Source organism: Vulpes vulpes, chromosome 3, assembly GCF_048418805.1.
Source record: "Vulpes vulpes isolate BD-2025 chromosome 3, VulVul3, whole genome shotgun sequence".
Lineage (NCBI taxonomy): Eukaryota > Metazoa > Chordata > Mammalia > Carnivora > Canidae > Vulpes > Vulpes vulpes.
In genome coordinates, this window is record NC_132782.1 from 133726828 (window position 1) to 134000148 (window position 273321).

The 273321-nt window shown below is 41.2% G+C and overlaps 2 protein-coding genes, 3 long non-coding RNA genes and 1 pseudogene across 11 annotated transcripts; 3 read left to right on the forward strand and 3 right to left on the reverse strand.

Annotated features, from left to right (window-relative positions):
• Positions 1-11008: 11008 nt before the first annotated feature.
• LOC140598145 (uncharacterized) lies at positions 11009-13093 on the reverse strand. The gene is made up of 3 exons (XR_012000268.1): positions 12881-13093; positions 12306-12795; positions 11009-11348 (listed from the first exon to the last, which is right to left on the reverse strand). It is a non-coding gene; the product is annotated as an uncharacterized lncRNA (long non-coding RNA).
• Positions 13094-41453: 28360 nt separating this feature from the next.
• LRRC8C (leucine rich repeat containing 8 VRAC subunit C) lies at positions 41454-125195 on the reverse strand. Of its 4 annotated transcripts, XR_003235895.2 has the most exons (4): positions 123629-123802; positions 77713-77854; positions 43722-47925; positions 41454-42744 (listed from the first exon to the last, which is right to left on the reverse strand). XR_003235895.2 is itself a non-coding variant. In XM_072754669.1 (3 exons), the coding sequence occupies exons 2-3, from the start codon at positions 77848-77850 to the stop codon at positions 45652-45654; spliced, it is 2412 nt and encodes an 803-aa protein (XP_072610770.1). In that variant the 5' UTR covers positions 77851-77854; positions 124962-125195; the 3' UTR covers positions 41454-45651. The 4 variants fall into 4 exon arrangements, 3 of the variants coding, with proteins under 3 accessions (XP_072610770.1, XP_025860626.1, XP_025860627.1); XM_072754669.1 differs by lacking the exon at positions 123629-123802 and adding an exon at positions 124962-125195 and having other exon boundaries at positions 41454-47925; XM_026004841.2 differs by having other exon boundaries at positions 41454-47925; positions 123629-123770.
• A 562-nt stretch (positions 125196-125757) lies between these two features.
• Positions 125758-131850, forward strand: LOC112924422 (uncharacterized). The gene is made up of 3 exons (XR_003235884.2): positions 125758-126487; positions 131272-131390; positions 131500-131850. It is a non-coding gene; the product is annotated as an uncharacterized lncRNA (long non-coding RNA).
• A 6936-nt stretch (positions 131851-138786) lies between these two features.
• Positions 138787-140479, forward strand: LOC112924448 (palmitoyltransferase ZDHHC6-like; annotated as a pseudogene).
• A 15722-nt stretch (positions 140480-156201) lies between these two features.
• Positions 156202-177217, forward strand: LOC140598381 (uncharacterized). Its single transcript, XR_012000782.1, has 3 exons — positions 156202-156614; positions 156751-156892; positions 177100-177217. It is a non-coding gene; the product is annotated as an uncharacterized lncRNA (long non-coding RNA).
• Positions 166036-233942, reverse strand: LRRC8B (leucine rich repeat containing 8 VRAC subunit B). Of its 4 annotated transcripts, none has more exons than XM_072754670.1 (6): positions 233783-233942; positions 204755-204860; positions 192409-192463; positions 182542-182642; positions 179093-181257; positions 166036-170810 (listed from the first exon to the last, which is right to left on the reverse strand). In XM_072754670.1, the coding sequence occupies exons 5-6, from the start codon at positions 181229-181231 to the stop codon at positions 170538-170540; spliced, it is 2412 nt and encodes an 803-aa protein (XP_072610771.1). In that variant the 5' UTR covers positions 181232-181257; positions 182542-182642; positions 192409-192463; positions 204755-204860; positions 233783-233942; the 3' UTR covers positions 166036-170537. The 4 variants fall into 4 exon arrangements, with proteins under 4 accessions (XP_072610771.1, XP_072610772.1, XP_072610773.1 ...); XM_072754671.1 differs by having other exon boundaries at positions 204755-204863; positions 233783-233921; XM_072754672.1 differs by lacking the exon at positions 204755-204860 and having other exon boundaries at positions 233783-233875.
• Between the last annotated feature and the right edge of the window lie 39379 nt (positions 233943-273321).

A 273321-nucleotide genomic window follows, 5' to 3' on the forward strand; every position in this document is an offset into this window, starting at 1 on the left:
TGTACATATCTGAAGATTGGCAGAATTTTTCACAGACTAGCTTCTTGCTTCATTATTTTGGAAACCTGTTTCTTCTTCAATACCCATATACTTTTAATGCTCAGTACAATAGGTCATGTTCATATTGCAGTATGACCCCTGGCATTGCCAAAGCAGGCAGTGGGAATGAGGCCAGAAGCCATTCCTGCACCAGAATAGCTAGCAATAACTTAACTAGATGTGAAAGTAAACCACATAAATATAACCTACTTAACCCAGACTCTGTGGATCTTTAACTCAACTTCCCCTTAGCTGAATCCTAAACCCGTGGTCTCTCCAACACCACCCTACAGATGGGCAAGTGTAACAGAGGATGAGTTGGAGAGGAAAGAGACAGAGGTCTTCTCTAATTGTGGCTAACATACTTCCAAATTTTACAAAAGCATGTTACCACGTGAACACATTTATTGGGCCCCCCCCTTGAAAGAAAGAGATGTGGGCACATGAGGGCCATGAAATGTCATTAACTTCAAGATAAATCTGTCCTGCCAAAGAGAAATGAGTCCTGTTTGGATGAGCCACTTATTCACAGCACATTTGCACATTTACAGCATTGGTGCATTGGGGTGCTTGTGGGCAAATGCAGGTTAGTGTGTGTGACCACCAACAGGTAACAGTTGCTTACCTTCCAACAAATTCAGGGATCGAATAGAATTTTCCTATGTTTTAAGTTTCATTCCTTAGGAAAGTGATGACCTCATTATGGTGTTCACATGTCATTGAAAGGTGTCTGCCTTAGAAAGTAAAGGCATTTTAGTAAACTGTCAAGGAGACTCGTGGAAGGACCATGAAAGGGGTGGATTGTGCTCAGACCCTGGGCAGGTGAAAGAGAGCATGGTAAGATGTCCTAATTATCAGTTTAAGCTTTCTCTTTTGCATACTTGTATTCTATAAGGGAATAGTCGCAGGAATGATTTCAGCTGGAGTACTAGAATACTCAACTAATAGTGGCTTAAATAATAGAGCTTAAAATAATAATGGTAATTAATTCTTAGTACGAAAACTTTGAAGGTAGGTGATTTGCTAATTCTGATATGTTGGGACAATTTGTCCTTTTCTCTATGATTTTCATGGTCAAATGTGGTTGCCACAGCTCTACATGTCATTCATCCAGAGGCAGAAAATGGGGGGCAGGGGCACTGAGAGAATATGTGCCTTTCTCATTTTAGCAAGGAGGACAAACCTTTTCTAAACAGTTTCCTACTAGAATTCCTCTCTAGGTCTGATTGGCCCAAACTGGGTACATGGACATCCCTAGGTGTAAGGGGGAATTGAGAAGGTGGCTCAGGCAAAGGAACATGGTAGTTTCATGGTTGGCTTAGTCATGCTTCATCATTCTGGGTTGGGCATATGGTTTTTATGAACAATATCTATGAAAAATATAGATTCTATTATTAAAAAGAAAAAGGTAAAAATAAAAAAATATATAAAAGTAAAAAAATAAAATAAATAAAAATAAAAAAATAAAAAAGTAAAAAAAAAAAAAAAGAAAAAGGGAGTGGCTATTAGGAGGCAACTAATGGTATATACAACTGAAACTTTTGTGTTGAGTATCCCAAAACTATCTTTTACTTGTCAATTACTAAACTATTATAAATCAAGAAATACATGAATACAAACTATCATTCAGTTAGCCAATACTCTGTGCCAGGATCTGTGCTAGATGTTAAAGATACATTTCCTGCAGTTAGCCTGCAAGATGGATATTATTATCATTATTTTATAGAGAGATTAGATTACCTTCCCATTAGGGAAATAAGTGGCTCCATTTTGATTTTATCATTAAAGCCTTTGCTTTTCTTGAACATCAAATAAATCATATACGATATTCCCCTTTGTTTCTTGCTCAATATTAGGCCTGTGATTCATTCATGTTAAGAATATCATCATTCATTTTTTATTGCTGTGTATTATTCCACTGCTGGAAAATATCATGATTTATTTATCCACTCTACTGTGGATATTTGGGTTGTTTTCAGTTGAAAGATATTATGAATAAAACTGTTTTTTAACATTCTTAATATGTACCTTTTGGCATTCCTTTCTGTTGGATTTACATGCAGAAACAGCAGAGGGTATTTTTAGCTCTAGTAGATATTCTTTACATGTAAGGGTTTAAAGATTTTTAAATCTTTAATTAAATTTGGAAGACTTAAATATTTTGAAATCTTTAAAAGATTTCCAAAGTGGTTGCACCAAGTTACACTCCCACCAGCAATTTATGAAAGAACCATCTGCCAGTGTTTGGTTTTGTTGTAGAGAAGGTGATAAGACATATGGAAAAGGAAAAGTTGGGCAAGACAAGGGGGATTGTTAGGGCTGGGGAAAGTGGAGCAGGTTGAAATTCTAAATAGAGTAGTTAGGATACTACTTTTTTTTTTTTTTCTTTTTGAGAAGGTGACATTTGAGCAAAGCCACAAAGAAGGCAAGGAAGTGAGCAATGCAGGCACATGGGAAATGTTGGAGGCAGAGGGAGAGCCACTGCAAAGGCTGTTAATAGAGACCGTGTGTGTTCAAGTCAGGGTAACAGGTCAGTGTGGAAGAAGAAGGGTGGGGGCGCCTGGGTGGCTCAGTCAGTTGAGCACCTGACTCTTGGTTTCAGCTCAGGTCATGATCTCCGGGTCATGGGATCAAGCCCGGAATCTGGCTCTGCATGCTCAGCAGGGAGTCTGCTTGAGAGTCTCTCTCCCTCTCCCTTTGTCCCTACACTCCCTGCCCCCACTCACTTTCTCTCTCTCTCTCCCTCAAATAAATAAATCTTTTTAAAAATATTTTATTTATTTATTAATTAGAGGCACAGAGAGAGAGAGGCAGAGACACAGGCAGAGGGAGAAGTGGGCTCCATGCAGGAAGCCCAATGTGGGACTTGATCCCAGGACCCTGGAATCACACCCTGAGCTGAAGGCAGTGGCTCAACCACTGAACCACCCAGGCGTCCCACAAATAAATAAATCTTTTTTTTAAAAAAAGAAGAAGCATGAGTGAGGGGGAAGCAACAGAAGATAATATGGGAGGCACATGGTGTCCAAGCCACAGGATCTTTGAAGACATGGGAGGACGTCTCCTTTTACTCTGACTGACACAGGGAGTCACAACAGCATTTTGAGCAGATGAATGACATAATCTAACTTACATTTTAAAGAGGTCATTCTGGAGGCTGGGTTGAGGGCAGGCTGTAGGATGGGAGTAGAGAGAGCAGTTAGTAAGCTATCATGGGAAGTGATGGTGGATTTTGGATCAGAGTGGTGGCACTACTGAAACTGGTTAGATTCTGAGTGTATTTTGAAGGTAAAGCCATCATTTTTTTAAAGCCATTATTTTTTTAAAAAGATTCATTTATTTGAGAGAGAGAACAGTGTGCGCACGCTCGCACACATGCAAGCAGAGGGGCAGAGGGCGAGGGAAAGAAGCAGACTCCTGCTGAGCAGAGCCCAACACAGGGGTGGGTGTGGGGGGCTCGCTGGATCTCACAAATCTAAGATCATGACCTGAGCCAAAACCAAGAGTTGGAGGCTTAACTGAGCCACCCAGGTGCCACAGAGCATAAAAATGATTTTTTTTATTGACATCACCAGCTTTAGCATTAGCAACACTATGGGGATAATAATGGTTATCATTTTTCAACCTCTTACTGTGTCTATACTCAGTGTTTTATTATCCTCATAAACTAAAGTTCAAAGATATTAGGGAACCTCCCTAAGAACACACATTTCATAAGAGATTAGAGACCAGGGGTTCAATCTTAGCTCTAGCAGATGTCAAAGCGACTGCTCCTAGAACTCCTTTATCACTAGGGTCTGGTTCCCTTTTTGCCTACCCCAGTCAGTGCCTTATACATAAACAGGTGATCAATATCTTTATATTGAATTCATTGACACCATTCATTTTTTCCTGAACTTTGCTTCCGAATTTTCTTAAAAACATGGTTTTACTGTTACATTTATATACAGCTAACTTTACTTTTTTGGGTATATAGTTCTATGACCTTTTAACATGCATAGATTTGTGTAATTGTTACCACAATCAGGATGTAGACAATTTTCATCCCTTTCCCCCTCCTCAAATTCTCTTATGCTGCACCTGTGTAGCCAAACCCTCTCCCACCCGTAATTCCTGGGAACTACTAATCTGTTCTTTATCTTTATCGACTATAAACATGAGTGTACAAGTTTTTGTGTGAACATAAGTGTGCAGTTTTCTAGGGTAAAAACCTGGACATGTGTTTGCTGGTTCATATGGGTAACGTTTAACTCTATAAGAAACTACCAAGTTGTTTCCAAAAGCAGCTATACCATTGTGCAAGTCAACCAGCACTGTGTGAAAGTCATAGTTGCTCTTTATCTTTGTCAATGATTGGTATTGTCAATTTTGTTTTTTACATATATTTTAGCCATTCTAATGGGTATGCAGTGGTACGTCATTGTGGGACACCAATTATTTTTGAAATGTACAGTGAAAGTGTTTTGAGACTTCAGAATATAATTTATAGGCTAAATTCCAAATGATTTGTAAATAAACGCAGTATAGGCATACTTGAAAAAATTTACCCCCCGCCCTTTTTGATCTTTCCATTTGGAGATTGTGTTATTGTGATATAACACATATAAATAACACAACCTGCTTGCAAGACTTCCAATAAGAAGTTCCCTATGAAATAGGTCTAGGCTTTGCTTTTCTTTTAGGGATATTGTAGAAGTTAGATCATCAAAGCTCATGAGATAATGAATGGAAAATTGCTTTAAGAGACAAGGACATATGTTACTACTCTTATAAAAGATGCAGTTACTTCTTAACGAAATGAGGACTGAGTACCTAATATAGCGAAAGTATCATGTAAGATACGTTCTATGGAGAATGTAAGTATAAAACAGAGCTTTTATCCTCATGACATTTATTATGTAGTTACACAGAGAAGTAAAATGTCAAAACAATTTGAGTAACTATTCTGGTAATGCAGGATTACACATTATAAGGCTTTATCTAATTTTGTAGAATGTACGAGCAATAAAATATCATGGACATTTGTCTCTGACACACACGTATACGTGTATACGGTGCACTATCACAAAGTATTTGTTTCCTCTCACAATAACGCGTGAGGTTCCTAAGTCCAGGATTAGCTCAGTTCCCTAAGCAGGTGAAGAAATTTGAGCTGGGCTCAGCAGAACAGGTGAGGTCTTGACATTAGAGAACAGGGAGAGGACATTCCAGGCAAATAAAGTGTCACAAGCCAAAGTGCAGAGATGGAAAGTGCAAGCACGTGCCTACCTGTGAGCAGATCAGTCGGCCTGTTGACCGAGGAGTACTAGTGACAGCTGTCACTTAGCACCAGGCTAAGGCCGATACACAGGCTACCTCATTAAAATATCAACCACCAAAAAATATATATATAAATAAAAAAATAAAACCGTAAAAAAAATAAAATATCAACCACCTTGCATAGAAACGAAGGATTTAGAACCTTCCACACAGTTACATAGCCAATAAGTTGGGGACCTGGGGTTCTAGCCCAGGCCGTCTAATTCTAGCCCCTGACCCGGACACTATACTTAACACTAAGGCTAGAAAGGACGTTCGAGGCCACACGGTGGAGGGCTGGGATGCTGGAACTTTTGCCCAGAAGGCTCGTGGTTCTCTATCTTTTCCTGAGCGCGGTACCTTTGGGGAACAGGGTACCTGGAGGAACAACACCTCCAGAAAGTGGCTCAGCACCAGCACGGTCGGGGAAGGGCACGACAGCTCCAGCCTGTGTGTGCCAATGCTGCCCAACCTGTCCTGAGACGGGGGTGCTTCTCAAGGAAGGGTCCCTTTGGCCCATCTCCACCAGAGAGACGCCATCGGAGCCTGGAAGCCTTCAGCAGAGAGCTCGGGGGACCTCCCCTGAGTGTCCAGGCCAGGGTCCCCGGGGGCCCACCTAGCTTGGGCGCGAAGACAGAGCTCGGCGGGCCGGGGACAGCTGTCTGCGGGCACCTGGTGGGGCCTGGGGACTAGGAGGCTCTGGGGGCGACGGGGAGGGTGCATTTAGGCCGCAGGGACTTCGCAGACTGTGTCTTCACGGGGAGCGCCGTCCCCACAGCACCGAGCCTGGGAGCCTGTTGTCACATCGGCCGCGGCCACCAGAGGGCTTCCCCGCCTCGGCCGAGCCAGCCTGGGGCGCAGGGGCGCTGACGGTCCGGCGAGGCCCTGGAACGTCGGGGCTTGGGTCTCCAATAGTCGCTTTTCATGGACACGCAGGGCTGGAAGGTCTCCGGCTCCACTGACAGTGGCTGGAAACGGGGCGGAAGGTGGAGGTATGACCTGCGGGTTGCAGGTGCCGGGGGAGCCGGGAAACTCAGGCGTGAGGTTGTCCCAGGTGCCCGGGCGCCCAGGTTAGAGACCCTGCAGGAGCCCGCGCGCGGCTGGAGCGGCCTGGGCCCGTGCGCACGAGTGTGTGGTGCACGTGTAAATATGTGTGCACGTATATACACGCATACAGGTGCACGTGGGGGGGGGCGAGGGGGCTTGTGCACGTGTAGATACGTGTGCATGCCTGGGAGAGCGTGGAGCACCTAAGCATGCCTCTGGGAAACAAGGAAAACAAATGATGAGGTGAAGGGAAGTGAACTGGCATCTCTGCCTCAGCACTAATTAGCTCCCATCAGTTTTGATCCAGCCGAGATGCGAGACGCCAGTGAGCAAAGGCTGGAAAGCTCAGGGGCGTGGGTTGTGCGGACCGAAAAGCCACTGAAAAGCCACTGGGCAGCAGGCTCGCAGAGCAAAGGCCATCTCAGGGCCTGGAGCCGAAGATGGGCCGTTCCCAACCTGAGACGCAGGTGTCTGCGTCCTCTCCGCCCTGCCAGCAGCTCTGTGCGCTGGTCGAGGTCTTTCTAAAGGCCACCTCCCTTTTTGAGGGGTTAACAGCTACCTGCCTCACCTTCCCCTGGCAGTTTTCTCTATCTCCTTGCCAGGCTGGCCTCTGTCACATTTCCCCGAGATGTGGGGACAGCCCTCTTACTCACCAGCTGCTCAGGCGCCTGGCTTCAACCTGTGTCTGCACTTGGTCATGTTGCCTTACCCTTGGGCTCTCCTTTGGCCACGTGTGAAGGGTTGGAAGCACAACGGTGAAGGCAGAAACGTGGATTGTTGGGGGGTTGGTGAGGAGCTGCTCTTTCATCTCTAGACCTGTGTGTATGTGTACTTGTGTGGGAGTGAGTGGGAAGGGTGGCGAGAGAAAGTGATGCTGGAGAAGCCGGAGGCAGGCCGTCACCCCTCATAGCTGGGGTCCCTGGCTGCGGGCCGCCCATAGGCCCAGAAACACTGGTTCAGCTGGGTCATGAGTGTCCCCCAACTGGCTAAAGTACATGCCCAACCTCAGAGCACACGGTCTTTCCTGGGCTCTCACAGGCGCTTTCCGAACACCAGGCCCCTCGAGCAGCATGGCTATGAGATTTTTTTTTAAAGCCTCTCCATACGCTGCAAGTTCTCCTAATACTTGTATACTTGAGAGTGTGGGGAGGGCCACTTCATCATTTCATTTACATCCGATAAATCAAGAGTCGTTGCTCCTTAGAAATTCTTTGTAACACTTGTGGTTTGTTGTTAGTCTTTTAATAGTCCCTGTTCTTATTTGCCTCTTCAGGGCACAAGTGGCCCAATCCCGATTTCCTTCCCAATGTGGCTCTTCCTTCATAGTTCACTAGATTGAATAGTTGTGGGAGTTCTTAAACTTTAATAATAATAATTTTAAAAAAATCTCTTGAGGAGCTTGTTTTATTTTTTCATTGTTGATTTTTTATCTTTCTTTCTTTCTTTCTTTCTTTCTTTCTTTCTTTCTTTCTTTCTTCCTTTCTTTCCTTTCTTTCTTTCTTTTTTCTTTCTTTCAAGTAAACTCTACCCCCAATATGGGGCTCAAATTCAGGACCCTGAGATCAAGACTTGCATACTCTACCAACTGAGCCAGCCAGATACCCTGAGTAAATTGTTTTATTTTATTTTTTTAAGATTTTATGTATTTATTCATGAGAGACACAAAGAGAGAGGCAGAGACACAGGCAGAGGGAGAGGCAGGTCCCCGCAGGGAGGCTGATGCAGGACTCAGTCCCAGGACCACCTGAGCCAAAGGCAGACACTCAACCACTGAGTCACCCAGGCATCCCTGAGTAGCTTGTTTTAAAGGCAGATTTCTAAAAGGAGCGAAGGAAGGAAGAAAGAAAGATTTCTCAGGCCCCACTCAAATCTATGGCATCAGAATTTCTGAAGTGAAGAACAGAAGTTTGCATTTTATCAAACCCCCAAGATCCTAAGTCAGGTGGCCTAGCTCAGTTGGTTGAGTGCCTGACTCTTGATTTGGGTTCAGGTCATGATCTCAGGGTCATGAGATCAAGTCCCTCATTGGGCTCTGCACGCAGTGGGGAGTCTGCTTGGGGTTCTCTTTCTCCCTCTCCCTCTGCCCCTCCCCTGCTCCCTTCTCTTTCAAAATAAATAAATAAATCTTTTTTAAAATTAAAAAAAAAAAAGAATACATGCTGAAATGTGGTGCTGAAGGATGCTTGGATCCATTTTTTTAAAATGTTGAGTTTCTAGAGTTATTTATATGTCTTCTAGACACAAGGCCTTTGTTGGTTGCGTGATTTATAAATCTTTCCTCCCAGCCTCTTATTTTTCTTTTCACCCTTTTACAGAGTCTTTCACAGAGCAAAAGTGTCTAATTTTGATGAGGTCTAATTTGTAAATTTTTTCTATGATAGATCATGTTTTTAGGGTCAAGTCTAAGAACTCCGCCTAGCTCTGGATCCCAAAGATATTTTCCTGTGTACTTTTCTACAAATTTTACAGTTCTATGTTCACATGTGAGTCCATGATCCATTGTGAGTTAATTATTGTATTAGGTGTGGGGTTTGGGTCCAATTTTTCCAGCATCATTTATTGAAAAGGCTATTTCTCCTCCATCGGATTGCTATTATTCCCTTATCAAAACTAGTCAGGGGAATATTTGTGTGGCTCTAGATCTGGGTTCTTTATTCCGTTCCACTGATCTATGTGCCTCTTCCCTCCATGCTGTTTTGATACTGTAGTTATACGTAAGGCCTTAATGTTGGAAGAGTGATTTCTCCCCTTCATTCTTGTTTTTCAACATTGTCTTGGCTATCCTAGAGCCTTTTCCTTTCCACATCAATTTTGGAATAAACTTGTCAAGGCCAGCAAAGAAACTTGCTCAGATTTTGATGGGAATCACGTGAATACTGATCAGTTTTAGGAAAGGACTGTATTTTTTTTTTTCTTGCAGCAGAATTTTTGGAGAGCAAGGTTTAACCAGAGCAGTTCTAAAGTCTTACCTTGTTAAATGTTTCTTGCTTGGGATATACTTTTACTTATACTTTCTGGTTGCAGAGAAAAAACTATGTGGAAAAATGGGGCAGCTACAGCTGGTGCAAGGTTCACGAATAAAACTTCTTCCAACCTAGAATCCTAGGAACTAAGTAGATGCAACGCTTTAAATTGGCTCCTTTAGGGCACATTCTAGCTTCTTGGGATTCCTCTGCCGTCTTTAGGAAAACAGAACAGAGATGCCTTAAGAGAAGTAGATTGTACTTCTTGGGTCTGTGGGAACCAAATGTTTATTTTATTCCCTCCATCCTCACATCTACGATGCCAGAGATGAAAGATTGAATGAATTTAAGGAATTACTGGAAACACGCCTCTCACCAGCAGGAATTGTTTGGAGGGTGGAGGAAGATATAGTGGCCCAAAAAAGGATGGTTTTGTTGAAGGTCTTTTTTTTTTTTTTAAGATTTATTTATTTATTTGTTCATGAGAGACACAGAGAGAGAGAGAGAGAGAGAGAGAGAGAGAGAGGCAGAGACACTGGCAGAGGGAGAGGCAGGCTCCCTGCAGGGAGCCTGACGCGGGACTCGATCCGTGGACTCTGGGATCATGCCCTGGGTGGAAGGCAGACACTCAACCACTGAGCCACCAGGCATCTCTGTTGAAGGTCTCTTAAAATCTCACGCTCCAAGGGGCACTTGTGAGGGGGGGGTGCAGTCTGTTGAGAGTCCAACTTTTGCTTTCAGCTCAAGTCATGATCTCAGGGTTGTGAGATTGAGCCCTGAGTTGAGCCCCTCACTCAGATGGGAGTTTCCTTCTCCCTCTGCCCCTCCCTCTGCTCATGCTCTCCCTCTCTCTCTTTCAAATAAATAAATCTTTAAAAAAACAAAAACAGGGGCACCTGGTGGCTCAGTCTGTTAAACATCTGCCTTCAGCTCAGATCATGATCCCAGGGTCCTGGGATGGATCCCCGCATCGGGCTCCCTGTCAGTTGAAGAGTCTGCTTGACCCTCTCCCTCTGCCTGCCGCTCCCCCTGCTTGGGCACTCTCTTGCTTGCTCTCAAATAAATAAAAATCTTTAAAAATAAAAACAGAAACAAAACCAAAAAGCCCTCATGCTCCAGAATGCCTGCCTGTGTGCTCTTCATATTTCTTGTCCATTAGGGAAGCAGCTGGCAACATGAGTTCCTCATGTTCTTACATCCTTTTCTTCGGCATCATTCTTCCTCCCAGTCACACCCTTTAGTTCTCCAATTTGTTCTCATTTTTAGTCAGTGATTCAGATATTTGGCACGTTAACGTTCATGTTAACACCAGATGAAGTGAACTCGGTTTCATTTCTGTCCTCATCTAAAAGTTGGCCCCAAACCAGTTCAAAGAAATCTCTGAATTTTTCCTTTTCCAGTGTAAGCTACGTGTGACACCCCAGTGGTCTGAGGTAAATTGGCTCTTGTGACAGGTGTCATATGCAGGGAGCTACAAGGATACATTTGATAAAAGGGACTACTTACCTGGAATTTGCCCTCAGAACACTGTAATCTTGACCGTGTCAGTTCTGTGCACCCCCAGAGCTTTAGTGGGTTCTTTAATCCTGACTTGTATAGGGGTCATCAAAAGCTGTATTGAGAGTGACTAACTCCCCATGTGGAATGAGAACTGGATCCAGTCAGCTAAACAATTTGTATTGTATCAATAACATCCAAATGTGGTATCCACCCAATCAGCTTCCAGAAGCATCCAATGTGGCATAAGCTAAAATGCCTCCATTTTAGGGGATTAATGACACCTTTAATTGGGTGTGGCTGAAGAAATGACTTTACAGAAGCTAAAAACCTCTTCCCCAACTTCCCCAACTCCTCCTCCCAGTTTTCTTTGTCCTGTATTACCCATCCTCTTGTGTCTTCTGCTGTGTCACACTGGAATGGTTCCTTCTGTAACTGGCGTGGTCACCGGGTCCCATTCCCCCAGTAGTTCCTTCCTGTGAGAGCATCTCCAGGGCCTGTGGGCTGGAACCCAAGGGAAATGAGGGTGGAGTGTTGCTGAGCTAACCCAGCAGCTACATATGCTTTCTGCGTTCTCTCCTTGGACAATGAGCGGGCACAGCTGCCTTGCTTAGGCCTTACAGAAGCTTGTAGGGCAGGGCTCAGCGCTATGGAGACAGTAATGCTGTGGGACTAAGGCATCCACTGTCTGTTCTTTGCTAAACTCACGTCCATCACTAGTGCAAAAATTGCAGCCACCATCCTTCTCCCCCACCGTTTCTGCCCCAGTCGCCTCCTCCCAGGCCGGCCAGGCTCTCTCCCTCGACCTGCAGGAGGAAGAGGGGATTTTTTGGGTACACACAGGGGCGCCCTGGTTTCCTGGTTACACCACTCTGTCCTTCCTTGGCCCGAGGCCCTTGCACTAATTGCAGAGAGCTCTCAGTTCATAGGGGCTTGCTTCTTTCAGTGGTTGCTCGCTGCAGAAACTGCTAGACAGGGGCGGGTGGGGGGTGCTATCTCTCCCTGACATCTGCATGGACTCTGTCTCTATAGATTGCGGGGATGAGAGTGCTTTTTACGAGAGTAGCTTTTGTGGTGGGACGTGAGAAGCTTCCAGACTGCACATAACCTAAAGCAGGTTTTCCTCACTGAGCAGAAGCCATCGATACTTCCTGTGTGGCAATAACGAGCTCATTAGGGACGTGGGGCTGGGAGCCTGGAGTGGGCGGTGGGGCGCTGTCCTGGCTGCAGAGCGCTTCCTACAGGTCCCTCCCTGCTTCTGTCGCCTGGGCAGGACAGAGCCACCCCCCTTCCTCTTCCCCGAGCCCTGTCCCTGCTCAGCACCCCTGTGCCCTCTCTAATTTCCCTCTTCCTCACGCAGTCCAGCTGCCTGTTGAGGCTTCTCTCCTGGTATCTACAGCCTTCTGATCAGCTGGAGATTTACCTTCAATCAGGGCCAGACTGGGGTCCCCAGATTCATACCTCTTCCTTCGCTTAGTGAAGAAAGGGTCACCTTCCCTTCCTGCCACCGCTTTCTCTGGTAGCCGCCTGTCGTGCTGAGTAATACAGTCCTCTAAGTGGGAAGGTGTAACTGGCAGTGCGAGAGCGCACCTGTGCGAAGCCGTCCAGGTGACCACGTCCATCACAGGCAAGTTCGAATCCCTGGCACCCCAGGAGGGGCTTTCACGCCCAGTCTCATGTCCAGTCTCGAGTTCTTGAGTTGTTCATGTGAAATCTAGATGGCTAGAAACCTCTTGTTGTTTCCCTCCGGCCAGGAATTCATTTCCTTGCAGGCCGCCCGGTCGGGCCATCCTGGGTGGTCAGGGATGGGGAGGGCGCTGCAGGGCCTGGTGGCCGAGTCCCATCCCCAACAGTTAGCGTCATCGGGCCAGGAAGCTGCCAGCCAGTACCAGTACCAGATGATTTTTGCGGCTCGTGAGGCTGGTTGAGTCGCGTGGAAGAGACATTAAATCTGGAGGATGAAGAGAGCAGACAAGAGGAGAGTCGGAGCCTGAACAGGGCACAGATGGGCTGAGGGGCAGTTGAAATGCACCCACCTTCCCCGGGCTTGGCCGGCGGGGGACGTGCTCTCAAATGGCCAGTGGGAGCCATCCGTCAGTTTTAGTCTCGTCCGGGCAAGATCTCCAGTGGGACATGATGGGGCTGGGAAGCCCTTGCTCCTGCCCACGCCTCCAGCTACTTGCCCTCACCAGAAACCATCATGCTCTCTCTGGCCCTTGAGGCTGAACGTGTCTCCTTCCTCCCAACCCCTGTAACATGGATAAGTATTCATTGCAATAAATAATATATTGATAATGTATTATATTCTTGACATTATATTAATATATGTTAATAATAATATATTACTGGGCATTTATATATTAGCATTATGTATCATATAATATTAATATTATATATAACATACAACATTAAGAAAATATATTGGTATGTTATGTAATAACTTTATTTATTTATTTATTTATTTATTTATTATTTATTTATTTATTGTTGTTTTTTTTGGCTTTTTCTTTTTCTTTTTTTTGGTCTTGGTTTTAAATGGGAACTTCTTCAAGCTGCTTTCCCTACCTGCAGACCCTCCAGACCCTCCAGACCCTGGTCAGGTGCTCTACGTCCTTGCCCTTAGAACCCTGTACTCACAGATAATGTGCATCCATGTACCTTTTTGTATCCTTCATTAGACTGTAAGCCTAACATGAAAGCCAGAAGGGATGTGTATAGTACAAGATTCAGCACATTGTGCCCTCCAAATAGTTGGGCTTGGCTATGGAGAGGCAGCCAGGGAATTTGGGAATTTGGGAATTTCTGGAAAAGGAACACAAAAACTCACAGGTAAACTCCAGTGTCTAGAGGGCAGAGAAGGGCCCTTCATAAGTCAGTTACCACTTACTGAGACTATTTCCCATGCCGGGTACAGGAGTCCCCCCAAATAATCAGAGCACAGTTGGAAATTGATAGAGGTTGCTCAAGAAGCAGGAGAGTGAACAGTCAGTCATTTGGGAGATCTGTCCTGAGTTTAGTGGCCTAGCCACCAGTCTGGGGTCTAGGGTCAGGGCTCTTCTCAGAGGGAGGGCTAACGAGGGTCTGAGAGAATAGCAGGCTCCCAGCTTAGACCTGGTCCTGAGAATGGGCCCCCAAGGAACACCAGGCAGCGCCAGATCCCACTGGCTGCCACTGAGGCCATCAGATCCTGGCTGAGCTCAGCAGGGGATGCAGATCCATCAGTTTTCAGATGTGCTATGGCCCTGGGCCAGGAAGGAGACTAAACTACACAAAGTCTGTTAAGTCCTTCCTACTTCTCATACCTCAGAATTGCCTCTTAGGTTTAATAAAAATTAGATTCCCAGGCTTCTCCTTACAGCTACTGAAATGAAAATCGCTGGAGGTTATGTCTCAAGTCTGAGAATTTTTAATGGGCTCTGATGGGATGAACTAGAGCAGGAAAACCAGTAGATTTCACATAGGAATCAGTGGGCAAACTCTCGCATCTGTGGGCTGAATCTGACTGTATTCCCTTGCTAGGGCAGCTCTAACAAAGTATCACAAAATTGAATGACTTATACAACAGAAACATATTGTCTCACGGTTCCAGAGGCTAGAAGTTCAAGTTCAAGATGTCAGCTAGACTGGTTCCTTCTGAAGCCTGGGCGGAAGAATCTGTTCCATGCCTCTCTCTTAGCTTCTGGGTGTTTGCTCTGAATCTTTGGTGTTCGTTGGCTTGCAGATGCTCAGCCCATCTCTGCTTTCAAGTTCATATAGCATTCTTCCTATGGCGTGTCTGTCCCTGTGTCCAAATCTCTCTTCTTTTTTGGAGATAAAGGTATCATTATTATAGGGTTATGATCTCCATCTAACTTGATTACCTCTATAAACACCGTATTTCCAAGAAGGGTTACATTCTGAGGTACTGAAGATTAGGGCTTCACCATATCTTTTTGGGGGGACATATTTCAACCCATAACACTGACCAAGTGGGAGAATTGGTTGGGGAACTGTAGAAAGATAGTAGATTCTGATCTGAGAGTTCAAAATTTGAGCGTTGCTTCTGACCTGCTTTCAAAACACTTAAGATAACATTTGGAGGGACACTTGGGTGGCTCAGTCAATTAAGCCTCTGACTCTTGATTTCAGCTCAGGTCATGATCTCAGGGTCCTGGGATCAAGGCCTGCATCCAGCTCCATACTCAATGGGGAGTCTGCTTGGATTCTCTCTCTCCCTCTCCCTCTTCCTCTATCCCTCACCTACTCATGCATGTGCACGTGCATTCTCACTCTCTCTTTCTAAAATAAATAAAGAAGTCTTTTAAAAAAAGATAAAATTTGGGAATTTCTGGAAAAGAAACACAAAAACTCACAGGTATAATAGAAATATCCAACCATGAGACATAGATAACTCTCAGAAATAAAATTCTGGGGGAACCCCGGGTAGCTCAGCAGCTTAACGTTGCCTTTAGTCCAGGGCCTGATCCTGGAGACTCAGGATCGAGTCCCACGTCAGGCTCCCTGCATGGAGCCTGCGTCTCCCTCTGCCTGTGTCTCTCCCTCTCTCTGTGTGTGTCTCTCATGAATAAATAAATAAATAATCTTTTAAAAAATAAATAAAATTCTGGTAACACAAGTAAAAGTGATCCTGAAGGAATCATTCTGTCTGCAAAGAGAGCTCTTTGGTTAGTTCTTACTATAAGGAGTCATTGGTGGTGGAAGAACTGTTGATGGAAGGGGTACAGAATCAACAAAGAATATAACTTGTAAAAGAAAGCTAAGAGTGAAGTACATCTTATAAAAATTCTAAGGGCAATGAAATGAGTTTTGTTACATGTGTAGAGAAAGAAGAACAAATGTGGAAGAGGTGATGGATGTTAACTAAGCTTACTGTGGTGATCATTTTGCAATATATACATATATGGAATCATTGTATTGTATACCTTAAACTTCTACAAGGTTATATGTCAAATATACCTCAATAAGGGTGGCTCAGTTGGTAAGCATCTGACTCTTGGTTTCGGCTCAGGTCATGATCTGGGGGTCATGAGATCGAGCCTCATGCTTTTAACATGGAGTCCTCTTGAGATTCTTACCCTTCCCCTGCTCATGCATTCTCATGCTCTCTTTCTCTAAAAATAAATTAAGGGCAGCCCCAGTGGCGCAGCAGTTTGGCGCTGCCTACAGCCAGGGGCGTGATCCTGGAGACCCAGGATCGAGTCCCACATCGGGCTCCCTGTGTGGTGCCTGCTTCTCCCTCTGCTTCTCCCTCTGCCTGTGTCTCTGCCTCTCTCTCTAGCTGTGTCTCTATGTATAAATAAATTTAAAAAAAAATAAATAAAAAATAAAAAAATAAAAATAAATTAAATTAAATTTTTAAAAATAAAATAAAATTTATTTTTAGAGAGAGGGAGAGAGAGAGCACGAGAGTGCATGAGCAGAGGGAGGAGCAAAGGGAGAGGGAAAAGTAGATTCTCCACTGAGCACAGAGCCTGATGTGGGGCTGGATCTCACAACCCTGAGATCATGACCTGAGTTGAAATCAAGAGTCAAATGCTTAACCAAGTTAGTCATCCAGTTGTCCTAATAAATAAATCTTTAAAAAACCCTACAAATATACCTCAGTAAAATTGGAAAAGAAAAGAAAATGTGAATTGAATAAAGAAAGGAAAATATTGATTTTTGTTTTTAGTAAATGATTTTTATTATAAAGAGACAAATGTGGTAGAGACACCACATGAAACAGAAGATACATCAGTAGATGATAGTAGACATCTGTCTATTTTGTTATGAATTCTTTAATGAAAGAATAAATTTCAAATTGTAAAAAGGCAGCTCAAAGATAGAGAAAAAGGAAAAGAAGTCAAATATAGATGAGATGACAGAAAGAAATCACTTAGTTGTCTTAAATGAGTTAAAATATTTACACTACACGAGGGGTTGGTGAATTTTTTTCTATAAAGGTGATATTTTAGATTTTGTGGGCCACATGGTCTTGGTTGTAACGACTCAACTCTGTCTTTGTATTGTGAAAGTAGCCATTGGTCATTTGGAAATGAACAGATGTAGCTCTGTTCTAATGAAACTTTATTAATGAAACAGGCACCTAGCCAGATTTGGACTGCACTGTAGTTTGGAGATCCCTGCACCAAAACAATGACAACCCCAGAAAACTGAGAGAATCATTGTCAGTCAACACTGAGCCCTGCAGGAAAGAGGAAATACCCAGAATCTGGATAATAGCAGAGGATAAGAAAAGGTGATTTTAAAATTTACAATCTATTTAGTTGATCTTGATTTCTGGCACATTTCCAGAACAAATTATTAGATAATCCCACTCAACAAATATTATTTGAATACTTACTGAGCACTATGTTCTCAGTTGCAAATACAACAGAGATAGCGTTTGTCCTCAAAGAATTTTAAGTCTCAAGGAGAGAGCAAGTGATGTTGTAAGAAGTGGTGACTTCAGGGGTATTGAATGTTCTGCAAAGGGAAGGGTATGGGGCAAATGGTCTAAACAGATCTAACTTTATTGGAAGGGGGGCTGTTCAGAAGCCTCCCTGAAAAACTTGAAATCTGAAGTTTGAGGATTTAGGCTAGAAAGGGGGACAGGGTAAGAAAGCATACTAAATAGAAGGAAGGACTCATGTCCTTCATGCCCAGCACCAGAGGGAATCCTCAAGGCATCCAAGTAAATGCAAGTAAATCCAAGTGTACGAATGGCTGGAAGAGAAAGAGAATGGAACAGGGCCAGCTGAGCAGCAGGTCATAACCAGGACTGTGGCCTTGGTTATCTCTCTGCTACGCTGGCCTAGCAACACTGGAAAGAGTGGAAATGAAATGATCGAAAAAACTTTGTAAGATCGTATTGGCTCCAGTTATCACATTCCTCTTCCAGACATTCAAAAGCCAACCTCTTAGTTGCTCCTCCTAATCCCAGCTCCTTCCGATCACACCCCACCCCATGCAGTTCTAAAATTCAACTCTGAGTATAGCACACCTACGCTTAATATTCTACAATGGATTACCATGCTCCTTGGGGCTTCATATATTTGGCTTTTAACAAGGCATTTAATTCAGTCATTTATGATGTCTTTGGGCAATAAATTGAATTTGTAGCTGGATATAGAGACTTTAATGGAATACTGTTAACAGTCTTTAATGGATCATCACAGGCTCATGTAAACTCCTCTGAAGTTATGGCATCTAGACCACATGGCCTGCAAGATCTCTATATCAGGTGAATATAAGAATCACACTAAAAAAAAAAAAAAAAAAAAAAAGAATCACACTGGCTCTTTAATGACTTGACCCAGAAGTGACATCACCTTCATTCACAATCTGTTGGCCAAAGGTAGTCATATGACTCCAATCCAATTACAAGAGAGTCTGGGAAAAGTAGGGGAGGACATGGCATATTTGGCAAGAACTGTCTTTGCTACAGTGTGCTTGTTGAGTCTATGGATTTCACAAAACATGGGAGGCTAATTAATATGCACGATAGGAGAATTAACATTAAAAAACCACCTTAAGTGCGTAGAAGAATATATCTAAACTCACAAAGAGATATTTAGGAGGATTCAATATAAAATCCTATACCTAAGTTAATTTTAAAATGAACGATTCTAGTACAAGGCGAAAAGTAACTTACTTGACATATTTCAATTTAAAGATAAACATACAAATGGTTTTAATTTACTACATACACAATATAAATCATCAGGGTCTGCCAAAGAAACCTAAAGTAATCCCAGTAGCATTAGTGGATGTATAGAGTTTACTATAAGGTGGATAACAATTGCCTTATTCTCTTGGCTGGCTGGAACACGCCTGCAAGTGGGTTTGGCATCAGGGGCTACATTTAAAGAAGAAATCTAAGAATCTGGAAGGAATCCAGAGCAAGGTAAGTTGGATAGTAAGGGTTGCTGAAAGATATGGGGAAAGCACTAGACTGGAACTAAGAGATCCAGGTTCAAGTTCTGGATCTGCTACTTCCAGGTGACTCTGGGCAGAACCCACCCCCTGTCAGCTGTACTCCAGTCCTCTAGATCCCATCTTCCTCCTGGGTAAAGAAGATGATCTGGACTTGAATTTCTGAAGTCCTTCTCAATTTGAAAGTTTGGCACCTATGACTTTATGCCATCTGAGAACAGTTGAAGGAATCTAGGGATGTGTAGCCTACAGCAGGAAAGACTGAAAGGGGACACAGAAGCTGTTTTTAATTATTTGGAGGATTGTCATGAGGAGAAGGAATGAGATTGCTCTGTATGTCATGCAAGAACAGACCTATAGTCAGAGGGAAGAGGATACACGGCATATTCTGATCACTGGGACTTCCTAATGATGCAATGGGCTTCCGTGGGATCAGTGACCATTTAGCAGAAGCAGGATATCAGTTCCCTTCCAGCCCTTCCAACAGTACTTGGCACAATCATACATCAATAAGTTCTTGGAAGAACTTCTAAGAATCATTCAATAAGTCACATATATGTAGAGATACTTCTACTCCTTGATTTTGCCACAGAACCACCTTCAGGAAATCATAGGCAGCTCTTGGAGCAGTGGAGGTGAACTAATTCTTCCTCATTTATCTTCTTGTCTGGTGTCCTATATGACCAAAGGGAGCCTATGAAGTACAGCCAGCTAGAGAGGAAGAAGGGTAGGATTTGTCATGGAACAGCGCAATGCTGATGGCCACAGGATCAAACCAGGGCTGTGGCCTCCTTGGTCCTTTGAGCTAACCAAGATGCAATGCTGTTCGAAGGATTGTAGGGAGGAAATTATGGCCGCAGTTGAGTTGATACTGGAATGATTTAATTCCAGTGGAAAGTAGCAGAAGGCTAGGAGGCCCATAGATAGCCTATTTAATGGCTTCTCCTCTTCATGGTGATCTTATAAAAAATAAAACAAAACAAAAGAAAGCTGATCATATCCTTCCACCAATATTCTCCAACTGCACCTATAATAATATCCTAACTCTGTATCATGACTCAAATGGTTTCATTCCTGCCCTTCTCTCCAGTAGTTACTTTTTGAAGGCAAAAATGTTTTCCATGTCCTGCTGCATCTGCAGTGTTGAGAATAGCACTTGGCATATACTTTAATAACTATTCATTGAATAAATGAGTCTAGACTTGACTTCCAAAGAACTTTACTAAATTCTTAAGAATAATCCCTTTTTAGAAATTCTATCCTTGTATCTCCATCATGCTTTGGGGATGAAAAGCATTATTTTGATTAATAATATGATAGCTGAAGAAGTGGAGAATAATGTCATATCCAGTTTAAGCTCCTTGAGGGAATTTGGTTGTGAGAATGGAATTACCCAAGTTGGACTCTGCCCAGCACACCAAGCTTAAGTTACTGGGTAAGAGTACATTAGAAAAATGAATTTTGGCAGCTGACGAAATATTCTCTTTATGTGGAAGTAAGTGACCTTGGATTCAGTTTCTTTTAAAGGCTGGATTTTTCTGGCAGGGGCAAGAGATGATACTTTGAAGGAGCTGGCATTTTGCATGAGCAAAGTACCAGGAAATCCATGGGTGGTTGGAGAGCATCTATTTCCCAGCATCCATTAGGGTATGGATGCAGTAGACCAAATCTGCTTTTTGTTTTGCCAGTGTTTGGCCTCTTCATTGGAGGGATCATCCATGATTATAGCTAACTATAGTCCAAGATTCATGAGCTGCCCTGAATCAGATACCTATGGTCCAAAAAGAAGCCATTTCTTCCTTCCTTTCTTCTTCTTTTTTTCTTAGTCCATTTAATTTCCCACATTGTCAGTGAATGAGTCAAAGATTCAATATTTATTCCCCAGAGACTGACTTTGGAAAAGCCAATGCAGTGCATCATACTGTTTCTAACCTAGTTCATCGTGACATTCTGGGATTTTGATAGGACATCTTTTGTGTCAAGCTGTCCCAGGGTAGCTCATACCCCTTTGTTCACTTTTGACAAGATAGATGGAAGACAGGGTGATAACACAGCAGGATGAAAGGGAGAAAGTGCCTTAGGAAGGGTGTATGCATGGCCGTTGGCAGTGGAGGATACAGACAAAGCTGAGGGAGTAGTAAATAGCCTCCTTGTCTGAATACTCAATATTCCAGCAAGCCCATAAAGCTGGAAAAGAATTGAAGCAGTGGAGGCCTTCATATATATATTCTCTGCTAGTAGGGTCATAAGTAATCACCTTTATTGTGAATCCAAACAGAGCATATGGTGCCAGTCATGTTGCAGTTTGGAGGACACCACCCTGAAGTACCTCCTCCACCAGCTGGTCTACAAGCTCTATTCACATCTTATCTAGTGTAACACCCCCATTTCTCAAAGACCCTGAGAAAATGCTTCTATTTCACCTGGGAGGGGATGGAGGTCAGTTGACAGGATTGGGATTGGTTTATTTAGCTGTCAGAGAAAACTGTAGGAGTAATTTGAACTAGGAAGTGTCGAATGGGGTAGGAGAGGTAGATCAGCACCAGCAACTGCTCTCACGGTGGAGAGCCCTGGGAAGGCAAAACCAGCAATAAAAGACCCTTATTTGGGGGAATGAGTGAGGTAAGCCACAGATTACCGGCAACATGCAACTATGAAATGGTTATTGCTTCATTGCTCCTCTTCAAATCTCACACAAGAACATCTCTTGTGCCGACTCTAATGGGAACATGCAGGGAAGGGAATTCTGGAAAATGTAGTTCAGCCTTGCCAAGTTAACACTTATCAAGCCACCATTCCAGGTCAGCTGATTCCATCCATATACTGTGGTATATGTTACTTTCCATAACACCACATTGTCCTTTTCCAAATGTGCTTCGAGTTACTTGTTCAACCTTTAAACCCAAGAAAGACATTCCTCCTAGTTCTATCTAGTTTGAGCACTGATATCACCACAGGCCTCCAGCAGGGCTGGCTGGTGGCTGGGGGCAGCATGAACGAGAAAGACTCGGAGTTTAGCCTCTTCTAGAGCAGAGGCAACAACAGACTAAACCCTGGCTGCAAAGGAAAAGGGTCTTAGCTGTGGGGTGTATACCGTAGGGGTCAGGCCTCATGTACCTCCAGCCCTGCAACATCCCCTCTCACACAGCCAGCCACCAGGTACAATTAGGCAGTTTCTGTCTTGCACAGAGAAGTCCAAACAAAGGGAGGGGATGGGAGGGGCTGAAATATAGCCCTGCTTCTCCCACCAGGCTCAGGGATGCTTCAGCCTTGAGGAATGAAAACTTTTCCAATCCACAGGCCTGCAGGAGGCAACGTTCTATAGTTGGCATAAAGGCACTGGATGTGTCGCTGTGTCCCTTGAATCATTTGCCTGTAGCTGTCTCACTAGACTTCTCTTTGTTTCTCTTGGGAAAGCCATGCCAGGACAGTCTGCTGGACTGCACGGGCTGCTGTGACTAGCTCAGCTCCAGGCCTTGAGCTACCTCCGTGTGAGGGAAGTAGGAGTGACATGAAGAAACCGAACAAATAATTTCACACTGGTCCTTTCAAAGCATCAAGACAATGACCCCTCCATCATGACTTTGAGGAATTTCTCCTTTCCCTTTTGAGGATCAGCAGGGCATTTCAATGAGAAAACTGAGCTTGATATACAAGGAGGGGTGTGTGTGTGTGTGCGCGCGCGTGCATGCGCTCGTGCACGCGCATGTGTGTGTTTTAGGAAGCGAGGCAATGCAAGTACATTTGGAAAGAACCAACTTCCCATCAAGATGGAAAAATAAAATGATGAAGGGTGCTAGGTGGTACTGGTGAGGGTTCAGGAGGACAGGGTGTGGCTCTTCTAAATAGGGCGATGGGGAAGGTTTCCTGAAGACTGATCCATATGACATCTCTGTAGGACATGTAATATTGTTACAGGTGAAGAAACTGAGGCTTCGAATATAAAACCTTTTTTGCAAAAATAGATCTCATTATTCATATGTTAGAGCCTGTCTCTCCCAGCAGTGTTTACTATGGCTTTCTTCTGAGCTGTAGAATGCAAAGCAATCGTGCCCGTACCCAGTTGAAGAACTGTAACACAAGGGATGAAGATAAGCCAAGGGTGTATCGAGATAGAGGAAAAGTTACATTTCCTGTGGCTCCCATAAATACAATGGCTTAGTTGGCCTGCTTACCCACCTCCCTCTTGTGCTACGATCAACCTCTGCGGATGCTAGGCAGGGTTCTGTGGCCATAGAAGAGACTTAAAAAAGAAATCACAGCCAATTTTTAAAAGTGGATTTTGGTTTTTAGAGTAGTTTTAGGCTCCCAGCAAAACTGAGCAGCAAGCAGAGGGTTCCCATATATCCACTGCCCCAACACACCAGAGCCTCCCTGACTATCCACATCCTGCTCGACTTTATTTACAGGGTTGACTCGTACCCTGTCTTGCTTCGTTCTTATGAATTAAATCTGGGATGCAGGTTCAAGTACTATTCATCACTAGATGCTGAGTCCCCCGCACACCCCTGGGCTGCCCTGTCTGTCGGGGGACCTGCCACTGTCCCTCATAAATGGCGGGGGGGGGGGGGTGCTGCTGCCTGCACAGGAGCTCAGAAGGACACACAGGGAACACAGGCAGGGTGCCGGCTCCTGAGTGCTGCAGGCCCATGAGCTACCGCAGGTCTTTGGCCATCCCCACTTAGCAGCCCTTTCGACTCAAGCGACTTCCTCTTCCAGGCCAAGGTTGGGATTACTTTTCTAGGAATTTCTCAGCCCTGGATTTCCCCTTTTGCTTTTTAGTTTCTCATCCTAAATTGTCTCATATTGCCCTCCAGACTTGCCTAAAAGCTCCTCATTTACTGTTGAGCCTTGAGTAAACTCTCATCTGCCACAGCATGCTGAGTCATGGTGATGGTACTTCTCACTGGCTGGGAGTTGCTTTTCAGACTGGTGGGCTTGGCCTGCAGCCGGCAGGAATTAGCCTCCAGCCAGACACCCACGCCTTTGGGCAGAGCCACTCCAGAGAAGCCATCAGGGTGGAAATGTGTCAGCCACCAGGAGGGTGGAAGAGAGGCATGGGTGTGTGTGTGGGGGAGTGACATCATGCCTGATTCTACTGGGTTTGAGGGGAGGTCTTGTTTGAGCTTGACCTTTTAGGGGAAAAGGAGTTGAAGTCATTGATGACTTGAGAGTCAGGGGGTGAGGTCACACTTGGGTTCACCTTATTTGGTAGAAGAAAGAATGAAATCATGCTGTGTTTCCCTTATTTGGGGCCCAGGAGTGAGGGGAGAGGGTACACCTTACTAGAATGTGCCTCCTTTAAGAGGCTGGGGAGGTTACCTTCCCTGGGTTGGGGGGTGGGGGTGGGGAGGGGGAGGAGAAGGTTTGCCTTCTTCCCTGCAGAGCATGCTGGTCTCTGGGGAGCAGACCTTCTTGGGCCACACAATACTTGGCTAATGCTGCTGCTCTTCTCAGGACACCCAGGGCCACCCTAGGACTTTTGTGGGCCCTGGAGACTTCTTTCCTTCATTAAAAAAAGAATCAAAAATTATATTTTATAGCTATGTGGCTATAAAGATGAATATAATCCGGGCTAGAATCATTATTATATAAGCATTATGATATTCATTTTCCCTGATTTTAAAAGGAATTAAAAATAAAACATTTTTTTGTGGGCCTCTATAAGTATCATGTGCTCCAGGCCCTCTGTGACGAACAGATAAATTGGCCCTCAGGTCAGGGCTCTCCACGTTTTCAGAAAGGAATCTGGGGCGGGCTGGAGCACTCCCAGCTCCCTTGCCCTCACTTTGCAGGACGGAGATGCTGGCGGGGGTGGGGGGTGGGGTGCTCGGAGAACCGCCCAGAACCGCACCTGCCTTCCTGCACAGACAGAGGGCACTGGGCAGAAGGGGCTGCTCCAGCAGCAAGCGTGCAGGAGAGGACTACCTCAGGAGAAGAGCTCTAAGCTAAATGATTCATCCCTGAGGAGATACTACTCATTTCCTCGGACAAAGGCAGAGATGGATGGCAGGATTTGGAAACAATGTCATAGGTGATTAACTATGGAAACACTGCAAGGTAGGAGTGGTCACATAAATTATTCACATTCACTCATTCATCCCATTCAACAAATTATTATTGAACACCAGCTATGTGCTAAGCACCAGGCCTTGGGGATACAGACAAATTCAGTGGAACTTCAATTAATAATATATACATTTGAGGGACACCTGGGTGGCTCAGGGATGGAGCGCCTGCCTTCAGCCCAGGGCGTGATCTTGGGGTCCTGGGATCAAGTCCCACATCGGGCTCCCTGCATGGAGCCTGCTTCTCCCTCTGCCTGTGTCTCTGCCTCTCTCTGTGTGTCTCTCATGAATAAATAAATAAAATCTTTTTAAAAAAAAATATATATATACATTTGAATTCTCCAAGGTATCTAATTATAGCCACAGGAAAAGGGAGAGGGGGGCAACAGATGAGTCCTGTCACCCTCTGAAGTAGGGTTAGACTTACTAAGTTGAGCTATTGAAAACGTGAAATTTCTCATTTATTTATACTGCCTCTGTCTCAGCATCTATTGATCACAGATGTTTAAAACACACTTAAAAATAATATAAAGGGGGGATCCCTGGGTGGCTCAGCGGTTAAGCCCCCGCCTTTGGCCCAGGGTGTGATCCTGGAGACCTGGATCAAGTCCCGCGTCGGGCTCCCTGCATGGAGCCTGCTTCTCCCTCTGCCTGTGTCTCTGCCTCTCTCTCTCTTTGTGTCTCTCATTAATAAATAAATAAAATCTTAAAAAAATAAGTAATATAAAGGGATCTGTTTCTTTATAGGCCTCTCATACTGTCCTTTTTCCTTTCATACTGAGACCCACAAGATACCCAGGACTGCCCCACACAGGCGTGGTCACATCACAGTAACTGTCACAATAACCTTCCGGGACCTCTAGTTGCCATTGTCTGTCATTGACTAACCTCTGTCTCTGCTTGTAGGCCCAAACCCTACTATCCACCCAAGTCACTTTAAAAATAGAAGGTGGCTTTTTCTTCCTCTAAGTATCTGCCAGAACCAGGGGAGATGAAGAAGTCATTGCTAATTAATGAAGCTTCCAAATGTCAAAACAGAAATCATTCCTGTCACTAAGCACAACTAGAAGTGAAATGTGTGAGTAGAGTTGTCTAGATAGTTCATCAGTGAATCCCAGAAGAGCATCCAGGGAGATTCAGGAGCAGAGAAGGGCTCCTGCTGTGACCCTACAGTATGAGTGAGGAATGACTAACAGGAGAGCAGGAATGGGAAAGACAGGAAATGGCTTTTATTTTTTTGAAAAAAAAAAAACCCAAATAAATTTAATTTATTTTTTAAAGAGTGGAGAGTCATCAGCCCCCCCCCCCCCTTTTTTTTCCTCCTTTTCAGAGGGACAGTGAGAGAGAGAATCTTAGGCAGGTCTATGCCCAGTACAGAGCACAGTACAGGGCTCGATCTTGCAACCCTGAGATCATGACCTGAGCTAAAATCAAGAGTTGGATGCTTAACCGACTGAGCCACCCAGGCGCCCCTCGCCCCCCAAAAATATATTTTTAAGTAGGCTCCATGCCCAGTGTGGAGCCCAACGTAGGGCTTGAACTCATGACCCTGAGATCAAGACCTGAGTTGTTATCAAGAGTCGGATGTTTAACTGATGAGCCACCCGAGTGTCCCCCAAATCAATTTAATTTAACATTGAAAAAATATAAACAAATCTTGGCATGGGAAAATATCACAAACAAGAAAGTTAATATATAACAGACAGTAAGGAAAAGTGTGGTACCTACGATACAGTATAAATACACAAATAGCAAAAGCCAGTCCCCTTCCCAGGGACGGAACCCAGCAAGTCTCCCTGCCATTTCTGGACCTCCCCGACCTCCTGCCTGGCCCTCAGTGATGAAGTTCACCTCTGACTCACAGTCATCACCCTAATTAATGAAGAAATCTAGGAGCCTCCAAGACGAGCTAGAGAAGAAAGGTGGCAGGATTCTTACTCCTCCAGGGAATTACAAGGCCGAGGGGGACACTAGACATTTGTCCAGACTACACAGAGATGTACCAGGCCCTCGGAAGCCAGAAGCCAGATCTCTGATGCTGACCTGCAGGCCTTGATGGGGTTCAGTCTTCCCAGTCTATGTATATAGTCACTCCCTCCCTCCCTTCCTTCCTTCCTTCCTTCCTTCCTTCCTTCCTTCCTTCCTTCCTTCCTTCCTTCCCTCCTTTTCCCCTTCCTTCTGTATAGTAAGTAGAGTACACAGAACACAATTTAATCTGTTTCAGTTGATAATAAAAATCCAGGATGTCCGGGTGGCTCAGCGGTTGAGCGTCTGCCTTCTGCCCAGGGCGTGATCCTGGGGTCCCGGGATCGAATCCCACATCAGGCTCCCAGCATGGAGCCTGCTTCTCCCTCTGCCTGTGTCTCTGCCTCTCTTTCTGTGTCTCTCATGAATAGGTAAATACAATCTTTTAAAAAAATAAAAAGATAAAAATTCTTCTGGAATTTCAGATTCACCACTAGGAATTATTTTCATCGGCTGTAACAACAAATACTGATATAGAAAGTCTGGAGACTAGTCTGAATTGTCAAAGCCTTGAGAAATATCCTGAAGGTTGGTTATGAGAAATTCTCAACTTACAGTTACTTTCTTGAGATTTCCCATTCTCTCCTAAAAGTCAAAGGCAGAAGAATTTCTGATTGCTTGAAGTTTCTGGTTGTTTAGTCTCCGGTGGAAGCTTTCCTTGCCACTGTCCTCTTCTTTGGCAGATACATCAGGGTTAAAATATTGGGAAGAACCGAACAAGGGGAAAATCCTTTCTATTTATATAAACCACCCACAAATCTGGCTGCAAAATCATCTTCATATACGTAATTACCTCTGGTTGAAACACTTTATCTTGATTAACTAAAGCACTTCTGCTGCTCCCAACAGCAGGGAAGAGTTCCTGGAAAGGACTCTAAAGTCACTTCACCTCTTTAAAAGCTCTGTTGTCCACAAGTCTAGACTGGCAAAGGCCTGCCACCACTTTAATGATTTTATCTGGTATAGCAGAAATGTGGCAATTACGTACTTTAAATTACTTCTCTTATAATTGAACACTACCTACATAATTAACACTCTCGATTAAAAAAATGTTTTTCTGTTTTAAATGTCACAGGTTTTCATTGTAGAAAAGCATAAAATACAGAGAAACAAATAATAAAAATCACATAAGTGATAAATACCATTACTAAATGACAAATCACTATTAAGCGATATGTACTATTAATATTTTGGTGAATATTCTTCAAGTATTTTTTCTGTTCATACAGTTGTTTAATATTCAACAAAAAGCTTACATTCTCATAGGGATTTGATTTTTTTTCCACTAAAAAATATATCCCACACATTTTTCCCATGCAGTTAAGTATTCATGCACAATAGACATTTAATGTCTATGTGGTTCTCAGCTGTTAGATGTATCAAAATTTATTTAGTAAATCTATTGTCATTTTTTTTATTGTTGTATGCAACCCAGACATGGACAGCCATATGCATAAATCTTTTCAGGAATTCCTAATCACTTCTTTATGGTGAATTCTCAGAAACAGAATAGCTGGCTGACAGGGATTAAACATTTTCAAGTCTTTTGCTAAAAATACTGCCAAACTGGCCTCCAGAATGTATGGATGTATACATTTATTCTCTTAAAGGCATTTAAGAGAGTGAGTCTCCATCTTCAACAACATATGGTCTTCAAAATAAAACTTTTCTAATTTGGTTGTTGAAAATGGGAATTTCATTTTCACTGAAATGACTTTGAATACTAGTGAGATGAACCCTATTTTATTTTATTTTGAACCCTGTTTTATGCATTTAATTGGCCATTTGTAAGCAGGCTCTGGGGAATAGTCCACTCCTGCCATCTCGATTTCCTTCTGCGAGGGTTCTCTCTTACTGATCGGTTTGTAGGAAGCTAACTGGTCCTTTGGTCAGACTGTTTCCAAAGTTGAATTTTATGGCAGTGCTTGTTTTACAGGCTTCCTTTGTCACCTTCTCTAGAAAGTTCAGAGAAAATGAACACGTGCTAAAAACTGGCCAAATTAGTTTGCTTCCTAATTTACAAGTCATCGTTTTCTCTAAGCCTACTCATGTGACTACTCTGTTATGAAATTTTGCAGTGACTTTTTTCCACCTTTAGAGTGAAAATGAAACTTGCCAGAAAGAAACAACATGAAGGATCTAGCAGCAGACCCCACCTGCTGCTATGTCACCCAATACAGCAGCCAGAGTGGCTCTTTCATTAAGTGTTCTTCTCTCTCTCTCTCTCTCTCTCTCTCTCTCTCTCTCTCTCACACACACACACACACACACACACACAATAAATAAAGAGGGCAGGAGCAAACCTTGGAAGGTGATGATTTCCCAGGTGTCCTCTAATCTCATCAAGTTGAATACATCGATTCTTCACAGTTTCGTGTATGTCAATCATGATGTGGAGAACAAAGGCAAAAGGAGATGTAGAAAAAAAAAAGATTTCCTTACAACTTACAGCCCACTGACAAGTACTTGAGACAGGCAGAGTAGGACATAGGACATTCCTCCAGGAACTCCCCGCTGTCTTAATGATAATGCTTTGCTAAAGGAAAAAGCAACCTTTGCTTGACAATAGTCAGACATCCAGCATCCTGTAAGTCTTCTTGAACATATGGGAATGTTTTGGGAAACTTCTTTGTCTCTACCGCCCCCCCCCTACTTAAAAGTATAAAACCAACAGCTCCTCACAACCCCAGTGCAGGTCTTTGTGCTCCTGGGTCCTGTTCCTATGCTTTAATAAGACCACCTTTTTTGCACAGAATATTCCTGAAAATGCCTCAGAAATTCTTTCTTGACCATTCACTTCCAGACCCCACATCAAGTCACATCAAATCATACCTCAATAACATGGTGTAAAAAAAAAATACGTAGCCACTAGTTATGTGTGGCCATTTAAATTTAAATTTAAAAAATGAAATAAAATTAAAATTTAGTTCTTCACTTGCTTGATAACCACATGTAGCTTGAGGCTATCATTTTGGACAGTATAGATATAGAACTTTCCCATCACTATACATAGTTCCGGACAGCACTGCTCAACAGATTTTGCTTTTTCTAGACCCTGGGTCTGCTTCTTTCTACTTCTCCTAGCTTATGCTTAGAATGCCTTTCTCCTTTACTTTGGCTAATTTCCACACATCCTTCAACATACAATTCAGATGCCATCTATGCTGGGAAAGCATCTCCTGACCATGCATGTCCCCAGTCTGGAGGACATGGTTTCCTGTGGCCCATAGAGCTCTGGCCTGCTCATACAGTGCCTGCTATGGCCAACCACGGAGGTCATTTTACTAGTCCTTGACCCCCTACCAACTCAGTGATGGAAGAGCACATGTCTTCAGCTTTGGATTCTGGGGATCCCTGGATGGCTCAGCGGTTTAGCACCTACCTTCAGCCCAGGGCGTGATCCTGGAGTCCTGGGATCAAGTCCCACATCAGCCTCCCTGTATGGAGCCTGATTCTACCTCTCTCTGTGTCTCTGCCTCTCTCTCCCTTTCTCTGTGTCTCTAATGAATGAATAAATAAAACCTTAAAACAACAACAACAAAACTTTGGATTCTGCAGGACCCACTTAATTTCTGAAAAATGGACAAAGCTTAGTGTACCATATGGACTGCCCACCATTTGTCCCAACCCGCGCAAATGCAATGGAATATTCTTTAAAATTCTCAAGAACAAGGGGCACATAGGTGGCACAGTGGGTAGAGCCTCCAACTATTGGTTTCGGCTCAGGTTGTGATCTCAGGGTCCTGGGATCGAGCCCCATTTTGGGCTCCCTCAGGGAAGAGTCTGAGTTTTTCTCTGTCCCTCCCTTGTGCATGGGTTCTCTCAAATAAATAAATAAATACATAAATAAATCTTTAAAAAATTCTCAAGAACTAAAATGCATGCAAAAAATATTGAAGGAGCAACACATGTTTTAAAGAATAATATGGGACACCTGGGTGGCTCAGTGGTTAAGCATCTGCCTTCAGCCCAGGGTGTGATCCTAGAGTCCCGGGATTGAGTCCTGGGTCGGGTGGGCTCCCTGCATGGAGCCGGCTTCTCCCTCTGCCTATGTCTCTGCCTCTCTTTCTGTGTGTCTCTCATGAATAAATAAATAAAATCTTAAAAAAATAATACAATGATTAACTATAATAAAGTAATGAAATACATGGGTGTACTTTAAGAGCTGTGTCACAAAAGATAGTTACAATGGCAATATTATGCCCTTTCTCTTTTTTATTTATTAAAATTTTTTTTATTGGAGTTCAATTTGCCAACATATAGCATAACACCCAGTGCTCATCCTGCCAAGTGCCCCCCTCAGTGCCCATCACCCAGTCACCCCAACCCCCTGTCCACTTCCCCTTCCACTACTATGCCCTTTCTCATTAGAGATATAGACATTGTATCTTTATACTTTAACATATATTTTTCATTGGAACAGTTACAAACCATATCTTCTTAATTTTCACCAAAGATAAAAAATTATGAAAACTTATCTATTATCATTAGTCTTCTGGAATCTCTCTGGGGTCTTCATCTCATTTTCCTTCTAAAGTTACAGCAATTTACTGGCATAATGCACAGTTTTGAGCAACAGGTATTTTTGAGCAACAGTCCCAGGACACAGTTTTCCTTTTAAATTAAAAAAAAATCACAATTAATAAATATTTCTTAGAGGAAAAAATAAAAAATACCATTACATTTAAAGAATAATGGGTAGCTCACTCATAATCTTACCACAAATGACAATTTCTGTTTGCATTTGGCATATAACCCCACAATTTTTAAAATCACAGTTATATGTTTTTTTGTTTCTTGCAAACATGAGATCACACTATACTTTGATTTTCTTCAACTGACACATCATGAATACGTTTATATGTCATTAAATATGCCTATAATGTAATTTTCCATGTCTATCTGGTGTTTTATTGTAAAAATGTACCATTAAAAAAAAATCACTCTGTTTTTTGGAAGTTTAGATTGTTTCTATCTCCCCCTCACCCCCACTCTTGTTAATAGTGCTGTGATGGATGGCTCTCCTTCTGCCTAAATGCTTTCCAGAGATCTGTAGATCTGAACTTCTCCAAGGAAGAAACAAGGCATGCCCTTATTTTGAGGTTTTAGAATATGGTAGACAGAGGTGGATATAAGCCTGCCCAGGTCAGTCCAGGAACAAAGCAACCAAATTAATGGGTCCAGAATGTTATTCTGAGGTCAGTGGGCTGCTGGTAGTAGATTTCCTAGAAAATAGTCTAGGGCAAGACTTACCTGCTAATGTTTCTTTGGGAGGTGCAATGGCTGGGTTATAAAAATGAGAAAAAGAGACCATCAAGGCAGGGAAGGAGGAGAGGAAATACTGGTTAATGAGTTGTTGGTCACAGCTTCAGGAGAAAACACAGCCAGTTTCTTGCTGATGTGGGACATCTCCAGGAGGGCATACCCAACAGTTCAGTTTGAGGGAGGAAGGGGGGAAGTATATTTGCCCGCTCTCTGGGGTCTCCTTTCTGTGTCTGGTTCCAGTAAATCCCACTGGGCATGAACTCCCCCTGCTTCCAGGTTGTGTCCCCTGGTCCCTCTGGGTGGCCATTGCCGGAGCAGATTGATACTCAGAGGTGCTGTGCTTCCTTTGTGTCTGGAAGTGGCTGGGAGAGAGAGGGGGTCCCTGGTCTGGTCAGAGGGAACCCAGGTGACCGAGATGCTCCCATGGTGGCAGGCTCATGGGGGTCCTCCCAGACTCTGAGCCCTCCCCTCCCAGGGGGAGGCAGGCGAGTAAAAAATGGTACCAGCAGAGGAGGGGGTGACTAGCTTTTCAACCTGTACTTTTGCTTGGAGGACCATCAAAGCCCTTGCTTTTGAGAAAGAAAAAGGGATTCTGTGGAATGCCGTCCTCCCGAAACACCAAGTCCCATTCTCCCCAGGAGGTAGGGCAGGAAGGCAGTGTTGTCAAGAACGGGAAAAGGAAATTAAGTTCTGTGGGCAGGAAAGCTCCACCTTTCCTCTGGGGACAGAAAAAGAGCAAGAGGTCAGATGGGGACACTTGGCTGAGCCGAGCCACACCTTCCTCCACTCCTCCTGGTCTGGGCCACCCAGCCCACGCCAAGAAGGCAGCTGGGGCTCACGCAGGAGCTGGCTTCAGGGGGGTGGCACATACAAAGCGTGGACCCCCCCTCGTGTGCCCTGAGATCAACGGCACCTCCAAATGATCACCCCGGCACCCCAGGAGGTAGGGGCAGAGGAAGGAGGAGAGTCATGTCCTGAGAATGACACTGAGAGTTCAGTGCAATTGAGCGGTCTCCTTCATGACTTTCCAGACTCTAAACAGGGCCAATTTCCCGCAATTAGCTGGGCTATTAAAAAAGTGGCAGCAAAGGAAGAAACTAGGGTGTGAAAGAAGAGGAAGAGGCAGGGACAGAGGAGAATGAGTCCCTGGGTGGTTTCCCTGAGGTGTCTTAGTGCCAAGGACAAGTTCAAGCAACACTTTGTTTGTGGGTCTCATTAGTGCGGCCAAGTTCGCTCTGGGCCTTGTCAGTCTGTGCCTGGCACGGGGCTCCCCCTTGCAGCTTTTGGTTTTCTGCAAGACCAGATGGTAGGTTTTTCCTTTTTACAAGGATTTGAAAACAGAGAGGAAGCTCTCAGACAGATTTTGCAAGATTATCCAGGCTTTGGATATAACTGAGGATGGGCTTCAAGTCTTTCCCACATCCCAGCCCCAAAGCTAAACTCAAGAGCCCTCTGGCCTGGGGTGGCACGGCCGGGCCCTGCAAGCTGATCTACTGTGTCCTTCCATACGCCCTCCCGTCTACTCAATGGCTCTCGATCCTTCTCCGACCCAGTGTGCCCACCCAAAAGCTCTTCCCCCACAGTCCTCTCATTTCTCCCCGCATCAAGACTCGGCTCAGGTTTACCTCCAGAAACCCTTCCGGTCTCCGGGAGAATCTGACCACACTCTCCCTTGCACCCACGTGTAGTGTGAGCTCTTGTAGCACATTCTAGCTGTTAAGTCCTTGGCTGTCTTTCCCTATCAGATTAGGAACTGCTTCAAAACTGGGATCCCATTCATTTTTGATCCTTCAGCACCTAGAACAGTGTCTGGTACCTGGAGGGTGCTTAGAAAATGTGGTTGGTGGAGAAAGAGCCTGTGTTTCCAGAGTACTTGCTACACCACTCCTCACGCTGCCCTCGGTTGCTACCTGTGACTGTCCTGGGGTGCTCCAGCTTCGTGGTGCCTTTAAGACAATTAATCTACATATTAAATATATGTTGTCTTTAGGAAAATGTACAGTACTGTAGGCTACTTCTTACATCACCCGCAGTCATCATGATGCTAGCAAATCTCTTGAGTGTGAGCACTGAGCTAGGCACAGTGTATGCATCACACTAACCATCACAACAGCCTTTAAGGATATCCCCTCCCTGCTGCCCATTTTACAGAGAAGGAGACCATGACTCAAGGAGCTAAGGGATTTGCTCCAATACACACATCCAGTGACAGCGATGAGATGTCAACTGGTTGGAATCTAGATGCTGTGAGGCAGCCAGATTTTTGGCTGTAGGCTTTACCACTACCTGTCAGCATTCGAACTTCTGGAGAAAAGGAAACAAGTCATCTTTCCCTAACTCCACCCATGTCTCCTCATAGCCCAGTAATTGCTTCAGGATATAGCTAACCATCCACTTGGCTGACTGTATATATGATCATATTGTTACTTCATTTCACTCCCTTGCTATCAAACCACAGGTCATGCCAAAGAGACCCTGAAAACAGCTATGACTTATGGCTAAGGATATAGGTAGGATTTCCAGAGCATAGATTGTCTTTTACCTTGATTGGAACCAGGACTGGTAATAAGCCATGAAAATTGATTTGTAATTTAGCAAGGACAGAGTTGGAGGTAGTACTAGCATGGGCAGACATAACATTTTAGCACTTCCTGAGAGGGACCTGAATATGGATTCCTTTAATATAAATAGAGACCAGAGAGTTTACATTAACTGACTCAAGGTTATACATCAGATAAATGAATGGTGGGGATCTGAATTCACTTTGGACTCCAGGGCCTGTGTTGGAAATGCAGGTCAGACCTAGACTGCGATGGGCCTTGAAGTGCAGGATAAGGTTTACCTATAGACTCTGTTAATAAGACAGCGAGCAGGGTTTGAGCAGAAGGGGCAGTGAGGTCAGAATTACATCTTGGAAAACCAGCCTAGCAATAGAGAAGAGGAGAAAGTGAGGTGGGAGGGACGAGCAGTTTGTGGAGAGACCATTCAGGAGGCTGTTGCCAATAGTTATGCTTAGATGAGTTTGCTCTTAGACACATCAAGTCTGAGATGACAGGATAGGAGGAAACACCCAGCAGGCAGCTGGAGGTGAGAGGTGGGGGGCTGTGATAACCAGGGGCGCAGATCCGGGAGCTGCTATCGAAAGGCAGCAGGCATCACCCTAAAAGTCCTGAGGTCACTAAAGGTTCTTGTGAGGACCCCCCCAAGGGGAACAAAGGGCTGAGGATGAAACTTGGAGATTTGGCATATACAGAGAGAAGGAGAGAGGAAGGGATTTTGAAGAAGACCAGAGGAACAGTCAGAGAGGTGCAGCCCAGAGCAAGGACTTGCAGCAGACAGGCCGACCAAACAATTTAACAGCAGACACCAGCATTCCTCTTATGGAGTTGTGGTGAGAGAATCTTTGATAACCTGCCAGGGTGGAAGAGGTGAGCAAGAAGGTCCATGGCAGAAGGCCATGGAAGATGGGGAAAGTTAGAATGTCCTGTGCTGGTCTGAGGAATTTGAGCTGGGGGTGGTGGTGGTGATGGAGCAGACAAGAGAGAGAGAGAGAGAGAGAGAGAGAGAGCCTTGGGAAAGGGAAAGGGAAAGGGGGTGGAGGAGAGATGAAGGGGGTATGGGAAAGGGGGGTGGGGAGGTGGATGAACAATTCGTGGACAGGCTGAGGGCTCGTACCAACCTGAGGCTGGAGAGAGGCTTGCACGGCTCGCATGAATGCTCTGCTCTCTCCCCAGACCTTCACTAGAGCCTCCGAAAGCACCAAAGCCTGGTGTGTGTGTTGGGGGAAGTCAAGGATCAGGGCAGACTCACCTTTCAGGTTGGAAGAGGCAGCAAACACGTGGGACCGTGGGGTGATGATGGGAGACATTCCATAGAAACAGAGGTTCAGAGCCAATGGCCTGAAACCACAAACACACTGGAAATTTGTGAAGGTTTGGGGAGGGCACCGGACTTCCAAAGGGCTTGGGATGGGGGTGGATAGCGCATTTCATCTGAACCTTAAGGGACATCCAGACTCCAGCTAACCTCTGTGGTACAACCTTATGAGGAGAGACATACCATTAAATAGTTATTTTTTCCGAATGCGCTAAGTGCGCTGGTGGATTTTTACAAGAGCAAACATGAGCGAGGGGAGCCCGCAGTGAATGGTTTGAAGATGAGTAGGCTGGAGGGAGGCCACCGATCCTAGGGCAGCATCACACGGCCCTGGTTCACAGGGCCCAGGGGCAGGCTGCCCAGCTGCGAGTCATTAGTTTAAACTGTCTGCTGGAGAACATCTCTGGGACTTTTCTGGTCCCTTTGCTTGTGAGTAATTGTTTCCTAGAAAACTTTTCCCAACCCCAAATGTTCCTCCTGGAGCTGAAAGGATGGGATCTAACAGAGAAGGCTGTGGAGAAGCAGGGGGTCGGCATCGGCTGGGCCCTGCTCCTGCGGGAGGCAGGGGAGGCCAGAGGCCCTGGAGGCCGCCTGGGGAGGCCGCCGGGGAGGCTGCCCTGGAGGCCGAGGAGGAGGGTGGGGAGTTGGGCACCGGCCACCTCCCAGGCCTGGAGGGGAGCGGCAGCTGAGGCACCAGGCTCACGGGCTGGTCCAGCTCTCTCCATCTTTCAGCACAAACACTGATGAGACTTTTCCTCTGATTACTGCAAGTCATGGACCGGGGGTGCGTGTGTGTACACGAGCGTCTCCAAGCACCGCAGGAAATTTGGGCTGTCACTGGGAGAAACACAGGACAGTCAAATAAAATTTGTGAAAGCCCCTCTTGCTTAAACCCTATCAAAATGTTGAAGACTTAAAAAACAACTCTTTTAAAGCTGTACATTTATTTTAGGAAGCCCTCCCCAAACCCAAGCAAGGCCCAAACTTGGGCCGCCACCAGACCAAGAGTCACCTGCTCTATCGACTGAGCCAGCCAGCTGCCCCTGGTTAGGTTCATGATTTTTAAGATGCGAGTCAATAAAATGAAAGGGTGACTTGCATGGCAGTTATATTGTAACAAATTCTTCCAGGCTCTCCCATCTTGCCCAAGGAAATTAGAAACAAAGGAAAATGGTGAAGGGAACATTAGCCTGCTGATTTTCTGGTTTTCTACAATTAATCATTGGATATGCGGAAGAAGATACAGTAGAATGTGCCAGCGTTATTTGGCCTCTGTGGGCCCTGGATTTACTAGCTGCAGTTGCTAGTGAACAGTAGTCAGGGCCAGGTGCTGCCTCTGGTTGAAGAGACTGGTGTGGCTTATGTCACATTGTAATTTTCACAGAGGCCACCACAGGATCTCCTTGTCTACTTATTCTTCCAAGGGGACATTGACACTCCTCCCATTGAACGGTGGGGTCTGTATCCCCTCTCCCCTGCCCCTAAACTGGGCGAGCTTCAACCAATACAATGGGCAGAAGTGATGTCACAAAAGTGAGGTCATAGAAGATGATACTGCAGCCTTCTGCCTTTTAGGATCGTCTCTTGGGAGGCACGAGGTTTACATAGGAGCTCCGGTCACCTGGAGGCTGACGTGCGGTGTGGCAGCTCGGGCTGTACGGAGAGGCTCAGACGAGGTTCTAGTCGCCAGATGTAGGAGTGAAGACGACTCCAGGTGATGCTAACTCCCAGAGTGGAGTCTTCCCAAATGGGGTCCCAGACACCGTGGGGCAGAGAGAAGCTGGTTTAGCTATGCCCTCCAAATTCCATATCCACAGAATCTGGGAGTATAAGAAAATGGTTGTTTTAACCTACTAAATGTTGGGGTGGTTTGTTACATGGCAACAGTAGTTGGAACAGATAGGAAACCAGGAGCCTTATCAAGTCCCTGAGTCCTCCTGAGAGATTTCATTGGACAAGTAGAGAGCTTCTTGAAACATTATTTGAAAACCTCTGAATTAACCAATCCTTAAGGGCTCTGAATTCTATGTTTCTAAGAATCCTGGGATGTATTAGTCTTATTAAGAAAGAGCAGGATCTTGCCTAGTGCTATGGGTTGAATCGTGTTCCCTGTAGTGGCTAAGGACAGGCCACCCTGAGATGGGACACTTTGGCATGAAGATAATTTTGAGCTGAAGGCAAATGAGGCCCTGAGAAACTTTTTGCCTCTCCCTTAACTACACAGAAGAATCTAAACTGAGGTCTTTCCCAGAATGAGGTTTATCAGCCAAGATGCACTTATCTGAGTGACCTATCTACATGGTGCAGCAGACATCTAATTACCAAACATCTGCTCTTCTTCCTGCCTGGGAATTGCATTTCTTCCCTTGGAAGTCCCAGACCTCCACCCCCTTCTCCTTAGTTCAGGATGACATATAGATCTCATTTTTCCTGTTTCTAGGATTTCCAGTCTGTGTGGATTCCCCATAGGTATGTCATTAAAATTGATTTTTCTCCTGCTAATTTGTCTCATATCAATTTGATTCTTAGTCCAGCCAGAGGGACTTTGAAGAGGACACGAATTCTTGCTCTCCAGCACCCTAAGAATGATGAAGTCCCAATCCCCTGTACCTGGGAAAGTGGCCTTATTTGCAAATAGAATCTCTGCAGATTATCATATTAAGGTTAAATTATTAGGGTGGGCCCTAATCCAATATGATGGAATTCTTATAAAAACAGGAAGTTTTGGGGCACCCGGGTGGCTCAGTTGGTTAAGTGTCTGCTCAGGTCTTGATCTCAGAATCCTGGGATTGAGCCCCGTGTGGGGCTCCCTCTCCCTCTGCCCCTCCCTCCATTCATGCGACTTGTGTTTTCTCTCTCTAAGTAAAATTTTAAAAAAAGAAGAGGGAAGTTTGAACACAGAGGTAGACACACAGTGAAGATGCCAAATGAAGATGAAAGCAGAAATTGAGTGACGCACCTGTAAATCAAGGATTGTCAAAGATTGCAGACAAACCACCAAAAGACAGGAGAGAGGTGTGGAGCAGGTCTTCTCTTACAGCCCTTGGATGCCACAAGCCCTACTGACACCTCGACCTAGCGCTGTGAGATGATAAATTTGTTTGTGGAAACTAGCCCGCATGTGGTAGATTGTTATGGCAGCCCTAGGAAAATAATCCATCCCCGAACCAATGTGGACAGGGTTGATGGCCCCTTCAGAGCCCCAAGGCTCCCAGTTATAGAGTTAGGCTGTCCAAATGTTAGAGTATGATTTTAACAAGATTACTCCACGAAGACTATATGAAATCATAAAGGAATCCCAAGAACCACTGCAATTAAGACTGAAGAAATATTATGATTTTTATATTAAAATCACTGCTGGAAGTTTATTATTTTTATCTTAGACCATAAAGGAGATATAAAACACAAAAGTATGTGCTGCCTCCTTTGTGTCACTTTTCCCAAGAGCTATGTTACCTGGATCTATTACTAAAAATTGAACTAATAAATATTTTTTAAAGGGTTATGTCTTGGGACGCCTGAGTGGCTCAGAGGTTGAGCATCTGCCTTCGGCTCAGGGTGTGATCCCAGAGTCCAGGGATCAAGTCCCATATTGGGCTCTTTGCATGGAGCCTGCTTCTCCTATCTCTGCTTCTCTCTCTGTCTCTCTGTGTCTCTCAGAAATAAAATCTTTTAAAAAACTAAAAAATAGGGCAACCCCAGGTGGCTCAGCAGTTTAGCGCCACCTTCAGCCCAGGGCCTGATCCTGAAGACCTGGGATGGAGTCCCACATGGGGCTCCCTGCATGGAGCCTGCTTCTCCCTCTGCCTGTGTCTCTGCCTCTCTCTGTCTGTCATGAATAAATAAATAAAATCTTAACAACAAAAAAAACCTAAAATACTAAAAAAAATAAAAATAAAAATGAGAAAATAAATGGTGATATCTAAATGTAACAAGTTGAAATAAAATAAATTTCTTGAAAGATTAAAAAAATGAAGAGAAGGCCCATTTTCCACTTGTTTGGAAACCTTTTCTTTTTTTAAGATTCTTATTCATTTGACTCAGAGAGAGAGAGAGATGGAGAGAGCACAAGTAGGGGGCGTTGCAGGCAGAGGGAGAGGGAGAAGCAGACTCCCCACAGAGCAAGGAGCTCGATGAGGAGCTTGAGCTCATCACCCAGGATCATGACTGGAGCCAAAGGCAGACGCTTCACTGACTGAGATACCCAGGTGCCCTGTTCACAAACTTTCTAACAAGATTCCCTAAATCAAAATAATCAGAATGGCCAGTTTGGTTTATGTTTGGTAATAACACCTTTGTCTAATACTATGTCTTTTATGCAAAATATTTAAACTCTGCAAATACTTTCATCTAAGGTATGCTGATCATATTCATGTTTTTTGTACCTTGCTTTGTTCAAATATGAAATCTAAAACATATAGCCTGCATTCAAAGAATTGCTCACAAAAATAATACAGCCTCTCGTTTTTTTCTTACTTGGATACTTAGGATAATATTGAAACTTATACTCAGAAATACATAGGGTCAGAGTATCTCACGGAGTCTAAAATTGTCTTTAGTGACTTCCCTCTTATATACTTCTGAACCCATACAAAAATGCTTATACCTCACTAGCCTGAACAACAGTGAATAACTGAATCAATTTATTCAACATCAGTGTTTATCTCAATATTATGCATAAATGAAAGGGCCAGAAGATGGGCCATTGGAAGGCACCAGTGGGCCGACTTCTCTGTATGTGCAAGTTGCTCTGAATCGCCAGCTCTCTGCATTCTATTGCATTTCTCAGCTCATGTCTCCAAAATTTCTCGAGCTGCCACACGATCCTGTGTGAGTTTCTGATGCACACACTCACAGGGCCTCTTGCCACACTCAGAATCCTTCTTGGTTTCAACAGTCTTTCTCCCAAAGGCTATCAGTTGATTATCAGTAAAATGATGGAGTCACAAGTGACTATAGGAAAACACGGCAAGTGACAATTTAGCTTCAAAAGTTATTTTCTTCTGCGTGAGTGGCATATAAAGTTTCCTTAAAAAGGACTTCCATAAGCCCGAAGGGTATGTGGCTAACGAGGGGAGGCTTCCTAGCTGAGCAGAAGCATCCTGATTCCTTTAAGTAACCACAATCATTACCGTGGAAGTGTTTTGTGAAAGCTGCGCTGGACAGCAATTGCATAATCTGATCTGGCAAAGGCACAGCCGCTGCACTCCAGACTACATATTAAAGCACTAATTACTCAAATGGAACTCCAGGGGCACCTGAGGTGGATGCAGCAGCACAGTGAATTAAGGAAGGAAATAATTAGTCACAATTGCAGAAACTCGCTAAACACGAAGTGAAAGAAGGCATGCTGCCTACTTCCTGCGCAGTACAGAGAGCCTTAGCAACGGCATATGCAAAACCCAGGAGAAATGCAAGAGATAAACACAACTTCTGTAATCCAATAAGGGACGAATCTCAATTTTGAATTACAAAAATGACTTTATTTCCGTTATTTTCTGTTCCTATGTGCTACATAGCCAAATAACATGAAGACATTTTGTCAGGAATTTGCGCTTTGATGAATCGACTCTCAAGCATTTTCTTGACAGTCTTAGAGGTTTTACCAGCATTTGACACAATCTGGACAGACAGTGAGAGAAAATAAGTAGCAGTAAAAAGAAACAACTAAGTGAGCACATAAGGCATTGAGTTTCAACTCCAGTAAAAATACTCATTGGAGAGGCAGTCAGGTCGGGGAGGAAACAGTATTCAGCAGAGAGCAAATCTGTACCTACATTTAAAATCATGCATAGGAACCATTACTTAATATGGCCAACAGGTTAAGTTGTTCAAAGTACCCCTTTTCAAGGTCTTCTGATTAAAAAAAAAAAAAAATCCCTGGGCCAGAAGACGCTCTTCCCTCTCCCCAGAATGAACTTAAGGATATTACCTGTGTCAGTACATGGCTCTGGGAAGAGGCAGTAAGAGTGGACGCCTAGTTTGAAAGGCTGGTATGAAATTGTCCTAGAAGCATGTCACTGAGGCCTAAATCTGATAAATCAATTTTAGTACATGTGCTGCCAAAGCGAGCACTAAATCTGATAAATCAATGGTAGCATTTCCCTCACTCGTAACTGGGCTGTTTTGTTCACTTGTCTTACTAACTTAGGGTCACTACAGGAACCTACCGTGAGTTCTTGAGACCCTACCAAAAATGTGAACTGCTTGGCTAGCATTATCACATTCAGAACTAATGGGAGAACACAAGTGGAAATTATATTAAAATTTATCTTATCCATTCACTGCTAAGTACTGCTGACCATTTTCATTCATAAAGATGGATCATGAGTGTTCACTGTTTAAGTAAATATAGCATGACTCTTAATCAGGAATTTGGTAAGAAATTAGAGAGTCGAATAAACTACTTAAAAATGGACTTTTTAAAAACAATAGAACTAGAAAAACAAACAATAGCAAAACTCCTCTTGGGGGGAATGGTAAGAAGATACACAAAGAATCTGTCTTCTCTTTCTTCATCTCAGAAATCATAAGACAGCATATTGCAAGAACTTGGACTTTCCTCACCCCAAGTAACCCGAGAAAGATTCCAGGTTGTTTAAGATCCTCTCTAAGAAGACAGCTTGAGAGGCAGATAAAGAGGCACCTCTGAATGAACAAAATACTCATTGCAGGCATATTTTCCAGGCCTTCTGAAAATGCAGTGCTGCTGAACAGGATGCCATGTAAATTGCTGGAAGTCTTTGCAGTAGCTACATGGGAAATGTAATGGCAGGGAAAAAGTGGGTGAACGACAAGAAAAATTTACAGTTGTCTCACTGTATCAAGAACACTTACATATTAAAAGTGTTGTGTTAAAAACAAAACAAAGCAAAAACCTCATACATAATTAGTTTTCTGAGGTGTGGTCTTAGGTGAGTTCCACTGGGGTATAATTATATGCTCTGCTTCAACCAGACCATCACTGGAGACCTGTTCTATACTTAACCATTAAAACTGACCCAAAAGCATACCCATCATGGTCCTCAAGCAGCCATAGGAGATATGAGTACATGTGGTGCTTTTATATTTACATAAGCAGCTTCTCATGAATCCTACAGAGGTTGGAGAAATAGAGCTAGCTAGTTGTTCCTTTTTAGCAAGAGCACTTGAAAAATACAGAAAGGGAATAGGTAAATACCCCTTTTACACTGAGTTGATCCATTAAAGGACTTTAAAAAGTCAGCAGTTCATTTACCTGAGTTTCCCATTTAAAGGCTAAATGTAATTGAATACTTTTTGCTTATAAATGTGAACAAAAACTTGTAATATTGAAAAGGGCCAGAGTCAGAAAATTGAGACTCAAGATGGAATTGGAGACTTTTGAATTTTTATAAAATCTAATAGAAACATCTATGAGTTTTCCTTCTTAGTTAAAACATAAAGTTATAGAACAATACTGATTTACTGGATGTTATTTAGAATTTAGGTTAGGGGTCAGCCTGGGAAATCATTAAGAAAACAAATCAGAGTCTTTTGGAATTGTGAACAAATTTTACAAGTGATAAAACTACTAGTCACTTTGGTTATGAACCCCTGTGACATGAATTAATACCAGATAAAGACTTCAGCATAAATATGATTTTTAACCTGAATAGATCCCTTTCAAAGGGTGATATAGAAAATAACTATAAATTTTATCCAGAAAAATAGTGCACCCAGTGTTGTAACAGTAGTTATTTAAGCTTACCTTTCAACAGGGTATTTCTGTTATGCTCAGCCATGGAGAATCTTCCAAGTCTTTTGTTTGTTTGTTTAAAACAAAGAGGGCTGTGTTTCTAAATACAACCCATTGTTCATAATCAAGATCCTAACCATATTCTGGAATTGAATATTGTCTCCTATAAGAAACATAGCCATGTGACTATTTTAAACATATCATTTCAATTCTAGGTGGGAAATAAGTTATACAAAATCACTGTTCCAACACTTTGACATAGAGCAGAAACAATAAAGCAATCTGGACTACATGATTTCATTACTAAACAAATGAAAGCATCTCTTTCCCAAATCCTTCACTCCACGACGTCTCATAGCATTTCAAACGTGACTGAGGTACATGTATCTGCTGAGTAGTTCTGTATATGACTCCAAGCAGCACTGCGCAAAATCACCGGGATCAAGGAGCAAAATTTAAAAGCAGTATTTTGAAACCCCAAATCATCTTTCTGTTTTCTTTCATCAGACTAGAGTTCCGAAAACAGTCAGTGTGAATTTATCACATAAAACAATATTCCTATGATCCGTAATACTGGTCACGGGTTGAGGGCACAAATAGTGTTTTCATTTTCCTGTTCTACACAGCTTAAGAACCAGTAGCAGATTTTGCCCAAGATGCATATACTACGTTGGCTTAAATACGAAGATAAATAAAAGCTCTGCTGACCATCAGACAAAAATGATTTCTTAGTGGCATCCACTTAGCAATTTATTCACCCCTTTTGAAAAAAGTCACAGAACCATTTTAGATGAGATGCTTATTTTAAGCCAAAACGCAGATGTCCTGTGCTCACATCACTAGCATCCATAGCAAGGGCAGGATTTCGGAAGATCCATTTCATAGATGTGGATTATTCTGCATAACAGGGAAAATCGGAATAGATGGCCACCCCACCCTGGCCGGAGCACCCAGTGCACTTGAGTACAGCACACCAGCTCTTTCAGAGAGCGCTTAAGCAGTGAATTTTCTTTCTCTCTGATGTACCCACATATCAAGATATCAAAGATAATTAAATTACTTAAAAACCAGGCTTCTGATTCTGATTTTTAATTTAATTACCTATTTTAATTAAAATAAATCTAGCTTCTCTAAGGTTGTTCACCAGTACTACATAGCAATATTAAAGGTGGGGGGAGGGGAGACTCTGTATTTTGTTTTTAAAATGATATCTTTGAAATGTTGGTGGAAATGCAAGTTAGATTATAAATGACCAATTCAGATCAGTCAGCCATGGAAGATCATTGTTTTCACTCACTTATGAAATCCTAGCCTAACGATATCACATTGACTGTCAGGTATATGAAATAACACAATTCAGGGTTCTGTTGGAGATGAAGAGTAATTTTAAAAACAACAGTCTGTGACAATGCACTTATGTGAATTTACACTCCAGAGAGGAGTGTTCTGTAGGATGAAGGACTTGGCCAATGCAGAAGGCAGCTGGTATTACAAGAACTAGCACAGACTCCTTGGCGTATACATGATGAAAACAAAAGTAAGGACCCTGTACAGGTGTAAACAAGCTAAAAATGGCATTGGCAAAATATCTCTTTCAAAAATACCAAAAAGCATGCAACTCAAGATTCCCTCCCTTCCATAAGAGTGAAATGACAAAAAACAAACAAACAAACAGATGGAACCATCTGTTTCTGTCAGTAGAAAACAATAATAGATACATCAGGTTCCAGGACAAATAAAACTTTAAAATATTAATGTTGAAAAAATACAATTAAATTTTTATTAAAAAATACACACTCCTTACTCAATCTTGTGTACATTTTGTTTTGTGTGAAAGAGGAAAAAAAATAAAATAAAATAGGAAAGGCATCAAGACTACCTAGTTATTTATACTGTATTTGGTAGAAGCGCGTTTCGGTCAAGCTTTAAAGCAAAAAATCAGTTATTCTGCTTTCATTTGCTCCCGGACATCGGAAGGCAGAGTTTCAAACAGAGCATCCTCCACCACGAGCCCGGCTCGCTTCAGGGCCCGGCAGTCGCCCAGTTCGGGAGGGAGGATTTCAAAGTGATTGCCCTTCACGTCTAAATAGGAAAGAAATAATAAGTTTCCAATTTTCGGTGAGAGTACCGATAGGCTGTTTTTCCCAATCTTCAGGGTTTTAAGTTTCTTGCAGAAGTAGAGTTCATCTGGAAGGCTCTCCACTTTGTTACACGTGATGGAAAAATACTGTAAACTCTGTAGGACTCCGACCTCCGGTGGGATGAACCGAATGTCATTGTAGGACAAGTCCAAGTATCGGATTTTGTTGCATAGGAAGAGATGGGAGGGCAGCACCTCTATTTTGTTGTGGCTGAAGGCCAGGCGCTCCAGGCTGGTGAGTTTCTTTATATGCTCTGGGATGTAGGTGATGCTGTTGTGCCACAGTTTTAGCACTGTCAACTTCCTCAAGTGCTGGAAGCTAACGATTTCTTCTATAGATTTCAGGTTATTCTCTTTGAGGTCCAGTTCCTGGAGGCTCAGCAGGCTGAACACGGCGTGGGGAATGCGTTCCAGGTCGCAGTGGACCAGCTCCAGCTCTGTCAGATTGGTCATCTTCTTTAAGTTGTTGAGCATCACCAGCTTGGTGCCGTCGTTGTGTATGCACATCTTCTGGAGGTGGCTGGAAACGTCCACCACTGCCTGGGGGATTTTGGAAACGTTGCTTTTGATTGAGAGGATTTTAAGGCTTTTGAGATCCCGCAGAGACTCAAGAGTGACATTTCTGGAAATATCATGACTTAGAGAGCCAACCAGATAGAGCTCTTCCAGATTCCGGAGCCCATACATCCAGGGGGGCAGCTCCCTCATATCATCAAACTTGACGCTCAAGACCTTGAGGTTTTCCTTCAGGAAAGAGAGGGCTGCGCTGTGGATCTTGACAGAGCACTGGTGCAGCGAGAGCTCCTGGAGATTGTCCAGCTGCGCGATGGTGGCGGGTATCATCACGTTCTTGATGATTTCAAGCTTGAGAGACTGCAACTCCGTGATCTCAAAAACTGTGTCTGGAAGGCCAGAGAGCATGATCAGAGGCAGTTCCAGCCGGTTGTGGGCGTTCGTCTGTAGCTTCTGCCTCAGTTTGTCGGGAGTCCACTCGTTATTTAAGTTCAGCTGTTTTAATTTGTTCTCGCTCACTTCCGACAGGAACACCGCAAATCTCTTGGAATACAGTGGGTCGTACTGATCTATCATATGAAGCATAAAAGCAAAGTCATTTTTCACGTCTGGAATATCATCAATTCCAGTCTCCTGCCGGACATACTCGAAAGAGTATTCCCGTAGAGAACGGTAGAACAGCCAGTATAAGGTATAAAGGCACGTCAATCCGTAGATGCTTACGAAACACAGGTAGCAGAAGGACAGTTTGGAGAACAGGTGTGCCATGGTGTGGTTACAAGAAAAGTTCTTATATCCAGTCATGTCCTGAATGTCGACATTACAGTCCACCGTAAACTGAACCTTGGAGACCAGGGCGCTATTATAGGCAATGATGATGAGGAATTTTATGACCTTAAGGACAGTCTGGCGAACATACATAGCGTACAGTATATCGCCTTCTTCTACGTGCAGCCTGAACTTCTTTACCTTCTCAAACAAGGCCTTTGCTTGCTCCCCTTCCTTCTTATCCAGAGCTCCTGCAGTGGATTTGTCAACCACGAACTTCTCGGGAATTGACTTTAGGGACTGAGAGTTGACCAGGCTGCCTTCTGGGCCAGACTGGATGGTGTTGGACCTGCTCATGTTGTTCTTCCTGTTGTCCTTCTCTTCTGAGTCCTCCCCAGACACTTCTGATAAAGCCCGGGTGGTCCACGGAGAGTCAAAACACTTGCCCAGGATGGAGATGAAATGTTCTATTTTGGAGCTGGAGCCAGGGAATTTGAACCAAAAGTTGCTGCAGAGCATGAAGACCAGGGTATGGATGAGGACAAGGTAAGGGAAATACTTGGCATACCAGTGGAGGGCTCGCTCGTAACACATCTGGTTTATGAAACTGTACTGCTGAAGATCCAAATCTGTCTTTAGTCCTTTCATTTCCACGGTGGCGGGGTTGGTAGGAGATGGTTTAGGGGGAGGCAGCGGGGTGGTGCTGGCAACTGCTTGCGAGACGTTTGAAACGGAAGAGTGATTCTGAGAAGGTTGAACTCTTTTCGGAAGGCAGATTATCTTGTCTTGCATGACCTGAAACACAGAAGTAATATTTTCAAATTATATTATTCAAAGAGCTCTGATAATGTCATTAGTGTGAAGAAAGCAGCCATAACATCCAATAAATGTCCATTTCCTTTGCCTGGAGAATGCAACGTTCGATTCCGGCACCGAGATTTTATTCCCTGCCCATGTGCTGGGAAAAAGAAATATCTGACTTTGCTCATCATGTGTAAGTTATGACATAAAACACAGCGGTTTTCTAGGCCACAGAAGAACTCACAACAAAATAAATATTTGAGGAACGCTCATGTATTTTAAAATTTTGCATTTCTTCCTTCACTGGAGCCTGGGAGGATCAGTCATTGGTCTGGGAAGTACATCCCCTTATCAGACTCGATCTTGAATTGGACGGCTCCCAAGATTAGATGGGCTTGCATATGAGAATCAACAGGATTGGCAGCAGGAAATGTTGGAAGAAATTCCTGTCTTTATCATTTCCCCTTTACTTTCTGCCCATATCCTGGACTGCATGCATAGATGGATCCAAATGGCCTTCATAAAATGGGAATTCACTAAGCTTTTATAAAAACCATTTCATCTCTCTGCTCCATAGTAAAATAATTAGGTTTCAACTTGCTGGCTTTTCACACAAAATGTTACATTGAAAACTTTTATCCTTCCAGCAATATCTCAATTTGTCAACAACAAAAACAACAACAACAACCACCCAGTAAATCCTAAGAATGTCCAACAGTCTCACAACACTGCTTTTTGGGTAAGAGAGAATGCATCCTTTTTATTTTATTTTTTTAAAGATTTTATTTATTCATTTGAGAGAGAGCAAGCATGAGAGCACAAGCAGGGGGAGCAGCAAAGAGAGAGAGGGAGAAGCAGGCTTCCCCCTGACCAAGGAGCCCAATGCAGGGCTCGATCCCAGGACTCTGGGATCATGACCTGAGCCGAAGGCATATACCCATGACCTGTTGGGCCACCCAGGCACCCTGAGAGTGCATCCTTTTTAAAGATGAAGGAGTATGAGGCCAAATACTCTTTGAACAACCTGGAAAAACTGTCCCTAGGAACAATAAACAAACAGTTCAGAGGGAAAATAATAAGCAAGGAATTGACAGCAGTAACATGTGGAATCAATAATGCAGGGAAAATCTACTTGTACCTTAAAATGTCAAATGGCTGGAAATCCATAGCTTTCAGTGATTCAGCAACAACAAAACATTTAGCGATTTTGCTAACAAATAGCAAAGTCCTTTATATCGATTATAGAAGCAGAAATTGAATCCATTGCAAAGTGGGCCACTGTGACAGGGGAATGTGATCACAAGTTGGTGACAGGAGAGATATAGCCCAGCAGACAGAAGTACAAGGTCTGACAATGGAATGGAGCAACCAACATGGAGCAGAGTGCCCAATGCAAAGGAGACCACCAGCATGTGTCTGCTGAGAAAAATGAATGAATCCAGAACCGACACTAGAACTTCCAGTTCTGAATTGCATATGTCTGGTGTGTTGCCCATCCTGGGGGCAAAGGTAAGGATAGTGATTATACCGCTGACAACAGAAAACTTCTACTATGTTTAATATGCAACTGACCCTATCCTAAAAATATCACGGGTATTCATCCTTTTAATTGTCACCTGAATCTGATGAGGCAGGTACTCTTATTACTCCCATTTCATAGATGAGGAGACCAAGGCCCAGAAAGGTTAAGTTACTAGCTAATGCCATCTTGCTCAGGCCACCTGGACCCAGAGCTCATTTTCCTATTTTATTTTACTGCATTTCTAGAATTAAACCAAAAAGATCCCAACCTGACTTTATCATAAGTAACAAATTTCCTTATGCAAATTATGCCCTAGGAAAAGAGCTCACTTCTTCAATACTGTACGCAAATAACAATGAAAGAAATGAGGTTAGGGGAAGAAAGGAAATCTCACTATAAAACAGTTTATAACTATAAAACAGTTATAAAAGCTCTGTCCTGGAAGATAAAGCAGCGAGCAATTACTTACTATGTCAATCAGAAGAAGCAAGAAGAAATCACACACGTGACTGCATTTATAGAATTCAGAGATTACAGAGATGTGAACAGAGCAGTGGTCTTCAAGTGTTTTTATCACTTACCTATGTCAGAGAAAAAATGCTGAGCGTGCCCACTCAGTATATGTATGTCTTATTCATAATTACATCCATAAAGTATTGTCAATCCATATGTGAAATATTAGAAAAGCATAATTCCTTTCCCTTGAAGCTTAAAATAAATATAGGCATACCTTGAAGATATTGCAGGTTCAGTTCCAGAGGACCACAATAAAGCAGATATTGCAACACAGCAAGTCAAATGATATATTTGGTTTTCCAGTGCAGAGAAAAAGTTACATTTACATTAGACTATAGTCTATTAAGAGGGCAAAAGTGTCAAAAAAATGTACACCGTCATCTGTGCTTTCAGCAGGTCATAATCACTAGTCACAGATCACCATAGCAAATATAATACTAATGAAGAGGTTTCAAACATTGCAAGAATCACCCAAATGTGACACTGAGACATGAAACAAATGCTGTTGAAAAATCGAGTCAATAGACTTGCTCGATGCAGCATTGTCAGAAATCTTCCATTTGTGAAAAACACAGCATCTGCAACGTGCAATAAAGGGAAGTGCAATAAAATGAGGTGTGCCTGTCTAACTAAAAGTTTTCGTTTTTATCTCACATCTCAACGCAGCATCCTTTGCATTTCTGGGGGAGGGGGTGTCAAGGACTCTACCTCGGAAACCCCTGGAATAGAAAATAGCAGGAGGAAGTCCAGACAAATGCCAGACTACCCTGAAGGAATACAGGAGAAAGAGAAGTAAGCAATTCAGTGTCTGGGGTCATGTTCTGGATGTTTTCCCATTCACGGTCTCCTTTAATGCTCCAACAAGTCTGCAAAGTAAGCAGAAGGTAGGGGCTGGAGATGAGCAGGGGAAGGGAGCGCCTCCCTGAGCACCTTCGCCAAGAGTGACACCTGTGAGCTGGTGTTAAGGTGGCATCTTCAGCGTTGTGAAGAAAACACAGAAGAATTGGTTTGTGCAAGGAAAATCAGTTAGAAGGTAAAAAGGCAGCCAGGCACCTTCTTCAAGTGCTAACTCCCTGCCAAGCACCCGGGCAGACGCCCTGGCCTGCGGCCCGGCCTGCACCTCCCCAGCTTGCTCCTAACGGTGGAAGACGACGGACCTCTGGAGCTTGCCTTTCTGGGGCTTCAGGTTATGCGCTGCACACGGGTGCCAAGCAAGGGGCAGGGGTGCGCTGAAGTCCTGCTGTACTCCCCGCGGCGGGATGGAAGCCCCATCCTCTTGCGGCTGTCTATGGTCACGAGGTGGGGGTACCTTTTTATATTCCGCACAAAGGAACCTGACTGGCTAGCACCTGCCATTCTCCCCATTCTGCAGAAGGAAAAGACCAACTCACGTTCAGAGAATGTGCATAACGTGTCCAAGTTCACATAGCCAGGAAGTGGTAGTACAGGAATTTATTTTTTGATTTATATTATTATTATTTTTAATGATTTTATTCATTTATTCATGCGAGACACAGAGACCTGGGGAGCCCAATGCGGAACTCAATCTCAGGACCCCAGGATCACGCCCTGAGCCGAAGGCAGATGCTCAACCCCTGGGCCACCCAGGCGTCCCGGTAGCACAGGAATATGAACCTGACTTCTGTCCTCCTACCACTGCACGCGGCTTCTCATTTCACCAGGCTCCTGCGAGGAGGGCTTCGGAGAACAGCCCAGCGCAGGGGTGGGGGACAGAGCTGATCTCCCTCAGTTCCTCTCAGTCTCCTGATGCCAGAATTCCCCTTCGGTCTTCACGAAGACAGAATTTTTTTAACGTGCTCACTTAAAGCCCAGGAGGAGAAGGACGGTGATCTGTTTTCCAGCAGCTGTTAACTAATCAGAAGTGAGCACAGAGTAGAAAAAACGCTGGAATTCAGTTCCTAAGGACAATAGGTGCTCCTGCTGCTGAGAGAACATTTCCTAAGAAGATTCTAGCAGGGGCGCCTGGGTGGCTCAGTCGGTTAAGCCTCTGCCTTCAGCTCAGGCCCTGATCTGGGATCCTGGAGTGGAGCCTCACATGGGGGCTCCCAGTTCATCAGGGAGTCTGCTCGTATTCTCTTTCTGTGCTCTCTCCTCTTCTTTTCTCTCAAATAAATAAATACAATCCTTTTTAAAAAAATTTTCATTTTTATTTTTTAAAAATATTTTATTTATTCATGAGAGACACGAGAGAGGCAGAGACAAAGGCAGAGGGAGATGCAGGCTCCGTGCAAGGAGCCCCACATGGGACTCGATCCCGGGTCTCTAGGATCACGCCCTGGGTGGAAGGCAGATGCTCAGCCGCTGAGCCACCTGGGTGCCCCCTTTTTTTCTTTTTTAAAAACAGAAGACTCCAGCAGAGACACAGCTCAGAGGAGAATTCCCAGAGAGTGGGGACGCAGGCAGGTCGCCTAATTCAGGTCTAAGAAAAGGAGCAGCGCAGGTAAGGAGTCCACCTGCAAGAGCAGACCGGAGGGTTTGAGCGTGAGATGGCCACAGGGCGGAGGCAGGAAGTGGCCCCCGCACGTTCAACACACACGGTGCTTCTGAGCATTGCAGCCTTGAGAAGAACTGGGAGAAGGATCTGCATTCTCAAAGGGACAGTAAAAAGAGAAAGACAGACAAAAATAAGGCAGCCAGGCTCCCTAAAACAGCAGCAAGAACCACAACAAACGGCTCAGGTGTTCTGTGGTATCTTTGTAAGAAGCAGCAGCTCGTAAGAACTTGAAATCTTTTTTGTTTCATCTTTCCTGCTTTTTTGAGAAATTTGTTAATTAAACCTATATACCTCACTTCTCTTTAACTTTATCCGGTAATTTAAAGGTTAGAGCACCAAACAAGCCTTACAGAAAGGCTGCAACACGAATTTCAAAGGAGTATCAGGGTTCCAGGCTGCTGGTCTGCCTGGGGGGTGAGCAGGGAGGAAGCCCCCCTTCTGCTCACCACCAGCTCTCTCTCTCTCTCTCTCTCTCTCTCTCACACACACACACACACACACACACACACCACAATGCGTCAACAATGTAGAGGAATTTCACCATTTTCATCCAGAGGCAAGCCTCAGAATGCCTTTGGAGGAAAAGGATTTGGGAGTAGGTGCTAGATGTGTGTTTGGGCAGGAAAAGGGAGAGACTGGATGGGGAGGGACATGGGGTCAGGAAGAGAAAAAAATGGAAAAAGCAGGACAAACAAGAGAATCCAATCCAAAATACAACAAAGTGAGAAAGTTACTATCCTCGAGGCGGATATGAGGATAATTCTTGAATAAAAAAAATCATCTGTGTTAAGGAAAATGTCTAATTTGGTTTGGGAGCCGGGAGGGGGAGGATACAGAATAAGGTGAGTCAGTGACAGCAAAGGTCAGGTGAAGCCATGGCAACGAAGATGGTTGACCCTCCTCTATATTGGGATGAACAGGCCTGGAGGTGGGAGGAGGTGAGTCAGCAGAGCAGAGGGGCCAGAATCAAAGAAAATAGGTCAGGCAACATGTTAGGAGGCTGGAATATATAGTCATTATTTCTATTTTGAGATATAAAGTATCTTTCAGTCTTGCCCAAAACTTTGGTAAAATCTGCTACGCAGACCCAAGACACACACACAGACACAGAGACAGACACATACACACACACACCACACACACACACACACACACACACACACACACACAGCTTTTATGAGTAAATTTCAGAAAAATCACAACAAAAAGGAACAAAATTTCCTGCTGGGATCAAAATTGTACAGACAGGGAGAATTTGCCTGGGATAGTAAAAATCTATAATCCAAACCATTTCCATGGAAGCAGGAACAAGGACCATAAGAACCAAATCTTTGGGCAGCCCAGGTGGCTCAGTGGTTTAGTGTGGGCCTTCAGCTCAGGGTGTGATCCTGGAGTCCCGGGATCGAGTCCCACGTCAGGCTCCCTGCATGGAGCCTGCTTTTCCCTCTGCCTGTGTCTCTGTCTCTTTCTCTATCTGTATGTCTCTCATGAATAAATAAATAAAGCCTTAAAAAAAAAAAAAAAAGAACCAAATCCTTCCAGGAGTCCCTAGACCTTGGAGACGGCCATAGGGCCACAGACTGGAATTTGATCCATCATGTTCTAGATCTTCAGGAGCAACTGATGTCTAGGTGACAAACATATAAAATGCTCCTTAAGGCCTTACAGTTCAATGCCCCAGAGGAATAAAAATATACATGCCAAATCGTCCCGTCACTGTGATAATATCTAGGCAATGTTTCTGGAAAAGAAACCCAAGGGTTTAAGGGATTGCAGAAATGGGCTCAGTAAAATTTGCATTCATAAATTCTCACTTGTAAATTATTTCGAGACAACATAACAGCTGTTTTTAGCGGGGGGGAAATATGGAGCTCAGTGCATTTTTGAGACAAAGAAAGCAAAAATTCAAGCTCTCTAAGTAAAGGTAACAACCCAGGCAAACTATGCCTGAAGTGCTGCTCAGATCTAGGAAAAGAAATCAACTATTTAAGACCATAATTGTCGAATTTATGTAAGCAAGGAGATGCATTTTTAAGTGAAATACGCCTCACACAATCAATGCAAAATTAGAAACTTTTAACCCTAGTTTTCATTATTTTAAATCATTAATGGTCATGCCTACATCTTTGATTGTATAATATGGCTTTGATGATAGTGATTTGATTCTCAGTACTTTGTCAGAATTCTAACATCCACTATTATAATGTAAAAATAAGATCTACTTCATTTAGACAATTTCCAGAAAAGCGATGCAGTGAAAAGCAGAACCCACCTGGGGTATACCAAGTTGAAAAAGCATCTCATTTGCATGAAAGAGACACCAAAGAGCTGATGTTAAAACAAAACAGAACAAAACCAAACCACTTAGCTTCAGAGAAGCTGCTTGAAATAACAAAGACAGAGCAACCTAAGTAAGTGCCAGCTTATCGCTTACATGCCAGAGATAGAGATGACTTTGACCGGAGCAGTAGGCCGAGAGAGCCATAGTCGTGTGCGTCAGGAGAAGTCAACCACGCTGGCCTATCCACTGCACGTCAGACAGTAGGTTTTAGGGATACCAAGAACAAGGAGCCCTTCAAGGTCAAGCACAGGGGAAAGACAACTAATCAGGAATCGGTGTGGTAACTGTTCAAAAACTCTTGCTTGCCTTTCACAATGAATTTTATAATCAACTCATCTAGATCCAGAATGGGGGGAAAAACCCAACAACCCACCTTGGTGGTATTTTTATTGGAATTACGTTACATTTATAAATTAGTTTAGGAAGAACTAACGTCTTTACGGCATTGATCCTTCCTCTCCCGCGGTGTGTTTCCATTTGTTCCCATCCAATTTTATGCCTTTCAAGAGTGTCTTACAGCTTTCCTCACATAGATTTTGGACATTGGTGTTAAGTTATGCCCAAGTATTTTTATTATTTGCTAGCACAAACTTTTTTTTTTTTTTTTTAACACAGATAGTAGAGTCCTCGTTTCTTCCTTCCCTCCCTGTGCCATTCCTTAGTAAGCCCTGGTCGGTCTGGAGCACACTCTTCCAGGTCTGTTATCTGTGCATTTTCATAAACAGGACATAAAAACACATGGAATCTTCCATGTGAATCTTTCCTGAGCTTTTCCCTCTCATTCTATGTCCTGAAGACCTTAACACGTTGGCACATAGGGCTCTACTTCATTTTAAGGACCATAGAATTCATAGTTGTGGATATGCTATAATTTACTAAAAACATCCCAATGATGACATGTATTTAGGGCATTTTTCTATTGAAACCAATGTGAATGTCAAAAAATTGCAAGCCGTCTGACTTTACACAGCATTCTACAACATGGGACAGAGAACTGATGGGCGGTTGCCAGGGATTCCCTGCAAAGATTTGGCACCAGGGAATTCCTTGGGGTACTGAGATTCTTCGGTATCCTGTTTGTGGTGATGATTACAGGTATTTATGCAGGTTTTAAAACTCAAAGATATATCTTGTTTTGATAAAGAGTGCATTCCTGAAAATGGCAGGACTAAATGCCACCGAATATTAAGTACCTCACCAGTTTTTTTTAAAAAAATATATATTGTTCTTTCATCTATTTTGCATCCTTGTCTGCAATCTTGTTTTATTTTTTAGGTCTCTCTCTCTCTTTTTAAAAGATTTTATTTATTCATGAGAGACACGGAGAGAGGCTGAGACATAGGCAGAGGGAGAAGCAGGCTTCCCTGTGGGGAGCCCGATGCAGGACTTGATCCCAGGACCCTGGGATCATGATCTGGGCCAAAGGCAGATTCTCAACCACTGAGCCAGCCACCCAGGTGCCTCATTAGGTGTCTCTTTTATGAATTTTTTAAAAATCCAAACTAATCATCTCTTTCTTTTTACAGTGAATTTAATCTATTACATTATTTTGTTCACTCATATTTGGATATTTACTGGTGTGTGGATTTCTGTATTTTTTTTTATTATATCCTTTTCCTTCCTTCTTCCTGCCTTCTGCTGCACTGATAACATTTTCCACACCTCCTATCTCCCACCCTGCCTCACTTGGTTAGTAACGTCTAGAAAGAGGCTACCTATAATTTCTTAAAACACAGGCGTTTAAAGTTTTCAGCATTGTTACCCTGCTCCAAGCATGTTTGAACTACCCACTAACCATCTCATTTTGTTGTTCTTGGGGTTTGTTGTAGTTTTCTTCTCTGAAACACACATTAAAAAAAAAAAAAAAAGACCTACAGTTGGTTGAGCTTATTTATAGATTTAGTAAATCATGCCCTCACCAGTTTTCTTACTTCCTGCATCTTTTCTCTGGGATCATTTTCCTTTTGGTTGAAGTATATCCCTAATAATTCTTTTACCAAGGGTTTGTGGATAGGAAGCTCATATCCCTTGTGTATCTGAACACGTTTCTATTGCTTTTATTCTTGAATAATAGTTTAGAAAGTTATAAAATTCGCTGTTGACAGCCATTTCCCTTCAGCATTTTAGAATACCATCCTGTCTTCCTCTGGCCTCTATTTTCACTGCTGGGAAGCCCGCTGTCACCTCGAGTTTGTCCTTTAGTGGGCAATCTATCTTTCTCTATGGAAGCTCTCAAGATTTTGTCTTTAATCCCAGATCTTTTACAATTTCACTTTAATTTTGAATGGATGTAGATTAATCCTGCTCAGTATCTGTAACTAAGGACTCAACTTTATTTAATTTTGGAACATTCCAGCAAAATTTCTTTAAATATTGCCTCCACACTTGCTCCATCATTTCTTCCATTTTTCTTCCTGTAATTCCTATTAGACATATGTTAGAGCCTCTCAATCGATCACCCACAGGTGTATGTGTGCTTTCTAATCCTCACCTCTCTCTGTGGTTGGCTCTGAGACTCTTAATTCATTACTTCTTTTGCAGCTGAGCATAGTCTTATTTTTCATATTTTTAAATTCAGTGACTTTTTTATTTCCAAAGTTTCTAAATTTTTTTAAAAGATGTTATTCGTGAGAGACAAAGAGAAAGAGGCAGAGACATAGGCAGAGCGTAGGACTCGATCCCAGGACGCTGGGATCATGATCTGAGCCAAAGGCAGATTCTCAACCACTGAGCCACTCAACCATCCAAATGTTTTATATCCACTTGCTCTCCTGTCATATCTATCCATTTTTAAATATCCTATCTTTATCTCTTTGACCACTGTATGTATATTTATTTGAACTTCATTATATGTTTCAAAATGCAGTTTCACTCAAGTGAATCAGTGTTTCAACGGGCAAATTTTGTTGAGAGCCTTCTCAGCATTGTTCTCTTCCTGTGCTCTGGGGGGTAAGCTGGTTCTGAGATGGAGATTGTCTCCCACCATCCCTAGTGCACTCTTATGGTTTCCTGCACCCAACCCCCAGCCCCCCCCACCCCCCAGCCCTCCATTGGCCCTTATCGTGGTATCCTGCTGTTCCAGCCCTATGCCAGGGTCTCACAGATCCGGGTGGGAAAGAGCAGGCGGGCTGGCTCAGCTCCTGCTTAGAAGGCACGATCTCCTCAGAAGCACCAGCCCACCATCCAGTTACTTGTCATTCTTTTCAGCTTCCTTTCAGGAGCGGGGGCCCTTTGGCTTCCAACAGTGACCAGGCTCTTATCTTGTTTTGTGCATTTTTAGCTCCCCTTACTGGCAGGAACTGAGCCCCTGGCTGCTACTGCCTGCTTTTGGCTAACAGCCGGCAGTTGCTTTGGCCCCACTCATTTTCCATTCCTGTCCTGTTTTTGAGTCCATGTATGCATTTTAAAAATCTCTTTTTATGCTTTATCATGGCTATGTACATTGAGCAGAGGGAGTGTTTTAAAGTGTTAACACTTGCTTTGGTACCTTTCCAGAAGAATGTGTGAGTGTGTGTATTTTATTATAAAAATTTAGTCTCAGGATGAACATTATGAAGAATCAGCATCGCTTGGGTAGTGCCAAACAAGATACACCTGTCATGCCAAATTCCTCTCCCCAACAAAAAAAAAGGCTGAATGTCTTTATACATCTCCCAACAACAGCATATGAGATACGTATTTTCCTACCACCTCAACAATTAAGTTCATTACTCTTTTTCTATAGATTAGAACACTAAAATTATTTCTCTAGTTTAGACTTTGAGTCATAGTTATGACTATATTATAACTGAAAAAAGTGAGAAAATTTGCTGCATATGACAAAATGGCAGGTGTCATTACAATATGATAACTTGTGATCCAAGCACATTCTTTAGATTGTGGTTGATCCTTTAAAGAGATCGTGCTTTTTTCTTTTTTTTTTTTTTTAAGATTTTATTTATTTATTCATGAGAGACACACAGAGAAAGGCAGAGACACAGGCAGAGGGAGAAGCAGGCTCCATGCAGGGAGCCCAATGGAGAACTTGATCCCAGGACCCCAGGATCATGAGCTGAGCCAAAGGCAGACGCTCAACCACTGAGCCACCCAGGTGTCCCTAAAGAGATTGTGCTTGCACTTGGTTATGGCCTAGTTACAAACTGGTAGAAAGCAGCTACAAAAAGGTAGATGGGCCAGTATAAAGGTGATTAACCTTATCCTCTTCCACCCCACAGATTCACATAACAGCTGATTCCAAAGGGTTCTATCCTCCCTGCAGCTAATCATCCAGATTTGCCCCCAATCTGAAGATCAAAAGAATCTCTCCAAACCGAAGAATGACCTAGCAAGAAACAGATCCTAAAGACCTATCCCCTAGGGCTTATTCAGAGATACTAAGGATAGAGTAGTTTTTATTTTATCAACTAAAACTTCTTGAATATCTTACTCTATGCTAAGCATCGTAGGAAAATCAAGGAGGCATAACCAAGGTTTGCTGTTCTAAAAGCACTTCCAACTCTACTGGAGAGACACAAAGAGCCATAAGAAAAGCCAAACAGGGGAGCACACAAGGCAGTATAAACGCCAAGTGAAGGGTGTGGTAAGTTGAGTTAGCACTCAGGCTTGGAGTGGGCAGGGGAGGCTTCATGGGGTTGGGGCACCTTCATTTAGACTCTGAAGCTACTGGCTTGAATAGGTTATGGGAGGGTAAGGTCAGAACCTCAAGGTTCCAGAGGCAGGGACACAGGGCTACACTTGGGAAGAGCAAGAGAAAAGATGCCAGAGATCGAGTGTGGCTCTTCCTCTCTGAGGTAGACGCATTTCTCCCCGGAGGAGGGATAGAGATGCAAGGGAAGGAAGTTAATTTTCATGTCTCTAAGTTATCAGTTAATGTACAAACTCACTCTCCCAGAAACAAGGTGCTAGAAGATAAAGCACCTACTCTCAAGAGACAGTATTTGCCTCCAGCAGTGACAGGATTCATTCCGAAAATGCAGATGTTGTTTCAGGGCTAACCCCCGGAAATACCTTAAGTACAAACAAATCTTGATAAGAAAGAAAAAGAACTGAAAAAAGTAGAAAGGTGGTTTTAAAGGGGGTGACCATCTAAATGCTTTCATTCTCAGCAAATGTCTGATTCACACGTGTTGCTATTCTCCGAGGCCAATGTGCGTGGATTGGGGGGCAGGGACCACTGGAGCACAAACACAGACATCCCCGAGCACCCCACACGGCATCCCTCTCATCAGCACAAGCCAGCGCCTGTCTCAAGGGGAAGTGGGAACACAGGCTGCGAGGGTGTGGGGTTCCCTGCCTGCCACATGCACGGTGCCTGACTTCTCCTAAAGGATGGTGCTTAAAACTTATATGATGGGGTCGTCTGGGGGGTTCAGTCGGTTAAGCATCTGCCTTCAGCTCAGGTCGTGATCCCAGGGTCCTGTGACTGAGCCCCCACATCTGGCTCCCTACTCAGCGGGGAGTCTGCTTCTCCCTCTGCCCCTCCCCACTGCTTGTTCTCTCTCTGTCAAATAAGTAAATACAATCTCCAAAAAAAAAAAAAAACACCCAAACTTATATGATGGATGATGGACAGGGAACATACTGTGTACAGAGGAAGGGTATAGCCAGAGAGTAAAAAAAAAAAAAAAAAAAAAAAAAAGAGAGGCATCTGTACATGACTAAAACCCAGGCATCAAGCACATCTTCTCGAGTTAAGCATTATCAGAAATCTCTGTGCTTGAGAGAATAAAATGCCATTAGTCTGGTAGAAGAATTAAACACTGAAAAAGTTACAGCATAGTTTCCTGAGTCATTACTATACAGAAGGAGGATTAAGGCTAAGCAGAACTGCAAAGGTCTTTTAAGCCCTGGTGTGCCCCCTATCACAGCACCTAAGGAAACACGGCATCATTGCTCATCATTTCACCTCCTAGACCAGGAAGCTTTTTAAAAGTGGCCTCATCCTACTAACCCTGCCCGGCAGGAAATAGCTTTGCAATAAATATAAGGTGGATAAACAAACACATTTTCCCACCCAGGGAAACAAACCACAACAATGGCAAGTGCACAATTTTAAAAAATCAGATGCCAGTGAGCATCTGGAAATATTTGGCTTCTCGCTACCTTCCTCTGAGATGAACCAATTCGTTTCACACACATCTTCCAAATTGCCCAGGGATCCCTGCCTACTGATTCCTAAAGCCCGAGGTTAGTGCTTACTCTTAGGCACCATCTATTTATTCCTAAATGAAAAGGAAACCAGCACATCTGCTTTAGGATCATGTCTACATTGGACACTTCCCTTAATAAAGGTGATTCCTCTATCACTGTAAATACAAACACATCAACTTTTCGAGGGTAAGGATGACTACACACACTATAAATGTTATTTTATAATTATTCATTTTTAGAGTGTGCACCTGCACGCGTTTGTGAGTACATGTCTGTGTGCGGGGGCGAGGCGGGGGTGCAGAGGGAGAGGGAGAGAGAATCCTAAGCAGGCTCCAGAGTCAGTGCGAGACCCAGCTAAAGGTTTGATCTCACCATCCTGAGATCATGACCCAAGGCGAAATCCAAAATTGGTCACTTAACTGACTGAGCCACCCAGGCACCCCAAATGTTAATTTTTTTAACCTCTGGTTAGCTTGAGACTTTCCAGACATCAAGGATGCTCTCATTTCCTGTAACTCAGCATTATCTACATTGTGTTTTCTTCTCCTTTGGAGGCCAGCTGCTCCAGGACACAAAAGGAATTAGAAGAAAAGAAATTTTAAATAAGGCAGTGGAACTGATTCAAAACTGTTTTCATTTTGCTTCATGGCATTTTTCCATAAGCCAAGTGGACTAGTGAATTATTTGATTCACGGTAATTTAAGATTTAAGTGGAAAGCATTTCAAAGTCAAAAACCATGTGAGAAAATTTAGTGGATATAAAAAAACTATGGTTAAACATTAGGAACCGACAGCTAATGATTCATAATAGAGACAGTTTGTTTCAGTTGCCTAAGGAATTTAAAATATTTATAATTATGCTCTTGAAATAATGAAGGGAAAGCTCTTTTTGAAGCAATTTCCAGGCACTAAAATCTCATTCTGTACTCAACTGACTTATCCCTGGACATCCTGCAGTTCACCGATAAATCTGTGAACGGGAGTAAGATGAAAGAAATTGGTGGTGTCCAAAGAGAAACAGCTCCTCTGGACTAGCTATACCATGTACAAGCCCCACAAAGATGCATAATTCTAAACAAGGCAAGCACCCAAACGTGCATCAAAAAACTGTACCGAAAGGATTTTTTTTTAAAAAAATGATTAATTTTAGAAATTTACTCTAATAATCAAAGAATAAATTGCTACAGCATTCAGCAAGCCAAAGAATGAAACCAAGGCTGTGGTCAATCTTACGTGAAGGAACAGCTGGTACGTCTCTAAGAGAGAATACCTGTACCTGTTGCGACATTGCAGAAGGCTTGCAGGTAAGGCAAGACTCAGGGCAATCCTTCGTCACTTAGGTTCGTTGGATGGTAGGACATCATCATGCTCTTTGGAGGCTAACCTATCTGGACTCCAGAAATATCATGAATTTGTATACGAAAGTTTCCACACATTCCAGGCAAACAGGTCTTTTACCACATAGGGTCAATTTCAGTTACAGATCTTTCTCTGACTCGTCTAGATGGTTGAACCCTGGGCAGAACCCAGGACTCTTCTTTGTTCCCCCTTCCTTCTCTCTAGAAGAAATAGCGCTAATGGTAGCATTAAAGGAAAAGTGGTGAACCTAGGTGCTCATAAGGTGTGAAGGCTCTGGGTTCAAGTGGCAGGAGCTCTCAAGATTAGTTTGTCAGGCCTCTCTCATTAGAGGGTCCCTCAGGAGTCACCACTTTGAAGTCTCTTTTCTATCTTGAAGCTGGTGTGATATGATGGGTTTGGAGCTGCCTTTCTCTTGGAAATGGACCATGTCCTAGGAGGGCCTGGGGAGGATGGCTCACACAAGCTCTCCCCCTGGCTTTAGGGTGAATTAGCAATCTCCTCTTCCCCTCCCGCACCCTCCCCTTCCCATCCGTCTCTTCCTTGCCTGAGTGTCCCCTTTCTCACTCTGGGTAGGCAGAGATTAAAGTGCAGGGAAAGAGGATAAGCCAGCTTCTTGAGGTGCCCCCATCCCCTTCTTGTCCAGATCACATAGCCTTCAGTGCTTAGGCAAAGGAAGGCCTTGTGACTTACCTGATGTCCGGCTTTGCCCACCAGGAGATGGACAGAGTGACTTTGGGGCCAGAGCTGAGCTTTCATCAAATGTTCTTTTGCCTGGTTTTGTCCTCTACCCAGGTCTTGTAAGGCCCTCTGGGAGAGGGAAGAACTGAGCATTTGGTTCTTTATCTTAGACCTTTTTCAACCTGTTTACCAGAGAACCTGACTAATCACACTTAGGGCTTTAAGGAAATGCACCAGATGAAGACATTTGAAGTCTATCGTTAAAGAGACTAAAAAGAATACATTTCTATTTTACCACCAGTTTTTTCACAATAAACTGTAAAAAGGAAATGCCTATCCTGCTCATTTAATAAGACTGAGGCTCAGAAAAGCAATGTGTTTTACCTAAAAATCTAAGAAAGAGTTCATGTTTTCTGTTTGAAGTTTGGAGGAAGGATTTTTCTCTTTGAATTTACTTGATGTAGTTGAAATTATAAACATCAACCCAGGTTTTGCATCTCCAGTAAGCATATGAGGTTTCTTACAAGGTAAAATGATGATGTAATTGATGGCCTGTTTATTAGACAAAAGACTTGTGGTTGATGGTGCAGAATTTCTAAAAATATAAAATTAAGTGACTAACCAATACAATCATGCACAAAAGTGAGTCAGAAGAGATCCAGAAGATCTCTACATTTTCTCATCACGCATTAAGCATTTTTGAGTCCAATGATCTAGCACCTACATTTTATTTTTTTCTTCCTCTTTTAGAAAATTATTTTATTTTTTAAAGATTTATTTATTTATTTGAGAGAGAGAGCACATACAAGCAGGGGAGGGCTGAGGGAGAGGAGAGAGAGAATCCCAAGTAGAGTCTGAGTTGAGTGAGCAGCCCTGACGCAGGACTCGATCCCACAACCCTGAGATCATGACCTAAGCCAAAACCAAGAGCCAGTCACTCACCCAGCTAGCCACCCAGCTGTCCCTTAAACTAAGTTTTTATTTTAATTCCAGTTAACATACAATGTTCTATTAATCTCAGGTGTATAATATAGTGATTCAACAATTCCACATATCACCACAGCATCTACATTTTAAAAGTGAACATCAACATCCCAAAACATAAGCTAACATTTTGAACTTAAAGTTTCAGAGCCTTAGCTTTAGGCATCTGTGCAAAGAATCACCCCAGCTCTTAAGGACTAAAATACTTTGAGGAGGGAGACATCAGCTTAATTTTAAAATAGCTGCCCCCAATATTGCCAGTTAGCATAGTTTACTTCTTAGGAAACCTAATCTTTAGAACTTGCCATTACATGATGAAAAAGTCACTATGAATATTTAAAAGCTGTTATTCTTTAGGAAGAAAAAGTGCTGTTACATCAAAAAAACCCTAAGAGTCTTTATTTGCTAGAATCTTCCAAGTGCATATACATTAAATTTTATTTTGCTTTACAAATCTTATTGTTTGTAACACACCATAAACTTTCTTCTCTTAGGAATATAATTTAGATCGTATATAAAATATTGACAAACTTGATTTCTCCACATAGTCTTAACAGTTCTTCCTCCTTTGTAGTCATTGCAATAAATGGTCATTGAAATATGAACACACACGCATGGATACACACACACACACACACACACACATACACACTGGAGCAATTATCTTGCATTTTAGAAAGGTGTATATGAACATTTATATTTACAACAGTGTAAACATCTTCACAGGCAAGACCAAGTTTTGTGTTGTCAGAACTTAGCATGTAACATAGCATATAAAATAAAATGGTATGATGAATGAATATGTAACTTTGCCTCTCCAATTATTCCTTAAGCTCCTTTGGGGCAGAGATAAAGCCTTAATTATTTTGTTTTCCCTATAAAACTTAACATAGTCCTGGTCACCTGGTCAACATTCAATAAATACTGTACTTATTTATTCATAGTTTCATGACAAAAATTTCATTGAACAGAATATTTCTCCCTATCACCGCATACACTCAAATAGAAACTAGAAATTAATCTGCCAAGGATGTTATAGAAGAGATTTCTATATTGGATGGGAACTTGAACTAAATCACCTCTAAATTCTCGGACACTTCTGAAATTCTGGTATTTTTATTTTTTAAGAAATTTAATTGGTACAAGACTACAAACTTCAGACAATAGAATAAACCAATATTATGAACGTATCACCACTACTCAAGAAGCATTAAATTTCAAGTTAATTTTTAAAAATCCCTGCAAAACTAAAATATACTAAAGAGATAATGAACATTAAAAAAGCCCTCAAAAGTCCATTTGAAAATTGGTTGTTTAGAATGAAGAAACCATTTTCCCACAAAACAACATGGAGTTTATAGACTCTTAGGAAAGCTCATAAAATCCAACCCCTGGGTACAAAGTCAAGTATTAATACTGTTATAGAACTTAATCATTGCCCATAATACGGTTTACTTTCGGATGCTGGCACTATACTTCTCTGCACAACATCTGAATAAATGGGCAACTGTCTGGATAAGAAAGACCTGGTTTTTACCATGGCTGTCAGTTACAATTTTATCATAAAACAACCACATATGGCCAAAACATAACATTATTTCAGTTCTGTAAAATATATTCCACTGGTCTCACCCAACTGCTTCTATAACTTGCTCTGCTGAGGTGTCTCAATTTCTGGAAGTTTCTTTGCTATAAGAGTATGGAATTTTTTCTATACAAATTTTGGCCCTAGTTTTCTAGTACACGAGGGCACATAACCATATATAAGTCAGGGTGTGTTGGTCTCTCCCTAGCACATTATTGCGATACATTCTCAAAGGATGGTTTTTCCCCAAGTCTGTTGCTCAAACATAGGGCCTATCTCACTTCTTTGTCACTGGGCTTATGCTAATTATCCTAAGAATGATGCTTCCCCCAAGCTTACCCAGTTCTAGAAGGCTATGTTTAATCTCTGACACTACTAAAGGAAGATTATTTGCCATTGGCTGCCTTTTCTACTTTTGGGGGAAGATCTCATTTTATTAGCTCATCAGTTACCCACACAAAGCTTTCCTCCCTCAATTTATGATTCAGTTTTAAGGTGCATGTTCATATAAGTGTTTTTATTAAGACAGACACTGAATTCTTAGAGCTGCTGAAGCATATTAATGCATCCACTCAACATATTTCTTGAGTGCGTGTTAAGTCTAAGACATGCAGGTGGGCACAAAGATGAATCAGACGTGCATCCTGCCTCTTAGTAACGTCAGTACTTGTGGGAGCAATGAGACACGCTCTTGACATTTTCTGCAACACACTCTGGCTCAAGTGTCAACAAAGGGTCACGCTAATTGCTTTAGCAGTTCATATGGTCCTAGGTTCTGAACCCTACAGAATTAAATTCTTTGTCTTAACTCTCATGAGTCAGACTTAAATCTGAAAGCTTAAATCTAAGACCTCTGATATTTGTGGGAGCACCGTGCTCCAGGGCACTAGTGGTGATGTTCAATTTAGGTTAGTACTAATGTCAAGCCTGACGAAGAGGATGTAAACAAGGAAAACTGCAAGGGGCCACACTCCTTGTGCTCTCTTTGGACCTGGCACCCTATCCTCTTGGGTTTTCTTTGCTGGCATTCTCTGCCTCTAGATACCCACATCCCTTCCTCTATCAGTTCCTTTAATTCTATTCAAATGTCACCTTTTCAGAGAGAACTTCCTTGACCACCCTACTTAGAGTAGGACACTTGTCACTCTCTCGCCTTACATGGCTTTACTTTTCACAAAGCACTTATACTGAATGTTATATTTTAAATTGTTTATTTTTTTTTTATCAGGGACTTGTCGTTTTTTTTTTATCACTCTGACCTCACTGCTTAGACTATTTATTACACATGGAGAACAAAGGAACATTGTTTGTATGACACATGGATTCCTGAGCCATTCACTTCTAGAAGGGGATCTCTGAGGAGAGAAAACTCACTACTTCACATGACATTTTCAGAAAGTTCTTGGCTTTTTAAGAGTCTGGGTTTATACTGACCCGAAATCTTCTTTCCTAAAACTCGTGTTTTCGGTTCTATTTGATGTTCTGGGACATGTGAACTAAGTTTAAGTCATTTCAACTTTCCACATGGCAGCCTTTCAAGTATCTGCTCTCTACTCTCACATCCCAGCCAATCTTCTCACCTATAGGCTCAGCATACCTCCCACCAGGCCACAGACAGGGGTTGTGGATTTCTCTCTCTTGTACTGGCCGCAGTCTCTTAAGTTATGGTGTGAGAGATACTCACAAATGGATATATTCTCTCTGTGATTCAAAGGTTTTGGCCCTTTTCCCTAGCTGTTAGAAGCTCACTGTTCCTTACTTAGCACATGGCAAAAATGGCCTCATCTACTCTTCCTTGCTCACTCACCTCTTCATTCCACAGAACAAATGCTGCTGAACACTTACACCTACACCTGCCCGATACTACTCTTGATCCTGGGTGTATAGGATAAATCTGATATGAGGTATGGCCTTATGGAGTTTATATCACCTAGAAGTTATTCTTCCAGCTAAATTTTTGTTTCTGAAACAAAAGGATGAGATATCTTACAGCTAATGATTCTGCTTGTGAAATTTCTATCTTGTAAAAAAAAGAAAGAAAGAAATTGCCAGCTTGCGGAATACAACAGAAATATTTGCACGGAGGTTTGGAAGTTTACGACTGAAAAAAAGGATGAGATTGAAACGGAGCACTTGATATATATTCTATAAAGAATATTTGAATAAATCAGTTCATATAGTGGGGGGGGTATGTATGTGTGCGTGTGAGTGTGGTAGGGAGAGGTTAACCTCAAGGGCATAAAGTTGAATTATCCATATTCCTCAGTGCATAATATATTATTATTCCTGCAATACCCCTTCCTTCCTCCTTCCTCTCTCTTCTGCCCCCTCCATCTCTTTCTTTCCTTTTATCCCTTTATGCATTCTATTCCCCACCACCACAAGTGAGCACTTGTCATATAAATTTTGGTATGAGTTTATCAAATTTCTTGAAAACTCAGATTGGAATTTTATTAATATTGCTTTTAATTCATAAAATAATTTGTGGGGGCTGGGTCTCTTCGTATTCTGTGCTAAGAACATATACCTTTCCATTAATTCAAATGGTCCTATACATCATTTACTAGACATTTTAAAGTTTTCTGTGAAGTTCCTGTGTTTACCAGTTCTAATTGGTATGAATCTTCTAGTTGGGAGTGTTTTATTATGTATTTTTAAAAGTGAGCACAAAACAATACTGGGTTAATTTTTTTAAACTATACAAAGGCTAGATGTTCCAAAACAATAGAAATTATAAAATAAACATAACAAAAATGCAAGAGTTTAAAAGGAAGACAGTATTGTAGAGGGAGAAGGAGTAGCACCTTTTATATTAAACAGAAGACTCCAGATAAAACCTAGAAACCTACTAAACGTACAATTAAAATGTAGTCCCAGTATTAGCTGAATCTTTATCTCAGGGCCCCTGTGTGGATAAGAGGACCCATATGTTGTCAGTGTCCTCAGTGAAATGGGAAGGAGGGGACTTTAAGAGGAACCAAGTGGGGGCAGAGGAGGATTAGTGTGTCTGTTTGGCTGATAAGATTAGAGGACTGGAAAGGGTCTCCAGTGCAGGGCAGTGATTAGAAACACAAGATCATGCCCTCCATATCAGAGCAAACCTATTTGACAGAGACCTTTAAGCACAGGTCTTGGTGACTTATACCCCAGGATCAACCAGAGAGACTAAATATATGGTATATCTCATTTGCTTCTTATAGGAACACACACACACACACACACACACACACACACAGTCTCTCAGTGCTGTGTTATTTTTGGGAAAAGATATGTTATTAAACAATCAATAGGTAACATGATCATAACAATCCATAATGGTGAGATAAAAGTAAATGTTCCTCATTTACTAACTGGCATTGGATGGCACCAGATGATTTAAGAAAAGCATTTAGATTCACACTCATTTAAACCTAAGAGGATGAGGATGAAAGGCACTTATATATTATTCTCATGGCCAAGAATTCATGGTACATTAAATTGGCAAGGTGATAGATGACAAGAGTAAAGTTCTAGGGAAGATCAAAAGTATCAATTTGAGTAAACCATGATAACAAGAAAGTCCTAACTGAGGCATATTTTAGTTAGACGCAACGGGGACTTGGAAAGTGTTACCCTTACGGCATCCACCACCATCCTATGGAAATGGGAAAAGTTGCTCTTGAAAATTATTTTAATCATCAGATGATTTCTGTTTTATACTCCTCAAAGGCCCAAAGTAGACTGGTGACATGAGGGTACATAGAAACTTTATAAAACATATCTTAGATGAAGGCTTCATTTTAAGTCTACTCACTAGGGTCATCTGCTCTTTCATCAGGATTCGGAGTTTCACCTAAAACAATAGGCTAGGGATCCCTGGGTGGCGCAGCGGTTTAGCGCCTGCCTTTGGCCCAGGGCGCGATCCTGGAGACACAGGATCGAATCCCACATCGGGCTCCCGGTGCATAGAGCCTGCTTCTCCCTCTGCCTGTGTCTCTGTCTCTGTCTCTCTCTCTCTCTGTGTGACTTTCATAAATAATTAAATAAATAAAAATACACTTAAAAATAGGCTAATTAATCTAAGTAAGAATTTCTGAGTCTCTATCTCTAAATTCAAATTTGACAAAAGAAAAAGATCTGCTAGAAATCCAGACAGTATGCAACAGAGGGTAGGGGAAGGAGACAAAAGCCAGAATTCTGGGCACATTATCAAAAATGAACTTCTCGGGGATCCCTGGGTGGCTCAGTGGTTTAGCGCCTGCCTTGGGCTCAGGGTGTGATCCTGGAGACCCGGGATCAAGTCCCACGTCGGGCTCCCTGCATGGGGCCTGCTTCTCCCTCTGCCTGTGTTTCTGCCTCTTTCTCTCAGTGTCTCTCATGAATAAATAAATAAAATCTTTTAAAAAAAAAAAAAGAACTTCTCTGGAATCCTTTGAGAGTCTCTAATTTTTATCACCTGCACTTTACAGCGAACTGCCTCGGAGCCTCTTCATTTGTAGGCCATCTGCCGTGGAGCCGACACCAATGGCTCTAACTCAGAGAAGCAAAAGTTACTTTCAGCGTGTACTCCAAATCAAGGTGGGGGACCGACTCTGACCACCAAGCTCAGGTGTACCAAACTCCTCTCCAGTGTGACCCTGCTGGCCAGACTGCTCCTTGGTGATTGGGTCAAGTCCCTAAGGATTTTTTTTTTTTAGGTGCTTTCAAGTCATTGAAATTATTCTCTTGGCTTTCTTTTCTTTCCTAATTCAGAAAGCAGGAAATGTCTTTCTTGTGTAACAGTCACAAAGCAGTCCCCTTGGACTTCCAGGGGGCTTGTTTCTTCCAGTTCCTGTTTCTGGTTTCTAACTACTAACTCTATATTTGGTAACAGCCTGCCTGTGGGCTGTTTGGGATTTGGTCATAATAAGATAACCTGGAGTCGCTGAGCAGAGATCTAAAGCAATCTTATTTTTCCAGGAAGCAATGTGTTGACCTTTCAGGATTTGTTCCATTTTATTGAGTGTGTTGAGTTTTGAATAGTGTTGTTTATAGCACAAAGCTGGGTGTTTACACTACTGGTCCTTAAGGCTGTATGACTGTACAGGAATAGGACACGTAGAGTCTCCTGGTTTATAAGGACTTCGCATTTGCTTCTCATGTGGACTGATGTAATCTAAGGAATGCTTTTTATACATGATCTTATTGCACGGCAGCCTTGAAAATAGCTACTTGCTTGGAAATGGGCAAATATTTGTCAGAAGAGTAAGACCAGCATGTTGACTGTAATCTTTTTACATCAGAGCAAAAAAGTGAACACTGAGAACAATGGGTCAATAGGTAATGACTTCCTCCTTTCCCCAGGATTTTCAAAATGTATGGTGTTAAACCTATGTGAACACAATATATTTTTTACAGATTCTACTTATTTTAAAGAGAGAGAGAGAGAGAGTGTGTGTGTGTGTGTGTGCGCACGCGCGCACACAACGGAGAGGCAGGGAGGGAGAGGGAGAGAGAATCTCAAGCAGATTCCATGCTGAGCTCAGAACTGAGTGGGGCTTGATCCCACGACCAACCTGGAGATCAAGACCTGAGATGAAACCAAGAGCCAGACGCTCAACTGACTGAACCACCCAGGCACCCCTGAATACAATATTTTCGGAATAAATGATCGACTTTTATTTGTCATTGGAAAAAGCCATTTTGCAAAGAGTCAAAAAGTCATTGGACTACTATTTTATTACCACTGAATGCTCTTGTAACCCTTCCTTATGTAGATTTTGCTTTGTCATGTTTTTGAACCATAAGAGTAACTTGTTTTATAAATAAGACCAGAAATAATGATCACATTTTCATTTTACAAAAGGAAACCAAAGGCATAAAAACCTATTTTATGATGTGATTTCAATGATTATGTACTTAAACTATTGCCTTGGAATTGGGAAAGCAATTTAGCTTCACAGAGAAGCTTTTGTTTATGAAATTATTAATCATTAATCCATTTCAGAGGATTATATCAGAACTAAAATAAGAGGGCACCTGGATGGCTTGGTGGTTGAGTGTCTGCCTCTGGCTCAGGTTGTGATCCTGGGGTCCTGGGATTGAGTCCCACATCAGGCTCCCCAAGGGAACCTACTTTTCCCTCTGCCTATGTCTCTGCCTCTCTGTATCTCTCATGAATAAATAAAATCTTTAAAAAAAGAACTAAAATAAGAGCTCAAATTCTCCCTCTAAGGAACATTACTTTCATTTGTGATATGGATATATGGGATGTTTTTACTCTCCTAATTAATTTATACCATATTTTATTTCTTGTTTCTTTACTGTTTATTATAGGTTGAAAGTTTTTTTTTTATGGCAGATGTATAGTGAATAATCTTTTAGAAAATCTAAGATGTAATTCAGGAATTCACTCTTTTTCTAACTATTTTCCCTTTCAGTCATTTTGCACTTATTTTTATACTTGAGATCCTGTTTCACAAGCTGATATTTGGCCATATGATTGTGCAATTTTAATGCTTCCATACTGTTCCAAAGCAGTGTGCACAAGGGTGAAAGACCCATGCTGAGATCTGAACATCCATTGCATTCCTTTTGGCTTTGGGACAAGTTACCTAGGTTTTAGATGAAAATTCTCATCCAAAAAATGGGACTAATCTACCTAAAGTACATGGAGATTCTAGGATAGGTTCCCTTATCAGGGTTACTCAATGGAAATGTTATTACTACTCTGGATAGGACAATTCTGCTGTGTGGGAATGACCTACCCATTGCAGGATGCCCCCTAAAAATGCCACTGGTACCTACTGATGAGGGCTTTGTGAAATGATCATACTATGTCTTCTGTTTGTGCTTTTTCCTTTAACATACATATACAAAACATACGAATGTACTACATATATATATCTACTGAACCATATATATATTATATACTATATACATATATATAATACATATATATTAGTTCTGTATATTCATTCATTGAGACTTAGCTCAATTTTCATCTCAATTCCCTAACTTCCAGCAGCTGAGATGACACCATATTCAATGCTCTCGAAGTCTACCGCGATTAAGGTGCTTACACATGAATGGTACCGCTTATGGATTTCTATGGTCTTTAGACTATCAGCAGTCTGAGGGCAGGGGTTGTACCGTATTCCTCTTTCAGTGTCTAGCAGCCCACACAATGCCTGACATGTCGTAGATACTTAGGGATGTCTGTTGAATCAAATGGTCTACTCCCTATGAATTCTGAGCTTGGAAGCCTTCATATTCTTCATATTCTGATGCAATCTTCCTTTGAGGCATTTCACATTGTTTAGAGCCTTGACATCTCAGACTATACTCCCCGTATTCTAGTTAACTGAGGTCTTTTTTTCTTTTTAAGATTTTATTTGTATCAGAGAGACAGACAAAGAGCAGTGGGGAGGGGCAGAGGGAGAGAGAGAGAGAAGCCGATTCCCTGCTGAGCAGGAAGCCTGCTGCAGGGCTCCATTCCAGGACCTGGGGATCACAGCTTGAACCAAAAGGCAGATGCCGAGCCGACTGAGCCACCCACGTGCCCTGAGGTCTGTCTTCTTTTAAAAGCCGTGAGGATGAAACAGGCCTATGTGTGAAGGACCCAGGTCAGGTCACTATCTGAAGAGTAATAGTGCTCTGTGGGGAGCACCAGGAGCTAGTGCACAGCAGAGAGGCATGACAGGGCTGTGCTCCAGGAAGATGATCCTGACCATGGCACAGAAGAGATGATCAACTCATGCTTGAACTTATTAAACTCATTCACTCGTACCTTCTGAACTCACTGTGGGCACATTTCTTAAATGATGTTCATTATAGACATTTTCATAGGTTCATGCTCTTGTTTTCATCTTGTTCCAAGTGAACTACTAGTTCTTACAGACACTCTGTGCAGTTTCTCTTTTCTGCGTTTCCTCGTGCCACGGGTACGCGAATGAGAAAGATGATTCCCGCCCTCCATAAGCAGGTCCTGTGGTGGGCTGGGTGCCATGACATGGTGATAAAGTAAACCAGATGCAGCGTCCTCCTCTCTATGTCACCTCCCTCTCTACTTCTCAAACCAGCCATTCTAAAATATTTGCCCTTCTCTTTGAGGACCCTGCGCTATGCCTCCTTTGTTGCCACATCCTGCCACCTCTCTTGCCCTCCCACGCTCCCCACAGATGTGTCACTTTCTACCTCACAGAAGCCATAAGACATAAACTCTCATCTATCTGTGCCTCTCCCCCCACTCCCCCCAATAAAATGCATCTATAGCTGTCATTCCCAATCTGGGGGAAGAGCTCTCTCTTTCCCAAATCGAGGGTTATCCTGCCACCTGCATCCTGGATCCATCGCCCCCTTCTTCATGAAGATTAAACATCCTTCTTCACCTACCCTGAACGCCTTGGTCTTATATCCAACTGCTGACTTAACAGGTCTACTTGGATATCTAGTTATGCTCAAAAAAAACTTTTTCCAGTAGCTCAGGCCTAAAAATCTTATAGTCACGATTTCTTTTTCCCCCGTCATATATCACATTCAATCTTGCAGCCAATCTTGGTGCTTTTCCTTCAAAATAGATCCAGAACCACAGCTTCTATCCTGGTGCAAGCAAGCCATCTGATCTGGGCCTTGCCTGGATCACTACATCGGCCTTCTAAAGAATCCGCCTGCTTCCATCCTTGCCCCCTACGCTGTATTCTTAACAACTAAAGTGGTCTCGTTGCAACACAAGTCAGATAATGACAACCTTCTGCTTGAATCCCCAAACATGTCCCGTTCCACTCAGAGCAAAGCTCAAAGTCTTCCAGGCCCTACGTGATCCACAGCTGTTGCTTCTCAGGCCCTATTCTTCTACCCTGCCCCTCACTCATTCTGCTCTAGCTCATCGACCTCCTGGCTCCACCTCCAGCATGCCAGGGACACCCCCCGCCCCCACCACAGGCCTGTAACATCACCAGAGTCTTTCTAGATTCATATAAACATCCAGATTTTATGATTATCCTAACGTTCATCTGGCACCAGAATCACTTAGAATGATCCCGGATTAAAGTCACAGCTTGCAAGCAAAGTGGCATCAGCCTTTTTCTACCTTAGGAGGAACCTTCATCACTGGCTGTCTATGGTCCACACCCCACCCAGGACCTTGGCTCTCTGCGAGCCCCTCCTCCCCAGATCATCTCAGAAACCAGGAAAAGCAATCCACTGGAGGTGGAGTCTACACTTACCTTGGCTTAAAAGCCTTATGCTCAAAGAGACTAAGATCTGTTGTAACTCAATAGATACACTTTTCTTGTGTCAAGAGACATGTCCAATTATAGGTGTCACCACAATCACGGAAGTCCCGCAGTGTGGCTTCCTCCCAGGCATTTATCATTCTTCCAGGCCAGATGCAGTTGACCCAACAGCAGTCATTTATACCATCAGCAGTGTTGCCTAGTAACACAGCTAACATTCTACTTTTATCAGGTCTCCAGGGAAACAGAGCTAGAAAGTTGAGAAAGTCAAATGTCAAATTCTCCTGGAGAAGAGGAAGGAATCTGTGAACACTGTCCACACGTCTCTTGCTTTTGCTGTTCCCTCTGCCAGGGAGGCTCCTCCCCGGACATCTGCGTGGCCTGCTCCCACACTTCCTTCAATTCCTTCATCAAAAATCACCTTCTCAATGAAGGCTTCCTATTTGAGAACTGCAAACTCCTCTAACATCACCTGCTGAGACCAGCCTCATATGCTCTATTTTCTTTTCCATTGTCCTTATTACCTTCTAATATATGGAATTCCATGAAGTGATTTTTCTTAGTTGCCTTACCCACAGAATTTAAACTCCATAAGGCGGGGATATTTGTCTTTGACTCTTTCCTCCTGCAGTGATGATTCTTAGCACCTAGGACAGTACCTGAGACCCAGTAGTTTCTTCAACAACCATTTGTTTTATTTGCTAATGGATGTATGTCCTTCCTCTCTTCACTGGCATCCTTTTTTGGGGGTGGAGGAAGGGAAAATGTTTTCAGTCTGCAGATAAAAAGCAGCATGGGGTTAGAAATTAAGAGCAGAGATTTTGGGGCCAAACTGCCTGGGTCTCAGGAAGTGTTCTGCCATTCACCCTGGAGGTTTCCTTAAGCTCTCTGTGCCTTTGTTATCTCCCTGGAAATGGAGGATAATAATAGTCCCACATCTTACAGTTGCCATGAGGATGAAATGAGTTAAAATATGTCTGAAGTATTCAGAAGAGTACCTGACAGTTAGGAAGCACTATGTGTTAGCTATTATTGAAATCAGCTATTTTTTTTAGAGAAGGAGAGAGGGGGGTGGTCAGGAGGGGGAAGGGCAGAGGCAGAGGTAGAAAGAGAATCCTCTTTTTAAATTTTATTTATTTTTATTTTATTTAAATTCAACTTGCCAACATATGGTATAACATCAGTGCTCATCTCATCGTGTGCCCTGCTTAACGTGGGAGAGAGAATCCTAAGCAGGCTCCTTGCTCAGCATAGAGCCCAATGCAGGGCTTGATCTCATGACTCTGAGGTTATGACCTGAGGCAAAATCAAGAGTTGGATGCTTAGCCAACTGAGCCACCCAGACACCTCTTTCTTCCAAGTTTATCTTCCCCTCAGCTGATCTACCTGAAAGTCACATCTACCCCATAGTCTTTAATTTCCATTTGCTTTTCCAACCACTCAAACTATGTTTCTGAAAGAGCTAAACATGCTACTTTTCTCTCCTTAGTCCATGGGTTAGTCGTACGGCTGCCATCATTGATCGCCCCTGCCTTTGACTTCTGAGCTCCTCCTCTCTCTTGGTTTCCACCTATCTGTGTGGCTGCCCCTTCTCAATCTCCTGCAAAGGCACCCCTGTTTCCTTTGTTCATGCTGTGGTACTCCTGACATCATCTCACCTGTCACATTCTCCTTGGTGAGTCCATTCACAGGCATGGCTTCAATTCTACACTGATGATACCCAATGACTGCCAGTCCTACTGACAGTTTTCTAAAGATATCATGTTCTTCCCCACAGCCATTAGAACTTTATTTCTCCTTTCTGGCACTTTTGCCACCCCTAGCTCTGTCCCCCTGACTATAGCTGGTTCTCTAAGTCTTTTTTTTTTTTTAAGATTGTATTAATTTACTTGAGAGAGAGTGAGAGTAAGCACAGATGGAGAGGGAGAAGCAGACTTCCTATTGAGCAGGGAGCCTGATGTGGGGCTTGATCCTAGGACCCTGGGATCATGACCTGAGCTGAAGGTACCCTGGTTCTCCAAATTGTAATACAACCATCCCCTTTCCTTTGTTCCCCAAGCCCAGTATTCACCTCTGCATGCCCTTAGTGCCTTAGGTTTATCTCTATCATAATATAACACTTGATTGCTGGTTTATTTAGTTTCACCCAAGTAATGAAATATCTATCTATATCTATCTATATCTGTATCTATCTATCCTCAAAGCATAGTGCCTGGCACATAGCAGGTATGCGAAAAGTATCTGGGTTCAATATATGAATATATAGCATCTATATAGAATAAATTTTGATTGGGTTACATTGTAATTCAGAATAAACATGGCGGGGGGGCAACTAGGTGGCTCAGTTAAGCGTCTGACTCAATTTTGGCTCAGGTCACAATCTCAGGGTCATTAGACGGAGCCCTCTCTTGGATTCCATGCTCAGCCCCTAGTCAGCTTGAGATTCCCTCTCTCCCTCTCCCTCTGCCCCTCCCCCCACTCATGTACACATATAGGTGTGTAATCTCTCTCTCTAAAAATCAATCAATCAATCAATCAATCAATCATTGAGTAAAATAATGTCTCATCAAAATGTTAGTTCTTGCGGAAAATCCTATCAGGTGTTAGTATAAGAGGTAAAGAAAAGAAGGTTCCCTTTTGGCAATATAAATCACACGGTGGCTGTCACATGCTATATTTTATTATAAAGCCAACTTTGAAAGACGAGGGATTCCCTCTGATGTTAGTGTTACTTGGCTACAGTCACCTGCTGTCTGGGCTCAGGGAGTTCAGTACAATAAGTGTGTTGGCCTCCCTGCTGTGACCGTAAACGTCGTAGGCAAGGCAAGAAGGGCAACTAGAACTCAGTGGCTAAAAATCCCACTGCCAGCTCTTCGTAAAGGGTCTGACAGCTTAGTACCTTGCTCCGGCTTCATTCGACCGAGTCCAGGCACCTACCTGGAGCGTACATCCAAACACACCGATCATCAGCATCGCCACCGAGAGGTAGTCGGTGAACACATCCCACCACGGTTTCAGCACGCGGAAGGCAGGCTGCTGCTCAGAGAACTGCCGGAATTCTGTTACCGGAATCATGTTTCTAAGAAAGGAAAGGTGGTGAATTAATTTATCTGCATGCACAACACACTGCGTTAACAGCCTTTGTATTTATTTATTTTATTTTATATATTTTTAAAGATTTTATTTATTCGTGAGACACACAGAGAGAGAGAGAGAGGCAGAGACACAGGCAGAGGGAGAAACAGGCCCCACAACACAGGGAGCCTGACGTGGGACTCGATCCCGGGTCTCCAGGCACAGGCCCTAGGCCGAAGGCGGCGCTAAACCACTGGGCCACCCGGGCTGCCCCGTTAACAGCCTTTGCAACACTGCTGCAGCCCAGGAGAAACAGTCTGGACTAGCCCAGGAGTTGTTGTGGCCCAAGTGCTTTGTTGGCCAGAACCAGTGGTGAGTGGTTTCCACAGGGAGGAGGCAAGTCCTTTCCCTGGCTACCATTCCCTAAGTGGGTTCCCTTTGGCTCCCCGGGAACCACAGAGACCAGGGCCAGGGCAGGGCAGGGCATTATTTCTTGGACTCTCCCGTCACCTCAACAGACTACAAAGATGCTAGAGAGAATAGAGTCCAACCCTTGAAATGCTTCTGTCATTTACCTTCCTGTCCTGGTGGCAGCTTTAAACTATTTTAAATGTAATCTCAGCATTGGCTTGTGTCAACTACTGGTCTCTCTGTGAGGTAACAGCGCTTGCTCCCAGGAAGGCAGATGACTTTGCCACATAGTCCTGGTCTCCTGAGAAGGAAGACCTCTGAGGTGGTGGTTGCCATAGGGGGCGGGGGTGCTTTGCAAAGGACCTTATTTTTTCTTGCCTCCCCTGTTTTTATCCCTGTGCTTTTGGCTTGATCTCTTTTCTCTATTTTCTGTATTCCTCATATTTTACCATGAACCTCAAATTTATCTTGATTTTCTCCTCTGAGAAATCCGTTGTCCCTGGAAATGTCCACCTCCACCGAAATAACAGGAGGTAAATGATTAAGATGCACCGGAGGCTCTGGGGAAGGGGAGAAAGAGACACATGCTCTTCTGGTCTGCGTTGTACTTTCTCCTGGCTCAGGCCCACTGCCTTTACTGTGATCTGGGACTTGAAGTTCATCGCCCCGCTACTGTGAGAAGGAATGTTCTTTTCTTATCTTATGGCAGCCAGTGTGGGACAAAGAGAAAATTTCTCTCCCTTTTGCCTTGGGATCCAATAATCTAGCTCTCTGCATCTGTCCTTGTTAGTCCTAATTAAAGAGCAAGGGCAAGGCTACATTTGCTGCTTATTCTCCTAAGCTCTGTTTGGGTCATGGATCTTTCCTTCCCGAATCCTGAATCGGGAATCCTGTACAATTAACAGCCCAAAGCAAAGCAAAGCCTCCTTTGTTGACTTCACTGGTGGTTATCTTTGGAAACCGTTATAACATTATCCATTCTGTCCTGTTGCTTTAGCCAACTTCCTTAAGCAGCGATTTGTCTTCCTTGTGGTTTGTTCCTTTAACACAATGTTGAAAATTTCAACTGCCCAGTGCTACTCTCACCTATGACCTACTGACTGGACGTCTGTGCAGCATTTGATATGATTTTTTTTAATGATTTTCTCATTTTATCAAAACACAACTTTCCTTACTCCATTCTGTTACTACCACTAGGCTGGAAGCTTCTTGAAGGAAGAACCTGTATGTTATGCATGTGTGTTCTCAAAACATATGCTGCTGGCAAGTCACACAAGCTAAATAAAGAACTTTGCAGATTCCTAGCATCCTTGACATTTCACACTAGTTCAAAGTTTGATTTCCTGATACTTCACAGCCTCTTTGCTTCTCAGTGAATCACTACAACCTCACTGCCCCAAGTGTTCTCTAGTCCCAATGATTGAAGTGGCGGTCGCAGAGGCTCTAACTCCTCTTAACCTCCAAGCTCTGCTTCAGAAGCTACTGTCTTACTCTTTTATTATTATTATTATTATTGTTATTTAAAAGATTTTATTTATTCATGAGAGAGAGAGAGAGAGAGCGAGCAGGGGGAGGAGCAGAGGTAGATGGACAGCAGACTCAGTAGACTCTGGAGCGCATTGTAGGGCTTGATTCCACGACCCTGGGATCATGACCTGAGCCAAAACGAAGAGTTGGATGCATAACTAGTTGAGCCACCCAGGCATCCCACTACTGTCTTATCCTGTGTTGCATCCCCATCACTTACCACTTACCACTGTGCCTGGCAAACAGGAGGAGGCCCTAAAACAACTGTTGCTGAACACGTGAATGAGTGAATTCAGATGCTTATTCATGGAGCATTGCTCCTCCATATCAAATCTGGGGCAGCCCTAACCAGTCAGTGCTAACAAGGGCTGTACCTGTGCTCTAGTCTACATTTTTTAAAAGATTTATTTATTTATTCATGAGACACACACACACACACACACAGAGAGAGAGAGAGAGAGAGAGAGAGGCAGAGACATAGGCAGAGGGAGAAGCAGGCTCCCTTCAGGGAGATCAATGGAGGACTCGATCCCAGGATCCCAGGATCATGAGCTGAGCCAAAGGCACATGCTTAACCACTGAGCCACCCAGGCGCCCCTCTAGTCTACATTCTTGATGGATTTCTTAGTTGTTTCTTTCATGGTAAGTTCCTGTATACCTTGGAGGCAACTGGGCTCATTCTTTAAAGTGAAGAACAATTTCAGGAATAAAATGCACCAGCATAGAGCAGTGGTTTTCAATTTTTTTCATCTCAGGACCCCTTCATGCTCTAGTATTAAGAAGGACCTCAAGGAACATCTTTTACGTGGATCGCACTACTCAATATTTACCATATTAGAAATTAAAGCCAAGAAAATTTAAAATCAATATATTAACTAACAAAAATAAGCCCATTACATGTTAAATTGTATTATGAAAAATAACTCCAGTCTTAAAAAAAATGAGAATAACGGTATTGTTTTACACTTTTGTAAATCTCTTTAATCTCTGTTTAATGGAAGATAGCTGGATTCTCATATCGGCTTCTGCATTTAATCTGCTGCAATATGTTATTTTGATAGAAATTTATGAATCAAATAGATATGCAGTTGGAAAATAGAGGAGTATCTTAACAGCCTTTTCATATAATTGTGGTTATTAATTTTTGATAATATATCAAACTGACTTGGTTAGCTGAATTATAGAATCTGAAGACTATGTCAATGAACTTTTCAAATTCATGATATTAAAACTCATTCATCTATCTTGCACTTCAAATAGATCTTTTACCCACACATGGTTTGTAACATCATACATTGGTTATCAGGAAAATACTGGACCACTGAGTTATGCAGATCTCCCAAATGTTAACAAATTATATTTAAAAAATCACATTCATTTATACCATCACTGCTTCCATGAGAAAAGTTTTAAGGAATGGGAATTTTTCCAAAATTCTAATCACTACTTGAAAGTTTGATTTTCATTTCTGGCAGCAAATAGTATCAGTGGCTTTTCTTGAAGCATTAGACTCACTTCATTCATTTTGAGAAAATAACTTCCACATGCTCTAGTCAAAAATTCAGTTGTTTTAGTCAAGTAAAAATGGTGTAATATGATAAAGTAGCTAATTCAACTTTCATCTCAAATAAGAACTTTTCCTTGAAACAACCATTGTACTGTGAAATGTAGCAGAAATGTTGTATGTATGTAATTTTCTCCTTCATCATACAGTGCATTAATACAATATGTAGTCAAGGGTTGTGAATTTTAAAAACAATTTTTATTGGGTCAATAAGGACATTAAATGAAACTGGCATTTTTTTCAAGTTGTCAGTGTATGCCAATGTATATTCACCACAGTACAGCCTGATATCTCTATCTTGATTCATGCTAAGATGCCTTACCCACCATCACTTTTGCACCATAAGAGAAAAAGGCAAAGAAAAATCTTAGCCTTGAAAAATAGTTTTGACTTAAAAAGATTTAGGCCACCAGGGTTCCATGAACCACACTTTGAGGAGCACTGAGGTAGAGGCTCACTGTTTTCTTTATTTGCAGCTCTTGTTAAAAAAGCAAACCCTGGGCACTTAGAATAAGCAATGTTCTCTGAGCCCTGGCCTAGTTGTCTTCACAGGCATTAGTCTCTTAATATGGAAAATAAAGACAAACTAAGGAATCTAAGAAACTTAAATATTATGCACTGCCTCCTAATTCTGGCACATCCTAATTAAGACAGGTTGTTAGAAGACATACAAATGGCCAAGAGACACACGAAAAAATGTTTAACATCACTTGGCATCAGGGAAATACAAATCAAAACACAATGAGATACTACCTCACATGGGTCAGAATGGCTAAAATTAACAAGTCAGGAAATGACAGATGTTGGCAAGGATGTGAAGAAAGAGGAACCGTCTTACACTGTTGGTGGGAATGCAAACTGGTGCAGCCACTCTGGAAAACAGTTTGGAGGTATGGAAGTTACTCAAAAAGGTGAAAATAGCAACATCTGGGTGCCTCAGTAGTTGAGCGTCTGCCTTTGGCTCAGGTCATGATCCTGGGCCCTGAGATCGAGTCCCGCATCAGGCTTCCCGCAGGGAGCCTCTTTCTCTGTCTCCCTATGTCTATGCCTCTCTGTGTTTCTCATGAATAAATAAAATCTTTTTAAAAACTGAAATTAAAGCTACACCATGCTTCAGGAATTGCACTATTAGGTATTTACCCCAAAGATATGAATGTAGTGAGTGATCCAAAGGGGCACCTGTACCTCAATGTTTATAGCAGCAATGTCCACAATAGAGCCCAGATGTTCATCAAGAGATAAATGGATAAAGAAGATGTGGTCAAAATATATACAATGGAATATTACTCAGCCATCGAAAAGAATGAAAGCTTACCATTTGCAATGACATAGATGGAACTAGAGGGTATTATGCTAAGTGAAATAAGTCAGTCAGAGACAGACAATTATGATATGAGGAATTTAAGAAACAAAACAGAGGAGCATAGAGGAAAGGGAGAGAAAAAATAAAACAAGATGAATCCTAAAAGGAGACAAACCATAAGAGACTCTTAATCATAGGAAATAAACTGAGGGTTGCTGGAGGGGACGGGGGTGAGGGGTGATGGACATTAAGCAGGGCACATGATATAATGAGCACTGGGTGTTATATAAACTGATGAGGGCCGCCTAGGTGGCTCAGTCAGTTAAGCATTGACTTCAGCTCAGGTCATGATCGCAGGGTCCTGGGATCAAGCCCTGTGTCAGACGCCCTACTTGGAAGGGAGCCTGCTTCTCCCTTTCCCTCTGCCTGCCACCTCCCCCGCTTGTGCTCTCTCTATCAAATAAATAGATAAATAAATCTTTAAAAAGACTGATGAAAAACTGAATTCTACCTCTGAAATTAATAATATATATATGTTCATTGATTCAATTTAAATAAAAAAAATTTTTTTAAAGATAGGTTGTTAGAGAAACAGCTGGTCAAGATGACATATCTTTTTTGTGTTAGAGCTCTTCACGCGTTTCACCTCTTTGGGTGAGTGTATGTATATGGGCATGTTTATATGCACGCCATGTACGTGTGTACATATATACTACATATGAATGTATGTAGACAGACATAAAATACACACACGCACAGAGAATTTATCATTTTAACATATAAGGCTCAAAGGTGACATCCAGCACAGCAAAAATCCTTGGAATTATTTTTTATGCAAAAAAAGGGTGGGGATAAAAAAGTTGATTTAAAAACTCCAATAACTGGGCAGCCCTGGTGGCTCAGTGGTTTAGCGCCGCCTTCAGCTCAGGGCATGATCTTGGAGACCTGGGATCGAGTCCCACGAGGGGCTCCCTGCATGGAGCCTGCTTCTCCCTCTGCCGGTGTCTCTGCCTCTCTCTCTCTCTCTCTCTCTCTGTGTCCCTCATGAATAAATAAATGAAATCTTTAAAAATAAAAAAATAAAAACATAAAAACTCCAATAACTAAAGAGAAGGCAGACAGACTTTATGCCTGCTGGTTGAAAAAAAATTTTTTTGTATTCTTTCACAAATTTCAGCACCTCTGACAAACATGCATTAACAGGAACTACACTTGATTTCTTTTCATTATTATTGTAGCTTCTGATTGGTTTGTTATCATTTCAAGAGTTACTGTTTCAAGCTGAAGGAGTCACTTCTGAATAAACTACTTGGGTTTAAAAAGTTCTTTCCCCTAAATATCAATCAGCTTAATTTTATTCTTTTTTTTTCTATTTTAGAAATGTAATGATTATATTTCTTCCAACTCTGATTTCTAACTTATTATGTAAGAGTTTAGTTTACCTAATTAAATAATATCTTTGGAAATATGGCATTTCAATTCAATCATGAGATTCTGGTATCCTAATTGCATAATTTTTACATTATTTTATATATCTGCTTCTGTGTCCTTTTGTAGAAATCCATGTGCATTTCCCTTATGAAAAACACTTATTTCCAAAACTCATTCTAATGTCTCTACAAAATTTACTTCTCAAAAAGATCATATCGTATAATCCTTTGGTAAAGAATATTGGTAAAGTTAGTTGCAAATCCAGAGTTTCTTTCTTTCATTTATTTGTCTCTTCCTGAACAATCTGTCTTCCTCCCTCTCAGGAGAATCTTAATATTTCTTCTTCAGAATTAATTACACGGAGCAAATTCTGCTCTATTAACCCTTAACTTTAAGAATATTAAGTTATTCTACTTTGATACAAACCTGACGCTAACACTATTTTCTAATGCCTATTACACGGCTATGGCCAGCATTGGCTTTGTTGCACATTTTTCTGGCAGTCGGAAAGTGGCATCACTTTTTTTTTTAAAAGGATTTTACTTATTTATTTAAGAGAGAGAACATAAGCAAGGAGGAGGGGCAGAGAGAGAAGGAGAAGCAGACCCCCTCACCCCTCACCCCCTACCTCGAACAGGGAGCTTGATGCAGGGTTCAATCCCAGGACTCTGGGATCATGACCTGAGCCAAAGTCAGACACTTAACCGACTGAGCCACACAGGTGCCTTGGCATCACCTTTAGACAGTACAACCATACATCATTCAAGGGAATAAGAGCCCATTCCTAATGATAACAGGTATTATAACTGTAATGTGGGGAGTGGCTCATTACAAAAATGAATTTAAACATTCAATCATTCCTTTAGAAAAGTCAGTAATTCCTGAGCACATGAAATAGAAATTCTACAGAAAAGAAATCCACACATATTGTTCATCTACATTACTAAATCGAATGGCCAATTCTCAGCCCTCACCTATTTGCTCTATCAGTGTATCAGCAGCACAAGCATAATTTGACCATACTTGACTTTCAGGATGCCATAGCCTTTAGGTTTTCCTCCTCTTTCCCTGGCTGTTCCTTCTTTAACTCCTTTCCTGTTTTCTCCCCTTTTCCCTGACCTCTGATCTTGGAGTCCTCAGTGCTCAGTCTTTGGTTCTCTTCTCCTCCCAAAGTCATTCAGCCTCTGGTGATTGCATCTAGTCACAATGCTTTAAAGAGCATTCATACTAAACAAATTCAGATCTACATCCAAAGTCATGGGCCTAGCTGTCTACTTGATGGTTCCATCTGGATATCCATCAGACATGTTAAAGCAGTATGTCCCAAACCAACTCCAGTTCCAATCCCTTATTCCTATCTCCTCCTAACTCTACCAAAGCCCTGTTTCTCTTGCAACTTTCCTATCTCAGTTGATGGCAACTCCATCTTTCCAGTTGCTTATGCCGAAAACCTCCAATCTGCCAAAATATATTGTGTTCCTTAATTTTTTGTCTGTCTCCTACAAGAATGTAAGTTTCATGAAGGCAGGTACTTTTCAGTTCTATTTTGTATACTGATATATCCCAACTACTTAGAAAATAATGCTTGACAATACAGTAAGCACTCAATATTTGCTGCATAAATTAGTGAATATGTAGTAAATTTAATAAAGAATGGGGGTGGGATGCCTGGGTGGCTCAGCCGTTGAGCCTCTGCCTTCAGCTCAGGGTGTGATCCCAGGGTCCTGGGATGGAGTCCCCACATCAGGCTCCCTCAAAGGAGCCTACTTCTCCCTCTGCCTATGTCTCTACTTCTCTCTCTGTGTCTCTCATGAATAAATAAATGAAATCTTTAAAAAGATAAAATAAACAATGGGGTGCAATTGCCTTTAGCTTTAGAAATAATCATTGTAAAGGCAAAGTGTGTCTCAAAGTAATGTCATGGGAGGAAGATCCCATGGCTGCAGGGCCAGGACATTAGCTGGTGTCCTGAGGCTAGTGTAGGAAAGGAGTACAAGTGAGGAAGAACATAGAAATACCATGATTTATTTAGGGGTTCTTCTCAGCTGTACCCAAAGCCTCCATAAATCCAAATAAAGTCATCAGGATGTGCTCAAAACATCAATCATAAAAATAAAACAAACTGCTTACCTTCTGGCAGTGCAAAGATGGAAATAAAAAATGGGAGAAAAATGCCAAATTTTCCAATTCCTAAAATGAAACCTTTCTCTCCTGGGAGAACATGACCCTACATTGTGTTTTACTCTGTAGCTGTAGTACACATGACAAAATATCTCTAGAAAAATCCACCAAAGAAGATCATAATTACATGGTTCTATAGAATTATATTTAATTAAAAGAAAACCATAAACGAGTTGTAACATTTTAGAACCTGCATGGCACTTCAGAGGTTATCTAGTCAATAACTCTCCTTTTATGAGTAAAAAACTTGAGCTGAGAGACTTGCCCAAGGAACACAGCCAATGGTGAGCCATAACTTCTAACCAAATCTTACCCTTTACAGCTCTTAGTTAATATTACATCATGTTGATCTTTAGAATTTTAAACTAAGAAACAAAGGGTTTAAGTAGAATTTCTCCTGTATTCGATTTCTCTTTTCATATCCCTATTTGATAGTATAACATTTAAAAAAGCTATTATTAATACATTTAAATGATTCTTTGAGTTCTACTGGCCTCACAGTCCCATAAAGCAAGAATTTTGGATTCAGAAGGCATGGGAAAAGGCAAGTGAAACTGGCAACCCAGTGGGTACTTCTGTATTATCTCTTTGCATATTTCCATGATGTCATATGTTAAATTAATGGCCCAATCACATTATTTGGAAAATACTCGAATTGAGCTTAAACTGTTTTCCTAAGGGTGGGAGTGGTAGTGGGAAGCAAAAATTACTCTTACCTAACAATTCTCATTCTCAAAGAAAAGATATACCTCTTTCTCATTATATCTTTCACACATTAGAGAAAAACCCCTTTAATCATTCTATTTCAGGTCCTACAGCTTAAGGACTTTGCCTTACATGATAGTTTTCACAGTTATCTTTATTGTAGTCAGAAGCTTTTGAATCCACTAAAAATTTGTTATATATCATGATCAACAGCTGACTTTTTTCTCTCACAAGCATGGATTACCTTTACTAATGCACTTGCTATAGAATAATGAGAGTGTCAGATATGTCAGGCAGTATGCTAGGTGCTAGGGGAATGGAAGTGAACAAAACAGAAGACAAGGTGTCTGTCCTCACCTATGTGGACTCTCATGAGAGAATTTGTATTAAAGAAATTCCTACAAAAGCATGAATTATAATCGGTCTGCTTTGTAAATATGACTGATTAGTGTTTCCTGCACCAATGATGCATTTATAGAAGTTATTTTTATTTCACGGAAGACAGGGTTTATATCTTGTTGATCTCTGTCTTCTAGAAAACAACACAATGCCTTAGAATGGACCCTCAATTCATATTTGTTAAATCAAACCAGGCCTGCATATACACACATACTTACACACAGATACACCCATTTGAGCATTTTGTAGTAAAGAACAAACTCTCTTACTATTATCCTGTTATAAAGCTTGACACTGCAATAAATAAGAGTGATTATTCCCGACTGTATAGCTTCACATTGTAAATAATTTTTATTCAAAGAACATGCACTTCTGAAGAGAATGAGAAGAAGAAAAGAGTCAGGAATAATTTATAATTTCAAAGTTAAGGATCATTGAAATTTTAATGTACAATGTTCTGTCACTAGTGCTAAAGAGGATATGTCGATCGATAAAGACTTCTTAGGACTAGGGTGTACCCAATGGCCAAGAGACAGAAGCCAGATCCAAACATGATAGTCTTTGTTTATGACATAATGGTCTGTAATAGTGCTCTTCTAAATCTTGGTGAGATCTTAAAAGGCTTTGCTTTCTTTGGAATTTTTCTCAAAGAGCTTCAGCTTCATTTATATGACACTAATAATTACTTAATGCTTATTGTGTACATTTCAAGTAAGTTTGAATTCAGAAATCTATTCTAAAATGAGGCTACATGGTAATCTAATAGTCTTAAAAAGTGATCATAAAGGGTTATCATCAAATGTCACTCACTGCCTTCCTCATCTCTATCATTCTGAATTTACCAGAAGTCTACCAAAGAAATATGACTTGGGATCTCTGCATCCCACTGGTCTTCTTGGTCACCTCTTCATTTCAGGTTGTTTCTCTTTCCTTTAAAGCAGGAACAGTCTCGCAAGAGGCACAATGTACACATAAACCTCCACCCCTTCCCCAGTAGGATTCTTTTTTTTTTTTTCCAGTAGGATTCTAAACCTTGAAAAGACTGTGTTTCCCCCTCCAACTCTTGATATCATTTAAATGTGATTCAGACATGATTTCAGTTCATCTTATCAGTCTTGACTTCCAAAAACTAAGTCTAGTATTCAAGTGAGTAAATCTGTAATGCCTGCTTTGAAGACTCTCCCTTCCTTTAATGGACAAAAAGAAACTGAGATTTATCTCCAGTCCAGTTTCACACCCCTGAGCAAAGAAAGCCCCATAGTTCTAGGCAGCAGATGTACTGTGAACATATGGTGCAGGCCAGGAAATCCAGACAAAACAAGCACTGGTCATGAGGTCAGTCTACCTGGAAGGCTACTTCCTTTCTGACAGGACAGCCAGCAGAGAATGGTGGCAAAGACGGGAAGACTCTCTCCTTCAGAACTGTAAAACTGAAAGCTCTGACTTATTTTTTACTTTTTGGAGTTCAAAGTGGTTTGAAAAGCTAGAGGTCACCTTTTGTTGCATATTGTTAGCTCTAGGGCCTAAAATGCTCCATAGAGTAAGTCGAATTCCTAATGATTCTACTGGGGAAAAGTTGCCTTGTCTGTCCCAATAGGCAGTTTGGCTTGTGTTACAAATAGTTTTCACAAACAAAGATAGATTGATACTTAGAAAAACAGTCAACCAAAAGTATGACAGGTAACTAAAGCAACTTATTATCAAGAACTTTCCCGCTAAGCTTTTTTTAAAAAAAGATTTTATTTATTCATGAGAGACACACACAAAGAGAGAGAAAGAGAGGCAGAGACACAGGCAGAGGGAGAAGCAGGCTCCACGCAGGGAGCCCAACGTGGGACTCAATCTGGGACTCCAGGATCACATCCTGAGCCAAAGGCAAACACTCAACCACTGAGCCACTCAGGCGTCCCTCCAAAAAGCTTTAAAAAAAAAATGTGGCAAAATTTAAAATTTCTAGCTATGTTAAATAAAGTAACACTGCTCAGAAAACAAGAGATTGGTGTTTAAAGTGAGAGACTGAAAGACTAATGGATTTATAGTATCACATTTTTATTGCCTTTTTTATTAACCTCTTTATAGGGATCAACCACTTAAAATTTCTCTCTTAAGAGGCGGTTTGACAATAGCAGAAAAATATTAACTGCTAAATAATCCTTTTTTGGGGCTTTTCAAAAAGGTTATTTTTAAGAAGTCAGCTTTTAGGTTGTCTTTCCTGTTGGATATGCTCAGTAAAATCCCTGAGGGAAGGAAGTCCAGGTCCTCTGGCCCCAGGAAGAAATGACTCTACATAAGAAAATTAACAACTACCATATTTTTATTGTCAGAATATTAAAATGGTTGTGAAGGCACCTAAAACTTAGAATATTAAGTTTTTGTTTGTCCAACTAATAAAAATTTAATGCAAGGCTTTTTGCCTACAGGAAAAAATATTTGTTGAGTTTGGCTCTAAATTTAACATATTGATTTAATGGCTCATTTTTTCCAGTTAGATATTATATGAGTTCCCTCTTCCAACTGTTAATTTCTCACAGTAAAAGCTACATGAAATCTAACATGATGATATTCAATATTCCCAAAGGCTCACATTCTAGAAGTTGAATGAAAGAATATATTTATTTATATGAAGGCTCTAGAAGAATATGGTAAAAAGGCTACTTGCCTCTTAGACCTAGAATGTGCCAAAAATCTAAATGAAAGGAAAGCTTGGAAAATATGAATCAATTCATTAAAGTACATATGTTTCTGAAGATAATAGATTCTTTAGTTTAAAAACACAAAAACACACAATAAAACGACCTCTAGCTTCAAAAGAAATAGTGAAAGGAGGTGATATACATTACATGATTGCAAAGGTCAAGTGATCTGTGTGGCTCTTGAAAAGTCACTATGAAGGAGATTCAAGCAATAGTAGCAGGGCCTTGTGGCGTTAATCCTATAACTGGAATGGTCTTTCAAACTGCCCTTGCTTTGCAGATTCCTATGGATCCTGCAGACGTTGGCTCTAGCACCACTTGTTCAGGCAAGCCATCTCTGATCAACCCAACTGGCTCCCCAAAGCACGGCCACCTTTATAGACAAACTGTTGTTTACTTGCAGTTGCTGTTATTAATAGGGAAGATGGCTTGGGCCAGTGGAGTCCCTTCCTGAGAAAACGATCTCAAAGACATTGAGAGTCCTGCTAAATGTTTTTTTTTTTTTTTTAAGATTTTACCTATTTATTCATGAGAGACACACAGAGAGAGGCAGAGACACAGGCAGAGGGAGGAGAAACAGGCTCCATGCAGGGAGCCCTATGTGGGACTTGATCTTGGGACTCCAGAATCATGCCCTGGGCCAAAGGCAGACACTCAACTACTGAGCCACCCAGGCATCCCTGCTAAATGTATTTTTAAAAGTGATTGAAAGATCTGGAAAACAAGATATCGAAGCCCCACAATCAACTAGCATGGTGCCATCTGGTTATCAAAAGTTGTTTTGGTCAGCAACTTTATCAGTAGGATGAAAAGGTAGACTAGGGAAGCTTGAAAGGAGCACAACTAGTTTAATAGTTGTTAAATTGGGAGGTTTTATGTATTAATCACAGATACTGAAAAATGAAAAATTGTGTAGAAAGGTCACAGGAATTTATCTAAAACCTTAGATTTAGTTGGAAAAAATAAGGAAGAAAGAAGAAAAAAGCCTTACTTTTTAAAGTTAAACATTTCAAAGCTCAGAGACTCTGGAAGTTCTGAAGTAAAATGGGATTTAGGAATGCATGGATGATCTCTTGGGTGGCTCAGGTCCAAGGGAAAATCAAGGTTTATGGAACAACCACTGTGGGGATTTGTTTGTTTTTATTTGTTCTGTGATGGTTGATCCTATTTTCAGATGACCCATGTTAAAAACTTAATAGACTAATGATTTAGGGGCCAAAAAGATGGCTACACAGACATAAATTTAAATTGTTTTGGCAAAACCAAAATAAATATCCATTCAACAAAGAGAAATTGGTAGAAAGATAGGTCAGTTCATCTACTCCATGTCCTTAAATTCAAACAGAGTCCATGTTTGGATTATTGTGGGAAAAGAACTAGGATTTACGAAAATGAGAAGGAAAAAGCCATACCAAGTGATTAACCCTGGTCTTTCCCCTCTGGAAGCTGAGAGAGGGATAAATTATCCTTGGAGATAACCTATTTCAGGAGAACAGTTCCTCAAGGATAGATGCAGTGTCTTTGAGAACTTTGTATTCCCAGTACCTACCATAGTGCCTGGCAGCTTCATTCATTCATTCATTCATCTTTTTTAAGATTTAATTATTTATTTGAGGGGAGTGCAGAAGGAGAGAGAGAGAATCTTGAACAAGACTCTCTACTGAGTGTGGAACCCAATGCAGGCCTTGATCCTGGGACCCCAAGATCATGACCTGAGCTGAAATCAAGAGTTGGACACTTAACTGACTGAGCCACCCAGGCACCCCTTATTCAGTCTTTCTACAAGTCCTAGGGTGGCTTAAAGCTGCAAGGTATTGAGCTCACCAGTGTGGATATACCAGTGAGTAAGCCAGACATAGCCTTGTTTTATGAACCTTATACTATGGTGGAGAGACAGATAGTCAATAATGACAACCATTTAATCACAATTGTCATAGGTATGATGAAGTAGAAGTTTAGGACACTGACATATACTGAAATACTTGAGCTACTGGGGGTTTAAGAAGGGATGCCTCCATGGAAATATGAAGTATAGGTAGGGATAGTTATCTAGGTAAAGTTGGAAGCTAGGGCCAGGAGAACATTCCAGACAAAATGAAAGGCCTGCAATATGATGGCTCTTTGTTCCCCCCTTTAAAATGTGTCAATTTGCCCTCCATCACTTGCTTCTGTTTACTTTGAATAAGGTTAGATCCGATATTTTTCTTTTCTTTTTTTTTTTTTATGTTAGTCACACAGAGAGAGAGAGAGAGAGGCAGAGACATAGGCAGAGGGAGAAGCAGGCTCCATGCACCGGGAGCCCAACGTGGGATTCGATCCCGGGTCTCCAGGATCACGCCCTGGGCCAAAGGCAAGCGCCAAACCGCTGCACCACCCAGGGATCCCAATCCGATATTTTTCTATCTCTGGAGACACAGGGTAGCCCAAGCTGGTCCAGATTCCAAGACAAAGAGGGCAACAAGTTACACATTCTTAGGCTGAAATGTCAAAGGTGCCAATACTCACCAAGAGTCTTTTTCTAATTTTCTAAAAATTTACCCAAAGTAACCTTTTTATAGAAGCAGGTAGAGCTTATCAGCTTCACCTTGTACTGTGCTGCTAAGCTGTCTTCTAAAACACATGAACTGCCTCCACCCAATCTCCTGAATCGTTCTCCACACAATGTCTTTACTCTCTTGTTAATTGTCTAAAGATGCCCTAAAGTTCTGGCTGCATTGGCCATGTTTGATACTGAACTCACAAAATTCTCACCACGAATAGTGAACATTGTTCACAAATCTCTGTAGAACAGTCATGACCAGTGAGAGGCCTGCTCGGTAGTTTTCAGGGACTGAACACAGGTGGCATCTATGAGGGTCAAGGGCTGTTCTTCTCTCTTTCATTTGTCCAAACATGTGCCAGCCTGGAGCGTAGCAACCTTGCTCAAAATTCATCTAGATTAAAAAAAAAAATTCATCTAGATTCCTCCTATGTGTAACTCAGAACTGACTTATGAGTTTCACATAGGAAATCCAGTCTTTGGCCAGAGAATAGTCTCCTTTGGTTTATTTTTTAAAAATTGTCTCCCTTCCTTCTTTCGCTTGACTATATCCCCCTTCTTTTCTTTCTTCCCCTTTCCATCTTTCCTCCTTCTCTCCCTCTTTTGACATTTGTTATCCAACAACTATGTCAAGAACTGAGTATAAAAGATAAATAAGAAGCTATAGTCAAATATGTGGGCAACAGATTTGTCAAATAAGGAGACTCAAAATGTGTCACCTTTTCTCTTTGCTCCTAAGTTTTTTGCATGAATTCCAAACCAAAGGGTTTGTCAGCCAGACCAGCATTGGGAAAGATGCATATCATTTAGCCATTTAACTCCTGCAGGTAGTTTGCCAAAGACTTGCCAGAGAAGGACAGAGATATAAAACCAGACAGGAGATTGCCCTGGGGTGAAGTAAAAATGAAAACAGAAATGAACAGGTGCCTTAACTTTCACAATCTGAACTTAGAATAAACTGGGCCAGATTTTTTGATAAATCCCTTGCTATACAAATTCTTGCAACTTGCTTTCAAAACCCAAGACCCAAATAAATTTGGATAAGGAGATAATATTTGTTCTATATTTTCATCCATCATGTCTTCTTTTAAAGATTTATTTATTTATTTTAGAGAAAGTGCATATGAGTGGCAGGAGGGGCAGACTCCCACTAAGGGGGGAGCCTTGATGCAGGGCTCCATTCTAGGACCCTGAGATCATGACCTGAGTCAAAATCAAGAGTCAGATGCTCAGCTGACTAAGCCACCCAGGTGCTCCTCATGTCTTTTCACAATCAAGATATAATTGACATATAACAACTATTAGTTTTAGTTGTATATGATTTGATATGCATGTATATATTGTGAAATGATTACCCAAATAAGTTAATACCCCACCAACTCACATGTAGTTACGATTTTTTTTCTTATCATGAGGACTTGTAAGATGGGCTCCTTTTTTTTTTTTAAGATGGGCTCTTTTAGCAAGTTTCAAATACACAATACAGTACTGTTATCTATAGTTGCCATGCTATATATTACATCCTCAAGACTTAATTGTTTTATAACTGGAAGTTTGTTCCTTTTGACCTCCTTCACCCATTTTGCCTACTCCTGCCTCTGGTAAGCACTCATCTCTTCTCTGTATCCATAAATTTTGTTTTATTTATTTTTTTTTAGATTCCACGTGTAAGTGAAATTACATAGCATTTGTTTTGGTCTGGCTTATTTCACTTGAGCATAATGCCCTCAAGATCTATGCACATTCATAAATGGCAGGATTTCCTTCTTTTTATGGCTGAATATTATTCAATTGTGTATGTGGTGTGTGTCTGGTATATATATATATATATATATATATATATATATATATATATACCATTGTGTGTGTGTGTGTGTGTGTGTGTGTGTGTGTGCTTTATCCACTGATCCATCAATAGACACTTAGGTTGTTTCCGTGTTTTGGCTATTGTAAATAATGCTGCAATGCATGTGTGGGTGTAGGTATCTTTTTGAGTTAGTATTTTTGTTTCCTTCAGATAAATCACAGAAGTGGAATTGCTGGATTGTATGGTAGTTCTATTTTTAATTTTTTCAGGAACGTCATACTGTTTTCCATAGTGCTGACATCAATTTATATTCTACTAATAGTGTACAAGGGTTCCCTTTTCTGTACATCCTCCCCAACGTTTGTTATTTCTTGTTGTTTTGATAATGACTGTTCTAACAAGTAGTTGATATATAACAAGAAGTGATATCTCGTGGTTTTGGTTTGCATTTCCCTGATGATTAGTGATGTTGAGCACCTTTTCATATACCATATGTATGTTTTCTTTGAATAAAGAGCTATTCAGATCCTCTGCCCATTGTTAATAGAACCACTTTTTTCCTATTGAATTATATGAGTTCTTCACATATTTTGGATATCAACCCCTTATCAGATATATGATTTACAAATATTTTATCCTATTCCATAGGTTGTCTTTTCATTTTGTTGAAGATTTCCTTTCCATTATAGAAGGTTTTTAGTTTGTGTAGTCTCCACTTGTTTATTTTTGCTTTTGTTGCCTTTGCTTTTGATGTCCAATCCAAAAAAGTCATTGCCAAGACTGATGTCAAGGAGCCTATCCTCTACGTTTCTTCTAGGAATTTTATGGTTTTAGGTCTTATATTCAAGCTTTTCCCTCATTTTGAATTTACTTTTGTGTGTGGCATAAGGTAGGGGTCAGTTCCATTCTTTTGCAGGTAGCTGTCCAGTTTTCCCAACACCACTTATTGAAGAGACCCTCTTTTCCCCACCGTACATTCATCCATTATTTCTTAAACTGGCATTACTTTTTTCCTCTGGTGAGAAGGTCCATAGCTCTTTCCTAATCCTCAATAGGATTTGTAATTCCCCCACATACTTAACTACTATACCAACAGTACCTCAGCCATGGTGGCTACAGAAAAGCAGAAAACATCTGTGTAAAGAAAGCCGCTGTGGGAATTAAACCAGAAAAGAAGTAGGAACATGAATGAGTCAGCATGAGGGTATAACAGCTTTAAAGGCATCAACTTCAAAGAGAAAATGAAATGATTTGGGTTGCCCTAGTAACACCAAGATAAAATGTGGAAGTGAAAATGCAAAATTTAACATTAAGAAAAGCTCCTTCAGTACTGAGGTCTCTCACTCATGGAATGGGCTTTCCCATGGCAACAAGCAAACAACAGGTAAACAGATTAGAGAAAGAGAATATCCAAGGGACTAAAATCATATAATAAAGATTAAGCTAATCTAATAAACATTCTGTACCTTTCTTTTCTTTACCTCCTAGAGTTAAACAGGGGGAACCCAAAGGCATACAGGGATCAAATAAAGACTTTCTTTGTGACGTGTGGTCTTAAATAACTTTAGAAGTTCAACTTTATGTATTATTTCCAACCTACTCGTTTTCCCCCAAGTAGCATGGAACCTTCACACCTTCTAGAGCTCTGGTTTTATTATAGGAAAAGACAAAAGAAACAAACATAAAGAATAGGTTACATTTTTCATACCCAATCTCTACTTTTTTGGAGGTGATATGGCCCTGGTGATTAAGGCAAGGACAGTCACATTAATGTATTACTAGAGTTTTAAAGTATTATTCTAGAATTACGTGATTGAGGGTACAGCACTCAAGTCAAAGTGCTGCCCGCTTGTGAACTGGGTGACAATGAGCAGGTTTTACCTAATCTGTTTCCTCTTCTTTAAAATGGAGAAAAGGATTAGAATTTTCCCTCACAGGACTACTGGGAGAAATGTGTAAGAGATAATTGTAGCAAACACTAATTGCAGTTCTCCAGCACTCAATCTACAAGTTACCATCAATAAAGCTAACAATCAAGTTTGATAACTGTAATAGGGAGTTTGCTATTAAGAATAAGAATTCCTTGGTGTTTGGAGCCTTCGGTTCTAACTTGGGGTATCACACTAAAAAATAATTCTTCATAAAAACAGAAGAAACAAACTTTGAGTAAGTTTTGTTAAATGGAAAAGTATAACAATAAGAAACGGTTAATATTATTGTGTCTATTAATTACCAGGAATTAAACATGTTATCTGTGGAACTTCCACATTAAACCCATGAAGTAGTATTATCTTTGCTCTACAGAAGAGGAAGTGTGCAAAGAGAGATTAAATAATTTCTCCAAAGTTTCAAAGAATGTGAACGGCATAGCCAAACTTCCCAGTCAGGTCTGTCAAATTCCAATGCCCAAGCTCATTCCACTTTATTAGAGAAATTATTTCAGTTTCTAACAATTTCCTTTACGGGAAATTCAGCCCTGTCATCCACTGGAACAATGCCTGTTTGAGGAGTTAGCTATCTGAGGACTGGATTCAGGGCATTCATATTTGCAATGTGCACACTCTAGTCTAAAATCTGGCACTGAGAGAGAAATCCAGTGTGAGGTAATTTCTTAAAGGTTATAAAGGACTCAGCTTCTCTCCATAAAGGAGTAACTGGTATGAGACTTACTATTCTATCATAAATAGTGAGAAAAACAGAATTTTACCAGAGCCACAGAAAGTCTTTAATGTCATGCTTCTGGTTATACCTACTTTTCATCTGACCCTAAACCCTGGGTTGGAGAATGCCATGCTCAAATTTCATACTGTTCCAATCTCTTTTTGGGGGAATCTCCGTGTGATTTCCAGGAACTCAAAGCAGCAAAACAGAAAGAACCTTCTGTACTGAAAACTTGAATACTGGGAAATGTATACCAAATTAAAATAGAAGGACAGCGACTACTGACTTCCTTTTCATTGTTCTTTTTCAAATTAATTTGTCCAACACACTTTAACTATTAACCATCTCTTGGCTCTAGAGAATTATCAGAATTTCCCTTCCCTGATGCTCCAGCAAAGCGTTTTGTTTTATTGAGGATATGTCCACAGAGAGGATTGATTTTTCGACAAAATGGTTCAAATGTTCACTGCCTTTTTAAAATCATGACTCTGCATTTCTGGCTTCCACATCCAGGTCCGCAAAACATACTTGAGGTAGGGGTGCCTGGGTGGTACAGCCAGTGAAGAGTCCAACTCTTCATTTGGGCTCAGGGTCATGATCTCAGGGTCACGAGATCGAGCCCAGTGTCAGGTTCCACGCTCAGTGTGGAGTCTGCTCAAGACAGTCCCTCCCACCCCCAGCTCTCTTTCAGAAAAATAAATAAATCTTAAAAAGAAAAAAGAAATTTCAGGTGAACTTCATGTGAATATTCTCATGAGACCCTTTCCAATCCTGGGGCTATAGCCTTAGTAGTACCAGATAATTTTTGATGTTAAGACACATCCAAATATAGTGGACCACTCTGAAGTTGTAGCTCTTTTAGGGATGTGGTTTCACATCAACTGAGTTCCAGGGCTCATATTCCCTTAGCTTCCATTTTCTTCACACCATCAAGGAGTGCCCTGCAGATACTTCTGTTACTGTTCTGCTTTCTACTTTATCTCAATTGCTTTGTCCCAAGTCTCCAAGTTTCCACCTTTTCTAGTTTTCCCCAATATAAGTAATCCTGATTGATCTAATGGATCAGATGTGGGGTTTCAGAGAGAGGGAGATGACGCCAAGATTTTTGACTTGTGAAAGAGAATGGATGGGATTGCCATTTACTAAGGGGACAGGGAAGCCACAGGAAGAGGGGGTTTGGGGAGGGGGAATTAGTTTGGTTAGAGACCTGATAAATCTGAGCCACCTATCAGACCTCCAAGGGGATGGGATCCATTCACAGCTGGATATACCAAGTTGGAGCTAGGAAGATCTGGGCAGGAGATAAAAATGTGGGAGTCATCACCCTACAGGAAGTGGGTAAAGCCTTGGGGCAGGATGAAGTCACTTAGGAAGTACATAGAAGAAAACTGCCTAAGGACTTCCTGTAGCAAGGAGCATTTTCCCACCAGATGTGGGACTGAGTCACTCTCTTACTTCCTTAGGTTTCTGTGCAAATGTCATATTATTGGATGCTTTCTCTGGCTACCCTATTTATTTTTTATAGATTTATTTATTTATTTGAGAGAGAGAGAGCAAGTACAATTGAGGAGAGGGGCAGAGGGAGAGAATCCTGAAGGCGACTCCAAGATGAGTGCAGGGCCTGACACAGGGCTCAACCCTGAGATCGTGACCTGAGCCAAAATCAAGAGTTAGCCACTTTACTTACTGAGCCACCCAGGCGCCCCTCTTGTCACCCTATTCAAAATATGAATACTACCTTGCTCAGACCAGTAGCACACCAGCCCAGCATTCCTGTTGTCATTCTAAGTTACTTTTCTCAGCAGCATTCTTTGTCAGATGTATTACATATGTATTCACTGTTTACTTGTGTTACTGTCTGTCTCCTGAGTTATAAACTCAGTTCCATAAGAAACAGAAACTTTGTTTTGTTCACTCCTGTCTCCCAGTGTGCAAAACAGTGCCTGGAACATAAAAAGTACTCAATAAATAGTGGCTGAATGAAAGACAAGTGTATACTTACTCTGAAATTCCCCCAGTTGTTACAAATGTGTAACAGAAATATTTCCATGAATACCAGAATTTAGAGTTAAGGTCGCTTAGTTTTGGGGAAGAGAACCACCCGATTTCTTCTGCAAAACTCTGCATTTTCTCATGCTACCTGCACTCTGCCTATGGGCAAAGGGGCTGCAAAGAAGACATCAAAGGCCACCTGAGAGATGTGTGAGTAGGTTGACAAGGAAAATCTTTTTTTGCCTTGTTCGAGGAGTTGGGAGAAGGAAGACAGGCGTGGGAAAAGAGGTGTTCTTGGCCTGAGTTACCTTGAACCTTCCTTTATAAAAATATCAGTTGGATTATGTTCTTTCCTCTACTCTCATTGCCTGCCTAAGCTACCCACCAGGGACCTACCACCGAATCAGGTAAAGGTCACAAGAAAGAAGAACAGGTGTCTACTAAGCAACAGCAGAGCAACAGTGATCACTGGATAGCTGGGGTCAACATACTCAGGGGCAAATGTCCAGCAATGCACAAGTGCGGGAAAAGGTGGGTAGTTATGGTGGATCCCAAGTAGACCAAATCAGCAATACTGTTGTTCTTTAAAAATACAACAGGATACTGAATTTAGGGTATTAAAGAGCCATAAAGTTAATCTTTTTCTATAACTAGAATTATTTGGGTCCCTTATTGGAGTTTGAGACTCTTTTAAAGAGCAATGTGGAAAGACGTCAGATGCTTATTTAAGAGCAACAAATTCTACCTTCAAAAATATATCCAGATTCAAGTGCTTCTGATTCATCTCTATTGCTATCACCCGGGTTCAAGGCATCTTGAACTCTCAACTAGATATTGCAATAGTCTCAGAACTGATCTCCCTTCTTCTACCACTGGCCCATACAGATGAGTGTCAATGGAGCAGCCGGATGATCCCGCTAAAATACTGCGATCCTCTGCTCAAAACCCTCTTAGGAACTCATTTCACTTAGGGAAAAAAGCCAAAATTTTTACAAAAATCCTACGAGGCCCCATGCAATCTATACCCCTCCCACCTCTAATACCAGTATCCTAGCTCTCTCCTTCACTCTTGCTTTGCTCCAGCAGCACTGGTCCTTCTGGAAGGTTCTTGAACATTCCAGGTTCCCTTCCCCCTCAGGGTCTTTGCATTTGCAGTGCCTTCCTCCTGGATTTCTCCTGGAATTCTCCTCTTTGTGCTCAATCCCTTGCTTTCTTCAGGCCTTGCTGAAACTTACCCAGATTCCAACCAGTTTTCACCATCTCTGTCACCACCGCTCAGGTTCAAGTCTTCACCAGCTCTTGCTTGGCTAACATGGCAAAGCCGATTTAATAGCACAACCCAGCTCCAGCTCCAGCACTCCTTGCCTCCTGCCCTGCCTTATTTTTCTTTATGGCATCTAGCACCTTCTAACATCCCACATATTTTACTTCTATATTTCTCTTCGTTTCCTCGCACCTGAATGTAAGTCCCATGAGGGCAGGAATTTGGACACTACTCTGTCTGTAATGTCTAGGAGAGTGTCCGGCCCATATTTGTCATTCAATAGATATTTGCTGAATGGAACAGTTGTAGAAACAGAACCTCTACACAAAGGTTACATAGAGTGAGAGAAGCAAAAGGAATACAGAAGCCAAACAGATGAGTCAAGCACCTGTAAATATACGGACAGACTAAAGTACAGACACAAAATCCTTCAACTTTGTGTATAAAAACAGACTTCAAGAAGTTTAGGGTAGACAGAAAGAACGTGTTATTGAATGATTGAATAGAAGGCTCTAGAACAAAACCTGCCAGTGAATGGGTCATGCCTTCAAAATGTGAAAAATAGGCAAGATTCTCTTTCTGGAGGCTGAGTGCCAGATGAGAGAGCCCTCTGCTGCTCCACTCAGGGCCTAAGAGAAGTCTTTCCCAGGGAGCCAACGTCACTTACCAAAACAGCAGAAAGTGGCATGTGTTTCCAAAGGCAAAACACACGGACTGATAAGAAATTAAGAACTGTCAACTGGAAAACCTGTTGACAGAATCTGGGCTGAGCCAGTCTTCGGAAGCTTATTAGAACATCTTGGAGAAAACAAAACCCAGGGTAGGTAGCATAGTGGCTCTTCATGTTGGCTGCACATGGGAATCAGCTGAAGGAAGGTTTAAAAATACTAAGGCTTCGGTCCAATTAAGTCAATATATCTGGGGTGGGACCTGGGCAGGAGGTTTTCTCGGGTGATTCTAACACGCAGCTGACATTGAAACCTATTTCCCTAGAAACATCTTAATCCCTCTTCTTGACATAAAACGTAAACCCAAGCATTAGATGAAATATGGAAGGAAAAGCTAGAGCTGTATCTGGGTCTATCAAAGCAGATTCACTTACTTAAAATGACTTCAGCAGTCTCTGAATTTATATTTTATAGCTATAAGGAATAGGTTAGTCACATCTTTAGTCACTATGTACCTCAGACCCTCTCTTTCCCCAGACCACCACACCAAGACAGGCTCTCCATGCGACCCCCTTCCCATGGGAAACACATGCTGCTGGATGACGTCTGCAAGGGTCTTAGGCCGTGACTGCAGTCTTCTACCTTGGAAGCCTGTGGCTCAGTATTTTCACACGTAGTCTAGGATCAACACTTTCCCTACCTGCTCTGTTCTCTCCTTCACTCCCCTTCCTGGGTTATTTATACACCCATCCATCTCCCCTCCCACACTGTAAATTCTGCAAGGGCAGAGTGTTGCTTATTTTTTCACTCCTAGCCTCTGACCTAGTTGTCTGAGCAGTAACGGTTGTACATGGACAAGAAGCCTCACAGGGACAGCAATGATTTGCCCCTCCAGAACATTCTCTGAATGTAGAGGATGCTTTTAAACAGTAGACCTGTAATATATTTTTATTTTACAGGCATTTTATTTTAGAAAGACAGTGAGTATTGATCTTACCTAGCAAAGACCTCTTTAAGTATAAAGGAAAACACTACCCCCCACACAGCATGAGCTAAGGTTTACCGTGCACCTAGACAGCGTGTGGCACTTCACATGTAACGTATTGCTTCACCCCCAAACACCCCGAGGCTCCAGGTACTGTTAGCTCACTCTTACAGAAGAAACCGAGTCTGTGGATGGTTAAATGTCCTGCCTGGCATTACGCAATGATAGGCAGAGAAGCCTGAATGCAACACGGGGTATCCGTTTTTAGAGCCGGCTATTCTAAGTCACCAAACCTAACATTCTACAGACAATAGAAACAGAATTGAACACTGAATTCCTTCTAGATTTAATTTAGGAAATAGTTAGCAGGAAAGGGTGTTTTTCCAAGAAAAATCTCTTGGAAAATGGGCACTCCCATTTTCTTACTTAAAATTTCCTGTTAGCGTACCTTATAATATCAGAGATTTTTTTTTTTTATGATAGTCACACACAGAGAGAGAGAGAGAGGCAGAGACACAGGCAGAGGGAGAAACAGGCTCCATGCAGGGAGCCCGACGTGGGACTCGATCCCGGGTCTCGAGGATCGCGCCCCGGGCCAAAGGCAGGTGCTAAACCGCTGCACCACCCAGGGATCCCCTAGAGATGCTTTCTTTTACATTTATATTCTACTCAGGGTATAATGTCTACTCTGTATGTGTGTGTGTGTGTGTGTGTGTGTATTATATCAGTGTGTGTTTTCTTTTAAATGTCTGTTTTTCCACGGGTAGTGCCTCCTAACACTCTGGCTTTAAATCTCTGAGCTCTTCAGTCTCTTGGTCAAACAATAACTAGGCTTGAATCTACTTCACCCAAGAGCTAAATGAGAGTATGGATAGTCCATGTGCCTGTTAGAAAAATTTTCAGCATACCGTACCTCCATATTTTTAACAATCATAGTTTATCAATTGATAATGAAAAATAATATACAGATTCAATTTTTATATCAACTGCTTAGTTTTAGAAAGACAAGGAAGGGGCTTCTGGGTGGTCCAGTCAGTTGAGTGTCTGACTCTCGATTTCTGCTCAGGTCATGATCTCAGTCATGAGATCAAGCCATGCTGAACGTGGAGTCTGCTTGAGAGTCTCGCTCTTCTTCTCCCTCTCCCCCAACTCATGCTATAAATAAATAAATAAATTAATTAATTAAAAAATCTTTTAAAAAAGAAAGGCAATGAAAATTTCTTTAATCCTGTTCATAGGTAATTCTAATATAAAAAGTGATGGTGGGCAGCCCGGGTGGCCCAGCGGTTTAGCGCCGTCTTCAGCCCAGGGTGTGATCCTGGAGACCTGGGATCGAGTCCCACATGGGGCTCCCTACATGGAGCCTGCTTCTCCCTCTGCCTGTGTGTCTCTGCCTCTCTCTCCCTCTCTGTGTCTGTTATGAATAAATAAATTAATAAAATCTTTTTTTTTTAAAGTGATGGTGCTTAGGTAAAATCTTTTTCAAAGTAAGGACATAGCTATTTTTAAAATACTGTGTTTCTCTACTTTCCCCACTTCCACTAAATACATGTCTTAGTTGGAGTACAAGATGTTGAGAGATGGAGAACGACTATTTTAAAATGTTACGGAGGTTACAAATTTTCTAACTCCTTTTCAGATTATATTCCAAAAACAAATATATTTTACACCAGGCTTCACTCCAGGTTTCCAAGCAAACACACCCAAATAGATTAATTAATATATCAGAGCCTTAGACTGTTTTCAAATGCTATGCTTATACTGCTTGTGACGTCATGCAAATAATTTTGATTCAGTTTGTATATGTCAACAGGAAGGGGTCTGGCAGGAACATAAAAATTCTAAGCAAACTAATTCTGAGACTCAAGCAATTCCATTACCAGAAATGTTAGTTAAACCAAACAGTTGTGTGGCCAAAGAACATCAAGGAACACCACTGTTTTCAAGATTTGTGGTTTCCTCATATAAGGGACCTACTATTCTGCTGGTATTTGGATGTGGCACAAGGGGGGCTTTTGGAAAGCATGGTATATTTCTATTTAAAAACAATCTCAGTACAGCTGAGGAAATGTAAAGATGCTCACAAACACTCACATTCCTGAGATTCTCTATAAATGTGTTTGCTGCTTAACACTGATAATACACCCTGCTTCACCTACACCATTTTTTATTTTGTGTATAAAATACTCTATTGTGATATGGTCCCCTGTATGTGGCTCCAGTTTTGATCTAAAATTCTCTTTTCTTCAACGGCAGAACAGACCTCCTGAAAATTTCTTCAGAGGCACACTGTCATCATATTAAGCACACATCTAAATCATAGTGGCCACTCCTTACTGAGCCCACTACCATCCTCAGGTGGACCTACAAAAACAGGATATGCTTCTACTTAGAACACTAACATGATTTCAATAGCATTTTAATAATAAAATGTAAAGATAGTTTGTGAAAATTTCCTTCTCTATGAAGTGATTACAGTTGTTGTGTACCTCTTAGGTGATATAAAGTCCTTAGTTCATAACAATATATGCCCACAATAAAACTAATAAAAATATTCCTGTTATTACCTTGTATGTATATATTACTTCACTGAACATCTACATTCCCAGAATGGTAGGTTTACTCATAAACAGCCACACTCATCTAAAAAAATAAAAAGCCATCCCTACTTGCCATTTATGTTCAACATAATGTAGTGGTTACAAGGCAAATTTTACAGCTAGAAAGACCTGGGTTTGAAATCTAGCTCTGTACCAACCTCTTTAAATTATGCACACTTCAAAAAGTGCCTGGCAGTAAATATGACAATTACCTCATTATCTAATTATGAAAATATTAGCTAGGCTTCTTCTCTCTTGGGAAGATTCTGGATCCTCAAAAATCCTATTTACTGTATTTACTGTTCACAGGAAGTGTCTAAAAAGTACCCCAAGATTGTGGTGTTTGATAATTTTTTTTCAAGATAGGCCAGTTTCCTCAAATCAACCATCTCTAATTCCATGTGTTAGCTGTCCTTGTTACATGGGTATATTGAAACAAAACCCCACGAAAATACCAACCTTCCCCAATTCTTAAACTAGGTATCTGCAAATCCAGAGGCCTCCAACGTGCAAATCTGCTAGATACCCCACAGATTATGTGGCTCCTGGAGCTTACTCAGCACCTAGCATCTCTGGAGTATGACCCACAGTTTTAGGCAACTCTTGAGTTTAAGGAAATCTTAATGATAATGATAAAGTAATGATAAGGTTAACTGAGCAGTTGACCTTAAAAACAAGCCCTTTACTACCCCCACACCTTTAGGCGGGCAGGCCTGCTGGTATGAAGAACACAACTTTGGAAAGGCTGTTCCTCTGACTGCTGCCATCTACAAACACAGCTGCCTTTCTGGGGTCTACGGGAAGGTCAGCAGTGCCTGTACCTAGGCTCCTTGGGCCTTCAGCTAGAAGATGGCAATACCACGGTGGGAGAGAAGATCACTAATTATCTCCCAACAGCCAGTCTCTCCTTTTTAAAGGATAATAGGCAAGTACATGTTCCAGCCTCCTTGTAGGCAGTGGTGACTGTGTGACTTAGTCCTAGCCAGTGAAATATAAGAATATAGTCAACTCTGAGTTGTGCCCTTAAAGGCAAGGCATTTGCCCTCAACATATCCTCCTCCCCACTTGTGACTTGGGATGAAGGCTTAGTACTCACCATCTTCAATCAGATCATTGAGGATGGTAGAGCATCAAGACAGGAGGTTGAACCCTTTAGATCACAAACACACAAGATTACATTCCGACTAGTATTAGAGAGAAAGGAAGAACGTCCTTTCTTGTTTTAGTCAGTAGTAGGAATGGAGAAAGGAGACTCTGACAGCATTTGCACTCGTAACTGAACTCTTTAGTTGCATGTGGCAGTGCTCGCCTGGAGGAGGTACTGCATGCCAGATGGGGAGCATGAGGATCTGTAGGATACACATGACATACTTTACAGGCACATTGACTTTACTCAAAGATTTTGATTAAAAGAAAGTGTTATATTGAAACAAACCAGACTTTAGTTTAATGTGCTTTTTAAAGTTAAAATACAAGTTATTAAATGAAATTTGGTGCTTCGCATGGAATGTTTCTAGCTCTACCCCAGATTCTGAAATAAGCTGAAATTCTCAAAGTCTGATTTATGAAAATCTCTTCTATTCTGCGGGAGGTTCTGATAGAAGGTATGAAGTGCATTAGTGGTAGAAAGAACAGACTGGAAGTTCAAGGTTTGAGACCAAACTCCACCTCTGAGTATACTATATTAGACAAGTCCTACTGCCCCGATGCTTTTACATTAATAAAAGAAGAGTCATGCACTTATTTGTCCAGTCAATACACATACTGTTGGATTGCATGGGGGATAAAGATGAAGTAGACACGATCTTGAAAAGCAATGAGAAAAAAAGAAAAGAAAAAGAAAAAGGCAATGAGATGCTAGGTATTGTAATTCTGAACAATGATGTCTAAATGGAAGCCTTCCCAAAAAGGTTGCTTACCATCTTAATCTACTGTGAAGCTCTTCAGTGGATAAATTCTACAATGCACATAGTACTCCTAAACAGCTTTCATTATTAAATATGAAAACACTATTACATATTACCAGCCATTTGGGGAATACTTCCAACCTGAAAGACAGATATAAACATATAACCAAGAGTGGATGAACATACAGAAACACCCAAAGCAGGAGAAACACACAAAGCAAACTGCTACAGATCCATTTTAAATTAATAATTAATATCCTCAGAGTGCTAGCAGAAGATATTGTGTCCATAAAATAAACATAATAGAAAACACTCCGAAATTAAAAATAAGATGATAAAAAAGTCAATATAAGGGTTAGATTATAATGCTGAGGAAATTCACCTGAAAGTCAAACAAAAAGGCAAAGGGGAAGAAAAAAATAGTTATATAGATTCCAGCTCTGATAGCTGAAACACAGAAATCTCATAGAGTAAAAAGATAAAATGAATGAAGCAAGCAGCAGGGAAATATTCCAGGAAAATTTTCCCAAACTGCAGGATATGAGACTGAATATTAAAAAGAGGCTGACCAACGTGTCCAGTGCAATGAATGAATAAAAATACCTCTGCCACCATGAGGTTTCAGGACTCAGGGTTCAAGAGGCGATCCTAAAAGCATCTGTGGGAGAGGAGCTTAGAGGATATATACAAAGGAACAAAACTCAGACCAGCATTAGACTTTTCAGTGACAATACTGAATACCAGAAGATAATGGCTAAAAAGGAAACCTTTAGAATTCTTAGTGAAAGTGAATGTTAATTCAGAGTTAAATATCAAGCCAAACTAACTTTCAAGTCTGAGAGTGGAATAAATAATAGATTTTAGACACTGAAAGGCTCAGAAAACTTACTTTCATGCATTTTTTTCTTTAAAAAGTTTGGAGGCATGTAAAAGCAATTAAAAAATCCTTCTCCTGAGATGCCTGGGTGGCTCAGTGGTTGAGCATCTGCCTTTGGCTCAGAGCGTGATCCCGGGGTCCTGGGATCGGTCCTGCATTGAGCTCCCTGCATGGAGCCTGCTTCCCCCTCTGCCTATGTCTCTGCCTCTCTCTGTGTGTGTCTCTCATGAATAAATAAAAAATCTTTTAAAAAAATCCTTCTAAATCTCAGCTTTAAATATCCAGCTGCACACTTGACATTTATAATTGGATATTTAATTAGGCATTTCTAAATTAGTTAAGTCCAAATCAGAATTCTTCATTTCACCCCCAAATCTGCTCTTCCCACAATATTCCACATTTCAGTTCTTCTGATTCAAAACCTGGAATTTTCCTTTATTTCTCACATCCAGGTCTGTTCTGTCCACAAAGCCTATTAGGGTCAGCCTTTACAATATCCCCAGATCAGGACCATTTCTCATCACATCTACGGCTACAAACCAAGCCACCAGTGCATCTCCTGTGCTTTATTGCAACAGCTTCCTAACTAGTCTCCAGGCTTCCAAGCTTGCCTCCAAAGCCTAATCTCATCTCTGCCTCTGTCTCTTAAAGTGTGCCTTTTCGGGGGATCAGTGAGGTCAATACTACACATTATTTGCTTTTTTAATTCTCATTTTCTTGTGAGTATACGGTGGAGTTTTCTAGAAGCTGCATGACATGTGATAATGAACAGGGTGAACAGACCCTAAGGAAACTATAAAACTGTAAACAATGTCATTTTCTTTTTTGGAGGAAAATATAGCTATTTTCATTAAAATATGTTATCTGTGTTAACATGTAGTGGCTTTATCATTGTTATTTTAAAATATATACTTAGTTTTAAATTTCTCATATGATAAATATCTAAAGATATATGACATACAAAGATCTTCTGGGGTCTTCAATAATTTTTTGAGAGTGAAAGGCCCTGAGGCAAAAAAAAAAAAAAAAGAATTGGCTGAGGGTTTCTCTACACTGCGGCCAGACTGATCCTTTTAAAAGTCAAATCAGATTTTGACCCTCATTTGTTCACAATCCTCTAACAGCTTCTCAGCTCACTCAGAGTAGAAGTGGAGAAAAATAAAATCTTTTTAAAAGGCGGGGGGTGCCTGCTAGCTCAGTTGGTAGGGCATATGACTCTTGATCTCCAGGTTTGAGTTTGAGCCCCAGGCTGAGTATAGAGATTACCTAAAAATAAAATCTTAAAAAAAAAAGAGGGGGAGGACAAGACACTTCCGTGAACTTACAACACCCTCTCTTAATAACTGCTATTCCCCTCTTGCTCCGTGCCCTTCCCTCACCCTGGCCTTCTTGCTGTTCCTCCATCATGCCAAGAACATACCTTTATAGTTGCTGTTCCCTCTGACCAGATTGCTCTTTCCTCAGATATGGATGGCTCCCCCCACCTGAGTCCAGGTCTTGGCCTTCTAAGCCATAATTTTAAATGGTTCCCTTTCCAGATATTTAAAACACTTGCAAATATTTCCTCGTCTCCCTGTGGTAGTGCTACCCCTTACCTTTGCCACTCATGTATTTGTTTACCTTACCCTCTCCATCCCAGAGTAAGTCCTTAAGGACAAAGGCTGGTTTTTACTCTCCTCAGAGGATAGCAGACCTGGTGACTTGCACCCAGTATGGTCTTAAATGAAAAATCCATGATATATCAAGGGGTTATCTGGCTAAACCTTCAGACAAGACCATATTCAACCTATGGTAGAGAGCTCCAACTCTGTTTTTAAAGTCGCTTAAAGATCCAGCCTCGATGAAAACTCATGTAAAGGCTGATGTCTTGGTGTCATCCTTATGCTGCAGGTTAAATTTTTACCTCTTTTTTCTTTTTTAAGATGTATTTGTTTTAGAGACAGAGAGCACGAGTGGGAGGGGCAGAGTGAAAGAGAGAGAGAGAATCTCAAGCAGACTCTGTGCTGACAGTAGAGCCCTTTGCGGGGCTGGATCTCACAACCCTGAGATCACAACCTAAGCCAAAACCAAGAGTTGGATGCTTAACTGACTGTGCCATCCCAATGCCCCAAATTTTTACCTCTTTTGAGAAGAGATGTACAATCATTGTTTGTATTCAGTTGGAGACCCCTTTATACCCTTGGAAATGATTGTTAAATTTCTCCTTGTCCTCATCTTAGCTGAAACATCCTAATTCCTTTCATTTTTTCCACAGAGATTCAGTTTTTCAATGCTTTAATTCTCTTTGTGATGGTCTTCTGAATCCCTTCCAAATTTTTCATCTTCCTATTTATTTGTGTAGTCCTAAACTAAACTGTAAGATTTACTGTGGCGTTAAAGGTTCCTAGAGTCTACTTTTCTGTTATCGCATCCCAGTGTATGCTTTTAAAATATACACTACATTGCCTTGTTAAAGAAAAACTGTTTCTAATCTGTTTGTATGATATAACTTGCAACCTCTTCTCAGAAAGAAATGTGCTCTTGACAGAACACTTAAGCAATTGATTGTCATGAACTTTAATGACATTAAGACTTGTCCTGGGAAATTAGTTACCATCCACATAGTTGATCAGTTGTCAACCAAGTTCAGTGCCCTTTAACAAATATTATTTTCTTTTGATGTCGAACCTAATGTTTTTCTAACCATTCTTTTTTCCCACAAAATGTCCCTACCAAGAGTAAATCTGTAAATTAGCCTACAAGAGAACTTTTCTCTTACAGGAAGTTTGTTGTAAAACTTTGATACATACTAACAATAAAGTTGTCATTTTTTTAAAATGCCGGGATAAATAATCCTGTTCTAAAAAGGGAGACACAGTAAAAATTTAGGCTTTACAGGTCACATATAGTCTGTGTTGTATATTTTTTTAAAGTTTAAACAATCCTTCAAAAATGTAAAAACCAATTCCAGCAAGTGGGCCAGATAAAAAACACGTTGCAGATCCAAACTACATGGGCCACAGTTGGCCAATGCCTAGTGTAATGGTTTAATGGAGACCCACTCATCTCAAAAGAAAGCAGAGCCGTGTGTAGCCTCAGATTAAGGAACTTCATGGTATGTATGCTATTGAGAACCTTTGTCTTTCTCTTCTTGAGCCTTGGAGTTTTTGCTGGGATATGGCAATCTGAGCACTTGAATGTCAAAGTCTATTAGCCATCTGAATGAATTCTCACTCTACTGGGCTTAGATAACTTGCCATCCAAGTTAAGAGCCTAGAGAGCAGTTTGGGCCCTAAGAAGTGGTTGAAATTGAGGATGAAGTTAAAATAGAACTCCTCCCCAGAATGAGGTTAGAGAGGTATATTGATATCTGAGTGACATAAAGGACTCCCAAGGAGTCAAGTATAAAACTCAAAGTTTCTGTCTCATGCTTTGAGGATTTCCATGGCCAGTATTTTGTATTTGACACATTTCATGGCTAAATGTCTGCTATTTTATGAAGAAATAATCAAAGCCTTTAAAAAGAAAATTTAAGATGAGCAAAAGTATGCATTGTTAAGAAGTATCCAAAACTTGGAAATGAGACTCTGGGAAGGCAGTACACCCTTTTGATGTAATATCAAAGACCTGTTTAACTAGCCCACCACCCAAAGATTTAGAGAAATATACCTTTCCTTGACTTGCTAAGTATTGCTGATTTAATTCCAGACTTGTAGATTTTTGTCTCATAGAAAAAAAAACCCCAAATATTGTTCATTTGCTTTTTACAGCCCTAAAGGATATTACCTAGTTTTTGTATCTAACCTAGCAATGTTATTCTAACATTCTTTTTTCAGATGAATGTTCTTTGAACAAGCTGCCTTCTTTATTAAGAGCATGAATAAATCCTTGACATGTTCATTCTATATTAAGTCATGTTCAACTTTTTAAAAACTATCCTTTGACAACATTCACAGAAGTCTTGAAGTTGTCTGTGTTTTGCTTGCAGATTGTGTACATATTTGCATCTATATTTGCATTCATCTAACAGTTAAAGTTGTATGTAGGAATTTTTTCAGAGTTTTTCTGTTCGCTTGCCTGTGTTTGGAAGCAGTTATTTATAGTGTCCTGTTTTTATGGTGAGCGAGTCCCTTGGGCCCCTACTAGACGTTAGCTTCCCACTTGCTTTAGATACCTCCAAGAATGAAGGTTAAGTGGTGCAGGAGTTTGTCTTTCGTCTATTAGGAGGGTACTTCCTTAAACAAATAGATTCACTATGAAAGGAAGGGAAAAGGGAAATCTGGGTGATTTTACAAGGGTGTGAAGAGAAAGGGTTAAGGGAAATTTCTGCCAAGTCTTGGTCTGACAGTGAATTAAAAGAATAGTATGATATAGACTGAAACAGATCCAATTCATCAAGGCAGCCTCTCCATCACCATCCCAGGCACAAAAAAAAAAGTAATACCTGAAAAAAATGTTAACCAGTAAGAGATTTATTTTACTTCTACAGATTTATTTTACTTCTATTTTATCTCTTTCCTGAGGGAAACTAACAAGACTGTATGTAGATTTTCAAATGAATGGACTTCAAATTTTCTATGCAGAAGCTAATGAACACTTACATACTTCTAAAGTAAGAGAATAAGAAAAATATCCCCCCCTCCAACCTACAATAAAAAGAGGAAAAAAACATAAAAGAAAAGTTTGATATTAACAGGTAGTATCCAGGTCACTTTGGTAGGGAACCAAAAAGTATACAAATAGCTATAGAGTCAGCCTTCAGTAGTTCTTTCTATATTTATTTTTTTAAGATTTTTTTTTAAATTTTAGGGGCACTTAGGTGGCTCAGTTGGTTAAGCATCTGCTCTGGCTCAGGTCATGATCTCAGGATCCTGGGATTGAGCCCCGCATCAGGCCCCCTGCTTCTCCCTCTTCTCTCTGCTTGTGATCTCTCTCCCTCTCTCACTATTTCTGTCTCTCTCTCAAATAAATAAATGAATAAAAGCTTAAAAAAAAGACTTTATTTATTCGAGAGAGAGATAGAGGGAGAGTGCAAGCAGGGAGAGGGCAGAGGGAGAGAGAAAGAAAGAATCCCAAGCAGATTCCTTACTGAGCACAGGGCCCAATATGGGGCTTGATCCCAGGGCCCTTAGATTGTGACCTAAACTGAAATCAAGAGTCAGATGCTCAACCAACTGAGCAGGGGACCCCTTTTCTATACTTCTTAACCAGAACTTTTAATCCCAAATTTAAAGAGATTTAGTAGTGCTTTAATAGTACTTTGCAAACTGGTTGAATTATATTAATATTCAAAGTTCGATGGATATTCCTGATAATGAATACTTAGACAAATTAAACTATTTTTGCTAATTTTCATTAAAAAGACAGTTAAGGGGGCAGCCTGGGTGGCTCAGCAGTTTAGCACTGCCTTCAGTCCAGGGCCTGATCCTGGGGACCTGGGATCAAGTCCCACGTCAGGCTCCCTAAGTGGAGCCTGCTTCTCCCTCTGCCTGTGTCTCTGCCTCTCTCTCTCTCTCTCTCTCTCTCACTCTCATGAATAAATAAATAAAATCTTAAAAAAAAAAAAAAAAAAGACAATTAAGGGATGCCTGCGTGGCTCAGCAGTTTAGTGCCTGCCTTTGGCCCAGGAGGTGATCCTGGAATCTGGGATGGAGTTCTACATTGGGCTCCCTGCAGGGAGCCTGCTTCTCCCTCTGCTTATGTCTCTGCCTCTCTCTCACTGTATCTCTCATGAATAAATAAATAAATAAAACCTTTTTTTAAAAAAGCCTTTAAAAAAATAAAAAATAAAAAGGTAGTTAAATGTCTTAGCCCTGATTTTATTCTAGTTTGGGATATGATGCAAATGACCCAGCAATTCCATTGCTACATGAATCTGTCCAATAGAGAGACGAAAACCTATATCCACAGAAAAATTTGTATACAAACCTTCATAGGACCATTATTCCTTATAACCACCTAAATGTCCATCAACTGATAAATGGACAAAGAAAATATGGTATATCTACACAAGAAAACATTATTTGGCAATAAAAAAGCATGGAATACTGATACATACTACAACATGGATAAGCCTCAAATGTATGCCAAATGAAAGAAGCCAGTCATGAAAGGCCATATATTTTAGGATATCATTTACATGAAATGTCTGGAATAGGAAAATCTATAGGTAACAAAATAGATCGGTGGCTACCTAGAGCTTGGGAGAAGGAGAACTGAGGAGGGGGATGGTGAGGAGTGATAGCTAATGGATACAGGTTTCTTTTTAGGGTGATGAAAATGTTGCAAAATTAGATTATGGAGAGGGATTCTATAATCATACTAAAAACCACTGAATTATATCCTTTAAACAAATAAGTGTTATAGTATGTAAATTATATCTCAAAAGCTGTTAAAATGTATGTTAGCTTATGCATGACTCATCTGTTCTCTGATAGGAAGCATATTTAATTGGAAGTTACTAAATTCCTTGTATTTATATCGTAGGTCAGATCATTATTTACACTAAAAATTTAAGTGTTTGTGGATATATTCAACAAAATTGAATAACTAGTGTCTGTTTTTTTTAATAGTTACAAATTTTAGGCAATGCCACAGTAATGTGAAACCGTGGAATGTCATATTTCTTTGATAAAATTTTAATATGAACTGGGATCATGCTATTTTTAAATATTTTAATTCTTTATTTAGAGAGAGAGAGTGTGTGTGCAAGCAAGGGGAAGGGCAAAGGAAGAGGGAGAGAGAGAATCTCAAGCTGACTCTGTGCTGAGTACAGAGCCCCACTTGGGGCTGGATCTCATGACCTCAAGATTATGACCTGAGCTGAAATTGAGAGTCGAATGCTGAGCCACCCAGACCCCCTGTAGTATGTTTATTTTTTTTCCCTGTAGTATGTTTAAATGGCAATGTAAATTGCAATGCAAGATAATTAGTTTTAAGGCATGGGACTAACATTAAAATTAGATAATGAATAATAATCTTTGACAAAATACTATCATGTGATAGTTTAAATTTACATAGCATATATACAAACATAATTTGTTCTTCATAACATTCCAATAAGATCAAAATCATTATTTTATAATAAGCTCTACAAAATTAATTTTATCTTAAAAAGTCTAACACTTTAAATACTGTCATCCACCATTGCTTACCTTTGTGATTTATATGATAAATAACACTTGTTGAGATAAAATTATTTTTAAAGTAGCCTAATAGAATAGGTAACTTGCAACTGAAAAAGAGAAATTATATTTGAGATGGCTTTTTATCAATATGAGGCTGTAACATTATTTACTTATATAACCTACTCAGGTAGCATAAATTATTTTTGTCTTTAGCCAACTCAATTTGTTTTTTCAAAAGGAGCAAATAGCTTTTTTGCTTATTTTTTTTTTAAAGATGCTATTAATTTATTTGAGAGCGAAAGCAAGAGAGAGAGTGAGCGAGCACAAGCAGGGGTAGGATAGAGGGAGAGAGGGAAGCAGGTTCCCCACTGAGCTGGGAGCTCTATCTGGGGCTCAATCCCAGGACCCTAGTATCATGACCTGAGCCAAAGGCAGACACTTAACAGACTGAGCCTTTTTTTTTTTTTTTTTAAACAGACTGAGCCTTGAAGGCACTCCAGCTTTTTTGCTCTTACACTGTTTTTGTTTTTTCTTTTTGTATTCTGAAATTATAAATAACTAAAAGCAAATAAGCAGAATAATAAGAGATTCCTGGCCTCTAAGAAATTAAAATTCTGACTTTTTAAAATAGAATTTCTGATTTACTTGTTAGTAGTTAATATGACAGCCAACAATATGGCCTTCTCTTATCATTGGGCATCTAGATTCTTCTCTGACATTTTATATCGCTGTTTTAAGATTATGTTCCAAATTTGGAGCAATAAAGACAGGAGATTTTTTATACTCAGAATATTTCTGATACACCTAGACAATATCCAGGTAGCATCAAAGGTTTGCTCCCTCTCCTACAATCCAGAATACGGCATTCATAAGAGATGTTAGTAATCATTAGTTTTAATTGATTTGCTCCCTAAGTCCTTAATTGGGTGAATAGTAGGCTGCTCTGTTCATTGCAATCACATTGTGGGGAAAGCTGTCATGTGAAAAAAAAAAAAAAAGCTAATGGATAAAACGTTATTAATGTGATTACATTATTAGGATATGCTCTCAGGGCAAGTAAAATCTTCTACATGTTTATGTACAAGGGCTGACCAAAATAGTGACTGTCAACATATTTTTGGGTAAATTTTCAACACCTATAGGTCAACCGGAGATTAGGAGATTAGTAAAGCACTTATTGTTAATCACTGATTTGTAGATTCCTTAGGATATGGAAACCTAATTTCTAATCACAAAGTCTACAAGGAAAGATACTTTTACTTCACCCTTTCTCTTTATGTCTTTAATTTTTTTTGTCCTTATTGCACTAGATAGCCTCCCATACAATATGGAATGTGGATAAGATTTGTCCTTGGAAACCAGCTACTGAGCAACCCAGTTAACTGTCAATTGTTACTCAAGAGTAACTTTCAACCCATATTTTTATCTAGTCTAACTATCCATTATTTTTATACTTAGTATCCCTAGTAAGAATGAATGTTCAAGCTGACCTACCAGAAACCTTTTCTCTTATATGTCAGACTGAAATAAAACTTTAACATATGCTTATAAATAAATGATTTGTCTAGAAAGATTTTCTGACAGTCTATTCAGTCTGCTAGTTATCCAGCACCATTTCCTTAGGAATAAATTCACTTTTGCCCTCATGTCGTATAGTTAGTCTTTTTCCCTTTTGCATTTCATTCATTTATTCATTCTACAAATATTTATTGATCCTTTGCTACATTTCAGGCACTTTTCTAAATACTGGTGATGCAGAAATGAACATACCCAAACCAAACTCTAGTATATTTATATGGTTGGCTTGTTTATTTTCCTTCGAGATATAACCCTTTACTTTCCTTAAGTAAATTGTTTTTAAGATTTTATTTATTTATTCATAAGAGACACACAGAGAGAGGCAGAGACACAGGCAGAGGGAGAAGCAGGCTCCTCAAGGAGGGCCTGATGTGGGACTTGATCCCAGGACCCCGGGATCACACCCTGAGACGAAGGCAGACACTCAACCGTTGAGCCACCCAAGCGTCCCTCCTTAAGTAAATTTTATTGTTTCATTTTGACTACTTCTTTTCATTTTAATTTCATTTTATTTTTGCGAAGCTCATTTCAATCCTTGCTTCAACACCAAGTCACTCTAACCACCGTGGAGCCATTTAAAGGAATATAAGATGCTTTCTACTATTCCACCTAGATTCGTGGATAAAATACCTAAACCCTCAACTCAGAACCAAACCCTAGACACGCGTGCAGCTGCTAACTCCTCAGCTTTAACCACTCTCTGGTTACAGGGAGCCACACAGCTTTACATTAATTAGAAAGCTGTGTGTGCTGGAGAGTATTTCCTAACTTTGCTGATAAGAACATTATCCTGGAGCTAATGTCAAGGGAGACAATACAAATTAGCCTGGCAGTGTTTTTCTAATGAAGCTTTTCTCATAGTTACTTTGAAACAGCAAGGTGTTATTAGCTTAATAATCCTCTATAATACTTTTCCAGAAGTTGGATTTATTGGTTATATATTTCCCATTTCAAAAAAAAAAAAAAGATATTTGAACCTTTTTTTTTTTTTAAGATTTTATTTATTTATTTGACAAAGAGAGAGAAAGCATGAGCAGGGGGGGTGGGCAGAGGGAGAGAAGCAGCAGATTCCCCTCTGAGCAGGGAGCCCCATGCAGGGCTCCATCCCAGGACCTTGTGGTCATGACCTGAGCTGAAGGTAGATGCTTAACCAACTGAGCCACCCAAGCACCCTTTGAACCTGTTTCTAATTTTCATAAATATCAACAATATTTGAAAGAGAAGACTTAATTGTTATTGATTTGACAAGATATTCAAATACACAGAATAAACTCATAGGACTCATGAATTTTCATATATTTGGCTTATTTAGTGACTTTTGCCTTGGATTTATTTTGGTGTCCTGACTTAATATTTTATATAATACTTGCCCCTAATTTCCAATCACATATGGAAATATTTTCCTGTACATATTTCATGACCCTATTAAGAAGGATGACTTCCCATCACACTATCAAATTTCATAATCAGAATTTAAAATACTAGAAAGGGAGAAAGATATACTCCAAACGGGTAGGTTAGAAATGTTACTGTAACATCTATCATTAAATATTTATCCCAGAACTATGTCTTGAGCAGCTACATCCCAGACACTGTACAGGTGCTGTGGATACAGAAGTGAACAAGACAGATATAATCTCTGCCCTTAGGGAGGTTTCAGAGCAGCTCCAAAAATAAAAGATAAAAATGCTGAAAAACAATTAGTGGAGGCTTAAGAGTGAAGGAAAGGGAAAAGAACAACACAGGTAAAACAAAAGCTGGAGGAGATGAGGGTGAGCTGTTGGGGGGGGAAGGGAGAGTGCAAGGGCTGATGGGCTCCAAATGCTGAAAGAAGTCAATATACAAAGAAGCCAAGCTCTTCTAATGCTTGCAGCTCCTGTGACTGGACATCAGAAGCCCAGGCTTCTGCTCCCTAGGGAACTGGGTTAAGGACCAGAACACGAAAAAGCTAAGAATGACTTCAGAGCCCCACTCCCTGCAATACCTACTTGTTAGGAACTGAAACGTCTTTGGTAGGGAACATGGTGTTTTGTAAGTATAAATAAACAACTTGAAGTACAAATGCTGTATTAAAGACAAACTAATTTATACTCATGTATAACTGACCTCTCACAAGAATGAGTAGTTAATAGCAGAGCCTTCCCAAGTAAATAAAGAGTGTTGAGCATTTAAGGTTTGGAGAGGGCTTCCTATCTGGGAAACAAAAGAATGCAGGTAGAGGGGACTTTGAAAGATAACTTTATAAATTTAATAACTTTGCCAAAGTAGAACTAGGAGAACTAGAAGCCTTATATTTGTTTACTTGTATATTTCAGCTTAGGAGCCAATGAAAATAAAGTATGCTTTTCTTTATAAAGGCAAAAAAAAAAAAAAAAAAAACAACCAAAAATCTAATTCCAGAGAATTTGTCAACTAAGGTATCATACACATTTATACAAATAAATATATTGACTTTTCTTTATGTTTTTTTAGTTCTATATGGCTCTTTTATGATTTTTTAAAAAGATTTTATTTATTTATTCATGAGAGACATAGAGAGGCAGAGGGAGAAGCAGGCTCCTTGTGGGCAGCCTGATGTGGGACTTGATCCCAGGACCCCAGGAATCATGCCCTGAGCCAAAGGCGGATGCTCAACCACTGAGCCACCCTGTTTTTTTCAATTTTTTAACATGATACAGAATCCTGCCATATCATGTGACCTCAACTTGTGGGCAATCTCGTCCTTGTCAAAAATTGGTTCTGGGGGGCAGGGTAAAAAAAAGAAATTAAATAATGGTTTGTAGCCTGCCAAAAGGACACAGTTCATGAACAAATATACAGTGTATCCCTGGGTGGCGCAGTGGTTTGGCGCCTGCCTTTGGCCCAGGGCGCGATCCTGGAGACCCGGGATCGAATCCCACATCAGGCTCCCGGTGCATGGAGCCTGCTTCTCCCTCCGCCTGTGTCTCTACCTCTCTCTCTCTCTCTGTGACTATCATAAATAAATAAAAAATTAAAAAAAAATTTAAATATACAGTGTATCTGCAGTATTACAATTTATCTAAAAAAAACACTCCTGGAGGGAGAGTAATAACGAAAAAAAAAAAAAGGTTGGGAAACGTTTTTCTATGAGCTCTATTATGGTCTCCCTAGAGAACTTCAAGCTCAGCTTCTTCATATAGTCATTACAGCAAGTTAACAATAAATTTTTGTAGAAAAAAGAAAGGCATTTCAAGCCTTTGGGCAGTTTTCTAGCTTAGCCAAAATAACTCCTTTTTGTTCTACTTTCCCACTCTTCTCCACTAGGAGAACAGTTCTGGTTCTTCAGAGCTCTTACAAGAGTTCCTCAAACAACATATAGTTCTGGATTCCTTTGACTCAAAATACTTCAGTTACTTCTCTAAGTAGTAAGGCATCTTTCTTAACATTGATTTCTGAATTTTGCCATTGTCCCCTTTTCTTAGTCCTAGTCATTCTCTGAACTCATATTATCATTTCTCTACCAGCTGCTATCCACAATTAGATCCATCAGACCACAGTACCATATTTTAAATATTTTTTAAATTTTATTTATTTATTCATGAGAGACACAGAGAGAGAGAGAGAGGCAGAGACACAGGCAGAGGGAGAAGCAGGCTCCATGCAGGGAGCCCGACCTGGGACTCGATCCCGGGTCTCTAGGATCACACCTTAGGCTGCAGGCGGCGCTAAACCGCTGAGCCACCAGGGCTGCCCCCATATTTTAAATATTTTAGAAGGACGCCCATCCAACATCAGAAAATGATCCTAAATTCACTCCCAGAATTTGTGACAGTGTTACACTTCGAAGCAGTTAGCCCAGATTCTTTGGTTTTATGTCTGATATTGGACAAGAGTTCAGTCATTCTCTACTTTTAATAATTAGTAAACTTTAAATATATTCCTGCCAAACTATCTAAGCAAACCTCTGAGATTATCCTCTTGTCTTTCTGTTCAGCCCGGGGTATAAATGGGAGTATACCGAGGTACTGGATGTTTGATACCACACCAGTTCCTCTCCTCTCTTGCTAATCTTACCTCACAGTCTCTTTCCTATTTCTATACTCCAGGAACACCAATATTTAGCAGGCCTCAGTCATATACTATTATAATTATGCTTCATTTATATTACCTCTTCCATTCTTTCCACCTCTCATACTTGTGTGAAACTGTCCACATCTTTTCCCTGTGCTGATTCTCTCATGAAGGTCACTTCCAGTTGCAGACTCCACACCGGGTCATGGTGAGTCCTATTTCCAACCACAGTGGTTTGACATCCTCCTTGCTCATTGCCTCAACCTGCTCTCTAAGACAGGTATTCCTTTCCCTCAGGTAAATCCTATTCCTAATTAAAGAAATTCATCTGGACCATTGAAAATATCAAACTACTCAAATACTGTTGATGTGTTCAATACTTTTGCAAACTTAATGACATTCTTATACAACAGGAGCCATTTATTAATGAAACATAGCTATCTTACCTAGTACTGAAGGGCCAAGGCTTTAAGAAATATGGCCTTCCAGGGGCATCTGGGAGATTCCATCGGTTAAGCAACCAACTTTTGATTTTGGCTCAGGTCATGATCTCAGGGTTGTGAGACTGAGCCCCAGGTCAGGCTCTGCGGAGTCTGCTTGAGATTCTCTCTCCCTCTCCCTCTGTGCCCCACTCTCCTTCCCTTAAAAAAAAATGCCTTCCAGTAAATGTAATACCAGTTAAATTGGTGGAGATGGCTGGGACAAACAAGTCTCAAAGAGGAAGGTGTCACTAATAATCATGTAACAGAGACAATTTAGGCATCTCTCCTAATGGCTATAAGGCTCTCTCTCAGAATATCTGACTCAACTTTCATTCAGAAATGAGAAACCATTTGTATTTTATACAAAGCAAGAAATATAAAGAAACAGAAAAATTCCCTTGTCCTCAAAGAATGTAGTCTTTTATAGGATATTATCTGGGCAAATAACTTAAAAAGTTAAAAAAAAAAGTTATTTTAGGGGCACTCAGTGGTTGAGCATCTGGCTTTAGCTCAGGGCATGATCCTGGGGTCCTGGGATCAAGTCCTGAATAGGCCTCTCTGCAGGGAGCCTGCTTCTCCATCTGCCTGTGTCTCTGCCTCTCTGTCTCTCGTGAATAAATAAATAAAATCTTTAAAAAAAATTTAATTATTAGGAGTATATGGTGTCCGAATTACAAGTGAACTGAGGAAGGATTTAAAATGGAAGGTATGAGGTGCCGGAAGAGGGCACCATTTAGGTTAGCCTTGAGGGACATGCAGAATTTTGGCTAGTGGAGATCTGGTCAAGGGTGAGGTATGTGGTGGGAAGATAGTGGGATTGTCATGGTGCCTTGAGTGATAAGCAAGGCTGAGAAATCAGGAGAAGCAGAAAACAGGAAAGTGTGTTTGCCAAAAATTAAATTCCACCTCTCTGAAATATGGCTAGTGAAGTTCTAAAAAAAAAAAAAAAAAAACCATGCAGAGTGGAGCAAATGAAAAACTACATAAGGTGAGTAAATGTTTGTAAGTCAGGACTACAAAAAAAAAGGATGTGATTCAAAAGTTAAAGATGCTAGAGGCCAGATTAGATCAGATCTCTGTCTAGCCATATGAAAAATGAATCACTGATAGCAGTGACTAATATCATTATATGGATGTAAAATATAGATGCAGCAAAACACAGCTGAAATTTCCATCAGTGCTGGGATACAGATGTGCTAATCCCTACCACTTAACTGAACACCTAGTAGGTGGTAGGAAGCTATCCTTTATACGGCTACATTTGGTCTGCATAATACTCCAACTAAGTAGATTTTATTAACTCGAGTATACATGAGGAAATAGACTCAGGAAAGTTGCACAGCGTGAATTAGTTTATGCTCCTACTGGACAGTAAAACCAAAATTTGTTCTCAGCCCTTCCCATCTTGAGGCCATGCTCTTTCCCGCAAGCCAATCTAACGTGATTTATATTTTAACAGTAACTGAGTGGGTTCAAGGATACTTCCATAATAATGTCACCCTCGTTGGTTGCAAATATGCTTTCATCAGTAATCTAGGGATAGAGATACAGCCAGCACTCCAGGGACTGAGGATAAAATCTTGAGAGTGTATTGCAGCCTATGAGACCATCACTGTCATGTGGATGAGAAGAGTTGACGAAAAAGAATAAAAATGTCCATTAGGTTAAGTTCTTTTTTTTTTTTTTTAAGATTTTATTTATTTTTTCATGAGAGACACAGAGAGAGGCAGAGACACAGGCAGAGGGAGAAGCAGGCTTCCTGCAGGGAGCCCGACATAGGACTCGATCCCGGGTCTCCAGGATTACACCCTGGGCCAAAGGCAGGTGCTAAACCACTGAACCACCCAGGGATCCCTTAGGTTAAGTTCTTAATCTGTCCTTTAATAGAGATCAGTGGCAAGAACACCGGTTTAGAAAATAGATGGTCCCGATTCCAAATGTGAATTCTGCTATATACTGGTTACATGGAAAACCCTGGACAGGTGATTTTACTTCTTCAACCTCAGCGTCTTCATACAGTCATTACAACAAGTTAAGAATAAATTTTTGTAGAAAACAGAAAGGCAGATTTGGACATCAGAAAAGTACATCATTAAGGTTAAAGAGACTTGGCCTCATTCAGGCATTAAGTTAGCTGTCTTGTCTTGGGCAAGTCACAAACTCTGACCCTCTATTCTTCTATAAAACATAGGTGGCACCATCTACTTTAAGCATTTGTTGTACGAATCCGAGTATAATGTATGTTAGGTACCTAGAGCGCTAGACTATATTATAGCAATGTACCTACCATATTAAATCATCCACACAATGCTTGGCAAAATATGTATAACTTTCCACCCCATCTGGTTTTTTTTTTTGTTTTTTTTTTTACACTTGGGCTCTATTATAACGTTATTGGTGACTATAATTTAAAAACACTACAGACTACTGGAAAATCATAACAGCAGTTTGGTAAAAATTAGGCACCTTAGGCGTTTTAAGAATTGCTAACTTTGTATTGTTTTTAAAAGATAAAATTTACATAAGTGGAAAATTATTCATTCTTTTACACTCCCTCATACATTCTTTTCACTAAAAGCATTCCCTTGTAAAAGCATTCCATTAAACAAAGTACTTAGTCAATCTGAGAAATAAAAGATTAGTACCATTAACAAAGATTTGGATAATTGTATTACTAAAAAAAATTGTTAAACATGCTTGCTATCTCTGATAACGCTGTTGAATTGATAGGACCCATCTGTGGTCAATCCATTATGTGAACCATGAAAAATACCCATCGTTGCAAAGCTGGTCCCCAACTCTCCCCTCAAAAGCAAACAAACAAAGCAGACAGTATTGAAATTAATCACTCCAAAGTAAAGAAAAGCTGGGTCACACCTTAGGTCTTCCCTAATTAAGCAAGTCAGAAGAAATACAAATATCACAGATTAGAGCTGTAGACCTCTGATGGGTTATCTCTATCCACACATCCATCACATGGCTTATCAATCTGAGCAAATCTGGGGAAGTTCAATTTACATTCTGGGTTTATACAAATCGTTAAAACATAAAGAAAACAATGCATACACGTATAAAGCTCCTTGGTTCTGGAGACTTTGCAGTGTTTGGCCAAGCAAGAGGGTAACCATCACTTTGCCCCCTCTCCCATCCAGACAGCATCTCACTGACTTGTCCAGAAGAAGCCTTACAAAACCACTCCATACCTGTCCGCAAAGGGGCCCCTTGGTCGGGGCTCCATTTCTTACACTGTAAGAAGCATGGGAACAAAGCAGGACTGTCACTCCCTGTATCTATTCCTCCCCCGTAAAGCCGTCATAAATAGGGTCGCTCAGCCTGCCTTTGCCCAAAGCTGGCACTCCCCCCCCACCCCGCCCCAAAACGGACTGGTTCTTATTTTTTACTTTAAGGAGGATGGAAACTTGCAAGTGTTTCCCTAACGGGTTTGCTGAGTTTCCAGTGTCTAAAAAGAATTTGAAACCAAGTGAAGTGTGGTCTTCACACCCCGAAATAACCGTCCTGGGATGTGGGCTTGGTGCCTGGGCTTGTTCAGGGCCGGGTGTGCGCGGGCTTTGGAAGGCGCGGCGAGGTGCTGCGCACCGGCGGGGGGGGGGGGGGTGCTGGGGGGGATGCTGGGGGGATGCTGGGGGGGATGCTGGGGGGATGCTGGGGGGCGTTGGGGGATGCTGGGGGGTGCTGGGGGGCGCTGGGGGCCGTTGGGGGATTCTGGGGGGTGCTGGGGGGCGCTGGGGGCGTTGGGGGATGCTGGGGGGCGCTGGGGGGCCAGAAAGGAACCAGCGTCCCGGGAGCACGTCCGAGGGCTCCGGAGTCGCGAACTCCATCCCCGGGCACCTCGCTGCCGGGAACCGGCCGCAGGGAAGGCGCGGCGGCCTGCGTTTGGGCGGAGGGCGGCGGTCCCCTCCTCCACCGCCGGCCTGGACACCTGGCTCCCGGGGCCCGCCCGCCCCGCCGGACCCTCGCTCCCCGGTCCCGCCGGGGCAGGCGCCGCGCTCGCGCTCCCGTCGGGGCCCTCCGGTTCCTCGCTCCCCGAAAGTGCTAACTTCAGGGGCCCGGGTACACGGGGAGGGCACCCCAGAAGGGGCAGGCCGTGGGGGCGCGGGGGGCTCCAGGGAGGGGACAAGGACGGTCGCCCCGCGGTGGCCGCCTCTCCCCTCCTCCTCCTCCTCCTCGTCCTCGTCCTCGTCCCCCTCCTCCTCCCCGGCCCCCCCACCCCCGCCCCCCAAGTCCGCAGAACCTGCGGCGGCCTGGGGCGCCCCGCGGGGGGTCCGCGAGCCCTGGCAGCGGGGGGCTCCGAGGGCGGGGGCGGGGGCGGGCGGGGCCGCGGCTCCCGCGCACCTAGCGGGCCGCCCTCGCCAGCATCCTCGGCGGTCCCCGCCCTTACCTCCGGGCGCCGGGCTGCCGGCGGGGACGGCGCTGGGGAGCGGCGGGCGGTCTCCGGGCCGGCTCGGCGGCGGGGTCGTCGGCGGGGCCGCCGCTCAGGGCGGGTGGCGCCCGAGCACTGCGGCCGCGGCCACGGCGGCGCCTCCCTCCTCGTCCTCCTCGCGGGCTCCGAGCCGGGACGCAGCTGCCGCCGGCCCCGCAGAGCCCTCCTCCGCCGCCAGCGCCGCCCCGCGCGCCGCCCGGCCCGCGGCAGCCAGCGCCGCCCAGCGCCCGGGCCCGGGGTCGCCGCCGCCGCCGCCGCCGCCGCCGCCCGGCCCGGCCCCGCTGTGACGCAGGCCGCCGCCCGGGAACGTCCTCCCTGCGGGGACCACCCCGCGCCCCCCCCGCTCCCCGCCGGCCCCGGGGACCCCCCCCCCGCGCGCGTCCCCCCCGCTCCCCGCGGGCCCCGGGGACCCCCCCGCGCCCCCCCCCGCGCTCCCCGCCAGCCCCGGGGACACCCCCCGCGCCCCCCCCGCTCCCCGCCGGCCCCGGGGACCCCCCCGCGCGCGTCCCCCCCCCGCTCCCCGCGGGCCCCGGGGACCCCCCCCGCGCCCCCCCCGCTCCCCGCCCCCCGCCGGCCCCGGGGACCGCCCCCGCGCCCCCCCCGCTCCCCGCCGGCCCCGGGGACCCCCCCCGCGCCCCCCCCCGCTCCCCGCCGGCCCCGGGGACCCCCCGCGCCCCCCCCGCTCCCCGCCGGCCCCGGGGACCCCCCCGCGCCCCCCCCCCGCGCTCCCCGCCGGCCCCGGGGACCCCCCCGCGCCCCCCCCATCATCCCCAGCCGGCGGGAACCCGGCGCTCCGCGGCCGCTGCCCTGGGCTTGGGGGGGGGGCAGCGCCACCTAAAATAGCCCTTCTGGCACCTCCCCTGCAGGACCGGGGTCAGGAGAGGTGATTCCCCCCCCGCGCCCTCGGGAGAACAGCAGGACCCCCCAGGAACCCCAGAATGGGGCGCGGGGTGGGGGCGCACTGCGGGAGACGGGGGAGAAAGGCTCAAACCAGTCTCCCCGACACCTGAGGCTCCTCTCCAGCCCCCCCCCCCCCAGGTCCCGGACACCGGTAGCTGCGCCCCCTCTTCTCTCTGCAGCAGGTTCCAGAGACTCCGGGAGGAGCGGGCGCCCGCCTGCAGCCGTGTTCGCAGTTGCACCGAGGCCGGGACCGCGCTCATCACAACCACCTGTTGTCAAGAGCTTGGGGGGCGGAGGGGGGGCGGGGAGCTCCCTCGCGGGACGTGAACCAAGCGTGTTTTTCTCCTCCGTAGTCTCCGACCCAATTTCAGGTTGAGGAAGCAAACTGTCTTCTTGAAAGCTGACAGCTCTCTGTGGGGACAGAGAACTGCCCCCTGAAGACCGTGCAGACACGACTACCAAGCTGTATAACGTCGGCTGGGATGCTGAGCGGTGCTAGTGATGCTAAGAGAAGCCCCAGCTCACCTAGCACCCTGTCCTGGCCGTCGGGAAAAGGCTGCTGTACCCTAATGGTCTCTCACCAGGTGATTTGTTCTCGCACAGCAAGCCTCCAGAAAGCAGGCACCTCCTCTAACCCCATTTCTAGTTCCAAGTCGAAATGAAAAGAAAATGTGCCCAGAAGTTGTCCTCTTAAGCTTTTAACTGCTTTTCCCCTGCTTGTGCAGGGCCCGTACTACGACCCTTGTTTCAAGCTGAGTACTATTGTGCAAGTCAACCTTAAACCCCCTTAGGCTTCAGGAGAGGACTCTAACACCGGCCTTGATGAACCTAGAGCCACACGGAAATCTGGGGTGGGGCCTTTCTCTCTAGATAGCAGGTGGAAAATTCCTGAAGAGTTCGTGGGGGAAAGCAGAGGCTGGCCTCAGCAATTTGCTAAAATTCTGAGCGCCTTGCAAGCTACCAGGTGCTATCTAAGGTAGAGCCAGCTCTCAAGTACCTTACCTGGATTAAAATGCTCAATGAAGCAAATACTAAGGGCACGAGCCCCCCATGGAGGGCTTTGTTCTGCGAGTGCTTTCTGAGCATCTCTATCCTTCTGTACCATTGTCACCCTGACCTCAAGCTTTCAAGCTTACCCATCCCCGAAATGCTCTTTTATTACTCACTGACAAGGAACTATTATTCCATGCTAGACTTTGGACTCAGGTGAGACAAGAATAAATCCCTACTCTTCCTGTGTAAATGTAAGGGAGTTACTGCTAATTTTATTTTATTTTTCCGTCATCAGCAATATAAGGATAGTACTCTAGGGGGCTGTGCGAATTAGATAACATGCTTAAAGCAGCGAGAATAGTACCAAGCGCTTTATGCGTACGCAATAGATGGTAACTGTTATGTACTTACTATACTCTTCATAGACCTAAAAACAAAAGGACCAGGAATGGTAACAAGGTTTGGAAATGGGATATGAACCCTGAAAATTGAGTCTCCTGCCTCCTCCAGATGCTTGATTACAATACGTTTGTCTACTCTTTACCTGTCTTTTTACTAGGGCGTATTGGGTAGGGTTACATGTGGTCATGTGATTCACATGCACTCTAAAGTCTGAGAGGACTATGTTGTACTGCTTGGGTCACCTTTTCTTATTTTAGAGTGGGTAACCTCTAATTCTCGTCACCTCACCTCACCTCAGGCAACCTAATTTAACATCCACACTTACCAGGCCCTCAGAATAGCACCAGGTGAATCCACAGTCAATCAGCCAACTCCTGTGAGTGCTGGACTCTGAGGGTCTCAAAGAAACACAGTAGGGAATCCCTGGGTGGCGCAGTGGTTTGGCGCCTGCCTTTGGCCCAGGGCGTGATCCTGGAGACCCGGGATCGAATCCCACGTCGGGCTCCCGGTGCATGGAGCCTGCTTCTCCCTCTGCCTGTGTCTCTGCCTCCCTCTCTCTCTCTCTCTCTCTGTGTGTGTGTGTGTGTGACTATCATAAATAAATAAAAATTTAAAAAAAAAAGAAGCACACTAGACCTCCCCGACCTGTGGGGAATATGCAGCAGTACACCCAGTGGATGGCTGAGTCTGTAGATTGTACCAAACCCTATATAGGCTATGTTTTTCTCTGTGCATACATACCTATAATAAAGTTTTATTTATAAATTAGGCACAGTAAGAAATCAGCAATAATAGAACAATTATAACAACATACTATAATAAAATAATGTAAGTATGGTCTCTTTCTCTCAAAGGATCATATTGTATTGTACCCCCTTCTTCTTTTTGGGATGATGTGAGGTGATAAAACACCTACATGATGAGATAAAGTGAGGTGAATGATGTAGGCTTTGTGATGTAATGTTAGGCTACTATTAACCTCCTGCAGTTTGTCACAAGAAGGATCATCTCCTTCTGGACCACCGTTGACTATGGGTATCTGAAACCATGGAAAGCAAAACCTACTGTATAAGGCTTAGTCCCTGACCTCAGGATGTTCACAGAGCTTGAGAGAGGGAATCTGGCAGCCCATGAATCAGGATAAACCATTTTGAACTAAATGTGATTGCATTTCAGAGAAAGGAGAGGGCATGGTAGCCCAGGTGAACCATGTATACAGAGCCACCATCTTCACCTTTCACTCACCCAATTCTTTAGACCAAAATTTGACACTCTCAATGGGCTTCCAGGGTGAGTTCCCACACCCAGACTCCACATGGCTACAAGTTAACCATGTACTCCTTGGCAATAGGGAGCTGAAGTAAATCTTTCTGGGCAGTGTAGGGCCAAGGTAAGGGATTTGGAATGATACAGATCTGGGCTCAAATCCTCGGTGTAGGCCTTACTATCTAAGAGACCCCGAGCTTCTTAATCTTTGAACCCCAGTTTCTCCATCTGTCTATTAGAATCAGTACCTACTTTTTTTTTAAGGTTCTAGTGAGACTTAGAAAGAATATCTGCAACCCCTATGGTGGGGTGTATGGAAATGGTAATTATATTTTTCTGTTAGCTTCGAGAAAACGCAGGCTGGGCTATAGCATTCCTTAAAGACATATTTCAAAAATCGATTTCTCTCTGAAGCTTCTGTAGGCTCCAGACAAGCGCTCTCCTTCCTTGTGCTCCCATGGCATGTACCATGATGTGCTGCCATTTATCTCTTTACATTTTTGTTTCACTACTATATCTTTATTCATCTCTATGTCAACACCTGGCCCACAGCCTGGTATTAAATGTTGAAAGCATGAGTTTTTTACAGTTTCAGTTTTTTGTACTGTATTTTGGTATACAGTAATTTGTATTTGACTTCAGGCTTCAGAATGTGAGCCCTTTAACTCATAGGGTTTCTACTGACAATAGATATTATGTATATGTATCTGCTTAAGCCTTGATTTTTTTCAGTGCTGGTCTTGTTCTTGACAACCTGCTGGGCATATTTTGTCTTATATTTGATGTCAGTTGATCCTGCCTAGTAATAGTGAAAGTAAAATCTAAATTCTAAACCAAAACCACCAGCAGGGTTTAACTCCGCGCTCTCTACCCACCCTGTGCGCATCTGCTCCCCAGATCCTTTCTGAGCTTTTATGGGAGGGTCCTGAACCAACAGAAAGCATGATTGTTTTAAGTTTCAGCTCTTAACTCTGTTGCAACCATTAGCACTTTCAGAATTAATAGCTGCCAGTTAAAATCCACCTTTAGCAACAGTTTGGAAATCCTTGACTCTATGCCATTAAAAATGCTAAGACAGGGAGAATAAAACCACCCCTAGAAACTACCATGTGAACAGGAAGTTGCCTAAGAGGTAATGTGGTCAAATGTGGTCTTGACCCTAAAATGGCAGTTGAATTTGTGCCAGAGAAGCTGGTGGTGCTGAGGACCTAAAAATAGGATACGACAAAACTTTGGGCCAAATGCTTATAAAATCAGTCTTATTTGCCACCCCCAGCTCCCGCCCACCGTCAATACACATAGACGCAAAAGATTGAGGTGATCAGTTCCACTAATTTGTGATATGCTTTGGAAATTATAATAATGGGCACCTTGGTGGCTCAGTCAGTTGAGTGTCGGACTCTTGATTTCAACTCAGGTCACGATCCCAGGATCATGAGATCAAGCCCTGCGGAGGGATCCATGCTCAGCCAAGAGTCTGCTCAAGATTCTCTCTCTCTCCCTCAGCACCCCCCCTTGCCTCGCTCTAAAAATAAATTAATTAATTAAAAAATAATAATAAATGAGGGACACTGGGTGGCTCAGTGGTTGAGCGTCTGCCTTAGGCTCAGGGCATGATCCCTGGGTCCTGGGATCCTTTCCTGCATTGGGCTCCCCACAGGGAGCCTGTTTCTCCTTCTGCCTGTGTCTCTGCCTCTCTCTCTGTCTCTCATGAATAAAAAATAAAATCTTAAAAAAACAATATTAACAAATAAGCACTTACTAGGTACATACTGTGTGCTAGGTACTACCTTTATATGCATTGTCTGATTTATTTACCCTAGCTATCCAGGCAGTTATTTCCTCCTATTGACAGAGGAGAAAACTCAGACATAATAAGTCACTAATCAAAGGTCATATGACCACTGAGTAGAAGAAGAAAGATTTGGACCCCTAATTTCAGAGTTCTGCTTAACCACTACTCAATCATATGGAAAATGAATATTTTAAAATTGAATCCATCAAGTATATTCGGTATATTCAATAAGGTAGTTTTTCAGTGGTTTTTGAAATGGCATTAGTTTGTGCTTTTCCCAAAAGCGTACTCACATCCCAAATGTGTCTTCATGGGGCACTTTTACAGCTTACTCTTTAGCTTACTCTTTAGCTGAAAAGCATTTTATGACTGAAAACAAACTTTTTAATGAAAGATCATAAAGTCTCTGTGGCTCTGAGGTTAGGCAATATGAAATATACCAGGCAGAGGAACTCCTTCTTAGAATTATTATTCATATGGGCCAATGATAATAAGAAACTCTTGCATGGTATATAATATAAACTTAAAGTTAAAAAATGAGTTTGAAAATACTATTACTAAATAGTATATTCAGTATTTAGTATTTTCCTGCTACTATTTATTAAGCATGTGTAACCACTGCTCTAAGAACTTTTACATTTGTTATTTCATTAATTAAATCTGTAAATGACTAGCTGTATCCACGCACTGAATTATTCTAAAGGTAATAAAACATTCTTTAGGGGCTTAGAACTTCCTTATTTATTAAAACAAAACAAAACAAAACACTAAAATATACCTCCTAATGAAGGTAACTCAATTTTTCCAATGCTCAACATTTTCCAGTCTTTTAACACCCTATCTTATTATGTATATAGAATGTACTAGAACATCTCAGGTCACGGTTTAACATTGACTTGTTTCGAATTTCAGTGACATCAGCCCTGACAAAGCACCTAACTTCAAGCCTAAAGAATTGCTTCTTCCCTTTGACTAAGGAGCTGCTTTCTCTCTGAGGCATGAATATCGATGGCTCAAGAAACCTTACCGGGGTAATGAAATCGAAGATGCTCTTGTTACATAAACATGACTCTCTTTGGAAAACTACCATGGGAGCGCCTGGGTGGCTCAGCCAGTTAAGTGTCTGACTCTTGATTTCAGCTCAGGTCATGATCTCCGGGTTGTGAGATTGAGCCCTGTGTCCAGCTCCACGCTCAGCACAGAGTCTGCTTGAGATTCTCTCTCCTTCCTCTGTTTCCCCTTGCTCATGCTCACTCACTTGTGTTCTCTCAAACAAACAAACAAACAAACAAACAAACAAACAAAACCTTTAAAATAAGAAAACTGTCACGGAAGGTGCTTTGTGAACTTAGAAAATCCTTTAACCACGCCCAATCTCTTCTTAAAGCTACCACCCGTACTGATACATGATGTAGTTTCTTGAGTTCATTTATTAACTTCCTGAATTTACTCATGTTGTTTACCTCTCTGGGAAAATAAAAGAAAACAAAACAAAAACAAAAAAACAAGAAAGCCTGGTTTCCCTTTTCAGTGGTCATTAATGGTCACATTTTTTTGCTATTAGTGAAAAGAGCATTGATTGGGATTAATGAGACCTGGATTCCAGGTGTGGCTCTGCCATTGACTAACTTGGAGACTTGGGACAAGTTTCCTAATATCCTTGTATCCTCAGCCTCCTTATTTGCAATGAAGGGGTTGGAATAGGTGGTTTCTTAGGACTTATTCAGTGCTAAAACTTTTCAGAATGATCTTAAAATGATACATACGTATCCTCCCTAGATTTCAGTCAGTAATGGGTATAATCACCAACATTTGATCAAGGAAGAGGGAAGGCACCCATTGCTGCTATCCGTAGGAAATCTGCCTGGAGCACGGCAGACCCATCAGGCAATATCTTCTCAAAGCACCTCTGTCTTCCACTATCCATGGCCAGTGAGCTAGGGCCATTCCTCCGCCAACGCATTTCCAAGAGCTTTCCTTAGAACTCTCCCCTTCAGGCATCCTGAGATAGGGGGTCTGTGGTCAAATTCCCTGGGAGCATACTCTATCCCTTTTGGAGATTCATGATAATATGCTTAGGAGTCTGAGAAGTCCTGAGTTAAAAATACTTTGCTGACGCTAGTATTTCTCAAACTTTATTGAACAATGGAACTGTTTCCTTTGTCACAACTACCAACATTCCAGGAAGAACAAAATCTCTCAGAATAGAACACTTGAACTATTAGAGTTAAAGACTGCAGAACCTTAATATGTATGACCTTTTTTTTTTCCCTTTGGAAAGAGCAGGAAATTATCAGCCCTATTAATTTGTTTAATTAATGCCTACCAAGCTAAACCCTCTTGGTAGATGTGTTTTGTAGCTACTTTCCTTACAAACATCAGCCGTAAATAGTGCTTGTCATCTTTAATAGACAAAGAGCACCCATTCTCAGGAATAGTGGGGCCTTATTCCTTTACACTGAGGAGTATTTCCTTGCCTTTACTAATTAGACATCCTTTTTAGAAACTTGAAACTAGTATAAGACAAACACATTCTAAGTACTTAAAGGGCTGGTGTATAATAGTTTATTTATTAAAGATTTGGAAGACAGTTCTCCGTGGGTCTCTGGTATTTCTTCACATTTTGTGAGTAAGGCACTGACTGCCCTTTCTTCCAGAGTAAAATTCAAGGATACTTGTAGAGTGAACAGCCTTGAAGTTCAAGAAACTGTCTTCTTCTGGAGCAAAAGGCAAGCCAACCTACTATCCAGTATAATAAAGATAATGTTCCTCTTCAGAGCATGAAGCAGGCATACTTACACTCATTAAAAAAATGTTCAGATTTCCTAAATTTATGGTTCCTCTCCTATAACACAACCTGCTATCACTGTGTTGGGACTCCAGAAGCCAACATAAAAATGGCTTCTGCTCTTGCTGAGTAATAAACTTTCATCTGACCCAAGAGTTTCCTGTCTTCTACCACCATTCAAGAAGAAACTGTGACAGGTTAATAGTTTTAGCTTGCAAAGGAGAAAGTCTCAGATCCTTCACAGTTCTGACAATAACTGGCTTTCTCCCCCTTGCAAATTGGACATTGATAGAATAACTTTATACGCTTAGGTGTTCTCCCTCCCTGTATCATCCCGGATCTTGTGACTGTTCCTTTCTCTGACTGCTTCTCTAGGCCCGTGGCAGCATTTATATCATAGTATAATGTTTCTGAGTACATTCAGTAAAGGGCTGTTAGAAGCGATGCGTTCTGATTATGGAATTTCAAAGAAAGGGACCATGAATTCTGTCCAGCATGATAACAGTTCATTAAAATGATTAGATAATATTTTCCATTCTATCTCGGTTTTTAAAAGAAATTTAAAAATTAATCCTCAATGAAAAGGAAGTACCATATTACAGTAAAGAATGGATATGTGTGTGCATGGGGTGGGGTCAGGGAAACTTGCACTGATTGCTTCCAAAAGCAATGTAGAAAGAGAAAAAGATTGGAGTTCAGACCCAGCAATAGCACTACTGGGTATCTACCCCAAAGATACAGATGCAGTGAAATGCCAGGACACCTGCACCCCAATGTTTATAGCAGCAATGTCCACAATAGCCAAACTGTGGAAGGAGCCACGATGTCCTTTGACAGATGAATGGATAAAGAAGATGTGGTCTATATATACAACGGAGTATTACTCAGCCATCAGAAAGGACGGATACCTACCATTTGCTTCAAGGTGGATGGAACTGGATGGTATTTTGCTGAGTGAAATAAAGTCAATCGGAGAAGGACAATCATCATATGGTCTCACTCATACAGGGAATATAAGAAATAGTGAAAGGGGGTTATAAGGAAAAAGGAGGGGAACTAAGCTGGGAAAATTAGAGAGGGAGACAAACCAGGAGAGACTCAAAACTCTGGAAACAAAGGGTAGTGGAAGGGGAGGCGGTGGGGGGGATGGGGTGATTGGGTGACGGGCACTAAGGAGGGCATTTGATGGGATGAGCAGTGGTGTTATACTATATGTTGGCAAATTGAACTTAAATAAAAGCAAATGAAAAAGAAAGAAAAAGATTTGAGTTCAGATAAGATAAATGTTTCATGTGACCAAAGGGAGGATTATTTTACCATGACATGAAAATAACTGGAAGCCTGAAAACATCCAGATTTCTTTTTTGTTGTTGTTTTTAAGATTCTATTTATTCATTCGTGAGAGACACAGAGAAAGAGAGAGGCAGAGACACAAGCAGAGGGAGAAGCAGGCTCCATTCAGGGACCCTGACATGGGACTCGATCCCGGGACTCCAGGATCACGCCCTGGGCTGAAGGCAGACACTTAACCACTGAGCCACCCGGGTGTCCCAGCATCTGGATTTCTTGAACGTCCTCAATATTCTTCAGTTTATAAAATGCTCCTGACAACAGTCTGATCCGATGTCATTTCACATTAACTTAGTTTCATTGGCTAAACCAGAACTCAAGGTTATGCTTTCTGTAACAATGCTTCTAATCAACTGCTTTGAAACAAATGTTTTCAGGGACTTTAGAAATTGGTTTGGGGACTCAGCGGTAGTCTGATAACTTGCTACAGTGACTTGAATAGCACAAGCAGGGTAGTAAAGTAGGCTTTGTTGGGTACTCCATGCCGGGAACAGTTTAAGCATTTCACATGTATTATTTTGCTTAATCCATATAAACAACACTATGAAATAGGTACTGTCACTGTCCCCTTTTCTCAGATGGGGAGACTGAGGCACAGATGGGCAATGTTACTTGCCTAAGATCATGCTGCTAGTCAGTGGCAGAACCAAGAACAGCATCCAGGCAACCTGACTCCAAAGCCTAGGCTCTTACAACTCCTGTTTTACTGTATAACATCCCAATTTTTTAAACGGCTAGAAAATGCGATTTTTCCCCTGGAATGCTTAAAAGAAATCAACATCAATTGTCTTACTCCTTTTGATTTTTATCTCTAGATTATTATCTTCCCAGATATTATGCTGTTCTTCATTTTTCTTTGAGGAATGTATCTCAGGACCATTAAGGGTGAATTATGTCCATCATCAGCCCATGTCGACAGAGAAAAGATATACTATGTAGTCCATTTTGAGTAGGGAGACCCTCCAGCTAAACCACCTTGAAATCTTCCATGTAAGATTTCGATTTGTCTTGAACTCTTCACATAAGATGTATTTGAAAAATCTTTTAATAATTTGAAACAATTATACAGGGGCGCCCGGGGGGCTCAGTGGTTGAGCGTCTGCCCTTGGTTCAGGTTGTGATCCTGGGGTCCTGGGATCTAGTCCCATATCAGGTCCCCTGCAGGGAGTCTGGTTCTTCCTCTGTCTATGTCTCTGCCTCTCTCTGGCTGTCTCTCATGAATAAATAATAAATAAAATCTTTTAAAAAATAAAATAAAACTGTTATACAATAGATGTTGAGTGTTTCTCTTTAAGTCTGTATCCAGAGGAGGAAAAAGCAACAATATTTTGAAGGTTATCAATTCTTTACTTGGGCAAGCTTTAATCTTACATGATCAGGAGTGGTAATACCAGCCCTCAAATTAGCCACAATTGCCACAGTCCCCAGACAGACACATTGTGACCCTGTCTAGACCAACAATCACATCACAATGCTTTTTCCCAATCAGACTGGCCCCTTATCCCCTTCAATCTCCCAAGGAGCATGGAAATGGGAAGATCAGCAGGCTTCAGCATGCTTGAAGGGAAAGGAAAGGAATTTTCAAAATCTTGGAGCACTATTGCTTAGAATGGTGAGAAAAGCATTTTTTATACAGCATTTATAGATTGCTGCCCAGCCTCTGAAATTCCAAAATATTTCTGAAAACTAGTGATAGCAAAGTTTATGTAAAACTCTCTTCAAGGTTAGATCTGTTCAGTGTTCTGATGACAAATTTGCACATGCTTTCAGTGGCTTTACAGCTCTTTACCACCTCCTTGATTTTTGCACATATCTTTACTACTCCTAATTTCTCTCACTTTCCTTCTCTCCTCTCTCTCCTCTCCTCCAAATTGCATCAGTCTTTAAATGCCCTATCTAAATCCTATCACTGTGAAGTTTTTCTAACACTCTCTTTTCTCAAAACTCTTATAGCAATTAACCTTTTAAAAAAAAAAAAATCTTCCATAGCTGTGAAAACTTAGATAAATTGCTTAGCTTCTCTGAGCATCGGTTTCTCCATAGATAAATGGGGATAATTATACTAGTTTGTAGTGTGTTGTGAGGATTAGGAGATTTAATACGTGTGTCTTAGATATATCATGCATTGTGCCAATTTTTATTAATATTCAAAGTTAATCATGTCCTCTCTTTTTTGACACTACATTTTTTTTCACTTCCCATCTAGCTGAGGTTCAAAAATTACTTGTTGACTTCATTATTTTAATATTATGTCAAAGGGGGAGTATTTCCTTCACGGTTTTTAAAAAATAAGCTGAGGGGTGCCTGGGTGGCTCAGTCAGTTGAGTAGCATCTGACTCTTGATCTCAGCTCAGGTCTTGATCTCAGGGTTGTGAGTTTAAGCTGGGTGTGATGCCTACTTAGAAAAAATTAATAAACTGATAAACACAAAGAATTGCCAGTTGCCAGTTTTCTTAAAAGTCAACATCTTGCAGCTTGATATATAATAATTTTTTTCAAAAGTAAACATAGGCAGCCCCAGTGGTGCAGCGGTTTAGCGCCGCCTGCAGTCCAGGGTGTGATCCTGGAGACCCGGAATCGAGTCCCACATCAGGCTCCTTGCATGGAGCCTGCTTCTCCCTCTGCCTGTGTCTCTGCCTCTCTCTCTCTCTCTCTCTCTGTGTCTCTCATGAATAAATAAATAAAATCTTTAAAAAAAATAAAAAGTAAACATAGTAAGTACTTATGGCAGGGATAAAGTATATTTTTTATACTTTATTTCTTTTCTTTTTAAAAAAAATATTTTATTTATTTATTCATGAGAGACACAGAGAGAGGCAGAGACACAGGCACAGGGAGAAACAGGCTCCATGCAGGGAGCCCAACGCGGGACTCGATCCCAGGTCTCCAGGATCAGGCCCTGGGCTTGAGGTGGTGCTAAACCACTGAGCCACCCAGGCTGCCCTTTATTTCTATTTCAATTTAACCTATCACCCATGATACATAAAATAATCATTATTTCTCTTTCTCCCCCCAGTTGAAACCCATGAAATTATTTTTTGAGAAATTCTTATGTAAAATATCTATTATGTTGCAGAACTTCTGCAGATACAAGTGATTCAGTGTCTCAGTTAATGTTATGGAAAAAAGCCTACACACTGGGAATTTTGAAACACTGCTTTTAATGTTTAATGAAGTCTGCGTGCAGGAAGAAATAGCCAGTTTTAACACATCAGTGTTACAGGTTCTCTTTTGTAACACGATTTCCACAGGGGTGCATCCCAACATTCCCCCAGCTGCTTCATGAATTTGTGATCTACAAGGGGAGGGAGGGCCTTGCATTCAAAAGAGAAAAAAATTTCAAAAGTCTGTTTGAAAGGTAAAAAACTGACCAGGTTCATTTTAAAACAGAAATAGTTCAGCCATTTGGAGACAAGAGGAGTCAACATTTTTGTTCAGAATAATGGAAATACGACATTAAAAATTAGGACCAGGGTGCTGAACTTTGCTCAAGAGGTAAAATATTAAGATCTTTTCTGCTAGCTGAGTTTTGAATGTACAGAACATAAAGCTCTGTTAATCACAAGGGAGCTAGCTTATTTATCAGTATTACTTGGATTTCTTTAGAAAGTAGTTTAACTCTTCAACTAGGTTTCTCTAGTCATAGTATTTCCTGATGGAGACAAAACTGGACGGGGAAGAGAACTGGCGGAGAGACAGATTGGTTGGGGCAGTTCCCACGTTCCACCCTCCTGCAACCCAGATTTGCTTTCTGCTTGCACTAGACTGAAGTACCCTGACTGAGCTACCCGACGAGGAGAAAACCTGTTCCGGGCGAGACCAGGCTGTCTTGGAAATGCAATGGTCAAGGGACCAGTACCATGGACCAGACAGAAATTGAGTTTCAAGCCAAGACCCTGGATTCTTCTGGTCAAGATAAAGAACTCTGCACGTGTAACAGTGAAAATGACATAATCTGTGTTAACATTCCATAACTTGAAGGCATGGCAATTAAAGAACACACATGGACTTGTGGCACACGGAAATGTGAGATTTATACTTTTCTAAATTCATTCTTTCTCACCAAAATGGATATATTCTGCTTGGTTATCAAGTTTGAAAATCTCTAAGAATGCGACTGTGTCACTGGGGTCCCATCAGAGCCCTTGGGGATATAGCAATATTGTTCTACTGTGCCCATGATTGACTCTGTGTTGTAGTCCTGGCCTTTGCATACAACTGGAGAAAGCATGACTTTATTTAATCATGTTGATCAGTTATAAATTATAAATTTCTTTATCATTATTTCAATGCTGTGTTTATTGGTCCTGGCTTTGTCCCTTTGGGGTAGAAACGAGAAAATTCTCAGGGTAGTAAAGTCTGCCTCTGCCAAGCATACAAGGCACCACGGTGGTGTCACTGCAGAAGGTCTAACAGATGCGTCATGAAGATGGACCACCACTGTCCTTAGACAACTCTTGTGGTTCCCAAAATCATGCTTCCTTCATACTGTCTCTCCTTTTAGCACCACTGGGTTGTATCCATGCTGCCTTCATTTTTGTTATGACTGTGGTTACACAGCTTTATAGTTGGCTCTCCTTTGGGTGAAACATGGTAAAGACTGATACGAGTGCAGCTTGGAGAGATCCGCTTCCAGTCATTCTCTTTGAGTTAGCAGCATTTGCAGCAACCTTGTTTGCCTTGGGATTAGCTTTAGGAACAACCATAGCTGTTAGGATTTTGTTTTGTTAGCAGATGAAAATAAGTCTCAGAAACAAAACTTCTGTTGAATCATGGATTGAAGAAAAGGCTAAAGATGGAATTCAATATTACCAACTAGATGAGGTCTTTGTTTCACCACCTTATGATATGGGAAGTAGATGGAAGAACTTTAAACAGGTATTTACATAGTCAGTGTCCCTGAAGGAGATGGGCTTGAGGGGCCAATATGAGAAGTCTGTCACCAGGAGAGCCTAACGGTAGAACAATTGAAACAAAAAACAGATACAAGAGTCAAGAGTGGGGGGGTGCCTGGTTGGCTCAGTTGATTAAGCATCCCACTCTTGATGTCCACTCAGGTCATGATCTCAGGGTTGGGAAATTGAACCCTAGGTCAACTTTATGCTGAGTATGGAGACTCTTTAAGATTTTCTCTGTTTCTTTCTTTCTTTCTTTCTTTCTTTCTTTCTTTCTTTCTTTCTTTCTTTTTTTAATAATAAATTTATTTTTTATTGGTGTTCAATTTGCCAACATACAGAATAACACCCAGTGCTCATCCCGTCAAGTGCCCCCCTCAGTGCCCATCACCCATTCACCCCCACCCCCTGCCCTCCTCCCCTTCCACCACCCCTAGTTTGTTTTCTCTCTTTCTTTCTCTCTCTCCTTCTGCCCTTCCCTGTCTCTAAAAAAAAAAGTCCGGGGCAAGGAGGGGTGCCTGGGTGGCTCAGTCGGTTAAGCACACTCTTGATTTCCACTCAGGTCATGATCTCAGGGTCATGAGATTGAGCCCCGGGTTGCGCTTGCATTAGGAGTGATGACTGATTAAGATTCTTTCTCACCCCTGGCCCCCCATCATGGACACTCTCACTCTCTTAAAAAAAAAAAAAAAGAGAGAGAGAGAGAGAGAGAAAGAGGAAGCATTCCATATAAAGCAATAGAAGATAAGAGCAATACCTGCTGTCCTATGAGAAAAGGAATCAAAAAGAATGAAAATCTTCATGAGTCCCTGCACTGATGAGCCTCAAATAAGACACAGAAAGTGGAGTTCATTTTAGCCATGAGGCAGTTATAATACTGATTGGATGGAGATAAAATTCTTGATGATTCCTTTGATAGAAGGTGTTTCAAAAATAAGACTTTGGTTTTCTTTCTTTCTTTCTTTCTTTCTTTCTTTCTTTCTTTCTTTCAAGAGTTTGGTTTTCTAGGAACTATGTGGAGAAGCATCTGTGTGATGCTGAAATAGATCAAACTCGAGAGGGTGACGAGGAAAATAGCCACAATTAAAGTAAAATTATTCTTTAAGTCCTCTCCAGTACTTGAAAATTGTACACATTACTAAAAAGTTATGCAATGAGCCTATTCTGGTCAAGGTGGGTTTTTTTTTTTTTCCTCAAAGGTGCCCAACTGCCAGGATCTATATATTTTTATTACCAATTTGAAATGGAGAAGCCATTCTGCTTATGCCTTTGAATTCCTGCCCCTCTTTGCCACCTCTTCCTCTCCCCAAAAGGAAAAACACTTTACTAAATGCTGCATTGTCTCTAGGACATGTGCTGTACACTATGGACCACACCTGCAGATATAGTGATGCTTTTATCCTGCTTCCCCTTCAGCTGACACTTCTTATGTAATATTCTAAATACTATAGAAGTTAATATGCTAGATTCAATATAAGCTTAAATTTTATTACCTTTTAATAATGCACATTTTTATCAAATCAAATAAAGATCAATGGATGTTCTGTAAAAACAAAAACAAGTTAGATGGTAAATTGCAATCTTCCTTTTCCAAAGGAAAACCTCTCTCAAATGCCTCCAAAATTTTCCATTTCCACTTGTGCTCCCCTCAGTTAGCTCTCATTGCTTAATGGCCACACAGGGGCCCCTGCCTCCTTCCTGGCCTCCTGTCTTTGCTCATGCAGACCACTCTCCATGCAATTGTCTAACTAACCTTCCAAAAGTATAGCTGTCAGCATGAATATTCTGAATGGCCCAGAGTAGCTGCTCAATAAATCACCTGCTTTAAGTGATTCCCCACTGCCCAAAGGAAAAAGCTTAAACTCAAAGACTTTATGTTTTGTAAATAATAATAAGAGACTATGACATCATAAAGAATATATTTGGTCTTTGTTCCTGGTTCCTGGTACAGAGCTCCTAAAACCCTTGGAATTTCCCGAATGATAGAAGTGTCTTTGTTAAGCTAATGAGGTGACTCATGTGGGCCTTTAGAGAGTTTCAGGAAGGGGGCTGGACGTCAGAAAGGCAAGCCATGTGATTAGAGTATTGGAATTTTAGCCTACCCAGACCTGAGGGAGGAGAAGTTGCAGGGGCTGGGAGTTGGGGGGGCGAGAGATTGAGATCAGTCCTGTATTCTTAATGAAACCCCAGTAAAAACTCTGACATCAAGGCTCATTGGAACTTCCCAGTTGGTAAACTCACAGAAGTGCCTGGAGGGTGACACACTGTCTCCTAATCCAAGGGCAGAGGGCACAGAATCTGAGTTCTGTCCTAGGCTCTCTTTGTTTGGCTCTTCTTCGGTTGTATCCTTTCAACTATAGCTATAATCATAAGTAGAGCATTGTCTTGAGTTTCATGAGTCATTCTAGTGAATTCTCAAGCCTGAAGGAGTCACAGAACCCCCAATTTTGTAGCCAGTTAGGCAGAAGTGTGGGTGGCCTGGGGACTCACTGAGACTTGTGACTAGATCTGAAGGGAGGACAATCCCTTTGCTCTGGCTTTGCTCTGAACTTGTGGAGTCTGCATCAACTCTAGATAGTCAGGGTCAGAATCCAGGTGGGTGGAAACAAAATCCAGTATTAAATAGCTATCACTGAATCTACAGAAATAGAGTGTGTCACCAGAGCATGATTTTGGCTATCACAGCTGTAATGGAAAGATTGATTTACCAAAAGCCTCCTCAAGACCACAAAATGGTAACACTGGCTTCCTGTGCTCTGGCTTACACAGAACCTGTTGGGTTGGCCTCATGCTAAGGAACCTTGCCTGTGAGTCATTTGAAGAAAGAAGAGTCAAACTATTTTGACTAGCCTAGGGCAAGGCATTTGAAATGCATTATGATCTGTGGTCTTAATTCCACGGGGTCCTACCAGTAGTGTATTTGGGCGAAGACAACATAAGAAGTGTCCTTCTCCACTTAGTTTCCCTGAGACATATTCCACCCAGGCAAGACAGAGGGGCCGGCAAGTTATAAGTAAATGGGTCTGTTCTTTGTGAAGACTTGGAGTCCTTTGTGCTGTCTACACCCTAGTAGCACTTCGGGGAAGAATCAAGCTGCTGGTGCTGGTGACGGTGTTTGGGCAAGAGAGAGGCCACTGTCCATTTGTTGCTTGCCAACATATGTTTCCAATTTTTTGGAAAACACAGCAACAGGGGGAAGGAAAAAAGCCCCAAGACACTGCACACCTCTTGCCTACCAGACTCCATATGAGTGCTGTCCCTTGAGTTATGACACTGATTTTAGCCTCATAGCGTCTCTGGGGGAAGAGGAGGAGGTATTATCACCCACCTCACAGAGACTCAAACCATGGCTGTGAGTTCCCCGAGGCCTCCCAGCTCATGAGGTAGAGAAGCAGCAGGAGAATTCCGGGCGGAATCCACAAGTCAGCCCTCCTCCTCCGAGTGGGCCCGCTCTGGGCCTCCCGCAGGCACGCTGAGGTGCATGCACTGTGCTTGAGAAAAGCAGGGAGAGGGTCTCTTTTCCCTCCCAATCTAGAGTAAGCTCCTGAACCTATTTCCCCCAGACAAGCCAGAGATTGCCACTGGCAAGACAACGTTGAAATCTTCTGCAGCCTTCTCTCTCAGCATTCTCTCATTTAGACAAATTGGTGCTAATTCTGGGGCAGGCGGGAACAAGTAGTCATCGCGGCCTCCTGGGGACATCCTCGGGGCAGCTCCCCTGCGTTTCCAGAGTGCTCCCCTATGCCCCTGAGGTAGCTCTGTCTGCTGCCAAGCAGCAAACAGGGACTGTTCCAGCAAGCATCCTTGATGATGCATCAAATGTGGCTGAAGCCACACTGAGAGGCCAAGGGACCTGCCCCATCAGGTGTCTTGGTCGCAGGTAGGAGCTTTTCCAGCCTCATAGGCCCGGCCCGACACTCAAGGCCCGGAGCAGAGCCCCAGAGCCTGGAGGCCGACGCCCGAAGGACACCCAGACAAGACATGTTGACCTCCCGGGATGGCTCGGCCACCAGCACAGTGGCGGCCTAGGACGTGCCTCACGGGCCCCAGATCCTGAGCAGCCCGTGGGCCGCAGGCGGAGGGCAGCCCTCCCCAGAGAACACCTTGAGCTGAGCACACTCTCCCTCCCGTTGCCGAAGGTTTCATGGCAGTTGATTTCCCATGGAAACAAGCAGAAATCTGTTTTCATCATCTGGCATTTTTAGTTTCCTAATTTGTATGAGAACCTGGAGATACAGCCATATGGTACATTCATTACCCCAGAAAGCTACAGCTGAAAGAAAAATAGTTAAAGCCAGTCTTAAACCCAGAAAGCTTCAGCATATGCCTTCACATTACTTTCCTTAATCTCAGAGATTGTCAAAAATGCTGCCAAAATAGTTGTTTCTGCTGCAGCTCAGTGCTTCCAGCAAGATCCCCTTTGGAGCCTTGGTGTGCGCTTCTCCGCAGCGGGGCCGCCCCTCTCTGCTCCAGGCCCAGACAGAGTGGAAGGAGCAGGGCCTGAGCCCCCGCCTGACCCCTGCTCTCCTTCGTCCTGTGACCTTGGGAGGAACCGGTGCTTCTCTGGGCCTCCTTTTCCTCATCCGAAAACATCATTCAATCATCCAGCAAATACTTACTGAACATCTATTTTGTGGCAGGCACTGTTCTGAGAATTGGGAAGACAGTAATGAAGAAAATAGGACCCTCACCTTTGTGGAGTTTTAATTCTTTGGGGGGGAGACAAATAAGAGGGTAGAAGGCGTAATATATTAGCTGGTAATAGGAGTCATGGAGTACAACCGAACAGGGGAAGGGAGTATTTGCACAGGACGGTTGCAGGTGTGAAATGTGCTGGTCCAGGAAGTCCTCCCCAGACAGCAGGCAGCCGAGGAGAAGCTGGAAGCAGGTGTGTGGGTGCGTGTGCCAGGTGGATGGCAAAGGAAGAGCATTTTGTGGTGAGGCCCTCAAGTCAGGGACTACCTCTGTTTTTGAGAAAGAGCAAGAGGCCCAGGATGGCTAGAATCTGTGAGCGTGGGGCTTTAGAGGCCACTGAAGAGGATTTGCCTGTGGTGGCTCCCAGAGGGTTTTGAGCTGAGGGGATCTGATCTAAGTTGTGGTAAGATAACTCTGGCTGCTACGTGGAGAATATGCTGAAGGGGGACAAAGTTGGGCTGCCATCACCATGACTGAGAGGGGGCCCGGGTTGGAAAAGACCAGGGGGACTTGGCATTTAGTGGAGAGAAGGGCTTGAATTGTGGCCTATATGTTATTCAGAAGGAAGAACTGCTGGCGCTGCAGAGTAGATGTGGGTGTGAAAGAAATAGGGGAGGGAGGCATCCTGGGTGGCTCAGTGGTTTAGCACCGCCTTCAGCCCAGGGCCTGATGCTGGAGTCCCAGGATGGAGTCCCACGTCGGGCTCCCTGCATGGAGCCTGCTTCTCCCTCTGCCTGTGTCTCGGCCTCTCTCTCTCTCTCTCTCTCTGTGTGTGTGTGTGTCACATGGATAAATAAATAAAATCTTAAAAAAAAAAAAAGAAAAGAAATAGGGGAGGGAAGACTGGCTCCACAGTTTTAGGCTGGTTACCTAAAGGAAGAATGGAGTGTTCATTTTCTGAGACTGGCAGTAGTTAAGGAGAACAGGTAGGGGGGGTGGCATATCTGGAATTCAGTTTGGAGCATGTGAATGGTGAGATGCTAATTGGAAAGCCAAATGAGTACAATGAAAACATGGTACTCAACAAACAGTAAAACTTATCAAATCAATAGATCTAAAAGAATGACTGCTTTTGTCTTCAAGAAAAATAGGAGTAACCTCTGGTGACGCCATGTGGTGAGAAGCCAAGAAGCCTGAGAAGTAAATCATTTTGAGAAATGAAGTTTCTGTGCTTTCCCAGCATGGTCACTATTAACATTGCTATCTCCTTGCAGTTAATTATCTCATGGGATTTCAAAGTTTCCAAAATCTGAAGGTAAAGAAAGGTCTTGTCACTGGAACATACAATATAGAAAGCACAGGTCCAGGGCACCTGGGTGGCTTGGTGGGTTAAGCATCGTACTCTTGATGTCCTCTCAGGTCATAATTTCGGGGTTGTGTGATGGAGCCCCAAGTCAGACTCTGCACTGGGCATGGAGCCTGCTTAAAATTCTCTCAAAAAGAAAGAAAGAAAGAAAGAAAGAAAGAAAGAAAGAAAGAAAGAAAGAAAGAAAGAAAGAAAGAAAGAAAGAAAGAAAAAGAAAGAGAAAGAAAGAAAGAAAGAAAGAAAGAAAAGAAAGAGAAAGAAAGAAAGAAAGAAAGAAAAGAAAGAAAAGAAAAGAAAAGAAAAGAAAAGAAAAGAAAAGAAAAGAAAAGAAAAGAAGAAAAAAGAAAGCCCACATCCACCCAACCATTTATTTGGTCTCTTTAGGAAGGTTACAGAGTACCATAGTCTGAATGTTTGTATCTCCCTCTCCCAAACCCCCGCCCAAGACCCTGACCAAACTGATATGTTGAAATCCTAATCACCAATGTGATGGTATTAGGAGGCAGAGCCTTTGGAAGTCGTGAGGTGAGCCCTCATACATGGGATCAAGGCCCTTATAGAAGAGATCCCACAGAACGTCCTGCCCCTTCCACCATGTGAGGACATGGCGAGAAGTCAGAAGCCTGCAACCTGGAAGAGGACCGTCACTAGAACCCAGCCCTGCTGGCACCAGATCTTAGGCTTTCCAGCATTCAGAACTGTGAGAAATGAATACTTGTTGTGTAGCAGCCACCCAGGCCATGGCATTTTGTTATAGTAGCCCAAATGGGCTATGACATATAGGCTGGGATTAGAAGGAGGGTATTTATGACTAAGGATGAGTAGAGAAGACCATGGTGCCTGTGCCCATCTCAGTTTGAAGAGACTTTCTGGCCCCCAGATAAAGACGGCTGTGAAATTGGAGTTAAGCTGTGTAGTAGAAATGATGATATCTAGTTTGCAAGGTGGCCCAGGGCCTGGCTCATAGTAGGACTCTAAGGACAAGAACTCTGTGTTATTAATCTTTGAACTCTGAGTAGGTACATAATAATGTGCTTATTTCCAGATTGGAGTGTACTCACTTTATATATTAATACATTTACATTATATATATGTTAATTCTAACATATAGTAATATTTCTAAGGTCCTGGAGACTTCAGGATCAGGTCCAGGTAAAGTTAAGACTTTAATCTCGAGCAGCGCTACCAAGTAGAAATATACTGCAAGCTACAGAAGTAATTTTCTGTTTCTAGTATAGACATGTTAAAAAATAAAAAGAAAGTAATAGCATTGATTTTAATGAAATTACTTAACCCAAATTATTATCCTTTCAACATGTGACCCATATAAAAATATTGATATATTTTATTCTGTTTTTAACTAATTCTTTGAAATCCAGTGTGTATTTCATACTTACGGAACATCTCGATTACAACTGGCCACATTTCAAGAACTTAATAGCCACACATGGTTAGTGACTACCATACTGGACAGCATGGTTCTGGTGGCAATAGGGAGGTTTTTTTTTGTCCTCTTGCTTTATATTTTTATGAGCCTGACATTCAACTACAGAAACATGGTGTATTTTCAGGCAGTCAGGCTCAGTATATTACTTATGGTCATCCTGATGCCGCGCTTTAAAATGTTGCCTTCCTCTGATTTTATGTTAAAAATCTCTATGATGAAAAAGCATAAAAATAGTGGTGGGGGGAGGGATACAAATAACTCAGAACTGGTGGCAGGAGATCTTCTGAGAAATGGCACTCATAGGAAATAAAAACAAGGGAAAAACTATCTTGAAAAACATAGAGCTCTTAGGCACAGGATACATGGATAAAGGATACTTTAACTTACATTTCAGTTTATCAAAATAACTTCATGTACTTCTGCAGACCCAATCATATCTCTAGCTTAGAAAATTCCTCCCCGAGTCCAGATTCTTAGTGTTGGTACTTAGTGGAGAGAGTTACTACAAGTAAGACTTCTAGGCACTTTAATTGCATTAATGCACTTAATCCTTGTAATTGTCCTAGGCTCCTTATAACAAACCTGTAACAGGTTTGAATCTCAGCTCTGTCACTTGCTAGTTAGGAAACTTTCTGAGATTCAATTTTCTAATACGTAACGACTTACTTCATAAGGTGGCTGTGAAAATTGACTTGAAATGGGCACAGAACAGTGCTTGACATAAAGTAAGATCTCCATAAAGGTTACTACTATTATTGGTGACAAATGGTTACTTTACAAATCTTGAGGAAAGAGGTTACAAATGTTCTCCGGTAAGGAGACCACAGGACTGGAAACTCTTTTTTTTTTCTAGCTATTAACAGGCTATAAATAGACAGTGGTTTTCAGCTTCAAGAGCCACAGTTTCCCTTGTTCATATATTAGAAAGCTTTGGAGGGTATACTCCAAGATATCAGAGAATTGTTTCTACATTATGCAAATCAAGAACTTATTTCAACGTCACTAACATTTTTTAAAGCTTTTACTTATTTTTATTTTTAAAAATATTTTATTTATTTATTTGAGAGCGAGAGAGTACAAGCAGGGGGAAAGAGGGGTAGAGAGAGAATCTCTCAAGCAGATAGATCCTGCACCAAGAGCAGAGCCCTATGTGGGGCTGTGCTGGATCTGACAATCCTGAGATCATGACCTGAGTCGAAACCAAGACTTGGACCTTTAACTGATTGAGCCATCCAGGTGCACCTAAAGATGCTATTTTTAAGTATTTTCTACACCTAATGTGGGGTTTGAACTCAAAACTCCAAGATCAAGAATTGCATGTCCACTGACTGAACCAGCCAGGTACCCCCCAACATCACTAACATTTTTAAAGTAATTTCTTTTTTAAAAAATTGTTTATTTGAGAGAGAAAGCATGAACAGGAAGGAGGGCAGAGGGAGAGGGAGAAGCTGAGCAGGGAGCCCGATGTGGGGCTTGATCCCAGGACCCTGATATCATGACCTGAGCTTAAAGCAGACACTTAACTGACTGAGCCACCCAGGTACTCCAAAGTGATTTCTGAATAGGTAATACATGCGTGTGATACAAAATTAAAAGATAATACAATAACAAGATATGCAGAGAAAAGGGTATACAGTGTGTGAACTGAGAAAAGAGGCTAAGCTAAAATAAGTGCAAAAACATTTATTTGGGGTCTCAGATTTGCAATTCAGGAAACACAGATTTGGGCAGCAATCCAAAGTGTACCCTCCCACTCCCCATCCCTGTGGCCGCCATAGAGGGAACAAAAATCAAGTGTTTTTAAAGACAAAAGGGAATGCCTGTATATGTCGTTTACAAAATTTTGATTGGTGTTGGTGGCAGAAAGCCAATCTTGGCTGAATATGATTGGTCACTAAAAAGTCTCTTACTAGAGGAAGTTGCAGGTGTTCAGACTCAGTCTTAAGAGTATTTGCTGTTTGGCCCAGTTCAAAAGTTCATGGTTCCATCAGGTGAGGATGTGGATAAGGCTCATCTCCTTAATAACTGCCTAGCTCTGTTTAAACACTTTTTGACATAAGTAATCTTAGTTCATTTCACCTTTCACGTCTCCTTTTGATGAAGATCGTGCTCAAAAAGCAACGCTGATCAACCACAGATGACTTAGTCCCTCATTGCTGGGATGCACCTGTCCCAGGAAGTCATGTCTGGTGTTAGGGAGAATTTTAAATCCCCGATGATTGTCATTAGGGTCAGGCCCCATTTGAGCAATAAGATGGCTGTCAGGAAATGGTCTTAAGCAGTTTACTCATGTGGGGCTTTATGAGGTCACCTGGCATTCCAAAAAAAAAAAAAAGATAAACCTCATGGACATTAGACATTAATCTAAGAAATTGTTAAGAATGTTGGATTATTAAGTATCTAAGGATCAGTATAAAGCAGATCCAAGGAAGTAAAACTTTACATTAATTTTGGCAAGTCAGCAGGCACGGGACAGTTTCATTTTTTAACAAGATTGATTACAAAGTGCAAAAATAGAGTCATTGTTGGCAACTCCTCTTTCACAGTGTTTAGTTGAGCTAGGACAGATATGACTGGGGAGAGGCTGTCGCAAGTATAGAAACATCTGGTTGTAAGGTAGCATTTATAGGCTTGTGGTTATAATCAACAGTAGCATTTGGAACTAAAGAGAACTTAGTTGTAGGAGGTCTCTGACATTGTGAACAAATCAGAGTTTTTGGTGACAGATCTAACAGAGAGGTTTCTTCCTTTTGCAGTAAACTGAGAAATGTGGGTAAGGGCACTGTCTCTCCAAGAGACAGCGAGAAAAACAAAAACAAAAAAACAAGGTAGAAGCAACAGTGAGAAAATGGTAAACAGACCTGGTGGGGTCATCCTGGGAAAGTTGTCTCTTTCAGCTTTCACCTGCTTCAATTCCTGGAAAATTTTATTTATAGGTCACCAGTTGGTGTGTAGGTCTGTTCAGGATTTGGTGTTTTGTTTTTGAGATGTGACCTGTGAATCCAAGGGTCTTTTTCTTGGAGTTTGCTGGCACAAGGATTGGTTAATTGTACCTGATGGGAGTCTTGCCAATGGGGTCAAAGGGAGTCTTTTTGGAAATGTCTTTTTTTTTTTTTTAAGAGATGTCTTTTCTAACAGATAAAATCTCCAAGTTATCAGGTGTGATGTTTAAGATTTCATTCCCCAAGAGCACACTGTGAAAAGATTGCTCTACCAAAGCACAATTATTTTAATAGAAGCAATTAGGCCCTTCCAACATTGAAGTGTGTTGTCTTTTGTCAACTGTGGATCAAAGAAACCACGGCTATGAGTATTGGGTGTCCTTTTATAGGAACAGATTCCTATTAAACTTATGCAAATACATACATTTGTCATGAAAAATAAGAATATTTAACAAGAGTTTTAAACTCTGGATGTAGGGAGAAAAAAATAAATGTTTGACCTTTGTTGTAAAGACATTGTACCAAATCGTGGTAAGTTAGAGACAGCTAAAAGCAAAGGGGAAAAGGAGATCCTTTAAACTTGGAAAACAAAACATTAAGAAAACAGGTTTTTTAAATTAGAGTTTTAGGTATTTCATATAATTTCTACAACATTTATAATATATACTTATGTAAATACAACATAGAGAAGCTTAGTATTTTTTATTTGACATTGCTTCCCATTAATTTGCATATCAAATAATCCTAATTAATGTAGTATCTCTCTTTTTATAAGGAGAGGGAACAGATCTTTTGAGAAATTCCAGAAACCCTCGAGAAATTCTTAGTTACTTTGAGGTCAAAAAGACTTTATTTAGACTGTGATTTGGGGAAGTCTGTCAAAAATATCAAAAGGTCTAAACATTTGATGAAATAGAATCATAGATTATTAAAAAGCAATATTTAAGTATTTATTTGACCAAAAGACTTCAAAGGCAAATACAAAGGGTCACATAGTTGGAAGCAAAACAGCTCTCTCAATACCCGAAGACTTGGTTTACTTGAGTAAACAAAGATTTGATGAAGACAAAACATAGAGCCTTTGTTTTTAGGTAGATTATATTAATGGTAAAGAAAAGTCTTTGTTTACAATTTTCTATTAAGGGCAGCTATCCAATAATTTAGGAAACTTTGTCCTTTCAACAGAGAGAAAAATTGAATTCCAATTATGTACCAGGGTATTTTTTGAAATGATTTTATTTATTTGAGAGAGAGCGAGACAGTGCACATGAGTGTGCATGAGCATAAGCAGGGGGAGAGACTGAGGGAGAGGGAGAAGCAGACTCCCCACTGAGCAGGGAGCCTGGAAGCAGGGTTCATCCCAGGACCCTGAGATCATGACCTGAGCTGAAGGCCGAGCCACCCAGTTGCCCCTCAAGCGGTCGTTTTTTAATTTTAAAAACTTATCTAGAAAAGAAGTGATGTTTGGCAGTTGTTACAGAATAATTAACAGATTTGCTGTTACAGGATGGTATAATTGCTTATGCATTGCATTAAATGAATATAAATTCCTTCTACATAGTATAGTTAAAATAAGCCATACACTTCTAGGAAAATTACAGTGTGAGATTTATTCGTCTACAGACTCATCCTGACATTGCTCTGCTAGTCTGGAAATGATAGAACAGGCAAGGGCAACAGGATCCCCATACTATTGCTGAGGACAGTTGTTCTAAGTTGAGTTAGAATAAAGATTTGAAAGATGGGACAGCTCCTACACTGATGACAGAGCTGTGTATACCAGGGCAACCACCACCAGAATCCCTAACCTTGCAAGTAGTTATAAGAAATGGGGGAAGTTCCTTGTAAACAAGGAATGTTGCCAGGCTGTACATCTGAAAAGACAAGGCAACAAAGTACGAACCCATCAAACAGTGATTACAGCCTGGCCTTGAGGAGTTACCACGGGTCTGCAGGACAGAAAGGGTGGTGGTTTGGGTATTGGCCTTTTCAGCTGGCTGCGTAGACCTTCTGTTGCTCAGTTTACTGCAGTATTAAGAAAAATGGCTTTTTAATATGCTGGATCCTTCCACAGCAGGAAACATACTGTGTGTTTTATGTCCCAGCACAGACACATATACGACTATGTAAATAGCTGAAATAAGAGTTTAATAAACTGACACATATTTTCTATTTTTAATCTATCCCATGTGTACATTTAATTTTTCATTTTATGAAACTATTTTTCACATAATATTTTAAAATTTAAATTAAAAAGCCAAAAGTAGATAAACCTATGTTTGGCATTTGTTGTTTGTCTTATTTGGAAAGATAATTTAGATATTCAATGAATATCCATGACTTAGTTTAAACTTAGTATAGGCTTTGATTTTATTTATATTTATTTAAATTACCTGTTTTTAGTAATTACACTTGGATTAACCATTATACAGCTAATTATCATTTTAAGTCATTTTTTGCTGTTGCTGACAAATTTTGTATTATAGAGATAATATGAGCTTATTTGACTAGTAAACCCAGGTTTAAAAAAAAAGTGGTTGATCTCATTATATTTAATGCTGATAATTCTGAAGACAGGATTAAGCCAACAAATTTGAATTAGCTTTTATTTATTAAAGATTATTTTAGATGATATGAACTTGAAAAAATTTTGGTTTAGTTTTATTATACTTCTGAGAACTTTAAGAATATTAAATTTAGGGCACCTGAGTAGCTCTGTGGTTAAGTGTTTTCCTTTGGCTCCAGTTGTGATCTTGGGGTCCTGGGATCAAGTTCCACATCAGGCTCCACCTCTGGGGAGCCTGCTTCTCCCTCTACCTAAGTCTCTGCCTCTCTCTGTGTGTCTCTCATGAATAAATAAATAAAATCTTAAAAAATACTTATTTTATAAGCACTTGACTTTTCTTAAGCTAATTAAATAGAACTCTTTTATGAACTAATTTTGGCAATACAATTCAGAAGTAGAACAATACCACATATCTCTAACACATCCATATAAGCATACAGATGCAGATGCAGAGATGTAATCGTTTTTTTTTTTTTTTTTTTACATAATCGTTTTTATTTTTGTTTTGTTTTGTTTTGAATTTTAGCCATGCCTCAGGTATGGCACTCAATAAAAATAGTTGGATCCAAATTATGGTTTTAGCAGATGGACAAAGTTAGGGTTACTAGCTTAGATGGCCAAATTCCTTTATTAAAGGCTTTTCTATTATTTGTATGTTATAAGGATCCTTTTAGAACTGTTTTTTGAAATCACTGGTCTTTTAGAAGACCAAATATACAGAGATGCTCAGTTGGTTGGGTGTCTGCCTTCGGCTTGGGTCATGATCCCAGAGTCTTGGGATCAAGCTCCACATTGGGCTCCCTGCTCAGTGGGGAGTCTGCTTCTCCCTCTGCCTCAGCTCCTGTGCATGTTCTCTCTCTCTCTGTCAAATAAATAAAATCTTAAAAAAAAAAAAAAAAAAGAAACTTCTGTACATCAATCAAGGGACATATTCTATTGTCTCCCAGTAGACAGTAGTGGATTCCTCTCTTTTAAGGGTGCCCCTTTAAGGTAAATTGATCTAAGTTCAAGTTTACCCAGAATGGCTTTCACTTACCAAGCATATGAGTAAGTTGGTAGAGATCAAAATTACTAGGTTTATAAGTTTGAATGACCAGGTGTTTTTTTTTAAGCAAACTCTAGAGGGTCTTGAAGGGTATTAGGAAATTCTTCGGTAATAGCTCACAATTTAGCTTTAGTCCAGGGGTGATGAGAAACAAGGAGTTCCTGAATCCCCTTCATTAGAGTTTATCTCAAAGGGCACTTGACTGAGTGGAAGATTCAGGGGGGCTTCAAGGTTGTTGTAGATGAGAAGCACAGCTACTTTGGGGTATATAGGTAGAAGTTGGGGGAAAGAAGACAGAGAAGTAGCAGTGACAGTGGTTGGTTCAGGAGCTCCAGAAAGCTTTCCCATCTCCTTTGTACTCTGGGGAAGGTCAGAGTTGTCTTTAGAAAGCCAGGATTAGTCTATTGTAAGGAAGACAGTTTTGAGTCATTTGATTACTTGGAGGCCTCCGAATACCAACTCAAGTATGCTTGGTTATACTTATTTTACTTGGTTATATGCCTTTCTAGCTGTGCATGCAAATAAATGAATTTTAGAATGTCAAAGGATCTCCAAAGTGACCATTGCAATTTTAAAGGTAGAGCACTCCCCAGATAACTCTGGATGGGAAAGTGTTAATCCCCTGTGAGTCCTGGATGGAGTCAGACAAGGATGTGTGAATCCCCTGTGAGAAATTCTACCTAACAGAATTGGGTCAGAGGAGTTTCACTCCTCTGTACAAGCCAGCAGCAAAATGACACCCGAAGAGAGGCTAGAACCACAACCAAGGGGGAGGTTCAGAGCCAGGAGGACTGGGCACAGGAGCTTGGGCTGTGGGGAGACGACATAGCACAAAAGGTTCAAGCAGGTACCTTGCTGGTCCAACAGCAGCACCAAGTTGAGGTAGTGTGTCACTTCAGATCCTGCGTCTCCAGACACCGGAAATGTCAACTGAGAAAAGAGGCAGAGCTAGCATAAAAGCAAAAGCATTTATTTGAAGTCTCAGAATTGCAATTCAGGAAACACAGATTCAGGCAGCAACCCAAGTAACGCCTCCCTTCCCCGCCAAAAAGATTTAAAAGACAAAAGGGAATGCCTGTATATGCTGTATACAAAAATTTTTTATTGAAAAAAGAAATTAAAAAATTTCTTTGATTGGTGTTGGTGGCAGAAAGCCAGTCTTGCCTGAATATAATTGGTCACTAAAGCTATAAGTCTCTTACTAAAGGAAGGTGCAGGTGTTTGCGATATGCCCTTGGAATATTTGCTGTTTGGCCTGGTTCATAAGTTCATGGTTCCACCAGGTGAGGACACGCATAAGGCCCATCTCCCTAATGGCCTCCTGGGTCCATTAAAAAATCCCTTGACATGAGTGGCCCCGTTTCATTTCATCTTACGCAAGGGTTGCCTGTTTTTGTGCATCCACCTGATAGTATGTGAATATCCAAGCTTAAATACACACACACACACACACACACACACCACATACTTTCAAATACTCAAGGAACAAATATTCCATAGGAGCCTGTTGTTTTAACTGAGATATTCCAAAGCCATAGCATTCATAAAAGCTTGGGGCAGGAGTTTTAGTTTAGGAGTACTGATGAATGTTTCCCAGGGACACTTTCTTGCAGGCTCACCATAGTAGCTACTGACACAGTTAGCAATTGCCTCACCATGGGTTCCAGAGAGGTATCAATAATCAAGTATAAGGAATGAGAAGTGGGTGAGAAGAGAGCTCAGAGAAAGGGAGGGGAAACTGATGAGTACCTATCTACTGTCAGATAGGGCTCCAAGAATTTTAAAGGTACTATCTCACTTAATGGTTAATAATGGTTATTAATGAATAATAATGGTTATTATTCTCTCTCATTTTACAAGTGAAAAAACTGAACTGTAGAAAGGGTAAGTGACTTGCCCAAAGTGACACAGCTAGAAAGTTTTGGAGGCGAGATTCAACGTAAGTCTGGCTGATATCAAAGTCCCAGGCCCAATGACTTCCACCCTCTGGGAAGGACAGAGGGGAGCAGGGAACCAGGAGGGTGGAGATGGCTGAACTGCTAGTTGCTCTAAATGCTCTAGGAGGGGGTGGGAGGTGAAATCTGACTAACGTTATAACATCGAAACCACACCCAATAGGCGGAAACCACAGACGACAACCCTTCTCTGTCTCAGCACCTCTTCAGACATGTGAACTCCTTATCAGGCCATGTTGTAAGTACTCACAGAGGCCCAGTCTGATACAGACACAGAGATGGTGAAGTTTTGTTGGAAGAGTAGACATTCTACTTTTATGTGCGCTGCCTTAGTCCATCCCCAGAATCCCTATTTTGTGGCTAACTGGAAGTCAGTTTATGATCACTCAAGAACATAACTAGGTTTTTTTTTTTTTTTTTTTTAAGATTTATTTATTTTAGAGAGAGTGCAAGCAGGAGGAGGGGCAGAGGAGAGGGAGAGAGAGAATCTCAAGCCGACTCGAGATGAGTGTGGAGCTGGATGCAGGGCTTGATTCCACGAGCTTGAGATCAGGACCTGAGCTGAAGTGAAGAGTCAGATGCCTAACTGACTAAGCCACCCAGGTGCTCCACTAAGATTTTTATAAATCGAAATCCATCCCCCCCCCCAAAAAAAAAACAAAAACTAGGTATGTTCTTCAGTTCTGGTGGTGTTATTGTCACAGTTTGGGCTGCTTCAACAGAATACCATAGACTGAGTGGCTTAAACAGTAAAGAGTTCTCACAGTTGCAGAGACTTGCAGTCTAAGATCAAGGTGTCACCAATTCAGTTCCTGGGGAGGGCTCTCTTCCTGGCTGACTTCCTGCCCATCACAAGAAAGAAAGAGAAAGAGAGTGAGCTCTGAGCTTTTCCTCCTCCTCTTCCTTTTTTAAGCTTTTATTTACTTAAGTAATCTCTACACCGAACATGGAGCTCGAACTCACAACCCCGAGATCAGTAGTTGCAAGGTCCTCCACCTGAGCCTGCCAGGTGCCCCTCTTCCTCTTCTTTAAGGACCCTGATCTCATCTTGGAGGCCCCACCCTCATGACTTCACCTAATTACCTTAGAAGGCCCCACCTCCTAATATCATCACACTGGAGGTTAAGGTTTTAACATTTGCATTTTGAGGTGACACAAACATTCAGTCCACAATACTAACAATAACAAGTCCACACACACACAGCTTAGCAGCTGGCAAAGTGAATTCACATAAACCACCTCATTTGCACCTCATGATCCTTACCGGTGAGTTAGCTATTTTTATTTTCCTTGTTTTACAGATGAGGGAGCTGAGTGGAGAAGGATTCCGTGATTTCCCCAAGGTCACACACCTAGTAAGCGGGGCCGAGGTGAGGTGCAAATTCAGGTCTTCTCGTTCCAGATGCCGTGTTCTTTCAACTGCAGCAGAAATCAGGCCGTTCTGCCCCTGGTATGAACAACAGCAGGAACAAAGCAGAAACAAGAACTGGTGTTTACTTCGTGCTCTGCTGTGGCCCATCTCTTTGAAAACAGTATCGCCTCGGGTAGGTATTATGATTCTATTTTATGTCCCAGAAAAACTTAAAATCATCAGGCCTAAGTCACTCTTCCAGATCACGCAGCTAGTCTATGACAGAACAAGTATTTGAACCAGGTCTGGCTGAACCTAGAGATTATGCTCGTAAACCCTCTGCTCTTTGAAATGCTCTTTGGAAAACAGTTTGTAAGATGAAAATACTCTGTTAGACACATTTACTGAGATTTTAGCAGAAATGGATCTTTTGCCTTTTAAAAAGCGTTAGCGTCCTACAATGTACTCCATTGAAAGCCCTATTTTCTAGGCACTGCAGATGGAGGACAGATGTTTCTTTATGCTCTGAAAGGTCCACTCTATGTAGCCGACCATAATGAGATTGTATCTTGTTCTGAATGTTTCAGAAAAATGGCAATGGACAGATTATTCCAAACGAAAGCCAAATCAAAGGAGTTACTGCATAGATTTGATGAAAACAACAGGATGTTATTCAGTGGTTTGGGTGGGAACTTTTCATTTCAGAGTTCACTCTGAACCACACAGACATTTTCAGATGTGTTCGACCCTAAAATTCAGCCTGAAGTCAGAGAATTGCGTGTATGTGCGATTGAGATTTCTGTGATGGGGTGGGGTGCCCGAGGTTTAGGGCGTGCAATGCTGGACTTTATTTCACTATGATACAGAATTAGAGGTAGAGTCAAGTGCTGAAGGAGCACCCAAGTTCAAGGGAGCGTTTCCAGATTTGGTTGAGTTTTTGCATAGCGTCTAGAATCAGATCTGAAATCAGATCCACTAAAGCAGATTGCTTTGCTTACTAGCTCTGTGTGTTTTGGTAAAACATTTAACTTCCTCGAGCCTTAGTTTTCTCATCTGTAGAACGGGCGTAAGATGTTCATCCTTTAATTTCAGCAGACGCATTGCACCTTAAAATACTGTACCCAATGTTCTACTTCCTTACGCTGTTTCTTTGCCCACAAGCCTTCAATGACTTTATCGTTTTCACAGTCCATCCACAAAAGTACCCACTAGTAGTTTCTGCAGTTAGGCATCCTGGCTAACCCACTGGCCCCATGACACAGTTTGCCGATGCCTGGCTTTCTGCCATTTACTTATTCTGCACCTGCAACATGCGACACACTGTACTTGTTGAAGGGGATTTAAAAAAAAAAAAAAGGAACAAGATTTGGTTTCTGTCATCAGTTTAGTGAGGAGGGAATCTATAATTAAACTCATTACATAGTTATTCAGAATAAAAGCACCTAACTACAATTTCGGAGAAGGAAAGTGGTAGGAGAAGGTGTTGGAGACAAAATGATATTTCATCTTCGTCTTGAAGAATAAATGTAGTCTTGACAGATACACAGATAGATGATGACGGGTAGATAGATGACAGATACTATTCCATATTTCCATGGATGGAAGGAACTTCTGGTGGAGAGAACAGCGTGGGCAAAGACACATGGAAGTTGAAGAAAGGCCTGGTAAAGAGGACTGCCATGTAGTTCCATACGATGGGCTTGCAGGAATGCATGTGGGAAGTCCAGCACTGCCCAGAGCATTTGGATTCTGGCCAAAAGAAAACCACTGGGGTCAGGTCACATCACTGCTGTGTTAAATCCCACAGGGCCCAAAAGGGCAAGAACATTAACATTTGCAGTGAGTCACACGTAAACGACTGTGTTTGCGGAAGTCTCTCTCAGTGTACTGAGGCTGGGGACACCTTTCATACCGCCTGACAGTGAAAAGTCAACACAGTTACATTTATGCTATCATTCTGGCCATGTGGCGCTGGATTTAATTTGTTCAAGCTTCTATCTGGTTACAGAGACAAGGCTTTTTCCTTTAAATCACACTGCCTGGCTGTGGGTGGGGGCAGCTAATGGTGTGACCACGGTACATGGTCCCAAAAGAGACTCCTACTGCCCTGTTCTCAGCAGCAGCCTGAGTGGTGATGGATAAATCCTGTTACCAATGGGCAACCCAACATACCATCCTCTTCACTGTGACTTGGCTACCCAATTGCCTCCAGGGATGTGTAGGTGCTGCCTAGGGCAAGGCCTGTTTTTTCAGCCATCTCTTGGCCAGAGAAGAGAGGGAGGAAAGAAAGGGCCCATGTGCTCCTGATGGATGAGGTTCTCCTTTTTCTGATCCAGGATACTTTTTTCATTTGGAAGAGAACATCTCATTCACATGTCAGCCAGTCAGATGGTCAGATACTTGTCGAGCATCTCAAAGCCAGGAGCCAAGACTTCTGGTAGCTATGGATGCTGTCCACACCAGTTTTACAATCTAGTCAGGAACACAGACATTTAACAAGTAAGTCACTGAAGTGATGGATACCTCAAAGTAGAGTGTCAGTTGCAATGAGAACACACGACAGGGGACCCTGAACATGGACCTGGTTGGGAGCCGCTATACTGATGAAGTGACGTTTTACCTCAAGAACTGGATGAACAGGAGTTAGCTAGGCCAAGGGAGCAAGGAAGAGCCTTCTAGGCAAAGAATACATATGCAAGATCGAGGTGGGAAAGGGCTGGTTTTAAGAGTTTCTACCATATTTGGAGGAAAAGTAATCAGAGCTAACCCGAAGAGAGCACCTACTAGGGTCAGACAGGAGGCTCAGCATTTTAGATAATCTCATGGAATCCTCCTAAAGTCATGCTTCCATGAAGATGGGGCCCTGTTTGTCTTGTCCCCGTTGATCCCACTGAATCCTCAACACTTAGGGCAGCAGCAGGGTAGGAGCAGACACTTGATATTTGTAGACTAGAGCTCACATTTTATGGAAGAGGAAACTGAGGCTCAGAGATATAAGTGTGACTGGTGGAGAGAGGACTCCAAGCCAGGGTGGAGCTCAGCGCCTTCCCGGTAGCCTGCTGCTTGGCCGCCTGTGTAGGACAATGATCTTGCTTTCTCTTCTTTGAGACACAAGGGAGCCCAAGCCCAGCCCTGGAACAGTTCTGAGCTGGGCACCAGGGGACAGAGGAGAGGTCCACAGCACACAGCTCCAGGACAGCCCACCACAGGGCCGGTGAGGCCGACGGCCACACGATTTGGTGTGGGAGCTGGCAGCCGGTTGGAGCTGTACCCTAAATGCAGGGAGAAGCCGACATGTCCCAGCCCAACTAAGACCAGAGGTACCGCTCTCCCACTGAGCGTGTCTGCTGCTTGGACACTGAGGCCCAGAGCCCCATGGAACAGAAACCTGAGAACTGAAAACTTGGAGGTATCCATGGGCCCCAAGTCAGACTCTGGGCTCAGTGCCAGTGGTGATGGGTTAGCTCAGATTTCCGGCTTTGGGACTAAAGCCCAAGAGGGTCAAGTACCTCACAGGACACCTCTTCACCTGTGCAACCTCAGGACATTTGTCATTACTGGGAACTGTAGCCTGAGCGTGGTGAAGGCCCTCCTGGTGCGGAGGCATGGCAGGGAGCGCTTTAAAATAATCCCAACCTCCTTCGCTTGCTATTATGCTTTAGGTCCTTTAGTGAATAAAAGTCTTATTCATATGCCATAAAAATGAGTCATTTCAAAAGCTCAAAAATAAATGTATGATGTACTCAAACTCTTAAGAAAATTAATATTAACCCTAATCAACACTTCCTACTCACTGAGCATTCCATGTAGATCAGAACAGTAGAGTCGCAGGCACCCTAGGGAACACCTCAGTTCACCCTCTCATTAGGCTCAGTTAGGCCCGGCCCCTGAGCATGCTGATATATGCAAATCATGCTGGAAATGCCATCCTGAGGGCAGATGCTAAATTCCAGAAGTCACAGGGATCCCACATCCTCTCCCCTGATGAGCCAGCCTCCAGCATCCTCAGCACCACCAGATTCCCCGAGTCACAGCTCACCCTGAGGGAGAAATGTCTTATTTCCCTACACATATTTCAGGCATGGGCCCAGCCAGGGTCTCCGCTGGTTATGCCGAGGCAGCACCCAAGCCATCTGGCTCATTTCCATCCTCGCAAAAAAAAATTCCCCATGGAGCCTCTTTTCTAAGCTGGAGGAATTAGACTTACCACCAGAAAAAAAAAAAAAGGGCTAATTTCTTTCATCTTCTAGAAGAATATAAAAACAACTAATGTGATTGCACAAAGTTGCCTGGTAAGTAAGCTTCCCTTCCTTAGCAGAGCTCAGTGGAGAGTGGAGGACAGGCACCATGTAAGCGCTGTAGTCCCACTGTGTGCACGGACTCCGGAGACAGCTGACCCGACATGCCCCTTGCCTTGAAAGGCAGGCATTCTGAAGAGGCCAAAGGCAAATGCCAAGGGAATCAGTGCTTTAGGGAGTGGGTTCTTTGCTTGGGTTAAGGCTTTTTTCCATGTTCAGCTGTGCACTCAGCTAAAAGGCAAAGCCAGGGAGGGACACACCATCAGCTTGGGGTGAGAAACACAGCTTCTTATCTGGAGCATGGCATGAATTCAATAAGGACAGCATAACCCGCTCCTCCAAATGTCTAAATCAGCAGAACGAATTTAGCCTGCACTCTGATTGGTAGTCATTTTGCAAGTCTAAAATGTTGCCAGCATTTCCTTATAATAAACCAGGACTCTCGGAGAGTTAAACTGCAATTCTGTTGTAAGACCCAAACTGACTGTGAGCCTCATCTGTACCTTGAAACAAAAACCAAAATGTTAACAACTCCTCTTAACGGGATGAGGGTCTTTATCCAACATCTCCCACAGGACTCAAAATTCACAATGGCATGCCGTTCTTCTAATGATTGCAAATGTGCTCAGGGTTTAGGTTAGGACATTTAAATAAAAACAGCATCTTTCAAAAATAACCACATTTAAAAATACATTCGCGCTTTGGATGAAGTTTTATATTTACACTAAAGGGTGTTTGAAGCTGTGTCTGTGCATGTGCGTGTATGTATGCCAATCTTTTTCCAGATTATTCAGAGCCCGTACATCATAAAGGATAGAAAATCGTATTAGATGCCGAAATCCTCAGCTGTACTCACAACCCTTGCCATACGACCATGACAGTGTGCACTATAGAACAAGTGGAGATTTAGTGCTACAGAGTCCCCAGTTCAAAACCTGGCTCCGCCCAAACCTAGGCAATCTCTTATAGAACCTAATAGGTCATTTAACTTGCCTGGACCTATTTCTTTTTCCATTTAAAGTGGAGATAATGCCTATCTTAGTATGTTCTAAGCATTAAGGTTATTTATAAAGTCTATGGCAGATGCTCAATATGGTGACTATTGAAGATGTCTATTTTGGAGTCTAGTTTTCTTGTAGGTGAAATGGGGACAGGAACCTAAAGTGCTTAGCGCCCAGTAATGCACTGTGCACAGGGAGGGGTTGTTATCAAGATGCAAGACGCAGCTCAGATGAATGCAGCTTGTTAGCAGAGGCACAGGACTGGAGTTAGGGAGGTGGCCTGGGTGCTAATCTCAGCCCTTCCACTCTGGTTAAATACAGATTTTCAGTGCTTCTGAGGACCAGCCCACAGAATGCAAAGAATACCCAACGGAGGGGACAAACAGCTAGGTGCCAGCTCCCTCAGACAGTGGGTCTGTGATCTCAAACGAACCAGTTAGGTTTTCTTCAGAAAAGTCTACGTGGTTCCTTCCAGCTGGAAAGTTCTAAAATTCTAGAATTACATTTGGGAATGAGGGAGCAAATGAAATGGACAGGAAGTGACTCATTGGCTCAGGAGAAAACAAGTAGGACAGACCTGGAGCAGGAGGAAGCAAGGGGCTTACAGTGAAGGGAAGAGAGCAGTGAGCTCTGAAAACCAGAGCCTCATCTGTGAGACTTCAAATTCCACGGGGGGCCCAAGAGGACACAGTGCTGAGGTCAAGTGCTCTTTACCTACAACTCTGTAGGAACAGGCTTTGCAGACCTGTAGGTGGAATAGGATTCCTCTTCTGAACAGTCATGAGACCTTGGAAAATGTTACCATTTTCAAGTCTGTCTTCCCATCTGTAAAATAGGAATAACACACCAAATAAGACCATCGGATGGATCGAGCTAGCACAGAATAAGAGCCTGCTACGTACGTGGCATGTGGCAGGTGCTAAATAACATTATTGCTCTGTTCCACTAGGCTATTTCCCCTTCGGCGTGGACACCAAGCTGAAGGAGCATGGACAAAATAATTAGATTTTTATCTTTTCTCAGTTTGAAATCATTAACGTGGTTCATGATGTACTGATGATGCCCAGGTATCACAAGCCTGGGAAGCTTTCCTCGAGCCGCTTGATGCAGACTGAGTCAATTCTCCTCCACTTGGCTGCTTCTTCAGCCTTTTCCTTTTCACAGAGCAATTGCCAGAGACTGGCTCCGTCTATTGTGAAAAGGGTGACAGGACTTTGTTTTTTCTCTTCTCCCCACAATGATCTAGGTGGTTTCCCTGGGAAGCACTATAGAAACAGCAAGACAAGGGTGTGAATCCAAACCCGGTTCAGGCAAAGGCTAGGAGACGCCACTCACACAGGGGGCATTTGGTTCTCCTGGGGTCTAAACATTTGCCTCAGGTACTAATTTACACAGAACTAATACCAATGAACTAATTGGAATTAGGGGACCAGTTAAGTCAGGTTTCCATATGCAATTCTTTAGGTTACCAGCCTAAGGAATACAAATTGGTCTTACTCCCATTCTGTATATTGAAGAAGTCTCTTATTTGGAATTTGAAATTATGGTAAGAAACCACCTTTCAGGAGGGGAGCATCTTGTTAAGCAAAAGACACTTATTCTGGTGAGCACAAGCTAAAATGTCATTCTTAGTATGACTTAATATTCTCAAAGATGGCATTTAGTAATGGGTGAGGACATGTAAGCATGGAGTATGTAATTAGGAAAATGCTAAATAGCACAACCAGAGGAGGGGTAGAGGAAGAGGGAGGGAGAGAGATCTGGAAAGGGAGAGAGGGTGGGGGCCAGGAGAGTAAGGTGCTTCAGCACTTGCAAGGGGAAAAAGGAGAGGTGAACCCCAGCAGCTGCCAGGCCTCCTCAGGGGGCCTGGGAGGAGATTCTCACCCCGGGTGTCTGACAGAAATGCTATGAGCCTTGAGAACTCTCATTGGCCCTACAACTCCTGCCTCCAGCTGTCCCTACCTTACTCTTGAGAGTCTTGTTTTGGGAGAAGGGAATAATTAGGGACACAAAAGTTTATGCTTTTTAAATTTTTATAGATTTTATTTATTTAAAAGAGAGAAAGAGAAGAGAGAGCTAGGGGAGGAGGAAAAGGAGAGGGACAAGCAGACTTCATGCTGAGCTTGGAGCCTAATCTCACAACCCTGAGATCATGACCCGAACTGAAATCAAGAGTTGGGTGCTCAATTGACTGAGCCACTCAAGGGCCCCCAAAGTTCATGACTTTTACTAATGGAAGATCAATTCCCTTATCTCTACCAAATGCATATTGAATATTCGGAGCAGGTTTTTAAAAGGTGCCAAATTCTTACCTGCCCAGGGCCCCCACATGCCTGGTCTGGTCCTGGTGTCGGGCTCTGCATGAGGCTTTCCAAGTGCATCTCATTTGAGATGGAGTCACTGGGATTAAGTGGGGGCCCTTGAATTGTCAAGAGCTTACCTTGGGGGGCTGCCTTTGATAAAGGCAAGGCAAGGAGAAACAGAATAAAAGGGGAGGAAGTAGAAGCCAGTCAACTTCTATATGACTTACTCTCAGCTCAGCAGCAGAGGGAGGCAGAGAGTAAAAAACGGTGTGTGGCAGGCCGTACTCGCACAAACAATAGGCATGTGTAAAAAGGCAAACAAAATTTAAGGTGTTTACTTTAAGAAATAATCTGAAAAGCTTCTGAGTAGCACACAGGCAGTCCTACAGAATCATTGGTATTTGGGAGGCAGGACTTATGATTCTAGTTAGTCCAGAGGATGAGGAGGCGACACAGGGTGAAGAGACTGTAATTAAAAAAAAAAAAAAAAAAAAACGAAGAATATGCGTTTTAGAAAATGAATTTTTTCTTTCTCATCTTTCTTTGGCATCAGATCTATCTTCTTTTGTGAACAGAGGGCTCGAGTTCAAGGTGTGCCTCTGTGCTTCTGGATAACCAGCTTTTCTGCAGAGCCCCCGGGGGAAGGGGGGGGACAGAGGCTGCAGTATTTGAGAGGACCCCAGGAGAAGGGGAGCGGGTCCGCAATAGCAGGGGCACAGCCTCTCCCCTCCCTCACCGCATGCTGGAAAGGCAGGTTGCAGCGTGGAAGGGAATGCCGAAGAATGTGGCTTCTGCATGCCCGGTCACTGCCCTGGAGGCCCTGGCAGTCCCCGAATGGCTGCTGAGGTCTTATGTCAGACGCTGGCCTCCTTCCCTCAGCAGGTCTCCCAAAGCTTCGAGGTGGGCCCGCGCCTTTCTCGAAGTACCGCATTTCCAGGGTAAAATCCGGCCATCTGGTGTCAGCAGCATCACTTTCCTTCACAATCTGCTTCAGTTTACATCGAGTTCTGTCCTCCAGCAGAGAGGAGTCTTTTATCAGCTTTCTAATGTGCTCCTGAAAGGGTAAGTTGGGGGGCTGGGGGGTGGGTATGAGCTTGAGAGGGAGACAGAGAAGAAAGTCTTGTCTCCAGAAGGAACTATCATATGCTTATTTCCCCCAATAATTCCATTTCCCCCCTTTACTAAAGCTTATTAAAAAAAAAAAAGATTTTATTTATTTATTCATGAGAGACAGAGAGAAAGAGGTAGAGACACAGGCAGAGGGAGAAGCAGGCTCCATGCAGGGAGCCCGGTGTGGGACTCGATCCCAGGACTCCAGGATCAGGCCCTGGGCCGAAAGCAGATGCTCAACCACTGAGCCACCCAAGGATCCCCTACTAAAGCTTCTTAAAATTTTGTCTTGCAGTTCTTTACTTTTTATTGATCTGGTCCATATTAGTGTTCGTGCTAAACTAACAGTGCATGGAGAAATGAGAGCAAAGAAGAGAGGGAGAACTGGGGTGCTTTGTGAGCATCAGTCCCCAAGGATGAGCACCACTGGAGAGACTGACCTATTTAGAAAGATCGTTGTCTAGGATCAATCCAGCTTTTTGGGGGGCTTGTTATTTTGGGATCATTGTAGCATATTTTGAAAACTCCAACTCTTGTTATGAGATTCACACGTAAATCTAAAATTGATCTGGTGAATGATATAACCATACAACAGCACAGGGACAAATCAGTACAGTCAACTTCTTCCAACATTTAATCTGTTTTTATTTGCCATTTGTTATAAAAATTGAATCTTTGTTTTACACAAAAGGTACTTTAAAACAGTAAAGGTTACCAAAAACCACTGAATCTCAGGCAAAGGGATTCACCACCAAAATGCAGATTTACATGGTAAACCTGAGGGCCAGAAATATTCAACTTACAAAAAAAAAATCTTATGTTTTCTAATAATTCATTACCAGAAGCAAAACCCGGTTATGTACATGTTTCAAAATATGTGACAAAGATAAAATAACAAATGCCAGCTCTCACCGTGAAGCTAACCAAAGAAAATGTCTCTACCCAAGATTGGCCCATTATTTCACACAGAGTGAAACATTTGAGGAGCTTTAAAAATATTTAAACATAAATATTTAGGTTTACATACAACACGCATATGCACAAACATATCCATTCTAATTCTATGCCCCTTTATATTTTTTAAATTGCACCATCTCTGTTAGAGATAATATAGAACATGCAGGAGGCATTCATAATTTTTTTTTCTCAGCAGTGGTGTATTATACAAATCAAATGCAACACTTAAACATGAATTAAGTTCAACTGGAAGCTATCTCAACTCAGTACTTCAGCTCATATAGTCGGTGTTAACACTTTAGTGTTGATGAAATTGTTCATATTAAAATAAAAGTTGAGGAGAATGTTGTCCATTACCAAAGGTACTGAGCAGATAGTTCCCAGTGGATGTAAGAGTGATGGACCAGAAACAGGAAGAAACCAATTAAACAGGTCTGCAGGTTTTCACTGCTTTCACATTCAACTGAAGATAAGAAATAATTATATCCAGGACATTTTCCAACAGTCATGAGTTTATACCATTTCACGTATATAATGTCTTCATAATTCAAACGAGGATACAAAGTAGCTCCTCCCCCTCCCATCGGCCTTCCTCTTGTTTCCAGAAAGAAATGAACACAGATTTTGATGCGATATACAGTTCCTGGAAACAAAGTGGACTTACAGTTATATTCTCATGCTTTTGGTAGGGATGAGAAATCATGGAATCAATCAGCTCTAAATACTGCAGGGATGGGTAAAATGGAACTACTCAATTAGGCCTCATTAAAGGCCCTGGCTTCCCCCCAAATAAATACATGCTCAAGTATCACTGCGAGTTCTTTAGCACAAATCTATTCTGTTCTATACAAGTGCTGACCAACTTTAAGGAGGTGAGTGAGTAGAGAGGGGAAGCAACATACCTATGCAGTTAGGATGATGCTAAGAGAATGTGAAGATGGAAGGAGCGTTTTATTGAAAACACAAGGAAATAAAGCTCTAAACCCACAGAATAACTGTTTGATTATTTTAATGGTTTCTGAACCCATCATTATGCAATATTCTACTTAAACATACAAAATTTGAATCATGAAACACAGGAAGAACAGAAACAAATATTGTCACTCTCAAACAATAATATTATGCAGATAACTCACTGCAGCTTACCACAGCACAGTAGTAAGCTTACCACACAAACTGAAGCCACGCCACAGCGCTGAGAGCCTACGGATCTCTATTTACCCTGTTTAACACAAACATTTGTTAAGTGATAGTGAAGTATGGTGACATCCAGGGAGAAAAATTAAGACTGAGGATGAAGAATGAAAACACAGTATCTGTGTGCCACACAGATGTATCCTAATGTAGGTTAGGGAGAGAACACCATACCTTACCAGCAGTGCTCAAAACTGCCTATGGTGCGTGTGTCTCTATGTGTGCAAAAGCTCATCTGTGTGTGTCTGTGTGCGTATGCAATTAAAACGAACCTATGCCATTGCTAGCATAAGTCATCAACTTTGTTCTGAACAACATCCCCATGTATTTTTTTTTTGGAAAATGAACTATGCATTCTTGGAAATCATATGCCAACTGAAGTGCATAATTGAATAAACTGCATTTTCCTCATTGAAAATCCTCTTAAATGGATATGAACACTTGCAAAATGAAGATCTGCTCCAACAATGCAGTAAAGGTGGCATCAAACACCACATTTTCAAATGTCAAGTGGTGGTCTCAGAGTTCATTGCATCGAGGCTATGTTATTTCAAAAGCTACCTAAACACTGGTGTGTAAGATTGAAGTAAAACAGAAATCTAAAGACTATGGCATCAAGGAATAAGATTTGTACCAGTAACTATACCCTAGTGTTTGGAAAGCAGCTTACAATATTCATTATTGATCCTGATGGTAAGTAATATGCTTCCAGAAATTGAGAGAAGCGATAAGGAAGATTTAGTTAATGACTTTTGCGGGTGAACACAACCAGTGTGCCTAGCTGTGGAGAAGTTCTAGTTTGTGAGAATGGCAGCAAATCTGAAATCTGTTTTGAAAACTCTTCTTTATGGAGGGGGGTGGAGTTTTTCAGAGAAACGATGGCTAATATATGGCCACAAGCATTTAAATACCTCTCCACGCATTGTATTCCATATTCCAAAAACTTAAGATAAATCCTACCCAACACTGCAATCAGTACACATGACAATTTTATTGTGAAACATTAAAATGGCCATTAACTTACATTAAAAAAATGGAAATAACAAAAACCCAAGATATAGTCAGAATGTGTTTTCTAAAGTCCTAGAAGAAAGTTTCATCAGTTATGCCTGGGTCCCTGAGAACTTGAATGTTCTGACTAAAGGCAAGTTTTGGTAAGAATTAACATTTTTACACTGTTCTTTCTCCTTCAGAATAAAAATAATGTTTTAGGCAGCTTTTGGTGTTTACAGTTTTATAGCTCATATTATTCAATTTACATTTGACACAAGCAATTACTTTCTCTGAGTGTCAGTTCAGGGGTGTGTGGTAGGTGAGGGGAGCTACATTTTGCTATCATTTAAAGACTCACTTTCATCTTTCTGGGAGGGGCAGAGCAAGAAACAACATATCACACATCACAATTCCATGCTTACAGTATTCACCCATAATGTTTTCCAGTTTTGTCTAGATGCAGTTAATAGGTTACTTCATAGTTAACATCCAAAATGAGACAGGCATCATAATGCCTAGACCCATTAGAGAAAAACATGGTAAGAATGTACATTTCCGCAAAATGAATCCATTGATTTTATTCATTTTACAATATGCATGATAATAGAAGGCTAAACACAAAGCTCTTTATTAAAAAAAAGAGAGAGAGAGAGAGCAAAATGTATTCCAGGGAAGTTAGACAAAGGCATGAGATGAATTTCAGTTAAATGGATATACTTCTTTGTGAGCTTTGAGAATTCTTAAATACTGAATCGAGGTGGAGTGTTTTACATTATAATCATATCTAGAGATCATGCAGATTTTGAAGAAAAGTATTTTGCTTTAAGCCTTAATTTCTCCAAGTGTTTTTGAAATCAACTTTAAGGATTCAAATCTGTACCTCTCCCCTCCATCACAGTTTTTGAAGTAATTAATTGTACCCGTACAATAGCACAGCAACTAGGGAAGAGAGAGGTAGATGATGTGGCCATCCTCTTATAAGGAAACCCCCCAAATATTTTAGGGCAGAAACACAAGGCTTTTGTTATCCAAAAGTAATTAGTTGCAGAGTAGAAAAACATTCTGGAGCAGGATGCACACAAATATGCGACTCGAGAGCAGCCAAAACCAAGTATATTAACAGTGAATTCTTAAAGAAATGCATGTGTTCTCTGTACCTTACAAAAATTATTTTCACAGATTTTGAATCCAAGATTATGCCATGGAAAGTATATGTTTTACATTTAATAGAAAAATTATTAGCAAATAAAAAAGGCTCTGCTGATACGTCTGAATTAATTTTAGGAAATAGGAGTAATTTTCAGGATGCCCCGAGGGTGACCTGTCCTAAGTACCCTGTTCTTTTCTATGGAAGGGCCAAAGGCAGGCACTTTTCTCAGGGTTCACCCTCGTTTGGGGGCTTTTGTTAGGATTCGCCATTGTTAAGAGAAAACAAGGTGAAGGAAGACTCGAGTGGGCTGGGACAGGAAATAAAATCAAGCCAAGAAGGAATTCTGTGAAGCACAATGTACACCCTGCCTAAAAATATTTAAGACCATAGATCAAAGACAGTGTTGAGTATACATCAAGGACATACTGATGAATTTATGGTCTAGGTGATAAATATCAAAACAGGAAGAAGCCAGTTAAAACAAGTGTGCAAATAAGTAAGTACTGGGGACTGGGGGAAGGACATGAAGGGATATCGCATCTTCAAGGTAAAAACCGCAAGGCGGAGATTCAGTAATTTCATGTCCCCCATGTCACCCTCGAAGAGTACGTCTCACATCTTAATAAGTTAAAGATCAGTTATTCACAAAACTTTAGTTCAGTGTTAACACTTTTTTACCTGTTTAATTTAGGGCTAGACACTTGAGTTGCTTTCAAGACATTGGGTTATAGTCAAGTCATAATTATTACCCATTTTTCATCTTTATAATGTAGGAAACTTTAGTTCTCGTTTAAAGCCCCGGGGGCACACTTTTAAAAATTTTCTCTCTGGATCAGCATTTATCTAAGCACGTCTGCAAACGTTCTGTCACAGGGAGAGGAAGAGTGTTGAGCAAGTTCTCCTCTACAATCAGACAGCTCCGCTTTAGGGATGGACAGCCTTCCAGTTCAGGAGGAAGTGTTTCCAGGTAATTACCAATGAGCTCCAGATGAGTAAGGTTCGACAGCTCACCCACGTGAGGGGATAAACTCATCAGGCTATTTTTCCCCAAAAGTAAACACTGCAGCTTTTTGCACTGAAACAGCCCATCTGGTAGCATCTCAATCTGGAAAGGGGAAAAGAAAGCAGTCAGTGAAACTGGTTTTCTATGGCCTACGACAATGCATTTACTTATTTATACCCCTACCTTTTCCCACAGACACTTCTGATCATTTACAGGAATACGGAGAACAATGATGATAAATGTGAAGGGGATGGAAAAGAAAAAGGAAACCTAAGAATGTCCTGACTTGACGTGGGTACTGATGCCCCCAAGCACCCCTAAACTCTTGTTGTATACGTGGGTGGGTAAAAGATTTGATTCAGGGCATTCCAACAAGCAATTCTCAAACACAACCTAATTAGTCACCTACTCATTGCCCCTAGGATAAAAAGCAGCAACAACAGTATTTTAGGAAAATCGTGATTATTCTTGAGGCTGAGGATCAGAAGTAAATTGTTCTCAAGAGTCCTCATAAAGAGTTACTGTGTAGTGTAATGAGAAATATCCTCAAAAACATTGTGAGTACAGACACAAGGCTATTTCTAAGGGTTTCTTTTCATTCTATGAAAAGAAAAAATTCGACAGAAGCACAGACAAGAAGATATGATCATATAGACGCACACATTTCATTTCCCTCTACATATGCACTTCTGTGAGTATTTACCCTTCTTCCTGCCCTCTGGCAGTTTCAATTAAATCATGTATCACAGAGAAATAATTTAAAATATGATAAATAGCCTGAAATTAGGTCAACTCCTCCAGCTGCTCAAAGGAGCTGCTCCCCCATGTGGTCGGTCGGTTGCCCGTGAATTTCTAAGCGAGCCACAGTGCATCTGTGAAAGTTGATTGGAAAAGACATCCACGGAAGAGCTGAGAGCCAGCATCCTCAACTCTTGTCATGCCACTGAGAGGGGAGTTTGTACTGGGCGGTGCTGGACAGCACGCAGGCCAATCTATAATGCGGCACAGAGGGTATCTTTGCAACTGTGAAATAGTGCAGGCTTCTTGGTTCAGGATGGGGCTTTGTTAGACACAGGGATGAAAGGGGCACTCAAGAGCTCAGCCTGCACCTCTGATGGGCTAACACAGTCCCACTGAGCCAGCTCTCTGCTGGAATTTCCAGGGCCATCCAGAACTATTCCTCAAAGATAGACATTATACAAACTAAAAAATAGTCAAACTGCATTCAGGAGTGCTCATTATATTTGAAATTCCTCTCTCTTCCATCGTCCACACATACACTCGGTATGGCTATCCTAGGAAATAAATCAAATGATCACCATTGCTAAGTATGGCATTCAATAAAGCTCCTCCTTGTACACCAAAATACTGGGTAGGAGCAAAGGAAAAGTATTGACCCTTCTATTTCGTTCCCTTCTCGAATGCAGATACAAAACCATAACTATGTAGATTTCGATATGGAGCCATGGCAGAGAGATAAGAGAACAGGAGAAATGTAACCCCTTTCTCATGCAACCTCTTCTGGTCATACGCCTGCAGCTCAGAAGTACAGTCAGTGACGTGCAAGTAGAGTAAATAATCCATCCTGTGCAACCCAAGCTCAACCCTGAGAGTGCCTATTAGTGTCTAAGCAATGACTCGGGGAGGCCAGTTGAGAAAAAGAGGGTAGGCTTGGCTCATCTTGATTCAGTAAATGCAGACAGACGGCTCATCTTGATTCAGTAAATGCAGACAGACAGCCTCCTTTCATGCCAGGCTCCCAGCTAGGTGTTGAGGATAAAGTGCTGATAGACAGATGGGTCTTCGAGAACCATGGTCTAATGCAGGGTTTCTCGACGTTGGCACTGTTGAAATTTTGGGTGAGATCATTCCTTTTGTGGGGGGCCCTGTGTATTGTAGACTGTTTGGCAGCATCCCTGGCCTCTGCCTTCTAGATGCCAGTGCTATGCCTCTTCTCAGCTGTGATAATCAAACATGTCTCCAGACAAATGTCTCTTGGGAGGCAAAAGTGCCCCCATTTGAGCGGCACTGGCGCACTGAGAAATACTAAACAATTAAATCAATAATTAGTCTGTCATGGGCGCTGGGAAGGAGGGACAGTAGCAGGGACTGTAGCAGGGACTGCTCCATCTCCTTACTTCAGATAGCCTCCAGATGCCCAGCAAGGACCTTGCTTAATTGGACTCCTTTCCAACTGGGTGAAAACCCTGAAGCCCTTGCCATCATTCTCCTGTCTATCAACACTACCATGTGTTCACCAAACTTCTTTCAAATTTCCAAAGTTGGGATTTTAGCAACTTCTCAGCCCCCTAAGACAGGAGAGGGGTTTCATGAGGCAAGGGGAGCAAGCCCCCAGGGTCCCTCAGCTGTGCTGCTGTCATGAAAGTGAGTCAAGGGCTGTGCTCAGTGGTTCGGTTCTACTTCCTGAGTGCCAAGTGTCCATCTCAGGGACTTTCTTTCAGAGTCAGCACCCAGCTGAGGCACAAAACCTTTCTTCACCTGCCTGAATTCAATTATGTTAAAGAAGGCTGGGGAACTGTGGTAGGGACGCAAGACTTTCCTTCAATTCAGCATTTCTATTCTGAAAAATCTACTTAAACCTTTAAAAATAGTTTACCCTGAAGCTATATTACAAGAATATCAAAAACATTTAAAAAAAAAAAAAAAAACATTTTGCCCAGGCTGATACATTTAATAAAATTTTAGATAGCATTTATTTATTCTGAATTAATTTAACATGCTTTTTCTTAGACAATATGATATACACCCCCCAAAAAGGAAAAAATGACCCTAATGGACTACTGATTTATTTTTTAAAAATCAAAAGAAATGTTTGCAGGCTATCAAGGAGTTGATACACTTCATATGCAGAATGATTTTACAGAATAAATTATAAGTTATACATACAACAAGCTATCAAACTGAAAAAAAGAGAGAAACTAATGCTACATCCTAGAATTCTCTGACAACAAAATATCTTGAACAAATTGTAGTAAAGCCCCCAGAACATCTAAGGAAGGATGGTCCTCCTCCTATATGTATTGCTGACATCTGATAATGAAATACTCCTGTTTCCAGAGGCTGAGACCTTGCTTCAGAATCTGTCTCAATGTCAGATTTCCCTTTTTTCCTAGCTGTTGAACACATCATCTCAGTACATGCTAAGCAAATCCATAAAAGCCATTCATTTCAGGAAACAAAAATGAATATTTCCATTTCTAAGTAGTAGTAGTGATGTCAAAAACAAGCTCCATCACATAAATGATCTTTAGAAGGAATTTCTACTTCCAGCTAGAAGTCTTTGAGTCAATAAAAGAAACACATTAAATGCACAAATGTAGAAGTTGGAAGACCTAGGTGTAAATTGGAATGGTTTTTAAGATTTGAGTGAAACTATTAAGTCCTCCCCCTTTCCTATGCTTCTCCATCACATTCGATACCATCATAATCGAATTACACTTTGGTACTGGCATAGAGAGGCTTCCTCCTCCTCTCCCGTCTCCCACGTCCATCCACACACACCACTGCTTCCCGCGTAACAGCATTTGCCTTGACGCATCTGAGATGCAGTAGAGGGAGTGCCAGAGTGGGAGTCGGATCACTTGGGTTCCATCCCAGATTCATGCCAGGAAGCTTCAGACTTCAGGCAAATCACTCTGAGCATCAGTGTCAGTATCAGTATGAAGGCAGTTACTAGAGCAGAGGTTGGAAAAGTTTTTCTCTAAATGTGTAGGATAGTAATTATTTTAGGCTTTGTGGGTTAAGAAGTAAAACTGGAAATATTATGTAGGTACTTATACAATTAAGAGAGAAAAAATTTCCTACATTTTTAAATGAGGAAATTCAAAATATAATAATGGTTGAGTATAATTTTTTTATAATATAGGCTCACGAATGAGAACAATGGAATTTAGTCATGGATCCTGAGATTTGAATTTCATAGAGTTTTCATGTGAGACAGAATGTTATTTAAACATTTTTTTCCTTAATCATTAAAAAATTTAGAAGATCATTCTTAGGTCGGGGCTGTATAAAAATTTTAAAAACATTCTTAGCTCAGGCCCTGGGTGGGATCAGGCTGCAGTTTGCTGACTTGATTGCCCGTGGTGTTCCTTTCAGATGTAAATCTTTAGATCTTGTTTTGAATTTATAGTCCTACTTCAAAATCATAACTGATTAAACTTTTTAAAGGGGTTTTATTTCTTGATTGTAATCTCCCAACCCTTCTAAATGGGTTACAATTAGAGCGTCCTTTGAAGGTACCAGTTCATGCTAAGTATCACTTTCAAGCTCAAGTCTGACCCCAGCTACTATCTAGTGAACTCAAATCTGAACTTGACTGGCAGTCTTCAAGGCATTCTCCATTCCGACCCACCTTCTAAATGCTCTCATCTCTTATTACATCTGGGTATGCTTGTTGCAATCCTCTGCACATGACCTCTATCCTTCTACATTTCCAAAACCCCCAGAGTCTTAGGAACACTCCTCTCAAGAGTTACTATAAAAAAAAAGAACATTTTGGGTGCCTGGCTGGCTCAGTCAGTAGAGCATATGACTCCTGATCTAGGGGTTGTACGTTTGGGCCCCACACTGGGTGTAGAGATTACTTAAAAATATAATCTTTAAAAAAAAAAAAAAGAACATCTTGCTCAAATCTATTTGGCAAACATTGCATATCATACCCCCCTCTTGGAGAAGCACAATGTATATTCAAATACTAAAGGCTCTAAGGAATCCTGCAGCAAAAACTATGATAAAAATAAATGTTTAGGGGGGCACCTGGGTGGCTCAGTGGTTGAGCATCTGCCTTTGGCTCAGGTGGTGATCCCGGGGTCTTGGGATCAAATACTGCATCAGGCTCCCCACAGGGAGCCTGCTTCTCCCTCTGCCTATGTCTCTGCCTCTCTCTGTCATGAATAAATAAATAATCTTAAAAAAGAGTTAAAAAATAAATGTTTAGTGTTTTGTGTGATAACATCTATTACTACCCTGTGGAAGAAACTCTAGAGTGCCCTCTGTGAATGTCTGTCATTTGGGGGATGCCCACTATCTTCAATGTTTGGAGAATTTCCTACCTTATCTTGGTGGTGGGACTCTTGGTGGGAAGCAGAGTCCACTTCCCATTGGAGGAACTGACAACATCAGATTCCAGTCTTCCCAGATCCCCTTACAGCTTGAATGTGGGGTGGGTGTTCATAAGCTCTGCCAATCAGGTGCTCAGACTTGGACTTTAAATTGGGGCTAGTGTCATAAAGCAGCAGAAACCATGAAGAACTTATTTTATAGGAGGGCAAGGGCTGCAGTAGCAGGAGTATCCAATTTTCAGGGGAAGCACTGTGCCCCTGATGGTCAATGGCAGGATACCCTCACCATTTTGTTTTTCGTGCTAAAAACACCTTTTGGTTATCTAACTTTACGCTTGTTTTCTAAGCTTGATTCTGCAGGATTTTCTGTGATAATGAGACACAACATCCTGTCAATGAATGTCTCTTCTCCTTAACCACAGAGAGCGTTTGTTGCATCCATCCATGAACCTAGTATACTGCCCAACTCTTTAGAAGAGTATTTTAAAAGCTCTCCTTTCAAACAGGAGGGTATTATGCTGAGTGAAATAAGTCAATCGGAGAAGGACAAACATTATATGATCTCATTCATTTGGGGAATATAAAAAGTAGTGAAAGGGAACAAAGGGGAAAGGAGAAAAAATGAGTGGGAAGTATCAGAAAGGGAGACAGAACATGAAAGACTCCTAACTCTGGGAAACGAACTAGGGGTGGTGGAAGGGGAGGTGGGAAGGGGGTGGGGGTGACTGGGTGACAGGCACTGAGGTGGGCACTTGACAGGATGAACACTGGGTGTTATTCTATATGTTGGCAAATTGAACACCAATAAAAAACAAATTTATAAAAAAATATAAAATAATAAAAAAATAAAAGCTCTCCTTTCAGGAAGCTTTACCATGTTTTATTCAAAATGGATGAATCAACTCACATTTTTTAGTATATGCGTATCTAAATATTTACACATCCAATTTCATGTTTTATTTTCTAATTAAAAAAATATTTTGGTCTATCTCATAGAATCTTAAGAATCTCAAAGTTAGAAGGAACCCTGAAACTGAAACTTGAATCCTTGATTCCCTTTAACAACACTCCTACCAAGTGGTTGACAATCTATATCCAGACAGTTTAATTAATAAGAAATCACTTCACCCTTCTCAAAGGTTTAATTTTGAGGCAGCTTTTTGGGAAATATGGGAAATCTTTCCCTTGCTTGTCCTGGTTCTAAGATTCATGGTTACCTGCAAGAAGATTAAGTCTTCCAAATATTTAAAGACCAGTATTGTGAACTATTCTTTTTCTCTTCCTTTCCCAATACTTCCCATCTTTAGGTTAACTATTCCACCGGAGAACTTTTCATCTCTCTGGCTGCTGTCTTCTGAGTGAGTTCCACTTTCTCCATATCCTGATTAAATAAGTCTCTTCACAGTTCTGAGGAGAGTGTTCTTCACCCATTCAAAGGTCCTTGTTGTGGCTCTGGGATGCTTGGCAACTGCTGGTTATCAGACTTCTGAGACAACTCAGGCTAAGATATCATTCTACTTTGGCCATAAACTGCCTTCAGAAGAGGACTTTTCATGTGTGCCAAATATCCTCCCTTACTCAAGATAAACTGTGTCTGATACTTACACCTAGTTTTCCTTTTAGACACAGTCAAGATGTCAATAAACTTAGTGTCAAAAGTACAAATGGTCTTAAGGTTTTATTAAATCAAACCAGAAAAACACATTAACTTATTAATTAACATACATTTAAATAAATAATTCATGGCCAGCTAATAATTTAATCAGCTGCAACTTTCAAAAATTCATGTAGTGACATAACCATATAATAACTTAGTGGAACCAATGCCTTTCAATATAACTCTTTATACTTTTTATTACTGACTTAACAATGGGAAAATATAACCTAAATATTAGTATTAATCAACTGCATAAATAAACAACACTAATGAAAAATCTCTAGACCTATAGTTTTCAAAGTATGGCCATCACAGCACCAGCGTAATTTTCACCTGGGATTTTTTAGAACTGCCAACTCTTGGATCCTACACCAGACTGACTAAATTGAAGACCCGGGGAGTGGGGTCCAGCAATCTGTGTTTTAACAAGCCCTTTGGGTAATTCTTATGAATGCTGCTAATCTAACTCAACCCTCAAGGAGTTTTACAGCCCCATAATTCTTTAAGACCCAAAGATTTCGCATTTATCTTAGAATGGGTTCTAGCCTTTTAATATGTGAGTCAGGTCTTAGGGTTCAAAAAATCAGCACGAATTTTGCTCTCATTCCCCAACTTTCTGGTGTTTTCCCAACAATTCATGGTTTTTGAAAATAATGTCTGGTGATTAATATGTTCATTAGCCAACACCATGTTCATAGTCGCATTTAGAATGAAATTTGACTTACAAAAAGTCTAGGAGATAATACACTTTGGGGGGCAGGGTAGAAGAAAACAGCCCCCATTTTCTACTATAGGAAGATCACTTTCATTTTTTGGCAGACTTGATTTCTGAAAGATTTTTTTTCTTCTTCTCATATGGACATTACCATCACTCTCTTGTCCTTTTGGCTAGCTTGATTTTTTTTTTTTTTCTTTTCCCTCCTGCTTCACATTTTAACCTAGGAAACTACTCATTTGTTTTTTTTTTTCTTGTTTCAGTGAAGTCAAGTTTTCCTTAACTTGGCTTTACTGTTGCAAATTATGGTTCATTTTTAAAGTATGGATGCTGGAAAAAGCTTCTAAGAAGCCCTAGTGTTGCATTATAGAACCAGGCCTTTCATTTTGAATCGTCTTTCTAGACATGCATGTAGATTTCAAGTCTCTTTTACTGCATCACAAAAAAGATTTATGAATAATTCATGATCCCAGTATTTTTAACAAAAAGTTCTTCTCCTATGACAGATTTGGAAAGCTAAAAACTTTTATGAAGCTTTCTAACTACTTAAGATCTTTCCAAAATGAAAAGTAAGCTCTGTTATAACTAATTTGTCTAAAATACTTCAATTGCGATGTTTATGTAAAAAAAAAAAATGGGGAAAGAGAATAAAGAGAACATTCATTGAGCAATTATTATGTGCCAGGAACTATGCCCAGCACTTATATTTTTCTCATAAAATCTCCATGACAGCTTGTAAGTCAGATTAAAAACTGATACTTGGTATTTTGGTAATTTACTCACAGTCACATATCTAGTAAGTGGGAGTCAGGCCAGGCCCGATGATGCTTAGTTTGCCCCTAAGTCCATTTTCTTTACCCACTTTATACACTGCAACAGCAGATGCTCAGAAGACTGGCTAAGCAAAGGGAGGAATGGATTTACTTACATTGTTGTTGGTCACAGCAAAGTACTGCAAATTACTCAGATACTGGATTTCTTCTGGAATGAAGGTCAGGTGGTTATAGCTTAGATCCAAATAATGTAGTTTGGTGCATAGGAAAAGCTGCAGGGGCAGATTCTCAATATTATTATGGTTCAAAGAGAGCTGCTCTAGATTAGATAGTGCCCCAATCTGGGCAGGAATATAAGCAATGTTATTGTGCCACAGCTTTAAGCAGGAAAGATTCTGGAGATGCTGAAAGCTAATGATCTCTTCCACAGTTTTCAGGTTATTCTCTTTTAGGTCTAACTCATGCAAATTGTTGAGGCTGAAAATAGAGTGTGGGATGCGTTCCAGGTCACAGCTGATCAGCTCGAGGCTCTTCAGATTGACCATCTTTTTCAAGTTGTTCAACACAACCAGCTTGCTTCCCTCGTTATCGAGGGCCAGCTTCTGCAGAGAAGGCAGGAGGTCTGTAATGACCTGTGGGATCCGGGAGAGGCTGCTCTTCAGGTAGAGCGTCCGCAGGTTTTTCAAGTCCTGGAAGCCCTCCAGCTGCATGGTACTCAGCTGTTCCGGAAGAACACAGCCCGACAGATAAAGTTCCTTGAGATTCTTCAGGTGAAATACCCAGCGTGGGATCTTCCCCATTTCGGTGAATTTCAGGCGGAGGATTTTGAGGTTCTCCTCCAGGAAGCCCAGCGCTGGATGGTCCACCACCAGGGACGAGTGGTACACGTGAAGCTCCCTGAGGTTGACCAGCTGCGAGACCGCAGAGGGCAGCTTGACCTCAGGGATCAGCTCCAGGCTCAGCACTTCGATTTCTGTCAGCTCAAAGACGTTGTCCGGAAGACCGTTTAGCATAAAAAGATGCAGCTCTATCTTGTCCTGTGAGTTTTTCACAAGCTTACTCTTCAGCTTCTCAACTGTCCATTCGTTGTTGAGGTTGATCTGTTTCAGCTTGTTCTCGCTGACCTCCGACAGGAATATGGAGAAGCGTTTGGAATAAAGAGGATCGTACTGATCGGCCAGATGGAGGATGAAGGCGAAGTCGTTCTTCACGTCGGGGATATCGCTATAGTTGCTTTTCTCTCTCAACGCCTCAAAGGAATATTGCTTCAGAGAACTCCTCAGCATCCACCATAAGCTGTAGGAGGAGGTGAGACCATAGAGTATAACCAAAATGACATAAAACGAAGCCAGGACCTTAAATATTTCTGCCAAGGAGTAGACACACTGGTAGCGCTTGTAGCCTGTGAAAGCTTGCACATCAACCGAACAGTCGATTTCAAGACTGATGTAGGTTAGAAAATACGGAACGTAAGTTATGATGAGGACAAACAAAATGACTTTCACTATGATCTGCTTCAGATACACTCTATAAATGATGTCCTTCTGCTCCACGTGCAGGCGGAACCTTTTCACTTTTTCAAAGATGGCTTTGGCCTGTTCACCCTCCTTCTTGTCCAGGACGCTAGAAGTTGGGCTTTCTATGCCAGCTGACTCCAAGCCAGGCTGTGGGTAGGGCAATGACTGCTTGTTGGAATCGACGTCGGCTGAGCACCCTGAGGACGACAGCAGAACCTTGGACTTGGAGAATGTCAGGGGTCTCACTGATTGCTCGGCCACCGTTTCGGACAGGGCCCGGGTGGTCCACGGGGAATCGAAGCACTTGTGAAGGATGGCCACAAAATGCTCGAGCCGAGAACTGGTACTGGGATAGTGTAGCCAGAAGTTGCTACAGGCTGCAAAGATGAGTGTGTGCAAGAGCACCAGGTAGGGGAAAAACTTGGCGAACCAATGGAGCTGTTTCTCATAACAGACGGCATCAATGTAGGAGTACTGCTGTCGGTGGAGGTCGTTCTGGATTCTGAGGGGGAGCGGAAGCGGTGTCCCGGGATCAGAGGACATGTTTGCGCTGGCTCTCAGGATGTCCCAAGGCACGGCACAGTGATTGTCATATTCCACCTTACATGGAAGACAGCACAGAACCCTGCTCTGTGTGAGCTGGAGAGCTCCGGCCAGCACAGCCACCAGCAGCATGATCAGGGTAATGTAATACCAGAAGACGTCCCACCATGGTTTTAGGATGTGATAAGATGACTGGGCGTCTGCTAAACATTTCAGCTCTGTTAGTGTAATCATGACTTTCCCTTATAGGAGTACAGAAACTGGAAGAGGAAAATAAAAGAAAAGCCATTGATGCAAGTATCCAAAATAAGCATTTAACTCTAATGGCTTGTACGTCCCGAGTGGGATTTAGCTCAGGGACAAAACCTGGCAGAGGCAGAGCCAATCGGACAATACAAACATCTTCTGGTTTCATTTGAAAACTTCAGCCATCCCAGCTGTGCACTATGAAGTACTTCAGCTGAGAGACCATTTGGTGGTAGCCAGACTGGATCTATAAAGGTGTTTGGGGCAGATTGTGAAGCAACTATCTAGTTTCCTCCTGGATCTTGACTATCCTCTGCCAAGCTATTAAAAACTAGAAGCCATGTTTTCTTCAATCAACGTTATGAAAACTTATCCTTATGCTACTTATTTCTTAGGGCCACATTTTATACCTTGCAAATGGTCTGAATAAGTGCTTTTCCACACCCCACCCCACGTCTGGGTGCATCAGTTATAGCTCGAGTTGTGTTTCAACTACTATCGGGAGCGACTCTTGAGCAAGCACTGCTTTGTAGAATTATCCTTTAGGATTATAGGGATCTATCAGTTCTATGTTCAAAACCAACTGTGAGTTAATGCATTATCTCCTTTCCCCCCAAGCTCTTACTTTATAACTTAAGTTCATGGCCAACTCAGAGATTTAAAAGTTGACAAAACAACAGTAGTGGCTTAAAAAGGGATAGTGAAGAAAAACCCAATTAGAACATTGCTCTATGGGGGACTCTCATGATTACGGTTTTGATGGCAAAGTACTAATAGGATAAATTATTGAGGGTATACTCTATTATTAAATTATTTTTACCTTCAAAAAACAAGAGGTAGATTTTGCATTTTTTCATATTAAAAAGTATCCAGACAGTGCTCCTTACAGCAATGATTTATGTAATGTTCAACCTTACATAAATCAATTGTTTAAAAGACTGCTAATGAGTAAAACCCAGACCACCCAGAAGACAAACAAAAGGGAATATCTGGATCTAATAACATATCTGTTAAGAAAGAAGAAAGAAAATCACAATAATATCGTGTTTTAATGGATAAAGAGAATGAACTCAGATCATCTCTAAGGCTCTGCTACCTTACAGCTTATGGCTGTATTTGTCCTCTTAAAGGTCCTGAGAGTTAAATTCTTTTAAGACATACAACTGAAATTGCAGAAGAATGTAAACACAAATGGCCCCAACCATGACAAGGGTATTTGACAGAGAGCGAATATTTATTCAACATAGAACACAAGTCAACATTGACCAAAATCATGTACTTTAAATATTTATACTCACTGGATGAAAAAAATGAATCCAGTAAGTTGACTGTGCTTCAATCGGGAGGCCGACACCTTTTGAAATTTCTTAGACACACCATCTCTGTGTTTGTCTTCATTCTGTGAGAAAGCATAGATATCTTATAATAGCTGTGGTATTTTAAACAAAAATGGAGATACTGTCTCCAGAGACCCTCTTCCCATCATAAGACATGATACGGCAAATAGATTTTCATAGATCAGTTTACTTTTCACACTGGAGGACATTTTGGCAAAGCTGTATATACAAGACCCCACCCATATATGAGATCATACTCAGCCCCTGAACTCCCTTAAATTACAGAGAAGTTCTACAGAAACTTTGATGTTAATATATTTTAAAATTCCCTATTTACAACACTTAGATGAACACTTAACTTTTCCAAGCAGCCTACATATGTTAATTTCTCTCATTCAGTCCTCATACACAGTTGGTCTTATTTGCATTTATCAGATGGCCTGTCAAATCATGTAATTTCTGCATCCTAATTTAAAACCACACATCTCTCTAAAGAAGATTTAGTGCTCTTCAAATTTAGCCTGATTTCATTAGAAATAGTCACAAGTTAATAACTTTTAAAGACACAGCTCAGAAATATGGCTGTAATTCTCTGAAATTATGATATTACTAAATGTAGCTTCCCTTTATATTAGCTTTTTTTTAACGTAGTAGGTTAATAGAAGCCATTCTTAGCATCTACTTCAAGCAATCACTTGTAATAATTTAAACTGCATATATATTGATCAGTTTGAAACAAGGGAACATTCTAAAACATACAAAAAAACTTTAACTTGGCATGGAAATTGTGTTTTTTAGTGCCTATGGCACCTCTGAAAGGTTGCTGGGAATGTTGATATATTTGCCCTGAAGATACAATCTTTTTTTGGTTTATTAAGTACTTGAAATCCAGCTCAATGTACTAACCCCAAATTGTATTTAAGATGGTTTTAGTAATACTCTTGTGACCTTGTCATTTTCAAAGATCATAAAGTTGGGCATGTCTGAAATTTACTTTGGATTTACCAATCCATGTGCAAAAAAGCCTGCTTAATAACTACTATCCAGTGTCAAATTATTTTGCAGGCCAGAAAGCACAGTTAGTATGTATGACAATCTAGCCGTGTACTAATCCATACTTACTTAGCACTGCTAGAGTAGGAGTTTCTCATTCACAGTTTGCTTTTAAAAGGCTTACACCATATGATACACAACTGCATTTATGTGCAGCAAGTATGATAAAGATATTTAAGGTGTGGAACATTTTACATATTCTTCCATTGTATTGCATCTACAATGTACCAGGAAAGAATTTATTGCATAATTCCAGAATGCTGCTCAGCCATCCTGATATTTCTTGTAAAATACAGTTTCTTTTAAACATTGCAAACACATTTCCTACTTTAAACACAGTATTTCTATCAAAGAAGAGTCACAAACCTTCAACTACAGTAATATTTTAAAACACAAATTTTCATATAATATGAGAAACTATTATAACTAATATGCTAAGAGAACCACAGCTAATGACAGGTTTACCATATTTATACTAACTGAAATTATTTATAAAGAACTTTTCCTGTTTACCTTTTTAAGAATTATAAACTTTCCATCTAATCACCTAATTCAGATTTCCATTGAGGAATTCCTTGCCAATAAGAGAACATATAAAAATATACTATTTATAATCTAATATCTGATTTCCTACTTTCAAAGTACTTCAATTTACATTAATTTGTTTCATATAATAAACCATTAGGCAAATATTTTTATTCTACACATTTTAAAATATGGAAAATAAAGCAGGCCCAAAGGAGCTATCCTGTCCAAGGTGACAAAACTGTCAAGAAATAGCTGCACTTAGAACCTAGGTCCTCAGATTCAAATCTCAAACCTTGTATATGGCTGACCACGCTGTCTCATTAAATCCAACTAACTATGCCATTCAGTTCTTTTAAAGGCGAAAGAGAAAGCTGAGTATTTATCTCTTTTCCCTAACTGCAATGGAATACATATTTTGTCCCCCCCCCCTTTTTTTTAAAGATTTTATTTATTCATGAGACACAGAGAGAGAGAGAGAGAGGCAGAGACACAGGCAGAGGGAGAAGCAGGCTCCATGCAGGGAGCCCAACGTAGGACTCGATCCGGGTCTCCAGGATCACGCCCTGGGCTGCAGGCAGCGCTAAACTGCTGAGCCACCTGGGCTCCCCTATTTTGTCCCCCTTAAAATACATATGTTGAAATCCTAACTCCCAATGTGAGAATGTTAGGAAGTAGAGCCTCAGATCATGAAAGTGGAGCTCTCATGAATGGGATTAGTACTCTTATAAAAGGGATTCCAGAGGGCTCTCTTGCCCCTTCCATCATGTGAAGATACAGCAAGAAGGTGGCTGTCTATAAACTAGGAAGTGAGCTCTCATTTAGAATCTGCCCATGCCTTGATCTTGAACTTCTCAGCCTCCAGGAACTGTGAGAAATAAATGTCTGCTATTTAAGTCACCAAGGCTGTGGCAGTTTGTTAAAGCAGCCTGAACAGACTTAAGACATCAACTTACCCCAACAACTGCATTGTAACTGGGTTCTATTTTAATCTTTTGAAAAACAAGGATGCAAATATACAATCTTTACAATGTCCCCTGTAACATATTATATAGTCTACTTTTGCAGCTAAACTTTTTCTACCAAACATTTTCCACTGAACTAAGACTTATAAATATATAGCATCCGGACTTAATGATGTATGAAGAATCTTAAGCATTCCTACATAAAAAATGATGTTAATTTTTCTAATTGAAGTGTTTAACTCAAGAGCTAGAGCATAGTTATCCTTTGTCATTACAATATTTAATACTGTTTATGTATCCAGGAAATTTTTTCCAGACCATATTTTTGCAAGCAACGAGAATTCAATCTAAATCAGATCTCTATTTCTAATATACAAATCCACTAAATCAGTTCAAAGAAACAACGTTAAGAGTAAAGGATTTTATGGTTCTAATCCCATTCCTTCAGCTTTTAAACCACATTAAAAAATCATAAAAGCTTTTGAAAGCACATGAATTCATTTGACAATCTCACCCCAAAGCCTCTAGGATTGAAACAAGAACACTCAAGTTAGGCATCTTTACTTCCCACTAGTCCCTATTTTACTTTGAAAGCATTTCCAAAATAACCAGTGAAAAAATAAACAAATGATGGTCAGATGGTATTTAGAGTCATTCTATGCAGAGAACTGGACACTACTTCAAAGATGTCTATCTCTGACCCCAGGCAGGGATATAACCAAACAATTCAAAATGGGGTTTCTCTATGCTTTCACTCCAAATTGATTTAGAAATTGCCTTATATCCCTTCAAAATGTTTAGTACTACTCATCAAAAGATATTTTCCTGGGTCTAACATATACCCAAATGAAGTTTAAATTCACCTCTTTAAGTTCTCTCTCTGGGAAATAGTGTCAGTACCCTTGATTAATTTGCTCATTTTCTTCAGACTAAATAACCCCTCGAGTCATTCTTCAGAGATCTGATGATAATCATTCAGCATTTCTCAAGGACTTAAATGATCACTAGCAAGACACTTGGTATGCCAGTTTATGTCCTTTACCAGTTATTTCAGATCTTATCAATAGAGCAAATTTCAAATACTAAACACCCTTCCCAAATTTAGTTGCAGTCTGAGACTTCCTAGAAGGGAGCTAAGATTTATACAGTGAAGTGTTTCTCTAACTTTAATGTCCATAAAAATCACTGGAGAGCTTACCATATAATAATATATACTCAGCATATTCTCAAGTGTTTGGTCCCACTCTCCGAGTTTATGATTCATTAGGTCTGAAGTAGGCCCTAAGAATGTGCATTTCTTCTTTAAACTATTTTTAAAAAGATTTTATTTATTTATTCACGACAGACCTAAAGAGAGAGGCAGACATAGGCAGAGGGAGGGGCAGGCTCCCCACAGGAAGCCTGATATGGGACTCGATCCCAGGACCCTGGGATCACGACCTGAACCAAAGGCAGATGCTCAACCACCGAGCCACCCAGGTGGCCAAGAATGCATTTCTAACAAACATCTAGTTAATGTTGATGCTGCTGATGCAGAGACCATTTTTTTAAATCTAAGTGGTTCTTAAGTTTGGCTTCACATTAGAATAACCTGGAGCACTTTTTAAAAAAAACTCAAATCCAAGCCCTACTCCTACAATTGATCAAGCAACTCAACTGATGTAGCTGAGACCAGTACTTTTTTTGTTTTCTCCAAATCTCCTGAGGAGGAGAAAGCTTACAAGATAGATTGGCAATAAAATATGTGGGGGAAGTGCTGACCTTTGAAATCTTCCTGGAAGTTTCAGTAGGTGTCTAGAGTGCTGCCTCTCCCCGAAGACTACCGGTAACAGTGACCAGCAGCTCTGTGACCCCTTAAGAGACCTAAGACCCATGGGCGCGAGGCAGTAGAACAGGGGGTCACTAAACTATAGAGATTCGCAGAGTGGACTTGAGGAAGGATCAGAGACAATGAGCCCAGTTGAAAGGCTACTTCAATAGTGTGGGCTGAAGTGATGGAGGAAAATTTTGCAGTAGGTTTGAAAAAAAAAATAAAACAATGAATAAAATAGTGACTGTAAATGAAAATTCAACACCACTTAGCAATAGCCCATAGAAGGGTCAACTGAGAAGCAGGGGTCAAATGGATTCAGATTTTGAGTCTATAGTATTGCAGTATCTTCCACAGTTTCTAGCACGGGGTCTACAATATTTGTACAGTAAATAATTGAGCATATCAGAGAGCAGAAAAAAAATAAATTGAGGTTAGGCAGAGTGTATCTAAGGTAATAAGGCTTTCCTGGGAGGGCTAGCCCTCAGTCACATGTAGATGGGAAGGATTTTGGCGAACTATTCAGCATATTCTCAATATTAATGTTTAAAAAAAACAATACGGTTTTGTTTCTCATGATTCTGTGGGTGGTTCTTTTACTTCATGGTATTGGCTGGCACAAAAGCGGCTGAAAGGTCCAGAATGTACTCATTCATCAGGCTGGTAGTTGGAGCTGACTGCTGGCTAGCACTTCTACTGTAACTTCTCATGGCTATTTGACCATCCCCATGTAACATGGCTGGGTTCTAAGATGATGCATTCCAAGCACAAAGGTGAAAACTACAGGTCTTTCATGGCACAGGCCCTCAAAGCTACACAGGGTCATGTCCACCACATTTTATCAGTCAAAGGCGTCATACAGCCAGCTCAGATTCCAGAGGATGGGAAACGTGACTTCTCAATGGGAGGAGTGGTAAAAGATGTACATCCATGCTTAACTTACCTGGGTCTCCCTGCCCCAAAATGATTTATAGTCCTATATGCAACACACACTCACCTTCTTCCAACCCCCTAAAAATCTCATCTGACTACGGCATCAAGCTCAAGCTTGAAGTCTAGAATCTTGTCATCTAAATTAGGTCTAGGAGGCTGTGGGACAGCATTCTTAAAGTCCTTAGACTTTATCTAGCTGAGAAGATCCAGGAGGCACAGCCTTATATCTTTTTGAAGGCATGATAGAGGGTCTTACAGCTATGCTCTGGGTTTTATTTGTACTGTGAGATTAAGTTTTACTGGCAGTAGTAGGATCTGATCTTTCAACCTGAGGGCATTTCTTACTTTGAGTACCTTTTGCTGGGTGGAAAAGCTGGGAATGAGGAACAGTTTTATTTACAATCCTAGACAATTCTGGATGGAAATATATCCTCTAAAGTCTACTTAAAACCTGAATAGTTTCTTCTTTGATTCATCTCTCTCTTGTAATACTTTGGTCGTGTGTGGTTTTTTTAAAAAAAAAAGTCAATTGGCACTTCCAATATATATTTTTTTAAGTAGGCTCATGCTCAGCATGGAGCCCAAAATAGGGCTCGAACTCATGACCCGGAGATCAAGACCTGAGCTGAGATCAAGAGTCGGACGTTTAACCAACTGAACCACCCAGGTGCCTGGGCACTTCTAATATTCTGTTGGAAAATGTCCTAAGCTAGACACACAAATGCATTAGATTCATTTTCTGTCTTCCATGTTACTGGAGGTGTCAGTCCTGTCAATTTTTCTGTCAGTATGAAACAGGGGTACAATTTCACATCCCCCAATAGCAATGTCCTCACTGCTCTTTCCAGCCATCACTAATAGTTGTTTTACTTCCCTTCAGATCTTCACTGTGTCCCCCGGTCTCAAATCCAATGCCAGATGTTTTGTTAGGGCAGCACCTCACTTCTGGGTATCAATTGTTGTTTTAGTTCTTTATTGCTATGCCAAAAAACATTCCAAAACTTAGTGGCTAAAACAACCATTTATCATTTCTCATGATTCTGTGGGATGGTGAGGCAGTTGTTCTGTTTTAACATGGTGTTGGCTGGAATATGGAGAAGGCTGGAAGGTCTGACATGCCTCGGTCACAGGACTGGCACTTAGGCTGTCTGCTGGTCCTGCAGCTCAGTTTAAGCTAACAACCAGGGGCCTTGCCACTCTTCCAAGTGGCTGTTTAGGCTTTCCTGGAGGCAAGGTGGCTAAGTTCTATGGAACACTGCAAGTACATAATAGCAGAAGTGACACATCTTAAAATCCAACCTTCAAAATTACTCCACACCAGACTGGAGGGTTCAAAAAAGGTAACCAGACTGGAGGGTTCAAAAAAGGTAACCAGACCAGTCCAGATGTTTAAAGGGAAGGGAAACAAGCTGGAAAAATCACACAGTATTTCCAGCCATTTTTAATTCACCACAGAAACTCAAGAACATTGAAGTAGCAGATACTGATGTAGAAATGAAGTAGTTCTTTGTGAGAAAGAATTGAGTGACTGAAGAACAGACTCTCTCCCCTGGATAATATATCACATGAAGAAGGACTCGTAGAGGAAAGGGGGAGAGAGAGGCAGGGTCAGTGAGATAAAGGAGAAGCACAGTGTTTCTGGAACACAGAAATCAGTTTCAAGGAAACAGTCTGACATCATGGTCAACAACACAGAGACACCAGAGGAAAAAAGTGATGTGTAGCTACAATTCAGCAGTTTCTTACCCAAAGCTGCACGGTGGTAATGGGTTTCCAAAAACAATCATAAATAATATTCTAAACATTAGGAAAATTAATCATCTGAAGCCCCAGAAGACAGTTACTGAATATGACAATTAACACCATGGGAATAACTCTAGAAATACTAATTAAATCAGAGTTGTTCTGAACTTTAAAAAAAAATGCTTTACTTTTCTTTGTTTCTGACAGTTATGGAACACATGATTTATTTAATGCAGATGATAATTGTCTTTGTTTCCTACAAAAGCCTCTCAGTTTTTTTATGCATTTTGTAAGCTATCAAATTATCTAGAATACATTTAAAATGAAAGAAGGTACGGTCACATTATAATATTAACACTAACACAGAAGCCACCAGTGGCTACATGATTCTTAGACTAGGTAAACAGAAGGCAACCTCAAACCCTTCTCCAACATCTCCGTTTTTTACAAAAACGTTTTCTTGACTCCCCCTCCCACCACCCACAGTAAGCCCGCCATCAAGTAGAGCCAGACTCTGTTCCTGTATAGTCTCTTGTGAATCTACATGCTCTCCGGTCGAATGTCTGGCTGATAGCAGAGATCATCATTCCATTTGCTTCTCCTACTTCTTCCATAGGTGACCTACCTTTCACAAGAGCAGAATCATATGGGCTATTTAATTCAGGAAGAAACCATGGAGATTAGAGTCTAACTCTTTACAAGTAAGAAAACTAAAGCATAGAGGTGTTTAAATTTCTTCTGTAGGGCATGGAATTATGGGCAAATTTCCTAATTTGAAAAGAACTGGGATGTTGATAGCATTGATTCTGGCCACCTCACCTAATTAATAATAGGTATTATTATTAAGAAGGCCATCTCGCCTTCTTAATAAAATAAACAGGGCTTTGTAACATGAATTTGCATGAAAATTCATGAAAATAACATTTTCTATGAAACAATTTTTTAACTATAAATCAAAATGAGAAATTTTTTGTTTTAGCTTTGGGACAGACACACCAGTGTACTCTAGAAATACTGAAAATAGGATTAAGCCACTAGCCTTAACCCTTTCTCTAAAGTTAACATTTAAATGCACTCAATTAGGGAGGCGAGGACTACAAAGGCATACCAAGGAATTATGGGGCCTTGTTTCTAGTTTTGTGGGATTTACAATCCCACTGTGGAGAGAAGATTTACATAGCTGAAAACACCACCATCTCATGCTGTCACCAGTGCCAAATGGGTGGGATGATGGCTAAACCTAATAACTACTACATTTGATTCTATACAAACAAAATACCCACAGAGAATGGGTGGAACATCAGTGAACAGTAGCACTTCTCAAAGAGAGGTCAGGATTTTAGTCTGTAGGATACCTGCTATGTGCCTAGTGGAGCTCTAAGTGTCCAGGAGATACAGATATGCAAGACAGAAAGATCCCTGTTCTAAGGGACCTCACTAAAGAGGAAGGGAAGAGAGACAACCAAATATATAAACACTATAAAATCACAAATGCCACGAAGAATATAGAGCTCCTTTAGTCAGGAAGGTCTCTTTAGATCTGAATAAAGCCAGCCATACAATGATATTGGGAAGCTCATTCCAAGTAGAAGGAGCAAAAAGCTTAGAATGGATGCAGATCAGAAGGGAGGCCACTCAGCTGGGATGTTAGGAGCCTGGGGAAGGCAGAAGAGTGAGAGGGCCTGCAGCCAAAACACAGAGTTTGGATAATAAATAGTCCAGAAGGGATGGAAAAGCCACTGAATGGGCCATAAGTAGAGATGTAGCTGATCTGACATTAGATTTTTTTTTTTTTTAGATATTTTTTTACAGAGAGGAGGGGAAGGGCAGAGGGAAATGGAGAGAGAAGCTTAATCAGACTCCATACAGAGTACAGAGGTCAACACAGGGCATGCAGGCCCACGTAGGGCGTGATCTCATAACCCTCAGATCACAACCTAAGCCAAAACTAAGAGCTTAACTGACTGTGCCACTCAGGCATCCCTGATATTAGCTTTCAAAAATTCACAGTCAACACAATGAATCAACAGGGATATGTGGATATATTCAAGAAGTCAAAGGATCCATACCTTCATCTATAAAAAGAAGAGTGTTCACAATACACAGAGGATAGACCCAACGTCCTCACCACTGCTTCACCTTGTTTTATATGTTCAGAGCCGGACAGCAGACATACTTTTTGAGACATTTGTCATGTTCACAATACTAGCGAGTTATGCTACTTAATAAAGTGTACAAATTAATCATTTATTATGTCAGAGTCAAAAGTTCTGCCACAGAGCTAATTTAAGATTAATCTTCCAAATTATAAAAGATGAATGATATTTGTAGGAAGCAACAGATATAGGGCTTTTGTATTTCTGATTTACGTAATCTGGGAAAGGATGGCCATTGTTTATTTATGGAAACACGGCAAACAAATTCCAGGCATAAAAAAACACTATCTTAAACAAAAATCAGAAAAATATAGACATGGAATCATGGAGTCTAAGTCTGTCATAGACATTACATTCCTCAGATCTTTAAGGTTTAGAAAAATGACAAACATCAAACATATGCACACATATACTCTGCAACATACAAGACCAACAAAGGACAAGAAGAGGACATTTTACCAAAATGTATACAGATTTTTCTATTTACTAACTTGTTTAAAAATATCAAAAGGATTTTATTCAAAACGTCTGTAGGAATAATAATCTCTTTTTTACATACTAAGTATTCAGTATTTGCCCCAAGATACCAATGTAATAATAATTATCTTTACCATGTGTTCACAATTCAGAATGTTAATCTTACCCTATGAATGCTGGTCAACCGGAAACTCTGCAATTAGTTTCTATTTGAAAAATTCCTAAAAAGAAATCATAAACATATTGTTACATTTTATTCATCACAGGATTGCAAGACAAGTTATGCACTTACGTGGTTCTAAGATTTCCAAAATCTGTAACAACTTTATGAAGCATACAACTTAAAAAGTGAGTGTTATTATTCTCTTATCTCTTGTAAAGGTTGTCAATTAACACCCAGGGAGAGACACAAATCGCTGTCACATTACACATTTAATGTCATCACCACGGCAATTTATAAGGCATAAAGTATAAACATTAAATTTTTAATTCAGAATGAGATAAGCATTATATCTTAGGTACCCTTATTTTATGAATAATAGAAGAACCCATTGAAAATATCTGTGTTCCATCTAGAAAAAGGGTTGGGAGGCCTGGGGGAAATATCTGGGGTAGTTTCTCTTTCCAGTTTTTTATTGCTGTTTTGTTTTGTTGTTGTTTGCTGGCCTATCTCACACAATTATGCCATTATAAAATTCAATGGCATGATACTTTGCCTCTTATTATTTACCATAGGCTTTCTCAATGTTCTCACAGTTTCTCTAAACAGCATTTTTAAAAATAGATTGTATTTTTAAGCCATCTCCACACCCAACATGGGGCTTGAACTCACAAGCCTGAAATCAAGAGTAGCATGCCCCACTGGCTGAGCCAGCCAGGCACCCCTCTAAACATCATTTTTGATGGAAGCATAATAGCTCACACATAGATATATCATAGTTTACAAAATTATTTCCCTATTGAATCTTAAAATTTCCCTTATTACTAATAATACTGTAAACATCCCTGTACTCTGTTCATAGGATTCCTTTGCATAGATCTCTAAAAGTGAGAGTAATAGGCCAGAAGGCATAAATATTTTAAGGTCTCTGATATATAACAACAAATTGTTGCTCAAGAAGGTTATATTATGCTAATTTTTTTTTCTATAAACAATGTATGAGTAGCATCCTTACCAGATGTGGGAATCATCATTAGAAAACAAAAACAAGAGGCACCTGGGTGGCTCAGTCAGTTAAGTGTCCACCTTCCACTCAAGTCATGATCCCAGGGTCCTGGGATTGAGCTCTGCATATGGCTCCTTGCTCAGCAGAGTCTGCTTCCCCCTCTCCCTCTGCTGCTTCCCCTGCTTGTGCTTGCTCTCTCTCTTTTTCTCCCTCTCTCTGTCAAACAAACAAATAAATCTTAAAAACAAAACAAAACAAACAACCTTTGCTAATTGCATTCCAAATTATCTTATTGTTTATTTTGCATTTCTCTGATGGGGTTGAGTTGAATGCTTTTCAACATGTTTTACTAACAAGTTTCATTCTTCTTTTCTACTTAACATTTACCTACACCAGAGGAATATTCTGCTGAGAAGACAGAAGCGTAATGAAAGCTCCCTCATAATGACAAATTGTCATCTCAGAGTGAAGCCACTGCTGTCAAGTGAAAAAGCAACAAAATGTAGCTCAGTTTCTTTATCCAGGCTAAACCCAAATCACTCAAACTAATTTTTGAAACTAGAGTAAAAGCTATTGCCTTTCTTCCTCCCCAACAGCAAACAAAAGTACAAGTTAGAAAAAATGAAATGTGAAAATACTAAATGACAATGCTTGTTAGAATAGAATAAATAGTCCATGTGAGGCAGGAAAAACCAGGACTCAACCATCAGGGTATCGCAGACGGGACGCAGGGGCTACCGCAGGCTGCAGCGTCAGTGGGTTCTCCAATTGCCATGCTAACGAGTGTTACAAAACTGGCATTACCTACCCCCTCAAAAACATTTTCTCTCCCCACTGGTGGTACACAAGACATGTTCATTTTCACTTAAAAAGTCAATTCCAAGAGAATCTTAAAAAATCTGGAAGATTTGGAGATGACAAATATAACACTTAGAATTCCCTTTCTCAAAGAGTTCCCTTCAAAAGGTTTCCCGGTGAGGGACATACAAGGGAATATTTCCAAGTGACTGTGGATTAAAGAACAATAGGAGACAATCAACTACGATAGAAAAACAAGAGGCCCCATTGCCTTTTACTTTGAAAATTGAGAAGTCTGGATGCTCTTATTTCCTTCTGGTCAGTAGAGATAGGGGAGATTGAAAAAAATGAACTCCTTTGTAGTTAAGCAAGGAACTGCTCTAAAACTCTGGAGTCTGAGAATGGCTTTACATTTGCATGAATTTGTGTTTTAGTGATGGTTTAAATAAAATCTTGCCCTTTAAGCCGTAGCAAGAAGTCAAGAATCTCTTCTGAGTAACTTGATCTCATTTTGTAAGTCAGATATGGCAAGAATCACTGCAATATCACACTTACTCATCCTGCCTTGAGCAATTCCATAAGTTTAAGGCTTTAGGTTATATAAAATTAAAGTAGCCTATTTCATCAGTTTGAAAAGTTCAAACTAAGAATACCAGATGTACTTAAAAGAGGGACATTTCATTTCCCCATCTGTCCCACCCTGCCATCACTTCCATGAATCACCTCCATGAGCCACCTTGACCTCCACAGCCTGAATTCACTGCTCCTCCATCTGTGTTCCTATAACATTAACAGTTCTCTCACACTGTTTTGTAGTATATTATAAGCTATTGCCTCACGTTCCTTGAGCGCTAAGGCAGCATTTTATTTATCTACATTTCTGGGATCTTTCCAGGGCTAGATTAAAAGCCTGGATGTTACGGCAATTTCCACGTACAGAGTCATCAATGGGGTGCTGAAAACATATCTGGAAACTTAACTAGATTAAACAAAAATAGTATCCATCAGAACTCTTCTCAGGAGAGAAATATAGAGAATATGGTTGGAAGGAAAAAGAAGGGGTCTGATGTTCTTCTTCTGGTCAGTTGAGATCCTCAAAATGGGCATAAGGAGAATATGAGGGATTCTTTGGCTACCTCCTTCCCTCTAACATAAGGCTTGGCTTTTCCTCCTAAAAATGTTGTGAACAAATATTTAAAGAATAATAATCTGAAGTGGCATCAAATCATCAGCCTGCCCAGGGTAACAAATTATTAGCCTATCCATTGTACCCCCGTATCTCAACCCTGCCCTTATACCTACCATGAATATTTAGTAAATGATTACTGAGTGAACAAATAATACCAAATCAGATTTTACCACCCAGTTAGGAACCTAGGGTAGAGAGGAAGAGTCCCGGCTCTCTGAATGATCTATGAACATAACTGGTATATACACACACACACACACAGTGGGTCTGGAAAGGTGGGAAAACAAAGCAGAGGGGACAGAAACTCTGGCATTTCCATCATCCGGTGACAGGCCCAGAGATTCAGAAGCAGAGGCTGGGCCTTCACCCTTCAGGGAGAACGGAGAAAAACTCATACTCTTCAACTTAGCCATCAAATATGACATCTCGCAAATCTGAATGAGAACTGCTGTCAAATTTAGCATGACTGGCTGCAATCTAATGACGGTGAGTCACTTTGAATCAGTGATGGATCACTGGATAAATGCCACAGCATTCCTATATGACCTTAATATCTTATCAAATTATGATTTCACCATTGTTTTCTACAAGTTAAAAGTACAATGAGATGGGAATAATGCCAAGACCAGGGGAACTATCAAGGTTTCACCCCAACGAGGATGGTGTGTGTCATGCTGATCTGTGAGTCCTTTCCCTCTTCCCCTTCCCCCAAGACCTTGGGCTCTGGGATGGTAAGGACATTTCTTGTCTCCTCAGGGTCTGCCAGACACGAGGTGCCCTGTAAGTACTGTAATTCCACAATTCTCGGGAGCTATGATCAAGCTGAAAATATTACATGTCTCTGGATGGTTTCAGTCTCCTGAAATCAATAACTTCTGACAGTGCTCAGCTGTAAAGAATGCTATATCCAGTAGAACATATTCTTAACCCAATGACAAAGATCAAATTGTCATGCACTGAAAATCAGCCTAGTATTTAGGTCGAGTTAACTCCTGACCCTAAAATGTAAAGGTTTAATGTTCACCAAGTATTAAATGACTGCTAAACACAAAAGATGTTTAAAATGAAAGCTGCTACCCCCACTCTACCCCCCAAACAAGTAGTTGTTCCATACTCCACGATTCTTCAACATTTAGGGAGTCCTGATACATCTATTATACTGCCACTAAACTGCATCACAAAGAGTGGGTTAGATGCCCTCCTGTCTGTCACTTTGAGCTCTTAGAAGAATACAGGGTGTTGGACAGGACCTAACACATGAGACTTTCTTAGTAATAACTGCTAAATTAAAAAGGTAGTCAGGTAGGTGAGGTAGGTATTATAATCTCAGCTCTACAGGTGAGAAAGTTGAGGAATGGAGAAATTAAGAAACTTGCTCAAGCTCACAAAGCGAACCCCAAATTCACACCATCCAGCACTATGAGCCATCTGCTGCACCGCCTCTCCAGTGAACTATATAAAAAGGAGTTTTATATAGAAAGTGGCAGCTCTCTTTTTAAAAAATCTACAAGCTATCTTTTAGAGGAACCAAAAGACACAGTCTAAAAGCTAGATCTATAGAGGTTTTCCAGCTCGTACTCAGTATTCCATCTCGTGAAACAGAATCAACAAATGCTCCCTCCCTCCTGCCTGTCTCTATTATATAATTAAGATTGACACATTAGATAACTAGAGCAAGAGTGCATCCTGCAGGCACAGCCTCTTACAGAGAAACATTCTCCCACCGATATAATAACAAGAGGAATAACTGAAGTTTAATCTATATTTAAATGATATTTTACAAGGCTTTTCTTCTTGGCTTTCCTATTAAAATGTGGCTGAAACAAATTCATACCATATCCCCTACATAGGACATTCTTTCTGAATAACTTAATAAAGAAGTATCACATGCCTTCAGCAGGTTAGCTACTTTCAATATGTGAGTTACGTTGACAGGCCTAGTTCTTATCATAAAACTCTTATGAATGTTTGAGAAACCTGGAAGGGAGCACAGCAGGATGGTTAAGGTCTGATGGAATTCTAACTTTGTCATTTACCACCTGCTTGATCTCAGATAAGCTAAGTATCAATTTTTTCATCTATAAAACAGAGACAATAGAGTTATTTTAGGAATTAAATGAGATAACTATAAATCAAATGTTTAGCACAGCAGCAGGTACCCAGCAAGCATTCAAAATTGGTAATTTATTAACAGAGTAGCAGTTTTATCTAAAATTAATCCTTTAAAGGTTGGCTTTAAAGTATCATCCTGTAAGAGAAACCAGAATGGATGTCAGGGGGTTTGGTTCTCCACCAAAATGAGTGATTTCTATGCCAGAGTTTACAATATATCACATGGCTCCAGTTACTAGAAAGTGTTGTGAAATATAATCATAGCTTATCTCAATTATTTAGCATATGGCCCAGAGGGAAGACAGTGTTGTGAGGCCAAAACAATACACGCTGATGCAAAAATGAGTTACCCCAGGCAAGTGACCCCTACTTCCTGATGGAGTGCCTGTTTTCCCAGTCAAGCATCATGGTTCAGGTAAGTCAGATATAGCCAATGTCACCCAAGCAAAGCCCATGTTTTACAATTCATAGTTGCACAACAGTGTGCGTGAACTTAACGTCACACAACTGTACACTTAAAAATGATTAAGATGTACATTTTAAGTTATATATATTTTATCACAAAAAACCCTATAATCATGTAAAACAAAAACTGTTCTGACTGCTTTAAAATGAACATAAGTGGATTACACAAATTAAATATACAGTGGGCCTCCATGTACTAGAAGGCATACTGACATATAAAAAATGTTTACTGTGTCAAATTTACTTAATCCATAATTCTTAGATTATAATAAATACTATTTAATTATCAATTTTGTTACCTTGAATTAAAAGGATTTGGCTGCATGAGAGAATACGACCCTACTAATTTGTCCAGAAAAAAGCATAGATTTTCTTTTATACTAGAGAAATAAGCTATTTATGAAGCTAACATATTCAAAAATCTTCTAGTGACCATCTGGGTAAGCACACATATGAGATCTTTTTTTTCTACCTAAAATAACCATGGAAGCACCCACATGTTTGTAAAAATCACCAATAACTTTATATGGGTTGAAAAGTATTTGAGCCTCTTATTAATCTTCTTTTATTAAGAGGTCAATCTAACAGAAGGTATCAAGGGAGGCCTGGGGAGAGGGACAGATGGGGAGAGTAGAGGGAGGTTGGTGGTAATGTGGAGAGATTGTGTGTTGGGAAGTAGTTCAAGAAAAACAATCATAACCCTTTGCATTAGTGACAGCAGACATACTGGGCACTTAACACTCATCAATCAATCAATCAATTTCTGAGATTCTCATAATTATGAACTCATTCTTTGTAGGATTGCCTTGTTACTTTTTTGGGCCTGGATATATGGGGTGGAAATGACCATCCAAGGCACAAGAGGGTAGAGGTAATGATCCATATCAAATGAGAGCTAATTTAATAAAAGAAATCACTGCTCTGCCTCTCTGTAGGGCTATTCTGGAGGAGGATGAGGGAATTACAGGAATGAGACTGGATGTTTAAATGAAGGAAAGTAACCATCACAGTGGCATGGGGAAGAATCAAGACTACGAGGCAGCATGGCTTAACAGGAAGAACCTGACTAGGTGTCAGGAGACTCAGTTTCTATTCCCTGCTTTCCACCAATCTGACAGTATAATGTTGAGTAAGTCACCTCACCTCATTTGACCTGACTTTCCTTACTTGTCACACTGGACGGAAAGCCAAATGATAGATAGACCCTCTACTTCCAACATTCCACTATCCTCTGAGTTGATTAATTGCAGCTGGATCTGGGGGACATTTAATCTGAAAAGGCTCCTCTGGAGTGGCAAGAACTGATCAGGGCTTTAAAAAGAAAATGGTGACAGCCCAAGGAAAACATGAACTCAAAGACAAACAGTATAGGTTTTCTTAGAAAGAGAGCAATGAATGGTCTAGGATTGGTAACTAATAAGTCAGTCTTGCTAAAAAGAGTCAAAGTAGGTCATAGCAAGAAAAGAAGGTTATTGGGTCAAGCATAGTAACAAAAGCACTGATATTAATTGAAGGTAAAAAAAGTAACTGGGAACCATGCAAGGGTCCTAATACAAACCCATCCCTGAAGCCCTGGGGTTCATCAGGATTCAGTCCTTGGCCAGTAGCTTCTCTGCTCATGCATATGTGTTTCTCAAGGGACATACTCTACTCTAAAGGGTCATCCATCACCACTATGTAGGTGATCCCCAAAACAACATAGTGAGCCCTGCTCTCTAACTCTGAGCCTCAGAATCACCTCCCTAACACCTTCCCGGCTATCCATTGAGAGGTGTGGAAGCAACTCACACTCAGTATGTCCCAAACTAAATCCACCGTTCCTGCTCACACCCACACCACACCAACTTTTTTTTTTGGATCGCCGAATGTTGGTAGCAACAAGACTGACAGCTGAATGATGCTGAAGGTTGACAGCAACATCAACGGCCCCCAAACCTTCTTTCCTTCAATTCCCTCAAACATACCAGTTCTTTTCTTAAATTAGCCCCTTCTGCATTCCTACTCCCACTGTCTTGGGTAGAGCCTGCTGGATCTTTGGGGAAGACAACTGAAATGTTTCCTTTCTTGTCTTCCTTGGTCCCGTTTTTAAATTGTAGTCAGAGAGCTCTTTCTAAAACATATCAAACCCTCTTGATTTGTTTTTTTTTTTTTTTGTTTTTGTTTTTGTGTGTGTGATTATAAAGTCAAAATAATATCACAGGGAGGGGTCTGGGGGCCTGGTAATGAAACGTGATGGGAACAAATACTATCCAGCTTCTCTTGCCATCTTCTTGGCTCTTGCTATTTCCTTCCCAGGAACGCTAGGGCTTGACTCCAAAAGGCTGGACAGATGGGTCATATATCCTGTGATCATCAATCACTTGAGAATAGCTGGACTAGGAAGAAAGGATGCTTCATCCTATGGCTCACTGTGGGCATTCATTCAAAGGTTAGCTGTACCCTGCTGCACCCCACCCCCCAAGTCCAGCTCAGGATGCCTGTGTCATGGATTCTGATACAGTTGAGACTAATGCTATGAGAAGGGATTTTTAAAGCCTTTAGCTCTGTTTCTACCTACATGTTACTGGCATCTATGCTCCCAGATACTGGGCATTTTTACAGAAGTTTTCTTCTCCTCGTCATTGTTATGACAGTCATTGTTATGACAGTCAATTCTGTCAATATAGAGTGATTGCTCCTCCTGCTGACATGCTGCTTTGTAAATATTCTAGAGTGACGTTAGGTAAATGCAAACTGCCCAATTCTTACTTATCTCTTGTTCCCCCCAACCCTGGGCCCATTGCTGATCACGTGAAGCCTCACTTCTCCATTCTCCCCACAAGCAAGAATTAGAGGCAGAGGCTGGTTTTCCATGGCTGCAGTGTGGAAAATGTGTACTTTGAGTCTGCGGCCTGTGTCCACCACCATCTTTATGGGCTGAAGCAAATCCACTCATCCAATCCAGGCCTCCAGTCCTTGCCTTTACAATATGGACAATCATTTAGGCTGCAAGGGTTGATACTGGTGATGAAATAAATATTGTGAAAGTACTCTGGAACCATGAAAGTAGCACATAAATATAAGGGTGAACTCTTACAAAGAATGCCAATTTTTTCTCTTTTTTTTGCCAGTAATTTTTAAAAAGGATACCTTTAGCCTTGGAACATTATCTTAAATCGAAACAAAACAACCCATGAGGTGAGCTTAATTTATTCCATTTTGGTTCCAAGGAAACAAAACAGCGAGTGTTACAAGGTCACTGACACTTCCTAACACTTAAGTCCCACTACAAAAGTCAAAAGGAATTTTTCCAAAAGGCCCAGGGGTCCAGGTAGAAATATGTAGCCCAAACATAGAATTGTACAGTGAGAAGAAGGTAACAACAGAAGTAGAAAATTCTTTTCCAAATCAACCTTGCAATAATGGGCTCATACTGGACCATTTATAATTCTGTCAATTGGAAAAAGAAAAGAAGAAGAGATAACACAACACCTACAACCTCTGGCTCACAGTACCAATGAAGTGCAGCCATGCCTATCTGCCCAGCCCAGAGAAGGCCTTTGAAAACATTCCAGTCAGCTGACACTGCTTATCTCTTCCCTGGAAGGTGTGGGAAGAGTGAAACATCCAGCAAGAGTATTAACAGAGAAACAGGTCAGTTTCGAAAGAGCAAGCTCTTATGACATCTATGTTTCATGTAAAAAGTCCCCGCTCCTCTTGGTGTTAAACCGGTACTTCATGTTTGTAACTTGGGTATGGCTCCTAGTAGTCAAAATCACCGATTTCCATTTGCTCCTCTGCTGGAGCAGAAAAATGTCTGGTTTACATTTAGAGTAAACATGGTGAGATGTCCTTTTTTCTGACACCATATGGGTGCCCTACCATGCAGTCCTATTCTGACCCAACCTCGAGTTAGCGTGACACTGCATGAGTGTAAGGGCTCAGCCACACAAGATTCCCCCCCTTCAGATGCCAGTCATAAGTCTCAGGACCTAGACACCACCCCCCCCCCACCCCGCGCCTTCTGTCTGACTTAGTTATCAATCTAAGGGTTCCCATGGATCCCATTAACGCCTGCCTTATGTTTGATAATTCACTTGAGTGACTCACAGAACTCAGGAAAAGACTTACAAACGGGCAGGTTATTACAAAGGATACAACCCAGGAATAGCCAAATGGAAGAGATGCCTAGGGCATGGTATTTGGGGGTAGTCTTGGTGGGGGCCCGGGATGTGGGTGTGGAGCTTCCCATGCCCAATCTGAACATGTCACTCTCCCAAGCACTCTCTATGTCTCCCCATAGACATAGGCATGGTCGATTAAATTACTGGCCATCGATAATTAAAAATCTCCAATCCTTCCCCCCTCCCCAGAGGTTGGGGATAGATGGAAAGTTCCAATTCTCTAGTTACATAGTTAGTGACTAGCCCCTAATTCTCTAGTTACATAGTTAGTGACTAGCCCCTAAACTCAAGGAAGCTCTCTCTGGGCTCAGCCTGAGTCACCTCATTAGCATAAATTCAGGTAAGGCGGAGAGGGGCTTGTTATGAGTAACAAAAGATGCTCCTAACAGGAAATTTCAAAGGTTTTTAAGCTCCGTGCCAGGAGCCCAGGGCAAAGACCACATGCACATTGTACCACTTGTAGTACAGCACTCCATAAGAACAGTCACAAAAGCCTTATTCTCATTCAAAATAGTTGCAATTGAAAGAGTACAAAGCAGTTGACTTAGAAGGTCAAACTCCCTTTCAAGGCCCAACCAGGAGAGTCAGAGAGTTGTTTAAGCCACTGGCTTTCTGAGTAAATGACTTACATTCTTCCTAAGGAAAGCCTGCCCTGACCACTCTGACCAAGCCCATCACAATGAGCTCTTTTAGTTTTCTATCCCTTGCTTTCACAGGGCTCATCACACACCTTCACACAATTGTTTAATTAAAAGTTTACTTCTCTCACATTATGACATCTGGTTTACATGTCTCATGCTGTGTCTCCCTGTGTCCCCATAGGCAAAAGCCGCTATTAAACATTAAGTGAATGGATAAAAGAATTAAGATTAGACCCCTTTGCTTGGAGCAAAGACTACAGCAACTTCCTACAATCACTACATCATCATGTCTTCAATTCTCCAAATTCTGCTTGACATGTAAAGACTCTTGAATCATTTAGCAGATCCAAGCCCTAACAGCAAAGATGAAAGATTTAGCTCAGCCGTGGCATTAAGAATAATTTCAGTCCACTCAAGGCATACTGAAGTGAGGGAGTAAGGTCAGGCTTCCAAAAGAACCCACAAATAAGTAGTAGGAATTGGGTAGAATGTCCACACTGCAAAGGTGACAGAGAGTGTTTCTGCACACTGGGCTTGGCTTTGGGCTTCAGAACTCGGCAGGGTTCTGGAGCTTCATTTGGTGTTAGCAGAGGAGAGAAGCCATGTTCCCTCTGGGAATTTAAGAAATTTGATGGCTTCTCAGGAAACAGAAGTCACATTCCCCATCTGGAAGTTTAACACATGACTTCTAAATCAGGGTGGGGCTTTTGCTGGCTCAATGACAAATTCAGCTGCATAAGTAGCACAATCTCTGGGTTAGTGACCTAAGTTTCTCCTTTGTACACAGCAATTGAATCTACAGTTATTTCTTAGCAACCAAACTTGAAAGGCAGAGAGATTGTGCCAAGAAAGCTAATGGTGTGTTTTTTTTTCCTAAGTCCTTTTTTCTTCCCCTTACCACACACAAGAAATAATATTTTTCCATTCATATTTGACACCATCTGTTTTTATTGTGGAAAGTCTTACCCACTCAAGGAAGGCGACAACATAGCTAATTGAACGGATGTAGAAATAAAGAGGACCCTATGTACCACCAACTTTGTCATGGCAAGAGATGTCATCATCTCTTGCATCCACTCTGACACTAGGTGTACTCGACAATCATGACCTCGCCTTTGCAAAGGTGCAAAGCATCATTCCAAATGTTGAAGGGAACAGAAGGGTGTGTCAACCTCAGACCAGATCCTCAAAAGGAACTTTTGCTTTAGTGAAATAAAGCATGAATACAAAAAAGCTCAAATGGATTACAGTTGCATCTTAGGGCAATATACAACAAAGGTATAACAGTTACTGCATAGGAGTTACGAGTGGGCCAAGAAAGATGCATAAGATTTATAAAGATGGGAGGTGAAGGGGTAAGAGGTTGAAGGGATGAGAATTAATAATAGGGCACATAGTATTTTATGTAGAGGAATGGAGGAACAAATCAAGAAGCTCAGAGGATGCCAAGGTAAATTTTAGAAGTTAGTGAAGAGACATATACAGATGGAGTGGAATTTCTGAGACAGAAATAATGGAGATAAGTAGATTAGGATCAAATAATAAAGAAAGTCTCAAATGTCAGGCTAAGAACTTCTCAAGGATAGCTCAGGTCTTATTAGTGCATAACAAGCACCTGAGAAATGACTGTTCCAGGATCACTTTATATCAGTTTAATTTCACTTTTAGAATTAATCACCAAATAATTTTTATGAGAGCGGAAAGTAATTTAGATTTGATCATATAACCAGTAGGAACCATTGATGGTATCGGAGCAGAGGAATGATGGAAAAAAATACATTTAAAAGCATATTAGTGTGTATTAGGAAAATTAATTTGAAAGCATCAGGAAGACTTCATTGCAGAGAGTTGACAATAAGACCAGGAGGCCTACTTCTATTTTAAGGTATTATCATAAAATAAAACATAAATGGCTGTAAAAGTAAAATCTCAAGTAGAAAAACAGTTATGCTTAAAACAATTAAACTTGCAGGAGCACCTGGGGGGCTGGGTCAGTTAAGCATCCGACTCTTGATCTCAGCTCAGGTCTTGATCTCGAGGTTGAGTGTTCAAGCCCCACGTGGGCTCCATGCTGGGTGTCGAGCCTACTTAAAAAAAATTTAAATTTTCAGATTAGTCAGTCAAATGATGTATCTGGACAAAACAATTTGATTTTGAGTGAGCATACTTTTTTCCTGCTTCACTGATGTTTTTAAAAGAGAAATAGATTTGATCAGCTTTAAAACAAAACAAAACAAAACACTAGATGGTACCTGAATAATTTGGTGAAATTAGATGCTTTGGGGTAAAAATATCACTTTGAGAATTAATAGCCAAATACTTCATGCCATGCTATATAACACACAGAAACAGTCATTTTAAAAAAACACAAAAAATGGTGCCAGACAGACTAGTGGCCATGTGAAACACACCATAAGTAAGCCATCAGTTTAAGAATATGCTGGGCCCTTCTGGAAAAATCCTTAGGCAGTATGTCACTCACCATACAATCAAGCCTCTGCTTAAAATCAAGTTACAATTAACTCTAATTATGGGCCGACATTTCATTTGTTTCACAACTGGTGCCTAATCAAACAGTTCTGTAGACCACTTCACCACAAGGTAACTTAATTAACTTCCATGCCAAAGGTTTTTTTGGTTTTTGTTGTTGTTGTTTCTTAAGTTTTCTTTGGGCAACCGATTTCCCAGTTCAGGCGTCAGAAATCTTACTATAAAAATTACTACATGAACTAAATCAAAATCAAATCCAAATGCTTTCATCCATTACAAAACAATATTCTTCTTTCATAAACACTTTATTTAAATATTTCCCAGCAACAACAGGCTTGTGTGGACAAACCAGGAAGTGAAACCAAGTATGATCACATTGTGAAAGCCGAGTAAAATGAAAGAATACATTAGAATTAGCTGAGGCACTATTAAAATTTCATTTGAAAGTCCATTCCTTTGGAAACTTCAATTTAATTAAAGCAGCAATAAGAAGAATTTCAAAAGCATAAGTCTTCATTTTGTTGTTTGGCAATTTCCCCAATCTTCTATGCAAATATCTTGTCCTGCAGCCAGGCTGGATCATCTGAAATGTGAGCACTCGCCCAGCCTGCCTGGTGAGTGGAGAACACGGTTAAGCTAGCATTTTCCACGCCACTAAATCTATTCTGAAACAAAACAATCACAAATCCTTAATGATTTGCTTTGGAGAAATACACAATTTGCTTCTAAGGTAACAAGCAAATCCCACCTCTCCTAATTGTTTTGCTGTAGTTCCTATCATTCCCTTATCCTCCACAAATTGTGAATTCCCTGAAAACAGGAACTGTATTTTGCTGTTTGATTAGTTTGTTTTTCAACTGAGTACTAAGACTTGGTGATCCAGGCATAGTAAGAGTTACAACGATAGTGTTATCCAGTAAGAGTTGTCAGTTTAGATTTTCCCTCAAAGGTGGACACTAAGCAGAATCATAAACTCCTGCACTCCACTTCCATGCCTCTTGTGCCTAGGAAATTGCCTGTGGGAGAGGGGCTAGAAAATACCGATGCAAAAATGAGTTATTTGCTGATTGTTATTCCTTATGTTTATTAATTTAAATATGATTTAAATAAGTTTACTATTATAATGCAAATTTTATGGACATTTCTTAGTAATTGAAATAAATAAGGTAGTTCCTGGAAGTACCTATGGCTTTATCAAGTGTTTAGGCACCCCCGTCACTGCACAAACACGTTGCAAATGTGACTATCCGCGCTACTCTGCAGACAAAACAGACACGCACTCCTGCTAAATGTGACAATGAGATTTAGGGGTGCCTGGGTGGCTCCATGGTTTAGTGCCTGCCTTCGGCCCAGGGCATGATCCTGGAGACCTGGGATAGAGTCCCACATCGGGCTCCCTGCATTGAGCCTGCTTCTCCCTCTGCCTGTGTCTCTGCCTCTCTCTCTCTCTCTCTGTGTCTCTCATGAATAAGTAAATAAATATCTTAAAAAAAAAAGAAATTTAAAGGGAAAGAGAAATGTGAATAATTACGAGGAGTGATAGATAGGAGTGATAGACAAATCCACTGACATACGTATGCATATAAACATACTGTGTGTTCACATGGATATGTAACAGTGGGAAAAGTATGTGGGTAAGTGAATTCAACAAACATTAGAAAGCCTATTCTGTGCAAGAATGGTTACTCTTAAGAAAATGAGGCAACTCTACTGTTGAGGTATAAAAAGGTTGCAGAGACTGCCTAGGAGTTGAATCCTAAGCTTACCCACGGACCCATGAAAGAAGTCAATACTGAGGCAAGCCTGTTCCCTAGATGGGCTCTTTCTCTCTTAGCACCTTTTCTTCCTGTTACTCTCTCACTCTCTGTATCAAATACTATTCTTTCCTATAGTGCCTGAAACTTTACACTTTTATACATTGGATTCTCTTGATAGGGGAAAATTTATTAAATGTTTGCTATGGTGTGGGATGAATAAGACAAGAAGGAATAATAATCAGTAAATGAGAATTCATTTTATTTTTATATTTCGTCTTATGTCTACCCTTAAAACACACATAAAAGTTAGGAAGATAGGAAATAATACAGCAAGTGATTAGGCAACAGGAAAATATATTATCAACATCAAAATATATTCAACTATATAGTTGAAAAGAGATACATAGCATGACACTTTAAAGTTTATGGAGCATTTTCCCCCATAAGTAATTGAAATCATTTGCTTGACTTTATGATAAGGATACCAGTTCAGAGAGGAAAAAACAAGCTGCCTAAGCCACGTTTTGTGAACAAAATCTTGATCCCATAGCTGACATCAACCATCATGTTCTTCCCACCATCCAAAGCTGTCCAGGCAAAAGAGGCCTGGAGTTAAGATCCATAGGCAGCAGGTCCTATTGAGGACAGAATAGTCGCTGTCAGAGGGTAATGATTTCACAAATACATGACATAGTGAGGATATCTAGGATTAAAGATTCCAGAATGAATGGGATGCCTGGGTGGCTCAGTGGTTGAGCGTCTGATGCCTTTGGCTCAGGGCATGATTCCAGTCTGAGGATCGAGCCCCGCATCAGGCTCCCTGCCTATGTCTCTGCCTCTGTGTATCTCTCATGAATAAATAAATAATACCTTAAAAAAAAAAAAGATTCCAGAATGAAGAGTATAGCTTGACTTGACTCACAAAAGAGAACCATGAGAGATTCTAAAACAGAATGCAAGTGATGTTTCAGGAAGACTAACCAGAGGGGGAGTGGGCACAGGAGATACAGGCAGCAAGAAAAGAGAGCAAGACAGAATAAAGACCAGGGGACCAGGTAGGATCCTACTATAGTAATTCAATAACTAGCAAAGATGTGAATAGGGGAGGGTCAGTGAAAATGACCAGGGAAGAAGGAATTTAAGTAGTATTATGAGGGAAAATCTGACAAATACTGGCTGCTGGGAGAGATGGGGAAAGGAAAGAGGAATCAACCGGGGGTGGTAAAGGACCTTATCATAAAGTGCTAGTTAAAGACCATGAGCAAGTCTGTGAATTTTGCTCTTTCACTTTAAATCAAAGATAATTTATTAACCTAATTAAGGTTTCATATAAGGGGTCTGGTATAGTTAAGTTTCGACTGAGTATAGCTCTCAAGAATGAAGCCAGTAGGAAAGCTGAGACGGGTGAAACAAAAGGACATTTAGAGTTAGATCATAAAGAAACATGGGCGCCATGTCAGGGACTCAGTGAGGGGTTTTATGCAAGGGGGTGATGTCATCTGGTCAGTGTCAAATTTTAAGTGTAGAAATTTAGAATTTGCTGCTTTGGTGGTAGCATGGAGGATTCATTAGAAGGGGAAAATGTACAATGCAGGTAGGGAACCAGATCAATAGTCCAAGGGGTAAAACAAGGAAGATGGTTTAAACAAAGATGTGGCTAGATGGGAGGAGAAGAGGGGATAAAGGCAAACACTTATAACTCCCTCAAGCGGGTACTCTCCTAAATAGCTTATGGACATAGATTCTAGGATTACTCAGGTATTGATCAAGAGGACTTGGTGGCAGACTAGATGTTCCAGATGCTCAGGGCTTAAGGACAAGTGACCACCCTAGTCCGGGCCAATGGTCAATGGTTAAAAATTGGTGGAGGGTGCTGAGTGTGGTTTTTAAAATATTGAGTTTGCAATATCTGTGGGCCATCGAGATGGTGAGGTCTAGTAGGCTGCTGAAAATACAAACTGGAGCCCCCAGGGAGAGGAGGACATATAAATGAATTTTTTAGCACATTTTTGGTACTGGCTCTGGCCAATACTGGGTTTATAACCTTGGTAACTTGGAAAAAAAATCATTTAAGATAAAAAACTTAATGTAATCTGGGTCCATCTCCCATAAAAAATTCATTTGTACCCTCCTTTCTAAATATTTCCATTTAAAGATGAGACTAATTTTTAATGAAGGCAATCAACTTGACTAATATATAAAGTCTGTGTTTTGTAATACACATACACACATATACACACACACCCCAGCCTCTTTGCTTTGAATGGCTTCTACTTGTCTGTTCATTTGGAGGTAAACAGGATTGGAAGTAATCAAAGACACCTGACAGAAATCACCATTGCCTTCCTGATCATGAACTGCCAACTCTCTCACAAAATATGTAAGGGCATGTGTTTCATTTTACTTCAGTTAAAAAAAAAAAAAAAGTACTTCAACCTTCATTTGTGCTCTAAACTTGCTAATTATAAAAACAGTGAATATATTTGGCTTATCAGCAGAATTAATAGAAACATGAAGGAATTTCAGAGGTGGTGTGTTTTGTATCTTTAGAACTATCAATCTTCGTTAGCTTTGATAGAGTTGGAAAATGTATCCTTGGGGAATCTAATTCTGGAGAATATTTCCTGTTGTTTTCCTCTAATTTATCTCTGTTTAATGTACTATATAATTATTTAGTCTATTGTCTAGATCTACCACTAGGCAGTAAGCTCCAAGAACACAGGGCTTTTACCTGTGGGGTGCACTGAGGTACGCCCAGCGCATAGCCCAGATAATAGGGGCTCAAAAAAATATTGTATATGAATCAATTATAGTCCTGTGATTCTTACACTTCAAGAATTTAACATGTGTTTTTCATGAGCACTTATGTCTCAATCTGCACTCTTAACTCTTGAACCATGATTTCAATTTGTAGACTGTGAAGAAATTCTTTCAGGACTTACACTGTGGTGGGACCCCACAGGACACTAAAGGTTAGAGGTGCAAAGGAGTTTTAACATGGGGAAAACTGCAGCTGGGTCTCAAAACCTTCCAGGTTCTCCCGTTGATTCCTCTGTCTGGCCTCTGTCTTAGGAGGATGAGTTATGGTTCTTGTTCTATGCATGCTACTCTCACTTCTGGTTTCCTGATCTCAATTTCTGTTTCAGTCTAGGCTTCCTTCTGGTATTCTGACCCAGGGTACCTGAGTTTGAGTTTGACATCTGTTGTTTTCATTGTTTTACACTTTGATTTTTTTTTTCCCCTGAGGTTAAACCTAATGAACAGTCTAAGTCTGTATTTCTACACAGACTCACATAACTTAAAATTACAGAACAATACTCTAGACTACTTTCTCTTCAAGGTTCTTACAGTCCTTCCCTATCCTAACTATAAAACCTAATAATTTCCTCACCACACCATGTGATGGGATCATCACAGTGACCACTTGCTTTCCCTCACTCATCATCATTTTTTTTCTGGTCAACTGAATTTAGTTACTATGAATTCTGACACAAAGACAAGAAGAAGGTATTACCATAATCTAAGTTCCTATTAAGAATGAAATGAAAAGAACTTTAAACTTAGGGAAGAAGAGATTTAGTCTATGTAATTTACACTACACATTTTCCATTTGATGTCTAGATGTGTATGAGGAAACACACTGTGCTTGTGCACTCTTTGTGAAGTGCAATCAGTACACAACCCACGCTATGCTTCTGAAGTCACTGGATTGGGTCTAATTTAATTCATAGGCCAACAATTCTAAACACATCACTTGTACCAGCAAGGCAATGTTTAGAAAGGCTCTTGTCATCTGCACAGAAGACAATTCACTTGACAGCACTCCTTTCTTGAGCAATGACTCAAATCAGCTAGACTGAAAATAAATCTAAAGGGTACACAGCTGTCATGTAGTCTAAAGTAGCCCTCTGAGCAATAACTTGATTCATTTTCATCTATTTGTACAACTGGTTCTGCAAACAGGATTGCATTCCAACAAATGCATTTTCCCCCACTGTGAAGAGAGAGGTTTTCAGTGTCTTAGGGAGGGTTCTCCTGGATTCCTCTGTCCTCATGGATATGGGTAACTGCACACAGTGATTTCTTGATTTTATTTCATGAGAAGCAGCCATTTAAACTCAGTGATCTATATGAACAGTTACAAATAGGTATCTACATTTAGATGTATTATTAAAATAATATTTTATCAGGCAGCCCGGGTGGCTCAGTGGTTTAGCACCACCTTTGACCCAGGGCGTGATCCTGGAGACCCAGGATTGAGTCAGTCCCACATCGGGCTCCCTGTATGGGGCCTGCTTCTTCTCCCTCTGCCTGTGTCTCTACCACTCTCTCTCTCTCTCTCTGTCCCTCATGAATAAATAAATGAAAATTTTTAAAAATGCTTAAAAAAAAAAAAGAAAATACTTTATCAATGGAATGTTGGCATCAAAGTTTGGGGGACTGACAGGTACCAGATTATCTGTTGGGTATAGGCAACTTATTTATTTTCACTGTAGCATTCCTTAATTATTGCTTTAAACTTTTTTATTATGGAAAATTTTAAACATACATATAAGTAAAAAAAAGGGTATAATGAAGCCCATGCGCCCATCACTCTGATACAACAATCAAAATACCCACTCCCACTGGATTACTTGAAATAAATTCTAGATATCATATTCTATCTGTCTTGTTTCAGAATATATCTCTAAAAGGTAAAGAGTCTTTAAAACCTGAATATAACCTAGATATTCAATAGATCAATTGAATAGTAGATATTCAATAAATCAGTGCCCGGCAGGGGAAGAAAAGGCCCTGATTTGTAGTCTTTGTCAATTTGCATGGCCTAACTATTCTCACCAGAGTCAATTTCAAGCTACTAACATGATGGCACTGAATGCAGAGTTGAGAACAAAGATACAGATGCTATTATATAGGACTTGAGCTCTGCAGATACATGAGACATAAGTAATATTAGGAGCATGGATAATAGCAAATTATAGTAAAATGTTTAGAAGTGATGAGCTTTGAGTATCATTTATTTTTATATTTCAAGTTTATATAATTTAATTGCTTAATGGCTGTATTTAACACGTGGCTTGCAAAGTTCCTGAAAACACAACAATCAGCTCTTGTCCACTCTAGCATGCCACTGAATCCCATCCAAATAATCATTCCTTAATATTACCAACTCTCCAAATTTCTGACATGTCTTTCCTCCTTTTCCCTAGCAGTAGAGAAACATTTTAAATGGGAAAAAAGAAGGAGCTCTGCTTCAGAAAGCTATAGTAAAGCATAAGGCTTTATTTTTTCCTTTTTTTAAAATGTTTTTAAAATTTATTTATTCATGAGAGACACACAGAGAGAGACAAAGGAAGAGACACAGGCAGAGGGAGAAGCAGGCTCCATGCAGGGAGCCCGATGTGGGACTCGATCCCGAGTCTCCAGGATCACGCCCTGGGCTGAAGGCAGCGCTAAACCACTGAGCCACCCGGGCTGCCCCGCATCAAGGCTTTCTAAATGGTTCAGAGCCACCACGTATAACTCAGTCTTCTGTTAAAATCGGTCTTCAGGAGATTAGAATCCACCACGCACACATATCTTCATATCACTGGAGAATCATAGTGATGATTATATTTCCATTTAACTGACCACTCTTAGACCCACAAGAAAGGAGGTCTGGAGAGGGGTAGCAAAAGGGAAAATAAGTCCCTTCCAGATAGACAACCTTCAGTTAATGAAATATTCTGCTAGGAAGATTCTCAAACTGTGAGATACTCTTCTGTGCCTAAGATGTCCCACCATGGAAACTCGGGTGCCTTCCAGAACTGAATATGCCAGATGAGATGTCGTAGGGCCTACTAAGGCGTAAGTGGGTTGCGGCCATCCTTTCATCCTTGATGAAGATGGCAGATTGCACTGCAACTCCACCTTGACCTTGCAGTAAGTAACACTCAAGTCCAGTCAGTGAAGTCTAGTGTTTATTAGCACTCACCCAGACTCTACAGTGTATAGTCATGAACGCCCTCTCCCACGAAATCTGATCTCCAACTGTCTTTCCAACATCATTTCCCACTATGCCTTTGAATAAACCCTTCATTCCAGGTAGGCCAACCTGGTACCTTTCTGTACCATTTTTATATTTTAACCTTTTTACCAGGAAGATAATTCCTAATATATACAAAACTATAAATAATAGTATAAGGAAACCCCAATATCTCCTTCATCCAGCTTCAACAGTTATCAACTCCCATCACATGCTCAGGATTATTTTGAGCCACCCTGGATATATCATTTCATCCACATTTATTTCAGCATCACATGTATTCTTTCCTGCACAGCTCTGCTTAGATATTTTCTCTCCCTACCCACCCCCATCTTTCCAAATTCTATGTCATTCTGCAAAGCTCAGCTCAGGTCTCACCTCCTACGTCATTTCCACTGAACTTGTCACTTAGTCATGTCACATTGGGACGTCTCTCTTATTGCTTTTTTGTTGTTCCTTACCTCTTAAATTGTTCACTAACAATATCCCTAGCCTGGAAAGCATCTCTCACTACACATACAGAGTAATAACAAATGCTTAGAAGGGAAAGAACTTAAGAATACTACTTTGGTTTTATGAAGTGCATTAAATTCAATTGACTTTAAACATAATTTAAATACAATTTTACACAGTATATTGACCAGACTCCTTATATGAGAAATGTCTCATGGCACAGACCAGGGTTCACTGGCCCAGTATGACAGGCAGAAATAACACTGGACTGGAGTTAAAAGGCCTGGATTCTTGTCCCCACCCTTCTGTTTGTGTGTTATTTTGGGTCTGAGTAATTTCTCAGAGCCCACCCATAAAATAGGAATTAACAGCAGCCATGCTCCCTCTTTCCCTCACTGGACTGTCAGAATCAAACTCAATTACACATGTAAAAATAGCTTTGTAATTGTTAGGGCATGTTGTTGATATACATCGTTACCTATAAATGCAGAAATGCTTGGCTGTATGATTTGACAAATAAAACTATCGCCTTAGAATCTGAAGGTAGGAGGAAAATTTAAGCTCTCAACAGAGAAAATGGGAATATGATAGATAGTATAGAGATCAGGTGGGATTCAGAACCCACAAAATTAACCCTGTGAGCAATATAAGAGCATATCTTTCTGAGATTTCAAAAGCCACGACCTTGCCATTCAGACTAACTGAAGAAGCCCTAAAAAGAAATTGCATAGAAAGCAAAATATTTACAAAGAATCATGTTACATGAAATAATTAAATGGAAAGGCAAAATTCATCATCTGATTCCCTCCGAACAAAACTGCAGAATTATCTAACAAAGCTGTTGTAATTCCAAGTTTATGCTCTCTGAGGGCATTTTTAAAGCCGTTGGCCCCTCACTGCAGTCTGCTTTGCCAAAGGATAATCATTAATATCAAACTGCAACCATAACATATCACACCAAACACTAAATTACAATGGAATTGAGGTCTCTCCTTCTCCCAGCAGAAAAGAGGATAGATGACTTTATCAGGAAAACACTGTTCTACATACCACACTACAAGCTGCACCAGTGTCCGGAGAGAGACGTTCAGCCTAAGCCATCCTTTAGAATATTCATATTATAAGTTTTCTTGCAAGAAAATGAAAATTACAAGAGTTGGAGAAAAGCCTTACATTTTATAAAACTCTAAATAATCTTGGCCAACATAGAAAAAAAAAAGAGTTTTTCAACTTTGGACATTAATGCAATTTAGCAATAGTCGGTGAAAACAACAGCTGCTATACCTGGTAAATCCAAATAAAATTATTAGGTTAAGACCACAGAAATACGCAGAGGATATTTCAAAATTCCCAGCACACTGACAACAAAGCAGTTGAGCAGAATCTCATTAGGAAAGGAAACATTTTGTTTAAGAAGTTTTTTTGTAAACTTCACCATGTGCCACATCTCTGAGGACTTCCCTGGAGAGGAAAAACACAAGAATCAAAAGGGTAAACTAGAGAACAAGAATTTCCTTCCTCTCCTTCCTCTCCCCCTGCACACACCAGGTAACCCCTGTGTGTCCTTACATCTTGCTCTCCATAAACACACGCTCACAGAGATTTTTCAAATCATGGTTATCATGGTTTGTCTATCAAAAATGAGATGATTAGAATAAACCTTCTCTCATATAGACTCTTTAAAATAAGGAAACTACCAGTCTTGATTCTGTTACCTTCATGTCCAACGGGAGGAAAAAAAAAAAAAAACCACAAAGGAATTCTAGAACTTCTAACAAATAAAAAGAATTTTTATAACACCTCAACTTGTGTGACTGAGTACTGTACCCATGATGGTCAATTTGCATGAAAGATTTTCCAAGGTTAAAGCCTACCTATCCCCAAATATCCATTTAAAACATGAAACTATTGTTTTTTTGGGTTTCAGTTTTCTTTTTTACTTGTCTCTCTGCTAAGTAAGTCAAAATCGAATTTTGGACAACTTGAGGATTGAAAAAGTTCCAGGCTATAACAAAAACTCAAGAGACTTTTCTGATCTGGGGCTGGGACAGCTCTAATTTCTCCTTAATTTGTCTATAATGTGTCTATTTGATCAATAACTATACAAGCCTAATTTGTCAACATTAAGCAATTTGACTGTACTTTAAAAATGACCAGGGAGAAAGTCCATTTAAGCCTAGTTAACTGAAATGACAAATTACAAATTATCCAAAGAATCAAGTAGAACTTGCCCTACGAGTTCCTTCCAGGTAAATAAGACAAAACAAGCTCCGTGTGGGAATGCTTAGGCCCCAGGCAGCTGATGTGAGGCTGAAGTAGTTGAAAACGAGCAGTTCATTATGAGAATCACAGAAGCTGGTGCTCATCACAAGGTAACCATACCTTAAATATTCTTCTAAACCCTTTATGTCAGTTAACTTATTTAATGCTTCCAACAACTCCAGGAGGGTCATCTTTACAGATGAAGCAACTGAAGCAGTTGTGTGATTTACCTAAGCCTGAACAACTAGTAAACTCGTAATAGTAGAACTAGCACGAATGGGAATAATTCTTTTTTTTTTTAAGATTTTATTTATTTATTCATGAGAGACACAGAGAGGGAGAGGCAGAGACACAGGCAGAAGGAGAAGCAGGCTCCACACAGGGAGCCCAATGTGAGACTCGATCCCAGGACCCCAGGATCATGACGTGAGCCGAAGGCAGATGCCCAACCGCTGAGCCACCCAGGCGCCCCATGAATGATCTCCCAAGAGATCTTTGAGAAGAATAAAGAGTAGCTTATCTCCATGGAACCAACAAAAGATGAAATGTGCATTTGTCCATGCCCTCCTTCATTCAGTAAAAAGTGCAGAAGTCTGAGCAAGATGACTGAGCAGAGTGAACTGAATTCTTCCTATCAACTACCTTAACTTTAGCCAAGCTACGCAATCTATCAGGATGCCAGCTTTTTAATCAAAGAAACAGAAATAATACTAGCTAGCCTGCTTTCTACCTTCCCATTGATGATACCATCAAAAGCAACGGAAACTCCCTTTGCCTAGGAGGGATCAGAGAACAGTCACCCACAAAGGAGTAAACTCTTCACAAATACAAGCTCTGTTCTCTTCTGGCTACAAAATATAGCCAATGTGCCCACAGTTTTCAGGCCTTCTGGAAGACAAGGAGCTGTCCTGCATGGACACTCTCCAACACATCCTCTATACTTTCATTATGTCCCCAAACAAATCTGATGTCACCTTTGGTTTTAAAACCTTCCTTTTTTTTTTTTTTAAAGATTTTATTTATTTATTCATAGACACAGAGAGAGAGGGGCAGAGACACAGACAGAGGGAGAAGCAGGCTCCACGCAGGGAGCCCGATGTGGGACTCGATCCCAGGTCTCCAGGATCACACCCCAGGCTGCAGGCGGCGCCAAACTGCTGCGCCACCAGGGCTGCCGTGGTTTTAAAACCTTCCTTGTGGCTCCTCCTGATTAACCTGTGTGCTGCTTATATGGTTAAAAATGCATTTCCAAAGGCCCAAAGAATAATCCAGTCAAGAAATGGACAGAAGACATGAACAGACTTTTCTTCAAAGAAGACATACAAACAGCCAACAGACATATGGAAAAATGCTCAACATTACTTAGCATCAGGGTAAACCACAATGAGATATCACCTCACGCCAGTCAGAATGGTTAAAATTAACAAGCCAGGAAATGATGATTGTTGGGGAGGATGTGGAGAAAGGAGAATTCTCTTACATTGCTGGTGAAAATGCAAACTGGTTCAGCCACTCTGGAAAACAGTGTGGAGGTTCCTCAAAAAGTTAAAAATAGAGACACCCTGTGACCTAGCAATCACACTACTAGGTATTTATCCCAAAGATACAAATGTAGTGATCCGAAGGGGCACCTGCACCCCAATGTTTATAGCAGCAATATCCACAAAAGCCAAACTATGGAAAGAGCCCAGATGGCCACTGACAGACATGGATAAAGATGTGGTATATACATACAATGGAATACTACTCAGTCGTCAAAAGAGAAAAGAAATCTTGCCATTTGCAAAGATGTAGGTGGAACTAGAGGGTATTATGCTAAGTCAACCAGGGAAAGAAAATCATCATATGATTTCACTCCCATGTGGAATTTAAGAAACAAAATAGAGGAGCATAGGGGAAGGGAGGGAAAAATAAAATCAGACAAAATCAGAGAGGGAGGGAGACAAACCATAAGAGACTCTTAACCGTAGGAACAAACTGTGGGTTGCTGGAGGCAAGGGAGGTAGGGGGGGTGGGATAACTGGGTGATGGGCATTAAGGATGGCATGTGATGCAATGAGCACTGGGTGTGGGTTTATTTGTGTGTGTGTGTGTGTGTGTGTGTGTGTGTTTCAGATTTTATTTATTTATTCATGAGAAAAACACTGGGAGAGGAGGCAGAAACACAGGCAGAGAGAGAAGCAGGCTCCCTGTGGGGAACCCAATACAGGACTCGATCCCAGGACCCCAGATCATACCCTGAGCTCAAGGCAGACACTAAACCACTGAGCCACCCTGGTTCCCCCAGCACTGGGTGTTACATGCAACTGATGAATCACTGAACTCTACCTCTGAAGCTAATAATACACTATATGCTAATTAAGTGAATTAAAATGAAATAAAATATAATAAATGCATCTCCAAGCCCACTCCAGGTGGAGGCTAAGCCAGCATCAGCACCGTGTCTCCCAACTCCCATTCCAGGGATGTCTTCATTCATTCCACAAAGGGGGAAAGCTGCCTTTGTAGAGAGGGGTACACTGTGTAAGTATATAAGAAAGTCATAGAGTATGGGGTTGACCTAAGCATATTTTCACACCAGTGTGTAAGCCATTACAGCAGATAACAAACAGGCAAAATAGAGGTTTATCGGGTAAAAAGAAAGGAACCACATGGCCAAAGAAATAATAAGCTACAGCTAGAAGGAACTTCAGGCTCTCATGCCATAGTGCAATGGGGACATGGAACATTCAACTTCCTTAGCTCCAAAACTTTGTTCATACGCAAGGACTTTATATCTAAAACACTATGCTAAATAATTTTACCCTGTACATGCTCTTTAAGAGTCCCTCCAATGCCTGGGTGACTCCATTAAGTGTCCAACTTCAGCTCAGATCATCATCTCAGGGTCCTAGGATCAAGCTCTGTGTCCGCTCAGCAGGGAGCCTGTTTATGCTCTTGCTCAGCTCCTCTCCTGTCCAGGTTCTCTCTCTAATAAATTAAATCTTAAAAAAAAAAAAAAAGGTTCTCTCTCCCTTGCCCTCTGCCTCTCCTTCCACCCTCACTTGCATACAGGCACTCTCTCTCTCTCTCAAAAAAAAAAAAAATAATAATAATATAATAAATAATTGTCTGGAAGTTGGAGTAACTGGGACACTGTATTTAATCTTTGGGTAATTTAGGAGCACTCAAGAATATGATTCGTGAAGATAGAATATATGAAAAACAAGGCATGTGGAAGGTTAAAAAATACCTATGGGAGGGCACCAGGCTGGCACAGTCAGTAGGGCACATGCCTCTTGATCTCAGCGATGTAACTTCAAGCCCCACATTAGGTGTAAAGACTGCTTTATAAAATGTTAAAAAATACCTATCGGCACCTTCTACCAGATGTTATGGAAGACACCAATTCCTACCATATCTAGGAAACATTTCATTGTAATCCTAAGCAAGCATACAATAAGCACACATTAGTAGTTTAACCACTTAAACAAATTCAATGAATGGGAGCTAACACTACAAGCTGTTAGTCATCAAGATTTTTTTAAAAAAGAATTTAAGTACCTTGAAAGGAAGAAAAACCTAAACTAGCATATCTGCTCTATTGAAAGATTCAGTCAAATAATGCAAAATCAAGCAATAGGATTAGGAACTGGTAAACCTTAAAACCAGGCCAAGATTCCCGCTCATGGAATATGCTTTGGCAGGAATATTGGTCTTTTGTGGTGGGTTGACTCCGAGGCACTACTTTCTGTACTATATCCTCTCTGCAGGCTCCCATTTCTCTTCCTTCACCTTCATAACTCATGGGTAGAGAAAGGTCTGGTGAAGTGCAGAACAATGGGAATAGTGAAGCCAAAATCAGCTTGTAACCCCAGGTACTCCCCCAAGTTGGGCTGGTCCAGTTCTGCCACCAATAAAGATCAAGCCATGCCTGAAAAACCTAGATCCCTTTTTAGCACTGTAAACCATGTAGGAGATGCGCATTACATCTGCTTTGTTCTCTATTTCTATGGTGCTCATCACCATAGTAACAAGGCACACAGATGGAAAAGTAGGCTAGAAATACCCAAAAATGGGGGTGGGGATGGGGAATATGGGGGAAAGGGCCTTTCACTGATTAAGAGAGAAAAGGCTAAAGTTTCTTCTATCAGAGCTGTCAGTACACTAATGGGCAAGCTACTGAAAAAGTGGGTTTTGTCTTTAAGTAGGCCACAGTAGGAAGCAGCTTAAAAGTTCAATAAATATCATTATTTACAGAAGGTAGACTTGCTAGATTTCTGAGGTTTTAAAGCCAAACATATTTTGTTAGAAAATCTTGTATGCAAATAGAAATTTTTACAACAGCTTGCAATTTGGGAAATCAGGTACTCATCTCACAGTATGGATGATTACTATTACGATTTTTTGGTTACTTTGTAGTACTGAAAGTTGAGACATATGTTAAGAAAGTGTGGCTGAGAATATAAGTTGATACAAAGGATATTTTTCTGAAAGTGACACATTCATCTTTCAAGTTTTTGTATAAAATGTCCCAAAAGGAAATCACTGTGTAGTGAGTGGGGGGTGACTGTTGTTTCATCTTAGGGAGGCACTGCCCCTGTTGAAACTGGGACAAGGCCATTCCCATGTGCAGCCCCTCTGCTCTCCCTAGGTCCAGAGATCTTCAAAGGCACAATCAGGCCCTCTATGCTCTTTAAAGTCATGATGGGCTCAAGTTTCATCTGTAAGAAATCTTCCCAAGATCTTTTTCTTCTCTTTCCTTTTTGCTGCCAGCCCGTGTCTTCCTTTCTAGAGTATGTGGAATACCTGCGATTTATTTACATTATTACTTGTCAGGAAATAGGAAAAGGATCCTTACTAGCCACATAAATTACTTGTTTTACTACCATAGGCTTTTTACGACACAGGTTTCACTCTACGTATATAAAAATGATGTATATACAAAAAAAAAAAAGGCAGGAGATGCTTCATAGACTACAGTTGTTTGAGAGAGTTTTTTTAAACATATTTAAAATTTTTTTTAAATTTATTTACTTATGAGAGACACAGAGAGAGAGGCAGACAGAGAAGAGACACAGGCAGAGGGAGAAGCAGGCTCCATGCAGAGAGCCCAATGTGGGACTCGATCCCAGGACTCTGGGATCATGCCCTGGGCCAAAGGCAGATGCTCAACTGCTGAGCCACCCAGGCATCCCTGTTTGAGAGAGTTTAACACTCCAGCAACTGTGCCTGGGTGGCTCAAGTCAATTAAGTGTCCGATTCTTGATTTCAGCTCAGGTCATGATCTCAGGGTCATGACACACAGCCCCATGTTTGGCTCAGCACTGGGCATGGATTCTCTCTCCCTCAGCATCTTCCTCTCCCCCCTTCCCTCTCTCAAAAACAAAACAAAACAAAACCACTCTAGAAACTTACAGATTTTAGTGGAAAAAGCAACAGACAACTTTGTGGGAATCTTTACACAGCCACTAACTAGTTATGACTCTGCGGACAATTTTTACTTTGCCTTTCTCAACCTTAATGTCTTATTAGTAAAAAGAAAGGACTGAATTAGACCAGGGATGCGAACTTGAGGATCTCAAGGCATGTTAAAATGCTATGCATATGAGTGTATGCGTATTATTCGGAGAAACTCTCAAGGATATCTATGACAAAGTTAAAAATCAACAGATACTCTGTAAGGTCTCTTCCACATGACACTAGGATACCATGACTTCAATCAACTTACCCAAATAAGGCCAAGGCTTTGAACTCAGACTCAGGTGAGCATAATACTCAGGTCCTTTCAAGTCCCCACCTCAAGGATGCTGTCCCTGACCACCTACCTAAACCCCACACCAACCACCTTCTAGCCCTTTATACTGCTTTATTTTTCTTCATAGCATATAGCACACGACATTTTATCTTGCACTTGCTTATTATCTATATTCCCCTCCTCTAGGATGTATGCTCCATGCAAAAGGGTTTTTTTTCTCTTTTCACTGTTGGATTTATTCCCAGTGCCTGGCACAATGCCTAGCACACATTAAGTGCTCAAAAAACCCCAAATTTTAATTTTTTAAAAGCTACAAAATAAAGCATGGGAGAACAAAAAACTCAAATGCATTCTTTTTTTTTTTTTAAGGGTCGGGGGGCCTGCTAACAGCGTGCATTTTACTAAGCATGTTGCAAGCATATCTATTTTGCTTAATCCTTACAGGAAGTTTTCCAATCCTTAGCGCCTTTTATAACACATCTGGGAAAAGGAGCCAAGCAATATACGGTAGAAAAAGCTGCTTCATCAGTTATCAGATCTGCCGCTAACTTGTTGGGTTTGCTTAGACAAGCCATGTCCCTTTACAAACTCCATTTCCACGTTTATATCATGCAAATATATTTGCCCCACCTACTGCAGGTCATCAGGAGAATAAATGCTTTAGTATGTTAAAAGTAATCTCCAAAACTAAAAAAGTAATCTACAAAGATAAGTAATGTGGTGGGGCTTCCCGTAAAGTGCTTCAGGAGAGATTTGCCATAAGCTTTTGGAGGGAGGTACAACAGCAGGCAACACCTGTAGAGTTCACTCATACAAGGCCAGAGCATCCAGGAACTGGGAGGACCCCAGTAAAGCCTCTTTATTCAACAGGATGACAGCCAGGCTCAACTCCTCTCCCTTCAGGATGCATTACTCTGTAAAGAAAAGAAAGTCCCAAATCTAGCCTGGGACCAAACATTTTTGCATACTTTAATTCACAACCTCCTCCTGGGAAGAAATTAGCATTCTTTTTTTTTGAAAGATCTTATTTATTTGAGAGAGAGCATGAAGTGGGGGTGAAGGAGGGGGAAGAAGACTCCCAGCTGAGCAGGGAGCTGGATGCTTCCAGGAACCCTAGAAATTATCATTTTTGATAAATCTCTGAAAAACACTCTTTTTCTCTCCAGTAGGATTGAGACTTATTCTTAGAAATCAGTCACCTAGGGCGGGCCCAGATGGCTCAGTGGTTTAGCGCGGCCCAGGGAGTGATCCTGAAGACCAGGGATTGAGTCCCACGTGGAGCTCCCTGCATGGAGCCTGCTTCTCCCTCTGCCTGTGTCTCTGCCTCTCTCTCTCTCTCTGTATGTGTGTGTATCTCAAGAATAAATAAATAAAATCTTAAAAAAAAAGAAAGAAAGAAAGAAGAAAGAAAGAAAAGAAAGAAAGAAAGAAAGAAAGAAAGAAAGAAAGAAAGAAAGAAAGAAAGAAAGAAAAGAAAGAAATTCAGTCACCTACTGACCCAGCGCACTATCAGTCAAATAAGGGTCTGGTGATCTTTACCAATGTTGTTTTTTTGTTTTTGTTTGTTTTGTTTTGGTTTGGTTTTTTTTTTCAATGTTCTATTTTCTAGTCTAACAACGAGTATAAAAAGTTATGTATAATTTCTAACTGTTCTGGGAGTTTGTGTGTTTTTAAAGTGGATGATGGTGATTAAATCACTTTATTATCAAATTAGCTTACATCGGTTATATATAAAGAAGTCAATGTGCTCTAACCACTCTCTTTCCCTAGTGAATGTTCCTGTCCCCCTCCCCGCCCCCCTCACCCACCGCAAGAGGAAATCTTTAAATTGGCCTGTTAGGGGCCCTTTCCCTTAGAGTTGATAGCTAATTTGACTGAAAAGTTTTCTGTAGCAGCCAAATCAGTTGATCTTCAAACAGGGTCTGGTGTTTGGGGGTCATTTTTTGGAGAGAAGGGTACTTTGGTAGAATCTATTCTGGATCACCAATTAATCTTTGTCTAAAAGTGCCTGCTTCAAAACACCAGATGTCCTCTTGATTCTTTCTAGCCAGCTCCTTTTTCCTTTTTCACCATTTATCTTTTCCCACATTCTGAAAGAAAGGCAAATATTTCACTTTTCAGGAGTCTGCTTACAGTGAGTGCATTGCCTTGGGATATAAAACTCTCCAAGCCCCAAGCAGAGGGCCATTTTGAAATACCTGTAAAAGTTACAGATGCAATGAAAGTGAATGACTTTCATGACTAAGAAACAAATCTTTTTGGAGTCAGGGGAAAGTTTCCAATTTTTTTGCTTCAAATGCTAGAGCAAGACCTAATCAATAGACAATAGAAAACCGAAAAGAACAGAAAAGAAAAACTGAAAATCATTTTTGTGATCAATCACTAGCTAACTTTTGGCATGTAACTAGGAGTTTAAAAAATAGAGTAGGGGCACCTGGGTGACTCAATCAGTTTAACATCCGACTTTTGATTTTGGCTCAGGTTATGATCTCAGGGTCGTGAGATGGAGCCCTGTGTTCAGCTCCATGCTAGGTGCGGAGCTTCCTTAAGATTCTCTCTTTTCCTCTGCCCTTCCCCTCCTCTAAAAAAGAAACAGTAAAATTATACTACCTTCTTCCCTACATACTTATTTATGTAGCAAGATTTCTTAAATACTACATTAAAAAAGAAACACTTGATTTGATAATAAAGGCTACCTTACTCTACCAATAAGTAATATTTATGTATAAACTATTTGTAAGCCCCAAGCATCTCACTGAGAGATAATTTGCCTGCAAAAGTGTACCTATATCTAAAAATGATTCATCAAAATTTTAATATACTTGTTGTTCTGATCAATTGTTTACTAGTAAAAATCATGACAACTTAATCCAAAAGAAATTTTATTTAACAGGGCCTTATTGTCACAAGAAGTTTTAAAAAAGATATACAGTACTCATAAATGTGTGTGTCTCTTAAGAGTTTGAAAAGGTAATCAATGAAAGATTTTCAAACATAAGAATGTTACACTGGGATTAAGTTTTATTGGAAAAGAGAAATGAAATGACTTCCATAAATGAAACAACTATGTAAAATTCCTGACTTCTGGAAAAGCTTGTTCATATGTTTTTTATTCATATGTTTTTTAGATGATGTTATAGTAGACATGAAATCACTTTGGTATTTAATTTAGCTTCCATTGGGTACATTACAAAGAGTTTTTTAAGGAAATCACTATAGTATCAAATGTCATCTTTCACAACTATTTAAATCATAATTAAAAACTTTAGTTATTAACTTATATTTATTTATTTTGAAATGTTTTATTTATTTGAGACACACAGAGAGAGCACAAGCAGGGGAGGGGCAGAGGGAGAGAGACACGCAGACTCCTCACTGAGTGGGGAGCCCAACATGGGGTTTGATCCAGGACCCTAAGATCATGACCTGAGTCCAGGTCAGATGCTTAACCAACTGAGCCACCCAGGTACCCCTAGATATTAACTTTTAAAATGTATGAGGAGAGCACATAGTTTTTCAAAATCCTTTTAGAGATCTAGAAGAAAAACATTCAGAGATATTACTCTAAACTACCTCTAAGCCAAGAGCTTGTACTGACTTAAGAAGTTTTTACTTCTAATAAACAAAACCAAGACTATTTCAGAAAAGTGCAAAATCTGTTGGAAGCATCCCCTGCAAGTTACCAAATCCATAACTCAACACAGTAAATATTCAGTAAACACCAGCTCATTGACAAAATATTTTGGCCATTCAACTGATATTTATTAACAGCATATATACGCAAAATTGCTTCCTACTTCTAATCTTCATAGAGAGTTTTCAAATTTTGGTCAAATATCAGTCAAAAGTATTTACCGACACAAATCCCAGGACTAGGTAATAAGTATGTGGGGTTTTATTCCTAATTTTTTCCCAGAAATTCATGTACATGCCAAGCATGATGTCTGGGCCAGGAAGCCCAGGAGATGAACAAATAATCCTTATGGGGCACCTAGGAGGTGACAGATGTGTTCTTTGGCATAGGTATTACAACAGGGGTAAAAAACCCAGAGGCAGCACAGGGGAGGGAATGTGTAGCTCTGCTGGGTGGCAGGCAGAGAGAGGGCATCTGCAAAGGTCTTTCAGTATAGGTATGCTTGAACTGATCCTTGAAAAATGGGCAGATGTTTGACAAGAGGCTACTAGCACCCCAGGTAGAGGGAAGGAACAAAGCCATGGAGTACAGCCACCTGGCTACCTCATGCCTTGCTCCCTATACTGCAAATAGTTTAGGATGGCTGGTATGCGACTGTGACCATGCACACTGTCCATGGTGGATGCATTGGTGATTTAGAAATGACAGGGTGACAAGAGGTGAAGCTGGAAAATTGTGGAAGCAGACAAAGGAAGACTTGATTATATGGTTCACCAAGGCCTTTGGACTTGATCCTGTGGCAAAGCAAGTCATTAAAGGTTATTGAACTGGGCAGTCATGGTATGAGATTTGCCTTTCAGAATGATTATTTTCCTGCAGTATGGACAACTAATTTGCAGGGTGGGGGATACAGAAGACTACAAACTGAACTACCAGCTGGAAGACTATTAGCAGTTATCCTGGAAGATACTCAAGGCAGTAAAAGGGCTGTGCAGGAAGGGTGCAGATGGGAAAAAACTGAAGGGCATGGCCCCTGGACAAATTGGTTACAAACTGTATAAGGAGCAGTTTTGGGGAATGAGACAAGGAGAAGCCCAGAATGACTTCTAGGGTTCTATGGGTGATGTAATTGGGTAAATAGTATTGCTATTCACAAAAAATATGGAGTCTAAAGACAAATAACAAAATAATTTTTAAAAAAAGACAAATAACAAGTTTTGGGGAAACAAAAGTACGTTTAGTACAGTGACTCCATCATTTATTCTTTGAGGTGGGCAGCGCAAGTATTAGCCCCAATCTCTGTTCAAAGAAGTTAATAAATTTGCCCAATATCACATGCAATAGTTTGGGAAGCTTACTATAATACCAGGCTCAAGAGCAGGTAAACAAGGAAGACCCATTCATTCAATTTCAGGTAAGGGGAATAGAAGACAAATAAGCAATTAATCAAGATCAGAAAGACTATGATGGGGTAGGTGAGGGGGGCATAGGAACTTTATCAGAGGAGGTCAGAGAAAGTATCTCTGAAGTCCCATTTGAGCTGACCTTTCATTGAGAAGGAAGCATTCATGTAAATTCATAAAGAGCATTTCTAGACACAGTACAGCAATTGAGAAATCCCTGAGGTAGGAACAAAGTTGGTGTGTCACTGAGGGAGAAATGCCAAATATCAGGGCAGGTGTGGAGTGAGAGCAAGTCCCAGTTCAAAGGGTATTCTTGGGAGGGTGTGGGAGGGCAAAGGTGAAAAACTTGCGGCCCCTTAGGGCAGCACTGGCATAGCACAAACTCTCTTGGGGAAGCCTGCAACCTGACCACCATACACAACACTGGCATCTGAGAAACTGCAACATGACTCACAAACGCTTTTGGAAGACAAGCCATTGCTCAGTGAAGACTGCCTATTTTGGCATTGAAATAGGGCCAAGAACAAACTCATTTAGTTTTGCCTAGAGAGATGAGCTTTAAAATCTTTAGATGAACAAAATTCATTTTATATTTATCCACTCAGAGCAAGAAACAATCTGCACTAAAATGGCAGGTGGCTCTGCCCCAAGGCTTGGTCATGCCCTAACACACTACCTGGAAGCAGAACCTCCTTGCCCACCCTCCAAGGCTCTCAGCTGGATCAGAAAGGCAACATTTCCTCCAAAGTTTCCTCCAATAGCTCAGCTAGAGGGCAGGGAAAAATGGTACCCCATTGCCAATATGCTGAGCTGGGTTCTTGTCTATGTCCTCCTGAAAGCTGAGGAGCAACTGGATGTTGCGGTTGTCTACTAACACAGGCCACCTGAGGCACAGTAGTCTAGCCAGCAATCCGGAACACACTGCCCATGCCTCCTATCCTGTGGCCATTTTCCACTGCTGCTTTATGGGCTCCCTAGTTTTCTGCCAACAATCTTTCATATGGCCCTCACTCAACCAAATGGCTTTAAGTTCCACTTGCTAAGGGTGATGCAGATCAACCCTATGACCCTCTCTGAAAAGACTCTACTTTAAAGCCAACTTTCTCAGATGCATCTGCTTGATATATCAAAAAAAAAAAAAAAAGTATCTGTATTTAAACTCTGCCAATGTAGCATGAATAAATTATAAAAGAATTAAATTATTTCCGAATTATGTAGCCCCTTTCAGAGTATCACATTGAGAAGGTATAGCTTATATGCACTTCCTTTAAAGATGGCTCTAAGCATTATGAAATGCCTTCTTTGGAATGGTGCTGGAAACCTGTGACACATTACAATTCATGCCTAGGGGCAGGCTCATTTCATGTTTGAGCTCATTTCAAACTACACTCCCACACCATCTCTTTACTTCAGCTCACTGGCCAATTTTTTTCTTCCTCAAGTCATCATTTAACCTCTGACCATAGGACATTCACATGTGCTTCTATACCACCTGTACTTCCCTTTAAAAAATAAAAAAAGATTTTATTTATTTGAAAGAGAGAGCATGAGCAGAAGGAGAGACAGAGGGAGCAGGGGGAGAGGGGGAGGGAGAAGGAGACTCCCTGCAGAGCAGGGAGCCCAATGCAGGCTTGATCCCAGGATCCTGAGATCAAGACCTGACCTGAGCTGAAAGCAGACACAACCGACTGAGCCGTCCAGGTTTCCCTTTCCTTCTTAACAACTTTTGTAGTGGCAATTTTTCACTTGCCACTTACATTTACTTGCTTCATTCACCTGTCTCCTTTAGTAACCTGCAACCTCCATGGGGGCAGGACCATGTATGTTTTTGCTTACCTTCTATCCCCAGAACCTGGCACAGTACCTGGCACACAGGAGCTGTTTACTAAATAGATGCTAAAAAAATACTATGAAATATAGTCATTGGTGGAAATGCTTCAGCTTCTGAGAGCAGACCAACCAAAAAAAAAAAAATTATTCAAGTCAAGGTTGAAGGTTAAGGCTGAGCTGTTCTGTTTTTGATTAAAAAAAAAAAAAAAAACAGGAAAGACTTTGCTGCTATTTGTGTTTAAACTGATTTTGGAGACAATTCTCAAAAAGTGTACACTAATTTAACAATGCCTATTTGGATATGTATGAAGATGAACAATTTTAAAACTTTTTAAAAATGGAATAAGAGTTCATTCTCAGAAAGATTCACCCAGATTAAGCCAAATTAAAAAAAAAAAAAGTTACCACTTAATTTATCAGGCAGTTTATTAGAGACTCTACTTTAATCCTCCTGATTCTTACCCTCAGCTTGCAGATAAGAAAATTGAGGATACAAGGATACAAGAGGCTATGGTTGCATCCTGAGTAAGTGGCAGAGCCAGGTTTCACATGCAGGTCTATTTGATTCTAAGAGCTATATTTTTAATCTAAGCCATGTGTTAAGCTCAGAAGTAAATGCTGATAGTAATAATGCATTGCACTCTCCCATGAAAAGGCAAATGACTACAAACAGTCTCATTCTACCAACTGGGGCAAATATTTAAGTTTAATTTAAAAAATTAGGATTCAGATGCCAAGGATTAGCAGGGAAACTAGACAATTTATGACAAAGGAATATAGAGACACATGAACTATCATTTACTGAAAGCTTGTTTTATGCCAGATATTGTATTAGATGCTTTAATGTTAATATTTCCTTTAATTTTAAGCATCCTGTAAAGTAGGAAATAATAATCAAGAAAGAAGAGGTGTAGAATAACTGTGGTGTTTGGCTGCCATAATGTTCCTTCCCTCGTTCCTAAGGATGTTAATCACTCACATTTGAATGGGGCCCAAGGTTGTTGAGAATAAGGACAATATTCTCCAGTCTCTATTCTAGCTAGGTGAGGTCACATTACCAAGTTCTGGCCAAAGAGATGTGACAAGGAGTGTATGATGAAATTTCTGTAAGAGATCATGGTCTCTTGCCTTTCCCCTTTTTTCCTACCTTCCTTTCCTCCTTTCTACTACTTGGAACCGAAGTGTGATGGCGAAGGCTCCATCTAGGACCATGAAGTTGAGGGCCTCTTCTGATGTGTCATAGATATGTAAGATGGAATCAGCCTAGGTTTCAAAAGGCTGTAAAATCATTATACCAGCCTGGATTGTCTCTCCAAAAACTTTTTTTTTAGTGAAAGAGAAACAACACTTTGTTTAAACCACTGTTCTTTGCAGTCTCTGTAACTGGCAGCTAATCTTAACTAACCCAACAACTAGTTCATCAGGCCCCTCTACAAAGTCCACACTCAGAAGCTGAAGAACTCCTGTTTATCATTTGCAATATATTCGGGGAAGGGGGCAATGTAAAAATGGTGAAAAGGCATTTGATGGAAGAAAAATAGTAAGGTTCAAATATGCTCTCAAATCTGCACACCTGAGAAAGGATTGGAAGGAATATGGTACTCAACAATAAAGAATTTAGTCTCCATCAGGGATGGGTGGGGGGAGAGCTCAGTCACCTGCACAGGGCTGGCAATGGAAGAGAAACAGAAGCAGTGCAGCTGGGAGCTTCTGAGAAAGATGCTGTTGGCATGTTGGCTGAGGAGTAAGCACTGGGGAATGGAGCCCTGGAAATGGCCACAGGATGAGACTGACAAGAAAGAAGAATTACAAGGAACTCTGAAATTGAAGAAGCAGGAGATGAAGTTCAAAGATACACAGTCTGGAAAGGGACAAGCAGAAGCATGTGACCCGTATCAAAGACAACATAAAGGTCGAAAAGGCAAAAGGAAAGTTCAAGAACAGAGCTCCGACAACTCATTTTTATTCATTTCCTTTACACAGGTTCGCAACAGCATCGAAGAAGTGAATTTAAATTGTATTGCAATTGAACAGAATCCTAAATGAGAGGAAGTCATAGAACAGGGAGTTTATTATTACCCTTTCCTCAATTTCTAAATGAACAGCAGTGGTTAAGACCTTAGCAGAAATATTCAGTGATTAGAATTAGGCCTCATTTTATTTAAGATCAATCTTCATGATTCAGAAAAGGAAAAATAATGTCCACCAAAGACATTATTTTATTTACTTTTAAAAAAGATTTTATTTATTTATTCATGAGAGACATAGAGAGAGAGAGAGGCAGAGACACAGGCAGAGGGAGAAGCAGGCTCCACGTAGGGAGCCTGACATGGGACTGGATCCCAGGTCTCCAGGATCACGCCCTGGGCTGAAGGCGATGCTAAACCGCTGAGCCACCCGGGCTGCCCAAAGACATTATTTTAAATGACAGAAAAAAAAATTCACAATAAAGGTATGTGGAAAGTGTAGAAAATATAGATGGGAAATAAAATGAAAGTAGGTGATAGCAATAAAAGTAAAGACAGGAATATGAAAATATACATGGCAGAGATCAGAATGCATTCTACAGCTGGTGAAAAAAAATCCTATGCTAGAACTGGATCTCCCAGATTCCCTTTGAGTGGTCACAGGCCTGAACTGTTTGTGGAACATCCAGCATTCTCTTAGTCGGGGGGACCAGGGAGGGACATGCTACGTGGAAGGCAATGCAAACCATTCCACCAAGTCTGGAGTAACACGACAGGTCTGGCATATGTTCATCTCTGATATTTTCAGTGTATGCTAGAAGGAGGATGGAAAGGAGAAACAAAAATAAAATGTGGAAATTCAACTTGAGAGACACCAAATAAAACCTAAGGATTAAATAGGCTGGGTTCTTTTTCTGTATGAGCAGTAAAAAAAAAAAAAAAAAAAAAAAAAAATAGAAAGAAAAGCATATAAAAATACTCAGATACCATTAAGAAGGATTTGAAAATAAAATTTAACTCGTTTACAAATAAAAACTTTGGCTAAAGCAAGAATCTTCTAACTACTAAAATATTTGCCCGCTTCAAGGAAACAAGACAAAAACAACACAAATTTCAGGCCACTGCAGGAAAATTACCCACACAGTCTTATACAACTTGGAGTGACAATGGAATATTATTCAGCGCTAAAAATAAGTGTGCTATCAAGCCATGAAAAGACCTAGAGGATACTTAAATTCATAACACTAAGCGTAAGAAGCCAGTCTGGAAAGGCTACAGACTGCATGATTCCAACTCTGATATCCTGGAAAAGGCAAAACTATGGAGACCATGAGAGGATCAGTGGTTGTTAGTGGGGAGGGAAGGATGCAAGGTGGAGCACAAAGGATTTTTTAGGGCAGTGATAATGTGATCTAGTACCACAGTCTGTTATGAAACTGGTGGATAGGGATCCCTGGGTGGCGCAGCGTTTTGGCGCCTGCCTTTGGCCCAGGGCGCGATCCTGGAGACCCGGGATCGAGTCCCATGTCAGGCTCCCGGTACATGGAGCCTGCTTCTCCCTCTGCCTGTGTCTCTGCCTCTCTCTGTGTGTGTGTGTGTGACTATCATAAATAAATAAAAATTTATAAAAAAAAAAAAAAGAAAGAAAAGAAACTGGTGGATACGCGTCACCATATATTTGTACACCAAGAGTGAACCCTAATGTAAACTATGGACTTTGGGTGATAACGAAGTATCAGGGTAGGCTCACTGAGTGTAATGAATGTACCACCCTGGCAGGGGCATGTTGATAATGGGGCAGGCTACACATGGGTGGGGGGTGCTTTAAGGGAAACCTCTGCACTTTACTTTCAATTTTGCTGTGAACCTAAAGTTGCTCTAAAAAATAAAGTCAAAAAAAAAAAAAAAAAAAAAAACCAACTCGGAGGATCCGGTATCTTTTTTCAGTTGTATTGATTAGGGCCATTTTCATCTTAATTAACGTGGTGCTTTCACTGTGAGGATTCCGAAGAATGAAACAGCAACGTGGAATGGTCTCACAAAAGCAAATCTTACCAAGTAGTCAAATAAAATCACTCCCTATGTGAAAATACACGTTAGGCTGGATAATGTTGGAACCCCCTTCCCGGTGAAGAAAAACAGAATAAGTTTGAAAGAATAGTAAACTTAATTCTAAAGCGGAGATTTTTATTTTTTGCTGGAATAAAAACACTTTAGGGGGGTAGTGGGTACAAGAAAAAGTGCTGTGACTCAAGTGTACAATCTGGGACAACTTCGCCTCCCTCGTTACCTGAACTAAAAGTAATGTCACACATGTTAAGGCTTATATTCTTAAGTCACACAGGCCCAACTACTTGGGGGATTAGCTGTCACTTCATATCCTCTTCAAGAGTGGTGCTACCGACTAGGAAGGCCAAGGGCCGAAGAAAGTCACCTTGGCACCCACGCCTCAAAGGAGCAGTTTGGGTTTCTCAGGAGGTGCCACCTGGACATCCTGGGAATATGGTTATCCTGCGTTTTGACTTCTTTTGAGCACTTGAAGCCTACACTTAGGTGTAAGGGACAGAACCGTCTGATGAAGACACAGGCCACCTGATTTTCTCCTAGAAAGCAGGGCCCAAGTGGACTATTTCAAACTGGCTACACATCTCTGCAATTTAAAATTTTCCTACTGCTATCTCTTCACGGAGTCTCAAAAGCAGTTTTCAGGCAAGGCAAACGTATTCGAGAAAGTTCAGGCGCAGGGTTTTGTTCTGAGATTTCCTTTTCTTGGGAAGGGAAAGGGGGTCGCCGAGCGTCTTTCTGACCACCAGGGGAAAGTCTTCCACAAATGTCATCCGGCTGGGGGCAACCTATGGACTTTGGGAAGTCAGTTGGGACAGTCACGAGCCACCACCTCTGACCTCTCGGGACCTGCTCGACTGGAGCCCGGGAGGAGGACAGCGCGGGCTTCCCCGCGGGGCAGAGGCCGCCCCCTCCCGGCAGGGGAGCAGCGCCAGCGCCGTCGGACGTGCGGACCCGCCGGGGTCCCGGCAGCCGCAGCAGCGCCCCCGGGAGAGGTGCGCTCGCCCCCGCCCGGCCCTGCGGCCGCCCCGCCCCGCCCCGCCCCGCCCCGCCGCGCCCCGCACCGCGCCCCGCACCGCGCCCGGACAGCGGCGGCGCGGACCCCCAGGGGCCCTCCTGGCCGCGGCCCCCGCCCCGTCGCCCCGAACGACCCCGGCACCCCGCGGCGCCCCTTCCCGGGGAGGGGGGCTCGCTCCCCTCCCGCTCCCCGGGGCGCCCGCGCCGCCGCGCCACCTGCCCGCAGGCCCGGCTCGCAGGTGAGCCTCGCACCTGCGCGCGGCCCCACCTGCTGCGCCCCGCGCCCCGCGCCCCGCGCCCCGGGCCCCGCCTGCAGCGGGCGCTCGGCTCCTCCGCCGCCAGCGGGGGGCGCCCCGCCGCGACCTACCTGCCTGCGCGACCCGGCCCGGGCGCCCGCGCTCCCCGCCGCGTGCCCCGCGCCCCCCGGACGCGGCCCCGCGCGGGCTCGGTCCCGGCTGCCGGCGGCGGCGGGCTCAGCGGGAAGCCCCGGGGCTGCCGGGCTCGCCGCCTCCGACCGGCTCCATTGTGACGCGGCGCGTCCGCCCGGCCAATCGCGGCGCGGCGGCGCGAACCGCTGACTCGGTGGGCGGGCGGGGGGCGGGGCCTGCGCGGCGGCGGCGGCGGCGGCGGCGGCGGGGGAAGAGGCCGGGGAGGCGGCGGCCGCCGTGGGACCGCGGGACCCCGGCGCGCCGGCCTCGCCCCCCGCCCCCCCCCCCCCCAGCGCGCCGTGTGGCCCCGCGCTCCGCTCGCCCGCAGCCGGGCCGGGGCCGGGCGTGTCCGCGGGCGCCCCCGACCCGCTTGCTCGGGGCGCGTTGGGCCGCCGGGAGCCCCGCGGGCGCACGTGGGAGCCCGCCTGCCCCGGGGCCCCGACCGGCCGGGCTCAGGTCCCCGGTGCGGGCCGCCCGCCTGGGCCCCGCTCGCCTCCCCCTGCGGCGGGGGTGGGGGCGGGTCGGGGCGCGCCGCGTCGTGGGGCGAAGAGTTCGAACCCAGGAATTCGGGGCCAAGCCTTGTCGTTCTCGTTCAGGCCCCGCTCGCATCCCCACCCCAGATTTATCTGGGTTTTTGAATTTTTATTATTATTACTATTTTTTATTTATTTATTTATTTATTTATTTATTTATTTATTTATTTATTTATTTATTTTGCACAGACTATCATCAACACAATGATTCAATTAGGCAACGTTTATATCTCTCAGTTGCTATGGCAATCACATTCCCATTAGAAAAAAAAAACAAGTTGGGATCCCCCGGTGGCTCAGCGGTTTAGCGCCGCCTCCGGCCCAGGGCGTGATCCTGGAGCCCCGGGATCGAGTCCCGCGTCGGGCTCCCTGCGTGGAGCCTGCTTCTCCCTCTGCCTGTGTCTCTGCCTCTCTCTCTCTCTCTCTCTCTCTCTCTTTGTGTGTCTCTCATGAATAAATAAACCTTGAAAAAAAAAATGTTTGTACAGGGGCCGCCCAAAGGAATAAAAGGAAGACCCTAAAAAAAATAATAAATTAATAAATAAATAAATAAATAAAAGGAAGACCCTAAAAGACAGCATTGGGGCGGGGTATCTCGTGGGCTCGTGTAAATGGGAGTAAAGACATTGGCGTGACTGAGTTCTGTGAGACCAAATTGTGTCCGCAAAGACTGTTGAGATTGGGACTACAATTTATATCACTCCGGAAGGGCTCCTAACTCTGGGAAACTAACAAGGGGGTGGTGGAAAGGGAGGTGGACCGGGGATTGGGGTGACTGAGCGACGGGCACTGGGGGGGGCACTTGATGGGATGAGCCCTGGGTGTTATGCTATATGTTGGCAAATTGAACTCCAATAAAAAGAAATTTTAAAAAATAAATAAATTACTCCAAGGGAGTAGGAAGCAGGCTGTCTTTCTGACACTGCTCTGTTCTTGTCCATTCCGTTCTGGGTTGGCAGCTGTCTTCTTCCTGAGTCTTGGAGGAAAGGTTGAAAGAACATTTCGGCATTTCCTCATTCATAGAGTTTTTATTGAGTTTATATGTGAGATGCTGTGTATGCGCAGATCTATTAAGCCAATTTAGGTTTAGGTGTGCTCCTCAAAGGGCTTACCACCTGGAGAGGAAGATAAACGGAATTAAATATGAAACCAGGAAAAAAGTGAGTGTTATAAGCTGATTATAAAGTCATGAGATTCAAAATTGAAAATGTCTAATTTTCCATATGTATCTTTGAATGTTTGGAAAGGACTTTTTCCCTTTCCTTCCAAATTCATGGACAGATAATCCATCTTCTATGACAGCAATATCACTACTTGTGTGACTGGGAGTAGTTATTTCACCTCCTTGGGAATCAAGCTCTTCATTTATAAAAGATTATAAACTAGGTGATTGCTAAGATTCCAATTCCAATGATGGTATGAATTAAAAAGTGACTTCCAGGGACGCCTGGGTGGCTCAGCAGTTGAGCAGCTGCCTTTGGCTCAGGGCATGAGTCCCAGGATTGAGTCCCACATCGGACTCCCAGCATGGAGCCTGCTTCTCCCTCTGCCTCTGTCTCTGCCTCTCGCTGTGTGTCTCTCAAGAATAAATAAATAAAATCTTAAAAAAAAAAAAAAGTGACTTCCATGCTAGGTAACCCAAGTTACCATTAGCAAGAGGTTAAAGTCATCAAGTTCAATAAGACTGCCTTAGCTCTGGGTGAATCTCAGGCATGTAGGTTATAAATACGTTTATTTTATCCCAATTCTCATGAACAAAGTCACCATCTATGATGGCAGCATTTATTATTGACACTGGAGAACACGGGCTTTAGAATTTGTGATATTGCTTCTGAGAATCCTCCTCTGAAACATCCAGTATATGTTTCTCTTGTTTCTTCTTCCTCTTGTGATGCTTCATATAAGCTTCTGCTTGCATTACAGTGAGGAGAAAGATGAATAACCTCTAATGCTAGTCTCTGAGAATTTTAATACTATGCACATGGTATGGGACCATAATGAGGAGAAAGTATTTACTAACTGGAAACTATTGGAATCCCAGGGTAGACCTTATAATGAGAAACACAAATCCTGTTTGGCTCTCATGTCTGTACCCAGTTTTACCACTACCTTGTAATCTCTTTGGAAACAGGACCCGTGGAGTCTTAGAATATGACTTAGAATATGTCAGTCTTTACAGGATTACAGGAATATCTGAAATTCTCTAAGGGACTCTCTGATTAAGTTATTTTGGTAAAAAAAAAAAAAGAAAGAAAGAAAGAAAGAAAAGAAAAAATCTACGAGACTCAGTCACTATTTCCACAGCCAAATTAACTGATGTCCAAAATATTGTCAGGCTACTTCTGAGCTGATTCTCTGAGAACAGAAAAACAAAAAAACACCCCCACATCTCTGAGTGTCATCAGCATAAGCTATGCTCCATGTGGCTATGTTGATAAGAGTTTCATTTTTTCTGAATCTTGAGAAAATTGTTATGATTAATGGAAGACTGAATATTATCCAATATTAACAGTCCTTTTCCAATTCTGCATTCTAAAAATGATTTATGATAATAAAAATCCTCTTTCATTAAATTAATTAAACATTGATATCTACACAATATAAAAGAAAGACTGGGGATCTCTCTCAGAAGTGAGGGAGATAAATATAATAAATCATGTTCTTAAAGTTAAGGTTTCAAGTATGGGGGGTATATCCAGATAGCATACAGGAGGTATACCCAGATGGTGTCTTTTTTTTTTTTTTTTTAAGATTTTATTTATTTATTCATGAGAGACAAAGAGAGGCAGAGACACAGACAGAGGGAGAAGCAGGCCCCATGCAGGGAGCCCAATGTGGGACTTGATCCCGGGTCTCCAGGATCACACACTGGGCTGAAGGCAGGCCCCAAACCCCTGAGCCACCCAGGGATCCCCAGATGGCGTCTAAAGAGGAGAGTTGGTGGTCCACGTAGAGTTGAAGGAGAATCATACTTAGAACGGGTCTGAGGAAGTTTGGGTAGCTTTAAGATTCTAAACTGGAATATTACTTTTAAATATTGTCTCAGCATCATGGTTCAAGTTTGTTAGTTTTACTGAGATGTCAGGCCAAAAGAAAAGAATAAAAATTAGAAGTTATTCACAGTTTTGTATTCTCAGAGAGTTTGCCTGAATCCCCTGTTTCGGCTAATGGCCAAGCACGTTGTTATTGATAAAGAATTTTTATTTTTGGCCAACACTTCACCATGTTTTCCTGACCTTTTCAATCTACTTGTTTCAGAGGTTTCACATGAGTGTTCCTGGGCCTAAGGAAAATTCTGAGAATAACCCCGAGGATGAGCTCAGTGGTGGGAATTCTGAGGACAGGATGAGTAGGACATTGCACATGTGTTTGGAATAAAGTAGCCTGACCTAGAAATCCAAACTGCAATTGTGCAAGGCTGCTGTGCACTTCAGTGTGAGTTGATCCCTTATCATGGTCCCAGGCTGACATATTCATGTCGAGTTACTCTGTTCTCACCACCCACCCTGCTGATTGCACACACACACACACACACACACACACACACACCGCCTTAACTGTATGCTGCCCCTTACTTATGAGAAAAGTGCTATAAAGGTGACCTCCAAGCCTCTTCTCCAAAGGAAAAACACCAATTCCTGCAGCAGGATGCCCGACATCCCCAGCTGAACTGTCTTCTGGGAAGTTGTCCAAATATTTCTTTGAAAGTTTCCCATGCATCCCATTTAAAGAATACATACTGTCATCTGGGTCACATATTGGAATCCACCATACAGCAGCCAGCCAGTTACTGACTTTTGTCCCTTTCTATCCATAAAAAGGAGGCGACTTCTAAGAAAATATTTGCAAGCGAAGCCAGGCTGAAAGCCTAGAATTAAAGCAGAGTTGGTGCTCCTCAGCTTCTGCTAAGTGATTTTAAAAAGCCCTGCTGAGTTCTGTCTGTGACTGAGACAGTGATTGCTGGGATCCCTGCAAGGAGTCGCACTGTGTTCCATGAACCACGTTGGAATCTGGGCAAGAGGTTTCCTGGTGGTGTTACTGTGGCTGGTTTCTGAGGTTCGACATAGCAAACCCGTCCATTGGTTGAGAGTAACTCAGGTCTAACAGCAGCCACACCTTGATTTCTGCCCATTTTTTACCCTTCAGCAGCTGTGTGTAGGTGTGCGCATGCCTGTGCATTGCTTGTCTGATATTAGGTCATTTGCTAATTATAGTATACATTGAGGGGCACCTGGGTGGCTCAGTTGTTGAGCGTCTGCCTTTGGCTCAGGGCATGATCCCAGGGTCCTGGGATCGGATCCCGCATCGGGCTCCCCTCATGGAGCCTGCTTCTCCCTCTGCCTATGTCTCTGCCTCTCTCTGTGTGTCTCTCATGAATAAATAAATAAAATCTTTAAAAAATAATATACTTTGAATACTGGACTTCAATTCTCATCTAAACCTATTTTTTTTTAAGAGGGGGAATGGGAGAGAGAGAGAGAGGTAGGGGGAGGGGCAGAGGGAGAGAGAGAATCTTAAGCAGGCTCCACACCCAGCATGGAGCCCAACGTGGGGCTCAATCTCAAAACCCTGAAAGCATGACGTGAGCCAAAATTAAGAGTCAGACGTTTAACTCACTGAGCCACCCAGGCACCCCTAAACTGATTGTTTAAAGGTAGGAGCTACTACAGCACTGTGGTTTATTAAGAAGAAAAAATAATTGTAAAAGAACAGAATTCAGAACATTTTAGAGCTGGAGAAGAAAAAGATTACATGCAAGAAAGAGCACTGGACTTGGAGTCTTGGGTTCTACTGGTGGCTCTTCTGGCCATGAGACCTAGGTCAAGCCACTAACAGACTAGGGAGGAGTTTATATTTTACAAGGTATTTAATAGTATCCATCATGAACAATATAAGAAGACAGAAATAGTTCATTCATGTTTTAGAAGTCCCAGACTTCATTTCACTCATTCATTTATCATCCAACAAGCATTTATTCTATGCAAAATACCATACTAGTTTCTAGGGATACACCGGTCCACATGACAGATGTGGTCTCTGCCTTCCTGAGGTCCACAGTGTCTCAGCGTTCCTCCAGAGAATGGTAGGCTGGATGTTATAAATCAATAAAGACTAACTAACCAAACTCCAGGTGTCCCCACAACACCATCCTCCTTGGCTTGGTCTTCTGAACCCTGCATATCTAAATGCAGACACACTTTCCAATTACCTACTTATTCTACTGACTCATCCCTGCAAGCTTCTTTGCATCTAATTTACTAACTCCACCAAACTATTGTTTTCAGAGCATATAAGGTCAAAAGGACACTTACCCTCAAGAAGCATGAAGTTTTTAAAACTTGAAAAAATAGAGGTGAATAGGTCACCAGATAAGTGAGCAATATAGGACCCAGGAGAATCTCCTAACACAGGATACTGACATGGCTCAGAGCCTATGACTCAAACATATTTTATAACAGTTTAATTTGGGCAGTCCAGGTGGCTCAGCGGTTTAGCACCGCCTTCAGCCCAGGGCGTGATCCTGGAGACCCGGGATAGAGTCCCACGTCAGGCTCCCTGCATGGAACCTGCTTCTCCCTCTGCCTCTCTCTCTCTCTCTCTCTCATGAATAAATAAATAAAATCTTTAAAAAATAGTTTAATTTAATCTAGTTACCTTATGAAAAAGGGCAGTAAGATAATAAAGCAGATGTTCTTTCTCATTGCAAAGCTGGTGGGCAAAAGTAGTAAGGCTTACACTGCTAGAGGAGAGTGTGGGTTAAGGTAGGAAAAACTTCTTGGAGAAATTGAGATCTGATGAGTGAATTAAAGAACTCAGAGCTTCCATGGAACCTGTTGTTTTAGTGAGTAGAACAGCTTCTGGTGGCTGACAAAGGCCTTGTGTAGGTGGGGGAGTTACAGACAACTTGATTACAAGTAAAGATGAGGGGGAAGCATTTTGAAGGATGAAAACAGGTATATAGGTGAGTGGAAATTTTACAATTTTATCTTCATCTTTGAGTGAACTTGAATGTCAAACAGAATTCCTGGATTTACTAAACTTACTTATCAGTTCAATAAGCAAATACAATATTTTGCTCTTCAGGGTCCAGGGCTAAAAAGATTATGTGCATTCTGAGTAAATAACAAAAATGCAAATACTTTCTATTTGTAAGCTACTTTCGAGTTCACACCAATCACTCAATGTATGATAGTCATTTCTGAACCACATTCTCTTCCTTCTTCTGTACTCTGTATACTAATAGTGCTGTCACCTATTAGCAGTCCCCGGCCTTGCTGAGGCACTCTGCTAAACCTCCTACAGCCCAGCCATCATTCAGAGGACCAGTGGGCGGAAAGATGACAATTGCTTAATTGCAGATCCCTAACATCCTCTGGAGGATGAAGGCTACATCCATCACATATACTAGTATATCCCCAGAAACTGACACAGTGATTTGCTCATGCCGGGCACAGAATAAATATTTGCCAAATGATGAATGAATAAATGAAGTAAAAGAGGTCTGAAATTTCTAAAATGCACACATTCTCTATTCGGTATATTCCAGGGTCGTCTGAGGATTTAAGCCCTAGCTCTGTCCACTTCAGGTCCCAGGTTTAATATGTTCTCACTGCATGAAGAAGCAACAAATTTAAGAGACTGGGATTTGGAAGTGCAAAGGAGTACATAGGGACAATTTGAGAAGGCAAGGGGATGATCGACAAAGCTGCAATATTTTCCAAAGTTAGCTAAAAAATATTTACTTATTACAAGATCACTTACATTTCTCATGGCTGTGGAGGTCTTCATCTCCTCTTTCTTGGTAACATATACATCCACATTGGCATTGGGCCATTTTTTTCTAACTTGAGTGTCTTGTGGCTATGAAGTGTCATAATAACCTTGAGATTTCTTTGATAACATTTGACCAGAGGATTGGCTTTGGAGAGGCCCAAACCCATGATGATTAGCATACAAGACGGCATGCAGGACAGTGCAAAAATGTGAGTTAACAAATTATGACTACTTTAGAAATAGCTACCTAAATATAGCCTAGTGGATAAAAGCATGGATTCTGGAGCAAGGCTACCTGGATCCAAATGTTGGCTTTGCCTTTATGAGCTGTTTAAGTTTTGTTATTACTTAATTTCTCTTAGCCTTAGTCTTCTATTTGAAAAATGGGTTGTGGTAAGGATTAGATGAGTAATATGGTTAGGATAGTTCCAGAAACATTACTTGAGCTCTTATCATGATCCTTGGTAAGTGACCCACTCTGAACTAAGAGTTCCCATGCACAAAATGAGGTTTTGAGTAGATTGTCTTTGAGGCCCTTCTGAATCTATTGTTCTCAAACAAGGACAGTTGGTCTATGCATCTTTATACATATATATGTGTGTGGTTAGAGATAGGAAAGTGGATGATTAGTTAGTAAATACTTTCTCTGATTGATGAAAGAAGGGGTTATTGGGAGATTAGGCCAAGCTTCTGTACTAGACTCTAAATTTCTAGAGAGTGAAAAATATAAGGTTTCTTCTTCCATATCCCAAGGTCTAACATGGTATCTAGGGATAGTGAGTGCTCAATAAACTGCTAACGAATGTGGAATAAATGCCTTTGTGTCTTATGTTCCCAGATGTGTGGGAATCAGAAAGGGTAGTAACTGCTTCCTAAGCCTTTTTTTTAATTTTAGCATTACTTACACAAAATAATAAAAAGAAACATTAGTGCTCTCTACTGGAGATATTCATAGTGCAGGAATTCAGTTAATTAGCTTTTGATGGCAGATTCTGGTTTGAGTTCAGAAGTCCTGGATTTTAGAAATAGGATTTGGCAGATAGATACATTTTACTGTTTCAAGTACATATCTGGAGATGACATGATTTGCACTCAAATTTCTTTGCCTTCTATTTCTGACCTTTCTTCAGAGCATTTGTATCTATACATTTGTGCAAATTTTGTATTCTTTCTCACTCATTGTGAATAAGAAGAGAAGGACAGCATTAATTAAAATATCAATATTGAGAAAGCAAAAAGACAAAATGGTAAAAAAGACAAAAAACACAATATTTTAAGATAGGCAAAATATTTGTTGCCATTTCTTTAAAAAAGATATATGAATGGACAGTAAGCATATGAAAAGATACTCAACATCATTAGTCAGTAGAAAAATGCACATCAAAACCACAAGGAGATACTACTTCGGACTCATTAGGATGATTAAAATAAAAAGACAATGGCAAGTCTCAGTGAGGATGTGGAGATACTGGAGTCCTTGTAACATTGGTGATAGGATTGTAAAATGATGTACCCACCTTGAAAGACAGCCTAGCAGCTTCTCAAAATGTTGAACATAGAATATCTCTATGACCCAGCAATTTTATTCCTCAAAATAAGTGAAATATCACCTCACAGAAACCTATACTTGAATGTTCATAGCAGCATTATTCATAATAACCAAAAGGTAGAAACAGCCCATATATACATCAACTGATGAATGGATAAAGAAATTGTGGTATATCCATATAACAGAATATTTTTTGGCCATAAAAAGTAATGCAGTATAGTCTACAACATAGATGGACCTGGGAAACATGTTAAATGAAAGAAATGAGTTACAAAAGGCCACATATCTTATGATTCCATTTATTTGAAATATCCAGAATAGGCAAATCTACACACAAATAGTTTGTTAAGGGTTGAGGGAGTAGGGGCAAAGAGTGACACCTAATGGGTGTTTATTTTGGGGGTGATGAAATGTTGTAACATTAGACAGTGATGATTACACAACTGTGTGCGTAATACTAAAAGACAATGAATTGTATACCTTAAAAAGATGAATTTTGTGGTGAATTACATTTCAATATAACTGCTATTAAACAAAATCAATGTCCTCTAAATACACCCAGTTGCAATAACCATAGGACAAAGTGTCAGGCTTTGGTGGATTTTTTAAACCTGTACTTTGCCATATAAAGATCTCCTGGAGAGGTAAACCTGTCAAGTGATTTCTGTTTTTGTTTTTGTTTTTTTTAATTTTAAAAGATTTTATTTCTTTATTCATGAGAGACACAGAGAGAGAGAGACAGAGACATAGGCAGGGGGAGAAGCAGGCTGCATGCAGGGAGCCTGATGTGGGACTCGATCCCAGAACTCTGGGATCACGCCCTGAGGCGAAGGCAGATGTTCAGCCACTAGCCACCCAGGCATCTCTGTTTTGTTTTGTTTTCAACTAAAAAAAATAATCTGAGATTGTGTTTGGATAATGCCAAAACAACTGATTAAGAAGTAAAAGAAAGCAGTTTGGTTATTTTGGTTCTATTGAATTTATAAACTTTTTACCTCCTTTTAGGCAAACTCTCAGGTATGCTAATTTTTTAAAATAAAAAATATACAAGAATGAATTCTGTATCAAGTACTCCCAAACTGTGCATCTGGACTTATAATGAATGCTGGCCAGGGCTTAAAAATGATATGGAATGTTATATACATGTATATATATCTCCTTTTATTTACGTCAATATTTGTTTCATATCTCTGGTGTTTTCTTGTTAGGTGCATGTGTTTATAATTATTGTACCTTCCTGAGGGATTGATAGTTTCCTCATTATAAAATGTCCCTCCAGCTCTATTGTTGTTTACATGATGTATCTTTTTCTATCCTTTTACTTTCAATCTATTTGTAATTTAGAAACAAACTGTATCTCTTATAGTTGGATCCTGTTTTTTTTTAAACCCAGTTTGACAATTTTTGCCTTTTGATTGAAGTATTTAGTCCATTCACATTTGTCATGAGTACAGATGGACTTAAACTTACCATGTTGTTTTCTATATGCCTCAAGTCTTTTTTTGTTCATTTATTTTTCCTTTAGTACTTACTTTTTAATTAACTGAATATTTTCTAAAGTTGCATTTTCATTTCTTTAATGATTTTATTGCTATATGTTTTCAGTTATTTCCTTAGTGATTGCTTTAGGTCTTACCATGTAGATCTTAACTTATCAAAAAACAGCTCAGAACTATATTAACAATTCCAGTGAGATATAGAGACATCATTCCCATATATCTCTATTCTCTTTTCTCTGTTATTGTGATATTATTATGTATTACCTCTCTATATATTATAAACCCAATAACACATTGTTGTAATTATTATTACTTGTATGTCTTTTAAAGAAGCTGAGAGAAGGGGTACCTGGGTGGCTCAGTCAGTTAAGCATATGCCTTCAGCTCAGGTCATCATCCTGGGGCCCTGGGATCGAGCCCTATGTCGGGCTCCCTGCTCAGTGGGGAGACTGCTTCTCCCTCTCCCTCTGCCGCACCTGCCCCTGCTCATTCTCTCTCACTCTCTCTATCAAGTAAATAAAATCTTTTTTTTTAAGAAGCTGAAAGAAGAGGAAAGAACAAGCACATAATTTGCAACTTCTGTTATATTAACCATCTTATTTATCATCTGAGATCCCCTGCGTTTGTTCCTGTGGATTCAAGTTAACATCTGGAGTCAATTCTTGGCCCAGGACAGCTTTGTCCCCATTCACCTCCTTGTGCTATTATGTGCAAATACATTACATTTCTGTATGTTATAGGCCCAATTGCATACATACGTATTATATTTTTATAATTACAGAATTACCTTTATGAGTACTCTTTGTGTGTATGGATTTAAATTACTTTCTGAGGTTACTTGCTTTCCAGTCTGTTGAATTTGCTTTAGTACTTCTTGAAAGGCAGCTCTGCTAGCAACAGATTCTTTCGTTTTTATTTATCCAAATGTCTTTATTTCACTTTCATTTCTGAATGATAAGATGCTTGGTTGACAGTTTTCCAAATTTGAAGAGTTTGATTATGTTATCCCATTGCCTTCAGACATCCATTATTTCTGATGAGAAGTTGACTGTTAATAGTAATTGAATTTCCTTATAAGTAAGGAATCATTTTTCTCTTGCTGCTTTCAAGATTTTCTTTGGCATTTTAACTACAATGCATCTATTTATATATGAATCTCTTTGAGTTTACCCTCATTGTTTGTTGAACTCCCTGGATGTGTAGATTTATGGTTTTCAGAAAATTTGGGTAATTTTCAGCCATTAATTTTTCAAATATTTCCTGTTTTGTTCTCTCTGATCTTGTGGTACTGCCATAACATGTATTTTCATGTTCGTAACAGGGTCTCAAGTTTCTCTGAAGCTCTGCTTCTTTTTATTCATTCTTTTTTCTCTCTGTCCTTTGGCTTGTATAATTTTTGTTGATTATTTTTGAGTTCTCTACTTCTTTATTCTTCCAGTTCAAATTTTCAACTTGGCCTGTCTAGTGAACCTTCAAATTTCAGTTATTGCGTTTTTCAACTCGAGAATTTCCATTTGGTTCTTTTCATAACTGTTATCTCTTCATTAATGTTCCCTGTTTAATGTAACATTGTCATCATACTTTACTAAAATCGTGGTTTCCTTTAGTTCTTTAAATATATTTATAATGGCTTCTTTGAAGTCTTTCTGACTAGTCTGACATCTGATCAATCTTACAGGCAGTTCTGTTGCTTTTCTTCTGATACATGGGTCACATTTTCTTCCCGTTTGTTTTGTATGTTTCATATTTTTTGGAAACAGAATATTTTAGATCATATATTATAGCAACTTGGGTACTGGCTTCATCTCTCTCCTCATCTGGGGCTTGTTGTTATTAGCTTGTTTACTTGTTTAGGGACTGGTTAGATTACTTTAGTGAAGTCTCTTCCCTGCTTCTCCCCTCCACCTTGATAAACACACATACGATGAACCTCTGATGTTTCTCGGGGGCCCGTCCTTGGATATGCTCACAGTCACTCTGGGGGGACAGTGGTTTTGGTGTGGTTCTCTGCCTGTTTATGTGCCCACATACATCTGCGTAGCTCCAGTAATTGCTCGTTGCTTGCTCTATTGTTTGTAATAATGCTCTGGGGAATAAATTGCTTCATATACTAATCTAATCAAATTTAGGCTCCTTTGGAGGGACAGTTCCTGACATCAGTGTCTGAGGTTTATTCAGACTCTAGGAAAGCTCTTCTACCTGTTTCTTTGCTATTTTTCCCCAGCAACTCTTTAGTTCACAGCTTAGCCTATATTTCTCATGAATCTATCAGTCTCCTCCCAATTGTCTTCCACCAAAACCTGTACAGTTTTTGAAAGCACCCTTAGGCTTGAACTTTATATTCTGTTGCAAATGAAGTTAGTTTCTTTGGGGAAAGAGCTTGAGCTTTCTGTTCTATGGCCTGCTTTTTCTACCTGCCAAAATTTCTGAGCCACAGCTCTGGTGCTGAGGGAAGGAACAATAGCTCACTTCTTCCTACGCGAAACCCTAGCTTAAAGAACTGAGAAATCAGTGGATGTGGGAGTAATAACACCAGGTGTCCTTGGCTTGTCTCCCTTGGCATGGTATCCCTGCCCTATGAGTTGAAGCAAGAGAAATTGGGACCTCAGTGTTCTATTGTGCCCAAGGTAGAGACTTTGTCCCCTGAGTGGAAGCTAGTAGAAGACTGGAGTTCCCTCCTCTTGGCTGCACTTGTCCAGACATTTGCCTTAGCAACTAGTAGGTAGGGGCACCATGAGAAATGCTAATGTCTTATCTCTCCCAGGAAAATAGCCCTCCAATTAGAAGCTTGGGGAATTCAGAACCTTGTATTCTTGACTGTACTAGTCTGGAGTGGAGTTCCCATCTCATAGAGCTGGAAATAAGCGGGGAGGGTATGGATATTATTTCAAATACGACAGGCTGTTTTATGGAGTTTTAGTAAATATTCTCAAGTAAATGTCTCCTCATTTACTGTATACCCATAGGGCCATTTCCATTTTTTATGTCCATAGGGTTAAGCATTTTTAAATGGTTGTTTTAGAAATACTTTCATTAGGTTTGCTGAGGAGTAACTGAGTTGCACACTGTCATGCCAGAAGTAGAGCTAGGAAAGGGAAACTTTGCTCCAGTATAGATAAGCATTGTCTTTAGCTGAGTGCTTGAAGTGTCTATGGTTGCTAGTGGAAAGCCCAAGATCTATTTGTAATCATAATAATAATGATAATTTGTTAGACTAGCATTCCAGAAGCAAGACTAAAATGGAAATCCCTTGTATGTGGTTTGTTGAGGGAATCTTCTTAGAAGAAAGCTTTTAGAGAACTGGTGATAAGGGGTACACAAGTCCCCAGGCATCTCTTGAGGGAGGTAGTGTGAGCCCTATAGCAGCCAATCAATACCCATCTCATCTAGGGATGGATACTCTGTCCTAGTAAAAAGATTTGGAGTGGAGTTCAACAGAGGTAAAGAAGAGTTCAAGAACTAAAGAAGAGAGAAATGAAAGGAGAATAAGAGACAGTAGAGAAAAGAATTAAAAAAGCAAAAAGCAGGGGCATGCATGGGAGTGCCAGGGCAGGACTAACAATATTCCCAGTGGTCATTCAGGAATACAAAGGCCCTTGGCTTTGGCCTAAGGCTTCTGAGATCAGCCTTGTCAGAGCCCAACAATGTTGCAATCTCCTTGGTTAATGTCATCCAAGGAGTGAAAATTTTGGGAACATTGCTCATGGACCCATTTCCACTCAATATGCTTAAATTATTTGGTTTAGCAAGGAGTAGAGCAATTTCCCTAAAGCAAGAGCCCTGCATGGCAAATATTTTCCTTCAGGTTAATTGGCAACTGAGAGACTTCAAGTGGTTGAAGCCTACGTGCCCCCAAAGCCCCATTGTGGTTCAAGTGCTAAGTAGTTAGATACTATATGAACATCAATTTAAATACCACACTGCGGCAACCTCTTCAGAAAGAGCTATGTTTTTGTAAAAAGAAAATCCACACACCTGGTCTCTCTTTGGTATGTGACAGTGTGATATTTCTCCGTAAGAACAAAGTGAAGGAGGATTTACAGACTGAGCCTACTCATTGTTAAGAGTGACAAGTGCTTTCTTCTTTCACTGAAGATGTTTAATAAAGTAGATGGTAGAGACCATTTCAAAACCTTTGCTGTTAAGGTTAGGTTAAAGAGAAATTGCCATCCAGTAAGAATAATATTCCACTGAAATGGTAAGTTAGGTATCTAACTAAACCCCATTTATGCCAGGGAACATGTAGTGGGGAGCTAGAAATCACTTTCTTTGTCTTGCTAATTTAAAATACATTAGCAGGTAAGTAACCTTCTCAGTAGCATTCAGGACTCCAAATGGTATGCCAGTTGAATACCACAGACATATTTAAAAGTGGTGATTTTAATCACAAAACCGTAATTCTCTTATTTTAAAACAGAAGTTTTGATTTCAGACCCAGAAAAAGCAGTGCGATCTGACAAGTTAATAACTTCAACAACAAAATCACAAAGACCTCATCGACATATGAATATTGGGGGAGTTATAAACAAAGACATTTGGGAGAAATTTAGATATATTATATTCAAATGGAATATTTTCTAAAATTTCCTCTAACATCTGCTTTTTCAATGGCAGCCAAGATTGGTAATATGATTGAATCATATTTTTAATCTCTTGGATTTCACATTGTTTAAATTTGTCATGCCAGAGTATTTGTTTAGCAGATGGCATTTCAATGCTTTTTTTTTTTTAAGGTTTCTTACAGCAGTTTCTAGAAGAATTTAAAACTAAATTGTCCTTAAGAAATTATTCCTTATCTCTTCTCAATGGAAATAAATTCAGAATTCACAATTGGATTAAGCAGAACACGTGAAGCAATGGTACTAATGATTGGTATCTGTTGCTGGATGACCACTACTAACGTTCAATTCCTTACAAAATCAGATTGATCTGTAATTCACTATTATTTTTATCATTTTGATTTTATGATGCAACAATGGAAGAGCACTTTAAGACTATAACAATATAAGATGAGAATCTATACACGATAATTTTTATACACTAGGAATGGTCTAGTGTTTCTGATTTCTGTCAACCGTATTCCATTTGCACTGAATTTTTATCTTCAATGGCCCTATCTTCCCCTTCAGGGTTTACAACTCCAAAGTCTACTGCAAATGGAGAGGATAAGACCCTCTCCATGCTTTCAATCTATTTCTCTTGCTAACCCTTAAGATTCTGTCCCATTAAGCCAATTCAAGAAGTGTTAGTGGTTAATAATAGCTTAATATTTGCTGAAATCATAAAGTCATTAAACATCTATTATGTCCTAGGTTGAAGTATATGCTTATGTTTTATGTGATCACACACACACACACACACACACACACACACACACACATACACCCCTGCCCCCCACCGCAGGCAGTCGGTCCCTTTTCCATGGAAGACTGAAATGTAACAATGACCCCATGATTCTGAATAAATCCAATGTTATTATCTTCCTGATGACAGTACGTTTTTAGATAGGAAATATAATAAACATTATACAATACTCTTTTTCAAAGTCTACTGACATTGATGAATAAATATGTAATTATTGGCTTACAAAGAACTAAAAGAGATAGATCTCATTTGAGGCAAAGTATTCATAGGGGAGACAGAAACCCAGAATTATAAAACAGATTGAGGGATGCCTGGGTGGCTCAGCAGTTGAGAATCTGCCTTTGGCTCAGGTCGTGATCCCGAGGTCCTGGATCGAGTCCCCCATCAGGCTTCTCACAGGGAGCCTGCTTCTCCCTTTGCCTCTCTCTGCCTCTCTCTGTGTCTCTCATGAATAAATAAATAAAATCTTTAAAAATAAACATTGATTAGGGGTAGTTATTTATTCTAAGCAAGGATACTTTACAGGATTCTTTAAGTGTAAACTCTGATTTAAACATTAGTTTTAAAGATTTTATTTATTTATTTGAGAGAGTGAGAGAGAGCACAAGGAGAAGGGAGAAGCAGGCTGCCACTGAGAAGGGAGCCTGACCCTGGGCTCCATCCCAGGACCCCAAGATCATGACCTGACCGGATACAGACGCTCAACCGATTGAGTCACCCCAGCACTCCATTAAACATTAGTATTAATAAGATTTTTTAAAATTCAATTTGTGCACTAGCTTTAGGGGTATACCTATTACAGTTATAGCTACATAAATTTAAAATTTAAAAACATTGTATTTGATTCTCTTAGAACTTTGGGTGTAGAGAAAAAGAAAACAGAGGTAACTAATATTTATCTAATATTCAATTTTTCCAGACTTTTTGCTAAGTGCTCTCTCTTTGTCCCATCCAGCATCAGAATAGTTTTTGAGGTGAGTGTTCCCATCCTTATTTTGTAGATCAGGAACAGAGTTCCACAAATAACTGTGGCTATACAGCTAGCAAGGACTGGAAAGATGTTTACAATCCAGGTCCAGTAGACCTCAAAGTGCAAGCTTCTTCTTCTTCTTCTTTTTTTTTTTTTAACCATTTTATAAACCGTTAAAAAAAGCAACCAAAAACCCCCCCTTGATTTTGAAAGGAAATAATAAGTATTTTTTGAGTACAAAGGGCCAGATTGTTACACTTCAACTTCGTGTAAAATAACTTTTCTAGTTAGCTAGCTTTAAGCCCTTGCAAATTGTAGGTTTAGCCTCTTGAAAAACACTGAAAATTTACCATGCATGAAGAAAACAATTCATTGGACCAATTATAGCCTACTGGCATATTAAATGCTCAGTTTTTATGAGTAAGCCATGCCAAATATAGGATCATTTTAGCTGTTGAAATCTGTCTTTATGTAAATAGATATCTGCTCTCATTGGTGCCATCCCCAGCAATACAGATGGGCTATTTGTTGCATGGTGCCAGCCTGTAGAAAGATCTGAGAGTACCACAGATTGGTCTGCTGTTTGAGTTGGAACTAAACCAACTAGCATATGATGACTCCAGTCATCTTTTATGATAGTCAGTTCTCTTCATTAGCATTCATTTTTCCTCTGAGGATTCAGCCCTCACACAAAGGGTGGGTCCCTGAAAGCAGCTGGTGTCCCTTTCCATGTCACCAGCTTTGTGTATTTATTAATTGCAGTGCAAGTTGGCATCATTTACTACTTTTATTTTTTTTTCAAGATTTTATTCATTTATTCGTGAGAAACACACAGAGGGAGGCAGAGACTCAGGCAGAGGGAAAAACAGGCTCCCTGTGGGAAGCCTGATGCGGGGACTTGATCTCTGGTCCACAGATCAGGCCCTGAGCAGAAGGCAGATAGATGCTCAACCGCTGAGCCACCCAGGTGTCCGTCACTTACTAGTTTTAAATACTCCTCAAAGCCATCAGTATACATAACTCTATGTTCCTTCTTTGTGAAAAGATGAAAAATCTTTAGCTCATTAGGATGTTGTAGTTTATTTCATTCTTGGTATGGAGTGAACACAGCCGATCTCTCAGAATGTGATGAAAACTTTGCTGTGTGACTAAGCATTTTTCTCGAATGACTTTATTCTATAGTGACTTTCCTTTAATCCACCCTGTGTACTCCTGGAACTCCTATTGATTCTCTCCAACTTGCAATTCTTTTTCAAAGTACTAGATGTCACATTTATGCCACTCCAGAACTTTCATGTGTGCATATTCAAGTAATGCCCTTTGCCACCCTTTTACCACTACATGAATTTGGACCACAAGGTGAGCCGGGCAACTGAGAAGGCTAGCCTATGAAATGACCAGTTTATCCTTTTCTCCACCCACCCAACCTCCAGGGAAAAGCCTGGGAAAATTCTCATTAATCATATGAAAGTTCTGAAATGCAACAGGCATGACATGCGTTACTTTAAATGATTCCTATATGCTAAAGAAAAGCAGGAAAGCCTCGAGGACATCCCAGTGTGGCAGCAGTACTGAGCCTGCAGAATCTAGAAGCCCTGGGAGACATAGAGGATGACAGGACTTTGGAGAGCACTTCAGATGCCAGCAAATATGCTACCCTCTCTTATGTAAGCAACTCTATTCTGAGTCATGAGACGGAGTCACTAGGATTTATCTATTTCTTGTTTTACTCCTTTGTTCACCCAAAAAATATTTATTGCTTGCCTGCTATATGCCGGGAGCTAGGCATACAGCTTAGAACCTTTTTCTTGGCATCATGGTCATCTTTCCCCTTCTCTCTCCACACATCAGCAAGGTATCATTAAATATTTGCCAAGCATCTGTGTTGCACCAAGTAGCTGTAGTGTTTATTGACATACGTATCTCTTATCAACATCTTAACCTTGAGTGGTCGATGCTAATGTTCCCATTTTATAACTGAGGAAACTGAGACTCAGAAAAAACGAGATGATTTTCTCAAAGTCCGAGGTGGAGCCTGGATGCTATGGACCCTTGTTCTGTTGAGCTCCATGTTCTTTCTCCTTAGATGGTAGAAAATTCTCCTGACAAGTGAATTGAACCACTCAACATGTCAGACCAACAGCTTCCTGCAGCACTTTGGAGCTATTCCAGCTCTTGTCCAAGCAGGGCTAAGACTGGGCTTCCTTCCCTCTCCAGGGTTTTGGTGACAGAAGGTTCTTCTTTTTCTCTTTTGTCTCTTGACAAATATCCAGTCGTCTAGTAGCAGACACGACTTTTTTTTTCTCTTTGTAGTTTTTCTCATCTGCGTGAGAAAATTTGTTCTTACTTGTCCTTCCTTTTCCTAAAATGCACTTAGCCTTCTTTTATACAAGGTTTAAGTTTTTCTGTGTCATTGCCTTGTCAATGGAATGCCTTTCTCTCCTGCTGAATGTGCATGCATTAAATTAGCAATTTTTCTAGAAACTTCTACATGGTTGAGCAAATCTGGCCTTTTCCACTTAACAGCAATTAATATTGGGAAAATTACACAACCAGTATGTGCCTCAAGTTTCTCATTTGGGGGACACTTAAGTGGTTCAGCGGTTGAGCAGCTGTCTTTGGCTCAGGGCATGATCCTAGGTTTCAGGAATCGAATCCCATATCTGGCTCCCTGGGAGGAGCCTGCTTCTCCCTCTGCCTATGTCTTTGCCTCTCTCTGTGCATCTCTCATGAATAAATTAATAAAATCTTAAAAAAAAAGTCCTCATTTGTAAAAGGCAATAGTACGTAGCTCATAGGGTTGTTGTAAGACCAAATAAAAAAAAATAAAGTCTTTCACACAATGATTAGAACTTAATAAGATATTAACAGATGTTAAGTCGTTATTATTGAGATTTGGTAGAGCATGTCAATTACTGCCATCGGAACAGGCTCATATGAGGGGATAGGACCTGACAATAAACCCACCCACAGAGGAGCTGTACCCTGATGCATATGCTCAGCTGGAGGTTCATGTTGTCAGGTAAGTAGACTCCAAAAAATATAGTCAGGTTCCACTAGGCAAATAGTCAGCAACAGAACGGTAGCAGGGAGTTCTGGCATTTGAGCAAGATGCATCAATGAAGACTTGAGGAAGATTTGTCAATGGATGTGAAGGCTCAACTGCCTGGGCCGATTTCTAGGACAGGCCTCCAGTCCTTCAGACATGACCTTCAGAAGAAGCCCTGGAAAGGAAAAGGAATATAGGCAAATAATGAAGATGGGCAGAAGCCAACTGCAAGTGAAGGAGGTAGATGCTCAAACTGGAAATTCAGTGAAGGCCCAGATACCAGGAGTGGGGCCTAGTGCCAGAATCAGATTCAGAACAAAGGGAGCAACAGGTAGCTCTGGGATGCGGGGCCAGAGCAGTCCTGGGCCAGGCCTTGGGATCTAGGCAGCCGGGGGGACCTGGATCTAGATCTAGTGGTGCTGGGTGGGGAGAAATAGAGAGTTGAGGAACTAAGCTGAGCTGGATCCTTTAAAATTTATTTTATTAATCTATATTAGATTTATAACCTCTGAGAGTTTAGAGAGCTGTGGGTATGTAGGTCTCTGGATGTGGCACTTAATTAATATCTTATCCTGCTACTGCCGTGAAGGGTTATAGAGATAATGAAAAAGAGATGTGAAGGGGATTTTTAAGTTTTTTTTTTTTAAAGCTTTTAAAATGTAAGGCATTGTTGCCATTATTTATAATCATACTTTTTCATGATAGCAGTGTAATTTCCTATTAAAAAATTTTTCATGATTTAGGCTGAATAATATTTCCATTATAGTAAGTACAACTGGTATATTGAATAACCATGGTTTGAGAAATGCAATAAGAAAAGCAATTTTATTTTTACTCCTATTGTCACCTTAGTGTATTCAGTAAGAGAAATGTTTTTCCTGCTGCTGGATAAAAGCTCAAGGGGGCTTAATGATAGGAAATCCCATGGTTGCTTTAACTTTCAAAACAGAGCTTGATTCAGAAATGAGCATGTCTAGTCCAAATTTTAGTTTTCATTTCAAGGTAAGGCTTCCTTCCCTTCTCTCTCCAGCCTCCTATCCTGAGCTGCTTCCTAGCAATCTTGGCAGGGAGGAACCAGGTTGCTCCTCCTACCAAGGTACCCTCAGGTCTCTCCTGAACATAACACTATAAAGCACGGAGCTCAGGGAGGGACAAGGGGAGAGAGAACAAAAAGTACCTACTTGTTAGGTACTTTCATTCTCTCTTTTTCCTTTCAGGGTGGCTGATGTTTAGAGTTGACTTTTTCTCTCTGGGACCAGCCTGAACTCTTTGATAGCTCACCTGTCCGGCCTGTCCTAACTCAACTCCCACAGAGTGTAATGCTCCCCATTCTGTTGGTGACAGGCACTCCTTAGCTTCCAATTGCCAGCAGTCCAGTCCAAGCCCAGACTCTCTGGGGACCTCTTGCTCTCTGGCCAAAGCCGTGATTGAACAGGTAAGATCCCTTTAAAAATGATTCCAAGACTAGCTCTCATTTTCTGTTAATGAGTCAACAGCAGCAAATCTCTTAGATATTTCTGTCTTGACCTTCAGACCAGTCGCCTCAGTATCCCATCAGAGTGCTCGGATTTGGGTCACACCCCAGCTCAGGGAACGTGGGTTGGTCTCCCAGGGGCTCCATGGAGGTTTCCTCACCTCACTGGAAGAAGGCCAAAACTCTTTTCATTTTTTTTTTAAAGATTTTATTTATTTATTCATGAGAGACAGAGAGAGAGAGGCAGAGACACAGGCAGAGGGAGAAGCAGGCTCCATGCAGGGAGCCCGATATGGGACTCCATCCTGGGACTTCAGGATCATGCCCTGGGCCGAAGGCAGGTGCTAAACCACTGAGCCACCCAGGGATCCCCAAAACTCTTTTCAGTAGGTGAAATTTCTTTGATTCCATTCTCCCAGTCTACTCTCTATGTCTTATATCATTCCAGGAGGTGAGGGGTTTTATTTTTAAAAATATTTATTTATTTTAGAGAGAGAGAAAGCAAGTAGGAGGAGCGGCAGGGGAAGAACCCTGAAGCAGACTCCCTGCTGAGAGTGGGAGTCCACTGTGGGTCTTGACCTCACAATTCTGAGATCATGACCTGAGCCAAAATCAAGATTTGGACTGTTAACTAACTGAACCACCCAGGTGCCCCTATGTGAGGGGTTTTGCCAGTGCTATAACGGTTCTCATAGATATACTTGCAAATGTATATACAGTCTGACATCTCATTTTGGAATTAAATATCAATTGAAACAGATGTTTAAGAAACAATTACATCACCTTCCTGCCATCCCTTACCCACTGCCTTATTAAAGACTCTGTGGCATCTATTAATAGCTACTTCAAGACACTTTGGGCTTTCATCAGTGTTTTTCTCGGTGCCCACTACTCAGTTCCTAAGCCACTCCCACACCTTAGATTTTTGTTGTGGCAACCTCCCACTTCCAGATACCAAGATCTATAGTAGTTGTCCACTTTGTAATAAATTACCCCCAAACACTACAGCTTTAAACAACAAATATTGATTATCTCACAGTTTCTGAAGGTCAGGAAGCTTGGAGCGACTTTGCTATAGTTCTGTTGCAAGATGTCTCACATGGTTGTAGTTGGACTGTCAGCTGGGCTGCAGCCTATGGAGGCTGGGCTGGGGTTGGGCTTCCATTTCCACACTCATTCCCCTGGCTTCTCCTCCTCACATGAGCCTCTTTCCACAGGCCTGCTATGACATGGTTTCTCCCTGGGTCAGTGATCCAGGACAGAAGCAGCACATTCCTGATGAGGAAGCTGTAGATTTTTTACACTCTAATCTCAGAACTGAATACCATCACATCTGCTCTATCCAAATCATGAGAAATTAGTCATTAAAACTCACCTACACTCAAGCGGAAGGGAATTAAGCCTTACCTCTTGAAGGGAGGAGATTCAAAGAACTTGTGGGCATACCTTCAAAACCACTGCAAGCAACATGTTGACTGAGGAACATCTTCCTAGAATCTAAAACAGCCTCCAGCATCGAAGATGTTTTAACCTCTTTGTTTCCCAGCTGTCTGATTTTAAAGTATAAAATATCTTAATCCCGCCCTTAAAAAAAAGGCTTAAGTAATATTAGTTATATGAAGGCACTAAAGGAATTGATCATTAAATTTCACAATCTAGCTTAGGCAAATAGTAAAGGAAAAGGAAATCTTGCATGCATGGCTAATTTATAAAGCATTGACATCAGTGAATTGAGCATATTCTCGCATCAGAAGTGAGAATGGACAACTCCTACTTCTGGCTTTATCTTGTGGCTTCTTTCTTTCAGATTTGTGGTTAAATAATATGTGGTCAAAGGGTTTTCATCACCTACCTTGTCATTGTAAATACTTCCTCTTTGTTGACTTCTAGTTAACTTTGAACAATAATGTAATACAACCTGAATAAGTCTGATAAAGAGAAAATCCATGAACTTGAAAAAGATAGATAAAAATTATATAAAATACAATGAAATATTACAGACATAGTATAGACATATCTGTTCGTTCTTTAGAGAGGTACATAATTGTTATAGAACCTTGTCAATTGTAATCTTCATTCACATTTTTAATTTTTATACATAAATGCTGAGCAGGATAGTGTTAATCCAGTAAGTAGGTAATATGTAATGGTCATAAAAGGTTGGAATGGTTCTAGAATAGTTATGTTGTCATCCATTATTATTCTAGTAGGAACTGGAGTTCACTAGAAGAACCGAGGATAGGAGAAAAAAAATTTATTCTAGTCTTCCCTAATATATCCATGTGAGCTGTTCAAATTGAGTATTCAACATCAACATCCTGAAAAGGAAGAGAGCTACTAATTAAGTAGAGTCGACAAACAGGAAAAGTAGTCACCGATTACCTAATTTTCTTAATTTACCCTCGTTGGTCCAGGGAAGAAAACTGTACAGGATTTGGAATGGTTGCAGCTAGTGATGAAGATGATGTTAGCATTTCTCTCATAGCACTCGATGGCCTTGGATCTCATTGCCTTGGAATCAGCCATTCTGCTCCTCACAACACCCTCTTGTGGCCACAGTTCAATCTTAGAGAATTTCTCCCTGCTTCCCACAGATCCCTCTTCCAGTTACATCAGAAACCAAAGATTATTTCTCAAGGATTACTTACTCCTACAACCAACTCATCAGAAGTGGGAATCTAATAATTATGGAGTCACATGCTTTATGTGTTCAACAGGTGTGGGAATCAAGACATTGTTGTCATCACTGACAGGCTGGATTGTTACTATTATTCTCTTGTACCTGGAGTCCATAAAATAATTCAAGGTTTGTTCTCCCTCCTTGTTTTTTTTCTCAATGCATGATAATTTTAAGCAGAAATTTAAGACATCAGTATATACGTATGTTTACAAAATCATAATATTATAGGAAATAATAACTTTAGCAAAAATCTCAAGAATTTTCTTGAATCATTCCATCATTGTGATATTTGGAGATATATAGAACAGTCTACACTACCAGAAGGAAATAAGGTCATTAGAAAAGTAAAGATCTCTGATGGTGATTTGTCATAGTAACGAAAGAGGAATTTCCTAAGCATCAAACTTAAGTCTGTAACGCACTTATTTACTACGGTTTTTATGATTATTATAGCAGATGCTACATATCATCATTAATATTTTGTCAAACAAAAAAATTCTTATCAACTCATAATTTCCTACAATTTTACTATAATAAATAAAAATAAAGGAATACTTTTTCCCATATATTTCCCATATTTTTCCATACTTCTAGTTTTTAATTTAAAAAAGAGAAGTATGACTGAATTCAGAAAAATGAGCGAATTATTAATGTCCCACTCAACCAACTATCACAAAGTCAACTCAGCTGTATAATTACCACCCAGGCCAAAAGACAGAGTATTATCTTCATTCATCTTTCAATCCATGCCTACTTCCTACTTTCCCAGGAGTGTACATTATCCTGACTTCCAGCATCATTTTGGCAGATTTACAACTTTATATGAAAGGAATCATACAGCATGTATTTTTAGTGTTTGGCTTCTTTCGCTCACCATTGTATTTGTGGAGTCATCTATATTGGAATGAGCTACAGTTCTTCCATTTTAATTGGTATATAGTACCTCATTTTATAAATGTATATATTATACTATACAATTATTCAGTTTGTGTTAGTAGACATTTGAATTATTTTCAGTTATGTTAGTAGAAACGCTATTATGAATGTTCTTGAGCGTGTCTTTTGGTGCACATATGCATGCATAAATCTGGCTATAAATCTGGAGGCAGTTCACTGGGAAGGGCTGGTTTCATGCATATGCATCTTGTCCAGTCCCAGAGGATCCTAGCTCACAAGGACCCTGCACTTGATTAAAGGCTCTATCGTTACTGTCCTGAAATTCTTACTCATTTTATCTTGAAACTTGAGTTTTGTAAATGAAGTTGGATGCATAACCAGAAGAGAAAGCCATAATATGCACGATCCTAGTTCATTGTGGCTTTGTTTACATGTGACCAATATCCCACAAGCCTAGAATTCTGAGGAGTGGCTATTCATGGGGTCCAACAAGACTCAAAAGAAGTTAAGTATGTGACAGCTACAGACTGACTGAGAGGGGTGCTGATGGACTTGCCAGGCTGTGCTTTCTTTCAATGAGAACTTGCATCAGATGCAGAAAGAGGCAATGGTTTCTAAGAAACACAACTTCCCTTTAGTAGCTAACCACTTCATTCTGAAAATGCTGACAGGGTAGGAAAAGGAAAGATGGGACAAACTCTAGTTGCTCTTCTCTTAGTCTTTTCTTAGTCACAAGTAGGCCACAGGTAGAGAATGTGAACATATGGAGAAGTGAATAGAAACAGCAGTTAGTTTTGTGCGGTTTCCACTGCTTCGGTAGAATAAAACAATATGCGTGGATGGGTTATAAAATACAAGTTGTGAAATTATCTTATATTTTATAGCTGAAGAACAGAACATTTGAACTTCATTTATATTCTCTCCCTATTTAAATGTTTTTTGCAGTGATTTTAATTTTCTTTATAATTAAGACTCGGATACTATTTCAAATTTTTACATTTTTATTGTGGTAAAATATAGATAACATAAAACTCACATCTCACTTCTTAAACAATTTTTTTATTTTAAAGATTTTATTTATTCATTTGAGAGAGAGAGTGAGTGTGTGGTGGGGGGTGGGAGAAAGAATCTCAAGCAGATGAGATGGGGCTCCATCTCACAACCTTGAAATCATGACCTGAGTGACACCAAGACATGGTTGCTTGGCCAGCTGAGTCATCCAGGTGCCCCACATATCATTCACTTTTTTTTGTTTTTTAAAGATATTATTTATTTATTCATGAGAGACCCACAGAGAGAGGCAGAGACATAGGCAGAGGGAGAAGCAGGCTTCCTGTGGGAAGCCCGATGCAGGACTTGATACAAGGATCTCAGGATCACACCCTGAGCCAAATGCAGATGCTGAACCACTGAGCCACTCAGGTACCCCCATCTCACTCACTTTTAAGTATACAGGTTACTGGTATCAGGTGGGAATTTTTCATTCATTAACTCTGCAAATATTACTTCTGCCTCATTTTCTCATATCTTTTTCTCCCTGAAACTCAAGTATATGTTAAGTGTCACTGTATCCCCTCTCTTATATAATTTACTATATTTTTCATCTTTTGTCTCTGTGATTTATTTTGGCTTTTTTCTTATGCTCTATTGTCATTCCCCCAAACCCCTCTTCAGCAGTAATAGAAGGCAGTCTAATCGGCCCCTAATTTATCCACTGAGTTCTTAATTCCAGTGATTTTATTTTTTTAATTCTATAATCTCCATGTGATTCTCTTATCTCCTTATAATAATTTTCTCTTTGGCAAAATATACATAACATACAATTTGCCATTTTAATAATTATTTATGTGTACAGTTCAGTGGTATTAAGTACATTCACATTGCTGTGCTACCATCACCACCATCCATCTCCAGAACTTTTCCATGTTTCCAAATGGAAACCTCATACCCATTAGACCGTGACTCCTTATTCCCCCTTCCTTAGCCCCAGACAACCACCATTCCACTTTCTGTCTCTGGTTTTGATTACTGTAGTTACCTCATATAAGTGGAATCACATAATATTTGTCTTTTTGTGACTTCAGGGTTCATCCATGTTGTATCCTTTGGCAGAATTTCCTTCCTCTTTCGAGATCCTTAAAAAAAAAAAAAAAAGATTTCTGGTTCTTGGAAAACTCAATCTTTAAAAAAATTTCTTTAACCATGTTAATCATAACTTTTAAAAAGTACATATTTGGTCATTCATTATTTGTATCTCTTGTGTACTTATTTTTCTTATTTGGTGTTTCTTTGACCTGCCTCATCCTATGGCTTGTTACTTTTGATGAAGTATTGAACACTGAAAATTATGTTAGAATATTATAGAGATTGTTAGATCTTTAGGATGATGTCATATTCTTCTAGAGAGGATTTATGTTTGCAAACCCAGATATCTAATCAGAAATTGATGTATTCAAAGCTGAACATCAGTCCTTGAAGGGCCTGCCCCTTCCAGATAATACCTTATTTGTATTGTAGGGTCCTTTGGGATTCCAATAAGACGCTAATGGACCATCAGGATCTTCAATCCTTGGCAGGTCCTGAAAGCTCATTTTGTCCTGCTAACCATGTGAATTTGTTTACATCATGGCTCAGCTTCTTGGCCTCTCACTTGTTGCTACTGGGATTGGTGGATATCCCTTGGAGACAAGCAGCCCCACTGCCTGGTTTAACCCTATGGGTTTCTTCTTCCAGAATTTGGCCACCTAATTTTTCTTTACCTTTTTAATGCTCTGATGCCTTAAAATACATGTTTGCATATTTTTTCTACTTCTTTTAGTTGTTGTATGTGGGAGGGCTGACCTGATTACTTTATCATTGCAAGAAGTGGAGGTTAAGACTAGTGTGCTTTACTCTTTTATTCAATGTCCAAAATATTCTATGCTTTGCATAAAGTAACACATCTTTATGACTAAATGTGCAATTCTGATTTTGAGGAGAAGACTATGTGAACAAATCAACGAATTTTGGAAGGTTTCACATTTTGTTCCCATGGAAAATTCTTTATTTATTTAACTAAACGCCTTTGCCATGCTTATACCACTTTGTAAATATATGCATTTTTATTGTACAGATATGTTTATGTTATTTCTGTTCTCCTTGTAGTTCAAGAATTGACTCAATTCCATTTCTACCATGAAACCTTTCTAGATATCTCAAGGCAAAATAGTTGCTTCCTCTTTAGGACTTCCATATTGTAATGGCTGTAAAACTACACTGTAACAATCTATCTTTTATTTTCACTGTACAATTTAAGCTCTTGGGAAGAAGAAATTGTGTCTCACCAAAATATGTACACGCCAAAACATCTAACATACTATTTTGCATATAATGGAAGCTTAATATATATTTGCTAAATGTGGCACCTGGCTGGCTCAGTCAGTAGAGCATGTGACTCTTGATATCAGGGTCATGAGTTCAAGCCTCATGTTGGGCGTGGAGTCTACTTAAAAAAAATAACATATCTATGCACTAATAAATGGAGGGATGAATGAATAAATAAGGATATTGAAGTGCAGTTAGGGGAATGTTGACTGGAATAAGAAGAGCTAGGTTTATGTGCCATCACTGCCTTGGCTAAGTGTTTTAAATGTTTTCTCAGTATCTTCACTTGTAATATCAGAATAAATGCCACCTCAGGGAGTTTTGGGTGGCCACTTATAGTTTTGATATGTGGGAAGGGGGGCAGCCCCGGCTCAGCGGTTTAGCGCCACCTTTGGTCCAGGGCGTGATCCTGGAGACCCAGATCCCAGGCTCCCTGCATGGAGCCTGCTTCTGCCTCTGCCTGTGTCTGTCTCTCTCTCTCTCTCTCCTGTGTCTCTCATGAATAAGTAAATACAATCTTAAAAAAAAAAAAGAAATGTGGGAAGGGGAAAATATATGACTATAAAAGAAACTCAAGGCAAGGGAACAGGTGGTGGGTAGACAGGATAGGAATTTGACTTTTATCACTACACCCATTTGAATTTTGAACCATATGGATATTTTAACTATTAAAAATAAAATGAATAGAATTTAAGAAAAATATAATGTACCATTACTCTGTTTTGTATCAGAGTAGTTGGCTCAGCAAAAACATTTGTTGTGCTGATTGCAGTGATTGGGAGTCTTATCTAAACAATTAGTTTTATAGATAGAAGTTTCAATAATTTGTGAATTAGTTACTTGGATTATTTATTTTTTCAAGAGTTCTTACTTTTAATATGTATATCCTAGCACAGAGCCTGGAGCATATATTGATTATTTCTTAAATTCGTGGTACAGTTTAGGTTTGTTAGTGTAACCTAGATTTGGGGTCAAATCTAGGATCAAATCTTGGGATCAAAAAAGGTCAAAAAAAAAAAAAGGTCAAAAAGCTAGAGATTTCTGGCATGTAAACTTCCTCGTCACTTAATACATGATTTAGAAAGGTTTCCTGAATACCTTTCTAAAAATAGGGAGATTTCGGTGGAGGGGGGCATCCAGCAGGGAAGGGCAGATAACCGTATACTCTTGGTGAGGAATACTGTCTTCCTGCGCTGGCCTTGCAGCATTGATAGAGATGCCTATGACTTACTGAGAGAGGATAGGTCCTCAATCACCTTATTCAATCATCAAATTTGGTGATAAATGCAGTGACACATGTGCCAGACAGATGGTCGTTTCCTCCAGAATTTCTATAGAGGTTTTCTGAGTCCACTTTTCAATCACTTACTGTATTTCTTAATCTCCAGAAACCTTTCCTAGTCTTTGGTTTTGTCTGTGTTCTAGCCATTTCCAATTTCATGAGATGACCAATGAAAACAGATTGGGATCTGAAATCCAATCCAAAAAAATATTGCTCTCTTTAAATAGTTCTTGTTGAAATTTAGTGCACAAGGGACTGAGACCAATGCCTAGTTTGAGGATGGAAGTGGGCTCTGGAGCTCATTCATCTATGTCTTTCCCAGGTTGGCAGGAATTTAAAAAAAAAAATGAACTTGACTTTGTCTCCAGCTATTGTAAAATGATTTCTGACTTTTTAAACTTCTTTTATTCTCCTTTTCAAACACTGAAGCTTCCCTAAATTTAATTTATGCTGTTTTAAACTAAATAAACTGAGAAAGACTTTGGGAAGAATATTTTCTATTTATAATTTGTTTAGATATCCCAGTTTCTTAATCACATCTCTCAAAAGACTCAGGTTTTTTTTTGTCTTAACCTTTCAAAATCTGTTATATTACGCTTGAGAGGTAAATGGGATGTTTGCCAGAGCCCTGTTACTTCCAAATTTGAACATCAAAAATAAGTCACTACAGGCATTCTATTGACAAAAGATTCATAGTCTCTACTAAGCTGCAAGTAATAAGAACTTGTTATTTAGCTTCAGCTTGATTAAAAAAACTGAGCAAGTCATTATACATTCATGACTTTTGGTTCTGTTGCTAAATGTAAAATATAATATGAATCAATTTTCTAGCTGTTTCAGTTATGTATTATAATTTGGGGTGGTTTGTTACATGGCAGTAAATAACTAAAACAACAGGCAGTAACAACTATTCTTTTTCTCATGATTCTGCATTTTGGGCAGGACTCAGTGGGGATGGCTTGACTTTGTTCATATGATGTTGCCTGAGGTGATTCGATTGAAGACAGAACATTTACAAGATTAACTTGCCAAGTCTAGTGCCTCACCTGGGGTGGCTGGATCAGTTGGAGATTGTCTGGGCTCTGTCTTTTCCCTCAAAATCTCTTATTACTTAGGGCTTCTCCATATATACATGGTGTCTATATATTTTTTATTGGTCTAACTATCTAATCTATCATCTGTCTATCTATTCATCCATCTATTCTTCTGTGAACCCATCTATCCATTCAAGTGGCTGCTCCTCTCTAGCATGTTAGCTGAGCTTTTTTATATAGCTGCTACTTTCAAAAAGAGTAAAAACAGGAACTATCATGGTTTTTTTTTTTTTTAAGACCTAGGCCTTGAACTGTCAAAGAGTCACTTCTGTCATATAATTTTTAACAAAAAAAGTCACAAGTACAATCTAGATTTGAAGAGAAGAGAAATGACTCCATTTCTTCAGGATGAAGTAGCCTGGGTATCCAGAGACAAGAGGATTTTGGCCATTGTTGGAAACAATTTACCAGATCAAGACAGCAACATGGTCCACTAACATATCTTGATGAGTTTCTTTATTTGTATGTCTGTATACAGACAGAGAGAGAGAAAGAGCATGTGAATGGAGGAGGGGAGAGACAAAGGGAGAGGGAGAGAGAATCCCAAGCAGGCTCCATGCCCAGCCCAGAGCCCAATGTGGGGTGCAATCTCATGACCCTGAGATCATGACCTGAGCTAAAATCAACAGATGCTTGACTGACTGAGCCACCCAGATGCCCCTGAGTTCTTAAAAAGGGATCAGCACATTCCCCTAAAATGTGTCCTTTTATGACTTTGGCCTTTTAAAGATTTATTTTTTTATTTTTTCATTCATAGAGACAGAGACAGAGAGAGGCAGAGGCACAGGCAGAGGGAGAAGCAGGCACCATACAGATAGCCTGACATGGGACTCGATCCGGGGTCTCCAGGATCACACCCTGGGCTGCAGGCGGCACTAAACCGCTGCGCCACCAGGGCCTTTTAATATTTTTCTGATTATTAACAATATGTACAGAGGTTTTTTTGTGTGTGTGTGCTTTTCACATTACAGATTAGATGTTTAAGTTTGCTTTCCTTATTACATTTTTTAATAATAATTACACATTTTCTTTTTAAAAGACATTTAAATAATTAATTAATATATTTTAAAACATTTAATTAATTAATTAATGACACAGACAGAGAGAGAGAGAGACACAGGCAGAGGGAGAAGCAGGCTCCATGCAGGGAGCCCCATGTGCGACTCGATCCTGGGTCTCCAGGATCACGCCCTGGGCCAAAGGCAGGTGCTCAACCACTGAGCCCCCCGGGCGTCCCTAATTCCAGATTTTATAATACATTACCTTTATGGCTTTGGGCAAGCTATTAAAACCATGATTCTCAGTTTCCTAAACTGCAAATTGGATTGAAAGAATTATCTATTGATAGCATAGTTCTGAGGTTTAAATGAGATGAGCAGTATCTGGTATATAAACCTTTAATCATTATTAAGTATTATGTTTTCTCTTACAATTTCAAGTTCATTTATAAAACAGTGTTTATTTTCACTCTTACTTTTCAAGGCTCCTTATAGTTCGAGCAACCAGCTGAATGGTGGTGCCATTTCTTGAGCTGGGAAAGACTGAGATAAGAATTTGTTTTGGGATAAGTAATTTTGTGGGTAAGAAATGATCCCAGTGGCTATTAAGATGATATATGAATATATAGTCAATTGTGCATATATATTCATATACACATGAATACATTGAAGTGAATACAGCTACATAGCAAGACGTGCAGACCCAGAGAGAGAGAAAGAGACGTGGGGGCAGAGATAATTTTTAAAACAATTATCCCAACTGATGATGGATGACTAAGAGCTATTCATTACTCTTTGCTCTCGAAGACAAGAGATTTTACCTTATTTATCTTTCTAGTCTCCATAACAAATGCCACTATCACCTCCATGTGATAGAGTATTCATATAATTTTTTACTAAATTGTGCTGGCATATTCCCTGTAGAGTTAGCTTGGCGAATAATCTGGAGACAATTTTTAGAGCTCCTTAGTATTCCACAGATTCAATTATACCCAGGGCAACTCATGCCTTTCATTTGCCAAGAGTTTTGAATACTTTTCTTTGCTTTTTTGAATATTGTAATAGAATAGGGAAGAACTTAAATGTATTTTCTTTATCTCTAAGGCCAATAACTGATAGTAGAATTTGAACATATGTTTTATTACTTAATAGCATTTCATGCTAATTAATATATATATAATTTATAAAACATTTTCATAGTCGTTACAGAATTTGATAAACCTTTGAGGTATCATTATTATGCCCATATGACAAAGGAGGAAACACGCTCAGAGAACTTAAGCGTGCAGCTAGTGTGCAGCGGAGCTAGGACTCAAGCACATGTCTTCTACTTCCAGAATCTAAGGTTTGATAGGAGCAGCAGTTTTGGGGATGTATATAAATTGAAGTCATTCCTGACTCCTATTACCAGGAATATTTTGAAATAATTCTTCATATTTCAAAATTCCTAACTAAAATATTTTGATAATGTCCTTTTAAAATGTACCATCTGTGATTCTTCAGGAACTTTTCATGGTGGCTCAGTGGCTTATTTTCAATTGTAGAAGTTACTAATTCATAATCAGAGTGAGCTACAATGCTAGTCAAAGAAACTCATCAACAGGTAAATCTTCCATTAAAGAAAGGACTTTTAGGTTTGTGATCGAAGTCTCTTTGTCTCTAGGCTCAGACCTCGCTTGGGGCAACAGGCAAAATGCACCAAGAAGGTCGGAATCACGGGTAAATACAGGACCCGTTATGGTGCCTCCCTCAGGAAATGGTGATGAAGATTGAAATAAGCCAGCGTGACAAGTACACTTGCTCCTTCTGTGGCAAAACCAAGATGAAAGATGAGCTGTCGGCATCTGGCATGAAAACCATAGCTGGTGGCACCTGCTATGGTTACATATACACAACCTGCAATGGTTACATACCTGCAACTACACCACCATTTCTGCCCTCACATTGAAGTCTGCCATCAGAAGACTGGAGGAGATGAAAGACCAGTAGAAGCTCCACCATTTGAAACATTGCTAGTCTATAATAAATGGGTTAATTTATGTAATTAAAAAAAAAGAAAGGATTTTTAAAAGTGTTCTTTTGGCTAGTTCATTTTAAGATTTTTTTTCAATTAAATTTATTCCCATTATAGCAAGCTGATGCTTATCCCAGGCTGAGAAATTATTTTGACTAGCATATTGTCTTTACTCATAAACTCATGTAATTAGGCATACAGAAAATCACATTAAAAAGACCTTCTTCCCCTTCAGGGATTGACACGCATGATACAAAACTAGAATAAAGTGATTGGATCTATTTTATCTTCCACTGCTGTTTAAAAATATAAACCTAGGGGCACCTGGGTGGCTCAGTTCATTAAATGACTGACTCAACTTTGGCTCAGATCATGATCTCAGGGGTGTGAGACAGAAGCATCCCTCCCCCCACAGCAAGAAGTTTGCTTGAGATTCTTTGCCCCTTCCTCTCTCTCCCCTTTTCTCCTTCCCCCACGCATGTGCAAACTCTCTCTCAAAAAGATATACGTACATACAAACATACATACATATACACATGTACATAAACACCCAGCTTCTAGCCAACAAGAACTAACTTGAGACATTATGGGATGTTATTAATATTAAGCCAATGAAGATTCAATCCTGGTCCTCAAAATGTGTTTTCACAAGGCAGGGAATTATATTTGATGTGAAAGTACCATGGTGTATTTTTCCAACTGAATAGAAATACGCCCTGAATTTTTTAAAAAAAGATTTTATTTATTTACTCATGAGAGACACACACACAGAAAAGCAGAGACACAGGCAGAGGGAGAAGCAGGCTCCCCACAGGGAGCCCGACATGAGACTCGATCCCGGGTCTCCAGGATCAGGCCCTGGACCAAAGGCAGCGCTAAACCGCTGAGCCCCCCGGGTTGCCCTGCCCTGCATTTTAGATAGCACAAAATAACCCCTGAGACTGTCACTCAAATTAAGAACGTATACACCGTTTGTCATTAGAAAGAAGTGTTCAGAATAATTTCTCATTCTTACTGTTATTTCTTTTTGACCTACAGGTTATTTAAAATACATGAAAATTTTTTCTCGTTACCTTTTACTTTTTATTACTAGCTTAATTTATTGTGGCCAAATATATAGTCTGTGATTTCAACAATTTGACATTTGTTTGAGCATTGGCTTGAGGTTCTGTTATTAATAAAATCGTGGAAAAATTGTAACTTTTTCATGAAATAAACATTTATCATTATGAAGAACTCTCTTTATCTCCTTTCTTTTCTCTGGCCCACCTTCTTCTCCTTCCACAGACTATACGTATATTGCTTAAGACAAAGCATAAGAAAGTGCCTCTTTATTTACAAAAAAATTAATACAATTACCCTGATAAAAGATGTAATGGTTGACAAGAACCAAGTCAATCTCATGAAAAAATCCAGCTACCTCTCAAGTGAGCCCATAGGATGGGCACATTCGTGTATAGGAACTTGCATATAGAACTGGTTTGCCATGACAACACGGCTCCTTCTTTGTGACCGATATGTCCACTAACCACATGGTGTCTTCATTTACCAAGATGGCAGGAAAAAAACACTTTCTGTGATCTGTCCTACAAAACAACTTTTATGTTAATTTGGTTTTGGACTGAACATTCATTCATTCTTGGCGAATGGGTTCTTCCTTGGCTCGGAAATGCAGTGACATGAAATTGTGTTTTCAATACCAGTTAATGGACTATTACCCTAGATGCTGTTATTGATGATCTGAGCATTTGCTAGGATCGTCTTTCTGGACAGCTACTGATTAATGGTTCTTCTCTTAGCAAACACGTGTTTAGTGAGCCTGCAGCCTGTGCTAGGCATTATAGAATTATATTTCATAGAGGTATTTATTATTTTTTTTATAAATTAATTTTTATTGGTGTTCAATTTACCAACATACAGAAAAACACCCAGTGCTCATCCCGTCAAGTGTCCGCCTCAATGCCCGTCACCCATTCCCCCCCACCCCCCGCACTCCTCCCCTTCCACCACCCCTAGTTCGTTTCCCAGAGTTAGGAGTCTTTTTTTTTTTTTTCCAGAGTTAGGAGTCTTTATGTTCTGTCTCCCTTCCTGATATTTCCCACGCATTTCTTTTCCCTTCCTTTATATTCCTCATAGAGGTATTTAGCTCTTGATGGGTCATGACCATTCTGTCTAAACTTTCAAAAAAGAAGCTAAAATAGATGACACAAATGGACACTATTCAGGGGAAGCTGAAACACTCCTGTCCTTTGTATATTCTTAGAAGCTTGTAAAATACTTTCTTAGGCTTCTGTAATCCTCTGGATGACTTTTGAAGGCAGGTATCATAATTGAGATCTTACAGTATTAGTAGGAATTGAGGTTTAGAGATGTTAAGTGACTTACTCGAGGCCCCGTTAGTGGTGGCAGAGAAGGGTAGTAGGGCATCGTAAAAGGAGCAAGGTATAAGACTCAAATCCAAGGTCGGCCACGCCTGCCATTTCCGAGCTCTGTAACCTTGGACAGGTTTCTTCAAACTATCTGAGCTGGTTTCCTCATCTGCCTTGCCTCTGTCACAAGGTTGCAGGGAGGAGTGAATGCACAAATGGGTGTGGAAATATCTCTACCCTGAAAAACATGTGAGTGTTAGTTTCATTATTTAAGTTTGGGGAGGAGATGGGAGATGGCACAGTGTTGCAGCCCACCCCATTTCAAATCAGACAGACTCGGTTCTAACTAACCTTGTTGTAAGAATTTGAGTATGTTACTTGAACTCCCTGGGTCTCTGTGTCCTCTGTTGTGAAATGTGTATCATAATATGACATTGTGGAGCTATGCGTATGGACCAGCACAATAGAAGTAGGACGCAGAGCACAACACCAGTCTCTTAGGAGGTACCGCATGAATGTTAGGGCTCCTCTTTTTGGCCCCAGCCTGGTTCAGTCTCCTAAAAAAGCACTGAGTAGTCTAGCATGGAAGATCTATAAGGGACTATGTGGGTCCTTGTATGGAAAAAAAAAAAAATCTGAGACTGAATGAGGTAAACTGATTTACCCAGGTCACAGAGCTAATGGCAGAGTTGGAATTTGAACCTAATTCTGATTTCAACTTCAAGAGTCTTTTTCTTTCTTTTTACAATATTACAGTAATCTCCATGTAGCATTATTTGTACCTGTCCTCACCTGCTAAAGGTGATTTTCATTAAGAACCCATAGGGATGTGCAGATAGCATTGCTAGAGCAGTTGAACGCAACCTGAATTGTGCTATAGCCAAGGATAGGACTTTAAGTGTAGAAATATTTCTTTTTGTATCTTGGGCTATTCTCCGTAACAAAACCACAGGGATTATTTTGTCTCTATGCATTATGTTTAAACTTACGCTCTCTTGGAAAGAGACTTTTAATGTCTATATTCAAATTCCATGCTGCTATTACCCCAGACATTTAGGCGTGTCAGTTGGAATACGCAGTGGAAATAGCCTAGCACTGAGGCATCAAGAGACCCAGATACTAGTTCCATCTATGGCATTAACTCATTGCTAAATCATGTTGGAAACATATCTACTACCTTTCTGACAGCTCTAAAGAACCTAAACTGAGTCTGAACTATTTCTAACTGTATTAGTTTTCTATTACTGCTATAAAAAATCACTGCAAACTTAGTGGCTTTAAAACCACACAAACATATTTTCTTATGGTTCTGGAAGTCAGAAGTCTAAAATAGGTCTTATGGTGCTAAAATTTAGGTGATGGTTCTCTGGAGGGTCACAGGAGAATCCATTTCCTTCACTAGTTTCCTTGACCCTAAGATCATGACCTGAGCCACAAGCAGATACTTAACTGACTAAGCCCCCTAGGTGCCCTACCATTTTTTTCTGAATTTCTTTGAGCACTAGTGGAGTTGAGGGTAAGTTTATACACTTGCTGGTTTTCAGGTTTCTCCTATCTATATATAAAATTATAAATTATATATATATACATATACACACATAAATTTATATGGATATAAATTTTTTGCTCATTTCTTTTTGGCTTAACTAGCATTTTGTTGTTATTTGTTAATGTACTGGTATCCTTGAATGTTCTAAAAGCTATTTCTTTGCTGGGGTTAGATATTTCAAATTTCTTGTCCAAATCTTCATCCTTTTGTAAACTTTACCTTTGAACTATATTCTAGAAATACTCAGATATAGATAGATCAGTTATTGATGCTATAACTATCTTTGCCCAATCATCTGTATTTTCATAGGTTCTTTTGATGAAAACAAACTCAATAATTTTCCTCCTTATGGCATATGACTTTGGGGTCTTATTAAAAAATTTCCTCCCTACCCCAAGATAACAAATACACTCTCCTATGTTTTCTTCTATTATTGTTAAACATTCTTTTCTTCTTTTAGTTCCTTAAAGCTTCCAAGCTCACCTTTGTGAATGAGATGAGGTAGAGATCCAACTTATTTATGTCCTATCTAATAACTAGTTTTTTAAATACCATCTCACAAGCCACACATCCTTTCTTATTTGTGGGGGCCATGTCCATTAAAGGCAAGTTTCCATATGCACATGGACTTATTTCTGAACTTGATATTTAGGTCCATTGGTCTATTTGTCTATCCCTATATGAGTACCATGTGTTTTAAAAATATATAGTACATCTTAATTTCTAACAGGCAGAGTCCTCTCTTCTATACATAAGGAAATTACTTTTGGCACTCGTGAAGTTTTATTCTTCCATATGCTAAATTTGCTGAGGTCCTCTAAACTTTCTGGTATAATTTTTATTGGAATTTAATGAAAATGATAAGTATAATTTTTGATTCTTGGCACTGGATGAGACATGAAGGCTAATGTTTTATAGTACTGGAGAACTATTTCTAGCATTTTACTACAAATTATTGAGGGATAAATAGTGCCTTTATGCATAAGACTGGGAATTATCTTTGGAACATAAACAGGCTTTTTGCTTAACCTACAATTACAGCAAAAGGTGCAGGGTTATGAGAATGTTTCTATCATCATAAAATTATAGCATTAGAATACCACTATATGAAGTCCTTTCATGTACAGACATGATTGCAAACAGGAGCTCCCAACTTCAGAGACTCTGCGGCCACTGATCCTTTCTACACACTGGGAGTCCTTTCAGCTATCAAGTTCTTTCCAATATGTCCAAAGCTTTAATTCTGGAGCAAGGGATTAAACATACATTTTTTGGTCGTGTATCTACATTTATCTAAACATTTATTTTACTCTGGAGGCACAGTTATTTAAAAAGGACCATGTATACAAGTTCTCTGGCTATCTCACAAAGGCAGATTTCTATCTCGAGGAACAATTATTCTGAAAAATATGACCATAGAGAGGTATCAGCCAGGAGATACTTTGCTTTAACTAGAATTGGCCTGGCATAAAATTTTCAGCAGCCACATCTACCTTAAGTACCAATCTTCTGTATAGATCTGTGTCCATAAAAAAAAAAAAAAAAAAAAAAAAGATCTGTGTCCATTTCCCGTTCAGGGGCTCACTCGCCCACTCATATTTTTTTTTTTTAAGATTTAATTTATTTATTTGAGAGAGAGAGAACTCGTGCAAGCACAAGGGAGTGGAGGAGGGGCAGAGGGAGTGGGAGAAGCAGACTCCCCGCTGAGCAGGGAGCCCACCAGTGGACTCAATCCAGGACCCTGAGATCATGGACCAAGCCAAAGGCAGAGGATTAACCAACTGAGCTATTCAGGCGCCCCTACTCCTCATATTCTTGATTTCACCTGCCCTGGTAGGCTGCGTCTCAGGAAGTGATACGAAATGCATCCAGATCAAGATGTAAAGGATCCATAAGGTGTAATGGCAGCCTCTCTCCACGATATTTGCCTTAAAACAGAAATCCCAGTCTCAAACTAAAGATGTGGCTCTGCAAGGTGGGCAGTGATCTCTTCTGAAGCCCCTACAATCGTGATTCACAT

Bases quoted from the DNA above. Each gene is read 5' to 3' on its own strand.
- LRRC8C (XM_026004841.2), bottom strand. From the start codon at position 123,690: ATGGTTACCCTCTTGCTTGGCCAAACACTGCAAAGTCTCCAGAACCAA. The intron at 77,855-123,628 runs GTATGCATTGTT...TTCCTTTCTTAG, and splicing joins AACCAAGGAGCTTTATACGT to AAACATGATTCCGGTAACAG. The intron at 47,926-77,712 runs GTAGGTGCCTGG...TCTGTGTTTCAG, and splicing joins TGTTTGGATGTACGCTCCAG to GTCATGCAAGACAAGATAAT.
- LRRC8B (XM_072754670.1), bottom strand. From the start codon at position 181,231: ATGATTACACTAACAGAGCTGAAATGTTTAGCAGACGCCCAGTCATCT. The intron at 170,811-179,092 runs GTAAGTAAATCC...TCCCCTTTCCAG, and splicing joins TTGCTGTGACCAACAACAAT to ATTGAGATGCTACCAGATGG.